Source organism: Oncorhynchus kisutch, linkage group LG2 (assembly GCF_002021735.2).
Source record: "Oncorhynchus kisutch isolate 150728-3 linkage group LG2, Okis_V2, whole genome shotgun sequence".
Classification (NCBI taxonomy): domain Eukaryota; kingdom Metazoa; phylum Chordata; class Actinopteri; order Salmoniformes; family Salmonidae; genus Oncorhynchus; species Oncorhynchus kisutch.
Window position 1 is genome coordinate 6,685,055 of NC_034175.2, and position 242,745 is coordinate 6,927,799.

The 242,745-nt window shown below is 45.6% G+C and overlaps 3 protein-coding genes across 13 annotated transcripts in view; all 3 read left to right on the forward strand.

The window, feature by feature from the left end:
- The window catches only part of LOC109883386 (POU domain, class 2, transcription factor 2), an 87,550-nt gene extending 11,395 nt beyond the window's left edge, over window positions 1–76,155 (forward strand). Inside the window, exons 1-16 of one of the 11 annotated variants that reach the window (XM_031786317.1) lie at window positions 38,684–38,826; window positions 58,898–58,963; window positions 59,083–59,117; window positions 60,722–60,778; window positions 61,099–61,218; window positions 61,712–62,047; window positions 62,579–62,678; window positions 62,954–63,042; window positions 63,229–63,372; window positions 63,452–63,593; window positions 65,795–65,943; window positions 66,577–66,777; window positions 67,072–67,313; window positions 67,507–67,575; window positions 68,059–68,141; window positions 68,613–76,155. In XM_031786317.1, the coding sequence (XP_031642177.1) occupies window positions 38,799–38,826; window positions 58,898–58,963; window positions 59,083–59,117; window positions 60,722–60,778; window positions 61,099–61,218; window positions 61,712–62,047; window positions 62,579–62,678; window positions 62,954–63,042; window positions 63,229–63,372; window positions 63,452–63,593; window positions 65,795–65,943; window positions 66,577–66,777; window positions 67,072–67,313; window positions 67,507–67,575; window positions 68,059–68,141; window positions 68,613–68,941 (2,190 nt within the window). In that variant the 5' untranslated portion in view covers window positions 38,684–38,798 and the 3' untranslated portion in view covers window positions 68,942–76,155. Of the gene's footprint in view, window positions 1–38,683; window positions 38,827–58,897; window positions 58,964–59,082; window positions 59,118–60,721; window positions 60,779–61,098; window positions 61,219–61,711; window positions 62,048–62,578; window positions 62,679–62,953; window positions 63,043–63,228; window positions 63,373–63,451; window positions 63,594–65,794; window positions 65,944–66,576; window positions 66,778–67,071; window positions 67,318–67,506; window positions 67,576–68,058; window positions 68,142–68,612 lie in introns of those variants that run through there. The other 10 variants (XM_031786312.1, XM_031786309.1, XM_031786304.1 and 7 more) reach the window with 10 other exon arrangements.
- An 11,130-nt stretch (window positions 76,156–87,285) lies between these two features.
- On the forward strand, window positions 87,286–169,984 carry LOC109877716 (ETS domain-containing transcription factor ERF). Its single transcript, XM_031786356.1, has 6 exons — window positions 87,286–87,894; window positions 132,869–133,103; window positions 163,000–163,115; window positions 163,277–163,486; window positions 163,655–164,586; window positions 164,699–169,984. Exons 1-6 carry the CDS (start codon window positions 87,873–87,875, stop codon window positions 165,305–165,307), a joined length of 2,124 nt encoding a protein of 707 aa, XP_031642216.1. The 5' UTR covers window positions 87,286–87,872; the 3' UTR covers window positions 165,308–169,984.
- A 7,770-nt stretch (window positions 169,985–177,754) lies between these two features.
- Window positions 177,755–241,275, forward strand: LOC109878889 (protein capicua homolog). Its single transcript, XM_031786358.1, is given in 22 exon segments — window positions 177,755–177,952; window positions 187,783–190,711; window positions 190,713–191,778; window positions 221,707–221,856; window positions 222,023–222,188; window positions 228,659–228,767; window positions 228,935–229,117; window positions 229,228–229,366; window positions 229,560–229,738; window positions 229,886–230,024; window positions 230,371–230,468; window positions 230,623–231,580; window positions 231,685–231,824; window positions 232,051–232,211; window positions 233,005–233,195; window positions 234,171–234,707; window positions 234,808–235,127; window positions 235,313–235,470; window positions 235,616–235,767; window positions 235,983–236,117; window positions 237,740–237,904; window positions 239,225–241,275. Coding segments are annotated over 21 exon segments (6,540 nt in total). The 5' UTR covers window positions 177,755–177,952; window positions 187,783–189,586; the 3' UTR covers window positions 239,494–241,275.
- The last annotated feature ends 1,470 nt before the right edge of the window (window positions 241,276–242,745 follow it).

Consider the following 242,745-nt stretch of genomic DNA (forward strand, 5'->3'; position numbering starts at 1 on the left):
CTTTATGCTTTCTGTATTGTACTCATGTTCCTCTCTATAGTCCTGTCTTTATGCTTTCTGTATTGTACTCATGTTCCTCTCTATAGTCCTGTCTTTATGCTTTTCTGTATTGTACTCATGTTCCTCTCTCTATAGTCCTGTCTTTATGCTTTCTGTATTGTACTCATGTTCCTCTCTCTATAGTCCTGTCTTTATGCTTTCTGTATTGTACTCATGTTCCTCTCTCTATAGTCCTGTCTTTATGCTTTCTGTATTGTACTCATGTTCCTCTCTCTATAGTCCTGTCTTTATGCCTTCTGTATTGTACTCATGTTCCTCTCTCTATAGTCCTGTCTTTATGCTTTCTGTATTGTACTCATGTTCCTCTCTCTATAGTCCTGTCTTTATGCTTTCTGTATTGTACTCATGTTCCTCTCTCTATAGTCCTGTATTTATGCTTTCTGTATTGTACTCATGTTCCTCTCTCTATAGTCCTGTCTTTATGCTTTCTGTATTGTACTCATGTTCCTCTCTATAGTCCTGTCTTTATGCTTTCTGTATTGTACTCATGTTCCTCTCTATAGTCCTGTCTTTATGCTTTCTGTATTGTACTCATGTTCCTCTCTCTATAGTCCTGTCTTTATGCTTTCTGTATTGTACTCATGTTCCTCTCTATAGTCCTGTCTTTATGCTTTCTGTATTGTACTCATGTTCCTCTCTCTATAGTCCTGTCTTTATGCTTTCTGTATTGTACTCATGTTCCTCTCTATAGTCCTGTCTTTATGCTTTCTGTATTGTACTCATGTTCCTCTCTCTATAGTCCTGTCCTTATGCTTTCTGTATTGTACTCATGTTCCTCTCTATAGTCCTGTCTTTATGCTTTCTGTATTGTACTCATGTTCCTCTCTCTATAGTCCTGTCTTTATGCTTTCTGTATTGTACTCATGTTCCTCTCTATAGTCCTGTCTTTATGCTTTCTGTATTGTACTCATGTTCCTCTCTCTATAGTCCTGTCTTTATGCTTTCTGTATTGTACTCATGTTCCTCTCTCTATAGTCCTGTATTTATGCTTTCTGTATTGTACTCATGTTCCTCTCTCTATAGTCCTGTATTTATGCTTTCTGTATTGTACTCATGTTCCTCTCTATAGTCCTGTCTTTATGCTTTCTGTATTGTACTCATGTTCCTCTCTATAGTCCTGTCTTTATGCTTTCTGTATTGTACTCATGTTCCTCTCTATAGTCCTGTTTATCTGTTTATCTCTCAGTTATGGGGAGAGTTGTGGTTATTTATCATATAGTAGATTCATACAGGTTTATGGACTGACCACACTTAAATTCACCAGTTGGTTGCCAAGATTAAGAAGGAGAAAATGTGTGAGACCCCTCCTTTTTCTGTACAAGGGGTGCACCCCTTGGTCCCTTTGTCTGTTTGTGAAGTGGATTGGGGAGGTGCAGGGGGGTAGAGGGGCGGGTGTGACAAAATGACCTCTCTCCCCTTCCTTTTGACTCTCCTGTATTCTGTCCATTTTGTCACACGACCCTCCTCTTTCATCCTCTTTCCTTCCTTTTCAGCCTGGCTGAGTCGCCGTGCATGGTACTGTCTGTCTGTCTGTCTGTCTGTCTGTCTGTCTGTCTGTCTGTCTGTCTGTCTGTCCGTCTCTCTCTTTCTTGCTGTCTCTCTCCCTCTCATCTCCCCTCCTCCTCTCTCCTCCGGAGTGTGGGGAGCGACAGCCTGGTTGCCAAAGTGACTGCAGGACACATCAAGGCCTATAAAAGCCCGGGCCGCGGTCACACTCTTAACCGCGAGTCAGAGATAGTGTATAAAAGTGTGTTTAAATGGGTCTGTGATTACACAGGGACAGCCAGAGAGAGGTAAGTAGCCGAGGGGGGAAAGAGAGAATGAGATATGGAAGAAATACATTCATAATAAAAGAAACAGAACAGATTTGAACACAAAAATGGACAAAACAAAAAAATCCTCTTCCACCACAACCACCGGCCCCTGTCTTTCACCCCTAGTTCCTAATTGGCCACATGCTGCCTTGAGTGACAGGTGTAATCATCAGTCAAATTATGATGGAGAGAGAGAGGGGTGGAGGCCGGGGGAGGAAGGAGGGAGAAGTGGAGGAAGGTTTGAATGGAAGGTTCTTTGATCAGACGAAAGGAGGAACGGAGGAACGGAGGAGAGGAGGAGAGGAAAAGAGGGGGACACCAGAGGAACAGATTGAGTTACATGGAGACCTGCTGCCTACACCTGTTACTCCCTTAGACTGCCACACTAGCACATACTACACAATAGTATTACACTTCATTGACCAGTGACTACCACTATGATTCAGTCGAGGCTACAGTCATTACACACGAACAGCAAATACAGAGTTCTACCACCACTACTCAGAAACGACACTGTACAGTGTCACCATAGAAATCCACAATAGTAACCTGTAGTATATATCAAGCTTGGGTGTGGCGGCACAGTATACCCAAACTCTTTGATTTTCATCAACCAAGATAATTAAAGCTGTCAGTGTATTTCAGTAGTCCTAGTGAGCCCCAGTCTGAGCTCGTCCTAACGAGGTTTACAGTAATTAGCAGTTGTAGTGATAGAGAGAGGACCTTGATTCCTGCTCTGTGCGGTGGCATTAGCGGTACTCATTAGCAGCTTATGAGCTAGCATGGCCATGCTCTCTCTCTCTCTCTCTCTCTGTCTCTCTCTCTCTGTCTCTCTCTCTCTCTCTGTCTCTCTCTCTGTCTGTCTGTCTCTCTCTCTCTCTCTCTCTCTCTCTGTCTCTGTCTCTGTCTCTCTCTCTCTGTCTCTCTCTCCCTTTCTCTCTCTCTAGTCAGATCCTATTAGGAAGGCTGAATGTGCATGCAGGGAGATTAGGAAACTACACACACATCATATTCTTTCTTCAGAGAAAATACTCCTTTAACTCTGACATTATCACTGTAAATACCCCTCTCTTTCTCTTTATTTCCTTCTCTTTACATAACACTTCCTCTTCCCCTCTCTTCCTCCATTTCTCCCTGTCTTCTCCTCCCTCTCTCCCACGATGGAGTGATTATTGAGGAGATGTTGCAGTGTTCAGCGCTCGTTGATGAAGTCTACCTTTGTCTGTACTGCCCTGTCGTAACCAGGACACCGCTTATAGCAAAATCAATACACAGAGTAGGAGAGAGAGAGAGAGAGAGAGAGAGAGAAACCTCTCATTATCCCACACATTGTTATTATCACCCGTCTACCATCAATGTTGATACAATTAGTATATCAAATCACAGTCCGTAGCACAGTCAGTATCACTGTTTATGGTCAATGTGATGTTAGCCTGTTGGGTCTAGATCAGTGTGTGTTACATATCTGTCCGGTGTGGCCTTGGTGTAGTGCTGGTGTGGATGCTATGGGGACAGGGCTATCTGCCATGTGTATATATGAGATCACCTCTCCCTCTCCATTCTCCCCATCCCACTCCCCAGTGGGACCAAGTGTGAGGGGAGGAGAAGGGGAGGAGGAGGCTGTTGTGTGAGAGAGGCACAGCTGGGAAATGAGAAATGCCCCCCCCCCACCACCACCTTAACTCACACATACAATACACACACACGCACACAAACATACACATTCCTGATCCCCCATCTCTTTATCCTCCCCTCAGGAAAGAAGAAGGGAGAAGGGGGATGAAGGCAACGGAGAAGGGGACAGATAGGGGCATTAAAATTCATGGATTTTTTTTTCCTGCTGAAAATCAATAGTGTTTACTATGAATGAGAGGAACAGTGGACAACAGCAGTGCCCGGGGTAGAGGGAGGAGGGGGAAGGGGGATAGAGGGAGAGGTAGGGAGGAGGAGGAAGGGGGGTAGAGGGAGAGGTAGGGAGGAGGAGGAAGGGGGGATAGAGGGAGAGGTAGGGAGGAGGAGGAAGGGGGGTAGAAGGAGAGGTAGGGAGGAGGAGGAAGGGGGGATAGAGGGAGAGGTAGGGAGGAGGAGGAAGGGGGGGTAGAAGGAGAGGGGTGACTTTATTACTATAGGCAGAGTCACCAAGGGTCAAGGTTAAAGACCGGTGTGGGGAGAGAGAGAGAGAGAGAGAGAGAGAGAGAGAGAGAGAGAGAGAGAGAGAGAGAGAGAGAGAGAGAGAGAAAGAGAAAGAGATAGAGAGAGGGCATTGCCTAGCAATATGGATACTGAGAAGAGACACTCTAATACATATTTACAGTGTTCCCTCACTATACATATTTGTGCTGGGTAGGTGCTCTGCACATGGATAGGATGTGTGTTGTGTTGTGCTGGGTAGGTGCTCTGCACAGGGATAGGGTGTGTGTGAGTGTGTGTATGATGAAATAATGTTGAGTGAGTTCATGCATTATGGAGGGAGCAGGCGGGAGACAGAGAGCGGCTGAATGGTAATGGCTGCCTGCCATGCACTAAGAGTTCAGGGCTAATCTCACTGTGCTGCTCTGACATTACCATAGATCTACATTACTACATATCTACATGACCACTTACCTACATTACCATTGTCAACATTACCATATATTTACATGACCACATATCTACATTACCATAGATCTACATTACCACATATATACATTACCATAGATCTACATTACCATAGATCTACATTACCGCATATATACATTACCATAGATCTATATTACCATAGATCTACATTACCACATATATACATTACCATAGATCTACATTACCATAGATCTACATTACCACATATATACATACAGTGCCTTGTGAAAGTATTCAGCCCCCTTGAACTTTGCGACCTTTTGCCACATTTCAGGCTTCAAACATAAAGATATAAAACAGTATTTTTTTGTGAAGAATCAACAACAAGTGGGACACAATCATGAAGTGGAACGACATTTATTGGATATTTCAAACTTTTTTAACAAATCAAAAACGGAAAAATTGGGCGTGCAAAATGATCCAGCCCCCTTAAGTTAATACTTTGTAGCGCCACCTTTTGCTGCGATTACAGCTGTAAGTCGCTTGGGGTATGTCTCTATCAGTTTTGCACATCGAGAGACTGAAATGTTTTCCCATTCCTCCTTGCAAAACAGCTCGAGCTCAGTGAGGTTGGATGGAGAGCATTTGTGAACAGCAGTTTTCAGTTCTTTCCACAGATTCTCGATTGGATTCAGGTCTGGACTTTGACTTGGCCATTCTAACACCTGGATATGTTTATTTTTGAACCATTCCATTGTGGATTTTGCTTTATGTTTTGAATCATTGTCTTGTTGGAAGACAAATCTCCATCCCAGTCTCAGGTCTTTTGCAGACTCCATCAGGTTTTCTTCCAGAATGGTCCTGTATTTGGCTCCATCCATCTTCCCAACAATTTTAACCATCTTCCCTGTCCCTGCTGAAGAAAAGCAGGCCCAAACCATGATGCTGCCACCACCATGTTTGACAGTGAGGATGGTGTGTTCAGGGTGATGAGCTGTGTTGCTTTTACGCCAAACATAACGTTTTGCATTGTTGCCAAAAAGTTCAATTTTGGTTTCATCTGACCAGAGCACCTTCTTCCACATGTTTGGTGTGTCTCCCAGGTGGCTTGTGGCACTTTTTATGGATATCTTTAAGAAATGGCTTTCTTCTTGCCACTCTTCCATAAAGGCCAGATTTGTGCAATATACGACTGATTGTTGTCATATGGACAGAGTCTCCCACCTCAGCTGTAGATCTCTGCAGTTCATCCAGAGTGATCATGGGCCTCTTGGCTGCATCTCTGATCAGTCTTCTCCTTGTATGACTGCCCATTTCAGTCTCTCGATGTGCAAAACTGATAGAGACATACCCCAAGCGACTTACAGCTGTAATCGCAGCAAAAGGTGGCGCTACAAAGTATTAACTTAAAGGGGCTGGATAATTTTGCACGCCCAATTTTTCAGTTTTTCATTTGTTAAAAAAGTTTGAAATATCCAATAAATGTCGTTCCACTTCATGATTGTGTCCCACTTGTTGTTGATTCTTCACAAAAAAATACTGTTTTATATCTTTATGTTTGAAGCCTGAAATGTGGCAAAAGGTCGCAAAGTTCAAAGGGGCCGAATACTTTCGCAAGGCACTGTATATACCAGTCTCACCCTAAAAGGCAATATACAGTGGGGCAAAAAAGTATTTAGTCAGCCACCAATTGTGCAAGTTCTCCCACTTAAAAAGATGAGAGAGGCCTGTAATTTTCATCATAGGTACACTTCAACTATGACAGACAAAATTAATTATCGATGGCGGTTATGATATCGTTTAGTACCTTGAGCGTGGCTGAGGTACACCCGTGACCGGCTCGGAAACCAGATTACACAGCGGAGAAAGTACGGTGGGATTCGAGATGGTCAGTGACCTGTTTGTTGACTTGGCTTTCGAAGACCTTAGATAGGCAGGGCAGGATGGATATAGGTATGTAACAGTTTGGGTCCAGGGTGTCTCCCCCTTTGAAGAGGGGGATGACTGCTTCAGCTTTCCAATCTTTGGGGATCTCAGACGATATGAAAGAGAGGTTGAACAAGCTGGTAATAGGGGTTGCGACAATGGCGGCGGATAGTTTCAGAAATAGAGGGTCCAGATTGTCAAGCCCAGCTGATTTGTACGGGTCCAGGTTTTGCAGCTCTTTCAGAACATCTGCTATCTGGATTTGGGTAAAGGAGAACCTGGAGAGGCCAGGGACTCAAATCCTGCAGTGCCAGACGTGTCCCCCTGCTTAAGCCAGTACATGTCCAGGCCTGTCTGAAGTTTGCTAGAGAGCATTTGGATGATCCAGAAGAAGATTGGGAAAATGTCATATGGTCAGATGAAACCAAAATAGAACTTTTTGGTAAAAACTCAACTCGTCATGTTTGGAGGACAAAGAATGCTGAGTTGCATCCAAAGAACACCATACCTACTGTGAAGCATGGGGGTGGAAACATCATACTTTGGGGCTGTTTTCCTGCAAAGGGACCAGGACAACTGATCTGTGTAAAGGAAAGAATGAATGGGGCCATGTATTGTGAGATTTTGAGTGAAAACCTCCTTCCATCAGCAAGGGCATTGAGGATGAAACGTGTCTGGGTCTTTCAGCATGACAATGATCCCAAACACACCGCCCGGGCAACGAAGGAGTGGCTTCGTAAGAAGCATTTCAAGGTCCTGGAGTGACCTAGCCAGTCTCCAGATCTCAACCCCATAGAAAATCTTTGGAGGGAGTTGAAAGGCCGTGTTTCCCAGCAACAGCCCCAAAACATCACTGCTCTAGAGGAGATCTGCATGGAGGAATGGGCCAAAATACCAGCAACAGTGTGTGAAAACCTTGTGAAGACTTACAGAAAACATTTGACCTCTGTCATTGCCAACAAAGGGTATATAACAAAGTATTGAGATAAACTTTTGTTATTGACCAAATACTTATTTTCCAACATAATTTGGAAATAAATTCATTAAAAATCCTACAATGTGATTTTCTGGAATTTGTTTTCTCATTTTGCCTGTCCTAGTTGTACCTATGATGAAAATTACAGGCCTCTGTCATCTTTTTAAGTGGGAGAACTTGCACAATTGGTGGCTGACTAAATACTTTTTTTGCCCCACTGTATGTGTTATTCAGATATTATATTATGCATACCAAATATATATTGCATACATATACAGTCGTCAGGCTATTTGATAGGTACAGTAGATGATGAAGTTTCGATAGAGTGTTGTTTGTTTTGAAGGTGGAGGGAGTTTGAGTTTTAGAGAGTTGGAGACTTGGGTACAGTGTGGGTACAGATGTGGGTGAAGAGACTTGTGTGTGTCTGTGTCTGAACTGGCAGGGTGAACTGAAGTTTACTCAGGTCAGGAAGGCACACGACTACTGGTCTGTGTGCATGACTGGATGTAACCAGCTCTGTGTGTGTGTGTGTGTGTGTGTGTGTGTGTGTGTGTGTGTGTGTTTGGCCTCGCTCCAGTGCATCAATAAACCAGAGCGTAGTTTGAGAGCCAGTGAGTGATGTTTATCTACCGTTCCTCAAGGAACCTCGCAGCACTTTCCGGCACCACAAGGGGGCCACAGGCCAGGGGATCTGGGGAGACAGTGACCAGTACAGGGGAGGGAGGGCCAGCACACAGGAGAGACCCGTATTTGGGTTCATAGAGGTTTTTTGTAGGTTCATGTATTTCACCCTGCCCTCTATTCATATGCCAACTTTCCTTTACCCTCTTTCTTTCACTCTTGAATGTTTCCCCTCCCCTATTTTATTTGCCTTCTCAACTTCTTACTAATTTATCCTACTCTCTGCAGGTCTCTCTCTCTCTCTTTCTCTCTGCAGGTCTCTCTCTCTCTCTCTCTCTTTCTCTCTGCAGGTCTCTCTCTCTCTCTCTCTCTCTCTTTCTCTCTGCAGGTCTCTCTCTCTCTCTCTTTCTCTCTGCAGGTCTCTCTCTCTCTCTCTCTCTCTCTCTGCAGGTCTCTCTCTCTCTTTCTCTCTGCAGGTCTCTCTCTCTCTCTCTTTCTCTCTGCAGGTCTCTCTCTCTCTCTCTGCAGGTCTCTCTCTCTCTCTCTCTCTCTGCAGGTCTCTCTCTCTCTCTCTCTCTTTCTCTCTGCAGGTCTCTCTCTCTCTCGCTCTCTCTCTCTCTTTCTATCTGCAGGTCTCTCTCTCTCTCTCTCTTTCTCTCTTTCTCTCTGCAGGTCTCTCTCTCTCTCTTTCTCTCTGCAGGTCTCTCTCTCTCTCTCTTTCTCTCTGCAGGTCTCTCTCTCTCTGTAACGGTTCTCTTGTGGTGAAGGAGAGTCGGACCAAAATGCGGCGTGTAGATTGCGATCCATGTTTAATAAACAAACGTAAAACACGAATCAATACAAACACTACAAAAACAAAGAACGTAATGAACGTAATGAAAACCGAAACAGCCCTATCTGGTGCAAACACAGAGACAGGAACAATCACCCACAAACACACTGTGAAACCCAGGCTACCTAAATATGGTTCCCAATCAGAGACAATGACTAACACCTGCCTCTGATTGAGAACCATATCAGGCCAGACATAGAAATAGACAAACTAGACATGAAACATAGAATGCCCACTCAGCGTGTGACAATATAGAATGCACACCTCAGGGTGTGACAGTACACACCCCCCCCAAGGTGCGGACTCCGGCCGCAAAACCTGAACCTATAGGGGAGGGTCTGGGTGGGCATCTGTCCGCGGTGGCGGCTCTGGTGCTGGACGTGGCCCCCACTTCACCGTAGTCTTCCCCCACCTTGTCCGCTTCCGTGACCTCCTAGCCACGGCAACCCTACTTAATAACACGGGACAGAGGGGCAGCTCGGGACAGAGGGGCAGCTTGGGACAGAGGGGCTCTTCAGACTCCGGCAGCACAGGAGAGGAGGAAGGCTCTGGCAGATCCTGGCTGACTGGCGGATCTGGAAGAGTCTGGCTGACTGGCGGATCTGGAAGAGTCTGGCAGACTGGCGGATCTGGAAGAGTCTGGCTGACTGGCGGATGTGGAAGAGTCTGGCTGACTGGCGGATCTGGAAGAGTCTGGCAGACTGGCAGATCTAGAAGAGTCTGGCTGACTGGCGGATCCTGGCTGACTGGCAGATCTGGAAGAGTCTGGCTGACTGGCGGATCTGGAAGAGTCTGGCTGACTGGCAGATCTGGAAGAGTCTGGCTGACTGGCAAGATCTGGAAGAGTCTGGCTGACTGGCTGACTGGCTGACTGGCGGATCTGGAAGAGTCTGGCTGACTGGCGGATCTGGAAGAGTCTGGCTGACTGGCGGATCTGGAAGAGTCTGGCTGACTGGCGGATCTGGAAGAGTCTGGCTGACTGGCGGATCTGGAAGAGTCTGGCTGACTGGCGGATCCTGGCAGACTGACGGCTCTGGCTGCTCCATGCTGACTGGCGGCTCTGGCTGCTTCATGCTGACTGGCGGCTCTGGCTGCTCCATGCAGACTGGCAGCTCTGGCGGCTTCTTGCAGACTGGCAGCTCTGGCTGCTCCATGCAGACTGGCAGCTCTGGCAGCTCCTTGCAGACTTGCAGATCCTTGCAGACTGGCAGCTCCTTGCAGACTGGCAGCTCCTTGCATACTGGCAGCTCCTTGCCGACTGGCAGCTCCTTGCAGACTGGCAGCTCCTTGCAGACTGGCAGCTCCGGCTGCTCCATGAAGACTGACAGCTCTGGCTGCTCCATGCAGACTGACTACTCTGGCTGCTCCATGCAGACTGACTGCTCTGGCTGCTCCATGCAGACTGACTACTCTGGCTGCTCCATGCAGACTGACTGCTCTGGCTGCTCCATGCAGACTGACAGCTCTGGCTGCTCCATGCAGGCTGGCAGCTCTGGCTGCGCTAAAGAGGCAGGAGACTCCGGCAACGCTGTAGAGGCGGAAGGCTCTGGCAGCGCTAAACAGGCGGGAGACTCCGACAGCGCAGGAGAGGAGGAAGGCTCTGGTAGCGCTGAACAAGCGGGAGACTCCGACAGCGCAGGAGAGGAGGAAGGCTCTGGCAGCGCTGGAGAGGCGAGGCGCACTGTAGGCCTGATGCGTGGTGCTGGCACTGGTGGTACTGGACCGAGAACACGCACAGGAAGCCTGGTGCGGGGAGCTGCTACCGGAGGGCTGGGGTGTGGAGGTGGTACTGGATAGACCGGACCGTGCAGGCGCACTGGAGCTCTTGAGCACCGAGCCTGCCCAACCTTACCTGGTTGAATACTCCCAGTCGCTCTGCCAGTGCGGCAAGGTGGAATAGCCCGCACTGGGCTATGCAGTCGAACTGGGGACACCGTGCGCAAGGCTGGTGCCATGTAAGCCGGCCCAAGGAGACGCACTGGGGACCAGATGCGTAGAGCCGGCTTCATGGCAATTGGCTCGACGCTCAATCTAGCCCGGCCGATACGCGGAGCTGGAATATACCGCACCGGGCTATGCACCTGCACTGGGGACACCGTGCGCACCACTGCATAACACGGTGCCTGCCCGGTCTCTCTAGCCCCCCGGTAAGCACAGGGAGTTGGCGCAGGTCTCCTACCTGGCATAGCCATACTCCCTGTGAGCCCCCCCCCCCCCCCCCAAGACATTTTTGGGGCTGACTCTCAGGCTTCCATCCGCGTCGCTGTGCTGCCTCCTCATACCAGCGCCTCTCAGCTTTTACCGCCTCCGGCGATATTCTCCAGGCTGAGCCCAGGGTCCTTCACCGTCCAGTTCGTCCTCCCATGTCCAGTCCTTCTCTCGCTGCACCTTGGGGCGGCTACACTCCCCTGGTTTAGCCCAGGGTCCTCTCCCGTCGAGGATTTCCTCCCAAGTCCAGAAATTCTTGTCGCGCTGCTCCTGCTGCTGCTGTTGCCTGTTACCACGCCACTTGGTCCTGTTGTGGCGGGTGATTCTGTAACGGTTCTCTTGTGGTGAAGGGAGAGTCGGGCGTGTAGATTGCGATCCATGTTTAATAAACAAACGTAAATCACGAATCAATACAAACACTACAAAACAAAGAACGTAATGAACGTAACGAAAACCGAAACAGCCCTATCTGGTGCAAACACAGAGACAGGAACAATCACCCACAAACACACTGTGAAACCCAGGCTACCTAAATATGGTTCCCAATCAGAGACAATGACTAACACCTGCCTCTGATTGAGAACCATATCAGGCCAGACATAGAAATAGACAAACTAGACATGAAACATAGAATGCCCACTCAGCTCACACCCTGACCAACCAAAACATAGAAATATACAAAGTCAACTATGGTCAGGGTGTGACACTCTCTCTCAGTAGTCTGTTCCCTTAGCGACCGTTTCCAAGGTGCCCATTCCCAAGGGCTGTGTGAGGGGTTCTGGGATGTCAGGCATGCATAACTATACACCTGTAATCCCTGCAGCTCTCTCTCCTCCTTCCTCTCTATTCTACCATTCTTCCTCTTTCTTTCTTTCTATAGTATTATTATTTGCCACTACTTCAACCTACCCTTTTTTAACTATCTTGACAGAATGGAATCAGTATCAGTAGTAAAATCCCTCCAATTTGTCTGAAAATACAAAATTGCTTTATTGCTACAACCAGACTTGTAATGTTTTTAATATGTCTTTTCAATAGGTGTTGGGTGGGAGGACAGGTGAAATGTCCTCTATTCACAATGTACAGAACCGATACATCTGCACCTTGTTTCAAAGGTTATTTGTCAAATCTGACATTTTGTGCCCTTACCTAAAGGTGGGCTCAATAACCCTCGCTTTCTGACCCATTGTTTTATCTAGTTGTGTTCTAGTATAAAGTTGGCTGATAACAACTTGTTTTCAATAATAAGTGATCTGCTCTTCTCCAACCTCAGTCAGTGTAACACTTAATGATGTTGAAGGACAGCTGCCTCATTTGAACCAAGCCCGTTGCACTTCAACTTGCATGTCTGTATGTGTTGGTGGGCATAGTTCTGACGACATGCCGAGGGTCTGGGTTGCTTGGTGATGGGGTCGATGTCTGTAGAAATGTGAGGGCAGGAAGTGTGTGTGTGGAGGGAGGAGGTTTTCACTCAGCGTTGGTTGTCGCCCCTCTGTTCTCCTTTTGTTCCTCTGACATTCCTCCATTTTGTTATTGTGTTGCGCAGGATTGGACCAAAAGAGGCCCCGCAGCAACACCCCGACTTCCACACCCCCTGACATGTTCAAATCTCTCTCTCTTTCTCTGCGCGCTTTCGCTCGCTCTCTTGCTCTCTTTCAGTCTCTCATTCTTTCTCTCAGGGACTTGCTCAATTAACTTAGAGGGACATTTTTGTTCCCTTGATTTTCTCAACCTACCCCCCCCACCCATTACTCTCTCTCTCTCTCTCTCTCTCTCTCTCTCTCTCTCTCTCTCTCTCTCTCTCTCTCTCTCTCTCTCTCTCTCTCTCTCTCTATTGATCTAGTCATAGGTTTCTCAGACTCTCAGTACTGGCCCCACTCTAATCAATACAGATAATTGTCTGCTCTCTCTCTCTTTCTCTCTCTCTCTCTCTCTCTCTCTCTCTCTCTCCATGCCAAACAGACCGCTCCCTCCTCCTCCTCTCTCTCTCTTTTTTTAATCAATGAACCCTGGTCTTCCCTCATTCCCACCCCCTCTACCCCTCGATCGGGGATTCCCTCCCCTAATGACAGTAGATAACCTGCTTTCTTAACCGATTTTCCCCTCCCTCCCACTCCCTCTTTCATCGATTACCGTGAGATTTTGCCCTGCCGGCACCTCCTGCCCTACAGATGTTAACTATATGGTGGTGTTGTGGTTTTACTCCGGTGGATCCATTTGGACCGTGTCTGTGTGGGTTGGGTTGCTCACCATGGTTCTCTGGCAGGTCTCAGTCAGACCAGTGACCCCACTGTAACAAGAACACAATCTGCCATGTTCTACTCAGGCCTATTGATGATGATCGTCACCTAGGAGAGATCTCAGTATCTTCATGCTCTCAGGCCATACCTTAGAGCATGATGTAGAACTCATTTTGCCCGGGGGCCGCATTCTTTCTTCAACGAGGTCTGGAGGGCCGCACTGAAAATGTGTTATTTCCTCGCTGTCAAAATGTGCAAAATGTTTTCCTGTATCCAGAGTTGTTGGAATGTTCAACGCTCCCTGACTGTCCAGCTTCCATTTGGGGGATTATTAGTGAGCTGGACAGTCAGGTATGAGTGTAGGTCCATGATCATTTCTACAGTTTGATTTGTTTTTAGTCATTTGATATTATATTATATCTTAGATGTTGTTTTACTCAAACCACCAGCGGGCCAGATTGGACCCCTCGCACCATGTGTTTGACACAACCCTGCCTCAGAGGTCCCGATGGCCAAAGATTGGTCCTATAATAATAACATTGTATTCAGGAATTTTACTTTCAGAATTTTGGCTTCCCAACTTGAACACATGTTGGGAAGTCACTACTAACTGATGAATCATTCACAAATACTTGTGAAAAAGAGTTATATGCATATATCCCCCCCCCACCCACCCATACACCCACACACACACACCGAATAAACTAGTGCATGTTGAATAACACCTCCATCCACTAGACAGACACCAGAGCAGGGCTGTATTAGGTCTAGACAGACACCAGAACAGGTCTAGACAGACACCAGAGCAGGGCTGTATTAGGTCTAGACAGACACCAGAGCAGGGCTGTATTAGGTCTAGACAGACACCAGAGCAGGGCTGTATTAGGTCTAGACAGACACCAGAACAGGGCTGTATTAGGTCTAGACAGACACCAGAGCAGGGCTGTATTAGGTCTAGACAGACACCAGAATAGGTCTAGACAGACCCCAGAGCAGGGCTGTATTAGGTCTCGACAGACACCAGAACTGTCACGGTCGTCATATGGAGGAGACCAAGGCGCAGTGTGGTAAGCGTACATATTATTTTTATTAAAGAAAGAACACTGAACAAAACTAACAAAACGAACCGTGAAGCAAATATGAGTAGTGCAGACAGGCAACTAAACATAGAATAAGAACCCACAAATACCCTAGACAAAATGGCTACCTGAATATGGTCCCCAATCAGAGACAACGATAAACAGCTGCCTCTGATTGAGAACCAATCTAGGCAACCATAGACATATAAACACCTGGACTACAAAAACCCCTAGACATACAAAAAAAACCTAGACAATAGAAAAACTAAACAAACCACCCTCGTCACACCCTGACCTAACCAAAATAATAAAGAAAACAAAGATAACTAAGGTCAGGGCGTGACAGTACCCACCCCCAAAGGTGCGGACTCCCGGCAGCAAACCCTAAACCTATATGGCAGGGTCTGGGTGGGCGTCTAACTTCGGTGGCGGCTCTGGTTTTGGACACCGTCCCCCTTCTTTACACTGATCCCTCCACCCTTGTAGCACAGACCCGTGGATCATCGCTGGAGGCTCTGGACTGCGGACCCTCGCCGTAGGCCCCGGGCTGGGGACCCTCGCAGCGTGGATCATCGCCGGAGGTTCTGGACTGGGGACCGTCGCTGCCGACCCCAGACTGGGGACTGTCGCTGGAGACCCCGGGCTGGGGACCGTCGCTGGATACCCCGGGCTGGGGATCGTCGCTGGATACCCCGGGCTGGGGATCGTCGCTGGATACCCCGGGCTGGGGACCGTCGCTAGATACCCCGGGCTGGGGACCGTCGCTAGATACCCCGGGCTGGGGACCGTCGCTGGAGACCCCGGGCTGGGGATCATCGCTGGAGACCCCGGGCTAGGGACCGTCGCTGGAGACCCCGGGCTGGGGATCGTCGCTGGAGGCTCCGGACTGGGGATCGTCGCTGGAGGCTCCGGACTGGGTACCATCGCCGGACACTCTGGACTGGGTACTATCGCCGGACGCTCTGGACTGGGTACTATCGCCGGACGCTCTGGACTGGGTACTATCGCCGGACGCTCTGGACTGCCAAGGCGCACTATAGGCCTAGTGCGTGGTGCCGGTACTGGTGGTACCGGGCTGGAGACCCGCACCTCAGGGCGAGTGCCAGGAGCAGGAACAGGACACACATGACTGGAAAAGTGCACTTGAGAGAGTGCGAGGAGTTGGCACAGGACACACTGGGTCTTGAAGGTACACTGGAGACCTGGTGTGTATAGCCGGCATCAATTGTTCCGGAACTTTAACACACGTTTCAGGACGAGTACGGAGAGCTGACTCAGGTGGCACCAAACTGACAACACATTATTTTATTCCAAATCCTTGTGTCCTCCACCAACTCAATAACTCCCCCATTTCTCTCTCCTCCGAATCCTCCGAATCCTCCTTCTCCCAGACTGGCTCTGGTTTACTCCTCGGCTCCGCCGACTGCTCCATGTGCCCCCCCAAACATTTTTCTTGGGGTTTCTGTGGTTGCCTTGATTCCTCGTATCGTCGCCTTTCCTACAGTGCTATCTCCACCTGCTTCCATGGCAGGGTCTTGTCCCCTGCCATTACCTCCTCCCAGGTCAAGGATGTCCTCCACTCATCTTTCTCCTGGGTCCAGGATGTCCGCTCCTCATTCACTCGCTGCTTGGTCCTTATTTGGTGGGTTCTTCTGTCATTGTCGTCATATGGAGGAGACCAAGGCGCAGTGTGGTAAGCGTACATACTTATTTTATTAAAGAAAGAACACTGAACAAAACTAACAAAACGAACCGTGAAGCAAATATGAGTAGTGCAGACAGGCAACTAAACATAGAATAAGAACCCACAAATATCCTAGACAAAATGGCTACCTAAATATGGTCCCCAATCAGAGACAGCGATAAACAGCTGCCTCTGATTGAGAACCAATCTAGGCAACCATAGACATATAAACACCTAGACTACAAAAACCCAGAGACAATAAAAAAACTAAACAGTGCAGGGCTGTATTAGGTCTAGACAGACACCAGTGCAGGGCTGTATTAGGTCTAGACAGACACCAGTGCAGGGCTGTATTAGGTCTAGACAGACACCAGTGCAGGGCTGTATTAGGTCTAGACAGACACCAGTGCAGGGCTGTATTAGGTCTAGACAGACACCAGAACAGGGCTGTATTAGTGTGTGTGTGTGTGTGTGGATACTCTTATCACTGAACCCAATCTAAAGGCATACATCCACCACACCACACGGCTAGGACTTAATATAAAATCTGGAGGAAATCTAGGCTTACTGTTCACTCAAATAGCATATATATCTTTTCAGATTTTCCACTCAGAGATTTCTCAGGTGATGGTGTGTATTGGTCATGACAACCAAGCAGCAGGTGTGATGATGAATTTGAACTGGATGAAAACAGACTCCTGCTGTAATACTAAAAAGACTTCTATTGTGAGAATAGTGAATAGAAAGTGTTAGCTAGCTAAGTTGATTGACAGTGATTATACTGTACCATTTGAAACAGGTCCATTAAGTCTGGAGGCTCAGGTCTACATATGTGTGTGTGATCAGTCAGTCTATGTAGGGCTTAGAGAGCCAGCAGGACAGGAGGGGTGAGTAGCATCGCTCTGGGGGGGAGACAGCAGGGGACTCTCCCCCCTGGGGAATAGTGGACCCTCCAGCCCTCTGGTCATGGACTTGAACCCGGTGGGCCTAAAGGCCAATCTGTTCCGTTCCTCAGTGACATGTGAAGCGTCACGCATGTCCTTAATGGATAAACAGACGGGAGCTGTTGCTCTGTTTCACTGCTTGGTTGGTTCATTCCTTACAGAGGAAAGGAAATAGGCATTTGGAATCTGTTGGTTTATAATCCTACTCTGGAGTTGAATTGCAGAAGGGCTACTGCATGAAAATGAATAAAGCATCTCTATGGGCTTTAGAGAAACATACTGTACCCAGGGTCATTGTGTGTGTGTGTGTGTGTGTGTGTGTGTGTGTGTGTGTGTGTGTGTGTGTGTGTGTGTGTGTGTGTGTGTGTGTGTGTGTGTGTGTGTGTGTGTGTGTGTGTGTGAATTATGTTAGGGCCTGCTCATTCTTCACTTGCGAAATAAATAATACTCACCTGGTCAGAGAAAAATACATGTATTGAAGGTGAATGGAAACATGGAGAGGAGGGGGCAAGGAGCATTATATAGAAACATGGAGAGGAGGAGGGGGCAAGGAGCATTATATAGAAACATGGAGAGGAGGAGGAGGCAAGGAGCATTATATAGAAACATGGAGAGGAGGAGGCAAGGAGCATTATATAGAACATGGAGAGGAGGAGGCAAGGAGCATTATATAGAAACATGGAGAGGAGGAGGGGGCAAGGAGCATTATGTAGAAACATGGAGAGGAGGAGACAAGGAGCATTATGTAGAAACATGGAGAGGAGGAGACAAGGAGCATTATGTAGAAACATGGAGAGGAGGAGGCAAGGAGCATTATATAGAAACATGGAGAGGAGGAGGAGGCAAGGAGCATTATGTAGAAACATGGAGAGGAGGAGGCAAGGAGCATTATGTAGAAACATGGAGTGGAGGAGACAAGGAGCATTATGTAGAAACATGGAGAGGAGGAGACAAGGAGCATTATGTAGAAACATGGAGAGGAGGAGGCAAGGAGCATTATGTAGAAACATGGAGAGGAGGAGGCAAGGAGCATTATGTAGAAACATGGAGAGGAGGAGGCAAGGAGCATTATGTAGAAACATGGAGAGGAGGAGACAAGGAGCATTATGTAGAAACATGGAGAGGAGGAGACAAGGAGCATTATATAGAAACATGGAGAGGAGGAGGCAAGGAGCATTATATAGAAACATGGAGAGGAGGAGGCAAGGAGCATTATGTAGAAACATGGAGAGGAGGAGACAAGGAGCATTATGTAGAAACATGGAGAGGAGGAGGCAAGGAGCATTATATAGAAACATGGAGAGGAGGAGGCAAGGAGCATTATGTAGAAACATGGAGAGGAGGAGGCAAGGAGCATTATATAGAAACATGGAGAGGAGGAGGCAAGGAGCATTATATAGAAACATGGAGAGGAGGAGGCAAGGAGCATTATGTAGAAACATGGAGAGGAGGGAGGCAAGGAGCATTATGTAGAAACATGGAGAGGAGGAGGCAAGGAGCATTATGTAGAAACATGGAGAGGAGGAGGAGACAAGGAGCATTATGTAGAAACATGGAGAGGAGGAGGAGACAAGGAGCATTATGTAGAAACATGGAGAGGAGGAGGAGGCAAGGAGCATTATGTAGAAACATGGAGAGGAGGAGACAAGGAGCATTATGTAGAAACATGGAGAGGAGGAGACAAGGAGCATTATGTAGAAAACATGGACAGGAGGAGACAAGGAGCATTATATAGAAACATGGAGAGGAGGAGGCAATGAGCATTATATAGAAACATGGAGAGGAGGAGGCAAGGAGCATTATATAGAAACATGGAGAGGAGGAGGCAAGGAGCATTATATAGAAACATGGAGAGGAGGAGGCAAGGAGCATTATGTAGAAACATGGAGAGGAGGAGGAGGCAAGGAGCATTATGTAGAAACATGGAGAGGAGGAGACAAGGAGCATTATGTAGAAACATGGAGAGGAGGAGGAGGCAAGGAGCATTATATAGAAACATGGAGGAGAGGAGGAGGCAAGGAGCATTATGTAGAAACATGGAGAGGAGGAGGCAAGGAGCATTATGTAGAAACATGGAGAGGAGGAGACAAGGAGCATTATGTAGAAACATGGAGAGGAGGAGGAGGCAAGGAGCATTATATAGAAACATGGAGGAGAGGAGGAGGCAAGGAGCATTATGTAGAAACATGGAGAGGAGGAGGCAAGGAGCATTATGTAGAAACATGGAGAGGAGGAGACAAGGAGCATTATGTAGAAACATGGAGAGGAGGAGGCAAGGAGCATTATGTAGAAACATGGAGAGGAAGAGGAGGCAAGGAGCATTATGTAGAAACATGGAGAGGAGGAGTCAAGGAGCATTATGTAGAAACATGGAGAGGAGGAGGCAAGGAGCATTATGTAGAAACATGGAGAGGAGGAGGCAAGGAGCATTATGTAGAACATGGAGAGGAGGAGACAAGGAGCATTATGTAGAAACATGGAGAGGAGGAGGATGCAAGGAGCATTATGTAGAAACATGGAGAGGAGGAGGCAAGGAGCATTATGTAGAAACATGGAGAGGAGGAGGAGGCAAGGAGCATTATGTAGAAACATGGAGAGGAGGAGGCAAGGAGCATTATGTAGAAACATGGAGAGGAGGAGGCAAGGAGCATTATGTAGAAACATGGAGAGGAGGGAGGAGGCAAGGAGCATTATGTAGAAACATGGAGAGGAGGAGGCAAGGAGCATTATGTAGAACATGGAGAGGAGGAGGAGGCAAGGAGCATTATGTAGAAACATGGAGAGGAGGAGACAAGGAGCATTATGTAGAAACATGGAGAGGAGGAGACAAGGAGCATTATGTAGAAACATGGAGAGGAGGAGGCAATGAGCATTATATAGAAACATGGAGAGGAGGAGGCAATGAGCATTATATAGAAACATGGAGAGGAGGAGGCAATGAGCATTATATAGAAACATGGAGAGGAGGAGGCAAGGAGCATTCTATAGAAACATGGAGAGGAGGAGGCAAGGAGCATTATGTAGAAACATGGAGAGGAGGAGGAGGCAAGGAGCATTATGTAGAAACATGGAGAGGAGGAGACAAGGAGCATTATGTAGAAACATGGAGAGGAGGAGGAGGCAAGGAGCATTATATAGAAACATGGAGGAGAGGAGGAGGCAAGGAGCATTATGTAGAAACATGGAGAGGAGGAGGCAAGGAGCATTATGTAGAAACATGGAGAGGAGGAGACAAGGAGCATTATATAGAAACATGGAGAGGAGGAGGAGGCAAGGAGCATTATATAGAAACATGGAGGAGAGGAGGAGGCAAGGAGCATTATGTAGAAACATGGAGAGGAGGAGGCAAGGAGCATTATGTAGAAACATGGAGAGGAGGAGACAAGGAGCATTATGTAGAAACATGGAGAGGAGGAGGCAAGGAGCATTATGTAGAAACATGGAGAGGAAGAGGAGGCAAGGAGCATTATGTAGAAACATGGAGAGGAGGAGGCAAGGAGCATTATATAGAAACATGGAGAGGAGGAGGCAAGGAGCATTATATAGAAACATGGAGAGGAGGAGGCAAGGAGCATTATGTAGAAACATGGAGAGGAGGAGGCAAGGAGCATTATGTAGAAACATGGAGAGGAGGAGGCAAGGAGCATTATGTAGAAACATGGAGAGGAGGAGGAGACAAGGAGCATTATGTAGAAACATGGAGAGGAGGAGACAAGGAGCATTATGTAGAAACATGGAGAGGAGGAGGAGGCAAGGAGCATTATGTAGAAACATGGAGAGGAGGAGACAAGGAGCATTATGTCGAAACATGGAGAGGAGGAGACAAGGAGCATTATGTAGAAACATGGAGAGGAGGAGGCAAGGAGCATTATGTAGAAACATGGAGAGGAGGAGGCAAGGAGCATTATATAGAAACATGGAGAGGAGGAGGCAAGGAGCATTATATAGAAACATGGAGAGGAGGAGACAAGGAGCATTATATAGAAACATGGAGAGGAGGAGGCAAGGAGCATTATATAGAAAACATGGAGAGGAGGAGGAGGCAAGGAGCATTATGTAGAAACATGGAGAGGAGGAGGCAAGGAGCATTATGTAGAAACATGGAGAGGAGGAGGCAAGGAGCATTATATAGAAACATGGAGAGGAGGAGGCAAGGAGCATTATGTAGAAACATGGAGAGGAGGAGGCAAGGAGCATTATGTAGAAACATGGAGAGGAGGAGGCAAGGAGCATTATATAGAAACATGGAGAGGAGGAGGCAAGGAGCATTATATAGAAACATGGAGTGGAGGAGGCAAGGAGCATTATATAGAAACATGGAGAGGAGAAGGCAAGGAGCATTATATAGAAACACGGAGAGGAGGAGACAAGGAGCATTATATAGAAACATGGAGAGGAGGAGACAAGGAGCATTATATAGAAACATGGAGAGGAGGAGGCAAGGAGCATTATATAGAAACATGGAGAGGAGGAGGAGGCAAGGAGCATTATGTAGAAACATGGAGAGGAGGAGGCAAGGAGCATTATGTAGAAACATGGAGAGGAGGAGGCAAGGAGCATTATATAGAAACATGGAGAGGAGGAGGCAAGGAGCATTATGTAGAAACATGGAGAGGAGGAGGCAAGGAGCATTATATAGAAACATGGAGAGGAGGAGGCATGGAGCATTATATAGAAACATGGAGATGAGGAGGCAAGGAGCATTATATAGAAACATGGAGAGGAGGAGGCAAGGAGCATTATGTAGAAACATGGAGAGGAGGAGACAAGGAGCATTATGTAGAAACATGGAGAGGAGGAGGCAAGGAGCATTATATAGAAACATGGAGAGGAGGAGGCAAGGAGCATTATGTAGAAACATGGAGAGGAGGAGGCAAGGAGCATTATATAGAAACATGGAGAGGAGGAGGCAAGGAGCATTATATAGAAACATGGAGAGGAGGAGGCAAGGAGCATTATGTAGAAACATGGAGAGGAGGAGGCAAGGAGCATTATGTAGAAACATGGAGAGGAGGAGGCAAGGAGCATTATGTAGAAACATGGAGAGGAGGAGGAGACAAGGAGCATTATGTAGAAACATGGAGAGGAGGAGACAAGGAGCATTATGTAGAAACATGGAGAGGAGGAGGAGGCAAGGAGCATTATGTAGAAACATGGAGAGGAGGAGACAAGGAGCATTATGTCGAAACATGGAGAGGAGGAGACAAGGAGCATTATGTAGAAACATGGACAGGAGGAGACAAGGAGCATTATATAGAAACATGGAGAGGAGGAGGCAATGAGCATTATATAGAAACATGGAGAGGAGGAGGCAAGGAGCATTATATAGAAACATGGAGAGGAGGAGGCAAGGAGCATTATATAGAAACATGGAGAGGAGGAGGCAAGGAGCATTATGTAGAAACATGGAGAGGGAGGAGGGAGGCAAGGAGCATTATGTAGAAACATGGAGAGGAGGAGACAAGGAGCATTATGTAGAAACATGGAGAGGAGGAGGAGGCAAGGAGCATTATATAGAAACATGGAGGAGAGGAGGAGGCAAGGAGCATTATGTAGAAACATGGAGAGGAGGAGGCAAGGAGCATTATGTAGAAACATGGAGAGGAGGAGACAAGGAGCATTATGTAGAAACATGGAGAGGAGGAGGCAAGGAGCATTATGTAGAAACATGGAGAGGAGGAGGAGGCAAGGAGCATTATGTAGAAACATGGAGAGGAGGAGTCAAGGAGCATTATGTAGAAACATGGAGAGGAGGAGGCAAGGAGCATTATGTAGAAACATGGAGAGGAGGAGGCAAGGAGCATTATGTAGAAACATGGAGAGGAGGAGACAAGGAGCATTATGTAGAAACATGGAGAGGAGGAGGAGGCAAGGAGCATTATGTAGAAACATGGAGAGGAGGAGGCAAGGAGCATTATGTAGAAACATGGAGAGGAGGAGGAGGCAAGGAGCATTATGTAGAAACATGGAGAGGAGGAGGCAAGGAGCATTATGTAGAAACATGGAGAGGAGGAGGCAAGGAGCATTATGTAGAAACATGGAGAGGAGGAGGAGGCCAAGGAGCATTATGTAGAAACATGGAGAGGAGGAGGCAAGGAGCATTATGTAGAAACATGGAGAGGAGGAGGCAAGGAGCATTATATAGAAACATGGAGAGGAGGAGGCAAGGAGCATTATATAGAAACATGGAGAGGAGGAGGCAAGGAGCATTATATAGAAACATGGAGAGGAGGAGACAAGGAGCATTATATAGAAACATGGAGAGGAGGAGACAAGGAGCATTATATAGAAACATGGAGAGGAGGAGGCAAGGAGCATATATAGAAACATGGAGAGAAGGAGGAGGCAAGGAGCATTATGTAGAAACATGGAGAGGAGGAGGCAAGGAGCATTATGTAGAAACATGGAGAGGAGGAGGCAAGGAGCATTATATAGAAACATGGAGAGGAGGAGGCAAGGAGCATTATATAGAAACATGGAGAGGAGGAGGCAAGGAGCATTATATAGAAACATGGAGAGGAGAAGGCAAGGAGCATTATATAGAAACATGGAGAGGAGGAGACAAGGAGCATTATATAGAAACATGGAGAGGAGGAGACAAGGAGCATTATATAGAAACATGGAGAGGAGGAGGCAAGGAGCATTATATAGAAACATGGAGAGGAGAAGGCAAGGAGCATTATATAGAAACATGGAGAGGAGGAGACAAGGAGCATTATATAGAAACATGGAGAGGAGGAGGCAAGGAGCATTATGTAGAAACATGGAGAGGAGGAGGAGACAAGGAGCATTATGTAGAAACATGGAGAGGAGGAGACAAGGAGCATTATGTAGAAACATGGAGAGGAGGAGGAGGCAAGGAACATTATGTAGAAACATGGAGAGGAGGAGACAAGGAGCATTATGTAGAAACATGGAGAGGAGGGAGACAAGGAGCATTATGTAGAAACATGGACAGGAGGAGACAAGGAGCATTATATAGAAACATGGAGAGGAGGAGGCAATGAGCATTATGTAGAAACATGGAGAGGAGGAGGCAAGGAGCATTATATAGAACATGGAGAGGAGGAGGCAAGGAGCATTATATAGAAACATGGAGAGGAGGAGGCAAGGAGTATTATGTAGAAACATGGAGAGGAGGAGGAGGCAAGGAGCATTATGTAGAAACATGGAGAGGAGGAGGAGGCAAGGAGCATTATATAGAAACATGGAGGAGAGGAGGAGGCAAGGAGCATTATATAGAAACATGGAGGAGAGGAGGAGGCAAGGAGCATTATGTAGAAACATGGAGAGGAGGAGGCAAGGAGCATTATGTAGAAACATGGAGAGGAGGAGACAAGGAGCATTATGTAGAAACATGGAGAGGAGGAGGAGGCAAGGAGCATTATATAGAAACATGGAGGAGAGGAGGAGGCAAGGAGCATTATGTAGAAACATGGAGAGGAGGAGGAGGCAAGGAGCATTGTATAGAAACATGGAGAGGAGGAGGCAAGGAGCATTATATAGAAACATGGAGAGGAGGAGGCAAGGAGCATTATATAGAAACATGGAGAGGAGGAGGCAAGGAGCATTATATAGAAACATGGAGAGGAGGAGGCAAGGAGCATTATATAGAAACATGGAGAGGAGGAGGCAAGGAGCATTATGTAGAAACATGGAGAGGAGGAGACAAGGAGCATTATGTAGAAACATGGAGAGGAGGAGGCAAGGAACATTATATAGAAACATGGAGAGGAGGAGGCAAGGAGCATTATGTAGAAACATGGAGAGGAGGAGGCAAGGAGCATTATATAGAAACATGGAGAGGAGGAGGCAAGGAGCATTATATAGAAACATGGAGAGGAGGAGGAGACAAGGAGCATTATGTAGAAACATGGAGAGGAGGAGACAAGGAGCATTATGTAGAAACATGGAGAGGAGGAGGAGGCAAGGAGCATTATGTAGAAACATGGAGAGGAGGAGACAAGGAGCATTATTTAGAAACATGGAGAGGAGGAGACAAGGAGCATTATGTAGAAACATGGACAGGAGGAGACAAGGAGCATTATATAGAAACATGGAGAGGAGGAGGCAAGGAGCATTATTTAGAAACATGGAGAGGAGGAGGAGGCAAGGAGCATTATGTAGAAACATGGAGAGGAGGAGACAAGGAGCATTATGTAGAAACATGGAGAGGAGGATGAGGCAAGTAGCATTATATAGAAACATGGAGGAGAGGAGGAGGCAAGGAGCATTATGTAGAAACATGGAGAGGAGGAGGCAAGGAGCATTATGTAGAAACATGGAGAGGAGGAGACAAGGAGCATTATGTAGAAACATGGAGAGGAGGAGGAGGCAAGGAGCATTATATAGAAACATGGAGGAGAGGAGGAGGCACGGAGCATTATGTAGAAACATGGAGAGGAGGAGGCAAGGAGCATTATGTAGAAACATGGAGAGGAGGAGGCAAGGAGCATTATATAGAAACATGGAGAGGAGGAGGAGGCAAGGAGCATTATATAGAAACATGGAGAGGAGGAGGCAAGGAGCATTATATAGAAACATGGAGAGGAGGAGGCAAGGAGCATTATATAGAAACATGGAGAGGAGGAGGCAAGGAGCATTATATAGAAACATGGAGAGGAGGAGGCAAGGAGCATTGTATAGAAACATGGAGAGGAGGAGGCAAGGAGCATTATATAGAAACATGGAGAGGAGGAGGCAAGGAGCATTATATAGAAACATGGAGAGAAGGAGGCAAGGAGCATTATATAGAAACATGGAGAGGAGGAGGCAAGGAGCATTATATAGAAACATGGAGAGGAGGAGGCAAGGAGCATTATGTAGAAACATGGAGAGGAGGAGGCAAGGAGCATTATATAGAAACATGGAGAGGAGGAGGCGAGGAGCATTATATAGAAACATGGAGAGGAGGAGGCAAGGAGCATTATGTAGAAACATGGAGAGGAGGAGGAGGCAAGGAGCATTATATAGAAACATGGAGGAGAGGAGGAGGCAAGGAGCATTATGTAGAAACATGGAGAGGAGAAGGCAAGGAGCATTATGTAGAAACATGGAGAGGAGGAGGCAAGGAGCATTATATAGAAACATGGAGAGGAGGAGGAGGCAAGGAGCATTATATAGAAACATGGAGAGGAGGAGGCAAGGAGCATTATATAGAAACATGGAGAGGAGGAGGCAAGGAGCATTATGTAGAAACATGGAGAGGAGGAGGCAAGGAGCATTATGTAGAAACATGGAGAGGAGGAGGCAAGGAGCATTATATAGAAACATGGAGAGGAGGAGGAGGCAAGGAGCATTATATAGAAACATGGAGAGGAGGAGGCAAGGAGCATTATATAGAAACATGGAGAGGAGGAGGCAAGGAGCATTATATAGAAACATGGAGAGGAGGAGGCAAGGAGCATTATATAGAAACATGGAGAGGAGGAGGCAAGGAGCATTATATAGAACCATGGAGAGGAGGAGGCAAGGAGCATTATATAGAAACATGGAGAGAAGGAGGCAAGGAGCATTATATAGAAACATGGAGAGGAGGAGGCAAGGAGCATTATATAGAAACATGGAGAGGAGGAGGCAAGGAGCATTATGTAGAAACATGGAGAGGAGGAGGCAAGGAGCATTATATAGAAACATGGAGAGGATGAGGCAAGGAGCATTATGTAGAAACATGGAGAGGAGGAGACAAGGAGCATTATATAGAAACATGGAGAGGAGGAGGCAAGGAGCATTATTTAGAAACATGGAGAGGAGGAGGAGGCAAGGAGCATTATGTAGAAACATGGAGAGGAGGAGACAAGGAGCATTATGTAGAAACATGGAGAGGAGGATGAGGCAAGTAGCATTATATAGAAACATGGAGGAGAGGAGGAGGCAAGGAGCATTATGTAGAAACATGGAGAGGAGGAGGCAAGGAGCATTATGTAGAAACATGGAGAGGAGGAGACAAGGAGCATTATGTAGAAACATGGAGAGGAGGAGGAGGCAAGGAGCATTATATAGAAACATGGAGGAGAGGAGGAGGCACGGAGCATTATGTAGAAACATGGAGAGGAGGAGGCAAGGAGCATTATGTAGAAACATGGAGAGGAGGAGGCAAGGAGCATTATATAGAAACATGGAGAGGAGGAGGAGGCAAGGAGCATTATATAGAAACATGGAGAGGAGGAGGCAAGGAGCATTATATAGAAACATGGAGAGGAGGAGGCAAGGAGCATTATATAGAAACATGGAGAGGAGGAGGCAAGGAGCATTATATAGAAACATGGAGAGGAGGAGGCAAGGAGCATTGTATAGAAACATGGAGAGGAGGAGGCAAGGAGCATATATAGAAACATGGAGAGGAGGAGGCAAGGAGCATTATATAGAAACATGGAGAGAAGGAGGCAAGGAGCATTATATAGAAACATGGAGAGGAGGAGGCAAGGAGCATTATATAGAAACATGGAGAGGAGGAGGCAAGGAGCATTATGTAGAAACATGGAGAGGAGGAGGCAAGGAGCATTATATAGAAACATGGAGAGGAGGAGGCAAGGAGCATTATATAGAAACATGGAGAGGAGGAGGCAAGGAGCATTATGTAGAAACATGGAGAGGAGGAGGAGGCAAGGAGCATTATATAGAAACATGGAGGACAGGAGGAGGCAAGGAGCATTATGTAGAAACATGGAGAGGAGAAGGCAAGGAGCATTATGTAGAAACATGGAGAGGAGGAGGCAAGGAGCATTATATAGAAACATGGAGAGGAGGAGGAGGCAAGGAGCATTATATAGAAACATGGAGAGGAGGAGGCAAGGAGCATTATATAGAAACATGGAGAGGAGGAGGCAAGGAGCATTATGTAGAAACATGGAGAGGAGGAGGCAAGGAGCATTATGTAGAAACATGGAGAGGAGGAGGCAAGGAGCATTATATAGAAACATGGAGAGGAGGAGGAGGCAAGGAGCATTATATAGAAACATGGAGAGGAGGAGGCAAGGAGCATTATATAGAAACATGGAGAGGAGGAGGCAAGGAGCATTATATAGAAACATGGAGAGGAGGAGGCAAGGAGCATTATATAGAAACATGGAGAGGAGGAGGCAAGGAGCATTATATAGAAACATGGAGATGAGGAGGCAAGGAGCATTATATAGAAACATGGAGAGAAGGAGGCAAGGAGCATTATATAGAAACATGGAGAGGAGGAGGCAAGGAGCATTATATAGAAACATGGAGAGGAGGAGGCAAGGAGCATTATGTAGAAACATGGAGAGGAGGAGGCAAGGAGCATTATATAGAAACATGGAGAGGATGAGGCAAGGAGCATTATGTAGAAACATGGAGAGGAGGAGGAGGCAAGGAGCATTATATAGAAACATGGAGGAGAGGAGGAGGCAAGGAGCATTATGTAGAAACATGGAGCGGAGAAGGCAAGGAGCATTATGTAGAAACATGGAGAGGAGGAGGCAAGGAGCATTATATAGAAACATGGAGAGGAGGAGGAGGCAAGGAGCATTATATAGAAACATGGAGAGGAGGAGGCAAGGAGCATTATATAGAAACATGGAGAGGAGGAGGCAAGGAGCATTATGTAGAAACATGGAGAGGAGGAGGCAAGGAGCATTATGTAGAAACATGGAGAGGAGGAGGAGGCAAGGAGCATTATATAGAAACATGGAGGAGAGGAGGAGGCAAGGAGCATTATGTAGAAACATGGAGAGGAGGAGGCAAGGAGCATTATGTAGAAACATGGAGAGGAGGAGGAGGCAAGGAGCATTATATAGAAACATGGAGGAGAGGAGGAGGCAAGGAGCATTGTGTAGAAACATGGAGAGGAGGAGACAAGGAGCATTATGTAGAAACATGGAGAGGAGGAGGCAAGGAGCATTATATAGAAACATGGAGAGGAGGAAGCAAGGAGCATTATATAGAAACATGGAGGAGAGAAGAAAGGGTTATGGGTGGGTCATATATTCTCCTGTCTTTTAAGAAATATGTATGCATCTTTCTTCTGGTTGTTTGTGTTTGTCGAAGATGACTTATCAGATTGAAGCTCCATTCAGGACTTCGGTCAGCCAGAGGAAGCAGGCAGACACCTTTCTCTCCTACCCTTTGGAGAATAGGAGCCTTGAATTTGATTTTCAGAGTCAGGGAGCGAGAGTGAGGGAGGAGTGGGTTGAGGTGGGATTTGAAGCAGGCGTCGTTGAGAAAAGGCCGGCAGTGTGCGTCCTTCCCCTTCCCCCCTACTAGGGGCCCCGATCGATACCAACTCCAAGCAATAAAGCTTTCCCCCTGTCATCTCAGCAGAATACAAAGCAGAATAGAGAGAAAGAGAGAGAGAGAGAGAGAGAGAGAGAGGTGAAAAGCTGTTCCGCTAGCCAGACCAATTTCCTACCCCCCTCAACTCACAACCACCACTCCCCTCCTCCCTCGTTCAATCGCTCTTTCTCTCCTCTCCCAATGCACACCATGTCCCTGTGCTCTGACTGTAGAAGGCTGATGTCTCTCCATTATAAATAGAACAGAATATATAAAGAATACAATGAGACACATTATTCCTCTGATTATCACAGGGAGAGAAGGAGGGATGGAGGGAGAAAGGGAAAAGAGAGGTAAAACATCCAGAGAATTGGATGGATGAATGGTGAGCAAAGAACATGCTAGTGGTAGGATAGGATAAAGGTAGTGAGGGAAGATGGGATGGAAGGTAAAGGAACAGGGGGAACAGGGGATGTACTGATAGAGGAAGAGGGGGAAGAGGAATATTGATGAGGAAAAGCAGAACAGAGAGAGGAAGACAGAAAAGGTGAGAGAAAGAGAGAGAGCACAAAGCAGAGTGTGCTAGGCAGAGGGAGAGAGGGAGAGCACAAACAGAGTGTGCTAGGCAGAGAGAGAGGGAGATCACAAAGCAGAGTGTGCTAGGCAGAGAGAGAGGGAGAGCACAAAGCAGAGTGTGCTAGGCAGAGAGAGAGAGAGTACAAACAGAGTGTGCTAGGCAGAGAGAGAGAGCACAAAGCAGAGTGTGCTAGGCAGAGAGAGAGAGAGAGGGAGAGCACAAAGCAGAGTGTGCTAGGCAGAGAGAGAGAGAGCACAAAGCAGAGTGTGCTAGGCAGAGAGAGAGAGGGAGAGCACAAACAGTGTGCTAGGCAGAGAGAGAGAGCACAAAGCAGAGTGTGCTAGGCAGAGAGAGAGGGAGAGCACAAACAGAGTGTGCTAGGCAAAGAGAGAGGGAGAGCACAAAGCAGAGTGTGCTAGGCAGAGAGAGAGGGAGAGCACAAAGCAGAGTGTGCTAGGCAGCGAGAGAGGGAGAGTACAAAACAGAGTGTGCTAGGCAGAGAGAGAGGGAGACTACAAAGCAGAGTGTGCTAGGCAGAGAGAGTAGGGAGAGTACAAAGCAGAGTGTGCTAGGCAGAGAGAGAGGGAGAGCACAAAGCAGAGTGTGCTAGGCAGAGAGAGAGGGAGACTACAAAGCAGAGTGTGCTAGGCAGAGAGAGAGGGAGAGTACAAAGCAGAGTGTGCTAGGCAGAGAGAGAGGGAGAGCACAAAGCAGAGTGTGCTAGGCAGATAGAGAGGGAGAGCACAAACCAGAGTGTGCTAGGCAGAGAGAGGGGGAGAGCACAAAGCAGAGTGTGCTAGGCAGAGAGAGAGGGAGAGTACAAAGCAGAGTGTGTTAGGCAGAGAGAGAGTGAGACTACAAAGCAGAGTGTGCTAGGCAGAGAGAGAGGGAGAGCACAAAGCAGAGTGTGCTAGGCAGAGAGAGAGGGAGAGTACAAAGCAGAGTGTGCTAGGCAGAGAAAGAGGGAGACTACAAAGCAGAGTGTGCTAGGCAGAGAGAGAGGGAGAGTACAAAGCAGAGTGTGCTACGCAGAGAGAGAGGGAGAGAGAGAGAGGGAGAGCACAAAGCAGAGTGTGCTAGGCAGAGAGAGAGGGAGAGTACAAAGCAGAGTGTGCTAGGCAGAGAAAGAGAGAGAGCACAAAGCAGAGTGTGCTAGGCAGAGAGAGGGAGAGCACAAAGCAGAGTGTGCTAGGCAGAGAGAGAGGGAGAGAGAGCACAAAGCAGAGTGTGCTAGGCAGAGAAAGAGAGAGAGAGTACAAAGCAGAGTGTGCTACGCAGAGAGAGAGGGAGAGAGAGAGAGGGAGAGCACAAAGCAGAGTGTGCTAGGCAGAGAGAGAGGGAGAGTACAAAGCAGAGTGTGCTAGGCAGAGAGAGAGGGAGAGCACAAAGCAGAGTGTGCTAGGCAGAGAGAGAGGGAGAGCACAAAGCAGAGTGTGCTAGGCAGAGAGAGAGGGAGAGTACAAAGCAGAGTGTGCTAGGCAGAGAGAGAGGGAGAGCACAAAGCAGAGTGTGCTAGGCAGAGAGAGAGGGAGAGTACAAAGCAGAGTGTGCTAGGCAGAGAGAGAGGGAGAGCACAAAGCAGAGTGTGCTAGGCAGAGAAAGAGAGAGAGCACAAAGCAGAGTGTGCTAGGCCGAGAGAGAGGGAGAGAGAGAGAGAGAGGGAGAGCACAAAGCAGAGTGTGCTAGGCAGAGAAAGAGGGAGAGCACAAAGCAGAGTGTGCTAGGCAGAGAAAGAGGGAGAGTACAAAGCAGAGTGTGCTAGGCAGACAGAGAGGGAGACTACAAAGCAGAGTGTGCTAGGCAGAGAGAGAGGGAGAGCACAAAGCAGAGTGTGTTAGGCAGAGAGAGAGTGAGACTACAAAGCAGAGTGTGCTAGGCAGAGAGAGAGGGAGAGTACAAAGCAGAGTGTGCTAGGCAGAGAGAGAGGGAGAGTACAAAGCAGAGTGTGCTAGGCAGAGAGAGAGGGAGACTACAAAGCAGAGTGTGCTAGGCAGAGAGAGAGGGAGAGTACAAAGCAGAGTGTGCTAGGCAGAGAGAGAGGGAGAGCACAAAGCAGAGTGTGCTAGGCAGATAGAGAGGGAGAGCACAAAGCAGAGTGTGCTAGGCAGAGAGAGGGGGAGAGCACAAAGCAGAGTGTGCTAGGCAGAGAGAGAGGGAGAGTACAAAGCAGAGTGTGTTAGGCAGAGAGAGAGTGAGACTACAAAGCAGAGTGTGCTAGGCAGAGAGAGAGGGAGAGTACAAAGCAGAGTGTGCTAGGCAGAGAGAGAGGGAGAGTACAAAGCAGAGTGTGCTAGGCAGAGAGAGAGGGAGAGCACAAAGCAGAGTGTGCTAGGCAGAGAGAGAGGGAGAGTACAAAGCAGAGTGTGCTAGGCAGAGAAAGAGGGAGACTACAAAGCAGAGTGTGCTAGGCAGAGAGAGAGGGAGAGTACAAAGCAGAGTGTGCTACGCAGAGAGAGAGGGAGAGAGAGAGAGGGAGAGCACAAAGCAGAGTGTGCTAGGCAGAGAGAGAGGGAGAGTACAAAGCAGAGTGTGCTAGGCAGAGAAAGAGAGAGAGCACAAAGCAGAGTGTGCTAGGCAGAGAGAGGGAGAGCACAAAGCAGAGTGTGCTAGGCAGAGAGAGAGGGAGAGAGAGCACAAAGCAGAGTGTGCTAGGCAGAGAAAGAGAGAGAGAGTACAAAGCAGAGTGTGCTACGCAGAGAGAGAGGGAGAGAGAGAGGGAGAGCACAAAGCAGAGTGTGCTAGGCAGAGAGAGAGGGAGAGTACAAAGCAGAGTGTGCTAGGCAGAGAGAGAGGGAGAGCACAAAGCAGAGTGTGCTAGGCAGAGAAAGAGAGAGAGCACAAAGCAGAGTGTGCTAGGCAGAGGGAGAGAGAGAGAGAGAGAGGGAGAGCACAAAGCAGAGTGTGCTAGGCAGAGAAAGAGGCAGAGCACAAAGCAGAGTGTGCTAGGCAGAGAGAGAGGGAGAGTACAAAGCAGAGTGTGCTAGGCAGAGAGAGAGAGGGAGAGTACAAAGAGAGTGTGCTAGGCAGAGAGAGAGGGAGAGAGAGAGAGAGGGAGAGCACAAAGCAGAGTGTGCTAGGCAGAGAGAGAGGGAGAGCACAAACAGAGTGTGCTAGTCAGAGAGAGAGGGAGAGAGAGAGAGGGGAGGTTAGAGGGTCAAACAGCAATCCATTGAATTGAGAGCCAATTGCAGTAATTGTAATCTAGATTCAAAGCAGACAGCTACAGTTGTGACACACACACACATACACACACACACACACACACACACACACACACACTACACACCATGTGTAGACAGAGAGGAGCACTTAGGCAGACAGACAAAAGACAGGGAGAATGCATTCTGGTTCTGTAACCTCCGTTGTGTGGATGCTTGTGTGTGAGAGAGGGTCGAGGTGTAAGTGTGTGTGTGTTTGTGTGTGTGTGTGTGTTTTCAGCAGTGCACATTCTCTCTCTGTTCTTCTCCATTGAATGGCAGCACAGGAGTCAGCCGCCAATCAGACATTGTGCTGCCGCCAATTTCATAACATTTCTCTATGCTGACCCCCACAACGCTACTGTGTATATGTGTGTGTGTGTTTCACCTCAATCCGGCACCCCACGCCCCTCTCTCTCCCCCTCTCTCACCCCCTCTCTCACCCCCTCTCTCGCCCCCTCTCTCACCCCCTCTCTCACCCTCTCTCTCTCCCCCTCTCTCACCCCCTCTCTCACCCCCTCTCTCGCCCCCTCTCTCACCCCCTCTCTCTCCCCCTCCACATTTCCCTCGTTATTTCCTCCTCTGTCTCATTCTCTTATTTATTGAAAGATTCTAGTGTAAATCCTTCATCTCTCGTTTATTTCTCTACCTTCATTGTCCCCTCTCTCCATCTCCTCCTCTCTGTCTCGCTGCACTCGTTCACCGGGATACCTGCTCTCTTCCCTTCTTTCTGTTCTCTTCTCTTTCAGCCCTATTTTCTCCTAGAACTCACCACTCAATCTATATGTTGTTACATCTCTCTACCATCCTCCTTCCTTCCTTCCTCCCACCACCTTCTAAAAACAATTTTAAAAAATTACAGGAAACATTACACTCACAAAAGTTCAGATAGAAAAAATACATTTCAAATGTAGTTAGAGTACAAAAGGGAAAATAAATAAACATAAATATGGGTTGTATTTACAATGGTGTTTGTTCTTCACTGGTTGCCCTTTTCTCTCTCTCTCTCTCTCTCTCTCTCTCTCTCTCTCTCACTCTCTCTCTCTCTCTCTCTCTCTCTCTCTCGCTCTCTCTCGCTCTCTCAATCCGGTCTCCCTCCTTCCTGCATTTGTCTTTCTCTTTCTTTCTCTCCCTCATCCCTCTCTCCCTCATCCCTCTCTCCCTCCTGCGTTCCCTGGGGAGGTCAGTAATAATGGTAGTGATGGAGTGAGAGAGGGAGGTGCGATTATTGTCTTGTCGGGAGTCAGACGAATCGATCGGCCCAGAAATATGAGGCGCGAGAAAGAGCCGCTGTGTCAGATACAATAACCACCAGCTCCCAGGGGCTTAGAACAACACACACACACACATACACACACACACACACACACACACACACACACACACACACACACACACACACACACACACACACACACACACGTACACTAACCAAACACACATTTCATACACTGATGCAAACACACACATTTACTTATACAGACAAAAACACAAGCATACATACAGTATATACACACACACAACGGCATCCTCTCTCTCTTTCATTAACACAAAGATGGATATATACTTGTCTCTCTGAGAGAACCGACAGGCAGACAGAATGAGCATATGACTTGATATCAGATTTACAGTTACATTTCTTTATTCATACATTTTCCTCCACATGTAGACAAGGACATGACCATAAAATCTCTCACACACCGCTCACACACCGCTCACACACCGCTCACACACGCATGTATAAACAGAAGTAAACACACGCGCACACACACACCGAGACCTTTTGCTGCTGTTGCCTGGCAACGTGTGTCCAATCAAGGTGCAGAGCAGTGTCCAGTGATGTCAGAGCTGCTGCTGACCAGCAGAGAGAGAGGGAGAGAGAGAGGTTGTTAATGTATGTTGTGTACATGTGGATGCATATGTGTTAAATAGAAAGTTTGAATTTAGAGAGTAAAGCTGGTCGGAAAAAAAGTGTTGTGATGAGGGGACAGAGAGGAGGCGAGAGATAGAGGAGGGCCTGGTGGTGAAAGAGGAGGAGAGAGATAGAGGAGGGCCTGGTGAAGGTGAAAGAGGAGGAGAGAGATAGAGGAGGGCCTGGTGAAGGTGAAAGAGGAGGCGAGAGATAGAGGAGGGCCTGGTGAAGGTGAAAGAGGAGGAGAGAGATAGAGGAGGGCCTGGTGAAGGTGAAAGAGGAGGAGAGAGTTGGAGGAGGGCCTGGTGAAGGTGAAAGAGGAGGCGAGAGATAGAGGAGGGCCTGGTGAAGGTGAAAGAGGAGGAGAGAGATAGAGGAGGGCCTGGTGAAGGTGAAAGAGGAGGAGAGAGATAGAGGAGGGCCTGGTGAAGGTGAAAGAGGAGGCGAGAGATAGAGGAGGGCCTGGTGAAGGTGAAAGAGGAGGAGAGAGATAGAGGAGGGCCTGGTGAAGGTGAAAGAGGAGGAGAGAGATAGAGGAGGGCCTGGTGAAGGTGAAAGAGGAGGAGAGAGATAGAGGAGGGCCTGGTGAAGGTGAAAGAGGAGGAGAGAGATAGAGGAGGGCCTGGTGAAGGTGAAAGAGGAGGAGAGAGATAGAGGTGGGTCTGGTGAAGGTGAACGAGGAGGAGAGAGATAGAGGTGGGTCTGGTGAAGGTGAACGAGGAGGAGGATGGAAAGGATGACACAGAGAAAGATACTGCACCATCATTTAAATTTGTAGGTGATAAACAATACAGATGATTTACTATCCAACTGACCATGATATCTCCTCATCCTGTAGCCAAGTAATGACAACACTTTCTCTCTCAGTCTGCCCTTACAGCTCTGACAGAGTTCTGTCTGTCTCAATTAGCTGGACTGTGTGTTATTACTGGTCACATGGTAGAGACAGGTGTTATCTAGTTCTCACCCCCTGCTCGTTTCCATACACCACCTAAACCTCCCACCCTCCTACCAGTACAGTTTATAATCCTGGAGCTCCACACACACACACACACACACACGCACACACACGTACGCGCACACGCACACGCACACACACACACACAGTGGTGAGACAAACACACCTTGTTGTTCCAACACCAGTGTAAAGATGAGGATGTGTGTATCTGCTCTGGGCTCCCCTGTGGTGGCTGTACAATAGATGGGAGCTCCAGAGAGATGTCGAATGGTCCCTGTACTGACCCATTCTAGACACCTCTCCTTCCCTCTCTCGATCTCTTTACCTCTCTCCCCCTCCTTCCCTCCTTCCCTCTCTCTCTATCTCTTTACCTCTCCCCCTCCTTCCCTCTCTCTCCATCTCTTTACCTCTCTCCCCCTCCTTCCCTCCTTCCCTCTCTCTCCATCTCTTTACCTCTCTCCCCCTCCTTCCCTCCTTCCCTCTCTCTCTATCTCTTTACCTCTCCTTCCCTCCTTCCCTCTCTCTCTATCTCTTTACCTCTCTCCCCCTCCCTCCCTCCTCCACCTCACCTCCCTCTCTCTCTCAGTGACAGCAGGGTGATTGATGTTACTCAGAAGGCCCCAGCCTCCCCATCCCCCTCCCTGGGGTCCCACTATCAGATTGTGTGTGTGTGTGTGTGTGTGTGTGTGTGTGTGTGTGTGTGTGTGTGTGTGTGTGTGTGTGTGTGTGTGTGTGTGTGTGTGTGTGTGTGTGTGTGTGTGTGATTTTTTTCCCTTTTTCTGTGTATGTGTTTTTATACCGTATTAATATATATATATATATAGTGAATAACTGAGTTATTATTAATCAAGTACAGCAGTGTGTTTCTTAAATTCCATGAAACAATTTCTTTATTTGATGTTGTATGTCATTGTATTGGTTCCTAATCATTATGTAATGTCTGTGATATTATGTTGCCCAAATAAGGGCATCTTACCCCAGCACCCTCAGATTACCCAGAATGGAGTGTCGCTGGGTCTGGTTGTCATGGTAACCAAGGCTTAGACCTCCTCAAAGGCAGGAAGGACCCCCTTGTCCCTGGACATGACACACACACACACACAAACGGGAGAGGGGGGATGGTGGTAGTAGGGCCACGGCCAAATCCAGGCTGCCCAGACGACCTCTGACCCATAGACACACCCCCTCCCCACACGCAGTCTGTCACTGTCTCTGGACAACCATGACTGCTGGGGTCACCATCTTCTAACACACACACACAAACTTTAGAGCTCTCCTTCGATAGTTTTTGAATTGAGAGAGAGAGAGAGAGAGAGAGAGAGAGAGAGAGAGAGAGAGAGAGAGAGAGAGAGAGAGAGAGAGAGACAGAGAGAGAGACAGAGAGAGAGACAGAGACAGACAGACAGACAGACAGACAGACAGACAGACAGACAGACAGACAGACAGACAGACAGACAGACAGACAGACAGACAGACAGACAGACAGACAGACAGACAGACAGAGAAATGGGGGGGGGGGCACAGTTCCCTCTCCTTGGCCTTGGATGGATGCTGTCTGCATCTGTAAGTGGAGTTGATTGCCAATACTGCCACCATGTGACTGACTTATGCTACTTCAGAGAAACCCATATTTCCACTGTGGTAGTGAAATCAAGCTGGTTGGTCAGCGATAGTGCTGCACTTACTAAATTTTCCTCCGTTGGAGGAGTGGGGGTGAGAGGGGTAGTGGTTTATGGGGATGTTGTGATGGCTCACATCTCCCGCCTCATGTGACAGTAAACACAGTCTGAGTAGGTAGTACCAACAAAAGTGCCAATATAATGAAAACTGTTGCGCATGTGGATTAAATGTTTGGTAACACTTGACTGAAAGTCGACAGCAGGTATAATGATATATCACTTGTTATAAGCATGTATGAGCCCTGTCTTATTGTATGGCATATGATGGATTAAGTCTCTACCTGGCCTGGTAGTTTGTTCTCCCGAGTGGCGCAGCGGTCTAAGGTTTGATTCCAGGCTGTATCACAACCGGCTGTCATTGGGAGTCCCATAGGGCGGTGCACAATTGGCATTGGCACAGCGTCGTCTGGGTTTGGCCGGAGCAGGCCGTCATTGTAAATAAGAACTTGTTCCTAACTGACTGGTTAAATAAAGGTTAATACAAGTAGTGTGCTGGAAAACATTTTCATCTCAGCTAGATATCTCATACAGTGTGTTGACTAGGGGTAAACAGGCAGATCATTTAGCTGATTTGAACCTAAAAAGGCTTGATACAAGTGGGGTAAGATACATCATCTTTTTTCAAGATATTTGATCTTAATAAGACATCTTACCAAGGTAAATGATCTTAGTGTGGCAGACCATTTCTCCTTCTTTAACCTACAAAAAGGCTTGAAACAAAAAAGACATTTCCTGGGTAAGCAAAATCAGCTTGAAACAAGTAAATGCATTTTCTGGGTGAGCGATATCAACTCAAAACATTTTCACTTAATTATCTCAATACAATGCTAAAGAATCTAGGTAGAATATCATTTATCTGCAGCGTGACTGCAGTAGTGTCAGCCAAAGGGTTGTTTTCTCTGAGCTGTGAGTGACAGTTTCCAGACACCCTGTCACTTTCCACTGATAGTCTTCCCCCTCTTCTTTCTCCTCCTCTATTTCTTAGATCTCACCCTCTCCCACTCTTTAACCTCGCGTGTCCCCCTTTCTCTTTCTGACCCCACTTCCTACTCTTCTTTTGTTTACTTCCTCTTCTCTTTCTCTTTCTCTCTCTCTCTCTCTGTAAGGATGTGGGGAGGGGTGGGGCATGTGTGGGGGCGTGGGCAACAAGAGGGAGAATGATTTTTATCACTCCTCCATTGGGTGAGAGAGAGAGAGAGACAGAGACAGAGAGAGAGAGACAGAGACAGTTAGAGAAAGAAGGGGACTCAGACACTCAGACAGATGTGACCAAGACAGCAGCTCTAGCAACCATGGACTTCTGCAATATGTGGGTAGAAGGTGAGTGTCTGTGCCTCTCCCTGCCTTCATTAGCACGGCCCAATTAAGCTTGCCGTGTGTGTGTTTGTGTGTGTGTGTGTGTGTGTGTGTATCTGGGCTGAACCAATTGATTAGCACCACTGCGAGCATGGCTAATTAGAGCACATCAAAGAGAGGGAGATGGATAGAGGGAGGAGAGGAGAGGAGAGGGGAGGAGAGGATGGAGGTGTGGATGTCTGTCGCAGGCAGAGAGAAAGGTCAGACGCGTCTCTCCAGGGTGGACAGGGATGCAGTGTGTGGGTGTGTGGGTGTGTGTGTGTGTTTTCTGTACAAGTATTTGCTATCTGTTTAAACAGAGAACCTAAAGATACACTTTATTTATGTGTCCTACATAACAGCATTAGAAGTGGTCTTTAGCCTACATATAGATTGTCACGTTTTAATGTCAAATTAAGAGATGATAGAGAAATTGTTTCTCAAAAATACATTCACAGGAAATGATTAATCAATAACAGAAAAACCTATCAACAAACGTCAATAGTATTACTGCATGTCATGAATAATCAGGTATAGATAACATCACAGAGAACCATTTACGGTATGTGCGTGCGTATCCATTTGATGGGAATGATTCATGCGATGAAGCACCTTGTCACTTCTCACATCGACGTGGACAGTGATGAATAGGGCTTTTTAAAATCAACCCCCCTGCACATTCCTGTGACTAGACCACGGTGACGGGATGACACATCATATTATGGTGTCCGTGTAGTACAGTATCACCGCTGGATAGAGAATGAGGTTACTCAGGTGAATAGTTGACTTGAGGGGTGAACTACAGTGTCTCATCTATGCCTTGAATTGCACACAGACAACACAGTTGATTGTCAATATTCATTGTGAATACACCAGTCATAATGTTAGGGTTTCAGTGTGCCGTTTGTTAACTGACAGGATTATCACACAGCACTACTGACCTGCCACAGATTTACAGACAGTTGTAGTCCAATGACTCTACAGTTTTTTTTTCATTGAATGATTTCATAGCAGTAGTAAAATATGAATGGACAGTGTAAAAGTTTCATCAGTAGACTTCATTTCCCAGACCCCTCCTTGGCACCACAGTGATCTCCTTCAGCAGGAAGTGAAGGTTCAGTTGAGGTCAGTTTCACCCAAAATACCCCTGGGAGAACACACCATAGAAACAGAATGCATAGAACATGTAATGGCAAGGCATATCATGCTGTGCACTATGCAACCGTATACAGCAGTATACAGTACAGTTTGTGAGACTGGGCGGCAGGTAGCCAAGTGGTTAGAGCATTGGGCCAGTAACCGAAAGGTAGCTAGATTGAATCCCTGAGCTGACAAGGTAAAAATATGTCGTTCTGAACAAGGCAGTTAACCCACTGTTCCCTGGTAAGCTGTCATTGTAAATAAGAATGTGTTTTTAACTGATTTGCCTAGTTAAATAAAGGTTAAATAGACATCCATTTCTATGGTACATACATACACCTATTCATTAGGTAGTGGTAAAGCTTCCGAGAATAGCTTGTCTTGTTCCCACGGCAGCGAGAGGAGAGACTAGAAAGGCTGACACGTATCAGTAGTTATGTGTCTTACAGTGGGGCAGTTAAAATGGCAGTTTGATGTAATCGCAGACATTTTTTGCCAGTGCTGCGATAGTACTATATTATGGGCCTACTGAGCCATTCCTTATGTATCAGAGTAAAGATGTATCTAAACCACCACCAGAACACTTCAGATACTGCAGTTTTGTCACTGTCACGTGATAGTATTATTATGTTAGTAGTATTACAGCACCTATAGATAGATTGACTGTGTGTGCGTGTGTGTGTGTGTGTGTGTGTGTGTGTGTGTGTGTGTGTGTGTGTGTGTGTGTGCGTGTGTGTGTGTGTGTGTGTGCGTGCGTGCGTGCATGAAAGTAGGGTGGCAGGTAGCCTAGCAGTTAAGTGCGTTGGGTCAGTAACCCAAAGGTCGCTGGTTCAAATCTGCAAGCACTTAACTCAAATTTCTGTTATAAGGTGCTCTGGATAAGAGGGTCTGCTAAATTACTAAAATGTCAGTCTGTGTTTTGTGTGACAGTGTAACATTGAGTGAGAAAGCATTAGAGTAATATTAATAGTCTCATTGACAGTAAGTGTTGGGTTTAGCACTCTGTGTTCAAGATGGTGTGAGCTAGGGGAAGTAGAGGGGGGAAGTGAGAGAGACATACAACACACCATGATACACTAGCATTACCCCAGCCTACTGTATATTAACTACTACCCTCACGACATACCACTAACACTGTATATACACTACTACCCTCACGACATACCACTAACACTGTATATACACTACTACCCTCACTTACATACCACTAACACTGTATATACACTACTACCCTGACGACATACCACTACCACTGTATATACACTACTACCCTCACGACATACCACTAACACTGTATATACACTATTACCCTCACTACATACCACTAACACTGTATATACACTACTACCCTCACGACATACCACTAACACTGTATATACACTACTACCCTCACTACATACCACTAACACTGTATATACACTACTACCTTCACTACATACCACTAACACTGTATATACACTACTACCCTCACGACATACCACTAACACTGTATATACACTACTACCCTCACTACATACCACTAACACTGTATATACACTACTACCCTCACTACATACCACTAACACTGTATATACACTACTACCCTCACTACATACCACTAACACTGTCTTCCCACACGTCATACCACTAACACTGTGTTCCCACACTACACTACATATCACTAACACTGTCTTCCCACACTACACTGCATATCACTAACACTGTCTTCCCACACTACACTACATATCACTAACACTGTCTTCCCACACTACATATCACTAACACTATCTTCCCACACTACACTTCATACCACTAACACTGTCTTCCCACACTACACTACATATCACTAACATTGTCTTCCCACACCACACTACATATCACTAACACTGTCTTCCCACACTACATATCACTAACACTGTCTTCCCACACTACACTGCATATCACTAACACTGTCTTCCCACACTACACTTCATATCACTAACACTGTCTTCCCACATCACACGACATATCACTAACACTATCTTCCCACAATACACTACATATCACTAACACTGTCTTCCCACACTACACTACATATCACTAACCCTGTCTTCCCACACTACATATCACTAACATTGTCTTCCCACACCACACTACATATCACTAACACTGTCTTCCCACACTACATATCACTAACATTGTCTTTCCACACCACACTACATATCACTAACACTATCTTCCCACACTACATATCACTAACACTGTCTTCCCACACTACACTGCATATCACTAACACTGTCTTCCCACACTACACTTCATATCACTAACACTGTCTTCCCACATCACACTACATAGCACTAACACTATCTTCCCACAATACACTACATATCACTAACACTGTCTTCTCACACTGCATATCACTAACACTGTCTTCTCACACTGCATATCACTAACACTATCTTCCCACACTACACTACATATCACTAACACTGTCTTCCCACATCACACTACATATAACTAACACTGTCTTCTCACACTGCATATCACTAACACTGTCTTCCCACACTACACTACATACCACTAACACTGTCTTCCCTCATCACACTACATATCCCTAACACTATCTTCCCACACTACACTACATATCACTAACACTGTCTTCCCACACTACACTACATATCACTAACCCTGTCTTCCTACACTACATATCACTAACACTGTCTTCCCACATCACACTACATACCACTAACACTGTCTTCCCTCATCACACTACATATCACTAACACTATCTTCCCACACTACACTACATATCACTAACACTGTCTTCCCACACTACACTACATATCACTAACCCTGTCTTCCTACACTACATATCACTAACACTGTCTTCCCACATCACACTACATACCACTAACACTGTCTTCCCACACAACACTACATATCACGAACACTATCTTCCCACATGACACTTCATATCACTAGCACTGTCTTCCCACATTACACTTCATACCACTAACAATGTCTTCCCACATTACACTACATATCACTAACACTGTCTTCCCACATTACACTACATATCCCTTACACTGTCTTCCCACATTACACTACATATCCCTTACACTGTCTTCCCACATTACACTACATATCACTAACACTGTCTTCCCACATTACACTACATTTCACTAACACTGTCTTCCCACACTACATACCACTAACACTATCTTCCCCACACTACACTACATATCACTAACACTGTCTTCCCACATCACACTACATACCACTAACACTGTCTTCCCACACAACACTACATATCACGAACACTATCTTCCCACATGACACTTCATATCACTAGCACTGTCTTCCCACATTACACTTCATACCACTAACAATGTCTTCCCACATTACACTACATATCACTAACACTGTCTTCCCACATTACACTACATATCCCTTACACTGTCTTCCCACATTACACTACATATCCCTTACACTGTCTTCCCACATTACACATATCATTAACACTGTCTTCCCACATTACACTACATTTCACTAACACTGTCTTCCCACACTACATACCACTAACACTATCTTCCCCACACTACACTACATATCCCTAACACTGTCTTCTCTCACTACACTACATATCACTAACACTGTCTTCCCACATTACACTACATTTCACTAACAATGTCTTCCCACACCACATACCACTAACACTATCTTCCCCACACTACACTACATATCCCTAACACTGTCTTCTCTCACTACACTACATATCACTAACACTGTCTTCCCACATTACACTACATTTCACTAACAATGTCTTCCCACACGACATACCACTAACACTATCTTCCCACAATACACTACATATCCCTAACACTGTCTTCTCACACTACACTACATATACCTAACACTGTCTTCCCACACTACATATCACTAACCCTGTCTTCCCACATTACATATCACTAACCCTGTCTTCCCACACCACATACCACTAACACTATCTTCTCACACAACACTACATATCCCTAACACTGTCTTCCCACATTACACGTCTTATCACTAACACTGTCTTCCCACACTACACTACATATCACTAACACTGTCTTCCCACATTACACTTCTTATCACTAACACTGTCTTCCCACACTACACTACATATCACTAACACTGTCTTCCCACACTACACTACATATCACTAACCCTGTCGTCCTACACTACATATCACTAACACTGTCTTCCCACATCACACTACATATAACTAACACTGTCTTCTCACACTGCATATCACTAACACTGACTTCCCACACTACACTACATACCACTAACACTGTCTTCCCTCATCACACTACATATCACTAACACTATCTTCCCACACTACACTACATATCACTAACACTGTCTTCCCACACTACACTACATATCACTAACCCTGTCTTCCTACACTACATATCACTAACACTGTCTTCCCACATCACACTACATACCACTAACACTGTCTTCCCACACAACACTACATATCACGAACACTATCTTCCCACATGACACTTCATATCACTAGCACTGTCTTCCCACATTACACTTCATACCACTAACAATGTCTTCCCACACTACATATCACTAAAACTATCTTCCCACACTACACTTCATACCACTAACACTGTCTTCCCACACTACACTACATATCACCAACACTGTCTTCCCACACTACACTTCATACCACTAACACTGTCTTCCCACACTACACTACATATCACTAACACTGTCTTCCCACACTACATACCACTAACACTGTATATACACTACTACCCTCACTACATACCACTAACACAGTATATAGACTACTACCCTCACGACATACCACTAACACTGTATATATACTACTACCCTCACTACATACCACTAACACAATATATACACTACTACCCTCACGACATACCACTAACACTGTATATACACTACTACCCTCACGACATACCACCAACACTGTTTATACACTACTACCCTCACGACATACCACCAACACTGTATATACACCACTACCCTCACTACATACCACTAACACTGTATATACACTATTACCCTCACTACATACCACTAACACTGTATATACACTACTACCCTCACGATATACCACTAACACTGTATATACACTACTACCCTCACTACATACCACTACCACTGTATATACACTACTACCCTCACGACATACCACTAACACTGTATATACACTACTGCCCTCACTTACATACCACTAACACTGTATATACACTACTACCCTCACTACATACCACTAACACAGTATATACACTGCTACCCTCACTACATACCAATAACACTGTATATACACTACTACCCTCACGACATACCACTAACACTGTATATACACTACTGCCCTCACTTACATACCACTAACACTGTATATACACTACTGCCCTCACTTACATACCACTAACACTGTAAATACACTACTACCCTCACTACATGCCACTAACACTGTATATACACTACTACCCTCACTACATACCACCAACACTGTATATACACTACTACCCTCACGACATACCACTAACACTGTACATACACTACTACCCTCACTACATACCACTAACACTGTATATACACTACTACCTTCACTACATACCACTAACACTGTATATACACTACTACCCTCACGACATACCACTAACACTGTATATACACTACTACCCTCACTACATACCACTAACACTGTATATACACTACTACCCTCACTACATACCACTAACACTGTATATACACTACTACCCTCACTACATACCACTAACACTGTATATACACTACTACCCTCACAACATACCAATAACACTGTACATACACTACTACCCTCACTACATACCACTAACACTGTATTTACACTACTACCCTCACTACATACCACTAACACTGTCTTCCCACACGTCATACCACTAACACTGTGTTCCCACACTACACTACATATCACTAACACTGTCTTCCCACACTACACCATATATCACTAACACTGTCTTCCCACACTACACTACATATCACTAACACTGTCTTCCCACACTACATATCACTAACACTATCTTCCCACACTACACTACATATCACTAACATTGTCTTCCCACACCACACTACATATCACTAACACTGTCTTCCCACACTACATATCACTAACACTTACTTCCCACACTACACTGCATATCACTAACACTGTCTTCCCACACTACACTTCATATCACTAACACTGTCTTCCCACATCACACTACATATCACTAACACTATCTTCCCACAATACACTACATATCACTAAGACTGTCTTCCCACACTACACTACATATCACTAACACTGTCTTCACACACTACACTACATATCACTAACCCTGTCTTCCCACACTACATATCACTAACATTGTCTTCCCACACCACACTACATATCACTAACACTGTCTTCCCACACTACATATCACTAACACTGTCTTCCCACGCTACACTGCATATCACTAACACTGTCTTCCCACACTACACTGCATAACACTAACACTGTCTTCCCACACTACACTGCATATCACTAACACTGTCTTCCCACACTACACTTCATATCACTAACACTGTCTTCCCACATCACACTACATATCACTAACACTATCTTCCCACAATACACTACATATCACTAAGACTCTTCCCACACTACACTACATATCACTAACACTGTCTTCCCACACTACATACCACTGACACTGTATATACACTACTACCCTCACTACATACCACTAACACAGTATATACACTCCTACCCTCACTACATACCACTAACACTGTATATACACTACTACCCTCACTACATACCACTAACACTGTATATACACTCCTACCCTCACTACATACCACTAACACAGTATATACACTCCTACCCTCACTACATACCACTAACACAGTATATACACTCCTACCCTCACTACATACCACTAACACAGTATATACACTCCTACCCTCACTACATACCACTAACACTGTATATACACTACTACCCTCACTACATACCACTAACACTGTATATACACTATTACCCTCACTACATACCACTAACACTGTCTTCCCACACTACATACCACTAACACTGTATATACACTACTACCCTCACTACATACAACTAACACAGTATATACACTTCTACCCTCACGACATACTACCAACACTGTATATACACCACTACCCTCACTACATACCACTAACACTGTATATACACTACTACCCTCACTACATACCACTAACACTGTATATACACTACTACATACCACTAACACTGTATATACACTACTACCCTCACTACATACCACTAACACTGTATATACACTATTACCCTCACTACATACCACTAACACTGTATATACACTACTACCCTCACGACATACCACTAACACTGTATATACACTACCACCCTCACTACATACCACTACCACTGTATATACACTACTACCCTCACTACATACCACTAACACTGTATATACACTACTACCCTCACTACATACCACTAACACTGTATATACACTACTACCCTCACGACATACCACTAACACTGTATATACACTACTACCCTCACTACATACCACTAACACAGTATATACACTACTACCTCACGACATACCACTAACACTGTATATTAACTACTACCCTCACTACATACCACCAACACTGTATATACACTACTACCCTCACGACATACCACTAACACTGTATATACACTACTACCCTCACTACATACCACTAACACTGTATATACACTACTACCCTCACTACATACCACTAACACTGTATATACACTACTACCCTCACTACATACCACTAACACTGTATATACACTACTACCCTCACGACATACCAATAACACTGTACATACACTACTACCCTCACTACATACCACTAACACTGTATTTACACTACTACCCTCACTACATACCACTAACACTGTCTTCCCACACTACATATCACTAACATTGTCTTCCCACACTACACTACATATCACTAACACTGTCTTCCCACACTACATATCACTAACACTGTCTTCCCACACTACACTTCATATCACTAACACTGTCTTCCCACATCACACTACATATCACTAACACTGTCTTCCCACAATACACTACATATCACTAAGACTGTCTTCCCACACTACACTTCATATCACTAACACTGTCTTCCCACATCACACTACATATCACTAACACTATCTTCCCACAATACACTACATATCACTAAGACTGTCTTCCCACACTACACTACATATCACTAACATTGTCTTCCCACACCACACTACATATCACTAACACTGTCTTCCCACACTACATATCACTAACATTGTCTTCCCACACCACACTACATATCACTAACACTGTCTTCCCACACTACACTGCATATCACTAACACTGTCTTCCCACACTACACTTCATATCACTAACACTGTCTTCCCACATCACACTACATATCACTAACACTATCTTCCCACAATACACTACATATCACTAAGACTGTCTTCCCACACTACACTACATATCACTAACACTGTCTTCCCACATCACACTACATATAACTAACACTGTCTTCTCACACTGCATATCACTAACACTGTCTTCCCACACTACACTACATACCACTAACACTGTCTTCCCTCATCACACTACATATCACTAACACTATCTTCCCACACTACACTACACATCACTAACACTGTCTTCCCACACTACACTACATATCACTAACCCTGTCTTCCTACACTACATATCACTAACACTGTCTTCCCACATCACACTACATACCACTAACACTGTCTTCCCACACAACACTACATATCACGAACACTATCTTCCCACATGACACTTCATATCACTAGCACTGTCTTCCCACATTACACTTCATACCACTAACAATGTCTTCCCACATTACACTACATATCACTAACACTGTCTTCCCACATTACACTACATATCCCTTACACTGTCTTCCCACATTACACTACATATCCCTTACACTGTCTTCCCACATTACACTACATATCACTAACACTGTCGTCCCACATTACACTACATTTCACTAACACTGTCTTCCCACACTACATACCCCTAACACTATCTTCCCCACACTACACTACATATCACTAACACTGTCTTCCCACATCACACTACATATCACTAACACTATCTTCCCACAATACACTACATATCACTAAGACTGTCTTCCCACACTACACTACATATCACTAACACTGTCTTCACACACTACACTACATATCACTAACCCTGTCTTCCCACACTACATATCACTAACATTGTCTTCCCACACCACACTACATATCACTAACACTGTCTTCCCACACTACATATCACTAACACTGTCTTTCCACGCTACACTGCATATCACTAACACTGTCTTCCCACACTACACTGCATAACACTAACACTGTCTTCCCACACTACACTGCATATCACTAACACTGTCTTCCCACACTACACTTCATATCACTAACACTGTCTTCCCACATCACACTACATATCACTAACACTATCTTCCCACAATACACTACATATCACTAAGACTCTTCCCACACTACACTACATATCACTAACACTGTCTTCCCACACTACATACCACTAACACTGTATATACACTACTACCCTCACTACATACCACTAACACAGTATATACACTCCTACCCTCACTACATACCACTAACACAGTATATACACTCCTACCCTCACTACATACCACTAACACTGTTTATACACTACTACCCTCACTACATACCACTAACACTGTATATACACTACTACATACCACTAACACTGTATATACACTACTACCCTCACTACATACCACTAACACTGTATATACACTATTACCCTCACTACATACCACTAACACTGTCTTCCCACACTACATACCACTAACACTGTATATACACTACTACCCTCACTACATACAACTAACACAGTATATACACTTCTACCCTCACGACATACTACCAACACTGTATATACACCACTACCCTCACTACATACCACTAACACTGTATATACACTACTACCCTCACTACATACCACTAACACTGTATATACACTACTACATACCACTAACACTGTATATACACTACTACCCTCACTACATACCACTAACACTGTATATACACTATTACCCTCACTACATACCACTAACACTGTATATACACTACTACCCTCACGACATACCACTAACACTGTATATACACTACCACCCTCACTACATACCACTACCACTGTATATACACTACTACCCTCACTACATACCACTAACACTGTATATACACTACTACCCTCACTACATACCACTAACACTGTATATACACTACTACCCTCACGACATACCACTAACACTGTATATACACTACTACCCTCACTACATACCACTAACACAGTATATACACTACTACCTCACGACATACCACTAACACTGTATATTAACTACTACCCTCACTACATACCACCAACACTGTATATACACTACTACCCTCACGACATACCACTAACACTGTATATACACTACTACCCTCACTACATACCACTAACACTGTATATACACTACTACCCTCACTACATACCACTAACACTGTATATACACTACTACCCTCACTACATACCACTAACACTGTATATACACTACTACCCTCACGACATACCAATAACACTGTACATACACTACTACCCTCACTACATACCACTAACACTGTATTTACACTACTACCCTCACTATATACCACTAACACTGTCTTCCCACACTACATATCACTAACATTGTCTTCCCACACTACACTACATATCACTAACACTGTCTTCCCACACTACATATCACTAACACTGTCTTCCCACACTACACTTCATATCACTAACACTGTCTTCCCACATCACACTACATATCACTAACACTATCTTCCCACAATACACTACATATCACTAAGACTGTCTTCCCACACTACACTTCATATCACTAACACTGTCTTCCCACATCACACTACATATCACTAACACTATCTTCCCACAATACACTACATATCACTAAGACTGTCTTCCCACACTACACTACATATCACTAACATTGTCTTCCCACACCACACTACATATCACTAACACTGTCTTCCCACACTAAATATCACTAACATTGTCTTCCCACACCACACTACATATCACTAACACTGTCTTCCCACACTACACTGCATATCACTAACACTGTCTTCCCACACTACACTTCATATCACTAACACTGTCTTCCCACATCACACTACATATCACTAACACTATCTTCCCACAATACACTACATATCACTAAGACTGTCTTCCCACACTACACTACATATCACTAACACTGTCTTTCCACATCACACTACATATAACTAACACTGTCTTCTCACACTGCATATCACTAACACTGTCTTCCCACACTACACTACATACCACTAACACTGTCTTCCCTCATCACACTACATATCACTAACACTATCTTCCCACACTACACTACACATCACTAACACTGTCTTCCCACACTACACTACATATCACTAACCCTGTCTTCCTACACTACATATCACTAACACTGTCTTCCCACATCACACTACATACCACTAACACTGTCTTCCCACACAACACTACATATCACGAACACTATCTTCCCACATGACACTTCATATCACTAGCACTGTCTTCCCACATTACACTTCATACCACTAACAATGTCTTCCCACATTACACTACATATCACTAACACTGTCTTCCCACATTACACTACATATCCCTTACACTGTCTTCCCACATTACACTACATATCCCTTACACTGTCTTCCCACATTACACTACATATCACTAACACTGTCGTCCCACATTACACTACATTTCACTAACACTGTCTTCCCACACTACATACCCCTAACACTATCTTCCCCACACTACACTACATATCCCTAACACTGTCTTCTCTCACTACACTACATATCACTAACACTGTCTTCCCACATTACACTACATATCCCTAACACTGTCTTCCCACACTACATATCACTAACCCTGTCTTCCCACACGACATATCACTAACCCTGTCTTCCCACACCACATACCACTAACACTATCTTCTCACACAACACTACATATCCCTAACACTGTCTTCCCACGCTACACTACATATCCCTAACACTGTCTTCCCACATTACACGTCTTATCACTAACACTGTCTTCCCACACTACACTACATATCACTAACACTGTCTTCCCACACTACACTACATATCACTAACCCTGTCGTCCTACACTACATATCACTAACACTGTCTTCCCACATCACACTACATATAACTAACACTGTCTTCTCACACTGCATATCACTAACACTGTCTTCCCACACTACACTACATACCACTAACACTGTCTTCCCTCATCACACTACATATCACTAACACTATCTTCCCACACTACACTACATATCACTAACACTGTCTTCCCACACTACACTACATATCACTAACCCTGTCTTCCTACACTACATATCACTAACACTGTCTTCCCACATCACACTACATACCACTAACACTGTCTTCCCACACAACACTACATATCACGAACACTATCTTCCCACATGACACTTCATATCACTAGCACTGTCTTCCCACATTACACTTCATACCACTAACAATGTCTTCCCACACTACATATCACTAAAACTATCTTCCCACACTACACTTCATACCACTAACACTGTCTTCCCACACTACACTACATATCACCAACACTGTCTTCCCACACTACACTTCATACCACTAACACTGTCTTCCCACACTACACTACATATCACTAACACTGTCTTCCCACACTACATATCACTAACACTGTATTCCCAAACTACACTACATATCACTAACACTGTCTTCCCACACTACACTACATATCACTAACACTGTCTTCCCACACTACACTACATATCACTAACACTGTCTTCCCACACTACATATCACTAACACTGTCTTCCAAAACTACACTACATATCACTAACACTGTCTTCCCACACTACACTACATATCACTAACACTGTCTTCCCACATTACACTACATATCACTAACATTGTCTTCCCACATTACACTCCATATCACTAACACTGTCTTCCCACATTACACTACATATCACTAACACTGTCTTCCCACATTACACTACATATCACTAACACTGTCTTCACACACTACACTACATTTCACTAACACTGTCTTCCCACATTACACTACATTTCACTCACACTTTCTTCCCACATTACACTTCATACCACTAACACTGTCTTCCCACATTACACTACATATCACTAACACTGTATTCCCACACTAGATATCACTAACACTGTCTTCACACACTACACTACATTTCACTAACACTGTCTTCCCACATTACACTTCATACCACTAACACTGTCTTCCCTCACTACACTACATATCACTAACACTGTATTCCCACACTAGATATCACTAACACTGTCTTCCCACACTACACTACATATCACTAACACTGTCTTCCCACACTACATATCACTAACCCTGTCCTCCCACACTACATATCACTAACACTGTCTTCCCACACTACACTACATATCACTAACACTGTCTTCCCCCACTACACTACATATCACTAACACTGTATTCCCACACTAGATATCACTAACACTGTCTTCCCACACTACACTACATATCACTAACACTGTCTTCCCACACTACATATCACTAACCCTGTCCTCCCACATTACATATCACTAACACTGTCTACCCACACTACACTACATATCACTAACACTGTCTTCCCACATTACACTACATATCACTAACACTATCTTCCCACATTACACTACATATCACTAACACTGTCTTCCCACATTACACTTCATATCACTAACACTGTCTTCCCACATTACACTTCATATCACTAACACTGTCTTCCCTCATCACACTACATATCACTAACACTGTCTTCCCACATTACACTACATATCACTAACACTGTCTTCCCACATTACACTTCATATCACTACCACCGTCTTCCCACATTACACTACATATCACTAACACTGTCTTCCCACATTACACTTCATATCACTAACACTGTCTTCCCACATTACACTACATATCACTAACACTGTCTTCCCACATTACACTTCATATCACTAACACTGTCTTCCCACATTACACTACATATCACTAACACTGTCTTCCCACACCACACTATATATACTGTTTCACTAATACTGTCTTCCCACATTACACTACATATCACTAACACTGTCTTCACACATTACACTATATATACTGTTTCACTAACACTGTCATCTCACAAACAGACCTGAAACTTTTTGAGGTGTGCCAATTTAGCTGTTGGTTTGCACTTTTGAGACTATTCCATTTGTTCTGTTGTAGATTCTTTGAATTGCTTCCTCATTGGTGAGGAACAGCCAATGGGCTTTTCTGTCTGACCGCTGCTTCCCCTAGCAGACCCTGTGTTTGTAGAAAAAAAAACTCCTGACTGTCACAAGTAATGTACTGCCCCTGCCTTCCTGTGTTCTGTGTTATCCAGCCTGGATATAGCTTGTTCAGACATCTGGGCCTCAATGGCCTCACCACTATTGGTTTTCATTGGTTTGGTTTAACTGATTCAGACCTGGGTCTCCAGGCAAGTGGACTCTCTGGCCAATCAACAACATGAATCAATCATTGAACTAGTGGGGAGAAAGGAAACCCAGCAGCTCTACAGATATTGAGGCCTGGTATTGAATAGCCCTGTTGCTATTCAATCCACTACATATCACGAATAGTACCCTAGACCGCTGCGCTCCTGAGTGGCGCAGTGGTCTTAAGGCACTGCATTTCAGTGCTAGAGGCGTCAAGACAGACCCTGGTTCGATTTCAGGCTGTATCACAACCGGCCGTGAATGGGAGTCCCATAGGGCGGTGCACAATTGGCCCAGCATTGTCCGGGTTTGGCAGGGGTAGGCCGTCATTGTAAATGAGAATTTGTTCTTAACTGACTTGCCTAGTTAAATAAAAAATAAAAAAATAATAACAACCTCATCCATCGTAATTGTTGGTAAATGTGTTCATTGTCTCACTACTACCCCCTATTGGTTGATAAGTGGTCCTGCTCAGAATACCAAACAAAATTATTTGAATGAAAAGTATTTTAATAAACATGAAAATGTGAATGTGAGAAGCGCTCATAGTTTTAAATAGGCTACATGTCATATTAAACAGCATATAAACACTCTAGATAGCCCAGGAACCAGACAGGGAGCCTAAGGAAATGAACAGAAATGAAGGCTATATTATTTAAATATTTCAAGGCTATAGCTACAAAGAAATACATTGTGAAGCATTTGAGAGCGCGACACACTAGGCTGGTAGGGAGTCAGTGACATTAAGCGCTCAACATTTAATTTTGTTGTATTAAATCATTATACTGTATAAATTGCACATATAGGCTGTGACTAACTTACGAATGAAACAAGAAATGCCTTATTAGGCTTTGAATTCATTGTCTTTGAATTCATTTTTAGAGTCACCAGTTTGACCAGAGTTAGTGGCTTCAGGCTCATGCGATGGTGCCTGGAGAGCAGGGCAGCAGCAGAGAACACCCTCTCCACACTTGCAGAGCCACTTGGGATGCTAAACACCCTTTTGGCCACCCTAGGCTGGGCAGGGCTGCAGAGTGTTTTTTATATAGGTAATCCTAAAGGTTTTCAGGCAAAATAACCCAATCAAAATGGAAAGCTCCTTAAAAGTTGGAATATGCCGGGCCTATTGGGCCAAAATCAATTATGTCCGATTTGTATAGATAGTAGAACAAAAATTAAGGAAAAGTTAAACAATTATTTTGCTACAATGGTACACTTAGTTATGTACCCACCTCGTTCCTTTGTTTTAGCATGCACATGTAATAAGTACACCATCATGCTTTCAGGATATGTGTCTTTTCAGATTCCACAATTATTCTTTAGTTGTGGACATAAGATCTCCACAGTCCCTCTCTTGCTATTGGTCCTCATCTTTGTCACCTTGATTTTGCACCTGTTTGTTTGATCAGTTTCTTTATGAAAAGATTTAGCAAACTCCATGACAGTAGCTAAAGCAAGGGACTATAGCAGCAGACAAATGCATGCTGGGCCGGGCAGGCCCTGAGCTCCTGAAGTGAGCGCTACTGGAGCACTGTTGAAGCTAAATTGGAGCGGGCTAAAAGGCCAACACTCCAGCCTTTGGGAATCTCGCTCCAGGCTCCAGTTAAATTGGGCACGCTCAGCTCCCCTCCACTCACATACTCTGGTCCTGCTCCATAGCCCAGAGGACAAACAAGGGAAATCTCTGTAGTGCTATGCCATTACTCATAAACAGTACCAGTCAGAAGTTTTAGACACCTACTCATTCAAGGATTTTTCTTTATTTGTACTATTTTCTACATTGTAGAATAACAGTGAAGACCTCAAAACTATGAAATAACACATATGGAATCATGTAGTAACCTAAAAAAGTGTTAAACAAATCGATATAACATATGTTATATTTGAGATTCTTCAAAGTAGCCACTCTTTGCCTTGATGACAGCTTTGCACACTCTTGCCATTCTCTCAACCAGCTTCAGGAGGAATGCTTTTCCAACAGTCTTGAAGGAGTTCCCACATATGCTGAGCACTTGTTGGCTGCTTTTCTTTCACTCTGCGGTCCAACTAATCCCAAGCCATCTCAACTGGGTTGAGGTTGGGGTGGCAGGTAGCCTAGAGGTTAGAGTGTTGGGCCAGTAACTGAAAGGTTGCTAGATCAAATCCCTGAGCTGATAAGGTTAAAATCTCTCGTTCTGCCCCTGAACAAGGCAGTTAACCCACTGTTCCTAGGCTGTCATTGTAAATGAGAATTTGTTCTTAACTGGCTTGCCAAGTGAAATAAAACATTAAAGGTTGGGTGATTGTGGAGGCCAGGTCATCTGATGCAGCACTCCATCAGTCTCCTTCCTGAGCAAATAGCCCTTACACAGCCTGGAGGTGTGTTGGGTCATTGTCCTGTTGAAAAACAAATGATAGTACCACTAAGCCCAAACTAGATGGGATGGCGTATCGCTGCAGAATGCTGTGGTAGCCATTCTGGTTGTGTGCCTTGAATTCTAAATACATATAGGGTCACCAGCAAAGCACATCCACACCATCACACCTCCTTCTCCATGCTTCAGGGTGGGAACCACACATCCGTGCACCTACTCTGCATCTCACAATGAAACAGCGGCTGGAACCAGAAATCTCAAATTTGGACTTATCAGACCAAAGAACAGATTTCCATCGGTATAATGTCCATTGCTTGTATTTCTTGGCCCAAGCAAGTCTCTTCTTCTTAGTGGTGTCCTTTACTATTGGTGTTTTTGTATATTTGTATGTGTGTTATTTCATAGTTTTGATGTCTTCACTATTATTCTACAATGTAGAAAATAGTACAAATGAAGAAAAACCCTTGAAGGAATAGGTGTTTCTAAACCCTTGACTGGTATTGTAGATAATAACCTGTTACGGACATAGTAGCTTACTTAGTCTGTTGGTTGTATTTGTTCATTTGTGTTGTCGTTTCACAGTTTAGTTTTGTTATGACTTCAAAAAGGTAAACTGGATTTTGTCATCTTTGAGAATAAAAAAATATGCATTTATGTTACTCTGAGCACTCATCCTTTATACTTGAACCGAGAGAGAGAAAGATAGTGGGGGAGAAGTGATAGAGAGAACTGGGAGGAAAGGAGAGAGAGAGAGAGAGAGAGAGGAATGTTTTTAATAATGCAGGTGGCAGATATAATTAGTTGTTCGTTGGGTGGATTTGCATGTTTTCATAAAAGGGAAGTTGGTGTGAGGGAGGGAGTGTGTCAGCAAAGACCAGTGTCTGTGTAGATATTGTGGCTTCTCACTAAATAAGCTGTAGTTAATACAGTAACTGCCAAATGAAACATCTGTTACAGTAACTTTCTTTCAAATAATTAACTTAACATAAGTTCCCTTCAATATCAGATTTTATTTACAGTGAATTGTGTACCCCTCACTCTCTCCCATTCCACCACCTGTTGCTCCTCTCTCTTTCCCTCCCTCTCACCCTCCCCCCACACCCCTCAACTCTCTGTCTATGGGGACAGTCCCAGCCCTGACTGGCTGTCTGTACAGTACAGAGGAGAGGAGAGGAAGGAGGAAGTGTTGTGGTGTAGTATAGCGGGGTGTGGTGTGGTGTAATGATGACACTACAGTGAGTAACATCAGTATAGAGGTGTCTAGTAGGGTTCTGTTCCCACTCAAACCTCTGTAGGGCCTATTGTTAGACCCAACAAACACCTACATATAGGAAAGAATGAATGGAGGCTGCACAGCAAAACATATCACCGTATATTCAAAAGCCAATACAGCAGTGTGACATCATATTTCAGCGCCTATTTCAGCACCGTAACATCAACCAAAAGCATTTGCACTTTCTCTTTTTTCTATTGCCATGTGATTATCTGTATAATGCTTCAACTGAACCTGAACATGCTGACTCACATGCCATTAGTCATTAAACCTAATCATCTGCTTTCTCCGTCTCTCTCCCCCCCTGGTCTCCCTCTCTCTCTCACTCTGTCTCTCCCTCTCTCTCTCTCTTTCGCTCTCTCTGTCTCTCTCTCTCACTCTGTCTCTCCCTCCCTCTCTCTTTCTCTCTCTCTGTCTCTCGCTCTCTCCGTCTCTCTCCCCCCTGGTCTCCCTCTCTCTCTCACTCTTTCTCTCCCTCCCTCTCTCTTTCGCTCTCTCTGTCTCTCGCTCTCTCTGTCTCTATCTATCTCTCTCTCTCTCTCTCTCTCTCTCTGTCTCTCTCTGTCTCTCTCTCTCTCTCTCTCTCTGTCTCTCTCGCTCTCATAGAAATCAGAATGTCAAAGCCAGTTGAGGTTGAGAACACAGTGGCTGACTCTCCAATGGAGAGCACAGGTATTTGTCTGTGTGTGTGTGTGTGTGTGTATACCTACATGTGTTCGTGTGTGTGCGTATGTGCATGCAAGTGCGTGTGTATGAGGAATTTCTAATTGTTTCCTATCCCCCCCACACAGATTCAGAGCGGAATGGTCCTGACTCAAATCATCAGGTTTGTGTCCGTTTGGTGCTTCACCTTCATTTCAGTACTGATATCACTGGTAAGATACTGTGCATTCAGACCCCTTGAATTTATCAAAATGTTTGTTACATTACAGCCTTATTCTAAAATTCAATAGTTTTTTTCCTCTCATCAATCTACACACAATACCCGATAATGACAAAGCAAAAACTGTTTTTTAGAAACGTTTGCAAATATCGGACCGTTCACTCAGTACTTTGTTACAGTACCTTTGGCAGCGATTACAGCCTTGAGTCTTCTTAAGTATTACGCTACAAGCTTGGCACAGCTGTATTATGGGGAGTTTCTCCCATTCTTCTCTGCAGATCCTCTCAAGCTCTGTCAGGTTGGATGGGAAGCGTTTCCGCACAGCTATTTTTAGGTCTCCAGAGATGTTCGATCGGGTTCAAGTCCGGACTCTTGCTGGGCCACTCAAGGACATTCAGAGACTGGTCACGAAGCCACTCCTGCGATGTCTCGGCTTTGTGCTTAGAGTTGTTGTCCTGTTGGAAGGTGAACCTTCGCTCCAGTCTGAGGTCCTGAGCGCTCTGGAGCAGGTTTTCATCAAGGCTCTCTCTGTACTTTACTCTGTTCATCTTACCCTCAATCCTGACTAGTCTCCCAGTCCCTGCTGCTGAAAATCATCCCCACAGCATGGTGTTGCCACCACCATGCTTCACTGTAGGGATGGTGCCAGGTTTCCTCTAGACGTGACCCTTGACATTCAGGCCAAAGAGTTCAATCTTGGTTTCATCAGACCAGAGAATCTTGTTTTTCATGGTCTGAGAGTCTTTAGATGCCTTTTGGCAAACTCCAAGCGGGCTGTCATGTGCCTTTTACTGAGGAGTGGCTTCCGTCTGGCCACTCTACCATAAAGGCCTGATTGGTGGAGTGCTGCAGAGATGGTTGTCCTTCTGGAAGGTTCTCCAATCTCCACAGAGGAACTCTGGAGCTCTGTCAGAGTAACCATTGGGCCCTTCTCTCCCGATTATTCAGTTTGGCTGAGTGGCCAGCTCTACGAGTCTTGGTGGTTCCAAACTTCTTCCATTTAAGAATGATGGAGGCCACTCTGTTCTTGGGGACCTTCAATGCTGCGTATTTTTTGGGGGAATGCTGCGTGTAGATTGATGAGGGAAAAAGTAAATTTTATCAATTTTAGAATAAGGCTGTAACGTAACAAAATGTGAAAAAGGTCAAGGGGTCTGAATACTTTGCGAATGCACTGTACCTCTAGGAAACATAATAATCAGTCATTTTCAATGGTGACAATCATGATCTGAATAACACACACATTAGGTCTGAAAAGTAAAGATGACTGACAACAAGTAGCCTAATACCAAGACACAAGCATCAATACAGCAGTGCAATGTGTTTCCCAAATCTGGTCCTGGAGACCCCAGGGGAGGCACATTTCTGTTTTTACCCAAAATACACCTGATTCCACTTATCTAAGGCTGGATGATGAGTTACTGAGTGGGATGTTGTGTGTCGGGGTCCCCAGGACAGGATTGGAAAACACTGCAGTCATATATTCTTTTTTTATGATCATTTATGTTTATGTTTCTCTGTACTGATGGTTTTTGTCCTTTTAACAGCTTCAGCAGATGAAAATCAGTCCCTTTCACCTTTCTCCAACCCTCAGCAGCAACAAGGTGTGTGTGTGTGTGTGTGTGTGTGTGTGTGTGTGTGTGTGTGTGTGTGTGTGTGTGTGTGTGTGTGTGTGTGTGTGTGTGTGTGTGTGTGTGTGTGTGTGTGTGTGTATTTTGCCACATTTGCATACAGATTGACAGGTATGCAAAACAGTCAGACTAGCCAGTTTGGACATGCCCATTCCAGGAAGAAGGGATGACTATCCTTCATTTCTAAAGAAAAGAAAGGCACCTTCCTGTTTGGCATGCAGGTTACCACAGTAGACAGAGCAGAACAGTCAGCTTTGTTTAACTGTATCCCTCGTTCTCTCTCCTCCTCTCAGAATAAGATGGAAGAGTGTGGTGAGATGTCCCCGGGCCCTCCTCCCCACCACAGCCACGCCCCCTCACAGACGCCCCTCCCACACACACAGCTCATGCTGACTGGCTCCCAACTGGCAGGGGTAAGACAAGGAGGAAGAGGCTTAACAAACACATATTGATGCACACTCACAAAAACACAGACTCATGCTTATGGTCTGGCTTGAGTTCACTGCTTTATTCCTTCTTTCTTTCCTCTGCTCTCCCTCCCTCCCTCCCTCCCTCCCTCCCTCCCTCCCTCCCTCCCTCCCTCCCTCCCTCCCTCCCTCCCTCCCTCCCTCCCTCCCTCCCTCCCTCCCCTCCCACTGTCTCTCTCTCTCTCTCTCTCTCTCTCTCTCTCTCTCTCTCTCTCTCTCTTCTCTCTCTCTCTCTCTCTCTCCCTCCCACTCTCTCTCTCTCTCTCTCTCTCTCTCTCTTCTCTCTCTCTCTCCCTCCCTCCCTCCCTCCCTCCCTCCCTCCCTCCCTCCCTCCCTCCCTCCCTCCCTCCCTCCCTCCCTCCCCTTCTTTCTCTCTCTGTCCCTCTCTCGCTCTCTTTCTCTGTGTGTCTCTCTCTCTCGCTCGGTGTCTCTTTCTCAGTTGACAGCTCTCTTGCCAGCTCAGCAGCAGTTGTTACTGCAGCAGGCTCAGGCTCAGCTTCTAGCTGCAGCTGTGCAGCAGTCTGTTCAGCAGTCCAACGCAGCTCACGCAGCTCACGCAGCTCATGCAGCCCACGCAGCCGCCCAAGCCAATCAGCAAGCTCAGGCAGCCGCAGCAGCCAATCAACATGCCCAGCAGCAGGCGGGACAGACAGGGCAGCAGGGCCAATCACAGCCCCAGGGACAGAGCACACAGGAACAGACAGGTCAACCTGTCCCTGTCCCGCCCACTCATCCTCAGCTCACCCTCTCTCAGCCAATTCAGCTCACCGCCCAGGTACTGACAACCAATCACAAGGCACATCCTGGCTGGGAAGAGGTGGGGAAGGGTCTTGATTCAGGAGACAGTCTGGGATCCTCTGTTTTTATCAATCTTTTTCTTTATTGCTTGTGTTGCTCTGCTGTTCTTTCAGTCTTTTTCTCTTGGCCTCTATATGAAGGGGTTGTTTTCATTTATTTTCTGTACATTTGTGTTCTCTCCGTCTCTCACCCCTCTATTCTCTCCATCTTTGATCCCTCTATTCTCTCAATCTTTGACCCCTCTGTTCTCTCCATCTCTGACCCCTCTGTTTTCTCCATCTCTGACCCCTCTGTTCTCTCCATCTCTGACCCCTCTGTTCTCTCCATTTCTGACCCCTCTGTTCTCTCCATCTCTGACCCCTCTGTTCTCTCCATCTCTGGACCCCTCTGTTCTCTCCATCTCTGACCCCTCTGTTCTCTCCATATCTGACCCCTCTGTTCTCTCCATCTCTGACCCCTTTGTTCTCTCCATCTCTGATCTCTGTTCTGTCCTCCTGTCTCCCTGCAGGACATCCAGCAGTTGTTGCAGCTGCAGCAGTTGGTTCTGGTGCCAGGACACCACCTGCAGTCTCCTCAGTTCCTCCTCCAACAGCACCAAGGGCAGCAAGGTGGGCTCCTCGCACTAGTCACTACCACCGGTTTCTGTTCTATTGGGACAGTGCCCTGAAGATGGGCTGTAGATGTTCCAACTATCAACAAACAGATTTCATTTATTTATAAGTGCCAACTGTTGACAACCATTAACAGGTTCTTCAAATGTCTAATACTAGAATGCCTATTGGATTCTCTGATCGACCATGGAGCTTTGTGGAACATTACGTGTGTTGTTTGTTCACATAATTGATCAAAGGCCTACTGATTCCCTCACTTCTTCACTCGTCAGGACTGCTATCAACACCAAATCTGATTCAGCTACCTCAGCAAAACCAAGGGAGCCTCCTGTCCGCTCCCAGGCTGGGGCTCCAAGCACAGGTAGGCCCACTGAGGAAACACCCAGGCTTTGAGAGGGGCTACAGGCCCGGCTCTTTCCAACAAACATCTCTTCTCATCATTCTGTCATATCCAGTAAACGCCTCTCTTCTGCTATATAATTCTCGCTCTCTCTTGCTCTTCCACTTTCTTTTTCCTCCTCCTCCTCCTCCCCCTCTACCCCTGTAGAGAGATAAGGCTATGGAGGGCAGTGGGGTCATGACCTCTGTGTCCTCTGTGACCTCTCACCCCGAGGAGCCCAGTGACCTTGAGGAACTGGAGGTGTTCGCCCGCACCTTCAAACAGAGACGCATCAAACTGGGCTTTACACAGGTACGCCTTTCTGTGTGTGTGTGTGTGTGTGTGTGTGTGTGTGCTAACTCTCTATTTTCCTCCTCCCTCGCTCTCTCAGGGTGACGTGGGAATGGCCATGGGGAAGCTATATGGTAATGATTTCAGCCAGACCACCATCTCTCGCTTCGAGGCCCTCAACCTGAGCTTTAAGAACATGTGCAAACTCAAACCACTACTGGAGAAGTGGCTCAATGATGCAGGTGAGAGGGGAGGGTGGGGGATGAGAGAGAGGACGGGAGAGTGGGAGTAGGGAGGGGCCGGGAGAGAGGAGAGCGAGGACAGGAGGGGAGGAGAGAGGAGGTGAGGGAATTGGTGAAGGAGAAAGGTGTATGACACTTTGAATTAATCAATAAATCAGTTGATTAATTAACCAATCCCCAAGTTGCATTCATCTTTAACTCTTTTTATTGGTATTTTCTTTCACAGTTACAGTAAACAATGGTTGAAATACAGTACATTGCACATATGGTTTTATACATTCGATATACCATGGAAACATGCTTTTTGTATGAGGAAGGAATGTATACGCCATACGAAAATATAAGACTTTAGTAATACATTCATAACAAAACATACATTAGAAACAACAAAGTGCACAAAAAAACAAACATGGTTCGTCTTCAAAACGAAAAGAACAATTATAATAATAAGACAGGCTAATATTAAACACAAAGGTAGATCCATTAAATACAACGCTTGGGTAGGCAGTTTACTGTAGAGTAGAGGGAAATTGCAGTGTCTCTTCATAGGTAAAGAAAGGTTGCCACATTCGGTAGAATTTAATCTTCTCCAATTTACTAACGTGTAAGACATCTTTAATCCACACAAAATGAGAGGGAGGAGAGGGCGAATTCCACAGAAGTAAAATCTACCTTCTTGCCAACAAAGGCTACAGAGTCAGATGTGTGTTTTGGTAGTGTTATAGTATCAGGTATTACCCCAAATAATGATGTCATGGCAGTAGGAGCAAAAGGTACCTGTAATACTTTAGATATGGTATCAAAGATTGCTGACCAATAGTTATGTAGGGAAGAGCAGGACCAAAACATACGTATTAATGAAGCAGGAGCTTGTCGACACCTGTCACAAACAGGGTGGACATCAGGTGTTAGAAAGCCTGAGTTTAGTCCAGTGAGTGTGGTGGAGGATTTTGCATTGGATCAAACCATGTTTGGCACAAATAGAAGAGGTGTAGACATGGTGCAGAATACCTTCCCATGTGTCATCAGTCAACTCATCACCTAGATCCTGTTCCCATGAAGTTTTAATAGCTGCGAATGAAGGATTGTGAAGAGAGGAAATTTCATCATAGCTATAAGAAATAATCCCTTTTACTGTTGGGGATGGTGGGATAAATGCATCAGTGGGAGGGTCACAGGAAGACTGGGGAATTGAGTGGTCATGTCACTATCAAAGCTACGCACTTGTAGATATCTAAAGAAATGACTATTCGGGAGGTGGAATTTAGCTGAGAGTTGTTGGAGAGATGCAAACGTGTCGTCAATATACAAATCATTGAATCATTGAAGGTTCCATCTACAGGGATGGATGAAAGCGTGATTTCTGAGGGGCCATTAATGAATAGGTTTGCAAACCAAACCAAAGTCTAAACTGGTTCCAGATGTGTGTTTTTTACTAAAATGTTTTTGGTATAACTTAGTAATAGAATGAATAGGGGAATGTGCCAAAGCAATCAGTGAAGATGGCATACATGAGGAAGATTCTATCTTCACCCATGCTGGAATGATATGTTGGGTATCTGTACGAATCCAGTACTGAATTACACAGAAGTTGGCAGCCCAATAATAGAACTGTAAGTTAGGTAGGGCCATGCCCCTCACACTTCCAGATGAAGTGGGAGATAATCCAATCTAGTTTGCGGAAGAAAGATTTGGGAATAAAAATAGGTATACATTGAAAGAGGTAGGATCATTTAGGAAGGGTATTCATTTGAACCAAATTCGTGACCATCGTTCAAAATCTTTCTCCACCAGAGTAAGGAGGAGTAAAATTAGCCTTAAAAAGGTTGTCAAATTTGTCCATGACATGACATGAGAACTACTCTCAAAGAAAATGTGTGTAATGGGTAGTAATGGGTAGTTACGAGCTGCTGCATTTAAATGGAAAAGCTTGCTCCTATTCAGATTGAACTTGTAACCAGAGACTGGGCCAACTGCATTAAGAACAGATAGCACTATGGGTAAGGATACATTGGGGTTTGAGATATAGAGAAGCAAGTCATCAGCATAAAGTGAAACCCTTCTTTGATGTTGCCTCATTACACTTTCGTGTTGGGTCTGAATGAATGTAACCTTGAGTTAATTAAGTTATATCTGTAGAATGAGGATTCCAGTTTGTGTGATTTTAAATCATCCCACTAATCAATCTCTCTGTTTGACAGAGACCATGTCCACAGACAGTACTATGCCCAGCCCCAGCTCTCTGTCCTCTTCCTCAATGGGCTTCGAGGGCCTGCCGGGCCGACGCAGGAAGAAAAGAACCAGCATCGAGACTAACGTCCGCGTGGCCCTGGAAAGAGCCTTCATCACGGTGAGAGACATGACAAATTGTCATGGAAATTCTACACAGGAAGTCAATCTTAAATTAATAATGGGTTATTATCAACGCGCTGAAGAGGTTCCAACCAACTCAATGCACTAAGTACGCATGTCAATCAGGAGCTCAACCCGGGGCAGTCCCGTTAGTTCTCTTAAATACAGACAGGTTATATTTGCCTATTTTAGCTTATTCATCATTCATAATTCATTCATTATTAACGTTTGCTGCCTTCTTGTGACCGACCAATACTGGGTCATGCATGTGACAGACCAATACCTCACAAGGCTTCTTCTCTCTAAGCTGAGACCTTGAAACTCAGATATCCCTTTCTCAAAACAAGGTTCTGGGCGTACTGCCAAATTGCAGCTACTGATAGTGAAGATTTGTTCAATCAGTCACTTGCATGAACACAGAAATTGCTTATTAGAAAAGCACAAACATAAAAATGTCCATCACAAGATCACTGACATAAGGCCTTCATAACACTGACATAACATCTACATGGCTTGTTGTGTAGTTTCTGCCCTCAGAAGAACACTATAACACCGTGATATCAGTGAGGTGATATAAGGCTAAGTGTCTATTAGTACTAATGTGTCCATCTCTGTCTTTCCCGTGTGTCAGCAGAACCAGAAGCCTACCTCAGAGGAGATCCTGTGTATCGCGGACCAGCTCAGCATGGAGAAGGAGGTGATCCGCGTGTGGTTCTGCAACCGCCGACAGAAAGAGAAGCGTATCAACCCCAACAGTGCCACCCCTCCCTTGCCCAGCCAGCCCCCCCAAGCCCCACCGACGCACAAACCCCCCTGCTACAGCCCACACATGGTATGGCCTGACCCGCATGATCCCCCCTCTCCCAACCTTAGCCATCACAATTCTCCCCCCCCCTCTTATGAATGGTGTGTCCCGCATGTCATAGTGTATGTTCTTCTGCACCCCCTGTTCCAGTGTGCAGATGGTACTACCCAACCTGCATTGCTTTAGTGCTTTGCTATTACACATTAATAATCCTATCCCATTTATCCATTTTTCTATTGGGTACAGCTAAGTATAGATACTCTTTTAAATAATAACTCTCCCTCTTTTTCTCTTTGTCTTTCTCACCCGTCTCTCTATCAGATGTCCAGTCAGCTGTCCAGTCAGCTGTCCAGTCAGCTGTCCAGTCAGATGTCCAGTCAGCTGTCCCAGGCAGTGACCAGCCTCAGCACCACATTGACCACAATGTCATCGTTCTCCCCTCTGATCCCCAGTGGTCCCACCCACTCATCTCTCAGCTCCGCCTCCTCTCCAGTGACTCCTCCTCCTCGCAGCACAGCCAGCCCAGCCACTCCCAGCCACAGCACACTGAGTCTCAACACAGGGTGAGTATGCATACAAAGTGTACACTTTGGCCACTGTGCTTCACCATTGGTTCAGTATTCGGTTCACCTGCAGTTTGCAGCAAATGTTTATCACACCCACACATGATTGACACACACTGATCCGTGACGCTGCTACTTCTCTGCAGCAGTACTTTCTAACCTGTGTGTGTGACTGTGTGTTTTGTGTCCACAGCTTATGGCGTTTGGGTAAAAAGAATGGTGACGTGTCTAACTACATCACCGATTTTGCTGCAAACTTGAGGTGAAGACAACAGAGACATACATACCTATACTGTACACCCACCCACACACACACACACACACACTCTCTCTCTCTTACAGGAATATGATCGTCCACACACAGACACAAGGTTCACAAGCAAGCATTTGGATTTGTAGCTCATAAAAACAAGATATGAATCAAGATGGTTGTGTGTGTGTGTATCTGACCTGTGGGTTTCTCCTGCAGTGTGTCTGTGTTCAGGTCCCTGAGTCTGTCCTCTGTCTGTTCTGCTGCTAAACCTGCTTCTCTCTCTGTTTCTCCTCTGTATGTAAATGGATTTCCTCCTGTGTGTGTGTGTATATGTGTGTGTGTGTGTCTGTGTGTGTGTGTGTGTGTGTGTGTGTGTGTGTGTGTGTGTGTGTGTGTGTGTGTGTGTGTGTGTGTGTGTGTGTGTGTGTGTTGTGTGTGTGTGTGTGTGTCTGTGTGTGTGTGTCTGTGTGTGTGTGTGTGTGTGTAACATAGGAACACTGTGATGGGAGTAAACACAGGGAACCAGGCTCTGAACCAAGCTCTCCTCAGCAACAACCAGTTGGCTACTATACAAGGTGTGTTAGAGGGAGAGAGAGGTGTAGGGAAGGAGGGAAAAGAGAGGAAGAGGGAAATAAAGGAGGAAGAAAGAGACAGGGGGAGAGAAAGTTGGGGGGGACAGTAATTTGAGGTACAAAGTGATAATAAAGGTACGTAATGTTAATGAATGCTAGACAGAAAGAATGACAGAGATGATGAGAGGGACAGTTAGAGCTGATGAGATGAATGATAGATCATCTGATGGAAGAAACTGGAGAACTGGTGAGCAGGGCTATGACAGGGATGTCCCATCACTCCAACATGTTCATCCCCATCTCTGTGTGTGTGTGTGTGTGTGTGTGTGTGTGTGTGTGTGTCTTTAGTCTGTCTTTCATTATTTTTCTCATTCATCCGCTTCTTCATTTCATCTCTATAGTAAAGTCTATAGTAAATGTAGTTATTTCACAGTAGGTATAATGACGTTAACTCTCATCTCCCTCCCTTCTCAGCCCTAGCAGCCAGTGGTGGCCAGCTGCCCCTTTCCAGTCTTGAGGGGGGCAGTAAGGTGTTGCTGGGTGGTGCAGGGGGGCAGGGAGGGGGTCTCCAGTCCTCCTTTTTCCTCAACCACCCCGCTTTCCTCCACATGGGCCAGAATCCTGGTGCTGGATTGGTCAGCGCTGCCGTAGCCAAAGCATCCCAGCCCTCCCCTTTCCCCTCCACCAGTAGCATAAGCCCCACCCCCTGCTCCCCCTCCCCTTGCTCCAGCCCCGCCTCTTCCTGCGACTTCGATGAATTGGCGCACAGCCCATCCTCATTGGGAGGGGCTAAGATTGAGTGACACAGCCAAGTGCCAATCAGAGAGGAGGAGGAGAAAGGAGGAAACGACAACCTCGCCTTTCAACCAAAGCTATCTCTTTTATCACTCTCGCCCTACACTCTCTCTCTCTCCCCCCCCAGTCTTTTGATGCCAAAAATACACAGAATGAAAGAGAGGAGAGGGGGGAGTCAGAAGTGAAAAGGGGGAGAAGGGGGGAAAGAGGAAGATTGAAACCAAAAATCTTTATCTATCCAAAGTGATGGAGGAGGCATCGTGGGACTGTTTAGTCAATACTGAGCGATATCGCACCTCCCCTTTCTGTCTCTCTTTCTTTCCCGGGAAAATAAACCAATGACAAATAACAGGAGTAGAGATGTGTGTCGAATCACGTGAACCAAAAATGACAAAAATAAACATTACTGTGTGTTTTGGGGGAATGGTGGCAAGGACAGAAAAAAGAAGTGGATGATTTTCTTTGAAAAGCTGCAGGTCTGAAAGAGGAGGAGATGGGAGGAGGATTTTAAACCAAAAATGTACCTGAGGAGGAGAAAAGGAACACACAATGACAAAAATCAACAACCATACCAAAATCCCAGAAACCAAAAATACGGAAGGAAAAGCTTTATCCAAACGACTTGTACATACGGATCCTATCCAGGACCAGGACTCTGCTACACACACACACACACACACACACACGATATCCACAGCTGATCACATTCATCTATCCATCCACCCTTCATGTCTGTCATAGTCTGTCACTTACTTTCACTGCAATTATATTGTTTCTGTGGGATATTTTAGATTGTTATAAATGGTTGATACTTAACGAGCCAAGCTTACAGGTGTATAGTTTGTGTTTTCCTACCACTGCTTCTTCAAGTATCGTGTCCTATCTCCCCCTTGCTTTCCAATAGTTGGAGTCTGTCATCGTCATCAATATCATCATCTTGTGCCATTTACTTCATGTTGTCAGAGATAATAAGAGACAAGAGGGAACAAGAGATCAGGCTGAGTGTAGCAGTTTACAGCCTTGATATAAACCTCTCTCTCTCCGTAATTACTCACAACAAAATGACTCACTTGATGAAATAATATTAGACTTAGACTCAATGTAGTCCTTGTGAATGGCCAATCCACCATGGTGACAGTATGACATTGAGCATGATTGGAGATTTAACCTAGTAACATTTTGAGGCAAGAAATAGGTAAATTGATAAAAATGTTAGTTTAGTCATGGACAGGTCTGTCTTACGTTGTCAATCAGCCATGTCTCGACGCGCAGTAGAAAAACAGAGATCAAAACCTGTTTAATGTTTAATATACGTTGTTTTTATTGTTCATCATCCCTCCAACCATCCCATTTTCACTGTCATTTTCCACCCAAATCTGCCATTATTACACGTTTAAACCAAAGCATTTGTTACTCTTCAGAGGAGTCAGCCATGACATTAACACTCACATACTGTAGGGGTTGGGGACACACCCTACCCCTCCCGCTGAACCCCCCTAGTTGACCCCTTCCATCTCCTTATGCCCGAGAGGGTCACTTCAAAAGGACAGAACCCTCACCCAACATAAAAGGGGTGCATACAGGGAGGGGATCGGATGGTGCGATGGGATCAAACATACAGAAAGAGGGGATGTTTTTGTAAGAGGATACCAAAAATACAAACCAAAAATGTCAGAAACAAACCAAAAAGAAACACAACCAAATATGGATGGGGGGGATGAGGGGAGGAGACAAATGTATGTTTTTACAGACTGGAACTGACACCTCTGTCTGTTATCCAACTAACTGGGCTTCAGTGGCCCTCTCTAAACTGTGTAGCACAGATGGACAGATGTATGGATAGATTGATGGATAGATAGGACAGATTTCCTCCCTCCCCCTGTCTTTCTTTCACTCCAAACTCAGCTCTTCTTCTCTGGTCCTGGATGGAGAAATCTCTAATGACCTCATTGAACTGAATATTCTAAGTCAGTTTTTTACATGTTTCTGTTTGTTGGTTTATTTTGTATTTGATTTGTTTGCTGTGTGATGCTGTTTATGTGCTGTTCTTTACTCATTTGGGATAATAACGTATTTGCTTACTACAACAGCTCCTTATGTTTTCCTAGTTGTTCTAGAGATTTTATCAGGTGGTTGGAAAAATACTGTGAAAATTTTGCTTCCAGATTTTTATTAGATAAAATAAAACTGACTGTCTTGGCAGAAAAAAAGACAGAAAAAGTCCAAAACAAGAGTTGAAAAGCAAAACGTGCAAACCAAATAGCAAACACCAAATAGCAAACACCAAATAGCATACACCAAATAGCAAATAGCAAACACCAAATACCAAACACCAAATACCAAACACCAAACACCAAATACCAAACCAAACACCAAATAGCAAACACCAAATAGCAAACACCAAATACCAAACACCAAATACCAAACACCAAATACCAAACACCAAACCAAACACCAAATACCAAACACCAAATACCAAACCAAATACCAAACCAAACACCAAACCAAATAACAAACACCAAATCAAACACCAAATACCAAACACCAAATACCAAACCAAACACCAAATACCAAATACCTAACCAAACACCAAATACCAAACCAAACACCAAATACCAAACACCAAACAAAATACCAAACACCAAATACCAAACCAAACACCAAATACCAAACACCAAATACCAAACCAAACCAAAAATGCAGGATAAAACGAGATGGTTCAACTGCCGTCCCTGCCGTTGCATTAGGGCTCACACTTATGATTGTGTCAATTTATCTGAAGTGTGTGCGTATGTGCGTTGTGTGAGGGTGTGATAGTGTGTGTGTGTGTGTGTACACGCGTTATAGAATGAATTCAGTGGAGTTTACAAAGATGTTCTCTCTTGTACGTTTACCCCCGTTATCACAAACACACTCGTACTTTACACACACACACATACACACTTTTACATACACACACACACACTTACTGTATACACACACACATACACACTTCAGCTAAAATGTACAGTAGAGTTTAAAATGCATCCAAAGAGTATTTGGTTTGACACAGAAATACAGCTGTGGAGGTTCTAACCACGAGGTGAAACCTTTCCTCAACATTAACTCTTAGACGGAATGTATCTGTTAGTGCTTCTATAGATTTTGTAGATAAAAAGATCTGTGTCCTAATGCTTACTTATTGCTAATGTATTGAAAAACATACAAAAAATATCTTAAAAAACATTGATGATAATGACTTGATTTTAGACCATAAATGTTACTCTCTCTTGATATATATTTGGTTTATTTTTCTTTGTCGAATCATTTAGGACTTTTGATTGATTGTACTATTTATTCATCTTAAATTTGATTGATTTAAGCTTATATTGTTACTATTTATTTGTTATTTATTTATTCTAGAGTCTTTTTACAGGGGATATATTTTGGGGTATATATTTATAATATATATTATGTGGCTGTGACCAAAAATCCTGCTGAAGTACCTTCTCACCTCTTCAAACCAGATACATGCAACCACAGGTCTCACGGGGCCTAGGAGAACATGGTCATGTTTGGCCACAGACTCACTGCGACTACGCTTAAGGGGTGGGGGTGAGCTCACCGAGACTCTTTTAAAATGGATGGGGTGAGCTTACAGGGGGCAGCACTGTGTCTACTTCAGTACGACCACCTAACAGCATTTTCTCAGGCATTACAGGTCAGGGAAAGGTCATGGGAATAGGAACGTCAGCTTCATATTGATGTAAATTTGAGCAATTCAATGTTTTCAGGTGTTAAATGCTGTCTTTCCTAAATATGGGGTTAATTGTCCGAATGATAATGATATTACTAGTGATGTCCTTATTGTATGACTGGTGAGTAATGACTGGTGAGATGAGAGGGACAGAGCATCTGAGTGTTTCTGGCTTTATGTGCGGTCTTGTGATGTTGTGTTTAGTTGAAGGGGGGATAGGGAGCCTCAGTAGGGTTCTCTACAGCCTTACTACAGTCCAGGATTGTTACTGGAGACCCACACCAGGTGGGATCAAACCAGTCATGAGTGAAACTTTTAAAACATTGTATTAATAAATCTCAAAGCTTTAGAACTGGAGTTTGTTCCCATTACGATGTATACCATATACTTTGGACGGATCAGGTTAGAGGGATTATATCCCGGATGTACATGTAGTCAGCGCTGCCTATAAGCTAGTATAATGTATGTTTGAATATAGCCCAACGGTTCTGGAAGAGAGCTCCGCTGACAGGGATGGTCAGGCAGGCAGATTGTTCTTAAAGATACAGTGCTGTTCCCTCACAACCTCTCCTCTCCTCATGATAAATACACTGAAAGCTTTAAACAGCTACCAAACCAAAAAACCAGTTAGAAGATGCATTGACTGGGGCAAAGGAACGTGACAGAGGGACTTGTTTTCTTTTCTTTCTGTTTGGACTTTTCTTAATGTTGGTAGGTTTTGTTTCCCACATCTACTGTAGGATGTTAAAGAGAGATATACCTCATATACCAAATAGATGAACGTTTTTTTTTTTTTAAGCGGGGTTCGTGTGGGGATCGGGGTGTGACTGTGTGTACGTGTGTGTGGGTGTGAGTGTGACCATGGATGGCCAGAGCGAGGTTTGGGTCCGGCAGAGTTCAAAGGTAAATAATGGGGTCAGAGGTCACATTTCCTGTGCCCCATCCTAATCAGGAGACATTTTGGGTAGCAAGCTGTATGCCAGCCCTCTCGCTGTGGTTCCCAGTCCACTCCCCCACACACCTCCCTCTCCGTCTGGTCTGAAGAACAACCCCCCGCTCTGTACAGCCCTCTCTCCATCCCCCTCTCCCCTACTGCTCCCTCCCTGCTGAAACAAAACACTCTCCAAGTATAAGTTTTCCATAGGCACAGATATAGGATCAGCTTACCTTCCTCCAAATCCTAATCTTAATTAACCATTGAGCGGTCCTGTGTCTATGGAGCAACTTTTTCCTACTCCTTAACACAAAGCTTGATTACAGGGGCTAGCCTCTGGGTACCCAGCATCTTTAGGTTATTGACTGGATGCTGTGTCCTTCAGAGATGTGTGTGGCAGCGAGCGCAGAGGGGTAGGTGACTGGGGAAGGGCTGAGACTGTGGTTGCTAGGTGACGCATGCATACACTCCCCCAAGGTGGAAGTCCCTATTTCTCCCTTGCTCTTTCCTTCTGTAATGAGGTGTAGATCAGTTTAGGTCCTCTTCATCCTGGTAGGATGCTTCTGTGGATCTCAGGGTCTTAGGGATCACATGTAAAGTGTAAGTCCTTCCAGTAGGGATACCCCCACAAGAGAATGATACCAAAGTTTATGCCCTACTGTTGGATACGGCACCATGCACTCACTCCCTAAAACCCTGCTGTTTACCAGTGTCTGCACTGTTGGAGCTAGGAACATAAGCATTTCGCTACACCCGCGATAACATCTGCAAAATATGTGTACGCGACCAATAAAATGTGATTTGTCCATTCAGCGACCACCTCTCCTATAGACTGAGTAGTCACCCGGCCATAAGCACAGATCTAGGATATGTTAACCTTTCCCTAATCATAGCTATTAGTGTAGGCAGAACACAAAACTGACCTTAGATCAGCACCTAGAGGCAACAAATCCTACTCCTTCTACTGTAGCCTGGGTCAACATTATCACAGCAGAGTTTAGTCTGGAAGAACATCCCCAGACTTTTTTGGCATTAACCATTTTGTACATTTTACAGTCTGAACATCACAACATTGATTCAGTTCATGGATTAATTCCTTGTAGTCTCAGCGAAGCACCTCAGCAACTGTGTCAAACGAGAAGTTAGTATGATATGTTACGTTTGGTATGAGACCAGGCTGGAATTGATTTCAATTGGAGCAGAACAAGCAATGATTGACAGTTTACTGATAGATGACAGAACATCGTGTAGATGTCAAGGCAGGAGAAAGCAAAGGGGGACAAAAAGCAAAGAAAACTAAAATAGCAAAGAAAACAAAAAAAGGGGATGACTGATATTCCTCGTACCTACTCACTTCCACACTCCCTCTCTTTCATCCTTTCTTCTGTCTTCATTCTTTCTCTTGTACAATACAGCTTCAGTCCAAAGTTCCTTAAGCAAGACAGCAAAGTCCGATCGTATAGAATAAAACCAAAGAGTTCGACATTCCTCCTCTCTTTCACAGACAGCCACTGCATCCCCCTTTCTTTCACTCCTTTCTGTCTATTCATCTCTTTTCTGCTCCAACCCCGTCACCTAGTAATCCAGTTTCTGACCTCAGCTATCCTAAGGGAAATATCAAAGATGATAATAATGATGATAAAAATGTATATTTTTAATTATTTGTCATTTGAAAATTACATGAAGCTTCTCGTAAATATGATGATGATGATGACGATGAAGACAATAATGACGTTTCTCTTGGTATCTCTGTAGTTGTTCTGGTCCTTTTTGAGTTTTGACCTTTTCGCTCGTGCTGCCAGAGTAATTCTGATGATCCCATGATCCTCTCTGAGTTTGTTGACCCTGTCCTTTTAGTTCTGTCTGTCTCTTACCACTGTCTGTCTATCTGTCTGTATTCCATGTTGCTCTCTGTGTTCGTTGGGCAGAGGGAAAGCTACATGTTACAACCGAAAATATGATGTGTATGTGGAGAATTCTGTACGAGGCGTTATGGAGAGTTTTTCCAGGGAATTACAGACTTCTTTGGAAGTGATGGTGGTTTGGGGGGAGGGGTTAATAAACGGAGGGAGGAGGGAAAACGGTCATAACTGCTATAACTGTTCTGTGGAAATAAGACCCCAAGAAGTGTGTGTGTGTGTGTGCTTGTGTGCACCTCAAACTGTATCTAATCTGTTAGATAAGCAACAGGTTTGTAAACATTGGCTTGATTGGGGATTTACTGTTAGTCAACATGTAGTTCATTTCCCTCTGTCCGACCTTCAACCTTTGTTGTCTGTTTCCCTATCTGTTCTAGTGTGTGTGTGTGTGTGTGTGTGCTCATCCTGCCTCCTGTGAGCAGTCCTCCTCTTTCCTCTCCCTTCTCTCTGTCTCTCCCTCTCTTCTTCCTTGTGGTAGCAACTTAGCCTTTTACTGTGTTTATCTTTAAAACAAAAACAAAAAACAAGAGAAATATCTCTGCTTGTTCATAGTACAGTGTTGTTCATTTAAAGTCATTTTTGTAACTGAAAGTGTTTCATTCATCCAAATAAAAACAGGAGACAAAAACTGTACAGATGATTGTGGCCTCTGGTGTGTTTAAAACAGTACATTACACTCGAATATCTCTAGATCACGTTCTCATCTCTATTATAGCTCTTGTTTTAGAATGTTTGTCTGGCATTGTTTTGTTCTAGCACTGTGACAACCCTGAAGGTCTTAACAGAAATTCAGCTCAACATGCTCTAGCAGTAGGCCACCACTAGGTGTCAGCTCAACATGCTCTAGCAGTAGGCCACCACTAGGTGTCAGCTCAATATGCTCTAGCAGTAGGCCACCACTAGGTGTCAGCTCAACATGCTCTAGCAGTAGGCCACCACTAGGTGTCAGCTCAATATGCTCTAGCAGTAGGCCACCACTGGGTGTCAGCTCAACATGCTCTAGCAGTAGGCCACCACTAGGTGTCAGCTCAACATGCTCTAGCAGTAGGCCACCACTAGGTGTCAGCTCAACATGCTCTAGCAGTAGGCCACCACTAGGTGTCAGCTCAACATGCTCTAGCAGTAGGCCACCACTAGGTGGAGGCCTGGACCTGATTATCAGTGAGACCAACAACTGATGATACCCAGCAGATGAGCAGTAGTCACGCAGCAGACCTGGACAGAGAGGAGAGGAGTCTGACTCTCTCTTTCTGTCCTTCTCGACTGAGTCATAGGACATCTGTTGATTGACAAACATCACTGACTGTGTTTGGCCCTTTCTCCGTCTGTCGCTCTCTGTACGTCTGTGCGTGCGCATGCTGAGTGTGTTTGCCAGTGTGTGTGTTGTGCGTGGCATATGCGTGCGTGCTGAATGTTTGTGTGCGTGATTCGTGTCTATGTGCAGCAGTAGGAGGTGGAGGACTCTGTGTGGTAACAGTGTGTGAGTGTGACAGCAGCTTTCTGACGCCCACCGCACAATGACTCACTGATCATGTTGTGTACATAGGATCATATTACTATGGTGACAATCTGGGCCCATATTGACCGATGGAGTCGACCAGTGTGTCAATCAGTGCATCCAATTTAAAGGTCTTCAGGTCCCTTACCGCCTCCGCGATGCCCTGTTTAGGATGGTAAGGATCCAAAGTGTAGCAAAGGTAACCCCAGTTTGAATATAATATCGTGACTTGCTCCCTCTTAGTCCTTGAAAGGATAGATTGGTTGTAGCAACTGTCAGTCATCTCTAAATACTCTCCTCCACTCACGCTGAGTCTCAGTCAGCTCCCTCCTGCTGCTCCCACCCCCTCACCGTACATACAGCAGTTCGCCCGCGACTAAGGTGGGCACAGAGAGGGCCTGGAAGCACGTTGCCACTCTCATCCACACAGTGGGCACAAGCTCTGTTGAAACCAAGGCTGTACCCCTCAACACGGATAGACATACCAACAGAACACACTTCAGGACTACAGAACAGTCAACCTGATATGGTTCAGAACAGCACTGCACCCACACTGGTGGGGGAGACCTACTGGTTCCAACAGTAGGGCATAAACTTAGTTTAGAATAAACACATTTAGCACAATTCTAAACACAGTATGCTATACAGTGTCAACTTAATATGTTAGTTTTGTTAGCATTTACTGGACACCATAACTCTCCACAATACAACATCTACAAAGGAAATAAATCCATTTGAACATAACATGTTACATCACCACCACAAATGAACCCATTGTACAGAACTTCAACTTTAAAAAAAAAGCACACACAACAAACTCACACACGAGAGGAATCCAAAACCCACCCCTGCAGCTATGACACATTACTACACCACCCACAGCCATGCCCGGGTGAGGGAGGGCAGCACACTCCAGACTCACCAGTGGAACACAGCAGTTCCATGTTCCAGTGAGAGCAGCCCGCCCCTAGACAGACACTGCTACTGGCCTGTCACAGTATGACACATAGCTGAACCACCCACAGACCTGCTGTCTACATGCCAATGATGCCACACAGCACAACCAGAGACCAAGGCCCATACCAAGCATCAGGGTCCCAACCACAGCCTCCTAGTCTTAGACCATTCTATCTGAACACACTCCGACTGGTTCTGAGAGCATGAGATGGACAGGGCATGAGTTTCATTTGGTAGTGGGGTGAAGGGGTGATGAAAGGGGTGTAATCTGGTAGGAGGGGGTGAGTGGCCCTGTGGCCCTGCTCTGATGATGCGATGGGGATGGGAGAGGGGGTGAGTGGCCCTGCTCTGATGATGCGATGGGGATGGGAGAGGGGGTGAGTGGCCCTGTGGCCCTGCTCTGATGATGCGATGGGGATGGGAGAGGGGGTGAGTGGCCCTTTGGCCCTGCTCTGATGATGTGATGGGGATGGGAGAGGGGGTGAGTGGCCCTGTGGCCCTGCTCTGATGATGTGATGGGGATGGGAGAGGGGGTGAGTGGCCCTGTGGCCCTGCTCTGATGATGTGATGGGGATGGGAGAGGGGGTGAGTGGCCCTGTGGCCCTGCTCTGATGATGTGATGGGGATGGGAGAGGGGGTGAGTGGCCCTGTGGCCCTGCTCTGATGATGTGATGGGGATGGGAGAGGGGGTGAGTGGCCCTGTGGCCCTGCTCTGATGATGTGATGGGGATGGGAGAGGGGGTGAGTGGCCCTGTGGCCCTGCTCTGATGATGTGATGGGGATGGGTGAGGGGGTGAGTGGCCCTGTGACCCTGCTCTGATGATGTGATGGGGATGGGAGAGGGGGTGAGTGGCCCTGTGGCCCTGCTCTGATGATGTGATGGGGATGGGTGAGGGGGTGAGTGGCCCTGTGACCCTGCTCTGATGATGTGATGGGGATGGGAGAGGGGGTGAGTGGCCCTGTGGCCCTGCTCTGATGATGTGATGGGGATGGGAGAGGGGGTGAGTGGCCCTGTGGCCCTGCTCTGATGATGTGATGGGGATGGGAGAGGGGGTGAGTGGCCCTGTGGCCCTGCTCTGATGATGTGATGGGGATGGGAGAGGGGGTGAGTGGCCCTGTGGCCCTGCTCTGATGATGTGATGGGGATGGGAGAAGGGGCGAGGAGCGAGCACTGATTGGATCTGACTCAGACCTCTCTCATACTCCCTAACTCACAAACACTCAGTCACTCTCTCACCTAGCCAGCTCATCTGAGAGGGTTACAGTTGCCTGGTCTAATTCTAGCTCTGCTATGACATGTGTAGAAGAGATAGGGGGAGGGGGAATACATGAAGAAAGGGGGGTAAGAGGGGGTAAAAAGGAGAGAGGTGAGCGAGGGGGAGGGAGGTAGAGGATGATACAATATTGGAGAGGGGAGAGGTGGTTTTGAGAGAGGAAGGGTGAGAACAATTTGGTCAGTGAAGGGTTAGAGGGGGGAGAGAAGGAATGAGAGGGTGAGTAAGAGGGTGAGAGAAGGGAAGCTCACAGCTGTGCCAATAGGAAGAGTTTGTTCCTCTGTGAGATACAGGAGACACTGTCAACACACACGCTGTGCTCAATATAGCAACTGTCACAGTGCCAGGCATACCTCCCTCTCTCTCCTTTTACACCCTCTCTGCCTTGCTCACATTCTCTCTCTCTCGGTCTCTGCCCACACCCAGCGCAACCTTAAAACCCCCCAAATGAACTTCCTACTTTCTATCTCTCCTTTTTTGCTACTCCTGTCAGTGTCATGTCTTGATTTTATTATTTATTATTTGTATTTATTTTATTTCACCTTTATTTCACCAGGTCGTCCAGTTGAGAACACCTTTATTTCACCAGGTCGTCCAGTTGAGAACAAGTTCTCATTTACAATAGCGACCTCGCCAAGATAAAGTAAAGCAGTGCGACAAAAACAACAACACAGAGTTACACATAAACAAACGTACAGTCAATGACACAATAGAAACATCTATGTACAGTGTGTGCAAATGTAGAAGAGTAGGGAGGTAAGGCAATAAATAGGCCATAGTGGCAAAATAATTACAATTTAGCATTAACACTGGAGTGATAGATGTGCAGATGATGATGTGCAAGTAGAGATACTGGGGTGCAAAAGAGCAAGAAGATAAATAACAGTATGGGGATGAGGTAGTTGGGTGTGCTATTTACAGATTGGCTGTGTACAGGTACAGTGATCGGTAAGCTGCTCTGACAGCTGATGCGTAAAGTTAACAGAGGGAGATATAAGTCTCCAGCTTCAGTGATTTTTGCAATTCGTTCCAGTCATTGGCAGCAGAAGACTGGAAGGAAAGGCGGCCATATATACCTACTGTGCGTACTACGGGTGGTTGTTGCTATGGTGACCAGTGGCTTTACCTAGCAAAGACTTATAGATGACCTGGAGCCAGTGGGTTAGGCGACGATGATTAAATGGCTAAATGAGCATGGTCTTTCTGCCATTAAAGGCCCAGTGCTGTCCAAAATGTGATTTTCCTGTGTTTTATGCTGTACATACTGTACTGTCACACTATGAGGTTGGAATAATACTGTGAAAATGATGATAATACCTTTTTATTGTAAGAACCGTTTGATAAGACTGCCTGAAATTTGAGCCTGTTTTGGCGGGATGAAGTTTTGGCCTGGTGGCATTAACAGCATAAATTGGTTAATAGACCAGTAAGAATGAGAGTTCCAAAACTCTCTGCCAATAACAGCTAGTTTTCAGTTTCCCCTCCCCACTCTGACCACTTCCAGACATTCCTAGCAAAATTATTGGTTGAGAAATTGCGCTTTACTAAAAAGATATGTAACTTTTTTTGTTTTGTTACCATTTTAATTGAAAACAATCACAGTACGGTACTTAATTGTTACCCAGAAATGATTTGCTATTGGGATAAAAAAAACTGCATTGGACCTATAATTATCTTACTCATTGTATTTCAGGCTTGACACACTGCCAGACATTGGTTTAATATAACACACATTCTCTGTGCCTCTCTCCAGCACTCACATTACCCTCTCTTTCCACCTCCCACCTCCCCATTTTATTACGGTCCACCCTGCACACTTTTTCCAGACTTTACAGACTGCAAAATGAGCTTTTTGTTCTTTACTAGCTCGGTCATTGCCATGGTAATCCTACATTAAATGTGTGGCTTTCTGTCTAGCTCTAGGGTGATGGAAATAGTGCCAGGGGCTGGTTTTAAGCTGGCATGCATTGGAATGCCAGTGCTACATAGAAGCTGTCTTCTAAAAGAGAGAGTCAGGTGTACTTCTGTGGGTATACTAGGACACGTATTGTGTGTGTGTGTGTGTGTGCTTGGATTCTCTGCATGTCACTGGCAAAACTCAATCTGTGACATTCCATTTACAATCATCAGAATATCCGGCATTGTCTACTTCCTCATTTATCAGTCTTTCTTCTCCCCACCTAAACCTCCCTACTGTTGCCCCTCTCTCTTCCTCCGTGTTACGCCTTCTCCACTGTGACTTCTCCCCCTTCTCTCTCCCTGCTCCAACATTCACTGTGGTAATCCCATTACTCATGTGCAAATACCAGCTGGTAGAGAGGGACGGGGAAAAGGGAGGCAGAAAGAGGGAGGGAGGGAGGGAGAAAGAGGGAGGGAGAGAGGGATGGGGAAAAGGGAGGCAGAAAGAGGGAGGGAGAGAGAGGGAGGGAGGGAGAGGGAGAGAGAGGGAGGGAGGGAGAAAGAGGGAGGGAGAGAGAGGGAGAAAGAGGGAGGGAGAGAGGGAGAGAGAGAGGGACGGGGAAAAGGGAGGCAGAAAGAGAGAGAGAGAGAGAGAGAGAGAGAGAGAGAGAGAGGGAGGGAGAGAAAGAGGGAGGGAGAGAGAGAGAGGGAGGGAGGGAGGAAATAGTGAAAATGGGACAGAAAGAAACCAGGGAAAGGGAGAGGATGCAGGGTGAACATGAAAGAGAATAAGAGAGAAAGTGAGAGAACAGTGAAAAGGGGGCCGTTATAGGCGGGAGAGAGAGAGATAATGGAGTAGAAGAATGGTGAGAGACTAAACATGCACAGAGGGAAGCTGTGTTGAGAGTGCATGCCAATGCCACAGGTAGGGAGACTACAGAGGAATTCTCCTGCTGGACAATGTTGACTGACACAAAGACATACGTACAGACAAACATCAAATTGGTTGAAGATGATAGAGACCTTAAAACTTGACCCCAGAAGAAGAGAGAAAGAATGACAGGGACAGACAGAGAGTGAGATGGTGTGATCCTGACGGTTGGAGTGGCAAGCTTGAAAATAAACAAGTTCTTTGATGACAAAGAGCCCATTGACTCTCTCTCTCCACTCCTCACTCTTATTCTCCCCATGTCTACTTGCTTTCATCACTTTTCCCCCTCTCCCTTCTTTCACAGAGGCATCAACCACCACCCTCCAACACCCGGCAGCTTGTTGTCCTTTCAACCACCACCCTCCAACACCCGGCAGCTTGTTGTCCTTTCAACCACCACCCTCCAACACCCGGCAGCTTGTTGTCCTTTCAACCACCACCCTCCAACACCCGGCAGCTTGTTGTCCTATCAACCACCACCCTCCAACACCCGGCAGCTTGTTGTCCTTTCAACCACCACCCTCCAACACCCGGCAGCTTGTTGTCCTTTCAACCACCACCCTCCAACACCCGGCAGCTTGTTGTCCTTTCAACCACCACCCTCCAACACCCGGGCAGCTTGTTGTCCTTTCAACCACCACCCTCCAACACCCGGCAGCTTGTTGTCCTTTCAACCACCACCCTCCAACACCCGGCAGCTTGTTGTCCTTTCAACCACCACCCTCCAACACCCGGCAGCTAGTTGTCCTTTCAACCACCACCCTCCAACACCCGGCAGCTTGTTGTCCTTTCAACCACCACCCTCCAACACCCGGCAGCTTGTTGTCCTTTCAACCACCACCCTCCAACACCCGGCAGCTAGTTGTCCTTTCAACCACCACCCTCCAACACCCGGCAGCTTGTTATCCTATCAACTGCCAACTCTTTCATTCTTTGGCCTCCTCTAATCCTTCTCATCTACTTGAACCCTCTTTCCCAGTCCCCTCAAAGTGTCTCTCTCTTTCCAAGCTGAGGTGTTAAGTAGACATTTTTATAATAATGACAATGATAATAATGATAATATTAATAATGATAATAATGATCAATTATAATCGTTCTGCCCCTGAACAGGCAGTTAACCCACCGTTCCTAGGCCATCATTGAAAATAAGAATTTGTTCTTAACTGACTTGCCTAGTTAAATAAAAGGTAAAATTTTAAATTAAAAAATAATAATAATCATAATGATAATAATAACAATGATAATAATGATACTAATAATAACAATGATAATAATAATGATAATAATAATAAAAATGATAATAATAATAATAACAATGATAATAACAATGATAATAATAACAATGATAATAATAATGATAATAAGGTAACACACTGATTGAGAAATCAAGGTCAAAAGGATCATAGGTTTTACCTTTTAGGGTTAATATCCCTTCAGTCCCTTCCACCTTTCTCCAACCCTCAGCAGCAACAAGGTGTGTGTGTGTGTGTGTGTGTGTTTGACGTCATCAGCCATATGAGTCATAGCATATTACACCATATAATGCCCTGTTCAGGTATTTGGCCTAATCCTGGTAGATTTCCAGGATGTGTGTGTGTGTGTGTGTGCGCGCCTGTGGTGCAATGCTGAGTGGGGTACCACACCCATTGTCCCTGGTAATTACAGAGTAATCTGTGTTGGAGCACCACAGACAGACCAGGGGAGGCATTAGGGCTCACTGTATATTCAGTCCTGGCTCTCGGAGACCCCCAGGGTGTGCAGGGTTTTGTTCTAGCCCAGCACACTAACACTGCCATACGGGCTACGAGACTGAGCTCTCTACGGGTCTGTAGGTTCTCTTAAATCAGGGTGGGCCAGCCCTCTACTGAATAAGGAGTGTTAGAGATGGGTTGGAAAAAAAGCCAACAGAACCTGTAGCAGAACCTGTAGCTCACTAGGAGTCTAGTTCTGGACACCCCTATTTAAAGGGAGAGGGATGTTTTGGTGTAAATCTATCAGGTTCATCCAGGGTTTGGGGGGGATATGGTCTGGTGATATTGAAGGGGGGCTGGAGGGTCTAGCTGGGGAAGGGGTTCAGCGGGTGATGTTAGTGGGGGTTGGGGGGGGGGGTGTCCCTGTTCTCTTTCTTTCACCATCTCTCTCTTTCTCTCCACAGCGTCTGTCTGTCATTCCCATTAGGAACGGAGAGACTCCAAGCACGGAGGGAAGAACAGGATAAAAGCAAGGAGCGAGAGAGGGAAAGAGAGAGAGGGAAAGAGGGAGAGGGAAAGAGAGAGAGGGAAAGAGAGAGAGGGAAAGAGAGAGAGGGAAGATTAGGCAAACGTGTGGGAAAGAATGGAGATGTTCTAAAATCAGGATCTGAGGAATGACTCTTTCAGATGAACACGTCCTTAGGAGTAACCGTGGCTGAGAACACTTTGTCATGGAATATCAACAGAGATACATCAGTACACAACCAAGAGCATCATCCAGGGAACCTTCAAGCAGGATTTCATCCAAGAGACTGGACCAATGTGTTTCCACTGCCCAAAGAGAGACGTGTTCTATCCAGCCAGTCAACACAACAAACCAGTGGTAGAATGTATGTTACTACACAATAACAAAGTTGTGAAAACAAATATTAGGTAACATAGGAAAAAGGATTAGCTTTGAATTGCTACTCATTGATTTCCCCCCACACATTATTCACCTGATAGAAACAGGACTCTCGTGATATTGGCATGAATGTCATTGGCAGTCCTTGTGCTTTTATATTGACAAGCTGTAATTAAAAAGATGACAAGTCCTGTTGATGTTGAATTCAACAGTTGTTATGAAACATGATCAGTGGGTTTTATGTAAAAACAGTCTGGAGAATGTGACTAATGCATTATGTAGTTCACACAAGTACATAACCTTGACAGCATTGTAAGACTTCAAACTTGACATGAGAGAAGGACTGATGGATGGAGAGAGAGAAAAGGCGAGGTAGGCAAGGGAGAGGCGGCGAGGAACAGAATGAGAGGAAGAATAAGAAAGAGGTGTAAGGGGGGTGATGGCACAGCAACAGGGGGTGGAGTGGGAGAGAAAAAGAACACAAACTCTTTTGCTTTGGCAATATTTACCTGTATTTCATGCCAATAAAGCACATTGAATTGAAAAGGGAGAGAGGGTCGGAGAGGGTCGGGGGAGGAGAAGAGGATGAAGATGGAGTGAGAGAAGTGGAGGGCATGGGAAAGAGTGAATAGAAAAGAGTGGGGAGAGAGAGAGAGGTGACAAACAGAAGGGGAGGAGGACAGGGGTAGGGAGGAGGACAGGGGTAGAGGGTGGGAGGGAGGAGGATGGGGTGGGAGAGAGGGGAGGGAGGGTGGAGGAGAACAGGGGTGGGAGAGGGGTGGAGGGTGAGAGGGAGGAGGACAGGGGTAGAGGGTGGGAGGGAGGAGGATGGGGTGGGAGAGAGGGGAGGGAGGGTGGAGGAGAACAGGGGTGGGAGAGAGGATGGGAGGGAGGAGGACAGGGGTGGAGGGTGAGAGGGAGGAGGACTGGGGTGGGGTGGGAGAGAGGGGTGAAGGGTGGGTGGGAGTCCTCCTCCCCCACCCTCTACCACTGTCCTCCTCCCCTCCCACCCCTCAACCCATCTCTCCAACCCAGGTCCTCCTCCCTCCCACCCCTGTCCTCCTCCCTCCCTCCCATCCTCTCTCCCACCTCTGTCGTCCTCCTCCCTCTCTTCTGTTTATCATTCATAAAGGGGAGGGTGGGAGGGAGGCACTGTGTGTTTATCAGTGTTCAGAATGTACTGTGCTGTAGATTTCTATGAAAATGTCATCTCCTCTACTTGGATTACCATAGAGCACCTTTTAAAAGGGGGTGGACACTCGTACACATGAATGCACACACACACGTGAGCAATTGATAGATGGACAGAAAGGCCATTTGTTCTCCACCGTTTTAATGGTTTAATTTCATGTCTCATCCCTGACTCACTCTTTTTCTTTATTCTTCATCTCTCGCTTCTCTCTCCAACCATACTTCCTCTGTGAAGAGCTTGGGGGATGCTGAAGTGCTCTTCAAATGAAAGAGCGATATGGAGATAGGAGGAGAGGTGGATGGACAAAGAGGACAACAGAATGAAACTGAAAGAGATAAGACTAGAGCGACAGAGGCAGAGAAAGTGAGTGAGGACAGAGAGGGAGCGAGAGAGAGACAGAAAGTGAAAGGGGGGGGGGGGGGGGGGGGTATCGAGAAAACAATGCAATGGCTAATGTTCCCCTAGATGTGGTTGACAGGGAGTCCGGGCGTGGGAAAACATTAGCCTGGCCCTTCTGCTCAGGAAGAGACAGGACGGGATGGTGCTCGCCGTTTCCTGGATTTGGAAATGCTGCATCCAGCACCCTGATGCTTATCTGGGAAAACAGAGTGAGTTTCCTGTCCTCCTGAAGAATAGCTAGTGGAGGACAGAGATATCCTGTTTGCAAATCACACCATGGGAAGAGGGGTTGTTAAATGTGTTTTACATTACAGTGTTATCCTGTTGATGTCCCTGCGCATTGGTTTGTGTCACACACACACACACACACACTAGATGACCCTTTACTGTACTGTTCTTATGAGCAGCTGGGGTTGTACATAGGGCTCATGAGACACACTTCACCTGCCATGTATGATGCCACCTCTCTCACATGCACTTGTTGACAATGTGACAGTTCTGCATCCATCAGTGCCACAGACTAGTGCCTGAGTGACAGGACACAATATTGTATATATGCAATACTTTATCCTGAGACCGCAGGTGGCCAGGGAATATCCCATCACTGCCACCAAATTCAGCAGGGAGGTGTAGTAGACCATGTGAAATAAAGGGGGAAGTGTGTATAAGTTTGGTTTCGTTCCTGTTGCAATATGCTCAGAGTCTAGTGTTATAATGCCTTGTGCATTTGTACAGCGGTTTAATAATCTGGCCACATCAATAGATATAATTACCATTAAATGAAAAGAGATAATTAGAAGAAAGTACCTGCTATTGACGTAAAAGGACGTGATGACGGTCTTCTCTCCTCTAGAATCGTAGGACACGGATATGATGTCACCACGGCAGTGTCGCTGTGGCGGTCTCTATGGCGACGCCGCGTGCTGCAGCAGTGACGCCACCCTGGCTCGTGGTGAGTGGGTGTGACCCGCCCCTTAGAGCCCCCCTGTCCGTGTGGGCGGCCCCGTGAGGAGAGAGCGAAACACGACACCCGAGAGAGGAACCAGGGGGAGGAGAAAGAGTAGCCACAGAGTACAGAATGTTAGTGAGTGGAAGAAGAAAGAAAGTCTAAAGAGAGGACGACTGCTATTCTACAGAACGGTTATTTTAGCGACAATATGTCAAACAACGGGGAAGATGCGATTGAGATGGAGTAAACAACTCGACAGTTCGTGAAAGTATATGCAAACAAGGAAAGATACGGGTTTTCGGTTCGTGTGCTTGTCAGGACGGTTGACCGTGTTCCGCTGCACCTCGAACAGGACAAGGCGAAGTTGCCGTGGGACAAACAGCAGTGAGCTACATCAACTGACTGCGATTCAGGGAAAGTAACGTTACCCCGATCGCTACAGTTGAGGAAGGGGGTATTGGGAAAGAAAGTGGAAGCAAAGGGGCCCGCGAGTGGAGCAACGGTGGAAAGTTTAACGTTAGCCTGTTCCCCCCTCGTTTTTCCATTCCGAACCAAAGGAAGGGCTCAGAGGGAGACGACTTTTCCTTCCACAAACGCTACTGACTTGAGATCCACCAAGCTCGCTAGCTAAAGTAAACTACCCTGCAACACTCAAAATGAAAACCCCCGGAGATTCGGGTAAGTTTGTGCAAAACACAAGTCGACCACTTTTGTCTGGATGAACTTGATCATGAACTTGCTGGTTGTCTTCGCCAGTTGTTCGGTCTGTTGTTGTCAATTATTAAGTGGTGAACAAAAGTCATACAGGTTGTTAAATACATTTAACTAGCTGGTTAGCTTGCTAACATTAGCCGTGCATTTGACAGTTAGCTGGCTGACTTGAGTTCATTGCATTGTAGCTATACAGTATTCAACACGTTCTCCGGTTATGTTTGATAAGTTGATACAACTGAAGTTGATGCAAAAGTGTTGTTTATACTTACTGTGTCTAGTTTGCTGGGAATATGTCAATGTGGATTGATTGTCGACCTGTTGATGTAGCTGAAGTTGAGTTGCTTTAGTGAGACATTCAAAATGGAAGCTTTTGCAAGCGGACATCCACTTTTAATACTCGAAAAGGAAATTAAACGATTGGTTGAGTTGTGGTGAATCATATGAACCAGACACTTTATGGAAGATTAGACCTGTCTGCCGGAGTTGTTTTAAGAGTTTCGTTTAATTTGGTCATTTAGAAGGTGTTGCTTGTTTGTCATCCTATGCATCCCGTCAAGTTTGTATTTCTCCGCTGTTTGGTCGACATAGCTTTTAAATATGTGGCCACCTTTAGGGTCTATTTTCTCAGAAACGTCCAATGCTGCTGTTTTATGTATGAACCTGTCATAATCGAAATCTGATTAATTCGTGCTTTGTTTGTATTGTGCTTCAATAAGTTCTGCAAAGTAACTGTGCACGGACCCAGCCGTGGAATGTTGCGGAATCCATGTTGGGATTTTCCCCTCACCCGTTCGTAGAAAGTATATGGACAAGTTTTCGAAGCATCTTAAATCGACCAAATTCACTCTTAATTCACCGTTCAGATTAAGTTGTCATTCGCACAACACATAGATTTAGTTAGATCCGTGAAAATGCAAGTGAATAATTTGTTTTGTTTACTTTGCGAGGACGCCATGCTTGGTTAGTTATGAAGGCCGCGGAGCTAGAGAGACGGGTGAACGTTTCAATGGATTGTCATTTTCGAAGGTGGAGGCTTTGTCGAATCCCAAAACGTTAGAATAAATCCTGGCGTTTCTGATGTTTGCAGTTTACAATAACGTTTTAGGCATATTTCAAGCAATAATTAAACGTTAATCTCGCTTTCACTTTCGTAATGATCAGTGATGAAGGCAGATGTCTGGGGATGAGTAAAAGTGACTGGGCCGCTGACAAAACAGACCAACTATCTGAGTCCGACCGTAAACAAACAATGAAATACACCGCATCATAGGTGGCGCTGGAGTTTCATCTTTGGGGAAGCAGCTCATCCCTAGCTGATAAACACATTTCATGCAATTCTACAACACTTTACATGTCTGGAGACATCAGAATCTTTTAATAGCCTACTACACAAATTGCAGGTTAGGCCTATGCTACTCTGCTGACACTGACAAACTGAAATCAATAAAAACAACCTTGTCGTCAATGTAACCATCTAATCTAGGCCTACGAAAAGGGGAGACAAATTGTACAATATCACTTCCATCTACAATTGAAGAGGAAATTATTGTTATCAACTTTCCAGTGGCAGTGACTCGCCCAATGATAAAGACCGTGAATATGCGCACTCACCAGACATATGGTCGACGCTCTCCACTAGTGCCAAGATATTAGTCCTGGTGTATCCTACGAATGGGAATAAACTACACTTCACACTTAAATCATTTGGACTATATGTGACTTTTGTGTTTATTAATTTAATTTAGAAATATTGCGATTGGCCTAGGGCTATAGATGTGTCTCACTGACAGCCGCAACTCCACATCAGCTATTTCATATTTGCCAAATTGCGGACTTCTCAACTGTAGGCTATGTGCTTGTTATTTACCATGTAATGGTGATATAACCAATTAGGTTCGATAACAGGAAACAATACAACCAACTAATCAAGTAAATGTATTTCATTAAAACATCTATATTGTGAGCCAGTATTAAATCTGGCAGGGGAGTCAACTGGTTATGCCAGATCACTGGCTGGGAAACTGTTTTATGGAAATCATCAAAGGTGCAGCAACCATTGCATTGTTACATTTGTTTCTCTTTAAAAACACATGCCGGCACTACAATGTATGAACTTGTTTCCAGACCTATATACAGTTGAAGTCGGGAAGTTTACATACACCTTAGCCAAACACATTTAAACTCAGTTTTTCATAATTCCTGACATTTAATCCAAGTAAAAATTCCCTGTCTTAGGTCAGTTAGGATCAGCACTTTATTTTAAGAATGTGAAATGTAAGAATAATAGTAGAGAGAATTATTTAATCATTTATTTCTTTCATCACATTCCCAGTAGGTCAGAAGTTTACATACACTCAATTAGTATTTGGTAGCATTGGCTTTAAATTGTTTAACTTGGGTCAAAGGTTTCAGGTAGCCTTCCACAAGCTTCCCACAATAAATTGGATGAATTTTGGCACATTCCTCCTGACAGAGCTGGTATAACTGAGTCAGGTTTGTAGGCCTCCTTGCTCGCACATGCTTTTTCAGTTCTTCCCACACATTTTCTATAGGATTGAGGTCAGGGCTTTGTGATGGCCACTCCAATACCTTGACTTTGTTGTCATTAAGCCATTTTGCCACAACTTTGGAAGTATGCTTGGGGTCATTGTCCATTTGGAAGACCCATTTGCGACCAAGCTTTAACTTCCTGACTGATGTCTTGAGATGTTGCTTCAATATATCCACATAATTGCCCATCCTCATGATGCTATCTATTTTGTGAAGTGCACCAGTCTCTCCTGCAGCAAAGAACCCCCACAACATGATGCTGCCATCCCTGTGCTTCACGGTTCGGATGGTATTCTTCGGCTTGCAAGCGTCCCCCTTTTTCCTCCAAATATAACGATGGTCGTTAAGGCCAAACAGTTCTATTTTTGTTTCATCAGACCAGAGGACATTTCTCCAAAAAGCACAATCTTTGTCCCCATGTGCAGTTGCAAACCGTAGTCTGGCTTTTTTTATGGCGGTTTTGGAGCAGTGGCTTCTTCCTTGCTGAGCAGCCTTTGGTGTTATGTCGATCTTCACAAGGTCCTTTGCTGTTGTTCTGGGGTTGATTTGCACTTTTCTCACCAAAGTTCATTCACCTCTAGGAGACAACATGTCTCCTTCCTGAGCGGTATGATGGCTGCGTGGTCCCATGGTGTTTATACTTGCGTACTATTGTTTGTACAGATGAACGTGGTACCTTCAGGCATTTGTCAGATTTTTTTTTTCTGAGGTCTTTATTTTCCCATGATGTCAAGCAAAGAGGCACTAAGTTTGAAGGTAGGCCTTGAAATACATCCACAGCTACACCTCCAATTGACTCAAATTATGTCAATTAGATTATCAGAAGCTTCGAAAGCCATGACATCATTTTCTGGAATTTTCCAAGCTGTCTAAAGGCACAGTCTACATAGTTTATGCAAATTTCTGACCCACTGGAATTGTGATACAGTGAAATAATCTGTCTGTAAACAATTGTTGGAAAGATTACCTGTGTCATGCACAAAGTAGATATCCTAACCGACTTGCCAAAACTATAGTTTGTTCACAATAAATTTGTGGAGTGGTTGAAAAACAAGTTTTAATGACTTCAACCTAAGTGTATGTAAACTTCCGACTTCCACTGTACATCTGCCACACCGCCATTCTATCTACACTATCCATCATGGCTCGGCTTCTTTAACAGGTCAGGATGACCGCACCCTTCACTTCATTCACACCCACCGATCCACGTAATTCCCATGTTAATGCATCTGTCCACTCCGCACTGACTCAATCATTGTACAAACACTACCACTCAAACTGAAACGAATGAACGAGAATTGTCCATGACTGTTTTTACTGTTTTTACTCAAGAGCGTGAAGTGAACCTGCGGCTTTCACACAGTGCGATGCCTGACTTCATGGTGTCTGTGTGAATGGCCCATGTTGATATCTGGTGCAGGTTGGTTTGTACTGTACGGCATCGGAAGAGGAAGTGGTCAGAGTTTGTACATCTCTGCTGTGTGTTAGATTAGTATCATTTCACTATCAGCGGCATGCTTTCATATTCAAGGTGACTGATAATCATGTCATCCCTGACTGGTTTATCTTAGATGTTGTGTAGGTCTATAGTCAAGTAGTATGAGCAAAATCTCCTGTCTAATTAGTGAAGAAGTTTAGCATGTTTCGTTTTTGCACTTGTTCCAAAGATGTTGTTTTGAGATGTAACGTGATATTGGCCTAATGTGACAAAAGATCATAGATAGCTTTTGGTGATCTCCCCTTCAATAGTATGATCAACTCAAGCTAATCGTAAATATGCTCTTTGTATCAAGTATGCAACACATGTGGCTGCAGTCAATGTGTCAGCTGGTTTGTAGTCAGAGGCCTATCAAAGGTGAACAACCGTGAACGATGACACTGTAAAAAGAGGCCATGATTATATGGGGATTCCAAATAGGTCAAACAGGGACCATCAAGCTCGCTAGTTAGGTCGGCTCATTCCTGAAATTCTGGCATAAGTTTGTTCCTGCTCTCTCTTGCATGTTGTGAAGCACATAACTAACCACCTTCCCCCATACATACAACATCAGGAAGCTCAGTCACATTTAATGCCAACTCTGCATATTTTTTTTATTTCACACCAACAAAGGCTATGCCTGACATCACAGTGACTTGAGATGAAGCAGGCCTCTGATATCTTATGGGGGTGTTCTCTCCCAAGAATAATTTTGTTTTGTGTACAACACAACGGTGATGCCTGTTCTGTAGTGGCTCTGTGGCTTATATAGAGCCATGCCTGTTCTGTAGTGCGTGATGGACGGACTGTGTGAGCCCCATGGCCTCTGCTCTCCTCCCTAACCTCTCTAACCTCCACCCCCTTCCCTTTCTGCCACATTCCAGTACACCCCTACCCCAGAGAAACAGCCCTGAGGAGGGAGCTGATGACATCACCCCACCACAAGTGGCCCTTCTACTAGAGTGTGTTTGGTTCTATGTTGGGAAGTGTGTGTGTGTACCCAAGACTGGTGTGTATGTTTTGGATGTGTGTATACCAGAGCGAGTGTGTTTGAGCGGTGTCATGTACACGTGTATAAAGTGCTGTTGTTGGGTTTGTGTTTGCGTTCACTTGAAAGTGTGTCGACCGTGTGTGTGTGTGTGTGTTGTGTGTCCGTGCTTGTGCAAGTCCCACTCCTTCGCTCTCTTATTAACCGTGTTGACAAACACAGTTGACCTTTAACCGAGGCATTATCTATCCACAAATCTGCCCAACTAATAGAGACTTCAAATAGTCCCATTATTATGAGGCTTTAATCCCAGCAGGCCTTTCTCTCATTCACTCTCCAGTTTCCTGTTGCTGTGCTCTGTAGGCCTGGTTAGGAGTTTTAACCCTTAACAAACGCCTCTTCACTCATTACAATCTATGTTCATTGCCAGAATGAGAATGTTCTAAATAGGATATAGCAATCTAATAGTTTGTAGATAGAGATGATCTGTTCTCTAAGCTTCTTTATCTACAAATACCTAGGTGTCTGGTTAGACTGTAAACTCTCCTTTCAGACTCACATTAAACAACTCCAATCCAAAATTAAATCTAGAATCGGCATCCTATTTCGCAACAAAGCCTCCTTCACTCATGCCGCCAAACATACTCTCATAAAACTGACTCTCCTACCAATCTTTGACTTCAGCGATGTCATTTACAAAATAGCCTCCAACATTCTGGTCACCATAGCAACACCCACCCGTAGCACACGCTCCAGCAGGTTTCAATGGTCATCCCCAAAGCCAACACTTCCTTTGGCCGCCTTTCCTTACAGTTCTCTGCTGCCAATGACTGGAACGAATTGCAAAAATCACTGAAGCTGGAGACTTATATCTCCCTCTGTAACTTTACGCATCAGCTGTCAGAGCACCTTACCGATCACTGTACCTGTACACAGCCAATCTGTAAATAGAACAACCTACTACCCCATCCCCATATTATTTATCCTCTTGCTCTTTTGCACCCAGTATCTCTACTTGCACTTCATCATCTGCACATCTATCTCTCCAGTGTTAATGCTAAATTGTAATTATTTCCCCTCTATGGCCTATTTATTGCCTTACCTCCCTACTTTTCTACACACACTGTACATAATTAGAAAAATCATTATTTTCTATTGTGTTATTGACTATTTGTTTGTAACTCTGTTGTTTTTGTCACACTGCTTTACTTTATCTTGGCCAGGTCACAGTTGTAAATGAGAACTTGTTCTCAACTGGCCTACCTGGTTAAATAAAGGTGAAATATATATATATTTTTTATCTGTCTCTCTGTTCTATCAGACAGGATACTCTGCCTGCTCGCTATGTGTCTAATGTTACCAGACACTAATCTGTTGATGCTGTGATTTTTCCATCCTGAGTAATAAGGAATTACTATTTTATTCAGGCCTGAAAATCAGGAACTCTATCAAGAATATAGCATAAGTGTTGTATATTTATAATGCAAATGGACAAATAGTCTATTTCCTGATTTTCAATAAGTGCCAATCAATTGATGGTAGTGTTTGGTAAATTGATTTAGCACAAATTATATTATCTGAGAGGTTACATTAGGTCAACTGATCTGAAATCAGGCTTTGTCTGTGGTTAGCTATTACTACTAGTTAGAATAGAACCAACATGACACAGGAAGACCAGTCCTGGACCTGTTGATAAGGCACCGTATCACCAGCCTGGGGTTGGGAATGAGATCAAGGGTGGTGATGATGATTAGGTACCAGTAATATGACTACTACTGACCCAGGGATGCAAGATAAATAGTCCTATAATAACTACAACCTAAAATTCTTACCTGGGAATATTGAAGACTCATGTTAAAAGGAACCACCAGCTTTCATATGTTCTTATGTTCTGAGCAAGGAACTTAAACATTAGCTTTCTTATGTGGCACATATTGCACTTTTACTTTCTTCTCCAACACTTTGTTTTTGCATTAGTTAAACCAAATTGAACATGTTTCATTATTTATTTGAGGCTAAATGAATTTTTATTGATGTATTATATTAAGTTAAAATAAGTGTTCATTCAGTATTGTTGTAATTGTCATTATTACACATTTAAATTTTTTTTAAAAATTGTCAGATTCATCGGTATCGGCGATGAAAAATCATAATCGGTCGACCTCTATATACCTTTGACTATTGGAGGTTCTTATAGGCACTTTAGTGTTGCCAGCCTAATCTCGGGAGTTGATAGGCTTGAAGTCATTAAAAGCGCTATGCTTCAAGCATTGCGAAGAGCTGCTGGCAAACGCAGGAAAGTGCTGTTTGAATTAATGCTTACGAGCCTGCTGCTGCCTACCACCGCTCAGTCAGACAGCTCTATCAAACATCATAATCAGACTTCGGTATAATATAATAAACACACAGAAATTCGAGCCTTTGGTCATTAACCTCTCCAGGGTATGTGGGACTAGCGTCCCACCTGGCCAACGTCCAGTGAGATTGCAGAGCACAAAATTCAAATACAGACATACTCATTATAATTATTCAGAAAAGATACAACTATTTTACATAGGTTTAACGATGAACTTCTTGTGAATCCAACCACGGTGTCAGATTTAAAAAAGGCTTTACTGCGAAAGCATACCTTAAGATTATTTGAGAACATAGCCCAGCAGACAAATCATTACAAACAGTAACCAGCCAAGTAGAAGAGTTACACAAGTCAGAAATAGAGATAAAATGAATCACTTACCTTTGATGATCTTCATATGGTTGCACTCAGAAGACATTCATTTTTTCAATAAATGTTCCCTTTGTTCGATGAAGTCTCTTTATATCCAAAAACCTCCATTTTGTTGGCATTTTCTTCAGTAATCCACAGGCTCAAATGCAGTCACAACAGGCAGACAAAAAAATCCAAATAGTATCTGTAAAGTTCGTAGAAACATGTCAAATGATGTTCATAGTCAACCCTCAGGTTGTTTTTAGCCTAAATAATTGATCATATTTCACCCAGACAATAACGTTGTCAATATAAAGGATAAACAAGAAAGGCACTCTCTCGGTCGTGTGCATGAAAAAGCTCTGTGACATGGCAGGGTCCACTCATTCAGACTGCTCTTACTCCCTAATTTTTCCGAATACAAGCTTGAAACAATTTCTAAAGACTGTTGACATCTAGTGGAAGGCATAGTAACTGCAATTTGAGTCCTAAGTCAATGGCTACTGTAATGGCATTGAATAGGAAAAAAATAGAGAACAAATCCTACTTCCTGAATGGATTTTTCTCAGGTTTTCGCCTTCCAAATCAGTTATGTTATACGCACAGACACTATTTTAACAGTTTTGGAAACTTTAGAGTGTTTTCTATCCAAATCTACCAATTATATGCATATCCTATCTGCTGGGCCGGAGTAGAAGGCAGTTTAATTTGGGCACACTTTTCATCCAAAATTCCAAATGCTGCCCCCTAGAGAAGTTAATATGGTCAAATCCAGAAACTATAATTTCGAAAACAAAACGTTTTTTCTTTTAGTGAAATACAGAACCGTTCTGTATTTTATTGAACGGGTGTCATCCATAAGTCTAAATATTGCTGTTACATTGCACAACCTTCAATGTAATGTCATAATTATGTAAAATTCTGGCAAATTAATTATGGTCTTTGTTAGGAAGAAATGGTTTTCACACCGTTTGCATCGAGCCAGGCGGCCCAAACTGCTGCACACTGAATGCAGGAGAAGCAACACAATTTCCCAAATTAATATTACCTGCTAACATGAATTTCTTTTAACTAAATATGGAGGCTGAAAAAATTATATACTTGTGTATTTATTTTAAGAAAGGCATTGATGTTTATGGTTGGGTACATTAGTGCAACGATTGTGCTTTTTTTCACGAATGCGCTTTTGTTAAATCATCACCCGTTTGGCGAAGTAGGCTGTGATTCGATGATAAATGAACAAGCACCGCACTGAGTATATGCAATACAGGACAAGCTAGTTAACTACACATAGTTGATGATATTACTAGGTTAACTAGCGATTATGTTAAGATTGATTGTTTTTTAAAAGATAAGTTTAATGCTAGCTAGCAATTTACCTTGGCTCCTTGCTGCAGGTGGTCAGCCTGCTACACAGTCTCCTCGTGGATTGCAATGTAATTGGCCATAGTCGGCATCCAAAAATGCGGATTACCGATTGTTATGAAAACTTGAAATCGGCCCTAATTAATCGGTCGACCTCTAGTGGGGCTAGTGGGACCTCTCATTGTACTCATAATGAAGCAGAGCAGCTCAGGGTTTGGAGGCTGCTTTGACAAGAGGAGAGACTGCCCCTCGCTCTGGGCCATGTCCGAATACCTGTACTTGCGTTCTAAATAATAGATATTTTGGGCATGCGAAAATCATTATGACAATATCGCAATATTATTTTTGCGCCGGTTGGCAGTACCTGCACCAAAACTCCAGTGTCATTCTTCATAGCTTGTTCTCAGATTTGTTTTTAGATGGAGCCAATTTATTTTCAGCACTTTTATTTCCATGATTGATCAAACCTTGTTTTCTCAAGGCTCTCTCTGTGCGTCTGGAGCAGACATATGGTGAGCAGTATGTTTGGAACATTGAATCGCAATAAAATCATAGTATCGAATTGCGATACATATAGAATCGTGAAAATCACAACACATATCGTACCGGCATCTAAACATTGTGATATCGTATTGTGAGGCCCCTAGCCCTCAGCCCTACTCTGCCCTTGACTGGCCCTCAAAGCTTTACGCTTGACCACTTGATGGTATGTGGTCGACTCTCACGGTCCATTTCCCCTACATGAGACCTAGTCTACAGAGCGTTATAGGTGGTTCTAACAGCTGTGTGTGGTCAGAGCCTGAGAGAAACAGGAGGGATTTGCTCCATTTAAACTGCACTGTAATTGTCTGTTATCAGCCTAACCGTGCCTTCGTGATCCACACACAATGACTGTTATAAGTTGGGCCAAGTGGTCCAATAGGCCATATCCCCATACTGACCGTTTGGCGCCATGGTCCCAGTATTGGCTACTAGGATGGAGAAGGTCATGGATTAGAAATCATCTACTAAGGGTTGATATCGGTGGAGGATGCAGTGACACGTGTTCTGCACCATAATCCCCCCCACCCCTACCCCACAGACACACAGCTTTTTATGGGAAGTCCTGGACCTCCCACATTCCTGCTTTAGAAAGTTAATAGTTGCCGTCTGTGCTGCATTTCACACTGGAGGAAAACAACCCTCTCTCACATAGATACACTCTGTCTGTCTGTCTCTCTATCTCTCACACACAGAGAGAGAGAGAGGCCATCATCTCCGGTGATGATCCTGTCTGGCTCAGTGGAACTAAGCAGGGTGTGGCAAGCTGCCTGGCCCGACCTGCACTGTTACTCAGCTGTGTGTGGGTGTGTAATATAAGATCGCTATTTTACAGAGCCAACATGTTACAAAGGTGTGGTGACTATGTATTATATATGAGACACAAAAAGTGTGTGAGAGAGTGTTTATTCATTTGACAGAGAAGGCATGTGTGTTATTTGTTAGTGTGTATGTCTAGTGTATCGCTGCGCCTTTCTCCTCACAGCACTGGCTGTGCCACTGAAACTGATCTGAGCTTGACGCCAGACACACACACACACAGACACAGACAGAGAGAGAGAGAGAGAGAGAGAGAGAGAGAGAGATCAGGTAACCGTGATCCCCGGCTCACATCAGACGAAACAGACAGATTAGCTCCTCTAAATAACTCTGCTGCTCCATCCAGCTTCACATTACACCAGCCACGACCCTGCACAGACCTGGGTTGACCCTGACCCAGCCTCACATCACACATTACACCAGCCACGACCCTGCACAGACCTGGGTTGACCCTGACCCAGCCGATACCACCTCACACACACACTCTCCTAATCCTAACCTTTGGTGTTAGGACGGTGTTTGTTTCCATTTATAGCACGGTGTAACTCACACTGCTAATCTATCATATTAACCTTGTGGTTCTGGTCATGTCGTGTGGATCACACTGTAAAACCCATCTGGACTGATCCTTACTGTAAAATCCCATCTGGACTGATCCTTACTGTAAAATCCAATTTGGACGGATCCTTAATGTAAAATCCCATCTGGACTGATCCTTACTGTAAAATCCAATTTGGACTGATCCTTAATGTAAAATCCCATCTGGACTGATCCTTACTGTAAAATCCCATCTGGACTGATCCTTACTGTAAAACCCCATCTGGACTGATTCTTACTGTAAAATCCCATTTGGACTGATCCTTAATTTAAAATCCCATTTGGACTGATCCTTACTGTGAGAACCCATTCGGACTGATCCTTACTGTGAGAACCCATTCTGACTGATCCTTACTGTGAGAACCCATTCTGACTGATCCTTACTGTGAGAACCCATTCTGACTGATCCTTACTGTGAGAACCCATTCTGACTGATCCTTACTGTGAGAACCCATTCTGACTGATCCTTACTGTGAGAACCCATTCTGACTGAACCTTACTGTGAGAACCCCTTTGGACCGAACCTTACTGTGAGAACCCCTTTGGACCGAACCTTACTGTGAGAACCCCTTTGGACCGATCCTTACTGTGAGAACCCCTTTGGACTGATCCTTACTGTGAGAACCCATTCTGACTGAACCTTACTGTGAGAACCCATTCTGACTGAACCTTACTGTGAGAACCCCTTTGGACCGAACCTTACTGTGAGAACCCCTTTGGACCGATCCTTACTGTGAGAACCCCTTTGGACCAATCCTTACTGTGAGAACCCATTCTAACTGATCCTTACTGTAAGAACCCATTCTGACTGAACCTTACTGTGAGAACCCATTCTGACTGAACCTTACTGTGAGAACCCCTTTGGACCGAACCTTACTGTGAGAACCCCTTTGGACCGATCCTTACTGTGAGAACCCATTCTAACTGATCCTTACTGTAAGAACCCATTCTGACTGAACCTTACTGTGAGAACCCATTCTGACTGAACCTTACTGTGAGAACCCCTTTGGACCGAACCTTACTGTGAGAACCCCTTTGGACCGAACCTTACTGTGAGAACCCCTTTGGACCGATCCTTACTGTGAGAACCCCTTTGGACTGATCCTTACTGTGAGAACCCCTTTGGACTGATCCTTACTGTGAGAACCCCGTTGGACTGATCCTTACTGTGAGAACACATTCTGACCGATCCTTACTGTGAGAACACATTTGGACTGATCCTTAATCTAATAACCCATTTGGACTGATCCTTATCGTAAGATCCCATCTAGCTGTTGTGCAGACATCATGACCTAGCCTGATTTTGGTGTACAGGAGTGAACTGTGGAAAGTGAGGTGTCCCCCTCCTCACCAGGTTTACACTGGGCTGCTAACCCCTAATATGACACTCACCCTCTATCTCAAAGCCTGGCTGCAGAGTGGGAGGAGGACTGGAATACTTCAGGCTATTTTTATCTGGGAATCTGTCTCTGCTTGGGAGAGGACAGATATCTAATTCTAGAGGATGGGAAGTCACAAAAAGACTACTGTGCCAATTGCACCTCGCTGATACTTAGTGTGTGTGTGTGTGTGTGTGTGTGTGTGTGTGTGTGTGTGTGTGTGTGGTCGGCTGTTGAGTATTCAAATGCCGCCTGGTGCCACCTAAAACGTTCTCTCTCTCCCACTTTCCACCGCCTGTTACCCCCTCTCTCCTCCACCCCTCCCTCTTCTCTCTCTCTCTCCTCCACCCTCCCTATTGTCTCTCTCTCTCTCCTCCACCCCTCCCCTTCTTCTCTCTCTCCCTCTCTCTCTCTCTCTCCTCCACCCCTCGCTCTTTCTCTCTCTCCTCCACCCCTCCTCTTCTCTCTCTCTCCTCCACCCCTCCATCTTCTCTCTCTCTTCCTCCACCCCTCCATCTCTCTCTCTCCTCCACCCCCTCCCCTCTTTTCTCTCTCTCCCTCCTCCCCCCTCCTCCTCTTCTCTCTCTCTCCTCCACCCCTCCCTCTTTTCTCTCTCTCTCCCTCCACCCCCTCCCTCTTTTCTCTCTCTCTCTCCACCCCTCCCTCTTTTCTCTCTCTTCTCCTCCACCCCCCTCCCCTCTTTTCTCTCTCTCTCCTCCACCCCCTCCCCTCTTTTCTCTCTCTCTCTCCCTCCACCCCTCCCTCTTTTCTCTCTCTCTCTCTCCCCCCCTCTCCCTCTTTTCTCTCTCTCTCTCTCCTCCACCCCTCTCCTCTTCTCTCTCTCTCTCTCCTTCACCCCTCCCTCTCCTCCCTCTCTCTCTTCTCTCCTCCCTTCCCTCTTCTCTCTCTCTCTCCTCCACCCTTCTCTCTTTTTTTCTCTCTCTCTCCTCCACCCTTCCCTCTTTTCTCTCTCTCTCTCCTCCACCCCTCCCTCTTTTCTCTCTCTCTCTCCTCCACCCTCCCTCTTTTCTCTCTCTCTCTCTCCTCCACCACCCCCTCTCTTTCTCTCTCTCTCTCTCCTCCACCCCTCTCCTCTCTTCTCTCTCTCTCCTCCACCCCTCCCTCTTTTCTCTCTCTCTCCTCCACCACCCCTCCCTCTTTTCTCTCTCTCTCTCCTCCCCCCCCCCTCCCTCTTTTCTCTCTCTCTCTCCTCCCCCCTCCCTCTTTTCTCTCTCTCTCTCCTCCACCCCTCCCTCTTTTCTCTCTCTCTCTCCTCCACCCCTCCCTCTTTTCTCTCTCTCTCTCCTCCACCCCTCCCTCTTTTCTCTCTCTCTCTCCTCCACCACCTCCCTCTTTCTCCCCTCTCCCTCCACCCCTCCCTCCCTCTTTTCTCTCTCTCTCTCCTCCACCCCTCCCTCCCTCCCTCTTCTCTCTCTCTCTCTCTCTCCTCCTCCACCCTCCCTCCCTCTTCTCTCTCTCTCTCTCCTCCACCCCTCCCTCCTCCCTCTTCTCTCTCTCTCTCTCTCCTCCACCCCTCCCTCTTCCTCTCCTCTTCTCTCTTCTCTCCTCCACCCCTCCCTCTTCTCTCTCTCTCTCTCTCTCTCTCCTCCACCCCCTCCCTCTTTTCTCTCTCTCTCATCCACCCCTCCCTCTTCTCTCTCTCTCTCATCCACCCCTCCCTCTTCTCTCTCTCTCTCTCTCTCTCTCTCTCTCATTCACCCCCTCCCTCTTCTCTCTCTCTCTCTCTCCTCCACCCCTCCCTCTTCTCTCTCTCTCTCTCTCTCTCTCTCTCTCCTCCACCCCTCCTATTTTCTCTCTCTCTCTCCTCCACCCCTCCCTATTTTCTCTCTCTCTCCTCCCACCCCTCCCTATTTTCTCTCTCCTCCACCCCTCCCTATTTCTCTCTCCTCCACCCCTCCCTATTTTCTCTCTCCTCCACCCCTCCCTATTTTCTCTCTCCTCCACCCCTCCCTCTTTTCTCTCTCCTCCACCCCTCCCTCTTTTCTCTCTCCTCCACCCCTCCCTCTTTTCTCTCTCTCTCTCCTCCACCCCTCCCTCTTTTCTCTCTCCTCCACCCCTCCCTCTTTTCTCTCTCCTCCACCCCTCCCTCTTTTCTCTCTCCTCCATCCCTCCCTCTTTTCTCTCCTCCACCCCTCCCTCTTTTCTCTCTCTCTCTCTCTCTTTCCTCCACCCCAAGTCAGGAATGTAAGATCACAGTTTCTTTCCAACCTCTCTATTTCCCCGCTGTCGGTCTTGTGTTTTCTCCTCCCTCTCTCCTTTTTTAGACCTGTCCTGTCCTCTATGTACCTGTCCCGTCCTCTATGTACCTGTCCTATATGTACCTGTCCTATATGTACCTGTCCTTTCCTCTATGTACCTGCCCTGTCCTCTATGTACCTGTCCTCTATGTACCTGTCCTCTATGTACCTGCCCTGTCCTCTATGTACCTGCCCTGTCCTCTATGTACCTGCCCTGTCCTCTATGTACCTGCCCTGTCCTCTATGTACCTGCCCTGTCCTCTATGTACCTGTCCTCTATGTACCTGTCCTCTATGTACCTGTCATCTATGTACCTGTCATCTATGTACCTGTCATCTATGTACCTGTCCTCTATGTACCTGCCCTGTCCTCTATGTACCTGCCCTGTCCTCTATGTACCTGCCCTGTCCTCTATGTACCCGCCCTGTCCTCTATGTACCCGCCCTGTCCTCTATGTACCTGCCCTGTCCTCTATGTACCTGCCCTGTCCTCTATGTACCTGCCCTGTCCTCTATGTACCTGTCCTATATGTACCTGCCCTGTCCTCTATGTACCTGTCCTCTATGTACCTGCCCTGTCCTCTATGTACCTGTCCTCTATGTACCTGCCCTGTCCTCTATGTACCTGCCCTGTCCTCTATGTACCTGTCCTCTATGTACCTGTCCTCTATGTACCTGTCCTCTATGTACATGCATCACTGTTCATTTAGAACTTTGAGCCAATTTATCTCAAGTAAGCATGTGGTTTCCCTCAACTGTGTGTGCGTGCACCTGGATGTGTGTGTGTTGCTTAGGGGAACCTGTGTGTGAGTCACTAATACTGGCCAAGCAGTGCATTTATGATATTTTTGTGTATTACTAGGTAGGGGCCTTTAGTATGTAAGCCCTGTGAAAATTATGTGTGTGTGAGAGCACGTTTCGCACACAATATGTCCCAGAGGAGGGGTGTGTGTTTCTTGACGGAGCTGTGTTGTCCCAAAGGAAAGTTCAGCTCAGAGTGTGCTCTCACAAAACAACCCATTTATGAAGGGATCAAACAAGCCACATGTAGAGAATGATAATCTACTGTAGTCAGCATTAAACCAGCTTCCATTCTTTCAGTCTTAATGTGTGTGAAGGTGAACACCTGTTTGTCTGTTTCAATATCACCATGCTATTAGTAGTCGTGTGTGTGTGTGTGGAAAGTGGACATCCTCTGTCTTTTATCAGCTGTGACTGGTTGATCTCATTTGCTCCTTGCGGCTGGCCTGTACATAAGCACTGTACTTTGTACAACAGAATCACACACATCCCTTTCCCTGATTCCCTGGTTTTTGTCTGAAATCATAGCTACTTAGCTAGCATGTTATTTTGGATGAAAACATCACCATGGCTGCTCTCGCCTTGGGTCTGTTCTATTGATTAAAGTAATGGATAGAATCGTGTGTGTGTCAGTGAGAGTGCATGGGGTCGTTGGTGTAGGAGAGTGTTGGTGTGTGTGAAGGTCTCTGAGGAGTGAAACCTTTTAAAACATAGATTAACTGGCCCCTCCATCCTCTCCTCTCCTCCCCCTCTCTGTCACCCATCCCATGGTAGAATACCCCAGTGGCAGATCCTCTTCCATTAACTCCCTCCCCCTCCCCTCGATCTGCCCCTCTTTTTTTCACTGCAACTCTCCCGGTCCCCTTCTCCTTTCTCCCCTTCCACTTTTCTGGATTTTTTTCTCCTCTCCTCCTCTTTCTCTCTCTCACTCCCCCATTCCTCTTTCTCTCTCTCACTCCCCCATTCCTCTTTCTCTCTCTCACTCCCCCATTCCTCTTTCTCTCTCTCTCACTCCCCCATTCCTCTTTCTCTCTCTCTCACTCCCCCATTCCTCTTTCTCTCTCTCTCACTCCCCCATTCCTCTTTCTCTCTCTCTCACTCCCCCATTCCTCTTTCTCTCTCTCTCACTCCCCCATTCCTCTTTCTCTCTCTCTCACTCCCCCATTCCTCTTTCTCTCTCTCTCACTCCCCCATTCCTCTTTCTCTCTCTCTCACTCCCCCATTCCTCTTTCTCTCTCTCTCACTCCCCCATTCCTCTTTCTCTCTCTCTCTCACTCCCCCATTCTCTTTCTCTCTCTCTCTCACTCCCCCATTCCTCTTTCTCTCTCTCTCTCACTCCCCCATTCCTCTTTCTCTCTCTCTCTCACTCCCCCATTCCTCTTTCTCTCTCTCTCTCACTCCCCCATTCCTCTTTCTCTCTCTCTCACTCCCCCATTCCTCTTTCTCTCTCTCTCACTCCCCCATTCCTCTTTCTCTCTCTCTCACTCCCCCATTCCTCTTTCTCTCTCTCTCACTCCCCCATTCCTCTTTCTCTCTCTCTCACTCCCCCATGCATCTTTCTCTCTCTCTCACTCCCCCATGCCTCTTTCTCTCTCTCTCACTCCCCCATGCCTCTTTCTCTCTCTCTCACTCCCCCATGCCTCTTTCTCTCTCTCTCACTCCCCCATGCCTCTTTCTCTCTCTCTCACTCCCCCATGCCTCTTTCTCTCTCTCTCACTCCCCCATTCCCTTCAACTGAGGGAGCAGTGCAGACCCATTGTTGGGCTTGTTGCTGTAAGGACACAGGTGCTGAATTACCGCGTGGTTAGCATTATCAACTCAGCTTTAGGGGTGCCACACCATGCAGGACACACACACACACGCTCATCCTGGACAGCTAGTCTCGTACAGGTCATTTTCCTGAAATGTTTATATGCAGTCATTTCTCTGAACTCTGTTTACGTCTCCTCCCAGGTGTGTGTGATGTGTGTTGGCCTGAGAGGGATTGAATAATGCATAGATCATTGGAAAGGTATTTATAGGAAAGCAGAGTGATTAAAGTTTAATGGCAGGCCTTACGTCAGTGCTGTACAGCATCATACACACTCTCTCTCTCTCGCCCACTCTCTCGCGCTCGCTCTCTCTTTCTTGCGCTCGCTCTCTCTCTCTTTCTTGCGCTCTCTCTCTTTCTTGCGCTCGCTCTCTCTTTCTTGCGCTCGCTCGTTCTCTCGCTCGTTCTCTCTCTCGCTCCCTCGTTCTCGCTCCCTCCCTCGCTCTCTCAATTGTTTGTCGCTCTCTTTTCCTGTCTTCAGTATACTGGCTAGCCTGTATCCTCCACTTCTCACATCTCTCCATCCCTCTCTTTACTTCTCTCCCTCTTATCCCTGTCCGGAAGCTGTCATATAGTGTTTTTTCTCTCTGTCAGATGAACAGCCTCTAGCGCTGTTAGCCATGTAAAGCCATTGATATTTGATAGTTGTGATGTGCTGATCTCAACCATTTACTGGGCCGCTGAGGTCTGATCAGTGGAAGGTAGACTGGAACTAGAATGCTGAAAGAAGGTTCAGGACGACGCAATGCCCAATACAGCCCAATACAGCTTCATACAGCTTCACACAGCTTTACACAGCTTCATACAGCTTTACACTGCTTCACACAGCTTTACACTGCTTCACACAGCTTTACACAGCTTCATACAGATTCATACAGCTTCACACTGCTTCACACTGCTTCACACTGCTTCACACTGCTTCACACTGCTTCACACTGCTTCACACAGCTTCATACAGATTCATACAGCTTTACACAGCTTCATACAGATTCACACTGCTTCACACTGCTTCACACTGCTTCATACTGCTTCATGCAGCTTCACACTGCTTCACATCGCTTCATACCGCTTCACACTGCTTCATACTGCTTCATACTGCTTTACACAGCTTCACACTGCTTCACACCGCTTCATACAGATTCATACTGCCAAATGCTCAAAGCTGATTTGAAATATATTGTGATTCACCCAATAAACCAGACCAGTGTGTTTGGGTTTAATCTTGTGTTTAGGTGTGTCCCAAAAGGAATAGCAGTGACCCAATAGGTCCTGACCTATTGTTGGGAAACACTCATCTGTTTCTCCATTCCTTTCTCCACGTTTCTTCTCTGACAGTGTTCACTCCATACGCCTCTTCTTTTTCTCAATACCTACCTTTCCCCTCTCTCCATCTCTCCCTCATGTTTACATTGCCCCAATACCTACCTTTCCCCTCTCTCCATCTCTCCCTCATGTTTACATTGCCCCAATACCTACCTTTCCCCTCTCTCCATCTCTCCCTCATGTTTACATTGCCCCAATACCTACCTTTCCCCTCTCTCCATCATACTTACATTGTTCCAGTACCTTCCATTTCCCCTTAATTTCCCCTCTTGCTCTCTTTCCTCCCTCCCTCAAAATGTCCATCTCCCTCCACTTTCCCTCTTCCTCACTCTCTCCTATGTTTACATCCTTCCCTCCTCTCTGACTGGTGTCATAGGGTGACATCAGTGGTAAGCTCCTTGCCGAAATGGCCACTGACAGACAAACACAGTGCCCTGCTCTGGGTCACAATACTTTTTATCCAGGGCCATTTTTAGCATCAGTCTGCTCTATGCGATTATGCAACAACACACGGGTGGGCCGACACGCACAGACCCCAGCCACAGTTTAACACACACACACACACAGACAGACTCTAGGGATTTGCATTTTTCTCTTTCAAGATGATTAATTCCGTATCTAGATGCATGCACTCCAATACGATACAGTAACGATAAGTTTTAGGTTGAATCGATTCGGTTTGATTAATGAACGATGCAATACAATTCTTTGCACTAACATTTTGTTGTATAAACACATTAATTAAAATCTGCTGAAGATGGAAATCATGAGCTGGGCCTCTCTGAGCTGGGCCTCTGAGCGTGTGTGTGTGGTGTATACTATGTAGTCAACTGATCTGAGCCATAAGGGACTAGGCATCTACTACCACTTTTGGTAGCTGATGAATATATATATATATATATATATACACACACACACACACACACACAGTTGAAGTCGGAAGTTTATATACACTTAGGTTGGAGTCATTAAAATTAGTTGTTCAACCACTCCACAAATTTCTTGTTAACAAACTATAGTTGTTGCAAGTAGGTTAAGACATCTACATCTAAATGTTTAGACAGATTATTTCACTTCTAATTCACTGTATCACAATTCCACAATTTCACCTTTGTTTATTATCTACTTCACTTGCTTTGGCAATGTTAACATGTTTCCCATGTCAATAAAGCAGAGGGGAGGGAGGGATGGGGTGGAGAGAGGAAGGGAGGGAAGAGGGATGGGGGAAAGAGAGAGGAAGGGAGGGATGGGGGGGAGAGAGAGGAAGGGAGGGATGGGGGGGGAGAGAGAGGAAGGGAGGGATGGGGGGGAGAGAGAGGAAGGGAGGGATGGGGTGGAGAGAGGGATGGGGGAGAGAGAGGAAGGGAGGGATGGGGTGGAGAGAGAGGGATGGGGGAGAGAGAGGGATGGGGGAGAGAGAGGGATGGGGGAGAGAGAGAGGGATGGGGGAGAGAGAGAGTGATGGGGGGAGAGAGAGGAAGGGAGGGATGGGGTGGAGAGAGAGGGATGGGGGGAGAGAGGAAGGGAGGGATGGGGTGGAGAGCGAGGGATGAGGGGAGAGAGAGAGGAAGGGAGGGATGGGGTGGAGAGGGATGGAGGGATGGGGGGGGGAGAGGGATGGGGGGGAGAGAGGGATGGAGGGATGGGGGGGAGAGAGGGATGGAGGGATGGGGTGGAGAGAGAGGGATGGGGGGATGGGGGAGAAAGGGATGGAGAGGGATATATATATATATATATATATATATATGAGAGTGCTAGCAGTAGCAGCTCTGGAAGCAGTGCAGTCAGGACAGTAACCCCTCCCCCCTGCACCTGCCTGTCCACACACTGGGGCCATTGTGCTCCTGTCCCTGACACACACACACTCTCGCTCCACATACTTTCTCCCGCCCATTCTCGCTGGCGTTAGTCAGGTCGCCTGACTTAGCCTAGGTGTTTAGGTGGTGTGTGTGAGCAGCCCCGGGCTCACTTAACCTGGCCTTGGTATAGTTGATGTAAGGTGTGTGTGTCTTTGTGTCTGGGCTCTGGCTGGGAGAGAGGTGGAGAAAGAGGGGAGGTGGTGTGTGTGTAGGCTTTGTGTTGCTGGCAACAACAGTGCACTGTGGCAAGCCATTGAGTCACATCATTGGTTGCGTGGATTTCTGTCTTCCAGTGCAGGTGTGTGTGGGTGTGTGTGGGTGGGCTCCCTGTGCGTGGTGTTGTGTCTGTGTTCTGTCTGCTTGTGTCGTGTGTGTACCAGTTGTGTCCCTGGTATGTGGGTGTATGTCTTCATGTGTGTCAGTCTCTCTGCTCTGTGTGTGGCTGCAGGCATGGATGGGAGAGAAGTGTGTGTGACTGTGTGTTGGTTCAGAATTGTGTGTTTGTGGGTAAAGGGTAACTTCCAGATTTGCTGGTATCAATTGGTGTATGTTCTGTCACACACACACAGACAGACAGATGTTTGCTGTGAGTGTAGAGCTAGATGCTGCAGTCTGTACTGTGTTGTGGTGTGGTGACCTTACAGAGGGTTAGATGCTGCAGTCTGTACTAGAGGTCGACTGATTATGATTTTTCAACGCCGATACCGATTATTGGAGGACCATAACAGCCGATACCGATTAATCGGCCGATTTAAAATAAAAACGTTTTTTTCTTTCTTTTTTTTTACAATTTATTTGTAATAATGACAATTACAACAATACTGAATTAACACTTATTTTAACTTAATATAATACATCAATACAATCAATTTAGCCTCAAATAAATAATGAAACATGTTCAATTTGTTTTAAATAATGCAAAAACATGTAAGAAAGCTAACGTTTCAGTTCCTTGCTCAGAACATGAGAACATTTGAAAGCTGGTGGTTCCTTTTAACATGAGTCTTCAATATTCCCAGGTAAGTTATTATAGGAATTATAGGACTATTTCCCTCTATACCATTTGTATTTCATTAACCTTTGACTATTGGATGTTCTTATAGGCACTTTAGTATTGCCAGTGTAACAGTATAGCTTCCGTCCCTCTCCTCGCTCCTCCCTGGGCTCGAACCAGGAACACATCGACAACAGCCACCCTCGAAGCAGCGTTACCCATGCAGAGCAAGGGGAATAACCACTCCAAGGCTCAGAGCGAGTGATGTTTGAAACGCTATTAGCGCGCGCTAACTAGCTCATCTCGGGAGTTGATAGGCTTGAAGTCATAAACAGCACAATGCTTGACGCACAACGAAAACCTGCTGGCAAAACGCAAAGAAAGTGCTGTTTGAATAAATGTTTATGCGCCTGCTTCTGCCTACCACCGTCAGATACTTAGATACTTGTATGCTCAGTCAGATTATATGCAACACAGGACACGCTAGATAATATCTAGTAATATCATCAACCACGTGTAGTTAACTAGTGATTATGATTGATTGTTTTATATAAGATATGTTTAATGCTAGCTAGCAACTTACCTTGGCTTACTGCATTCGCGTAACAGGCAGTCTCCTTGTGGAGTGCAATGAGAGAGAGGCAGGTCGTTATAGCGTTGGACTAGTTAACTGTAAGGTTGCAAGATTAGATTCCCCGAAGGTGAAAGTCTGTCGTTCTGCCCCTGAATGAGGCAGTTAACCCACCGTTCCTAGGCCGTCATTGAAAATAAGAACGTGTTCTTAACTGACTTGCCTAGTTAAATTAACATTAAATAAACGTGTAAAAGGTGCCATAAAATACAGATTTCCGATTGTTATGAAAACTTGAAATCGGCCCCAATTAATCTGTCGACCTCTAGACTGTAGTGTTCTTGTTCTAAGATTGTAGAGTGGTGTGATGGATGGATAGGTGGTGGGAGTACATTAGGAGAAGGATTCCACACGTTGTTGTGGTAGATAAGATGTATCAGTCACTGTCTGACAGTGGACAGGCTTTTTGCTATAGTGTTGTTAGTGTAGGTTAGGACTAGTAACAGGGATGTTGTAGTGTTGGTGGAGGTTAGGACTAGTAATAGGGATATTGTAGTGTTGGTAACAGGGATGTTGTGGTGTTGGTGGAGGTTAGGACTAGTAACAGGGATGTTGTAGTGGTGGTGTAGGTTGGGACTAGTAGCAGGGATGTTGGTGGAGGTTAGGACTAGTAACATGGATGTTGTAGTGTTGGTGGAGGTTAGGACTAGTAACAGGGATGTTGTAGTGTTGGTAGAGATTATGACTAGTAACAGGGATGTTGTAGTGTTGGTGGAGGTTAGGACTAGTAACAGGGATGTTGTAGTGGAGGTTAGGATAAGTAACAGATGTTGTAGTGTTGTTGGAGGTCATGAGTAGTAACAGGGATGTTGTAGTGTTGGTGGAGGTCAGGACTAGTAACAGGGATGTTGTAGTGTTGGTGGAGGTTAGGACTAGTAACAGGGATGTTGTGGTGTTGGTGGAGGTTAGGACTAGTAACAGGGATGTTGTAGTGGTGGTGTAGGTTGGGAATAGTAACAGGGATGTTGTAGTGTTGGTGGAGGTTAGGACTAGTAACAGGGATGTTGTAGTGTTGTTGGAGGTCAGGAGTAGTAACAGGGATGTTGTAGTGTTGGTGGAGGTCAGGACTAGTAACAGGGATGTTGTAATGTTTGTAGGTTAGGACTAGTAACAGGGATGTTGTGGTGTTGGTGAAAGTTAGGACTAGTAACAGGGATGTGTTAGTGGAGGTTAGGACTAGTAACAGGGATGTTGTAGTGTTTGTGTAGGTTAGGACTAGTAACAGGGATGTTGTGGTGTTGGTGAAGGTTAGGACTAGTAACAGGGATGTTGTGGTGTTGGTGAAGGTTAGGACTAGTAACAGGGATGTTGTAGTGTTAGTGGAGGTTAGGACTAGTAACAGGGATGTGTCGACCTCTAGACTGTAGTGTTCTTGTTCTAAGATTGTAGAGTGGTGTGATGGATGGATAGGTGGTGGGAGTACATTAGGAGAAGGATTCCACACGTTGTTGTGGTAGATAAGATGTATCAGTCACTGTCTGACAGTGGACAGGCTTTTTGCTATAGTGTTGTTAGTGTAGGTTAGGACTAGTAACAGGGATGTTGTAGTGTTGGTGGAGGTTAGGACTAGTAATAGGGATATTGTAGTGTTGGTAACAGGGATGTTGTGGTGTTGGTGGAGGTTAGGACTAGTAACAGGGATGTTGTAGTGGTGGTGTAGGTTGGGACTAGTAGCAGGGATGTTGGTGGAGGTTAGGACTAGTAACATGGATGTTGTAGTGTTGGTGGAGGTTAGGACTAGTAACAGGGATGTTGTAGTGTTGGTAGAGATTATGACTAGTAACAGGGATGTTGTAGTGTTGGTGGAGGTTAGGACTAGTAACAGGGATGTTGTAGTGGAGGTTAGGATAAGTAACAGATGTTGTAGTGTTGTTGGAGGTCATGAGTAGTAACAGGGATGTTGTAGTGTTGGTGGAGGTCAGGACTAGTAACAGGGATGTTGTAGTGTTGGTGGAGGTTAGGACTAGTAACAGGGATGTTGTAGTGGTGGTGTAGGTTGGGAATAGTAACAGGGATGTTGTAGTGTTGGTGGAGGTTAGGACTAGTAACAGGGATGTTGTAGTGTTGTTGGAGGTCAGGAGTAGTAACAGGGATGTTGTAGTGTTGGTGGAGGTCAGGACTAGTAACAGGGATGTTGTAATGTTTGTAGGTTAGGACTAGTAACAGGGATGTTGTGGTGTTGGTGAAAGTTAGGACTAGTAACAGGGATGTGTTAGTGGAGGTTAGGACTAGTAACAGGGATGTTGTAGTGTTTGTGTAGGTTAGGACTAGTAACAGGGATGTTGTGGTGTTGGTGAAGGTTAGGACTAGTAACAGGGATGTTGTGGTGTTGGTGAAGGTTAGGACTAGTAACAGGGATGTTGTAGTGTTAGTGGAGGTTAGGACTAGTAACAGGGATGTTGGTGGAGGTTAGGACTAGTAACATGGATGTTGTAGTGTTGGTGGAGGTTAGGACTAGTAACAGGGATGTTGTAGTGTTGGTGGAGGTCAGGACTAGTAACAGAGATGTTGTAGTGTTGGTGGAGGTTAGGAGTAGTAACAGGGATGTTGTAGTGTTGGTGGAGGTCAGGAGTAGTAACAGGGTTTCTGAGCCATGGTGGTGTTGATGTTGTCTCTATGGAAGTGCTGCCCTGGAAGTGAAGTGCAAGGTAGTCATCCAGTGTTGTAGACCCAGACGTGCATTTCTCTTTCTGTTTGTCTCTCTCTCTCTCTCTCGTTTCTTTGTTGCTCTGTCTCTCGCTCAATCTCTACCCCTCCTCTCTCTCTCCCTCCATCTCGCTCTCTTCATCAGTCTCTCGGTCTTTCCCTCCATCTCTCTCTCTCTGTGTGTTGGTGATTACATCACTTGCCCTCTCTCTCTCTCTCTCTCTCTCTCTCTCTCTCGCTCTCTCTCTCTCTCTCTCTCTCTCTGCCTCTTGTGCAACCGCCAGATTTATTTGCTCCAGCTGAGGACTAATCTCTCCCGTGAGACAGACAGAAGGAACAAGGGAGAGGAGGAGAGCAGGACAAGCCAACCTTTCTAACCTGACTGGACGCTCTGCCTCGTTAATTCAATCAGTCCACCAATTAATGGGCTTTAGAGCAGAGCCCTGTTTACAACCACCGGGACCTGTATGTTTAGGTAGCAGTGTTTTTAATCTTCAAAACCCCACAATCTTCTCCAACTGTAGCTGAGTTGACGCGTAGTTTCCCCTTGTGTGTGTGTGTGTGTGTGTGTGTGTGTGTGTGGGGAGAGCAGGCGCATGGTACTCCCCATGGTAGCCCAGTCATACTGAAGGATAAACAGTGATTATCTGGGCTGCCTGGAGAGAGAGACATGCTTATGTACCACTCTCAGACAGACCACACATACATGTGAAGGACACGAGCCAAGACAACGTTCTAGCTACAGTCAGAGGAGAATAACACATAAACAAAGACACACACACAGAATCACGTTCAGTCAAATGTGAATTGTCCTGCCTTTCAAACACATGTCCACACAGATACAAACACACACAATGCCGGCGGCGGCGTCTGTGAGTGTGAGGCGAATGTTACGTAAGAAAGATCAAAGCTACATAATCAGCTTTGAGAGAGATGGGCGAGGAATGGACAGAGGAGGGACAGCGGGAAAAGAAAGAATGGGGAGATGGAGGGAGAGAGGGATCGCAGAGAACAGAGGGTAGAGAAAGAATGGGGAGATGGAGGGAGAGAGGGATCGCAGAGAACAGAGGGTAGAGAAAGTGGTGACAGGCGGTGACACTGCGCGCGTCCTCGTTCCCTGTTTACGATGGGATAATCACACACACACCCACACGCTGTGCTCTGCCCTCCGTGTCCCCCTCACAGCCCACTGTGACATGCTGCTGCCAATGCCATGATAGTGTGTGTAGTGTCTTTTATTTTCCTATATACCTATTCCATATCTTTCTCCCCCCCCTCTCTTTGTAAACCCTTTCTTTGCTTACCCTTTACCTCCTCCCTCTTTTCCCTCTCCTCCCTCTCTTCCCTCTCCTCCCTCTCTTCCCTCTCTTCCCTCTCTTCCCTCTCTCGCCCACTACGTCTCTCTTACAAGAATTGGTAGCAGATGTGGACAGAGCTTTTTCCTTCATCTAAAATTATCCCCAATAAAAGAATGTCAGGAAAAGAGGGAGGGAAAGAAGGCTTGATGGAGAAGCAGAAAGGAATGGGGAAGGAATATGTTGATGGTCTCGGTGAAGTAAGGGTGTATTTTTGGGACCTCGCACACCGTGCTGACGTAGTCAAGCCGTCGGGGGCACAAACAAAGTTGGTATAGAGGAACAGCGTCTGAGTAGCATGTGATGCTAACCTGTCCTGCTGTTGTTGAAAAGGCCTGGATTAAGATTAGGACTAGTTGTAAGTGAATAATGATGAGAAGGAGTAGTCTGACAGCAGGAGGCAGTAGTCTGACAGCAGGAGGCAGTAGTCTGACAGCAGGAGGCAGTAGTCTGACAGCAGGAGGCAGTAGTCTGACAGCAGGAGGCAGTAGTCTGACAGCAGGCGGCAGTAGTCTGACAGCAGGCGGCAGTAGTCTGACAGCAGGCGGCAGTAGTCTGACAGCAGGCGGCAGTAGTCTGACAGCAGGCGGCAGTAGTCTGACAGCAGGCGGCAGTAGTCTGACAGCAGGCGGCAGTAGTCTGACAGCAGGCGGCAGTAGTCTGACAGCAGGCGGCAGTAGTCTGACAGCAGGCGGCAGTAGTCTGACAGCAGGCGGCAGTAGTCTGACAGCAGGCGGCAGTAGTCTGACAGCAGGCGGCAGTAGTCTGACAGCAGGCGGCAGTAGTCTGACAGCAGGCGGCAGTAGTCTGACAGCAGGCGGCAGTAGTCTGACAGCAGTAGTCTGACAGCAGGCAGCAGTAGTCTGACAGCAGGCAGCAGTAGTCTGACAGCAGGCAGCAGTAGTCTGACAGCAGGCAGCAGTAGTCTGACAGCAGGCAGCAGTAGTCTGACAGCAGGCAGCAGTAGTCTGGCAGCAGTAGTCTGACAGCAGTAGTCTGGCAGCAGGCAGCAGTAGTCTGACAGCAGTAGTCTGACAGCAGTAGTCTGGCAGCAGTAGTCTGGCAGCAGGCAGCAGTAGTCTGGCAGCAGTAGTCTGACAGCAGTAGTCTGACAGCAGTAGTCTGACAGCAGTAGTCTGGCAGCAGGCAGCAGTAGTCTGACAGCAGTAGTCTGACAGCAGTAGTCTGGCAGCAGGCAGCAGTAGTCTGACAGCAGTAGTCTGACAGCAGTAGTCTGACAGCAGTAGTCTGGCAGCAGGCAGCAGTAGTCTGACAGCAGTAGTCTGACAGCAGTAGTCTGGCAGCAGGCAGCAGTAGTCTGACAGCAGTAGTCTGACAGCAGTAGTCTGACAGCAGTAGTCTGGCAGCAGGCAGCAGTAGTCTGGCAGCAGTAGTCTGACAGCAGTAGTCTGACAGCAGGCAGCAGTAGTCTGACAGCAGGCAGCAGTAGTCTGGCAGCAGTAGTCTGACAGCAGTAGTCTGGCAGCAGGCAGCAGTAGTAGGGGAGAGGGACTATGGAAAGGTCTTCATCCACCTCAGCAATGACATAATTAGGACTCTATAAAATCAGTTATACTTTTGGCTTGAACTGTTTAGTTTTTCCCCAAATCACGTTTTCTCAGTTGAGTTGTTCCATGTTTCTGTTTTCCCCAACTTTTTTCACGTTTTCACTCTCTGAAGTCAACAACAATACTTAAACCACATCAGGAGACCACTTTTGAGGGATGTGGATTTTGTTGTTGTTGAAATGTAGATTTCTGGTTGTAGTTACCTTTTAATTCCATTGTGCAGTTAGCAAGAGGCTGTTGTTGGTAGAGTTTCCGTGATGGTAGTGTTTACAAAACAAATACCCACTGGATTGACACAAATCATCCTGATATCATTCTGCCAGGGAAGCACAGGCTACTTTGTAGTTAACATTTCATTGAGAAGGTTTTTTGGAAAGCCTTTCTATCTACCAGAAGACTTTTCATTAGCATCATCGCTAACAGCTACACAGTGGTAGACGTACCGCACATACAGACAGGGGGAATTATTGTTGCCTCTTCAGAACGTTGCAGGACAATACGAATCACTGAGGCATTCTGTATGCTAGTCAATACAGTTCAATCAATACATTTTTGAATATCGTTCAATTCTGTTTTAATGTCTGGATTCCGTCCACGTTCTCCGCATCTCTGATGTTATAGGGCCCGACATAATACACTCAGCCTCTTGTTGGCACCAGGGATGTTTTGTGTGTCTGTCTCTGTGAGCACCTGTGTGTAATGAGAACAGAGAAGTCCTGTCCTGTATAGTGTAAACAGATGCGTGAGAGGCGCATGCAGTGGATTCCCCAGTATAGGACAGACCAGACAGACGGGTAGCACCACTCAACACACTGGCTGCATAACCTACATGGTGAGACACATTGATCAAACACCATACTGAGGCTGTTAATGACAGAGTATCACATCACCTTAAACAATCAACTGAAGAGTTGCATCATTTTATTACTTTGTAATTGGGTAATTTAGTGGGGAGGTCAGTGGAGCGGTTGTGGCGGGAGGACAGTGGAGCGGTTGTGGCGGGGAGGACAGTGGAGCGGTTGTGGCGGGGAGGACAGTGGAGCGGTTGTGGCGGGGAGGACAGTGGAGCGTTGTGGCGGGGAGGACAGTGTAGCGGTTGTGGCGGGGAGGACAGTGGAGCGGTTGTGGCGGGGAGGACAGTGGAGCGGTTGTGGCGGGGAGGACAGTGGAGCGGTTGTGGCGGGGAGGACAGTGGAGCGGTTGTGGCGGGGAGGACAGTGGAGCGGTTGTGGCGGGGAGGACAGTGGAGCGGTTGTGGCGGGGAGGACAGTGGAGCGGTTGTGGCGGGGAGGACAGTGGAGCGGTTGTGGCGGGGAGGACAGTGGAGCGTTGTGGCGGGGAGGACAGTGGAGCGTTGTGGCGGGGAGGACAGTGGAGCGGTCGTGGCGGGGAGGATAGTGGAGCGGTCGTGGCGGGGAGGACAGTGGAGCGTTGTGGCGGGGAGGACAGTGGAGCGTTGTGGCGGGGAGGATGGATAGGCCACTGGATAGGAGGAGTGAGTGGGAACGTGCCGGCCACTGGATAGGAGGAGTGAGTGGGAACGTGCCGGCCACTGGATAGGAGGTGTGATGGGAGTCATTGAGTTCTTCTGAGAGGAGAGCTGGTACAGCCTTTGTGGAACCGTGTATTGTTGTTCACTGTGTCTCAGTGCAGCTTGGCCTGCATGGCCTGTTTGTCTTCACCACCCCTAGTTACTGCCTTGTGTTGGACTATGGAAAGGTTCTGTTCTTCCACTGCCAGGTAGAGTGGGCTTCTCTCTCACACACACACACACACACACACACACACACACACACACACACACACACACACACACACACACAGCGAGGCAGAGTGTGGGTCTTGGAAGTGAGAGGAGCGAGATTCTTCTGTCATTCAGTAAAGAACTCTGTCGCCTCACGACTACCTGTTGCTGGCTCCCTCTCCCTCCTTTCTCTTACCTGTTCTATTTGAGTCTTTGCTGCTCTGTGTTTGAAAGGATTAATTGTCATGTATGTTTTATTTTTTCGTTCTGTTTGTTTCTGGGGGATATTTTTAGGCCTGAAGTGTCTGGTTGCTAGGAGACAGTGTCCAGGAGAGAGAGAGAGGGAGGGAGAGAAGGAGAGAAAAGGAAGGGATTGGAGAGAGAGAGAGAGAAGTGTTTGAGTTGGGAAGGCTGAATTACACACACTGAGTCAGCGATGACGCATATACATACATACATACACACACATCCTGCCCAGTAACTGTTATTGTGAACTTGTTTTTCCAGTTTTGTGTAACTTCTTGTCATTAGGTCTGTTCTCTGTGTGTCACTGTCATGCTTGTTTGACTTTCCTGACTGTACCTCTCTACCTGCCGTGTCTGTCTACCTGCCGTGTCTGTCTACCTGCCGTGTCGGTCTACCTGCCTGCTGGTCGTCAGAGCAGCACACTTGTTGAGCTCTGCTCTGCCATTTCTCCAGCGTCCTTGTCATTTCCCTGCAGTGGCATTGCATCAGCTTCTCTCTGTCATACAGGACCATCTCCTTGGTCTCAACACATCTTCCTGGTCTACGTCCTATAGGCTTTCAGACATGACATGTTGACCATCCCAGTTCTACAGGCCTGGTGGATTTGACCTGGTGGCCAACTTCACAAAGTGTTCTCTTTTCACTGGATGTCTATTTGAGGGAGCATTCATGCATTCTCACTCACTCACTCACTCACTCACTCACTCACTCACTCACTCACTCACTCACTCACTCACTCACTCACTCACTCACTCACTCACCCACACACACACACACACACGGAGGAAACAGATCTGTTGTTGTGGTTTAGAACAGTTGCTCTCTTCCTGTCCCTTGCTGGTGACACATTCCAGGAAGCCTCCTCACACACATCCTTAACCCACTTGCCACCAGTCAGTATACATGCACACTCCTGATGGACAGATAGTTCTAGCATCACCTTGGCAACAGCATGGTTAGTACAGACACCAATGTCTCGCTGACCACACACACAACACAAACCAGGTTTCCATCCAACCATTTTATGCGGATAAATTACCTGATGCATGAATGAGTCACATCTGGGCTGATGGAAACAGGAAATGCCAGTACAATTTTATAAATGCGACAGACAATTGTTTGGTTGGACATGGTGGGATCTTCTTGTGTCAGTGAAATGATGTGGAAACACCTTTATGAGCAAATATTGATATAATAACCATCATATAGAAGTCAACTTGATATGTTGTGTGGTCCTCCCACCACAACTTGGGAAGCAGGCAGGTTATTCATCTACAGATGAAATAAGTTCTGCTGAACTTCACAGGGTGGTGAAAGTGCACGGTGATGAGCTTGATGCTTATTCTGGTGAATGATGATCGATGCTTGGCTGCCATTTTACAAATTAAACTAATATCACTATTATCCATAATAATGTCATAATGTAGGTAGCCCACCCTCACTGTGTCTGCTAGCTGTTGGCTAGAGTACGTGCCAAGACCAGAGTGGACACATTTGCTCTATAACACAGTTGACAAAACCATCACTCGAGTTGAAAATGCGATGGAAACCCATTTAACTTGTATTATTCATTTGGTTAAATGGGAATTTAACCACAATAGTTATTTTATATGCAGTACATCATCACACAGCCTTTTATCCTCAATATGTCTGTTTGATGGAAATACATCTATGGTGGGAAAATTAGCAGATTGTTTTATGCAGATTTTAGAATAGTCACATGATATATTTTGCAAATTGGATGGAAACCTAGCTACTGACACACATATTCCACACATCCTCAATCCACACGAGCCCCGCACCCCCACTTTTTATTTTTTTATTTAACTAGGCAAGTCAGTTACGAACCAATTATTATTTACAACGACAGCCTACCCCGAACAAACCCTAATCTGGACGACGCTGGGCCAATTGTGCACCGCCCTATGGGACTCCCAAACATAGCTGGTTGTGAAACAGCCTGGAATCAAACCAGGGTCTGTAGTGCTGAGATACAGTGCCTTAGACCGCTTCGCCACTCGGGAGCCCAATGGGGTCACACAGTCACTAACACAGTATCTTGCACTTACGTAGTTACACACACATATATATATATATATATATACTGCTCAAAAAAATTAAGGGAACACTAAAATAACACATCCTAGATCTGAATGAATGAAATATTCTTATTAAATACTTTTTTCTTTACATAGTTGAATGTGCTGACAACAAAATCACACAAAAATGATCAATGGAAATCAAATGTATCAACCCATGGAGGTCTGGATCTGGAGTCACACTCAAAATTAAAGTGGAAAACCACACTACAGGCTGATCCAACTTTGATGTAATGTCTTTAAAAGAAGGCAAAATGAGGCTCAGTAGTGTGTGTGTGGCCTCCGCGTGCCTGTATGACCTCCCTACAACGCCTGGGCATGCTCCTGATGAGGTGGCGGATGGTCTCCTGAGGGATCTCCTCCCAGACCTGGACTAAAGCATCCGCCAACTCCTGGACAGTCTGGTGCAACGTGGCATTGGTGGATGATGTCCCAGATGTGCTCAATTGGATTCAGGTCTGGGGAACGGGCTGGCCAGTCCATAGCATCAATGCCTTCCTCTTGCAGGAACTGCTGACACACTCCAGCCACATGAGGTCTAGCATTGTCTTGCATTAGGAGGAACCCAGGGCCAACCGCACCAGCATATGGTCTCACAGGGGGTCTGAGGATCTCATCTCGGTACCTAATGGCAGTCAGGCTACCTCTGGCGAGCACATTGAGGGCTGTGCGGCTCCCCAAAGAAATGCCACCCCACACATGACTGACCCACCGCCAAACCGGTCATGCTGGAGGATGTTGCAGGCAGCAGAACGTCCTCCACGCCGTCTCCAGACTGTCATGTCTGTCACGTGCTCAGTGTGAACCTGCTTTCATCTGTGAAGAGCACATGGCACCAGTGGCGAATTTGCCATTCTTGGTGTTCTCTGGCAAATGCCAAACGTCCTGCACGGTGTTGGGCTGTAAGCCAACCCCCACCTGTGGACGTCGGGCCCTCATACCACCCTCATGGAGTCGAACGGTCTCTGACAGCAGACACATGCACATTTGCACATTTGTGGCCTGCTGAAGGTCATTTTGCAGGGCTCTGGCAGTGCCCCTCCTGCTCCTCCTTGCACAAAGGCGGAGGTAGCGGTCCTGCTGCTGGGTTGTTGCCCTCCTACGGCCTCCTCCACATTTCCTGATGTACTGGCCTGTCTCCTGGTAGCGCCTCCATGCTCTGGACACTTCGCTGACAGACACAGCAAACCTTCTTGCCACAGCTCGCATTGATGTGCCATCCTGGATGAGCTGCACTACCTGAGCCACTTGTGTGGGTTGTAGACTCCGTCTCATGCTACCACTAGAGTGAAAGCACCGTCAGCATTCAAAAGTGACCAAAACATCAGCCAGGAAGCATAGGAACTGAGAAGTGGTCTGTGGTTATCACCTGCAGAACCACTCCTTTATTGGGGGTGTCTTGCTAATTGCCTATAATTTCCAACTGTTGCACAACAGCATGTGAAATTTATTGTCAATCAGTGTTGCTTCCTAAGTGGACAGTTTGATTTCACAGAAGTGTGATTGACTTGGAGTTACATTGTGTTGTTTAAGTGTTCCCTTTATTTTTTTGAGCAGTGTATATATACACACACACACACACCCCAGTACAACATGTTGGGAAGAGAGGAGGAGAGCGGTGAAAAGTCAACTGACAGGTTCATATCTGCCCAGAGCTGGCTACAGGAGTACATTAACACCAATATGTGAAATGGCGGGGGGGGGGGAGAAAGAGAGAGGTGCTTGCGGTCTGTCCCTAAGGAGGCTGGTGTGTGTGTGTGGTGTGAGGGGAATGTCTTGGGAGCGCAGTGTTACTCTGGTGAAGGTAATAAATATACCCGGCAGCACCTCAGAGATCCAGCTTTACTGACACAATATTATTCTGCTGCCCCAAACCCCACTGGGACAATGGGGTGGTGTGTGTATGTGTTGAGAGAGTAACTCTAGTTAAAGATTCTGCCCATATGATTGGGTGCCACTGGGGTCGTCAGAGTCCGTTCCCCCAGCCTGGTCTCCAAGAAACCATCACATCAACTGATGCCGCAATTCTCTCATGATCATTTAGTACCTTATGTAGGCAAGTTGACATTAAACATGATCCTGACCTGAGCAGGAAGAAGTCCAGGCTCTAGTAACATGTTCCAACTCCGGGCTCTAGTAACAGGTTTCAACTCCGGGCTCTAGTAACAGGTTCCAACTCTGGGCTCTAGTAACGGGGTCCAACTCCGGGCTCTAGTAACGGGGTCCAACTCCGGGCTCTAGTAACGGGGTCAGACATTGAGGCATTCCGTTAGAATGGGCAAAACCAGTGACCTAAGCAACTGAGTGTGGTATGATTGTCGTTGCCAGGCGCTCCGGTTCCAGTATCTCAGAATTGGCGGGCCTCCTGGGCTTTTCACCCACAACAGTGTCTAGGGTTTACCCAGAATGGTGCTACAAACAAAAAACATCCAGTCAGTGGCAGTTCTGTGGGTGAAAACAGCTTGTTGATGAGACATCAAAGGAGAAGGGCAAGAATCATACAAGCTAACAGGCGGGTCACAAACAGGCAAATAACAGAGCAGTACAACAGTGGTGTGCAGAACGGCATCTCAGAACGCACATCCCATTGATCCTTGTCACAGACGGGCTTTTACAGCAGACGACCACACTGGGATCCACTCCTATCAGCTAAAAACAAGACGCTGCTGTTCCAGTGGACATGTGATCAACAACACTGGACAATTGAGGAGCAGAAAAACATTGCCTGGTCCGAGTCCGATGAATCCTGGTTCCTGTTGCGTCATGTTGATGGCAGAGTTAGGATTTGGGGTAAGCAGCATGAGTCCAAGGCCCCATCCTGCCTGGTGTCAACTGTACAGGCCGCTGCTGGTTTAATGGTGTCGGGACAGTTTTCCTGACACGTGTTAGATCCCTTCATGCCAATGCATCAATGTTTGAACGCCACAGTGTATCTGAACATTGTTGCTGACCAGGTGCCTCCTTTCATGGCTACAGTGGGGTCCGGCCCAGTACTAGATGGGTGTACCTAATAAACTGTCCACTGAGCGTATGGTTGTGTTACTGGATGTATAATGTTGCTAGTACAGGACACCAGACTCCTGTAGGATTTGTCTCCTGTTTCTCGCTCCTCCTCCCCCCCCCCCGCAGCACTTCTCGACTTCTCTCTCTATCTATCTCCTTCCCCCCTCATGCTCTCTCGTTCTCTCTCTGTGGAACAATAACCCCAGTGTATGTATGGGTCTATTTTTGTCCCTCCAAGGCCACCAGTGCTCCCCCACCTCCACGTCTCTCTCTCTCGCTCTGTCTCTCTCTCTCGCTCTGTCTCTCTCACTGTACTGAATGTCCCAGTAGTTGAACAATGACAGCTACACGACCCTAACTGGGTATAGGCTCCTGCCTCGACTCAGCTCCGTCTCCTCTCACTTTGTCCCAGGGACACAGCTTTATTCACATTTCTTATTCACTACTTTCACCTATCTATATATTTCTGAATAGTTACATTCCCTCCGTAGTTTGTCAGGTAGACTTGGTTCTCTCGCTCTCGCTTTCAATTCAGAGGGCTTTATTGGCATGGGAAACATATGTTAACATTGCCAAAGCAAGTGAAATAGATAATAAACAAATGTGAAGTAAACAATAAAAAGTTAACAGTAAACATTACACTCACAAAGTTCCAAATTAAGAGACATTTCAAATGTCATATGTCTATATACAGTGTTGTAACGATGTGCAAATAGTTAAAGTAAAAAGGCAAAATAAATACATATGGGTTGTAATTCCAATGGTATTTGTTCTTCACTGGTTGCCCTTGTGGCAACAAGTCACACATCTTGCCTCTCAATTTAATGGACTTTATTGGCATGGGAAACATATGTTTACATTGCCAAAGCAAGTGAAATGGATAATAAACACTTGAAATATGAACAGTAAACCTCTCTCTTCCCTAACTCATCCCCCACCCTTTCCCTCTCCACCCTCCTTTAACCCCCCTGTTTCTAGCTAGAGGCCGTGTGTCAGTCAGTCACTGTGCCAATGGTGCCCAGGTACCACTGCTCACAAAGGGGGGGGGGGTTATTGATTGATCAAACCTTTATTTAACTAGGCAAGAACAAATTCTTATTTACAATGACGGCCTACTCCGGCCAAACCCTCCCCTAACCTGGACCACGCCGGGCCAATTCCACGCTGCCCTATGGGACTCCCGATCACGGCCGGTTGTGATAGAGCCCGGGATCGAACCAGGATCTGTAGTGATGCCTCTCGCACTGAGATGCAGTGCCTTAGACCACTGTGCCACTCAGGAGGAGGGTAGGAGATGATACTGTGTACATGTGTGTCAGCGATTGGAGTTCAGAATCAGATTCAAGGCCTCATATGCTTCTAGTGTCTCACACACACACACACAATGTGTTCACTCTGTCCTTCACAGAAAACCAGCTGTAGATATGGCCACGTTACTCTCCTTCTCGCTATCAATCGCTTTTTCCTCTCCCTTTCTCCCCCAGTCTCTGTCTCTCTGTGCTGTTTGGGTGTCATTGTAGTTGGTCCCTCTACATAGTTGAAATAGCTCCAGCGTTAGTCTAGAAAAGGCCTGCCAAAGAGATCACACAGAGGAAGACGGGCATCCGCAGAGATAGAGAGGGAGAACAAGGGAGGGGGGTAAGCAATGTGACCTGGATGACAACAGACTACCAGACGAGCTATGATCTCATCCCTCTCTTTATACCCCCTCTTTCCCCAACCCCCTCTTCAACCATTGTCTCTCCCTCCTCCCCCTTTCTCTCTCCTTGTCCTAGGACTCACCCTGTCTCCTCTTCCCTCCTTCTCTTTCAGCCCCCGCTGGGACTCCCTCCATCCCCCAACCAAAAGTTGTAGCTACTTACCACCCCCCCCCCCCCCCCCCCTATATTCTCACTTACTCACACCCCGAGCTCTAGTGTCCCAGGGCAGAGATTAGCCCCCCCCTCCACACACAGCCTAGCTGCTGCATTATTGATGGTGTGTGTGTGTGTGGCTCCTCTCCTCTCTGTGCTGTAATGGCTATCTGGTGTCTCCCCCAGGAGGGAAAGAGAGCACCCGAGATGGATAGAGGAGAGCAAGAGGAGTAGAGGTCAATGAGGTTAAGTTTGGGGGGTGAGGTCCCATACTGCTTTTCTCCTGCATGGCATTGATGCATTCTGACACAGAGACACACACACACACGTGTCTTTCTCACACAAAGCCCACTGTAGGGTCGCTTAAAACCCCATCAAACAGACCTGTGGACATGTCATGGCTTCAGTGTTAGTGGCTCTGTGTGTGTGTTTGTCGTGGTCTCTGTTTCTTGTGTTAGTATGAGCAGCCTCTTGTGATAACTGATCCACGGTGACTCAGGACAGGTTTGGCCTCTGGGTGTAACATATAGGACACAGCCTTGGTGTGTGATGAAAAGACACCTGTTGTGGCTCTATTTTCCCCAGAATCCCTGTAGAGAAGACATGTCTGTCCCGTATCACAACACACTACTGGGATCTGGTTGCTGAGACATTGTTTCCTACCAAGATCACACTCATTAGTACACAGTATTACTACTCACACTGATGCTTTCATCCCCTGTTTAGCTGGCTGTTTGGGGGGGGGGGGGGGTATTTACCCTGTTATTTACACACACGGTATGCTGTCTCCATATCTGTACGTGTGATGATGACGATGGTTGGTTTTGTAGTCATGTTCAGAGGTTGGTAGGCAGAGTTTGTCTCTCTACTTATCAGGGATCCATTTCACCCGTTGACCTGACATGCGATGTGTGTGTTGCCTTTGTCAATGTCATCTTATCAAAGCTGTGTTTCAGCAACAAATATATATAAAAAAGAAATGTCAATAATTGAGAACTCTGAAAGAATAAATGTTTTGTTTTCGAAATGATGGTTTGTGGATTTGACCATATTAATGACCAAAGGCTTGTATTTCTGTGTTTATTATATTAGAATTAAGTCTATGATTTGATGCAGCAGCAGGCTCGTAAGCATTCATTCAAACTTTACTGCGTTTGCCAGCAGCTCTTAGCAATGATTGAATCACAGCTCTGTTTATGACTTCAAGCCTTTCAACTCATGAGATTAGGCTGGCAATACTCAAGTGCCTATTAGAACATCCAATAGTCAAAGGTACTGTTGAAGTCAGACGTTTACATACACTTAGGTTGGAGTCATTACAACTTGTTTTTCAACCACTCCACAAATGACTTGTTAACAAACTATAGTTTTGGCAAGTCGGTTAGGACATCTACTTTGTGCATGACACAAGTAATCTTTCCAACAATTGTTTACAGACAGATTATTTCACTGTATCACAATTCCAGTGGGTCAGAAGTTTACATACACTATGTTGACTGTGCCTTTAAACAGCTTGGGAAATTCCTGAAAAGAATGTCGTGGCTTTAGAGGCTGCTGATAGGCTAATTGACATCATTTGAGTCAATTGGAGGTGTACCTGTGGATTTTTTTTGTAGACTTCCACAAGTCTGTTTCATCCGTGGGAGCAATTTCCAAACGCCTGAAGGTACCACGTTCATCTGTACAAACGATCGTATGCAAGTATAAATACCATAGGACCACACAGCTGTCATACTGCTCAGGAAGGAGACACGTTCTGTCTCCTAGAGATGAATGAACTTTGGTGCGAAAAGTGCAAATCAATCCCAGAACAACAGCAAATGACCTTGTGAAAATGCTGGAGGAAACGGGTACAAAAGTATCTACAGTGCCTTGCGAAAGTATTCGGCCCCCTTGAACTTTGCGACCTTTTGCCACATTTCAGGCTTCAAACATAAAGATCTAAAACTGTATTTTTTTTTGTGAAGAATCAACAACAAGTGGGACACAATCATGAAGTAGAACGACATTTATTGGATATTTCAAACTTTTTTAACAAATCAAAAACTGAAAAATTGGGCGTGCAAAATTTATTCAGCCCCTTTACTTTCGGTGCAGCAAACTCTCTCCAGAAGTTCAGTGAGGATCTCTGAATGATCCAATGTTGACCTAAATGACTAATGATGATAAATACAATCCACCTGTGTGTAATCAAGTCTCCGTATAAATGCACCTGCACTGTGATAGTCTCAGAGGTCCGTTAAAAGCTCAGAGAGCATCATGAAGAACAAGGAACACACCAGGCAGGTCCGAGATACTGTTGTGAAGAAGTTTAAAGCCGGATTTGGATACAAAAATATTTCCCAAGCTTTAAACATCCCAAGGAGCACTGTGCAAGCGATAATATTGAAATGGAAGGAGTATCAGACCACTGCAAATCTACCAAGACCTGGCCGTCCCTCTAAACTTTCAGCTCATACAAGGAGAAGACTGATCAGAGATGCAGCCAAGAGGCCCATGATCACTCTGGATGAACTGCAGAGATCTACAGCTGAGGTGGGAGACTCTGTCCATAGGACAACAATCAGTCGTATATTGCACAAATCTGGCCTTTATGGAAGAGTGGCAAGAAGAAAGCCATTTCTTAAAGATATCCATAAAAAGTGTCGTTTAAAGTTTGCCACAAGCCACCTGGGAGACACACCAAACATGTGGAAGAAGGTGCTCTGGTCAGATGAAACCAAAATGGAACTTTATGGCAACAATGCAAAACGTTATGTTTGGCGTAAAAGCAACACGGCTCATCACCCTGAACACACACCATCCCCACGGTCAAACATGGTGGTGGCAGCATCATGGTTTGGGCCTGCTTTTCTTCAGCAGGGACAGGGAAGATGGTTAAAATTGATGGGAAGATGGATGGAGCCAAATACAGGACCATTCTGGAAGAAAACCTGATGGAGTCTGCAAAAGACCTGAGACTGGGACGGAGATTTGTCTTCCAACAAGACAATGATCCAAAACATAAAGCAAAATCTACAATGGAATGGTTCAAAAATAAACATATCCAGGTGTTTAGAATGGCCAAGTCAAAGTCCAGACCTGAATCCAATCGAGAATCTGTGGAAAGAACTGAAAACTGCTGTTCACAAATGCTCTCCATCCAACCTCACTGAGCTCGAGCTGTTTTGCAAGGAGGAATGGGAAAAGATTTCAGTCTCTCGATGTGCAAAACTGATAGAGACATACCCCAAGCGACTTACAGCTGTAATCGCAGCAAAAGGTGGCACTACAAAGTATTAATTTAAGGGGGCTGAATAATTTTGCACGCCCAATTTTTTTTAGTTTTTGATTTGTTAAAAAAGTTTGAAATATCCAATAAATGTCGTTCCACTTCATGATTGTGTCCCACTTGTTGTTGATTCTTCACAAAAAAATAGTTTTATATCTTTGTTTGAAGCCTGAAATGTTCAAGGGGGCCGAATACTTTCGCAAGGCACTGTATATCCACAGTAAAGGAGGCCTTCAAACCTGACTCGGTTACACCAGCTTTGTCAGGAGGAATGTGCCAAAATTCACCCAACTTATTGTGGGAAGCTTGTGGAAGGCTACCCAAAACGTTTGACCCAAGTTAAACTATTTAAAGGCAATGCTACCAAATACTAATTGAGTATATGGAAACTTCTGACCCACTAGGAATGTGATGAAAGAAATAAAAGCTAAAATAGATCATTCTCTCTACTATTATTCTGACATTTCACATTCTTAGGATCACCACTTTATTTTAACTGACCTAAGACGGGGCATTTTTACTAGGATTAAATGTCAGGAATTGTGGAACAACTGGGTTTAAATGCATTTGGCTAAGGTGTATGTAAATTTCCGACTTCAACTGTATATGAAATACAAATGGTATAGAGAGAAATAGTCGACGCGTCATATAATAACTACAACCTAAAACTTCTTAACTGGGAATATTGAAGATCTGGGAATCTTGAACCACCATCTTTTTCATATGTTCTGAGCAAGGAACTTAAACTTGATATTTTTATATGGCAATTTTACTTTTTTCTCTAACACTGTGTTTTTGCAATATTTAAACCAAATTGAGGATGTTTTATAATTTACTTGAGGCTAAATAGATTTTATTTATGTATTATCTTAGTTTAAAATGTGTTCATTGTTCATTCAGTATTGTTTTAATTGTCATTATTACAAATATATATGTATCAAAAAATTGGCCTATTTTTAATCGGTATCGGCTTTTTTGGTCCTCCGATATCCGGTATCGGTAACGGCGTTGAAAAATCATAATCGGTTGACCACACTGTTTCCCATGTTTGTTTAATGAACCATAAACAATTAATAAACATGCTCCTGTGGGACGGTCGTTAAGACACAGCTTACAGACGGTAGGCAATTAAGGTCACAGTTATGAAAACTTAGGACACTAAAGAGGCCTTTCTACGGACTGAAAAACAGCTAAAGAAAGTTGCCCAGGGTCCCTGCTCATCTGCGTGGACGTGCCTTAGGCATGCTACAAGGAGACATGAGGACTGCAGATGTGCCCAGGGCAATAAATTGCAATGTCCGTACTGTGAGACGCCTAAGACAGCGCTACAGGGAGACAGAACGGACAGCTGATCATCCTCGCAGTGGCAGACCACGTGTAACAACACCTGCACAGGATCGGTACATCCGGACATCACCTGCGGGACAGGTACAGGATGGAAACAACAACTGCCCGAGTTACACCAGGAACGCACAATCCCTCCATCAGTGCTCAGACTGTCCGTAATAGGTTGAGAGAGGCTGGACTGAGGGCTTGTAGGCCTGTTGTAAGGCAGGTCCTCACCAGACATCACCGGCAACAATGTCACCTATGGGCAGAAACCCACCATCGCTGGATCAGAGTCACGTTTTTTTCTCACCAGGGGTGATGGTCGGATTCGCGTTTATCGTCGAAGGAATGAGCCTTACACCGAGCTCTGTATTCTGGAGCGGGATCGATTTGGAGGTGGAGGGTCCATCATGGTCTGGGGCGGTGTGTCACAGCATCATCGGACTGAGCTCGTTGTCATTGCAGGCAATCTCCATGCTGTGCATTACAGGGAAGACATCCTCCTCCCTCATGTGGTACCCTTCCTGCAGGCTCATCCTGACATGACCCTCCAGCATGACAATGGCACAAGCCATACTGCTCGTTCTGTGCGTGATTTCCTGCAAGACAGCAATGTCAGTGTTCTGCCGTGGCCAGTGAAGAGCCTGGATCTCAATCCCATTGAGCACGTCTGGGACCTTGTTACGAATCCCTTTTGGCCCGACAGTCTAGGGGGGATGGTAATGAGACCCGTAACATAACTCATGCAAATTATAATTGTGACAAAGTAAAAGTGTGAACGAAATAACCACGACAACAGAAATCTACCGTCAAACTCCAGGTTTATTTATAAACACACGGTAATGGGGGGAGCAGGAAAAGGGGCTGAGCTGGACCCAAGGAAAGAAACAATAAATATACAAAAACACCCCTAAGCTAGACTAGCCTACTTTAACAACAGCTAACTAACTAACCAAAAATACAGTGGGTGGTCCGCCCAGTTCTAACTAGTGTTTTTAACAAAGTTCATCTACGGGTAGTGTATGCCCATGGGCGACTTGTCTTGGTTTCCCCCTTTTCCCACCAGCAACAAACAAACACCATAACCAAAAACAATACTCACAGGTGATGACAAAGTGCTATGGAGGTGCTCAAACAAAAGAGAGGTTAAGACACAAAGCGACAGTGAAACACAGAGACCTACAGAGAGATTGAGCTCTAGAGCAAACAAATGATGGGGTTTTTAAACCATGGGGAAAGAACTGTGATAGGGTAGGAAATAGGAGGAGGTGTGTCTTCTGATTGATGATTTATTGTTGACCGATTGGGGAGTAATGATTTTCACCTGTGAGGGGAGAAGGAGAGAAAAGAACACAGGATACACACACACAGGATACCTGTATCCGTAACAGACCTACAGGATCAAATGGTGATGGCTAGGGGCCATTCCTCACAGAAATGTCTGGGAACTTGCAGGTGCCTTGGTGGAAGAGTGGAGTAACACCTCACACCAAGAACTGGCAAATCTGGTGCAGTCTATGAGGAGGAGATGCACTGCAGTACTTAATGCAGCTGGTGGCCACACCAGATACTGACTTTTACTTTAGATTTTTATCCCCCCTTTGTTCATGGACACGTGATTCCATTTCTGTTAGTCACGTCTGTGGAACGTGTTCAGTTTGTCTGTTGTTGAATCTTATGTTCATACAAATATTTACAGGGCTTTTCAGGGCTCATCTGTACTAGTAGTGGCTTTTCTGCTGTTGTGATGTCATACACACCCATGATGTCGGGATAGGGATAGTTCACCCTGAAATGTTCAGTTGTCCGATGTTTTCATATTTCAAATGTGGTCAATATATGTTTAGATCCTGCCATGTGAGTCAGGAGAAAGTTGTAGGCCTCAAACCCTGATGAATGGGATTGGTCGGCATTGACTAGGCCTGATTTTTATCACGGAACTATGGACTCCTGTTCTTCTCTGGCAGAGTAATGGTTATGTAGAGAGGATGTTCGTCATACTGAACAGTAGGTGATCAGCGTTTCCCTCTAATTTAAACTATGTACATCCATTGAGTGGCTGCTGCTAACATTCTGACTCAACTCCAGCCACGTTAATAATGGAAATTGATGTAAAAAATGTATCACTAGCCACTTTAAACAATGCCACTTAATATAATGTTTACATACCCTACATTACTCATCTCATATGTATATACTGTACTCTATATCATCTACTGCATCTTGCCATCTTTATGTAATACATGTATCACTAGCCACTTTAAACTATGCCACTTTTATGTTTACATACCCTACATTACTCATCTCATATGTATATACTGTACTTTATACTCTACTGCATCTTGCCTATGCTGTTTCTGTACCATCACTCATTCATATATCTTTATTTACATTTTCTTTATCCCTTTACACTTGTGTGTATAAGGTAGTAGTTGTGGAATTGATAGGTTAGAATACTCGTTGGTTATTACTGCATTGTCAGAACTAGAAGCACAAGCATTTCACGACACTCTCATTAACATCTGCTAACCATGTGTATGTGACAAATAAAATGTGATTTGATTTGAAACACTGATGCTAACACCCAGTCTGGCTCAGATTTGTCACATCTTCATGACCACATGGGAGGAAATAGCCTCTCAAGTGCATTCAACTCGTCATTCAAGCCTCATGTATATACACTCATTCACTCACATACTGGCTTATTCTCAATCTTGAATACACATTTACATCAAGGTCAGTCGAGCAGGCAGACAAACAAACAAACACTCATGAACATGTGCCCACACCCACAGTCTGTTTCCGCCTTTCACACTTTGAGTTTCCGTTGTACATTTGGGGGAGGGAGGACGAGGTTGTGTTGTTTCCTCTGCCAGTAGGAAAGAGTGACAGAATCAGGGAAAAGAGATGGACAGGTTTTCATTATGAATAGTATTCCACAGACATTGAAAGAGCACCAGTGTTGTGTGTGTGCTCACTATTAGAGTAGTATCACGGCAGGGAGATCAGTGAGTGTTTCCGGCGCAGGACTGTTGTGGTTGGGTGGACGCCCTAGCAGTGACTGTGACAGGACTGTTGTGGTTGGGTGGACGCCCTAGCAGTGACGGTGACAGGACTGTTGTGGTTTCTACACCCGGTCTACCATGAGTCAGATACAACACAAAGTAGAGTGGAGGAGAGGAAAGAAGAGGAGGGCAGAGAAGAGGCCAGGTCAGGCAGGTGTGAGTGACAAGCAGCCACACTCGATGATGTGCAGCACTGTGTACGCCTTAATAACAGTAGAAACAGAACCAGACTGGTGTACAGATGGATCCCAAATACATCCCTAAGCTACAGACCGAGAACTAAAAGACCGAACACAAGTAGGCCTCACTAATCCTCTTTCCTCTTCTACAACACGCCTTCTAGAACACTCTTCACCTGAGAACGCCTGACAGGGCTAGAGGCGGCAACTCTCTCCTCGTTGGAATCAATATTCATGTCTTGCCCTGCAACTAAACAGCATTCCTGTGACTTAGCTATTGGCCCAAATGTTGGGTTTTTATGTGCTGCCTACTGTGTGCTGCCTAAACTCACAGAAATAAGTGAACATTTAGACTGAGAGCATAGCCTTTCTGAACGTGCTGTCCTCTATGAAGGCTAATCGTCTCAGTCCATCAGTATGGCTGTGCTCCACGGACCTCCAGGCTAACTCCCTTCTCCCTGGTCTCCCCCCTCTCCTCCCCAGGGTTTGCCTTTCCAGACTGGGCCTACAAACCCGAGTCGAGCCCCGGCTCGCGACAGATCCAGCTGTGGCACTTCATCCTGGAGCTGCTGAGGAAGGAGGAGTACCATGATGTCATCGCCTGGCAGGGGGACTATGGAGAGTTTGTCATCAAGGACCCTGACGAAGTGGCCCGGTTATGGGGGGCCCGCAAGTGCAAACCCCAGATGAACTACGACAAGCTGAGCAGGGCACTCCGGTAAGGAAACTCAATGATACCAAGCGTGTCCTGCTCCATGTGCTGTTTACACACTGATCCTAATGCACATGGCTGTCTTATGGCAGTGATCCAGGCCCCAATTCCTCTCCAAGCTCGGGTCCCAGCCCCAGATATAGGTTTATTGTTACGTTGTGCACGTCTGCTTGACATAAGCTGGCTGTTTATGACTATGACACCAGCTCTAGCCCCTAAAGCACTGTATACTGTAGGCCTATCGTATTGGCACTGACCCTATCTCCCAATACACTGTATACTGTAGGCCTATTGTATTGGCACTGACCCTATCTCCCAATACACTGTATACTGTAGGCCTATCGTATTGGCACTGACCCTATCTCCCAATACACTGTATACTGTAGGCCTATCGTATTGGCACTGACCCCATCTCCCAATACATTGTATACTGTAGGCCTATCGTATTGGCACTGACCCTATCCCCCAATACACTGTTTTGGCAGTGACCAGAAAGCACATGGACTCTATTGACACCAACTCAAACCCCATATTCCTGCCATGGCGGTGATAATATTGCCCATGTAATGGCAGTGACTAAACAAAAAAGACTGTTCACTCAAACACCCCAAACACAAGCCCCTTATACTGTTATGGCATTGACCTCCATGACCCCGTATGGCTTCCCCATGCAGTGTATAACCGCTACTCTGACCACATATAGCCTATCACATGTCAATCACCCATACACTGTATAAAAGGGATGAGCATGACAATTTACCAAAGCCTGTGGGCTCTCCTTCTCCGTGGTCAACGTGAGTAAAATATTTAAACGTGTTAACCCTCGCAGGGTTAAACGTGTTAACGTGTTAACCCTCGTGTTAAACGTGTTAACCCTCGTTATCCCTAGCCGCGTCCTCAGAGCATGCGCCGACCAGCTGTCTGGAGTGTTTACGAACATATTCAATCAATCCCTATCCCAGTCTGTTGTCCCCACATGCTTCAAGATGGCCACCATTGTTCCTGTTCCCAAGAAAGCTAAGGTAACTGAACTACAGTGCCTTGCGAAAGTATTCGGCCCCCTTGAACTTTGCGACCTTTTGCCACATTTCAGGCTTCAAACATAAAGATATAAAACTGTATTTTTTTGTGAAGGATCAACAACTAATGGGACACAATCATGATGTGGAACGACATTTATTGGATATTTCAAACTTTTTTAACAAATCAAAAACTGAAAAATTGGGCGTGCAAAATTATTCAGCCCCCTTAAGTTAATACTTTGTAGCGCCACCTTTTGCTGCGATTACAGCTGTAAGTCGCTTGGGGTATGTCTCTATCAGTTTTGCACATCGAGAGACTGACATTTTTCCCATTCCTCCTTGCAAAACAGCTCGAGCTCAGTGAGGTTGGATGGAGAGCATTTGTGAACAGCAGTTTTCAGTTCTTTCCACAGATTCTCGATTGGATTCAGGTCTGGACTTTGACTTGGCCATTCTAACACCTGGATATGTTTATTTTTGAACCATTCCATTGTAGATTTTGCTTTATGTTTTGGATCATTGTCTTGTTGGAAGACAAATCTCCGTCCCACTCTCAGGTCTTTTGCAGACTCCATCAGGTTTTCTTCCAGAATGGTCCTGTATTTGGCTCCATCCATCTTCCCATCAATTTTAACCATCTTCCCTGTCCCTGCTGAAGAAAAGCAGGCCCAAACCATGATGCTGCCACCACCATGTTTGACAGTGGGGATGGTGTGTTCAGGGTGATGAGCTGTGTTGCTTTTACGCCAAACATAATGTTTTGCATTGTTGCCAAAAAGTTCCATTTTTGTTTCATCTGACCAGAGCACCTTCTTCCACATGTTTGGTGTGTCTCCCAGGTGGCTTGTGGCAAACTTTAAACAACACTTTTTATGGAGATCTTTAAGAAATGGCTTTCTTCTTGCCACTCTTCCATAAAGGCCAGATTTGTGCAATATACGACTGATTGTTGTCCTATGGACAGAGTCTCCCACCTCAGCTGTAGATCTCTGCAGTTCATCCAGAGTGATCATGGGCCTCTTGGCTGCATCTCTGATCAGTCTTCTCCTTGTATGAGCTGAAAGTTTAGAGGGACGGCCAGGTCTTGGTAGATTTGCAGTGGTCTGATACTCCTTCCATTTCAATATTATCGCTTGCACAGTGCTCCTTGGGATGTTTAAAGCTTGGGAAATCTTTTTGTATCCAAATCCGGCTTTAAACTTCTTCACAACAGTATCTCGGACCTGCCTGGTGTGTTCCTTGTTCTTCATGATGCTCTCTGCGCTTTTAACTGACCTCTGAGACTATCACAGTGCAGGTGCATTTATACGGAGACTTGATTACACAGAGGTGGATTGTATTTATCATCATTAGTCATTTAGGTCAACATTGGATCATTCAGAGATCCTCACTGAACTTCTGGAGAGAGTTTGCTGCACTGAAAGTAAAGGGGCTGAATAATTTTACATGCCCAATTTTTAAGTTTTTGATTTGTAAAAAAAAAATGAAATATACAATAAATGTCGTTCCACTTCATGATTGTGTCCCACTTGTTGTTGATTCTTCACAAAAAAATACAGTTTTATATCTTTATGTTTGAAGCCTGAAATGTGGCAAAAGGTCGCAAAGTTCAAGGGGGCCGAATACTTTCACAAGGCACTGTAAATGACTATCGTCCCGTAGCACTCACCTCCGTCATCATGAAGCGCTTTGAGAGACTAGTCAAGGATTATATCACCTCCACCCTACCTGACACCCTAGACCCACTCCAATTTGCTTACCACCCCAATAGGTCCACTGACGATGCAATCGCCATCACACTGCCCTAACCCATCTGGACAAGAGGAATACCTATGTAAGAGTGCTGTTCATTGACTACAGCTCAGCATTTAATACCCTCCAACTGGGTCCTGGACTTTCTGATGGGCTTCCTCCAGGTGATGAATGTAGGAAACAACATCTTCACCCCGCTGATCCTCAACACTGGGGCCCCACAAGGGTGCGTTCTCAGCCCTCTCCGTACTCCTGTTCACCCATGACTTCGTGGCTATGCACTCTTCCAACTCAATCATCAAGTTTGCAGATGACACAACGGTAGTGGGCTTGATTAACAACAATGACGAGACCAATTACAGGGAGGAGGTGAGGCCTCTGGGAGTGTAGTTTCAGGAAAATAACCTCTCACCCAATTTCAACAAAAACAAAGGAGATGATGATTGTGGACTTCAGGAAACAGCAAAGGGAGCACCGTTCCCATCCACATCGACGGGACAGTAGTTGAGAAGGTGGAAAGTTTTAAGTTCCTCGGCGTACACATCACGGACAAACTGAAATGGTCCACCCGCACAGACAGCTTGGTGAAGAAGGCGCAACGGCGCCTCTTCAACCTCAGGAGGCTGAAGAAATTTGGCTTGTCAACTAAAACACTCACAAACTTTTATAGATGCACAATCGAGAGCATCCTGTCAGGCTTGTATCACCGCCTGGTATGTCAACTGCACCACCCTCAACTGCAAGGCTCTCCAGAGGGTAGTGCGGTCTGCACAACGCATCACCGCTGTCACAAATCAAAACAAATGTATTCATATAGCCCTTCGTACATCAGCTGATATCTCAAAGTGATGTACAGAAACCCAGCCTAAAACCCCAGCAAGCAATGCAGGTGTAGAAGCACAGTGGCTAGGAATAACTCCCTAGAAAGGCCAAAACCTAGGAAGAAACCTAGAGAGGAACCAGGCTATGAGGGGTGGCCAGTCCTCTTCTGGCTGTGCCGGGTGGAGATTATAACAGAACATGGCCAAGATGTTCAAACATTCATAAATGACCAGCATGGTCAAATAATAATAATCACAGTAGTTGTTAAGGGTGCAACAGGTCAGCACCTCAGGAGTTAATGTCAGTTGGCTTTTCATAGCAGATCATTGAGAGTATCTCTACCGCTCCTGAGTAGAGTAGAGGTCTCTAGAGTAGAGGTCGACCGATTAATTGGAATGGCCGATTAATTAGGGCCGATTTTCAAGTTTTCGTAACAATCGGAAATCGGTATTTTTGGGCGCCAAATTTTTATTTTATTTTATTATTTTCAATGACTGCCTATGAACAGTGGGTTAACTGCCTCGTTCAGGGAGACTGCCTGTTACGCGAATGCAGGAAGCCAAGGTAAGTTGCTAGCTAGCAGTAAACTTATCTAATAAACATTCATTCAAACAGCACTTTCGTGCGTTTTGCCAGCAGCTCTTCGTTGTGCGTCAAGCATTGCGCTGTTTATGACTTCAAGCCTATCAACTCCCGAGATGAGGCTAGTGTAACCGAAGTGAAATGGCTAGCTAGTTAGCGCTTGCTAATAGCGTTTCAAACGTCACTCGCTCTGAGTCTTGGAGTGGTTGTTCCCCTTGCTCTGCATGGGTAACGCTGCTTCGAGGGTGGCTGTTGTCGTTGTGTTGCTGGTTCGAGCCCAGGGAGGAGTGAGGAGAGGGACGGAAGCTATACTGTTACACTGGCAATACTAAAGTGTCTATCAGAACATCCAATAGTAAAAGGTTAATGAAAAGTCCTATAATAACTACAACCTAAAACTTCTTACCTGGGAATATTGAAGACTCATGTTAAAAGGAACCACCAGCTTTCATATGTTGCGGCAAGGAGTCATCATGCCAGGTAGTCCAGCAAGTAGTCCAGGTAGGAGAGAGAGGGAGAGACCCCTAGCCCCCCCCCCCCCCCCCCCCCCCCCCCGGACACATGGAAGAGCACCAATAAGCCAGTGACTCAGCCCATGTAATAGGGTTAGAGGCAGAGAATCCCAGTGGAGAGAGGTGAACCGGCCAGGGCGGTTCGTTGCTCCAGAGCCTTTCCGTTCATCTTCACACTCCTGGGCCAGTCTACACTCAATCATAGGACCCACTGAGTCTTCAATAAAGACTTAAAGGTCGAGACCGAGTCTGCGTCTCTCACATGGGTAGGCAGAGCATTCCATAAAAATGGAGCTCTATAGGACAAAGCCCTGCCTCCAGCTGTTTGCTTAGAAATTCTAGGGACAACGTATGTGTAGGTATGTACGGCAGGACCAAATCGGAAAGATAGGTAGGAGCAAGCCTATGTAATGCTTTGTAGGTTAGCAGTAAAACCTTGAAATCAGCTAATGCCTTAACAGGAAGCCAGTGTAGGGAGTAATTTGATCCAATTTTTGGGTTCTAGTCAGGATTCTAGCAGTCGTATTTCAAATCAAATTTATTTGTCACATACACATGGTTAGCAGATGTCAATGCGAGTGTAGCGAAATGCCTGTGCTTCCAGTTCCTACAATGCAGCAATAACCAACAAGTAATCTAACTAACAATTCAAAAACTACTGGCTTATACACACAAGTGTAAGGGGATAAAGAATATGTACATAAAGATATATGAATGAGTGATGGTACAGAGCGGCATAGGCATGATACAGTAGATGGTATCGAGTACAGTATATACATATGAGATGAGTATGTAAACAAAGTGGCATAGTTTAAAGTGGCTAGTGATACATGTATTACATAAAGATGCAGTAGATGATATAGAGTACAGTATATACATATACATATGAGATGAATAATGTAGGGTATGTAAACATTATATTAGGTAGCATTGTTTAAAGTGGCTAGTGATATATTTTACATTTCCCATCAATTCCCATTATTAAAGTGGCTGGAGTTGAGTCAGTGTGTTGGCAGCAGCCACTCAATGTTAGTGATGGCTGTTTAACAGTCTGATAGCCTTGAGATAGAAGCTGTTTTTCAGTCTCTCGGTCCCAGCTTTGATGCACCTGTACTGACCTCGCCTTCTGGATGATAGCGGGGTGAACAGGCAGTGGCTCGGGTGTTTGGTGTCCTTGATGATCTTTATGGCCTTCCTGTAACATCGGGTGGTGTAGGTGTCCTGGAGGGCAGGTAGTTTGCCCCCGGTGATGTGTTGTGCAGACCTCACTACCCTCTGGAGAGCCTTACGGTTGTGGGCGGAGCAGTTGCTGCACCAGGCAGTGATACAGCCTGCCAGGATGCTCTCGATTGTGCATCTGTAGAAGTTTGTGAGTGCTTTATTTAGTGCTTTATCCGAGTAGCTGGAAAGTAGAGCATTGCAGTAGTCTAACTTAGAAGTGACAGAAGCATGGATGAATTTTTCTGCAAAAACTTTTGGACATTTTTGGACATCAAGGAATCTTTGGGTTGTCTGAGAATTTATAGCATGACTTTTGATGATCCTTGGTTGTGGTCTGAGCAGATTATTTGCGATTGCAAACGTAATAAAATGGTGGTCCGATCATCCAGGAAGGCCATAAAGATTATCAAGGACAACAACCACCGAGCCACTGCCTGTTCACCCTGCTATCATCCAGAAGGCGAGGTCAATACAGGTGCATCAAAGCAGGGACCGAGAGACTGGAAAAACAGCTTCTATCTCAAGGCCATCAGACTGTTAAACAGCCACCACTAACATAGAGAGGCTGCTGCCAACATACAGACTCAAATCTCTGGCCACTTTAAGAAATTAACTTTATAAAGGTATCAATTGTCACCTTAAATAACACCACTTTAATAATGTTTACATATCCTACATTACTCATCTCATATGTATATACTGCTCTATACCATCTACTGCATCTTGTCTATGCCTATCGTTAGTCGCTTTAAATAAGGCCATTTTAATAATGTTTACATATCCTATACCACTCATCTCATCTTGCCTATGCCGCACGGCCATCGTTCATCCATATATGTACATATTCTTATTCATCCCTTACATTTGTGTGTGAGGTTGTTGTTGTGAATTTATTAGATTACTTGTTAGATATCACTGCATTTCGCTACACTCGCAATAACAACTGTGTATGTGACCAATAAAATTTGATTTGATTTGAAGTTGAGTACTCAAACTGACGCCAACCCAATCTTTACCAGAGATTCTATTTTTTTCCCAATACTGTAAATCTATTTGGTCAAAATGTTCTCTTGAAGACAACGTTAATTTGCTTTGACTAGTGTTCTATTTGTACATGTGCATTTGCGGGACCAAGCCAAACATCACACAATGCTGCTCCCTAAATTCCCTTTCTCAGAAATAATGTTCCAACAATGAGCTTCAGTTTGGGAATAAATTAGTCATTTTCCGCTTAGGGTCATTTGCGGTTGTCACTGGTTACCACCGCCACAAAGTCAAAAGTGTCTATATCGTAAAAATGAATGTTAACAACCATTTTAATCAAGTCTAGGCCTCCTGGACATAACTCATCCCCATGCAGTGTTCAATGTAGTATTGTTAATCAATTTAGAAAATTCCAAGGGACAGGCATAATACACTTATCCAACGTCTGTATATCAAAAAGAAGATTTTGGTTTGTAACCCTGAAAAATGTAGACCAGTTTCAAATGATCACTCTGAGAATAACTGTTCCAGATGGGAGATGCCAATCACTTGGCACTATTCTGTTATTTTATTGTGTTATAATACAAGAGGGTTTTAAAACTTTAAAATAGATGTCTTGACTGTGATAAGGGCTTGGAAATAAGAGCGTCTTATCTGCTAAATGAACAAATCAACGCTGTGCCATTGCACAGCCATAGGGTTCTACAGGCAAACGACACATTGCTGACGTTACTACCTTTTTGCAGATTGTGTTCCACGATATAATATAACCTGACAATATTATAGTTTCAATAAATTCATCTTAAATGGCACTTGTTTTTTTATTGAATGAAATATATATATATATATATGAGGCAATTTAGCAATTAGGATTCGTTATCCGTAACGGTTATGATAAATTAGGTATTGTTGCTCACTGTTGGCATAAACAGAAGATAAATGTGCACATATTTGTTTCCTTGTTCTAAAAATAGTACACGAACGAGATAAATATTATGCGAGAACTGGAACAGTCAAAAAGGTCAATTGCACATCCCGACTGTATAACTAGTCTGACCACATGCAGCCTATCACATGTGACTCTGAAGCCCATCATTTATGGACACCAACTCCGGTCCCATATAGCCTTCTGTTATGGCACTGACCCTAACGCCCATTAGGGCCTCACCGTTACGGCAATGACCCCCATACACTGGAACACCAATTCAAGCTATTTTCGTAATGACCCTAGGCTTACTGTTAGGTCTGTGACCCTGTAGTGTAACGAGCCAGTAATCCATCCATCCAGGCCTCAGGCTGTACAGTATCATCCCCCAGGCGGCTCACTGCTTAGCCTGGATTCGTCACACACTCTGTCCTGATCTCCCTCACAACCACACATACTCACCGTAACACACAATTTACTCACTGATAACAACACAACAGACTTTGACATACACTTTGGACGAATCTGCACAGTCTAGAATAATACACAGGTGACACATTACAATGCACTTGCTTCAATCAGGACAGAATAGGAGCCATAACCTGAGAGAACTACACTGTTCAACAGCCAAGTCTCTAACCTAACCAGTCACCCCTGACTGTTAGAATGGGCTGGCTTGTAGTCTCTTGTATTTCTGACTTCACAAAACAGAGATTAGACTAAGCACTGATAAACCACACATAATCTGGAAGCAGTGAGAGCAGAAGAGTGATGGGGTCGCCCTGTTTAGGGTGGGGGCTTACGTAAGGTCTCTACTGTGGTGTGATTAACATGGTGACTGTTGCAGATGGGGTCTGATGAGGACAGGCTTGTATAACACACTAATTGCAAATCGCAGTTTGGAGGGAGGGGGGTGTTTTCCTTTTGTATTAATTCCTCATTGAATAAGTCCCTTTGGGTCTTAATACATCTTAACGATGTGAGGTCCACCTCCTTCCTTCTCATTGCCTCTGCCCTCCTCTTCTTCCTTATTCTCTCCTCACACTACCGCACTCATCTCTTCCTCTCATCCTCTCCTCACCCCTTCTCCACATTTCCTCTGGTTTCATCCTCCTTGTAGTCTATGGATAGTGTCCAGGCCTGTAGAGTCACAGTATTGGAACAGATATGAAGCTTAGCTCACCAGTAAGTCCTTATTTATTTATATATACTCACACTACTGTTCGAAGTTTGGGGTCACTTAGAAATGTCTCCGCAGTACCCGCAAAACACCAGTCTCAACGTCGACAGTGAAGAGGCCACTCCAGGATGCTGGCCTTCTAGGCAGCTTTGCAAAGAAAAAGCCATATCGCAGACTGGCCAATAAAAAGAAAAGATTACGATGGGCAAAAGAACACAGACACTGGACAGAGGAACTCTGCCTAGAAGGCCAGCATCCCGGAGTCGCCTCTTCACTTTTGACGTTGAGACTGGTGTTTTGCGGGTACTGTTTAACCTGTTATGGCTGCATCCCTTTGTTCTCAATTTCCGCCTGAAGACATACCCAAATCTAACTGCCTGTAGCTCAGCCCCAGAGGCAAGGATATGCATATTCTTGGTATCATTTGAATGGAAACATTCTGAAGTGTGTGGAAATGTTTTTTTTTTTAAGTTTAAAAACAGTACACCCCTTGGAAGTCCTCGTCATAATATTTTGCTGCCTGTGCCATGTCCCATAGCAGTCTCTTTCTGATGTAAAGCAGAGGCAAACTGAACAAGTGGTGCAGGTGATATGGGACTTCATGCGACACAGAACACAACGACGCCTCCATGCTGTGCCCTTTTGGCCCTGAGGCACAGTCATGCCTGCAGTAATGAACTGTGGCATATGAACACCACTGGGGGCACAGGTAGAGCGGGCAGCTTGGCACCGGGGGCTCCCAGTCGGAGTCGCTCGCTATCATTGTGAAAGAAAACATTAAAAAAATATTTGTATTGTATGAGCCTTTTATCATCACATAAAATAAACATATGTATTGTATAGAGCAGAGGGAACAGTCACTAAGGTTTTCCATTCAACTCCGGCCATTGTTGTGTATATATATATATATATACACACACACACACCCAAACAAACCAACACACACACAACTTATTATATATAAAAAATATAGATATATATTTAAAAAATTGCAATGAAATGTGAATATATATATTTTATATTTCATAAAACGGCATTAGCACTTACCCGTCCAGAAGTACGTCCTGTCCTTGCAGAAACAGCTCCTCAGTTCGTTTGAATCATAACACTCCAAGATTCCTCAAACAAAAAATCTGTCTCACTTTCACTTTTTCACTTTCACTTTAGAGTTTGACTTCGCTTTACATGATTTATTCGCCATGACATCTTCAATTAAATCGTTGAAACTACAACTTTACGAAATACAGCTGCGCGTAAAAAGCCTTACAGTTCCCTGCGCGTGCGATTACAAACAAGGAGTTGTGGTCCAACCCCAAACCATTACATACTGGCGTTTACCTCAGCTCATTGGCTATCTACCCAGCTAGATTTCAAGAAGATCAGTGGTCATTGGGCAGAAATATAGTCAATCAATGAAGCTTCGCTAAAATTATTGGTGCGTAAGGTAGTCATTTATCGCTGTCTTCAAATCAGCTCACTTCGGTCAATTCTCCCCACAAAAAAAAACAATGACGTTTGGCTGTGTTGCAAACATCCAGAGGAATGAACTGAAACCCAGTTTAATGAAGCTGCCAGTTGAGGACTTGTGAGGCATCTGTTTCTCAAGCTAGACACTAATGTACTTGTCCTCTTGCTCAGTTGTGTACCGGGGCCTCCCACTCCACTTTCTATTCTGGTTAGGGACAGTTTGCGCTGTTCTGTGAAGGGAGTAGTACACAGCGTTGTCCCAGATCTTCAGTTTCTTGGCAATTTCTCACATGGAATCACCTTCATTAATCAGAACAAGAATAGACTGACAGGCTTCAGAAGAAAGTTATTTGTTTCTGGCCATTTTGAGCCTTTAATCGAACCCACAATGCTGATGCTCCAGATACTCAACTGGTCTAAAGAAGGCCAGTTTTATTGCTTCTTTAATCAGTACAACAGTTTTCAGCTGTACTAACATAATTGCAAAATGGTTTTCTAATGATCAATTAGACGTTTAAATTGATAAACTTCGATTAGCTAACACAACGTGCCAGGAGTGATGGTTACTGATAATGGGCCTCTGTATGCCTATGTAGATATTCCATACAAAATCAGCCGTTTCCAGCTACCCTAGTCATTTACAACTTTAACAATGTCTACACTGTATTTCTGATCATTTTGATGTTATTTTAATGCACAAAACATTTGTTTTTCTTTCAAAAACAAGACATTTCTAAGTGACCCCAAACTTTTGTGTGTAAAAGATATATAGATATATTTAGATATATATAGGTAGTCTAGTGGTTAGAGCGTTGGACTGGTAACCGAAAGGTTGCAAGATCGAATCCCTGAGCTGACAAGGTAAAAATCTGTCATCTGCCCCTGAACAAGGCAGTTAACCCACTGTTCCTAGGACGTCATTGAAAATAAGAATTTGTTCTTAACTGACTTGCCTAGTTTAATAAAGGTAAAACAAAATATTGTGTTATATATATATATACATATGGCTACGTTATATGTAACCTTACAACTTCAACTGTGTTTGTGTGTGTATATATATATATATATATATGCACACATACATTTAAACTCAGTTTTCACAATTTCTGACATTTAATCCTCGTAAACATTCCCTGTCTTATGTCAGTTAGGATCACCACTTTATTTTAAGAATGTGAAATGTCAGAATAATAGTAGAGAGAATTTTTTATTTCAGCTTTTATTTCTTCCATCACATTCCCAGTGGGTCAGAAGTTACCATATACTCAATTAGTATTTGGTAGCATTGCCTTTAAATTGTTTAACTTAGGTCAAACGTTTTGGGTAGCCTTGCACAAGCTTCCCACAATAAGTTGGGTGAATTTTGCCACATTCCTCCTGACAAAGCTGGTGTAACTGAGTCAGTTTTGTATTGTAGGCCTCCTTGCTCGCACACACTTGTTCAGTTCTGCCCACAAATCTTTTATAGGATTGAGGTCAGGGCTTTGCGATGGCCACTCCAATACCTTGACTTTGTTGTCCTTAAGCCATTTTGCTACAACTTTGGAAGTATGCTTGGGGTCATTGTCCATTTGGAAGACCCATTTGCGACCAAGCTTTAACTTCCTGACTGATGTCTTGAGATGTTGCTTCAATGTATCCACATAATTTTCCATCCTCACGATGCCATCTATTTTGTGGAGTGCACCACAGTCTGTCCTGCAACAAAGCACCCTCACAACATGATGCTGCCACCCCATTCTTCACGGTTCTGATGGTGTTCTTCGGCTTGCAAGCCTCCCCCTTTATCCTCCAACCATAACAATGGTCATTAAGGCCAAACAGTTCTATTTTTGTTTCTTCATACCAGAGGACATTTCTCCAAAAAGTACGATCTTTGTCGCCATGTGCAGTTGCAAACCATAGTCTGGCTGTTTTATGGCAGTTTTGGAGCAGTGGCTTCTTCCTTTCTGAGTGGACTTTCAGGTTATGTCAATATAGGACTTGTTTTACTGTGGATATATAGTTTTCTACCTGTTTCCTCCAGCTTCTTCACACGGTCCTTTGCTGTTGTTCTGGGATTGATTTGCACTTTTCGCACCAAAGTGCGTTCATCTCTAGGAGACAGAATGCGTCTCCTACCTGAGCGGTATATTACCTGCGTGGTCCCATGGTGTTTATACTTGTGTACTATTTTTTGTACAGATGAACGTGGTACCTTCAGGCGTTTGGAAATTTCTCCCAAGGATGAACCAGATTTGTGGAGGTCTACAATTTCTTTTGTGAGGTCTTGGCTGATTTCTTTTGATTTCCCCATGATGTCAAGCAAAGAGGCACTGAGTTTGAAGGTAGGCCTTGAAATACATCCACAGGTACACCTCCAATTGACTCAAATGATGTCAATTAGCCTATCAGAAGCTTCTAAAGCCGTGACATCATTTTCTGGAATTTTCCACGCTGTACAGGTACAGTCAACTTAGTGTATGTAAACTTCTGACCCACTGGAATTGTGATATAGTGAATTATAAGTGAAATAATCTGTCTGTAAACAAAAATGACTTGTCATGCACAAAGTAGATGTCTTAACCGACTTGCCAAAACTATAGTTTGTTAACTTCTTGACGCTACCTATCCCGTTGGCGGAATAATTGTCATCAACAACCGCTGAATTGCATAGCGCCACATTCAAATAATATTACTAAAAATATTTATATTTATGAAATCACAAGTGCAATATAGCGAAACACAGCTTAGCATTTTGTTAATCCACCTGTCGTGTCAGATTTAGAAAATATTCTTCACAGCGAAAGCAATCCAAGCGTTTAAGTTTATCAATTACTAGACAAAACATTATGAACACCTAGCATCTAGCTTGGTCACGAAAATCAGAAAAGCAATCAAATTAATCGCTTACCTTTGATGATCTTCGGATGTTTTCAATCACGAGACTCCCAGTTACACAATAAATGTTCCTTTTGTTCCATAAAGATTATTTTTATATCCAAAATACCTGCGTTTGTTTGGCGTGTTATGTTCAGAAACCCACAAGCTCGAGTGGTCACGACAACACAGACACAAATTCCAAATAGTATCCGTAATGTCCACAGAAACATGTCAAACGTTTTTTATAATCAATCCTCAGGTTGTTTTTAAATATACAATCGATAATATATCAACCGGCACTGTCTCTTTTTCAGTAGGAGAGGGAGAGACAATGGCTGCCCCACTGTGTTGCGCAAGCAGAACTCATGCGAACACCTGACGCGATATCTTTCTCGCTAATTTTTCAAAATAAAAGCCTGAAACTATGTCTAAAGACTGTTGACACCTTGAGGAAGTGATAGGAAAAGGAATCTGGTTGATATCCCTTTAAATGGAGCGAAGGCAGGCTATGGAACATGGAGCTTTCAAAATAGATTTGTTAATTTAGCAGATAAGACGCTCTTATTTCCAAGCCCTTGGTTTGATTTTCCTCATGTTTCATGTTTCCTCACTTTAGTGTTTTCTATCCTAATCTGTCAATTATATGCATATTCTGAGAAAAAGGCCATTTACTTTGGGAACTTTATTTTTCCAAACATAAAAATAGTGCCCCCTAGCTGAAAGAGGTTAACAAGCAATTTTTGGAGTGGTTGAAAAATTAGTTATAATGACCCCAACTTAAGTGTATGTAATCTTCCGACTTCAACTGTATGTATGTAGGTAGGTAGGTAGGTAGATAGATTTTGGACACACCTATTCCTGGTGTTTTCTATATTTTTTACAAATTATTTTCTACATTCATCGCAGCCTTCCTCCTCTTTCACTCTTTTCCCCTTTGTATCTTTCTCTCTCACCGTCTTTCCCCCTGTAGCGTGTCTCTCTCCCTCATATCTGACCTTATCTCACACACTTGTTTTTCTATCCTTGTGGGGACCTAAAATTGACCTATTTTCTCTAACCCTACCACCTAACCCTACTGACCTAAACCTAATCCTAATTGTAACCCTAAACCTAAAACCCCTAAGCTTAAAATAGCCTTTGTCCCTCTGGATAGAAGAACAAGACTGCTCACGCACCACACACACACCACACACACACACACACACACACACACACACACACACACACACTAATCCTCACTGTGGGAGTGTGAATTTCACAGTGGCTGTGGGAGCAGGAGACAGGAATGACGCAGGGAGTCACGTGTCCTCTTGGAGAGTCAACTCACAGGCACACTGGATTACAATATTATTCCTGATAAGGGGAAATCACCATGTGCACACTATACAGGAAACTGTAAGATCATGGGCCTGGGTGATTGAAGTGCAGGGGCTTGAAAACATGCGTTTGAACTGCGAGAGAGTGTGTTTAAGTTAACTCCAGCTGAAGTCCTGGGTACCACACTGACTTTGGTCTCCAGATTTCTCCCATATGTGTGGAGCAAGGTGGCCCTCTCTGTCATGTGTTCCATATGGGGATGGTTGCTACAATGTGTGTTTTATTGGTCTTTAGTGCCATCAATCCTCTTACCACATTACTATTGATGTGAATCTCGAGAGGGTTTGTTGTGGTGACAGACGCATGGTGACAGACCCATGGCCTCACATACCGCTCGTGTGTGTGTGTGTTGGAATGGGACAAAGTGTCAAATGGAGATGTATTTATTGTGTGAGTGAAATGTATGAACAGTACTTTATTGGAGATATTAATTACAGTGATAGAGCGACTGGTTCACAGCACTTGGAGGTAAACCCATCCCATAGACATGATTGTGCTCTGTAGCCCCAGTCCCAGTGTGGATCCCCTCTCAACCCAGTGCTCAGAGAGAGAGAGGGGTGGAGAGGGAGAGTGGACAATGGCATCAGTGTACTGGTTGGAGGGCTACCAAGATGGCAGTCGCACAGTAAAGCCCTGGGTCTCTCTCTCTCTGGTCCCAGGACCATGTTGTGGTCTGGGCCTCTGATGGGGTCATCATGTTGACTGTTAGCAGCTCATACAGGTCAGAGGTTAGAGGTTGCATTCACCACAGCTGGCAAAGATTACCATCAGGTGCCGTAGGATACCCCTCCCCCATCTCTCACACACACCAACCGTGTTCACTCCGTGTGTTTGATTGAGCAGGACTGCTGTGACACCACTGTGACTAGGTCAGGAGTTCCGGCCTTACAACAGAGCCTATTGTATAGAGAGAACTAGGGAGAGGAGGGCGGGTGACTGTATGAGTTTGTGTTAAGTGTGTTGTACATTTATTGTCCTGTGTGTGTGTACACATCTCATTGTCCAGGATAGAATGATTCTTTTATTTGCTGTGCGGGCAGAACACACATGAGCCGCACACACCCAGAGTAGACTTGACCACACGCTTGCGCCCACAGAGCATGTGACCGACCTAATCAGACTCCAGCTAGATCCTCATCTCCACACACACACACACACACACACACACACACACACACACACACACACACTCCGAGCATGTGACCAGCCTAAACAGACCCCCAGCCAGACCCTCATCATTACTTACACTACAGTTCAGTCATCCACTGGTCACACAAACCAAGTTTTCCAGTAATGTTCAGTCTCACGTGCATAAAGCCACACACCTGAGTGTGAGCAGCTGGTGTGACGAGAGGCAGAAAATGGAGGGCGTTGTAATCCTGACTTCCTGTTAGTCAGTGCCTAGTTACTGCACTACAATGTGTGTGTCTGTGCCTGTCTGTGTGGAGAGAGAGGGAGCCAGAGAGCAGTTATATGACAATAGATGGTGTGTGTATATGGAGAGCAGCTGTATGACAATAGATGGTGTGTGTAGAGAGAGCGGCTATATGACAATAGATGGTGTGTGTAGAGAGATCGACTATATGACAATAGATGGTGTGTGTAGAGAGAGCGGCTATATGACAATAGATGGTGTGTGTTTGGAGAGAGGAGCTGTATGACAATAGATGGTGTGTGTAGAGAGAGCGGCTATATGACAATAGATGGTGTGTGTATATGGAGAGCAGATGTATGACAATAGATGGTGTGTATATGGAGAGAGCAGCTGTATGACAATAGATGGTGTGTGTAGAGAGAACAGCTGTATGACAATAGATGGTGTGTATATGGAGAGCAGATATATGACAATAGATGGTGTGTGTATATGGAGAGCAGCTGTTTGACAATAGATGGTGTGTATATAGAGAGCAGATATATGACAATAGATGGTGTGTGTGTATATGGAGAGCAGATATATGACAATAGATTGTGTGTATATGGAGAGCAGAAATATGACAATAGATGGTGTGTGAATGGAGAGCAGCTGTATGACAATAGATGGTGTGTGTAGAGAGAGAGCATTAAACTTATCTTGTAAAAAAAACAATCAATCATAATCACTAGTTAACTACACATGGTTGATGATATTACTAGATATTATCTAGCGTGTCCTGCGTTGCATATAATCTGACTGAGCATACAAGTATCTAAGTATCTGACGGTGGTAGGCAGAAGCAGGCGCATAAACATTCATTCAAACAGCACTTTCGTGCGTTTTGCCAGCAGCTCTTTGTTGTGCGTCAAGCATTGCGCTGTTTATGACTTCAAGCCTATCAACTCCCGAGATGAGGCTGGTGTAACCGATGTGAAATGGCTAGCTAGTTAGCGCACGCTAATAGCGTTTCAAACGTCACTCGCTCTGAGCATGTGGTTGTTTCCCTTGCTCTGCATGGGTAACGCTGCTTTGAGTGTGGCTGTTGTCGATGTGTTCCTGGTTCGAGCCCAGGGAGGAGCGAGGAGAGGGACGGAAGCTATACTGTTACACTGGCAATACTAAAGTGCCTATAAGAACATCCAATAGTCAAAGGTTAATGAAATACAAATGGTATAGAGGGAAATAGTCCTATAATTCCTATAATAACTACAACCTAAAACGTCTTACCTGTGAATATTGAAGACTCATGTTAAAAGGAACCACCAGCTTTCATATGTTCTCATGTTCTGAGCAAGGAACTGAAACGTTAGCTTTCTTACATGGCACATATTGCACTTTTACTTTCTTCTCCAACACTTTGTTTTTGCATTATTTAAACCAAATTGAACATGTTTCATTATTTATTTGAGGCTAAATAGATTTTATTGATGTATTATATTAAGTTAAAATAAGTGTTCATTCAGTATTGTTGTAATTGTCATTATTACACCCCCAAAAAACGGCCACTTTATCGGCTTTTTTGGTCCTCCAATAATCGGCGTTGAAAAATCATAATCGGTCGACCTTTAGTGTGTGTATGTAGAGAGCAGCTATATGATAATATATGGTGTCTGTAGAGAGAGCAGCTATATGACAATAGATGGTGTGTGTATATAGAGACCAGTTGTATGAGAATATATTGTGTGTGTGTGTGCGTGTGCGTAGAGACCAGTTATATGACAATAGATGGTATGTGTGTGTGTAGAGAGAGCTGCTGTGGTACTCTGGTGAACAGATGACTCTGTATCCAGCAGCCATATTGCTTTGATTTTGACAGTATGAAGAGACTAGCTGTGTTCCAATAGACAGGGCAGCTATATGGCTAGAAAGATGGTTAGACCAGGGTTACTGTTAAGAGGATTCAAATATCCCCTACTTTCTCTCCCTCTCCTCTCATCTCTGATCCCTCTGTCCTCTCTCCTCTCTCCATCAACTCTGGGAATTCCACAGCACTGTCTTGATTACATTTTCCAGGAAATTACCCATCCCTCTGTTCTATCGCTCACTCTTTGGTGTGTGCCTACTTCTCTGTTTTGTCTGATCAGCCAGTTTAGTTGTTAGTAATCGTGGGTGTAATCCCTGTCCTGCAATCTCACACACACATTGTATACACACAATCTCACACACACATTGTATACACACAATCTCACACACACATTGTATACACACAATCTCACACACATATTGTATACACACAATCTCACACACATATTGTATACACACAATCTCACCCACATATTGTATATACATAATCTCACACACATACAACAAATAGCACACCCATAAACCCATTGCATATTTTCCTGGAAGTCTCTCACTAAGTCTAAATCCACATGGTTATTGTTGCATCTGATTATGAGCAGATAAAGGTTTTTAGTTGTGTGTGTTCACCCTTGTGTGTGTGGAGTGTGTCAGGGTTGGGGGGGCAGCTAAACACAGACCCTCAAAGAATCTTTCTTCTCTTTTGAAGTGAGTTCAAATGCTCTTCAAAGTGCTCCCTTACTCTGACTGAGAGAGGGAGGAATGAGAGGGGGAGGAAGAGAGGGAGGGGAGGAGATAGAGAAGGTAGAGTTGTGTAGGACCATGTGCCTCTTGTCTGTCAGAGATGGAGAGACATACTGCTGGGAGGCTGCCTGACCTAAACAATGTTTTCAACAGAGCAGGCTTGTCCTGTCTCCCGCTCTGTCTCCATCGCCCCCAGGGAATGAGGGAGGGAAGAGGGATAAAGCGGTAGATGATGGTGAAAGGGGAAGGATGGAAGAAGGGAATGCGATACAAAGGGAGGGGGAGAGAGAATCAGATCCAGTGTGATGGAGGGAGGGGGAGAGAATCAGATCCATTGTGATGGAGGGAGAGAGAGAATCAGATCCAGTGTGGTGGAGGGAGGGAGAGAGATTCAGATCCAGTGTGATGGAGGGAGAGGGTGAGAGAGAATCAGATCCAGTGTTATGGAGGGAGGGAGAGAGAGAATCAGATCCAGTGTGATGGAGGGAGGGAGAGAGAATCAGATCCAGTGTGATGGAGGGAGGGAGAGAGAGAATCAGATCCAGTGTGATGGAGGGAGGGGGAGAGAGAGAATCAGATCCAGTGTGATGGAGGGAGGGAGGGAGAGAGAGAGAATCAGATCCAGTGTGATGGAGGGAGGGAGAGAGAGAATCAGATCCAGTGTGATGGAGGGAGGGAGAGAGAGAATCAGATCCAGTGTGATGGAGGGAGGGGGAGAGAGAATCAGATCCATTGTGATGGAGGGAGAGAGAGAATCAGATCCAGTGTGGTGGAGGGAGGGAGAGAGATTCAGATCCAGTGTGATGGAGGGAGGGGGAGAGAGAATCAGATCCAGTGTTATGGAGGGAGGGAGAGAGAGAATCAGATCCGGTGTGATGGAGGGAGGGAGAGAGAATCAGATCCAGTGTGATGGAGGGAGGGAGAGAGAGAATCAGATCCAGTGTGATGGAGGGAGGGGGAGAGAGAGAATCAGATCCAGTGTGATGGAGGGAGGGGGAGAGAGAGCATCAGATCCAGTGTGATGGGAGGGAGGGGGAGAGAGAGAATCAGATCCAGTGTAATGGAGGGAGAGAGAGAATCAGATCCATTGTGATGGAGGGAGGGGGTGAGAGAGAATCAGATCCATTGTGATGGAGGGAGGGGGTGAGAGAGAATCAGATCCATTGTGATGGAGGGAGGGGGGGAGAGAGAATCAGATCCAGTGTGATGGGAGGGAGGGGGAGAGAGAGAATCAGATCCAGTGTGATGGAGGGAGAGAGAGAATCAGATCCATTGTGATGGAGGGAGGGGGAGAGAGAATCAGATCCAGTGTGATGGAGGGAGAGAGAGAATCAGATCCAGTGTGATGGAGGGAGAGGGAGAGAGACAGAAAAGAGCTACAGTCTGCCTCCATACACAGACACCACAAGTCTTAGCATAACAAGAGTGGGAGGCTCCAGGTAAAATAACAGCCGTAGTAGATAATAACAGCTACTCTGGCTGACTGACTGGCGGACTGTCCCAGACCAATGCAGTCAGTCACCAGTAGTGGAACACCACTAATCGTACTGTAATGCCAGCAGTCCTAACCTCTTATCTCTCTCTCCTCTCCTCTTAACATGCCAGCTACAGACAGTACAGCTAGCTGGCAGTCCACTACACATCTCCTCTATATGCTGACCTAAGCAGCTAGAAAACCATCCTTTCGCACCCTTTAGTGGACTGACTGGAAGGGGATCCAGAGAGCAAGGGCACACACTGACACACACACACACACACTGACACACACACACACACACACACACTCACACACACACACACACACACACACACACACACACACACACACACACACACACACACACACACACACTGACACACACGCACACACTGACACACACACACACACACACTGACACACACACACGCACACACTGACACACACACACGCACACACTGACACACACACACACGCACACACACACACACACTGACACACACACACACACACTGACACACACACTGACACACACACACACACACACACTGACACACACACTGACACACTGACACACACACACACTGACACACACACACACTGACACACACACACACTGACACACACACACACTGACACACACACACACACACACTGACACACACACACACACTGACACACACACACACACTGACACACACTGACACACACACACACACACACACACACACACACACACACACACACTGACACACACACACACACACACTGACACACACACTGACACACACACACACTGACACACACACACACTGACACACACACACACACACTGACACACACACACACACACACTGACACACACACACACACACACACTGACACACACACACACACACACACACTGACACACACACACACACACTGACACACACACACACACACACACACTGACACACACACACTGACACACACACACACACACACACACACACACACACACACACACACACTGACACACACACACACACACACACACACACACACACTGACACACACACACTGACACACACTGACACACACACACACACACTGACACACACTGACACACCCTGACACACACACACTGACACACACTGTCAGAGCGGTGTTAGGTTGGTGAGGGGGCTGTGGGGTTAGTCAGAGCGGTGTTAGGTTGGTGAGGGGGATGTGGGGTTAGTCAGAGCGGTGTTAGGTTGGTGAGGGGGATGTGGGGTTAGTCAGAGCGGTGTTAGGTTGGTGAGGGGGATGTGGGTTAGTCAGAGCGGTGTTAGGTTGGTGAGGGGGCTGTGGGGTTAGTCAGAGCGGTGTTAGGTTGGTGAGGGGGATGTGGGGTTAGTCAGAGCGGTGTTAGGTTGGTGAGGGGGATGTGGGTTAGTCAGAGCGGTGTTAGGTTGGTGAGGGGGATGTGGGGTTAGTCAGAGCGGTGTTAGGTTGGTGAGGGGGCTGTGGGGTTATATAAAGGGATGTGAGATGGAAGAAGAAAAAGGAAAGATGTTGTATAACAGGACAAAGGTTAATATAGATGGAGACTTACAGGCACCTGGCAGCCCGCCATGGGAGAGCGAGGGAGAATGGCCATTACATAAACAGATCAAGCATGGGTGTATTATTGGTGGGTTTAGATTAATGGTACATAGAGAGATGGACTAGGGCTAACAGAGGGACAGGGGAGTTTGATTATTGGTGGGTTTAGATTAATGGTACATAGAGAGATGGACTAGGGCTAACAGAGGGACAGGGGAGTGTGATTATTGGTGGGTTTAGATGAATGGTACATAGAGAGATGGACTAGGGCTAACAGAGGGACAGGGGAGTGTGATTATTGGTGGGTTTAGATGAATGGTACATAGAGAGATGGACTAGGGCTAACAGAGGGACAGGGGAGTGTGCTTATTGGTGGGTTTAGATGAATGGTACATAGAGAGATGGACTAGGGCTAACAGAGGGACAGGATAGTGTGATTATTGGTGGGTTTAGATGAATGGTACATAGAGAGATGGACTAGGGCTAACAGAGGGACAGTGGAGTGTGATTATTGGTGGGTTTAGATGAATGGTACATAGAGAGATGGACTAGGGCTAACAGAGGGACAGGGGAGTGTGATTATTGGTGGGTTTAGATGAATGGTACATAGAGAGATGGACTAGGGCTAACAGAGGGACAGGGGAGTGTGATTATTGGTGGGTTTAGATGAATGGTACATAGAGAGATGGACTAGGGCTAACAGAGGGACAGGGGAGTGATTATTGGTGGGTTTAGATGAATGGTACATAGAGAGATGGACTAGGTAGGGCTAACAGAGGGACAGGGGAGTGTGATTATTGGTGGGTTTAGATGAATGGTACATAGAGAGATGGACTAGGGCTAACAGAGGGACAGGGGAGTGTGATTATTGGTGGGTTTAGATGAATGGTACATAGAGAGATGGACTAGGGCTAACAGAGGGACAGGGGAGTGTGATTATTGGTGGGTTTAGATGAATGGTACATAGAGAGATGGACTAGGGCTAACAGAGGGACAGGGGAGTGTGCTTATTGGTGGGTTTAGATGAATGGTACATAGAGAGATGGACTAGGGCTAACAGAGGGACAGGATAGTGTGATTATTGGTGGGTTTAGATGAATGGTACATAGAGAGATGGACTAGGGCTAACAGAGGGACAGGGGAGTGTGATTATTGGTGGGTTTAGATGAATGGTACATAGAGAGATGGACTAGGGCTAACAGAGGGACAGGGGAGTGTGATTATTGGTGGGTTTAGATGAATGGTACATAGAGAGATGGACTAGGGCTAACAGAGGGACAGGGGAGTGTGATTATTGGTGGGTTTAGATGAATGGTACATAGAGAGATGGACTAGGGCTAACAGAGGGACAGGGGAGTGATTATTGGTGGGTTTAGATGAATGGTACATAGAGAGATGGACTAGGTAGGGCTAACAGAGGGACAGGGGAGTGTGATTATTGGTGGGTTTAGATGAATGGTACATAGAGAGATGGACTAGGGCTAACAGAGGGACAGGGGAGTGTGATTATTGGTGGGTTTAGATGAATGGTACATAGAGAGATGGACTAGGGCTAACAGAGGGACAGGGGAGTGTGATTATTGGTGGGTTTAGATGAATGGTACATCGAGAGATGGACTAGGTAGGGCTAACAGAGGGACGGGAGTGTGATTATTGGTGGGTTTAGATGAATGGTACATAGAGAGATGGACTAGGTAGGGCTAACAGAGGGACAGGGGAGTGTGATTATTGGTGGGTTTAGATTAATGGTACATAGAGAGATGGACTAGGTAGGGCTAACAGAGGGACGGGAGTGTGATTATTGGTGGGTTTAGATGAATGGTACATAGAGAGATGGACTAGGTAGGGCTAACAGAGGGACAGGGGGGTGTGATTATTGGTGGGTTTAGATGAATGGTACATAGAGAGATGGACTAGGTAGGGCTAACAGAGGGACAGGGGAGTGTGATTATTGGTGGGTTTAGATGAATGGTACATAGAGAGATGGACTAGGGCTAACAGAGGGACAGGGGAGTGTGATTATTGGTGGGTTTAGATGAATGGTACATAGAGAGATGGACTAGGGCTAACAGAGGGACAGGGGAGTGATTATTGGTGGGTTTAGATGAATGGTACATAGAGAGATGGACTAGGTAGGGCTAACAGAGGGACAGGGGAGTGTGATTATTGGTGGGTTTAGATGAATGGTACATAGAGAGATGGACTAGGGCTAACAGAGGGACAGGGGAGTGTGATTATTGGTGGGTTTAGATGAATGGTACATAGAGAGATGGACTAGGGCTAACAGAGGGACAGGGGAGTGTGATTATTGGTGGGTTTAGATGAATGGTACATAGAGAGATGGACTAGGGCTAACAGAGGGACAGGGGAGTGTGATTATTGGTGGGTTTAGATGAATGGTACATAGAGAGATGGACTAGGGCTAACAGAGGGACAAGGGAGTGATTATTGGTGGGTTTAGATGAATGGTACATAGAGAGATGGACTAGGTAGGGCTAACAGAGGGACAGGGGAGTGTGATTATTGGTGGGTTTAGATGAATGGTACATAGAGAGATGGACTAGGGCTAACAGAGGGACAGGGGAGTGTGATTATTGGTGGGTTTAGATGAATGGTACATAGAGAGATGGACTAGGGCTAACAGAGGGACAGGGGAGTGTGATTATTGGTGGGTTTAGATGAATGGTACATCGAGAGATGGACTAGGTAGGGCTAACAGAGGGACGGGAGTGTGATTATTGGTGGGTTTAGATGAATGGTACATAGAGAGATGGACTAGGTAGGGCTAACAGAGGGACAGGGGAGTGTGATTATTGGTGGGTTTAGATTAATGGTACATAGAGAGATGGACTAGGTAGGGCTAACAGAGGGACGGGAGTGTGATTATTGGTGGGTTTAGATGAATGGTACATAGAGAGATGGACTAGGTAGGGCTAACAGAGGGACAGGGGAGTGTGATTATTGGTGGGTTTAGATGAATGGTACATAGAGAGATGGACTAGGGCTAACAGAGGGACAGGGGAGTGTGATTATTGGTGGGTTTAGATGAATGGTACATAGAGAGATGGACTAGGGCTAACAGAGGGACAGGAGAGTGTGATTATTGGTGGGTTTAGATGAATGGTACATAGAGAGATGGACTAGGGCTAACAGAGGGACAGGAGAGTGTGATTATTGGTGGGTTTAGATGAATGGTACATAGAGAGATGGACTAGGGCTAACAGAGGGACAGGGGAGTGTGATTATTGGTGGGTTTAGATGAATGGTACATAGAGAGATGGACTAGGGCTAACAGAGGGACAGGGGAGTGTGATTATTGGTGGGTTTAGATGAATGGTACATAGAGAGATGGACTAGGGCTAACAGAGGGACAGGGGAGTGTGATTATTGGTGGGTTTAGATGAATGGTACATAGAGAGATGGACTAGGGCTAACAGAGGGACAGGGGAGTGTGATTATTGGTGGGTTTAGATGAATGGTACATAGAGAGATGGACTAGGGCTAACAGAGGGACAGGAGAGTGTGATTATTGGTGGGTTTAGATGAATGGTACATCGAGAGATGGACTAGGTAGGGCTAACAGAGGGACAGGGGAGTGTGATTATTGGTGGGTTTAGATGAATGGTACATAGAGAGATGGACTAGGTAGGGCTAACAGAGGGACAGGGGAGTGTGATTATTGGTGGGTTTAGATGAATGGTACATAGAGAGATGGACTAGGTAGGGCTAACAGAGGGACAGGGGAGTGTGATTATTGGTGGGTTTAGATGAATGGTACATAGAGAGATGGACTAGGTAGGGCTAACAGAGGGACAGGGGAGTGTGATTATTGGTGGGTTTAGATGAATGGTACATAGAGAGATGGACTAGGGCTAACAGAGGGACAGGGGAGTGTGATTATTGGTGGGTTTAGATGAATGGTACATAGAGAGATGGACTAGGTAGGGCTAACAGAGGGACAGGGGAGTGTGATTATTGGTGGGTTTAGATGAATGGTACATAGAGAGATGGACTAGGGCTAACAGAGGGACAGGGGAGTGTGATTATTGGTGGGTTTAGATGAATGGTACATAGAGAGATGGACTAGGTAGGGCTAACAGAGGGACAGGGGAGTGTGATTATTGGTGGGTTTAGATGAATGGTACATAGAGATGGACTAGGGCTAACAGAGGGACAGGGGAGTGTGATTATTGGTGGGTTTAGATGAATGGTACATAGAGAGATGGACTAGGGCTAACAGAGGGACAGGGGAGTGTGATTATTGGTGGGTTTAGATGAATGGTACATAGAGAGATGGACTAGGGATAACAAAGGGACAGGAGAGTGTGATTATTGGTGGGTTTAGATGAATGGTACATAGAGATGGACTAGGGCTAACAGAGGGACAGGGGAGTGTGATTATTGGTGGGTTTAGATGAATGGTACATAGAGAGATGGACTAGGGATAACAAAGGGACAGGAGAGTGTGATTATTGGTGGGTTTAGATGAATGGTACATAGAGATGGACTAGGGCTAACAGAGGGACAGGGGAGTGTGATTATCGGTGGGTTTAGATGAATGGTACATAGAGAGATGGACTAGGGCTAACAGAGGGACAGGGGAGTGTGATTATTGGTGGGTTTAGATGAATGGTACATAGAGAGATGGACTAGGGCTAACAGAGGGACAGGGGAGTGTGATTATTGGTGGGTTTAGATGAATGGTACATAGAGAGATGGACTAGGTAGGGCTAACAGAGGGACAGGGGAGTGTGATTATTGGTGGGTTTAGATGAATGGTACATAGAGAGATGGACTAGGTAGGGCTAACAGAGGGACAGGGGAGTGTGATTATTGGTGGGTTTAGATGAATGGTCAATAGAGAGATGGACTAGGGCTAACAGAGGGACAGAAGAGTGATTATTGGTGGGTTTAGATGAATGGTACATAGATATGGACTAGGGCTAACAGAGGGACAGGGGAGTGTGATTATTGGTGGGTTTAGATGAATGGTACATAGAGAGATGGACTAGGGCTAACAGAGGGACAGGGAGTGTGATTATTGGTGGGTTTAGATGAATGGTACATAGAGAGATGGACTAGGGCTAACAGAGGGACAGGAGAGTGTGATTATTGGTGGGTTTAGATGAATGGTACATAGAGAGATGGACTAGGGCTAACAGAGGGACAGGGGAGTGATTATTGGTGGGTTTAGATGAATGGTACATAGAGAGATGGACTAGGTAGGGCTAACAGAGGGACAGGGGAGTGTGATTATTGGTGGGTTTAGATGAATGGTACATAGAGAGATGGACTAGGGCTAACAGAGGGACAGGGGAGTGTGATTATTGGTGGGTTTAGATGAATGGTACATAGAGAGATGGACTAGGGCTAACAGAGGGACAGGGGAGTGTGATTATTGGTGGGTTTAGATGAATGGTACATCGAGAGATGGACTAGGTAGGGCTAACAGAGGGACGGGAGTGTGATTATTGGTGGGTTTAGATGAATGGTACATAGAGAGATGGACTAGGTAGGGCTAACAGAGGGACAGGGGAGTGTGATTATTGGTGGTTTTAGATTAATGGTACATAGAGAGATGGACTAGGGCTAACAGAGGGACAGGATAGTGTGATTATTGGTGGGTTTAGATGAATGGTACATAGAGAGATGGACTAGGGCTAACAGAGGGACAGGGGAGTGTGATTATTGGTGGGTTTAGATGAATGGTACATAGAGAGATGGACTAGGGCTAACAGAGGGACAGGGGAGTGTGATTATTGGTGGGTTTAGATGAATGGTACATAGAGAGATGGACTAGGTAGGGCTAACAGAGGGACAGGGGAGTGTGATTATTGGTGGGTTTAGATGAATGGTACATAGAGAGATGGACTAGGGCTAACAGAGGGACAGGAGAGTGTGATTATTGGTGGGTTTAGATGAATGGTACATCGAGAGATGGACTAGGTAGGGCTAACAGAGGGACAGGGGAGTGTGATTATTGGTGGGTTTAGATGAATGGTACATAGAGAGATGGACTAGGTAGGGCTAACAGAGGGACAGGGGAGTGTGATTATTGGTGGGTTTAGATGAATGGTACATAGAGAGATGGACTAGGTAGGGCTAACAGAGGGACAGGGGAGTGTGATTATTGGTGGGTTTAGATGAATGGTACATAGAGAGATGGACTAGGGCTAACAGAGGGACAGGGGAGTGTGATTATTGGTGGGTTTAGATGAATGGTACATAGAGAGATGGACTAGGTAGGGCTAACAGAGGGACAGGGGAGTGTGATTATTGGTGGGTTTAGATGAATGGTACATAGAGAGATGGACTAGGGCTAACAGAGGGACAGGGGAGTGTGATTATTGGTGGGTTTAGATGAATGGTACATAGAGAGATGGACTAGGTAGGGCTAACAGAGGGACAGGGGAGTGTGATTATTGGTGGGTTTAGATGAATGGTACATAGAGATGGACTAGGGCTAACAGAGGGACAGGGGAGTGTGATTATTGGTGGGTTTAGATGAATGGTACATAGAGAGATGGACTAGGGCTAACAGAGGGACAGGGGAGTGTGATTATTGGTGGGTTTAGATTAATGGTACATAGAGAGATGGACTAGGTAGGGCTAACAGAGGGACAGGGGAGTGTGATTATTGGTGGGTTTAGATGAATGGTACATAGAGAGATGGACTAGGTAGGGCTAACAGAGGGACAGGGGAGTGTGATTATTGGTGGGTTTAGATGAATGGTCAATAGAGAGATGGACTAGGGCTAACAGAGGGACAGAAGAGTGATTATTGGTGGGTTTAGATGAATGGTACATAGATATGGACTAGGGCTAACAGAGGGACAGGGGAGTGTGATTATTGGTGGGTTTAGATGAATGGTACATAGAGAGATGGACTAGGGCTAACAGAGGGACAGGGGAGTGTGATTATTGGTGGGTTTAGATGAATGGTACATAGAGAGATGGACTAGGGCTAACAGAGGGACAGGAGAGTGTGATTATTGGTGGGTTTAGATGAATGGTACATAGAGATGGACTAGGGCTAACAGAGGGACATGGGAGTGTGATTATTGGTGGGTTTAGATTAATGGTACATAGAGAGATGGACTAGGGCTAACAGAGGGACAGGGGAGTATGATTATTGGTGGGTTTAGATGAATGGTACATAGAGAGATGGACTAGGTAGGGCTAACAGAGGGACAGGGGAGTGTGATTATTGGTGGGTTTAGATGAATTGTCAATAGAGAGATGGACTAGGGCTAACAGAGGGACAGAAGAGTGATTATTGGTGGGTTTAGATGAATGGTACATAGATATGGACTAGGGCTAACAGAGGGACAGGGGAGTGTGATTATTGGTGGGTTTAGATGAATGGTACATAGAGAGATGGACTAGGGCTAACAGAGGGACAGGAGAGTGTGATTATTGGTGGGTTTAGATGAATGGTACATAGAGATGGACTAGGGCTAACAGAGGGACATGGGAGTGTGATTATTGGTGGGTTTAGATGAATGGTACATAGAGAGATGGACTAGGGCTAACAGAGGGACAGGGGAGTATGATTATTGGTGGGTTTAGATGAATGGTACATAGAGAGATGGACTAGGGCTAACAGAGGGACAGGGGAGTATGATTATTGGTGGGTTTAGATGAATGGTACATAGAGAGATGGACTAGGGCTAACAGAGGGACACACACACACACACACACACACACACCATCTCTCCTGGCTGCTTTGAGTGGACATCACACAATACTAGTTAATAAGACCATTCACTAGCTGTGTGTGGAGGGACATGACAGACCTGGGTTTATTGAAAATAAATCATTTCCCCATGTATGGTACCATTTGAAGAGTTCCTGTGTGACTGTGTATGGTACCATTCGAAGAGTTCCTGTATGACTGTGTGTGGTACCATTTGAAGAGTTCCTGTATGACTGTGTGTGGTACCATTTGAAGAGTTCCTGTGTGACTGTGTGTGGTACCATTTGAAGAGTTCCTGTGTGACTGTGTGTGGTACCATTTGAAGAGTTCCTGTGTGACTGTGTGTGGTACCATTTGAAGAGTTCCTGTGTGGCTGTGTGTGGTACCATTTGAAGAGTTCCTGTGTGACTGTGTGTGTTGACATTGAGAAGCATGCTACAGGTAGTAATGAGACCTAAAGGTCTGTGTCTGACCCCATATTGGTCTGTTTCCCCACCAGGTATTACTACAACAAGAGAATCCTCCACAAGACCAAAGGGAAGAGGTTCACCTACAAGTTCAACTTCAACAAACTGGTCCTGGTCAACTACCCTTTCATAGACATGGGCTCCACAGGTATCGCTCACTGTGTGTGTGTGTGTCACAGACATCACTAAATTCTTAATTAAACACTGACTGTGCTAGTCCATATCATTACAGAGTGTATAGTACTCCCCTCATCATTGCATCTCTCCATTCTCCTCCTCCTCTTCCCTCTCTCTCCTGTTCTCTAACAGGTAGTGGTGTTCCTCAGAGTGCTCCACCATTACCTTCCGCAGCCGGAACTCATTTCCGCTTCCCACCGTCCACGCCATCTGACATGCTTTCACCCAATGAGGACCTGCGTAGCCCCGGGGGCGTGTTCAGCGCCGTGGCTCGACGCATGGCTCGCGGCTCGGTCAGCGACTGCAGCGATGGGACCTCCGTCAACTCTGAGATCGAGGACGGCAACGGGGGAGGAGGGGAGGACAGGGGGGGGGAGAGAGGGCTGAGTGGGGGAGGGGTAGGAGGTCCAGGGGGAGGAGGAGGAGGTCCAGGGGGAGGAGGAGGAGGAGGTCCAGGGGGGGGAGTAGGAGGTCCAGGGGGAGGAGGAGTAGGAGGTCCAGGGGGAGGAGGAGTAGGAGGTCCAGGGGGAGGAGGAGTAGGAGGTCCAGGGGGAGGAGGGTACAGGAGTATGATCCACCCCCGTATGTCCCATGAGTCTCTGTTTAGGATGTATGGTGGAGCAGGGAACCCCAACGCCCACCCAGGCTCCCGCGGCCCCCTGGGACACAGGGTCCACCCCGACAACCTGTCCCCCTTCCCCGTGTCCCCCCTGCCTGGCCCTGGGGGTGCAGGGCTCTTAGCCCCACCTTTGTCCCCAGCCCTGTCCTTGACCCCCTCCTCCCACCTGCCCTACACCCCGTCCCCCTCCCTCTCCCCCATGCTGGGCTCCCACTTCTCCTTCAATCCTGAGGAAATGAAGCGCTACCTGCAGGCCCACCACCAGAGTGTCTACAACTACCACCTCAGCCCCAGAGCCTTCCTCCACTACCCCAACGTCATCATTCCCCAGCCACACCGCCTCGCCCAAGACAAGAGAGAACTGGGTGAGAGGGGAGGAGCAGAGAGAGGAGGAGAACGCTCAGGTCTGAATAGTCATCGACACCCATCACCCCTGTCCCAATCCCACTCTCCTCACCCTCACTCAGCCCACCCTCACCCGCACTCAGCCCTACCCCTACCCCACCCGCACTCAGCCCACCCTCACTCGGCTCATTCCCACCCCCACCACCACCCACTGCACCTGGGTGAGGAGCCGCCTCACCTCTCGCCCTTCAAGTTCAAGCTGCAGCCTCCTCCATTGGGCCGGAAGCAGAGGGACGGTAGCCAGGACCACCACCCCAGGCAGAGCTCACTGTCCTCGGGCTCAGGGTCCCTGTCGTCCTCCGGTCTGGGGTCCTCCCTGTCCTTCGGCAGTGACCTGAGCTCAGCCGGCGGGTCAGGACTCATCTCCAACTCCTCCTCCACCGGCTCCCTCAACAGCACCGGGCTGCCCAAGATCAAGGTGAGACCCACAAGGGGACATAGTCACTTTGAACTGTTTGACTGTATGTGTTGAGGATCCTGATGGCTAAACGTTTGTGACTGTGATATCGACACTCTCTGTCTTTCTGTAGGTGGAGCCCATCTCAGATATTGAGTCAGAAGAAGAGGTGGAGGTGACTGACATCAGCGACGAAGACCCCGACGACCGGGGCGACGAGTACGACCTCTTCTCCCCCCGACACCCCCGGCCTCACCCCCACCACCCCAACGGGACCTCCTCCCACCCACACCCCCACGACGAGGACCTGGATGAGGATGTCTTCAAGGCCCCCGCACCCCCTCCTCCAGGCCTGCTGCCCTTCTTCACCTCCCACCCCCACCGCGGACCTCCCACCCTGAAGAGTGAGCCGGCCGAGCCAGGCGACACCCCCCCTCCCCCGTCCCCCGCCCAGGGGCAGACCAAGTGCATTCCACTCAAGCTGCGCTTCAAACGGCGCTGGAGTGAAGACCAACGAATGGAGGCCATGGAAGAGCAGGACGACAAGAAAGTACGAGGGGAGAAGGAGAGGGAAAGAGAGACGGAGAAGAATGGAGGGATGCAGGAGAACGGGGCTGGCAGCGCCCCCAGTCCCCCAGACCTGGGGGGGTATGAGTGTTCCCTCCCGTCGGCTCAGAGGGGGGTGAACCAGGACCTGCACCAGGCCACCGCCCAACTGTCACTGGAGAACAAGGACTGCTGATGCTGATCCACACACACATAGAGATACATAGAAACACTAATGCTAGCAGACAGTGGTGGTTTAGGACAGTGTAAATGACTCCTGAGGTCCCCCTGCCACTCTGACAGGCAGACAGTTCTCTCTTAACTCAAACTAAACCTGGGCCTAATCAAACTCCAAACCCTGATGCAGTCCTCACCCTCCTCCCAAAGCCCTTACCTTCTACTGTAACGAGACCCCTCCCTCAGAGACTGTTGAAGAAGAGAGGGGACTTTTGGTCCAAGCAAGCCCAGACTCAGTGACTTAAACCAGGGGCAGAACCAGAGGGGACGCTACTCTCTGCTTGTGTCTGGATGGAACCCCCAAGCCAGTTTCCTGTCCAGCCCACCGTCAGCCTCATATCCAGCCTCCAGCCCAGCACTGCCCCACATCTCCTGACCCAGCTCTTTTGCCTCACCTTTCCTGCCTTCTGGCCCCCCCTCTAGGGTTAGAGTCTGTCTTTCTCCTCAGGGGACCCCAACTCAGACAGCCCAGCCCCCTGGCTTTCCAGCCCTGCAGACATGGAGGATGAGATTTCTCCCATTTTATTTTTGTATAGAGATGAAGGCGGGGCTTCTACAAGTGCCTGTACCTGTATCAGACACACAGAGAGAGAGAGAGAGAGAGAGAAGACTGAGAGGAGGAAAGCATCGGTGTAAAAGTATGATCCTGAAGAAGGCACAGTGATGCCGAAACGTTGGTGATTTACCCAATAAATGACCGGGAGTTTATACATAGTGTGCGACTCTCGCTATTATTTATGTAATAGTATCCCCCCTGTTCTTACCCATAACAGACACACTGGAAAGTTGGGCTGTCGATTGGGGGCTGTGGGACCTAGTCGTGGTGAACTGGCAAAGACTCCTCCTCGCAACACTGGCCACTCCACTCAGGGATGCCACAGACACACACACACACCAGCTGCTGGGGAAACAGACAGTGGCAGGCTTTGCTCTTGGACTGCTACTGAAGGGTACTGCTATTCAACACACTTTATTTCTCTCTAACACTCCTCTGTCATCACTTTTGTACTTTCCTCTCTTTCTGTAATCTTTTCTCTCTCTCCTACTTCCTTCCCTTTCTTTTGTGGACCATGCCTGAAAGATCCTGATCTAAATGAGAAGGGAGAGGGTGGAGGATAAACCGAGGGGGGAGGGAGCAGTGGCTCGGTTGTTAGATGACAGAGAGGGACCATTGGGGGGGGGGGAGAGCTCTCCTATGGAAAAGGAGAGTGAGGGGTCCATTATATTTTAACTGTTAGCTTAGCCTAGCCTATCCCATGGCAGGGCAGAAGCAAGGGCCACCTGCACAGAATCCTAGTTCACCAGCTCCACCCAAATCCCTTACTCCTGTTCTATCAACCATAGTCTCATAGTGTTAACTAAACCAGCAGAATACGCACACAACACCGCATATGCAAGCACACCTGTAGACACACACACACACATATATATATTCACACACACACACACACTGCCTCTCTATGCCTTGTTTTATAGTGTGTTTTAAACTCTTTACAAGAGTCTTAGTAAAAAAATATATATAAAACGAGAAAGTCCTACTGAGATATGCACACTCATATAAACTATATATTTATACACTGAACAAAAACATAAATGCAACATGTAAAGTGTTGGTCCCATGTTTCATGAGCTGAAGTAAAAGATCCCAGACATTTTCCATACACACAAAAAGCTTGTTCCTCTCAAATGTTGTGCACACATTTGTTTATATCCCTGTTAGTGAGCATTTCTCCTTTGCCAAGATAATCCATCCAGCTGACAGGTGTGGCATATCAAGAAGCTGATTAAACGGCATGATCATTACACAGGTGCACCTTGTGCATGGGGTCAATAAAAAAGGCCACTCTAAAATGTGCAGTTTTGTCACACAACACAATGCCACAGATGTCTCAAGTTTTGAGGGAGCATGAAATTGGCATGCTGACTGCAGGAATGTCCACCAGAGGTGTTACCAGAGAATTGCCATAAGCCGCTCCAACGTCATTTTAGAGGATTTGGCAGTATGTCCAACCGGCCTCACAACCGCAGACCACGTGTATGGCGTCGTGTGGACGAGCGGTTCGCTGATGTCAATGTTGTGAACAGAGGTGCCCCATGGTGGCGGTGGGGTTATGGTATGGGCAGGCATAAACTACGGACAATGAACATAATAAAATTTTATTGATGGCAATTTGAATGCATAGAGACACCGATTGCCCATTGTCGTGCCATTCATCCACTGCCATCCCCTCATGTTTCAGCATAATGCACTGCTCCATGTCGCAAGGATCTGTATACGGTTCCTGGAAGCTGAAAATGTCCCAGTTCTTCCATGGCCTGCATACTCACCAGATGTCACGCGTTGAGCATGTTTGGTATGCTCTGGATCAACGTCTTCGACAGCGTGTTCCAGTTCCCGCCAAGATCCAGCAACTTTGCACGGCCATTGAAGAGGAGTGGGACAACATTCAACAGGCCACAATCAACAGCCTGATCAACTCTATGCTACTTTTTTTTTTAAGGTATCTTTGACAAATCGATGAGTATCTCTATTCCCAGTCATGTGAAGTCCATAGATTAGGACCAAATTTCTTTCAATTGACTGATTTCCTTCCATGAACTGTAACCCAGTAAAATCTTTGAAATCGTTGCATGTTACGTTTATATTTTTGCTCAGTATATATTTTATATGAAATTCCAAACTGATATAAAAAACTAAAACAACATGCCATTTAATGAAATGACAGATTCAGGATGTTTTTGTAAGTGATTCGTTCTGGTAGGCGAGGGGAGAGAATCTCCTGTTTCTCAGCGGGTAAACTTCGTTAGGGGAGGGAGACAACGGGATGGGTAGGAGTCCAAATGTTTTGTTATGACCAAGGGACAACAAATGACACAGGATAGACAGACAAAATGATGAAAATAATGAGAATCATGAAAGAACTGCATTGTAGTACACTGAATATATACAGCAGTTGTCATTTGAACATGACTATTCTGTCTGCTATCACGGTCCGCTACTCCCTCTCAGCTTCTAGAAGACCTGACCACCGTCACCTGTCCCCAGTCTCCCTCTGGGCTGGTCTCACCTTGATGGTGCACCTCTATGGGGACCTCACCTTACTAATGGACCTCACAACTCGCCTCCGGCCCCAGTGGGAGTGAATGAGCTCAGGGTTAGCCAGGCCTGGGGATTTTAGTCGATGAGAAATCCTGTCATTTCTCAGCTCTACCCAGTTAAGCCGGTTATCTAAAGCGGACAGTTTACTAATCGTGACTGCATTAGCTATATTCCCAGCAGGTTGGTGGGGGTGGAGGCTGAGGTTAATGATTGCTGTACAGATAACAGTGGAGGCTGGAAAGATGACGTTAGACTTCACCTGGAATACCCTGCCCACTATCTCAAACACACACACAGACTCACATTTCCAAACCCCTCCCACACACTCTGTCCTCACTGTTTTGCTGCTTTGATGTTTTGACATCCTGGAGCATTAGGTCTGGAGACTGAGCCAAACGGCCCTCTGATTGGCTCAGGGCAATCAAAGACTTGACCAACCAGTAAGAACTCTAACAAGGGCCTCTGGGGTGGCAGGCCTCCAGACTGCAGGTGTGTGGCTGAGCAAGTCACAATCATCGGACTACTGTTATTGTCCATCCTGGTGGTGTTGTTTATGTGACCACACACACACTCTCTGTCCCCTTCCCTCACCTCCACCACACCCTGTGTCTATTGAAACTGACAGCTGCCTTTATAAACTACTCATCATATCTAAGCAACAGACTGGGCATTATTCTGCTTGTTCTCTTTTTCATCTGCTTCACTCTTCATCCCTCTTTCTCTCTATTGCCAGCATTGTCTGTCTACCTGACTGTTAACTGCAGCGTGATCTTTTATCAGGATGGTGTGGGATGGTCTCATGTCTGAGTTTGGCAGTCAGGAGAAGCTAGAGAAAGTGTAGAAGGATAACATTTCTTTAGCAAAGATTAGAAATACCCTCAATGTTCTTTTCCTTTCTGATGTCAATATTGCTGTTTATTATTGTTATTGTTATTGTTATGGTTGGATTACTTACCTCCCCATCCTTCTCATTATTAGTCCATGGTTGAGTTACTACTGCTTTAGGGTTGTTGTGAACTGTACATCACACTGTCATCGTGACGTAGACCTCTCCTCCATGCTTCTGTTATGACCCCCTACCAGCTCCTGCCCCCTCCTCAGTCTTTCATGTGGTTTTAACATTTGTAATATAAACTAAAGTGTAATATTCATTCTGAGAGGGGTTGTTATGGCGACAGAGAAGAGGTTGGCAGGGGGAGGATTTTTTGGGGGAGGGAGGGTGGAGGGGGATACGTATGATTTGATCTTGTCATGTATTGTCATTTCTATTTTACAATGTTACTTTCTCTCTTGGTCTTGTATATTTTTTTTCATTTTGGGGATTGTTTCATTTAAAAGAAAAACAGATTTGTATTGTTTTACTATGTAAAGATCCCCCCCCCCCCCCCCCCCCCAATGCGGTTATATAACACTCAAACAGAGAGATGAGATTTAATACCATGATGTAACATTGAATTTCTCTTTAATTCTTTTGTTTGTTTTTCAAACTTGTCATTAAGCTGTAATCAGGGTTCATTAAAACTGGTTATAAACCAATACCCTCGTCTGTTGTTTGTTTACGTCTGCTGGATGTTTATAAACAAATGCATGAATGTAGTAGCGTTGTGGTGCCTGGTGGGAAATTTCCAGTCCATGGATGTTTATCAACAACATATTAACCTCTGGTCCTCTAGTCTTCTCAGTCAGTCAGTACTAATCAATATTCTGTCTGACATCCCCAGCTCTCATCTCTAATTACATGACTGACAGGACAGGAATTCACATCACCAAGACATTCCCATTATGAGACATTAATTGAAAATCTTCAAGGATCAATGGGTATAAATCCTTGTTAGTAATTACCAGTGAACAGCAGTATATCTTCCAGATTGTGCCTATAAACGTGTAGATGTACCAAGTAGTGTCTAATTGATACTCCCCTGTGCTGGTGATCAATTCAGAATGTATATACTGTACAGTGTGTCAGTCCCTCCTTCCCTCCCCAGGACTGGAGACAGAACAGAGGGGACAGGCCAGTCTGGGCTTCAGCTCCAATGAAGGAGAAATGCAGAGTTCTCGCTATCTCTCAGCTTTATTTGCTCAGAGATGGTGATGAGGAAAAGCACTTTGTCCGTGGCGTTGCTGCCCACTCGTCCGCCTAATGCTCCCATACTGTATGTGGCTGTGGCGCACATATGCCTTTTAGCGTGACGTCGGTCGCTCATCTAAAGAGAAGACGCAAAGGGCGGAGATGGAGAAGGATGGACGGAGTAATGGAAAGGAGAGATGGAGCCAATGGTAACATGTCACAAGTCTTCTGTCATTAAAGTAACTGTCCAGTGAAAATCCCACTTAAATATGCTGTTAACTCCCAACCAAATAATGTTGACTCATTCTATACTTGTAATTGTGGCCAAAGCATAAACACTTCAAAAACCCCAACTCAAACTTATCTCAAACAGACCGTTTGCTATTTCCTCATAGAACATGTTATGTTGGTTCATTATGCTAAACAGTGGTCTACTTGTGTTTTATATTTTAAATGACTTTTTAACATACTTCATTACCGATTTTTGGAAGGAAAAGTGTTTCCCTCATATTGTAATTAATTATTGTTCCTATTTCATGGAAATCTGGAAATTCTGAACAGTTACTGCATAAGGCTGCCATAACAATAATGTAATACAGTCATCAGATGGTCAAGTAGTATACTCTATTCTGTGTTGTCAGATGGTCAGGTAGTGTAGTCTATTCTGTGTTGTCAGATGGTCAGGTAGTGTACTCTATTCTGTGTTGTCAGATGGTCAAGTAGTGTAGTCTATTCTGTGTTGTCAGATGGTCAGGTAGTGTACTCTATTCTGTGTTGTCAGATGGTCAAGTAGTGTAGTCTATTCTGTGTTGTCAGATGGTCAAGTAGTGTAGTCTATTCTTTGTTGTCAGATGGTCAAGTAGTGTAGTCTATTCTGTGTTGTCAGATGGTCAAGTAGTGTAGTCTATTCTTTGTTGTCAGATGGTCAAGTAGTGTAGTCTATTCTGTGTTGTCAGATGGTCAAGTAGTGTAGTCTATTCTGTGTTGTCAGGTAGTGTAGTCTATTCTGTGTTGTCAGATGGTCAAGTAGTTTAGTCTATTCTGTGTTGTCAGGTAGTGTAGTCTATTCTGTGTTGTCAGGTAGTGTAGTCTATTCTGTGTTGTCAGGTAGTGTAGTCTATTCTGTGTTGTCAGATGGTCAGGTAGTGTAGTCTATTCTGTGTTGTCAGGAGGTGTAGTCTTTCAGTCACCCAGATGGGGAACCCAGGTGACAGGTGCTTAACACACACACAGATGTTCACTTCAGGTGGAGGGGGAGATGGAAGAGGAGAAAAGAGGAGAGACCACAGGAACCACGTCGCTCTCGCACCTGCACCACTTTGCCCGCTTGCTCATATCCAGCGCATGCTTTCGCGGAAACCTGCATGCCCCTACACACACTCCAACACACACACTCAGGCACTCACATACTATGCATGCATTCATACAACCACACACATACCATATGCACTATGCATATACACACATTCCCAATCCTGTATGTTTACACACATACTCACACACACATACAATGTGCAGACATACAATACACTGCCTGCACACACTCCGACATAGTGAGCAGCACAGTGCGCCTGGCTCCACCCCAGCCACATCCTCTCCTGTACAGAGAAGAGCTGCTCCACTGAACCACAACACAGGCAGTCACAACTGAGAAAGTGACAGTTTCTCACACTTCCTCTGCTGATAGGTAGGTTCATCTACATTCACTTCAAGGTTCAGTTCCAGATCATCTGGCTGTTTCAGTTCCAAATCAGTTGATGAACTTGAACCCAACTTGTTCATGTTTTATTTTATTGCATTAGTTCATTTATGTGAATGCGTTAGTTATACTGTACAACATCTAAAGCTGATGGAAGACATGAGAACTTGTACACTGTTAGAACAGGTACATCTCTGTTTTTGATGTAAACAGTGTCATTATCAGAAGCATATCCCCCTCTGCTGTATGAAATTAGTACTCCAGGCAAACACAAACTGTCAAACTGCACTAAAATGTCTTGACTAAAACAATTTTGGATTCAAACTGTACTGGAGTGTTTTGGCCTACTGTACTTTGATAACAGGTTATGGTTACAGACATACAGTACCAAGGCCCTGCCACTACTTCAATTAACCCCTTCAGTAGTAATAAGACTATGTCATCAAATAGCAGATCAACAGATTCATTCAAAGCAGTAACCTCAGTCATTCACACGTCTTCACCCATATACCTAGCCTGGGTACCAGTCTTTTTAGCTACCATTCCACTCCTTGCCACTCCAGTCAAAGAAAGGTATTTGGCAAATGAAAGGAGTGGCAAGGAGTGGAATGTAATAGCTGAACAGCGATCCAGGCTACCATAGGCCTACTGGTTACCTCAAATTGTCCCTCACTCATAAAGGGTGGAATGTGTCGACAAGGGGCTCTTACATAGGAACAGAGTCTCAGTGTTGACTCGTATATGACATGTATCCCTGCAACAGCTGAACGGTGTCCTGTTACTGTGTCAGTAATGCAGCTGACACACAGGGTCTACTGTACTGTATGTTATGGATCGGATAGCAGTTGGCCAACTTTGACCACCTCTGTTAGCGTTTAACGATGCTATTATGTTCTGCTCGCAGTGTGCTGTCGTTTTTGTAGCCTTTCATCAATGTCATGTAGTGGTAGCAAATCACTGACAAACACTCTCCAGTCCACCTTATAGGTTTAGTTTAGAAGGGGATAAAACGTGTTTCTTTTTTGACTATTTGGGGATTTCTATTCGCTGAGTGAAGAGAAAATGTTGTTTTTTGAAATGCTGCTGTTGTTCATGAAATGGCTTCTGTCACGGATCTCTCACCAATTAGTCGCAGCGTTCTGTCACACACACACTCTCTCTCTCTCTCTCTCTCTCTCTCTCTCTCTCTCTCTCTCTCTCTCTCTCTCTCTCTCTCTCTCTCTCTCTAGACCATTGGATTCATATCTTTATCCATACATACTGTAGCCTTTCCTCATACCAACTGTAACTACAGTATCAGATTAGACAGTACAGACCAACCAACCAGGAGTGTGTTCCCTGTCTTTCTCAAACCCTTTACAGTTTAACAGGGTTTTTACAGGGTTATTGATCAGACTAATGAGCCCTAATGGCCCTGGCTGTGTGGGGAGTGTTGTGTTTGGCTTGAGTGGAGAGAAGCTGTGGAGTTTGCTGTGTCCAGGAATAGGCTCAGTCTCTACTGACATGCAATATACACTATGAGCCTGATAGGAATGCTGTCCCTCTGTCGAAAGCTGAAGGTGCACAGTGTAGAAATAGAGCATATAGATCCAAAAGAGCACACATCCATGATGTGGGCTTTTTAAGGTTGCTGTGTGATGTTGGCTCTATGTGTTGCATTGCTGTGGTAACTGGAGCCTCCTTGGCCCCGAGGGTCGTCTTGCTCTTGTGCAGACAAGCAGCATAGAAATTGGGTTTATAGAACGGATAAGTGAAGTGTGATTGCATTGCATAAGCAGTTTGGCAGGAACACAATGTTCTGTTTCTAAGGTAACCAAGGACCTGTAGCCCCAGGTATCCTTTCACATCAGGGGAGTTGGTTACCCAGGTGTAATAGGAGGCAGGAAATAGGTCACAGGAAACAGGTAACAGCTTCAAGCCTTCCTTCAGTCCACCCTATAGAGAATGATAGAGGCCTCTAGTGGCCAAAATGATGTATTAGCATGGCCAGCTACATTGAGCGCTTCCAACATTTGAATGTCGTCAACTGGGTGGGACTTCCAACCTCATTGGCTGGTCCCTCCTGATGACCCGGTTGGAATCATGTCAGGTCATTAGGAGGGATAAGCCAATCGTGAAGAATAAAATTGACCACTTTAGCCTCTATGGCGTTGCCCATGCTGTCACAGACACTGTAATGGCACAGATACAAAGATGAGTCCACCCACACCTCAATTCCTGTGGCTCAAAAGATGTTTCCTTTCTTGGGAAATGTACCGCTAATCCTCTTCCTTGTATCTCTCCCTAAGCCTGGAAACAAGGAAACCTTGTTAATGGCTGTGATGGCATAGGGTCCTAAGTCATTGGTGTTGGGTCAGGGGCCAGGAATTAGAGGTTAGAGGTTAGGGGTTATGCTACTGTGAGTGTCTGCGGTATTACAAGAGCCAGAGCTGTCAGACATTCCATCGGTCTGCCTGTGCAGTGTGGGTTACTGCTAGGGGTGAGGAGGTGGGGTGTTGGTTGGGGGTAACCTTAGCATTTAAGAGTATTACTGTATTATGTTCTAATGTTATATAAACTCTGTAGGAGCATACAAACAGTGAAATACACTAATTACATACAGAGAGATTAATTTACCAATACCGTTACGCTTCACTATATAGTTATAGTGCATTTTCAGATACTACATACTTGGTTCTTGAACTCTCCATCGGTAAGAACATTGATGATGTGTTCTGTCTGAATCCAATGGAACATCTCATGGTAAATACCAGTGACAGTGAGAGCTGGAGATGGTTTAAAAGGGCATAGCTGTTGGATGGCTTGTCATAACTATGAGGTTACAAGGTTAGGCTCTTGACATTTACTGGTCAAAGGTTGTTTGTTTAGGCCTCCTGGTTAAGAGGCAGGCCGGGTATACTGAGACGAAAGAAACAAACTAAAACCAAGAAAGAAAAACTGAAAGGAGTACAGCTAGTGTGATTCATTCAGGCCAGCCTTAATCCACAATAAAAAGTCCTCTTCTATCCTACCGTATATGGGCCTGCATATTATTCCAAATGGTAGTCCTCTAGTGTAGTGAATATATGTAGCCACCTCCACATTAATTTCATTTTAAACTGAATGGCTGAATAGGGATTTGTCCTCCTCTCTCTATTTGCTTCATACCACAGTATTATTATTATCTCTCTCACCACCCCCCCACCCCCCAGGACCCAAAACTCAGCAGGGGGGTTGAGCCTTTGACTTCTGATTGACAGGTCAGTGATGAGGGTATAGAGAGGAGTCGTTGCTGGGGTGAGGGGTCAAGGTCAAAGGTCAGAATCCTGCTGAGAGAGGGAGAGACTTGCTAACGAGGGAAACATTGCACAGCCATGTCGTCATCCACACAGCTCAGGTTTCGCTCTCTATTTCAGTCAACGAACTGTTGACACGTGGCAAGGGAAGAGCAAATTTATGTTTGATTACTAAAAGAGTGAATTAATCTATTGATTGGAATTAATTTGAAAACGGTCGATGAACCATGCTAATTACCATGTAAATATACAGTGGGACCACATTTATATTACACTTTCTTTCTGAAACAGTTTGGGTCCTCAATGGTTTAAATACATTACAAACTGAAACAGATCTGAAACAGTCTCAATTGCTTTCTGTAATAATATAACTCCATTCAAACTATACATTACTGCATATTTTCATATTATCTACCTGTTATTTCCAGAAACGAATAAGAAATCTAGAGAATGCTATGTCTGCGGTGGAGTTCGTATAGCCAAATACTGCTCCTCTGACAGCAGCACTAGAAGTTAACTCATTCTCCAGAGATGGAAAGTAACTAATCAGCAACAGACAGAGACACAAACAGACAGACGTAAACGTTTTTAGAGATTACTGCATTATATCACATTGCAGTGTTGTCTGTTTACCGCTAGGTGTCTCCCTTCCTGCTCCTTTCTACCTCCTCTCACACGCGATAACACAATCTGCCTCTTTTTACCTGCTGGTGTGTGTTCCAGATTTTTGTGTTGTTTTTTAATCAACATGTGTTATTTTGTATAAACAGAGATTCTACTATTTTCATCATTTAATCGTTTACATATGGCATGTGAGGGACACTAACAGGGGACACCGACAGGGGACACCGACAGCGAGGACTCGCTGTGAGAGGCTTCTACGCAAGCTGTCTGTCTCTGCGTGAGTCTGTTTGTCTGTCTACTACAAGAGAAATAAGGATTATGCAATGTTTACTATGTAACTGTCTTTGTTGGCTTGCACAGCCTGGAAAAAAAGAGAAGACTACTCCTCTATATTTCTGTCACTAAATCAGAATCAATGGTAAAGACCTCAAACCAAATTATTCTTTCAAAGGTATTGCAGAAAAATCTCCAGAACAGTAGGCTACAAAAATGTTATTCATATAGTTTTTCAGAAAATCTGCCAGTGTGCTGTAGGCAAGAAGTCCGTTGTAGTCGTTGTCCTACTGTCTGTCTGTGACTGCTATAGTACTACAGAGGTTCGGCACGCCACTCTTCCATGCAGCCTGACTCTCTCGTACTACCGTACTTGCAGTAAACACTGGTGAGCCGAGTTTACGACAGACCACGCCCCCTTCGTCCAGCTGGTGGCAACATGCGTGATGACATCACCACTGCGTTCGGCCATTGGCTGGGAGAATTCTCCGTCCTGGCCAATCACGCGTTGGCAATTTGACGTCAGCTAAGATCCCCTGTTCATTTTCTTTGGGAGAGGCGGGGCTGAGAATGATCGTCGACGTCAGACAGAGCTGAATTCAGCGCCGTGATTGGCTGTTCGGTGCGAGGTGAGGGTCTGTTGCTGAGAGAAAATAAAGAAGGAGTGTATAAATCAGTGAAAGGAGAGATACAAAGTAGTGAAAGCGGTGTAATGGCACAACATTTTACACAATAACAATTATCAAGAAAACGAATATCTCAACCATTGAACAAGGAAATGGGCTCGAGAGCAGTAAAACTTTTTAGGACCCCCTCAGCCCCCCCTTCTTTCTGAATCACTCCATCCCACTTTCCCCAATTCTTCAGGTCTGCAAAGCGAGTTGACATTACTTGCAGAAATCACAGATGAGCTTGTAGTTCTGTAAGTGCTCACACTATCAACGATCTATCTTTTCCTTGGTGTTTTCGTGATAAGAAACGTCCCAGAGTAGACTGTCTAGCCAGGGATGGCCCTTGCGCTGTCAGTTGTGGTAAACGTGCCCCATTATTTTGGAGGGGGGAGGACACCAATGCTATTCTATTGGCTAAACTCTGATTCGGTCCTTCCCTTGGGCCCACCCACACACTGTTCCTATGGTTCCCAATGCCCTTATTGGATACTGTATAGTTTGGGACTAGGCACCGGCTCGGTCTAATATCCCATAGCCATTCGCCAGATACACGTGTCAATCATGTAGACTTTGACAGCGGTCCACACCCTTTTACCGTACCGTTAACGCTGGTAGGCTACTGTACCTGTCAGAGATCTGTGATTGGTCAGAGAGGCCAGCTGTTAGTGGTTCATTCACCATTTTGAGACTGTAGTGGAAAAGGGACCCAGATCTTAATTATTATTTTTTTTAATCCCTGGTTGAGTTGCTCTGGGAAAAATACATGTTTTACGGAGGGAAATTAAAGTGCGAGCCCGGACCAGCCGAGGGATGTTACCCGCGAGCGAGCAAGCTTCCACATCTGCAAAATAGGATCGTACATGTTTCTATTGCCAACTGAATGTTTCTGTTTGGGTGAGTTTACAACAAACCGACTTGTATGTTCTTCTCCAACAAGCTAACAACAGTTACTATCAACGGCTAACGGTCGGTCTGCTTGCCCTGTTTTTCGTACTGATCGCGTGTAAAGAAGAGTGACACAGCTTTCTCGCTAAGTATCAAGGAAGGGACGAGAGAAAAGAGGAGAGGGGGTGAGGGTGCACAGTCACTAAACTTTGTCAACGGATTAACTGCATAACCTGCAAGCAAGCTACAAGTAACTTTGCACGACTATTCTCCACCTCAACGTTGCGGTAAACTTGACTTTGTGCATAGCAGTAAATAGGTAATCGACCCATCTTGCACACCCCAGTGCAGCAAATACATGACACCCCAGCATCAGCCCCAGGATTTACTATTGCTGTCCTGACTGTTTGTAAATAGTAAACGAATGGAACACTATGTCCTATTTAGCCTAAAACAGTCGCGAGCAGTTGTAATGACGTTGTTGTTACTACTACTACTACTACTGAGCAGTAGTAGCCAGATTAGCTAGCGATTTGTGTGACCCGCTAAAATGAATGCTGTTTAGCTCGCTGAATTTAACTTTTGCGCCATGAACCGTCCCTGAAGTAACTGCACAATTGGCAATATATTTTAGTGTTAGAGAAAGCTGTGCAAAGCTGCGTTGTGTAGAAAATGTCGTTAGGCTAAGCATTCGACACGGGCTGTTGTGTTTGTTTGCTTCTGGTAAGACAGCCTTAACTCCTTTGACATTGTGCAGTATGGAGTGCAGCGGCTCTAGTACTAGCTAGGCTACTCTTGCTCGGATCAGCGCAGAACCTAGGCCGGGGAGAAACAGCTCGTTTACTGTCTGGCACTATGTAACGGTTCCTCTAAGGCCGTGCTCCCACTTTTCTGCCCAGCTAAACTACTATCACAGCACTCCAGAGGCATCATGACTGCATTGAGCTGCAGTTTCCTTATAGACTTTTCTGCATTTGACATGTAGAGTATTTACAGAGTTAAACAACATTTGCAATTGGGGTGTACAGACATGTACCTTGGTGCTGTCAGAACTGACAGCATTTGCAATGTATTGCAGATTATGCATATAGAAAACGTTTGATTTTGTATCATCATCATTGCTTTCATCACTTAATTTCTGCATAAATATGAAAATCTCTCCTAGATTGAAATGTATGCTGTAGTTTAGCAGAGCAGTTTTCCATTGATTTGGCATTGGCAGTCCTGCCATTGGGTCCCAGTCAACACTGAACACCTCTGGTCCATGCTAAAGCTGTAGATCAATAACTGACTGGAGTCCTTAATGTTTGTTTCAACCTTCAATATTTCTGTTTCATCAATAATATGGACACTGACAGTCATAATTATGCCAGCAAGAAACTGACCGTATTTTAACTACGTCACAACTAAACTGATGTTCTCCACCGTAGCACCCTCACACACTCACTCACTCACACTCTCACTCACACACTCACTCACACACTCGTTCATAGTTCTCCCTCTCACTACACCAAAAATACCCTATCAAAATGAGTTCCTTTATGTCGCATTGTGCGATCACTCCACCCCCTCGTCGTATAGTGAGTACGTACACAAGAGCTACTCAAGTGTGTGTGTGTGTGATGTGTGTTATTTCATTTTTTGCTGTTTCATGTGTCTTGGTTCCCTGGTGACCCAGTTTAAGGGTAGGATGGCCCTGTCACCACAGTAAACCACGGGGGAGAATACAGTACACTACCCTGGTGCTACACCTTTTAATCCTTAGTGGTTTAGTGTGTCTTAGTGCTCCCCTCTCCATCCCGTTCCCTCCACTGCAGCCCTGCGCCCTCTCAGACGCCCATAAAATACATTTCAGAGAGGGATGAACTGCAGTGTGCCATACACACAGTGTGAAGAGGTGCAGCACCAAACAAGGTAGAGACAATGTGAAGTCCCACACTCAACATATGCTGTTTTGTACACACACTCTTGTGCGGCACATCTCCTGCACACGGGCAGTCGGGCACACACACACCCTCTGCCACAGTGTGCCGGGGCACTGCACTATATTCCTCACGATTGGTTCACAAAAATGACCATTGTGGCAGTAGTTTATAACCGTGGGCTAGTACAGTAATAAAGTGTAGTGGGACTAGGAACATGCTTTTATTCTACATGTGTGCCCATGCCTTTACACTCTCTGTTGAGATTAGATGTCTGTATTAATTACTCATCACTGTGTGTGTGTGTTGTGTGTTGTGTTGTGTGTGTGTGTGTGTGTTGTGTGTGTGTGGTCTTAGGCCAATGGAGAATTGAACAGTGTGTCTGTTCTGTAAATTCCTGGTTGAGTGTTAGTGTGTGGGACTGCTCGCTGTGTGTGTGTGTGTGTGTGTGTGTGTGTGTGTGTGTGTGTGTGTGTGTGTGTGTGTGTGTGTGTAGTCAATGCTGCTCGTATTCCAGGGTGATCGTGTTTAGGCTGATTTCTGAGTACTAGGCCTTCACTGTCTGTGCGGCTAAATGTTTATCAATCAACCCCTTTAAGGCCAGTTCTGCCAGAGGCTCTCACAATACAGAATGGAATAATTTATACATTTAGATGGATCTAGTTATTGGCCTAGTATTTTAGTTGGTACAGTGTAGGCTACATTGGATGGTACTTGAATCACATGATAAAATGTACATTGTACAACATTTGTATTGTACTGTAATTAACAGGCTAATCTCCTGTTATTGCCTTTTTTGTGATTGAGCCAGAATCAACAGATCTTTATCAAGGCCAGTAAATGATCATTGTCTTTTCCCAGAAGAAGATGCAGCATATGCTTAAAATTTCTCAGTCATTTTTTTGGAATCCAAAACATGGTATAAAGAAACAGATGTTGGGCACATACAGACAGCTACTTTTACTTTGTTACTCTTATTTTTTCAGGGACAATGCACATTAATGGGTGGCAGGTAGCCTAGCAGTTAAGAGCATTGGGCAAGTAACTGAAAGGCTTTGAATCCCAGAGCTGGCAAGGTGGAAAAATCTGCTGTTCTGCCCTTTATCAAGGCAGTTAACCCCAAACGACAACTGCATCTTGGGCGCCGATAACGTCGGTTGAATGCATTCAGTTGTGCATTTGACTAGGTATCCCCTTTCCCTAATCTACAGTCTCGGTTTTAGCCAGCCGACTAATTTTCTGCCGTCATCCCAGAGCAGTTATTAAAAACACTTAAAATGACAAGACTGACAATAAGCACATACGGAGCAGCATATGAGAAGTAACACTTAGCACGCAGACATACGGCACAATAACACAAAAAACAACCCGTTCTTTGGAATTGTGGTCTTAAATGAAAATCAACATTTAGGTTTGATGAAAAAAATACTAATTTTAGCCTTGGATGGTTGCTGATCTCTCTGGGCTGTATTCAACTAAGACCATGCCCATGATCAACACACTGACCTTGACCTGATATTTCACACTAAATCTTGTACCACACACTACTTCCAGGCAGGGTTTCACCTATATTCATTTAGCAGTGGCAAGCCGCCGCTGCTAAATTATAGCCCCCACTCCAAGAAATAGGATGTAATACATATATATATATATACAGTACCAGTCAGAAGTTTGGACACACCTACTCATTCCAGCGTTTTTCTTTATTTTTTACTATTTTCTACATTGTAGAATAATAATGAAGACATCAACACTATGAAATAACACATATGGAATCATGTACTAACCAAAAAAGTGGTTATGGTTGAAAAAATGCCAAGAGTATACAAAGCTGTCATCAAGACAAAGGGTGGCTACTTTGAAGAATCTAAAATCTAAAATATTTTGGGGGATTTTTATAAAAAGATCTGGATGGTAAAACATCAGTGTAAACTTAAATGACAAACAAACAGATATAAAGTATGTAGATAAAGGAGTTATGTCTTATAAATAAGATCATCTTTGAGAAATAACAATCACCAAGGCATGGGGCTACCATTGATTTTGTTATAATGTTTGAGTCACTCAGATAGAATTAGAACATGGCATAAGCTATGGCAAAATCACATTTATTGCAGGAAATGAGCTTTAAAACAGTCTGTAAATGTTCTCTCAGCCCCATGGCAAAATACGTAGAATTGCAGGAAATTAGCTTTAGAAAACCAACATTTTGTCTTTGTGGCCAATAGAATGGCCTTTCAAATCTTTGGTCGAAGATGTGCAATTAGCCACGCCTACTACCAAGCCCCCCCTATGCTATGTTTGCCACCGCTGCTGGAAATAAAATCCTAGGGGAAACACTGCTTCCAGGAATAGATGAATGGTCACTAACCTTGAATTCCTAGTGTGTGGAGTAATAAAACGTAATAAAATACAAATGAAATGTAGCCTACAGTAAGGCACAGTACACACACGCTAAGGGCTTTACAGTACGGCACAGTACACACACGCGAAGGGCTTTACAGTACGGCATAGTACACACACGCTAAGGGCTTTACAGTACGGCACAGTACACACACGCTAAGGGCTTTACAGTACGGCACAGTACACACACGCTAAGGGCTTTACAGTACGGCACAGTACACACACACATGCTAAGGGCTTTACAGTACGGCACAGTACACACACGCTAAGGGCTTTACAGTACGGCACAGTACACACACGCTAAGGGCTTTACAGTACGGCACAGTACACACACGCTAAGGGCTTTACAGTACGGCACAGTACACACACGCTAAGGGCTTTACAGTACGGCATAGTACACACACGCTAAGGGCTTTACAGTACGGCACAGTACACACACGCTAAGGGCTTTACAGTACGGCACAGTACACACACGCTAAGGGCTTTACAGTACGGCACAGTACACACACGCTAATGGCTTTACAGTACGGCACAGTACACACACGCTAAGGGCTTTACAGTACGGCACAGTACACACACACACGCTAAGGGCTTTACAGTACGGCACAGTACACACACGCTAAGGGCTTTACAGTACGGCACAGTACACACACGCTAAGGGCTTTACAGTACGGCACAGTACACACACACATGCTAAGGGCTTTACAGTACGGCACAGTACACACACGCTAAGGGCTTTACAGTACGGCACAGTACACACACGCTAAGGGCTTTACAGTACGGCACAGTACACACACGCTAAGGGCTTTACAGTACGGCACAGTACACACACGCTAAGGGCTTTACAGTACGGCACAGTACACACACGCTAAGGGCTTTACAGTACGGCACAGTACACACACACATGCTAAGGGCTTTATAGTATGGCACAATACACACACGCTAAGGGCTTTACAGTACGGCACAGTACACACACGCTAAGGGCTTTACAGTACGGCACAGTACACACACGCTAAGGGCTTTACAGTACGGCACAGTACACACACACGCTAAGGGCTTTACAGTACGGCACAGTACACATATGCTAAGGGCTTTACAGTACAGCACAGTACACACACGCTAAGGACTTTACAGTACAGCACAGTACACACACGCTAAGGGCTTTACAGTACGGCACAGTACACACACGCTAAGGGCTTTACAGTACAGCACAGTACACACACGCTAAGGGCTTTACAGTACGGCACAGTACACACACTCTAAGGGCTTTACAGTACAACCATTTTACTCGCAAATGCGCCTAAATATTTTGCTGAAAATTAAAATTTAGGACCACCAGTGTGCCTAGAAAAGAAATCACCCAGATGATGATTGTTGCAAAGATAATTTCACTGTACAGCAGCCCCTGAGTGGAGAATACACTGAGCACAGATTCATGACCATCATACTTGCACCATTACTACAAAGAAAACGTCTTGTTACGTCAAATATTTTTTCTACATTCCTTTGTGCGCTCCAACATTTTTCAACTTAAGCGCACAGGTGCTCCTTGTAAAAAAAGGTCTGTTTAGAGTCCTGCCGCTTTCTTATCAGCCGAAGCCAAGAGCATTTTTAAAGACCATGACCATAACCAAACACATTTTTGAGGCTTGAGATCAGATCCCTTACTAGCTCCCTCCTGACTCCTCCAACACGTATCTCACCAGCTCCCTACACTCACCACGTCCCTACACTCACCACATCCCTACACTCACCACGTCCCTACACTCACCACGTCCCTACACTCACCACCTCCCTACACTCACCACGTCCCTACACTCACCACGTCCCTACACTCACCACCTCCCTACACTCACCACGTCCCTACACTCACCACGTCCCTACACTCACCACGTCCCTACACTCACCACGTCCCTACACTCACCACGTCCCTACACTCACCACCTCCCTACACTCACCACCTCCCTACACTCACCACCTCCCTACACTCACCACCTCCCTACACTCACCACAACTAGGGACAGGAGGTTTTCCTCACAACGTCCCTACACTCACCACAACTAGGGACAGGAGGTTTTCCTCACAATGTCCCTACACTCCCCACAACTAGGAACAGGAGGTTTTCCTCACCACGTCCCTACACTCACCACAACTAGGGACAGGAGGTTTTCCTCACAACGTCCCTACACTCACCACAACTAGGGACAGGAGGTTTTCCTCACAACGTCCCTACACTCACCACAACTAGGGACAGGAGGTTTTCCTCACAACGTCCCTACACTCACCACAATTAGGGACAGGAGGTTTTGTGTACGTGGGTTGTTTACGTGGGTTGTGTACGTGGGTTGTGTGCGTGGGTTGTGTACGTGGGTTGTGTACGTGGGTTGTGTTTGTGGGTTGTGTACGTGGGTTGTGTTTGTGGGTTGTGTACGTGGGTTGTGTTTGTGGGTTGTGTACGTGGGTTGTGTTTGTGGGTGTGTACGTGGGTTGTGTATGTGTGTGATTCGTTTTTAGCAACAAACAGTTAAAACACGGTGTGTCTTAAAATGACTGTTGAAGAATTCTCCCATTAGCCTTTCCCTACACTCACCACCTCCCTACACTCACCACGTCCCTACACTCACCACCTCCCTACACTCACCACGTCCCTACACTCACCACCTCCCTACACTCACCACGTCCCTACACTCACCACCTCCCTACACTCACCACGTCCCTACACTCACCACCTCCCTACACTCACCACGTCCCTACACTCACCACGTCCCTACACTCACCACGTCCCTACACTCACCACCTCCCTACACTCACCACCTCCCTACACTCACCACCTCCCTACACTCACCACGTCCCTACACTCACCACAACTAGGGACAGGAGGTTTTCCTCACAACGTCCCTACACTCACCACAACTAGGGACAGGAGGTTTTCCTCACAATGTCCCTACACTCACCACAACTAGGAACAGGAGGTTTTCCTCACCACGTCCCTACACTCACCACAACTAGGGACAGGAGGTTTTCCTCACAACGTCCCTACACTCACCACAATTAGGGACAGGAGGTTTTCCTCACAACGTCCCTACACTCACCACAACTAGGGACAGGAGGTTTTCCTCACAACGTCCCTACACTCACCACAATTAGGGACAGGAGGTTTTGTGTACGTGGGTTGTTTACGTGGGTTGTGTACGTGGGTTGTGTACGTGGGTTGTGTACGTGGGTTGTGTACGTGGGTTGTGTTTGTGGGTTGTGTACGTGGGTTGTGTTTGTGGGTTGTGTACGTGGGTTGTGTTTGTGGGTTGTGTACGTGGGTTGTGTTTGTGGGTGTGTACGTGGGTTGTGTATGTGTGTGATTCGTTTTTAGCAACAAACAGTTAAAACACGGTGTGTCTTAAAATGACTGTTGAAGAATTCTCCCATTAGCCTTTCCCTACACTCACCACCTCCCTACACTCACCACGTCCCTACACTCACCACCTCCCTACACTCACCACGTCCCTACACTCACCACCTCCCTACACTCACCACGTCCCTACACTCACCACCTCCCTACACTCACCACGTCCCTACACTCACCACCTCCCTACACTCACCACGTCCCTACACTCACCACGTCCCTACACTCACCACGTCCCTACACTCACCACCTCCCTACACTCACCACCTCCCTACACTCACCACCTCCCTACACTCACCACGTCCCTACACTCACCACAACTAGGGACAGGAGGTTTTCCTCACAACGTCCCTACACTCACCACAACTAGGGACAGGAGGTTTTCCTCACAATGTCCCTACACTCACCACAACTAGGAACAGGAGGTTTTCCTCACCACGTCCCTACACTCACCACAACTAGGGACAGGAGGTTTTCCTCACAACGTCCCTACACTCACCACAATTAGGGACAGGAGGTTTTCTTCACAACGTCCCTACACTCACCACAACTAGGGACAGGAGGTTTTCCTCACAACGTCCCTACACTCACCACAATTAGGGACAGGAGGTTTTGTGTACGTGGGTTGTTTACGTGGGTTGTGTACGTGGGTTGTGTACGTGGGTTGTGTACGTGGGTTGTGTACGTGGGTTGTGTTTGTGGGTGTGTACGTGGGTTGTGTATGTGTGTGATTCGTTTTTAGCAACAAACAGTTAAAACACGGTGTGTCTTAAAATGACTGTTGAAGAATTCTCCCATTAGCCTTACCCTCACTTCATCTCCGAGAAATGTGTGCGTGTTTACATCCGTGTGTGTGTTTGCCTCTGTGTGTGTGTTTGCCTCTGTGTGTGTGTGTGTGTGTGTGACTGTTTTTGTCTATTTTGTTTTGCGCATCACTGAATAGTGTGCCTGACCGTGTGCCAGGGTTAAATTTTTCCCAATATGAGCACATTAAACCATGCCAGATTATTCCAAATGTGTGTCTGTGTTTGCCAGTACGAAAAAGAGACAAGGAGACACAAAAGAGAGAAAGAGTTGAAGAAAAAGGGAAAGAGAGAGTAGGGCCGGGTGTGCTAGAACGAGTGTGGAAGATCCCTATGACTCTATATGGGAAAGGCAGACCTATTGTACAGCCGGCTTACTCTTTTCTCTCTCTCTCTCTCTCTCTCTCTCTCTCTTTCTCTCGCTCTCTCGCTCTCTCGCTCTCTCTCGCTCTCTCTCGCTCTCTGTTCCATCTCTCCCTCTGTTCTCTCTCTCTCTCGCTCTCTGCCGTGTGTAGCCGTCTCTGTGTGTATTCAGCCCTCGGCCCCTGTGTGTGAGTGATCTCACCCTGCCCACCATATACCACCACTGTCTGATGGGAGTTTTAAAAAATGCCTGTTTATGCCCCATGTATTGGTGTGTGTGTTTTTACCTGATGTGTAAATGTGAGCCCAGGCACACACATGCACATACATGTCGCATTGAACTGCACAACCTGGATTTGTGTGTGTGTGTGTGTGCGTGTGCGTGTGCGTGTGCGTGAGTGTGAGTGTGCGTGTGAGTGTGTTAGTTTGTAATACAAGAGAAGTGCTCAGATGTAAAACCATATGTATTGAGTCATAGTGACCAAGCTAATGTATTAAATAATACGTGTTCAGTTTCTAGTTTAACCTCAATGATGTTACATCTGTAAAAGCTCTGTTTAGCTGGTGGAGGCTCATCCACAAATGTTAGGAACTGTGGCCTTTGAAACATCGTCATTAGCTGAAGTGGGAATCATCAACACTCTTTACTTTCTCAAATTCAGTCAACATTAATGTATATCCAGGACACACATGCACATACACACACTTTAGTGGATTACATGGAGGTGAATGGTGGTGTTATGAGCCGGTCGGTGGGAAGTCATTCAGTGCAGTACGCTTCCAGGTATGACATCATTTTGTAATCTCAGCCATTTTTGATGATGACGATAATAAATGACCACCTGCCTTTCTCTCTCTCTCTCCCTCTCATTCTCTCTCCCTCTCTCTCTCTCTCTCTCTCATTCTCTCTCTCGTCTCTCATTCTCTCTCTCGTCTCTCTGTTTTTAGTCTGATTTTCAGAAGAACAAGGAAGGAAAAAGGGCAGTGAAAAAGAGAGCAGAAGACCAGGGGGCGACCGGAAAAGAAAGAAGAAGAAGAAACAGGGTAAAAATAAGACGAGCCAAAGAAAGGAGAGCAACCGTCAGCACTCACCCCACAGAGTATAAAGGCAGAAAGGAAAAGACGAGGTGAAGAGATGAAGCCACTAAAGAGACAGAGGGGATGCTCTCCCCCCTCCACGCGGGCCAAAGGGGGGAAGAAGAGAGGGGCGACAGAGACCCCCCCAGAGAGGGACAACAGGAACAAACTCAGGAAGGAGAACCAAGGCAGACAGCCTCAAACCACGCCCCCCGCCCACTTGCCATGGAAACAATCAACAACCTCCTCTGAAAGCTCTCAGCAGGAGCCAATCAGAGGCAGTGAAACCCCAAAGAAGGAGGGACCTAGAGAGCAGGTGCCGCTAAGGCAACCTGAAGTTAAAGAGAAGACCGAGGACAGCAGAGGGGGGGTTGGGGGGAAACCAGGGGGGCCTAACAGTATCCCCACCTCCTCCCATAACAATACATCCTCACCATCCCCACCCCCACTACCAGTCCCAGCCCTACCTCCATGTCCAGTAGGAAAACAGCCACCTTCAAGGCCAGAGTCCCCAAGAAGAAGTACATTGCTGAACACTATGCTGGTAGCAATGCGCCCAGCCTCACCTTCACCCCTGCCCCCATGCACAACAGCCACAGTAACTACAGTAGTACTAGCAGTAGTATTAACATCATCAACAGCAGTAGTACTAACAGTAATAACAGTAGTAATACCATTAGTAACAGTAGTAGGACCAACACTACTATTAATGGTATTAACACTGGTACTAACAGCATTAGTAACAGCATTAGTAACAGCACAGCCATAGTAGCAGCTCAGTCAGCCACTCGTTAGCCCCCAGTGTGTCCAATGAGGAGAGGAGGGTAGCCGCTAGCAGCCACAGCCATGGCCCGGGGGAACAGGGAATGACAGGGGCCTCCATAGGGCCCAACAATGGTACTGTGGCCCCCCAGGACAGAGAAAGAGACCCCCAGGGTGGGGAGACAGAGGCAGAGGGGGCCCCTAACTCAGTACGCTCCGTATCCACGGATACAGCCAGTGAGCACGATCTGGAGGTGAACTCCCAGCCCAGTACCAGCCCTGCTAGAGCCCCCTACCATGGCAGCCTGCCCCCTTACTCTGCTACTACCTCCCAGCCCGGCACTGGCCCCAACCAGAGCCACAGAAAGGGCAGTCTGTCCGGGGCGGATGCTCTGGCCAAAGGCCTGAAGAACCAGAGAGTTCTAGCCCGCTGTCGATGGAGAGACAGACGTAACGGAGAGCAAGGTGGGAGGGAGAGAGAGAGGGATGGACCCCTGTCTCCTATGTTCAGGGCTGGGGTGGTGCGGCGGGTGAGTGGGGGCAGTGCTGATATCCAGCTGCAGGGGGAGGAGGGGATACTCTGTTACCCCTTTCAGGGGGGGACCGCACACCCGGAGGGGGAGGAGACGGGCGTGGAGTTCATCCTGGACGCCCCTCCACCCGGCACGGCGTCCGTGGCCATCGGGACACGCGTATGTGTACCTTTCGGAGGGGGAGGGGGGCGAGATGGGGGTGAACAGGGGACACCTCAGCTATACAGAGAAGGGGTGCTGTCCCAGGTAGACCCCCACCCTGCCGTGTCGTTCCCCTACAGGGTGCTACTGTGTGAGGATCTAGAGGCGCTGGAGAATGGAGGGAGGGAGGAGGAGGGAGGGATGGAGGAGAAGAGGAGGAGGGCGCAGGCCCAGGCTGTATGGGTGTCCAGACAGAGCCTGAGGCTGCTGACTCCCCCCTGGGAACTGCCTCACCCAGGGGGGGCGAGAAGGAGAGAGAGAGGGAGGAGAGGGAGAGGAGGGAGGAGATGGAGGTGGAGAGGGAGGTGTGCCAGCTGAGTATTGGGATGGCGCTGGGTGGGCCGATGGGAGGGGGGGTGAGGTTGGTGCATAGCTTCTCTCCAGATGGGGTGGTGGGGGGGCATCACTATGGAAACGTCCCGCCCCATCCCTCCTCGTTGGTAACGACCAGTGTTGTCACCATCACTGGAGAGGGTTACCCTGACAGAGAGATAGAACAAGAGAGGGAACAAGAGAGACAGAAACAGCCCCAAACACCAGAGGATGACATGGAGATGTCTAGGTTCAGTATGGGCACCCAGCATCGCCTCATCCTCTCCAAGCCCCTCCTCGGGGGGCACAGCTACCCCTCCTCCCAACACCTGGTCCAGGGCCTGGGCACGCCACTGGGCTCTCACCTGTCCTCCCTCACCTTGCCTGGCCCCGAGGCCCTGGGCATGACCCCCCCACCACACCTACCCCCTTCCAAGAGCGCCCTGGTCCCCCTGGACAAGACCCCCTCCCAGATCCCAACCCCTACCCCTGGAGGGGGGTCTACCTCCTCCTCAGCCTCCTCCTCACGCTCCCGCACCCCCCTGTCGGCCGCCCTGCAGAAGTACAAGAAGGGGGACGTGGTGTGCACCCCTAACGGTATCCGCAAGAAGTTCAACGGCAAGCAGTGGAGACGCCTCTGTTCCAGAGAGGGCTGTATGAAGGAGTCCCAGAGACGAGGCTACTGCTCACGCCACCTCTCCATGAGAACTAAAGAGATGGAGGGAGCGGGAGGAGGGGGAGAGAGGGACAGGGGCAGAGGAGGAGGGGGGAGCAGTTCAGGGACGGTCACCCCCTCAGACCTGCGTGGGTTTGACTGGGATGAGACGTCCAGAGACAGCAGCGAGGCCAGCAGTAGAGGAGACTCCCGCCCTCGGCTGGTGCTGCCCTCCCTCCTACCCCATGACTTCTCCAGGTTTGACTTTGACGAGTGTGAGGCAGCAACCATGCTGGTATCTCTGGGCAGCTCTCACTCTGGGACCCCCTCCTTCTCCCCCAATCTCCAACCAGTCCCCTTTCTCCCCTGCCCCTTCTCCCTCACCCTCCCCCCTCTTCGGATTCCGTCCCGCCAACTTCTCCCCCATCACCGCCTCCTCCGTCCTCCCCCCTCCTCGCAGACACAGACACCCCAGTGCCACAGGGGGAAAGCTGGGCACCCCTGGGGGGGCAGAGAGGGAGAGGCATACCTCAGGGGTCCAGCCGTCCTTCCACACTAACATGACCTTCACTGTCCCCATGAGCCCTAGCAAACGCAAAACAGACGTTCCCCCTCCTCCCTCATCCCACCCCCACCACGACTACCCCCCCAAACCTGAGCTGGAGCAGGGGGACCTGAACCCTGCCTCGTTCCCCGTCCTTTCCCCCCAGACCCCAGCACACACCCACGCTTATACACCCACCTTCTCCTGTCCCCGAGGGGTGAGCACACCAACCAGCCGGCCCCCCTCCTCCTCCGCCACTTCCCCTCCTCCCCTCCTGGTGTCCCCAACTCCCCCCTCCCCTCCAGACTCAGGCTCCTGCCGTTTCCACCCCACATCCCAGCAGGCCTTGCGGGACTCTCCAGTGATCGTGCGGAACCCGGAGGTTCCTCTGGCCAAGTTCACAGAGCGTCCGTTAGGCCGTGGGGGGGGGGGAGTAGGTGATCCTAAGAGTCTTAACAGCGTTACTCCCCAGCCTGTCTCCACTCTCCAAGTCCCTGTACCCATCAACGCTGCTGCTGCCACGGCAACCAACGACACCGTCCTCCTCCAGAGCCCCACCCCCACCCTAGTGCTGGTGTCATCCGCCCCGCCCTCCCTGACCTCCATCACCCCCGGTTACCCCACTTTGGCTTGCATCTCCATCTCCACCACGCCCCCCTCTTCGGGACCCCCCCTCACCAACCCAGCCAGCCCAGGGGAAGGGCGGGGTAGGACGGAGAGGACAGGCTCGTTTGGGGGGGAGGTTCAGCAGCCAGTGGCCTGTCACCCCTCTCCTACAGCCCTGCTGCCCCTCATACTGCCTGCAGAGAACCTGCACCCCACACCATGCAAAGATATCATCATGGGACGCCCCGGGACAGGTGAGACACACTGGGAGACAGCCTGGACATGAAGGGATGAGATGGGGTAGAGGAACAGGGGGAGGGATGAGATGGGGTAGAGGAACGGGAGGGATAAGATGGGGTAGAGGAACAGGGGAGGGATGAGATGGGGTAGAGGAACAGGGGAGGGATGAGATGGGGTAGAGGAACAGGGGAGGGATGAGATGGGGTAGAGGAACAGGGGAGGGATGAGATGGGGTAGAGGCACGGGGAGCGATGAGATTTGAGTAGAGTCACGGGGAGCGATGAGATTTGAGTAGAGGAACAGGGGAGGGATGAAATGGGGTAGAGGAACTAAGAGGGATGAGTTTTGGGCAGAGAAACAGGGAGAGGGATGCAGGGGGGTGAGAGATGCTATGATTATAATGTTCTGATTATTTAATGTGACTACTAGGCTTTGATTATTGTGTTGAACTCCATGCGAGGACCTAGGTTGGCATCATGAAATGGAAGAGCTTTTGAAACGTGAATGCACTGTTTGTTGTAGCAGCAGCATGAAAATGGTTACCTAGTTTCATTTTCCACCAAATTCACATTTATGGAACAGGGATTGACTTCTGGGCAGGTCGTTTCACTCGTCAAACAGAATGAGTTAAGTGACATTTAGTGAAGGGAGGGTACTGGGATGTCTGGTCTGTTCAGCAGGGCTTACAGTCCGTGCTTTCCTTGCTCCTTGGGACCTCCCTACCCCATTGAAGTTGGCATTTTAAAATACTTTAGGTTAGGGTAACAGGAGGGGTTAGGGTTTAGGGTAACAGTAGGGGTTAGGGTTTAGGGTAACAGAAGGGGTTAGGGTTTAGGGTAACAGTAGGGGTTAGGGTTTAGGGTAACAGTAGGGGTTAGGGTTTAGGGTAACAGTAGGGGTTAGGGATTAGGGTAACTGTAGGGATTAAGGTTAGTGTTTAGGGTAACAGTAGGGATTAAGGTTAGGTTAGGGACATCCCAAGGATCCCGGATAGCACTAACCCAGTTCTTACAGTAACAAGGAAGGGCTGGTCGGTGACTGTTGGGTCAGAGTAGGGAAATCAGTTCAGTTTAAATGGGTATAAAATACAGGATATACTGTATGTAATGTAGGCCACATACGGACCGTTTCCCCCATCTCTCGCTGGGTGTGTGTCATCATTGTTTGGAGGGGTTAGGGTTTAGGGTAACAGTAGGGGTTAGGGTTTAGGGTAACAGTAGGGGTTAGGGTTTACGGTAACAGTAGGGGTTATGGTTTAGGGCAACAGTAGGGGTTAGGGTTTAGGGTAACAGTAGGGGTTAGGGTTTAGGGTAACAGGAGGGGTTAGGGTTTAGGGTAACAGTAGGGATTAAGGTTAGGGTTAGGGGTAACAGTAGGGGTTAGGGTTTAGGGTAACAGTAGGGGTTAGGATTTAGGGTAACAGTAGGGATTAGGGTTTAGGGTAACAGTAGGGGTTAGGGTTTAGGGCAACAGTAGGGTTTAGGGTAACAGTAGGGGTTAGGGTTTAGGGTAACAGTAGGGGTTAGGGTTTAGGGTAACAGTAGGGGTTAGGGTTTAGGGTAACAGTAGGGATTAGGGTAACTGTAGGGATTAAGGTTAGTGTTTAGGGTGACAGTAGGGATTAAGGTTAGGTTAGGGACATCCCAAGGATCCCGGATAGCACTAACCCAGTTCTTACAGTAACAAGGAAGGGCTGGTCGGTGACTGTTGGGTCAGAGTAGGGAAATCAGTTCAGTTTAAATGGGTATAAAATACAGGATATACTGTATGTAATGTAGGCCACATACGGACCGTTTCCCCCATCTCTCGCTGGGTGTGTGTCATCATTGTTTGGAGGGGTTAGGGTTTAGGGTAACAGTAGGGGTTAGGGTTTAGGGTAACAGTAGGGGTTAGGGTTTACGGTAACAGTAGGGGTTAGGGTTTAGGGCAACAGTAGGGGTTAGGGTTTAGGGTAACAGTAGGGGTTAGGGTTTAGGGTAACAGGAGGGGTTAGGGTTTAGGGTAACACTAGGGATTAAGGTTAGGGTTAGGGGTAACAGTAGGGGTTAGGGTTTAGGGTAACAGTAGGGGTTAGGATTTAGGGTAACAGTAGGGATTAGGGTTTAGGGTAACAGTAGGGGTTAGGGTTTAGGGCAACAGTAGGGGTTAGGGTTTAGGGTAACAGTAGGGGTTAGGGTTTAGGGTAACAGTAGGGGTTAGGGTTTACGGTAACAGTAGGGATTAAGGTTAGGGTTTAGGGTAACAGTAGGGTTTAGGGTAACAGTAGGGATTAAGGTTAGGGTTTAGGGTAACAGGAGGGGTTAGGGTTTAGGGTAACAGTACGGGTTAGGGTTTAGGGTAACAGAAGGGGTTAGGGTTTAGGGTAACAGTAGGGGTTAGGGTTTAGGGTAACAGTAGGGGTTAGGGTTGAGGGTAACAGTAGGGGTTAGGGTTTAGGGTAACTGTAGGGATTAAGGTTAGTGTTTAGGGTAACAGTAGGGATTAAGGTTAGGTTAGGGACATCCCAAGGATCCCGGATAGCACTAACCCAGTTCTTACAGTAACAAGGAAGGGCTGGTCGGTGACTGTTGGTTCAGAGTAGGGAAATCAGTTCAGTTTAAATGGTTATAAAATACAGGATATACTGTATGTAATGTAGGCCACATACGGACCGTTTCCCCCATCTCTCGCTGGGTGTGTGTCATCATTGTTTGGAGGGGTTAGGGTTTAGGGTAACAGTAGGGGTTAGGGTTTAGGGTAACAGTAGGGGTTAGGGTAACAATAGGGATTAAGGTTAGGGTTTAGGGTAACAGGAGGGGTTAGGGTTTAGGGTAACAGTAGGGGTTAGGGTTTAGGGTAACAGAAGGGGTTAGGGTTTAGGGTAACAGTAGGGGTTAGGGTTTAGGGTAACAGTAGGGGTTAGGGTTTAGGGTAACAGTAGGGGTTAGGGTTTAGGGTAACAGTAGGGGTTAGGGTTTAGGGTAACTGTAGGGATTAAGGTTAGGGTTAGGGGTAACAGTAGGGGTTAGGGTTTAGGGTAACAGTAGGGGTTAGGATTTAGGGTAACAGTAGGGATTAGGGTTTAGGGTAACAGTAGGGGTTAGGGTTTAGGGCAACAGTAGGGTTTAGGGTAACAGTAGGGGTTAGGGTTTAGGGTAACAGTAGGGGTTAGGGTTTAGGGTAACAGTAGGGGTTAGGGTTTAGGGTAACAGTAGGGATTAGGGTAACTGTAGGGATTAAGGTTAGTGTTTAGGGTGACAGTAGGGATTAAGGTTAGGTTAGGGACATCCCAAGGATCCCGGATAGCACTAACCCAGTTCTTACAGTAACAAGGAAGGGCTGGTCGGTGACTGTTGGGTCAGAGTAGGGAAATCAGTTCAGTTTAAATGGGTATAAAATACAGGATATACTGTATGTAATGTAGGCCACATACGGACCGTTTCCCCCATCTCTCGCTGGGTGTGTGTCATCATTGTTTGGAGGGGTTAGGGTTTAGGGTAACAGTAGGGGTTAGGGTTTAGGGTAACAGTAGGGGTTAGGGTTTACGGTAACAGTAGGGGTTAGGGTTTAGGGCAACAGTAGGGGTTAGGGTTTAGGGTAACAGTAGGGGTTAGGGTTTAGGGTAACAGGAGGGGTTAGGGTTTAGGGTAACAGTAGGGATTAAGGTTAGGGTTAGGGGTAACAGTAGGGGTTAGGGTTTAGGGTAACAGTAGGGGTTAGGATTTAGGGTAACAGTAGGGATTAGGGTTTAGGGTAACAGTAGGGGTTAGGGTTTAGGGCAACAGTAGGGTTTAGGGTAACAGTAGGGGTTAGGGTTTAGGGTAACAGTAGGGGTTAGGGTTTAGGGTAACAGTAGGGGTTAGGGTTTAGGGTAACAGTAGGGATTAGGGTAACTGTAGGGATTAAGGTTAGTGTTTAGGGTGACAGTAGGGATTAAGGTTAGGTTAGGGACATCCCAAGGATCCCGGATAGCACTAACCCAGTTCTTACAGTAACAAGGAAGGGCTGGTCGGTGACTGTTGGGTCAGAGTAGGGAAATCAGTTCAGTTTAAATGGGTATAAAATACAGGATATACTGTATGTAATGTAGGCCACATACGGACCGTTTCCCCCATCTCTCGCTGGGTGTGTGTCATCATTGTTTGGAGGGGTTAGGGTTTAGGGTAACAGTAGGGGTTAGGGTTTAGGGTAACAGTAGGGGTTAGGGTTTACGGTAACAGTAGGGGTTAGGGTTTAGGGCAACAGTAGGGGTTAGGGTTTAGGGTAACAGTAGGGGTTAGGGTTTAGGGTAACAGGAGGGGTTAGGGTTTAGGGTAACACTAGGGATTAAGGTTAGGGTTAGGGGTAACAGTAGGGGTTAGGGTTTAGGGTAACAGTAGGGGTTAGGATTTAGGGTAACAGTAGGGATTAGGGTTTAGGGTAACAGTAGGGGTTAGGGTTTAGGGCAACAGTAGGGGTTAGGGTTTAGGGTAACAGTAGGGGTTAGGGTTTAGGGTAACAGTAGGGGTTAGGGTTTACGGTAACAGTAGGGATTAAGGTTAGGGTTTAGGGTAACAGTAGGGTTTAGGGTAACAGTAGGGATTAAGGTTAGGGTTTAGGGTAACAGGAGGGGTTAGGGTTTAGGGTAACAGTACGGGTTAGGGTTTAGGGTAACAGAAGGGGTTAGGGTTTAGGGTAACAGTAGGGGTTAGGGTTTAGGGTAACAGTAGGGGTTAGGGTTGAGGGTAACAGTAGGGGTTAGGGTTTAGGGTAACTGTAGGGATTAAGGTTAGTGTTTAGGGTAACAGTAGGGATTAAGGTTAGGTTAGGGACATCCCAAGGATCCCGGATAGCACTAACCCAGTTCTTACAGTAACAAGGAAGGGCTGGTCGGTGACTGTTGGTTCAGAGTAGGGAAATCAGTTCAGTTTAAATGGTTATAAAATACAGGATATACTGTATGTAATGTAGGCCACATACGGACCGTTTCCCCCATCTCTCGCTGGGTGTGTGTCATCATTGTTTGGAGGGGTTAGGGTTTAGGGTAACAGTAGGGGTTAGGGTTTAGGGTAACAGTAGGGGTTAGGGTAACAATAGGGATTAAGGTTAGGGTTTAGGGTAACAGGAGGGGTTAGGGTTTAGGGTAACAGTAGGGGTTAGGGTTTAGGGTAACAGAAGGGGTTAGGGTTTAGGGTAACAGTAGGGGTTAGGGTTTAGGGTAACAGTAGGGGTTAGGGTTTAGGGTAACAGTAGGGGTTAGGGTTTAGGGTAACTGTAGGGATTAAGGTTAGTGTTTAGGGTAACAGTACGGATTAAGGTTAGGTTAGGGACATCCCAAGGATCCCGGATAGCACTAACCCAGTTCTTACAGTAACAAGGAAGGGCTGGTCGGTGACTGTTGGGTCAGAGTAGGGAAATCAGTTCAGTTTAAATGGGTATAAAATACAGGATATACTGTATGTAATGTAGGCCACATACGGACCGTTTCCCCCATCTCTCGCTGGGTGTGTGTCATCATTGTTTGAGACTGGGTTTAGATAGAGAGTGGGGAAGCCTCTGAAAGAGAGGATGGGAGGATGAATGACATTTGGGGTTTTGTCTTTGAGAGAATGCAACTGACATGAATCCTCTCAGGCCCATCTCTGCAGTGCCGTCTGACTGTAAGAAGGGGTATAGTCCCAGTTAGGATACGGTATGTAGGCTACCACTGCACCAGTACAGTCAGTTCTACCATTCTGGTGTGTGTGTGTGTGTTCTGGTGTGTGTGTCAGTTTATCTAATAAACAATAGGACAGTATTGACAGGAGGTAATCCCACAGGAGAACCAGAGGTGTGTGTGTGTGTGTGTGTGTGTGTGTGTGTGTGTGTGTGTGTGTGTGTGTGTGTGTGTGTGTGTGTGTGTGTGTGTGTGTGTGTGTGTGTGTGTGTGTGTGTGTGTGTGTGTGTGTGTGTGTGTGTGTGTGCGTGTGTGTGCGTGCGTGCGTGCGCGTGTGTGTGTGTGAGTGTGTGTCTCTAAAGAGACGGAGGGATGGTTTGGTTAGCTGCCTTTCACCAAATGCTATTATCTACTTATGACAATTATCAATGACGCATTGTGTGTGTGTTTGAGCGTGTGTGTGTGTCTCTGTGTCATGTTGTATAGTATGAAGGGGTAAAATAAGGTCTGGGAGTTATTTTTGAGTGAGTTGCATTGGGCTCGTCCATTTTAGAGTTGTGTTTTGCACGTGCACGTTACAGTGCCAGAGTGCATGTGGGTGTGTAAAGAATCCTCTGTGCTTCAAGCTCCTGTGTGGGCTCTCTTTCTCTCTGTGTGTCTCTGTGTGTGTTGTCTTTCTCTGTGTATCTGTGTGTGTGTGTGTTCTCTTTCTCTCTGTGTGTCTCTGTATGTGATCAATAAACAATGAATCAACATTTCTCCATCTGCGCTGGAGCAGTGGTATGACATTTAGATGGCCTGTTGTTGTATTCAGTGTGTGTGTGATTGTATGTGTTGTAGGTCTAGCTATTTGTCTGTCTTTGCGAGACAAGTGTATGTGGGTGTTTTCTCTCTCTTGAGAGAAAGAGGGTGTGAGTTCTTGTTTGTGCATGTGGTTGTCAGAGAGAAACTAGGGAGAAGTGTGTGTGCTTACTGCGTAGTTAAGATGAGCTTTGAGTGTAAAACTGCAACACACACACAACAAATAGCCTAAGATATTGCAGATAAAAGTGACATTATACACTTGAAGTCGGAAGTTTACATACACCTTAGCCAAATACATTTAAACTCAGTTTTTCACAATTCCTGACATTTAATCCTAGTAAAAATGCCCTATTTTAGGTCAGTTAGGATCACCACTTTATTTTAAGAATGTGAAATGTCAGAATAATAGTAGAGAGAATTATTTATTTCAGCTTTTATTTCTTTCATCCAGTAGGTGGGGGGCGGGGCATCAGGGTAGCCTAGTGGTTAGAGTGTTGGACTAGTAACCGAAAGGTTGCAAGTTCAAACCCCCAAGCTGACAAGGTACAAATCTGTCGTTCTGCCCCTGAACAGGCAGTTAACCCACTGTTCCTAGGCCGTCATTGAAAATAAGAATTTGTTCTTAACTGACTTGCCTAGTTAAATAAAGGTAAAATAAATAAAAGGTCAGAAGTTTACATACACTCAATTAGTATTTGGTAGCATTGCCTTTAAATTGTTTAACTTGGGTCAAATGTTTCAGGTAGCCTTCCACAAGCTTCCCACAATAAGTTGTGCGAAGTCCCACATTCCTCCTGACAGAGCTGGTGTAACTGAGTCAGGTTTTGTAGGCCTCCTTGCTCGCTCATGCTTTTTCAGTTCTGCCCACAAGGATTAGGATTGAGGTCAGGGCTTTGTGATGGCCACCTTGACTTTGTTGTCCTTAAAACTTGTTGGGGATAGGGGGCAGTATTTACACTTTGGACGAATTGTGTGCCCATAGTGAACTGCATCCTACTCTGTCCTAGATTGCTAATATATGCATATTATTATTACTATTGGATAGAAAACACTCTGAAGTTTCTAAAACTGTTTGAATTATGTCTGTGAGTATAACAGAACTCATAGGGCAGGAAATCTTCCAAACGGGAAGTGAAATTCTGAATGCGGGTCTAATTTTAAGTCATCGCCTCTTCACTTCCAAATAAGATCTGGATCTGTTAGCACTTCCTACGCCTTCCACTAGATGTCCTCATTCAGTAGAATGTGGAATGAAGCCTCTGGTGTGAACTTTGACTGAATGGGAGGGGAATGAGTCACTGTCCTGGCAGAATGCAATTTCCCTGTTGCGCGTTCGTCTGTTGATATCACCATCGTTCCATTTGGCTGCAGATGAAAACGTATGTTCCGGTTGGAACGTTATTGGATATATATGAAAATAACATCCTGAAGATTGATTCTCTACTTAGTTTGACCAGTTTATTCGACCTGGAATATATATTTTTTATGTTTTCGTCCGAGTTCTCCTGGACCAGCGTCAGCTTTTGGGCACGTGAGCTGAAAGTGCTAGCAAATGCAGCTAATTGGACACTAGTATTGTACATTATGGAACAAAACAACAATTTATTGTGGAACTAGGACTCCTTGCACTGCATTCTGATGAAAGATCATCAAAGGTAAGAGAATATTTATGATGTAATTTCTGTTGACTCCAACATGGCGGAAAAATATATTTACGTATGAGCGCCGTCTCAGATTATTGCATGGTAGGCTTTTTTCGTAACGTTTAAAAAAAATCTGACACAGCGGTTGCATTAAGAACCAGTGTATCTTTAATTATATGTAGAACATGTATCTTTCGTCAAAGTTTATGATGAGTATTTCTGTTGTCTGGCGTAGCTCTCTGTAATTACTCCGGATATTTTGGAGGCATTTCTGAACATGGCGTCAATGTAAACCGAGATTTGTGGATATAAATATGTATATTATCGAATAAAACATAAATGTATTGTTAACATGTCATATGAGTGTCATCTGATGAAGATTATCAAAGGTTAGTGATTCATTTTATCTCTAATTCTGCTTTTATGACTCCTATCTTTGGCTGGGAAAAATGGCTGTTTTTTTGTTGATTTGGTGGTGGTCTAACATAAATATATGTTGTGTTTTCGCTGTAAAACATTTCAAAAATCGGACATGATGGGTAGATGAACAAGATGTTTATCTTTTATTTGTTGTATTGAACTTGTTAATGTGTGAAAGTTAAATATTTCTAAAGAATTTTTTTAATTCCCCGCACCACCTTTTCAGCTGAATGGGGGGTTTTATAACAGGTTTTAAGCCATTTTGCCACAACTTTGGAAGTATGCTTGGGGTCATTGTCCATTTGGAAGATCCATTTGTGACCAAGCATTAACTTCCTGACTGATGTTTTGAGATGTTGCTTCAATATATCCACATAATTTCCCTGACTCATGATGCCATCTATTTTGTGAAGTGCACCAGTCCCTCCTGCAGCAAAGCACCCCACAACATGATGCTGCCACCCCCGTGCTTCACCGTTGGGATGGTGTTCTTCGGCTTGCAAGCCTCCCCTTTTTACTCCAAACATAACGATGGTCATTATAGCCAAACAGTTCTATTTTTGTTTCATCAGACCAGAGGACATTTCTCCAAAAAGTATGGTATTTGTCCCCATGTGCAATTGCAAACCGTTGTCTGGCTTTTTTACGGCGGTTTTGGAGCAGTGGCTTCTTCCTTGCTGAGCGGCCTTTCAGGTTATGTCGATATAAGACTAATTTTACTGTGGATATAAATACCTTTTTTAACCTGTTTCCTCCAGCATCTTCACAAGGTCCTTTGCTGATGTTCTTGGATTGATTTGCACTTTTCACACCAAAGTACGTTAATCTCTAGGAGACCAAACGCATCTCCTTCCTGTGCGGTATGACGGCTGAGTGGTCCCATGGTGTTTATACTTGCGTACTATTGTTTGAAAAGATGAACATGGCGTTTGGAAATTGCTCCCAAGGATGAACCAGACTTGTGGAGGTCTACAATTCTTTTTCTGAGGTTTTGGCAGATTTCTTTTGATTTTCCCATGATGTCAAGCTAAGAGGCACTGAGTTTGAAGGTAGGCCTTGACATACATCCACAGGTACACCTCCAATTGACTCAAATGATGTCAATTAGCCTATCAGAAGCTTCTAAAGTCATGACATCATTTTCTGGAATTTTCCAAGCTGCTTAAAGGCACAGTCAACTTAGTGTATGTCAACTTCTAACCCACTGGAATTGTGATACAGTGAATTATAAGTTAAATAATCTGTCTGTAAACAATTGTTGGAAAAATGACTTATGTCGTGCACAAAGTAGATGTCTTAACAGACTTGCCACAACTATAGTTTTTTAACAAGAAATTTGTGGAGTGGTTGAAAAACAAGTTTTAATGACCTAAGTGTATGTAAACTTCCGACTTCAACTGTATACACTGAAAATAAATATAAACGCAACATGGAACTATTTCAACGACTTTACTGAGTTACAGTTCATATAAGGAAATCAGTCAGTTGAAATAAATAAATTAGGCCCTAATCTGGGAACCAGGCCCAGCCAATTAGAATTTGCTTTTCCCACAAAAGAGCTTTATTGCAGACAGAAATACTCCTCAGTTTCATCAGCTGTCCGGGTGGCTGGCCTCAGACGGTCCCGCAGGTAAAGAGGCTGGATGTGGAGTTCCTGGGCTGGCATGGTTACACGTGGTCTGCGGTTGTGAGGCCAGTTGGACGTACTGCCAAATTATCGAAAACAAGGCGGCTTATGGTAGAGAAATTGACATTAAATTCTCTGACAACAGCTCTGGTGGCCATTCCTGCAGTCAGTATGCCAATTGACAAAACTGCACATTTTAGAAGTGGCCTTTTATTGTCCCCAGGTCAAGGTGCAACTATGTAATGATCATGCTGTTTAATCAGCTTCTTGATTTGGATTATCTTGGCAAAGCAGAAATGCTCACTGACAGGGATGTAAATACATTTGGACACCAAATTTGAGAGAAATCATATTTTTGCGCGTATGGTACATTTTAGGGATCTTTTATTTCAGCTCATGAAACATTGGACTAACACTGCATGTTGCGTTTATATATGTGTTTTATAACATCATGTACTTTCACACTGGGAGGGTCACTTATAAGATGATTCCAGCCCCCCCTTCCCTCCATTCTCTACTGAATGGCTGTACAATTGAGTTAGTTGGTAGACCTCCAGCTTTGGCTAGAGGTGATATGTGAGAGAGAAGGGAGGAGGAGGAGTGAGTCAGGTAAATTAGATTGAACTCTGATGAAGAAGTGAGACAGAAGGATGAGTTTTCTGCAGCTTCCTTTCCCTGTTTCCAGTCCTCCTTCCACCCATCCAATACAATGTTCCATTTATTCATGTTTATTATCGTCACACACACTTCAAAGTCACAGCCTGGGATTTGTGTTTCAGCCTAACAGTAGCCCTGCCACTCGGTTTGGTGAGCTGAGGGATGGAGCTGGGAAATGTAACCACACTCAAACTCAGACAGAACTCTGGATTCAGGGACTGCGTGTGTTTTTGTAACTCAAAGTTCTTTTTATAAAGGGAGTAAGAGGGTCAATGTCAGAGCAGAGGATAGTACTGTAAAATTGATAGAACCATTGAGAGACTATGTGAGAAAAGGATGAGATGGAGGGAGAGAGAGAGGATGAAAGGGAAAAGTATATCATATGTGCATGATGCATTGTAAGTAGTGTGTGTGTGTGCGCGCAACCACGCATCAATCATCGAACACCGGAAATTATGTGTACGTGCCAAAACGTCTGTTGCTATGGCAACAAAGCAAACACTCCCATACACCGATGTAAACGCACACAACATGCAGTACAAATAGAAGCTGGCGCTACGCAGTTCCCCTTCCCTTCGCAGTCAGTGGAAGTGGAAAGACATAGTCCTGCCTCTTTCGGTTCATCTCTGACATTTCAGTTAACATTTGAACATGAACACAAGACTAATTCTGATGTAGCTCTCTAAATTGATTTGTAGTTGACTTTGAAGTGCTCGGGGTCAAATCTTTATTTGCATGTTTGTACTGTTAATGTTACCACAGAACCTAGCCAGAAATACACATCACACAAAGTCATGGCAACTGTTTTTCTCAGGCTCTTTTACCTGCTGTACATCATATGGAACATCATGGACGAATAAATAGTACTCTGATAAACAACTTAGGCCTCTACATTACATTTTGACACGCCTACTCTAACATTTTGATTTCAGAATCTGACTGTTCTCTAAATAATTCAAATCAACGGTTTCACTTCTTATTCTAGTTAGGCTATGTGCTCCACCTTTAAAGTGACCACCTACATTAGTAGCCTAGTTATGGCCAGGCCCGGTCAAACAAGGTTATGCTGTTACTTTCTGGAATACAAATCTACTGTATGTAGCATGAATGAACCTTTTGTAGTGAGGTTGGGACTGTGCGTGTGGTTGGTTCGTGCTTCATACAGAGTCTATTAGAACTAACTTCTCAGCCCTGTGTTAGTTAGTAGACCCTGTTAGTTTCTCAGAGCCAAATGGAAACTCCAGCTTTCTCTGTCATTATGAGGTGAAATCTGGATAGTCGGTGCTTCACAGCCAGCCTGACTGGGCTTAGCACCTTCACACACATCTACCCAACAGCAGGCGGGCACACACACACCCACCACTGGGGCCAGCCAGGCACAAACACACACACAGATGCAGCACGGGGCACGCCACGCACACCCAACACAGGGCACTCACTTATACACACACCCAACACAGGGCACTCACTTATACACACACACACCCAACACAGGGTACTCACTTATACACACACACCATACACAGGGCACTCACTTATACACACACACACAACACAGTGCACTCACTTATACACACACACCATACACAGGGCACTCACTTATACACACACACACTCAGGAAAAGCAACTGGAGACCCGTCTCTTCCCCTCTCCTTTCTCTGTCTCGCTCTGCCTTTCCCAAACCACAAAAAGTGCCCATTCTCCATGTTAACCCTTCGCTCCATCACACTGCAGTCTCCTCCTCTCCCTCTCACCATCCTTGTCTACCCGGATACAGATACCCGGGAATAACAACCCCCCCCCCCCCCCCCCCCCCCCCCCCCCCTTACGTAACACTTAAAGCCCCGCACTGGATCCCAGACCATGGCAACAGACTACCACACATCTGGATAGACTAACACTCATTCATATCGTGATAGTTATATTACCGTGTATATATAGTCAAATACACAAGGGCAGGCTTATGCGTCACTATTGTACTTCATAAAACATATATTTTTGGGGGGGTCTAAAAAGTACATTTTTAATGTTCCTCTGAAGTACAGGTGCTCTCCGACCTGAGTTAGACTTAGCTTTACTTTAGGAGAGCAGTTTTTATTTTAGGGAGGTCGAACATCTCTCTTCCCGCTCTCTTCTTCTCTCTCCTGCTAGAGTGTTTTCCCAGGTTGTCTGGCATGGCTCTGTCCGTCTGCTGGTGCTTTATCTGCTGGCTCATACTGCCTCCAGGTGGACAAACACACACATTACATCTCAGCCACAGAACAGGGACGGGGAGGACGGCGTACCTAGACGCTGATCTGGAGTCAGTTTGGTGTGTTCCCCCCTATAATAGTTAAGGTTAGGATTTGGCAATGTTGAGTTGATCCTAGATCAGTGGCTAGGGAGTGGGAACAGGAGAAGTACTGTGCTCTTGAACAGGGTAATGCTCAATGTTAGTGCGCATGTGTCCTGTGTCTGAAAATAACAGACGACAAAGAGCTCGACTGTAGATGGTGGATATGTGTGTACCGAAGAACATTGAGCATCTCTTGTACCTATGTCCATGATTTCTCTGGGCAGGCTGGATCACACACTGAAACACACACAGCTTATGGTCTCAGGAAAGCTTCAGGATGACATGACGCACACTAGTTCTAGTTTTGTACAGAAGCCGAATTCCATGATTTGATTACTCACGAATAGATGACATCATAACGCTCTGTCTCTAGGGAAGACACAGAGGCCAGGTGGAGAGTGGTGTGTGTTGTGGTTGTGGGTTGGTCTCCACAAGTGACATGTGGACTTGTGCCCAACATGACTTTTACCGTGGTAACTGTGAAGGGTGGAGAATCGAGTTATAATTGGATAGAGCAAATGATTGGTAGGTGGAAGGAGAGAGAGGGGAGAGATGGATTTGGGGAGTGGGAGAAAGAGACGCGAGAGAGGGAGAGACTGTGGTGTGCCCCTATATGTGATGCCAGGTGAGAGTGGGAGTCAAGGTGGGTGTTGGAGGGAGAAAGAGGTGAGAGAGAGAGAGACTGTGGCGTGCCCCTATATGTGATGCCAGGTGAGAGTGGGAGTCAGGGTGGGTGTTGGAGTGAGCAAGAGGCGAGAGAGAGAGACTGTGGCGTGCCCCTATATGTGATGCCAGGTGAGAGTGGGAGTCAGGATGGGTGTTGGAGGGAGAAAGAGGCGAGAGACTGTGGCGTACCCCTATATGTGATGCCAGGTGGGAGTCAGGGTGGGTGTTGGAGGGAGAAAGAGGTGAGAGAGAGACTGTGGCATGCCCCTATATGTGATGCCAGGTGAGAGTGGGAGTCAGGATGGGTGTTGGAGGGAGAAAGAAGTGAGCGAGAGACTGTGGCGTGCCCCTATATGTGATGCCAGGTGAGAGTGGGAGTCAAGGTGGGTGTTGGAGGGAGAAAGAGGCGAGAGAGAGACTGTGGTGTGCCCCTATATGTGATGCCAGGTGAGAGTGGGAGTCAGGGTCGGTGTTGGAGGGGGTGGAAAGTCAGGGACTTCACGTAGAGCCTCATGTCAGAGTACCGGAAACACCTTCAGAGAAACTGGACATAAACGCACAGACACACACACACACACCCGCAGCACAGATCAACACCTCATACAGTGTGAAGATATTCCTGTACACGCAGAGTATTATGCAGTCCCTCAATATGTTGCTTTTGGTTCGATGAGAACAAACTCCTACACAGATACAGTGCAGAGCTCCACCAATCAGAGACAGGAGAGGGAGATCGTTAAGCTTAGCGGAGGGGGCCTCTCTCCTTCAAGATTTTCTCCCTTTAATTTCAACACTCTCCTCTCCATGTCCTTTCATTTTGTCCGGAGGACTAGTGGTTTGTCACTATTCAGTCAAGTCTGCATGGTGATCTATTAGGTCTCTCAGAGGTAGGGGAGTATTCAGCCCAAGTGATCTCATAATTCTACGTTTAGTCTATCCTCAATTTAATGGCTTGAATGTCTATTGATAATCTCTTGTATTTCCTGCCAGTTGTTCTGTGATCTGTCTTCAACCGCGTGCTGTTTCATTTGTTGCTACCCAACATTCTTTCCTACCAAACATAATCACACAGCCTACCAAACGAAATGACTCTTGTATAACTTGCATATGTTAAAGCCCCCATGTAGTCTTTTTCTTTTTATATCATCACTGTGGGCCCAATTCAGACATAGGAAATGAATACCTTTCCTACACACTCTCAGTAGTTGGTATTCACACTTACCTTATGCCAGGTACAAAGCAGGCTTTTCCGGCGTGGTTCCCTTGTGCGCTCTGAATACATTTTATTCAACCGCTGAAAACCCACCCACTTGCCGCTCAATAGATTTTCTCATTGAGTTTTGATTCAATGTATCTAAAGCCATCCCTTTAAATGTGGCACCTTTAATTAGAATTGTCTCGACAGACTATATGGAGGGAACAGTTCAGATATTAGGGATCAATGAAAGAAAGACATGGAAATACATGTATATTCATCTCTGTTTCATCATCTTGTAGATGATTTAGGGTTTGGAAAGCATTTATAAACTCGTTAAAAAAACAGGCTTGTAGAGGCTTTATGCACAAAATATACGGAACAAAAATATAAAACGCAATAATTTCAAAGATTTGACTGAGTTACAGTTCATAGAAGAAAAGCTGTTCATTTAATACATTCATTTGGTCCTAATCTATGGATTTCACATGACTGGGAATACAGATATGCATCTGTTGGTCACAGATACCTTTAATAAAAAAAGGTAGGGGTGTGGATCAGAAAACCAGTCAGTAGATGTTGACCACCATTTGCCTCATGCAGCGTGACACATCTCCTTCGCATAGAGTTGATCAGGCTGTTGATTGTGGCGTTGATATTTTAGTCCAGTGTAGTTTAATAACAGTGTACCCTCAGCGACAGGGCTGTAACCTCCCCTCTCTCCCTCTGTAGTGGTTTATATGTATTGACATGGTCAGAGCTCAGGGCCGTTTCAAAGCTGCAGTCTCTCATTTTCTTCATCGAGGTCGGGTCTAATGCCCATTAGTTTATCCGTTCGCTTAACGCCACAGGCTTGGGCATTCCCATGACAGAAGTGACTCCCTCAGAGACTGGGGAGAAAATCCCAGCTGAATGGACAACACAATGAATGACAGATTAGAACACTTCAAAGAATAAGTCTGTTTCGACTGCCATTTAAATGTTGATAAAGTGAATCTTTCAACAACACAAAATCCTGAATTTTTCATTTACAGTTTTTTTTATTTTTTACAATCCCTTTGGCACTAATTTCAGAACCTTGTGGTCATTTTTCAAAACTCTAGACACAAAACTCAAAACGGTCATCACTTGTAACACAGGCTGTTCAATGTTCCAAACATTGCATTGTGCATTCATATCTTTAAAGAAACCTTGCACTTGCAGAATCATTGATTCAAATATCTCATTTATCATGAAATACCAAAGGAACATTCATTTAGATCACCCAAACACAAGATACCGATAGTTTCACTGTGTAGTTGTTCGTTCAATCATTAAATATTGTAGTACAAAATATGTGATACATGTTTCATTATGGTACTACACGTAAATACATCACTGTAAAAGGACTAGTAAAGAGAATACTACAGACACAGTGGAATCAGTGAACAAAATATGACATTTATTGATGAAATACAATAAAATCACTCATAGGTTTCTTTGAATCAAAGCAAAAATAATTAGCTACAAAAAAAGAAAAAACTACAGTAAAACATCACTGCAGTGTTGCTCACCTGGCTTACTGTAAAACATCACTGCAGTGTTCCTCACCAGGCTTACTGTAAAACATCACTGCAGTGTTCCTCACCAGGCTTACTGTAAAACATCACTGCTGTGTTCCTCACCAGGCTTACTGTAAAACATCACTGCAGTGTTGCTCACCTGGCTTACTGTAAAAAGCAAAACAAAGGATTGATTACTGTACTTCTATATTTCCCCTGTCTTGTGGATTTGGCCAAAGGTTCTCATCCACATCACAAAGGATGTTTTCATTAGCCAAACATCTTGGAAAGAATCTTCGGGCATGGCGAATCCAGGCCTGACACTGGTCTGCCGTGATGTCATTGCATGCGTCATCCATGGCCTGGAGAAGGGTGGCTTGTTTGTGAGGGCGCCTATCATATACCTTCCACCTCCATGTGGAGAAAGATTCCTCAATGGGGTTTTAGGAAAGGAGAGTACAGGGTGGTAAATTGTGGATGGGCCTGAAACCATGCTTGCACCATTTGAGCATGGTGGAACCTGACATTATCCCACACAATGACATAGGTCATGCCATCAGCTCTACAGACCTTATTTAGCCCATCAAAGAAGGTTACATTAGAACAGCGAATCATGTGGCTGCCTGCAACTCAATATATAGAGTGTATAGAGTAGAGAGCTTTAGTTGTTGTTCTACCAAACATTAGAACGGGCAAGATACATAATCAAAGATACTATGACTGTGGTATGATTGTTGATGCCACACATGGTGATTCCAGCATCTCAGAAACAGCTGCCTTCCTGGAATTTTTACGCACTACAGTCTCTAGGGTTTACAGAGAACAGTGCGATAAACAAAACACATTCAGTGAGCGGCAGTTCTGTAGGAAAAACACCTTGTTAATGAGAGAGGTCAGAGGAGACTGTCCAGACTCATTCAAGCTAACGGAAAGGCCACACATGCTCAAATAACAGCTGTTTTAAACAGTGGTGTGTAGAAGGGTATCTCTTAACGTACAACACTGTGAATAATTCAGGCTGTTGTGGAGGCAAAAGGGGGTCCTACCCCGTACTAGATGTGTGTACCTAATAAAGCGGCCGGTGAATGTACAGTAATGTCAAATCTGAAAACATGGTCTGGAAAAGTGGTACATGGGACCATAGAAACAGTGTCTGATAAAGAATGATGATGAAATATTACAGCCATAGATAATGTAGTCCAATCGGTTGGTTCCACGGTAATTGATATCAATGGATCTCATTATCCTGAAACTTTCATGATCTAAACATGGAATATTGTTTGGCAGTTTCCATAAAACTATGCATTAAGAGTAATGCAACAGTTACTTATAATTTTGAGCAGTTGTATCAATTGATAGTTCGATCATTGTAATGAAATGAATAGACAGTCATCTCAGATGTAATGTGTGAATTGCATTTTGAAATGGTAATACTTTGATGTTAAGTTGTATCATTTTGAACAGGTGATTTTAGTTCAATGAACAAATGATCTTAGTTTTATGTGTATTTTATCCAAGCATTTGGAAAAAGTGCTAGAGTTTTGAAAAATGTGCATTTTGATCATTGGTTTTGTGTCTAGAGTTTTGAAAAATGACATCAAGGTTCCGAAATTAGTGCCAACGTGATTGTAAAAAACTGTAAGCAAAAAGGTAGGATGCTGTTGACAGTAGCTGCGAGCAGATATTGTATGTCTGTCTTTCAGTAGTGGTTCTGGAACAGTTAATATAAGTTGTTTACTATGACAACAACATCTGCCTCATCTGAGCTAGTAGCGCTTGCTGTGACCTTATTGGTTGGCTCCTAAAGCTCCCTGTGAGATGACTGGCTAGAAGAGGGAGATTAGACCCTCCCTCTATTGTATTTGTGTCTGATTGAACAGAATAGTTCAAATAAAATGTACACTGTGCTGGAGGGTATTAGACACACTATTTGTCATAGTTTAGACTGTGTGTTGTGAAGTACACTATTTGCAGCTTTTAGTGAGAATTGTGTGTGGATGTACTGTGCCAAAACACTCAATTTGTCATAATGTGTGTATGTTGCACGTGTTATGAGTTTTCTATTAGCAGCAGTTTTTAGTGTTATATTATATGTAGACATCCATAGGCAACCTTTTAACCAGTAATATGAGTCGCAGTCAGTGCCCTTAGTAGTTGGTGTGTGTGTGTGTGTGTGTGTGTGTGTGTGTGTGTGTGTGTGTGTGTGTGTGTGTGTGTGTGTGTGTGTGTGTGTGTGTGCGAGCGAGCGAGTGAGAGATCCATCTCCCCCATCTCTGGCCTCTCCACCCTTCCTCCCTTAAGAGAAGTTCTGTTTTCCCTCCATCTCTCCTCCCCTCTACACAGAATGACTGTTAGTTTATTTTTACACTGATACTCTCTCCTCTCACTCTTTTATTCCCACCCATTTTTCCCTGTTTCTAAACCCTCCACCACTCATTTTCTGTCTCAGTCCTGGTTTGTGTGTAAGTGCGACTGCGTATGTGTGTACAGGTGTGCATGTGTGTACACACGTGTGTGCTTGTATCTCTCAGAAAGCGTGTGTGCTTGTTGTGTGTGTGCATGATGTGTGTGCTCAACATATACACACACACACATTTAAAAATCAGTCTGGGGGATGTTAAGCTGCACTATGGAAACATTTAGAAAATACATTTTCTGGGATTGAATGGGCTTTTTATGGTGGAAAATGACATCATTGCTCGCCTCCCCTCTCCGTCTCTGACTAATGACACGGAAACTGAGAGAAACGCTCCACAAACAACTCAATCATTTACCACTCAGTTTACATGCCAGTGTGTGTGCCAACCACGCATAGCAGTGTGTGTGTGTGTGTGTGTGTGTGTGTGTGTGTGTGTGTGTGTGTGTGTGTGTGTGTGTGTGTGTGTGTGTGTCGCATACACGTGGTTAAATAACATGTTGTAATAGAGTGAATAATTGTCCAACCATCTGATTTTATGGTGGTGAAAATGTATTTCATCGTTCCACAACCATTAGGCTACTTCTAATACTTCTAATGATCATGACTACCATTATGTGGAACTGCTGCTGCTGTCTGTACTGACACTATTTAAAACACAATGGTAGTGGAGCAAATAGTTGAAGAAGTAGTAGAATAGTAGTCTAGTTGGAAAAGACACTAGCGTTGGTTCCTCTAAGCTTCTCTAATGCTGCTAATTACTCATTACCAATACTCTGTCTCTTTTTAGCATTCCTGTAATTCAGTCACATGGTGTGTGTGTATGCACTGCTGAGTCATAAAACACATGGCTGAGCACTGAGCAGCAGTTATAACATCAGAGAGTATTCTACATTAGATGATGCTAGATGACTGGTTACACTGTAATAACCCTACAGGCTCAGAGGATAAATGACATGATTCCTGGAATGTGGAAGGGAATTGTCTGGAAATATTATTAATGCATTTAATAACAAAAAGCCCAAAGATACAGATAGTGTGGTCTCACAGGCATCCCCGGGTTGTCACTAGTTACCACAGCCACAAAGTCAGAATCCCTGCCTATTTCTACAATTGATCTTCTTAAAATTGTGATTTTAAACCTAACTCTAACCTTAGTGGAAGCGACAGCATTTTAGCAATATGACTCTTTTTTTTTTTTTTTACTGTTCATATACACCTCCAAGAAGAATATTACACTTTTAATTTTTTTTAATTCTAAGCAAACATTTAAATATGGTAATTTTCATGTAAGGCATTTGTGAAAATTCTATAGCAATATAGAGTGGGAAAGCGGCCATGCGTTTGGACAATTAAAAGATACAGCAGTAAATAAAACCTAATAACAACATACAGTACCAGTCAAAAGTTTGGATACACCTACTCATTCCAAAATATTTGTACTATTTTCTACATTGTAGAATAATAGGGAAGACATCAAAACTATGAAATAACACATATGGAATCATGTTGTAACCAAAAACGTGTTATACAAATTTGAGATTCTTTAAAGTAGCCACCCTTTGCCTTGATGACAGCTTTGCACACTCTTGGCATTCTCTCAACCAGCTTCTTGAGGAATGCTTTTCCAACAGTCTTGAAGGAGTTCCCACATATGTTGAGCACTTGTTGACTGCTTTTCCTTCACTCTGTAGTCCCCACCCATGCTAACTGGCTAGCTTGCCACTTCCAGACACAAATGGACGAATACCTCACTCTGCCTATTTTAATCACCCTAGCAGAGTTGGTTAGCCTGTTTACAAGTTGTCTAGAGCGTTCTTGACTAACTATTACATTTCCCCCCCTACGTTTACTGACACCGGTCATATTCAGCAGATGTTGTGCGTTCGTAAATTCATCAGTTATTCTGCGCTCTGGCACATTCAGACAAGAGTACTCAGAAATTAGAGTAAAGGGGGATACCTAGTCAATGCATTCAACTGAAATGTGTCTTCCGCATTTAACCCAACCCCTCTGAATCAGAGAGGTGCGGGAGGATTGCCATAATCGACATCCACGTCTTCAGTGCCCGGGGGACAGTGGGTTAACTGCCTTGTTCAGGGGCAGAAAGACAGATTTTTACCTTGTCAGCTCAGGGATTCGATCCAGCAACCTTTCAGTTATTGGCCCAACACTAACCACTAGGCTAGCTAGATAGCCAGAGTGAATTTGCGAACGCAAGATATATGCTAGATAACTGGATGACAGTCATTCAAGTTCTTGCTCGCTAACCAAATGACACCTGCGTCTCTAGCTGTGAAAAGCCACCGAAAAACGATGAGGACATAAAGTCAGTCTCCGACGTCCTCCAAGCAGCTAGCTAACGTTAGGCTCCGTGTTTTTAGATTGCTACATAAATAAATACAGTAGCCTATTAGCCACAGTTTGACTGACTTGTGATCATTACCCTTGCTAGTTTGATTGTATTGACATACCAGCCTTAGTTACATTTGTCAGTTTTTGTCCAAAATATTGAGTCATTGAAACTAAACTTGGAATTGTATATTTTTAACTGATACGATTGTCTGTTTGTGTCATATCTACAAAGTAGTTAAAACACTTGTAATTTGCACTTTAACCACACTGCTAACCTTGCTTAACCGTAAATTAACACCAAAAATACTATTTTTTGTTTTCAAACATTTTTACCATAGTGCCAATTTCGACTTTGTGGCTGTGCTATCTAGTGGAACCTGCTTCACAGCTACACTTCAATGAGTTTGATTTCTAGAGTGCCCCCTATACAGATGGACGAAGTCGGTACTGCATGTCGTTTTTACTATTTTTGGTGAAGGACCTTATATAAACTTCTGTCAAGCGATTTGTTGTCCTCCATCTGAGTGTCTCTGTTCACTTGCTCGGCAATCAATCTAGCATACTACCTAAAATAGACCAATGGGGATGGGACATGGGTGGGATTATGAATAGTAATTATTGCGTTATGAGTCAGGTTGGGCAATTTGGGATTTGTAGCCAGTAAATGAACGTCAGAAACGTCACGGTGGAATTGAATAACAGCCAATAGGAAGTCATGTCCCAATTTTATATGTTATTTTTTAGGAGCTCTATTTCATTGCAGCTATCAGTGACTGACTGATCGAGTGAGATTTGCATATGACTGACATTCCAGTGCATATTTCAACCAATCAGCGGTCACGGCGGCGGGATGACAGGTGGCTGCCTTGACCAATGGTGGAGCTTAGATTAAGAGAAAGGGGCGGGGCACGGTTGGGCGTGGTTGACACACTGAAAGAGTGAGAGGGGGCAGCCTAGTTTACAACAAGGAACAGGGAGGGGAAAAATAAAGAAAGGGCCAGACGAAGCAAGAGAGGACAAATCGTGGGGAAGAGAGTTGAGCTAAAGTGAGGAGATGTTATGATACGATAACTTTTCTACTACAAATACCTGCCGAGCTGACGGACAGGAGTGGGCGCGCGCGAAGTGACCTGCTGCAGGCGGAGATCGCACCAGACATCGAGCGGCTATTTCTATAAAGCCCCCGATTCCACGGATCTGTGTCGGAGCATCTCCGGCTGGCCTCTCGCTTCGGTTTCCTGCCTTTGAGCTCAATCCGGTCGTTTTCTGTGGACCAAGGGGGGCAGCAACCAACACAGAACAGTGCTGTGATCTCGCCCCACTTTCTGTCATTGGGGTCCGAGTTATCATCATCGCCGCTGCTCATGACAGCGTTGGAGTGAAATACTTCTGGCAACTACATTTTCAGTCGATTACCTTTTTGAGACGTTGATAGATACGAGGCAGGGGTGTGTGCGGGAGCCTACTGAGGCCACGGTGGTGTTTTAAAAAATATTAACGTTAGTGGGGGTAGTGCATTGGTGGCTAGCCTTCAAGAAAACCCCAAAATTGGTATTTTTAATTTAATCAACAACTGGAGAGCCAGTGGGATATGGGAGATGGATGACCAGTTTTACGCACACCTGCATATGATCCGCCCTGTGTAGTAGAAAGTTAATTGATGGTGAATACGATTTCACGTTACTTTACATTTTTTATATGAGTTGGTGCCAAAGCAATAGAATATCAATGTTGGATGCTGACAGTAACCATACGGCTAAACAGGCAGGTGGCTAACGGTTTTGGGGGTAAAAAATGCAGGTGTATTCAGACAGGTTTTTCTCAATTTAGCTACCATCTTATAGATCTAGCACGCAGCAGTCATTGTTCCTCAAATAATTTAAGTGGTTTCATGGTGTGAAGAAAAACAATAGTAACAGACCTTTGTTGTTGTGTAAAGGAAGGGTAGTGACATGAGGACAACAATTGCGTTTCTTTGACTGCTTTCTGTTTCTGTTCTGCGGGTGCAGGGCCAGGGGCGTTACGGAGGGTACGGTGTTATTTGGACCGGTGCACTTGAGGCTCGGGTTGCTTTCTCGTGTTGAACCTGTCGGCTGTATTTTGAAGTAGCAAAGGTTATTTTGACTGACAATTGCAGTGCTACTTGCCTCAATGTAGACGGCAATAAACCCCGTATGTGGTGGCCAGCTAACGTAAGATAAACAATTGGGGTTGCCACTTGTCCTCCAAACTTCAGCAAGAACATCCAAAGTAAAAGCATGATGTTGCTGAGCATATAGCCTGCACTGGAGTTTATGGATGGCAAATAGCTGCTGCTAGTCTGTGTTAATTCAGCTAACTAGAAGTTGTGTATAACTTTACACACGGTCCGATGCATTTGATTGATATTCAGACAGATACAAATCCCTTCAATAAACAAATCTATCAGGATTCTGAATTTGATAGCTTTGTCATTTTGAGCATTTGCATAACAACTAGCTAGCCAGATAGCTAATGCACGTAGTTAGCTAGCCAGCTTGCTATCCACTGCTAGCAATTAATGTTAGTGTCGTCCAAGCTAGCTGTCAGACATTATTGGTCAACTAGATGCAATACATCGAATACTCCGTTTCTGCCCTAAACATTTTTTTTTGTTGCCTTTCGCACCATTTGTACACTGCTAGACTGAAGCGAGTACGTGTAGAGACAAGTTGAACATGGCCGCGAGGATTGCGTATGTCTCGGACTGATGTGCCAATTTACTCCGTGGCTGAGGGTGAGGCCTAGTTAACCTATTCATGACCGCAGCACTCCAGTAATGTAAACAAACAGGCGAGGGTGCATCAGGGGTTATTAGACCAAGAGGAACACAGACTTCTCCGACTATATTTAACGTGTTGTCGTATCTTCTGTATCCTGTTGCAACTTGTGACTACTGACTAGTTGGCAATCCATTTTACATTGTGTTATTCCCCGTATTTCATGTTCTGCACTGGGGAAATGTAATTGTTATCGTCAATGCGCGTGAACAAATAGGCTGCTCGCAGAGAATGCGGCATTCTGAAAAGATGAAAGCGTGAGCTGGTCTCATGTTGTTGACCGATACGCATGGGACTTCATTTTAATCAGAAATCAACATTTACAGATATATCAGTACGCCACCGGATAAATCATAATAGCAGTGCGACTATTGCAGTGAAAGTTGTGCGTGATGACAGCAATCTGAAGATAAGCGTCAGATGCAGGCACTATCGAGCACTGTTGCCATCCACTATACGATCTTGGATCACTGATTAATTTTTCAACACGTTGTAAAGGGAGGCTTTCAAGGACCCTTTTAAATTGAGACTCGTTTTTGGAAAAACACCATAAAGGACTCTTCAACCATGTATTCATCAGAGACCCCTCAATACCTCCGTCAAGGACTGAGCATGTTTGGTCAGTCATGGTCATTTACTACTTCTGTGTGTTTTTCATATTTGTCTCCAGCACCATTTTGAATATTGTAGCAGTATGAGTTTGCAGTGAGATATACAGGTCTTTCTCATGGCTGATTGATACTCGCATGGATCAGCTACCCGCTGGTGAGTTTCCAGAGGTGTCCCATATTTTTTTTATTTTTTATTTTACCTTTATTTAACCAGGTAGGCAAGTTGAGAACAAGTTCTCATTTACAATTGCGACCTGGCCAAGATAAAGCAAAGCAGTTCGACAGATAAAACGACACAGAGTTACACATGGAGTAAAAACAAACATACAGTCAATAATGCAGTATAAACAAGTCTATATACAATGTGAGCAAATGAGGTGAGAAGGGAGGTAAAGGCAAAAAAAGGCCATGATGGCAAAGTAAATACAATATAGCAAGTAAAATACTGGAATGGTAGTTTTGCAATGGAAGAATGTGCAAAGTAGAAATAAAAAAATAATGGGGTGCAAAGGAGCAAAATAAATAAATAAATAAAAATTAAATACAGTTGGGAAAGAGGTAGTTGTTTGGGCTAAATTTTAGGTGGGCTATGTACAGGTGCAGTAATCTGTGAGCTGCTCTGACAGTTGGTGCTTAAAGCTAGTGAGGGAGATAAGTGTTTCCAGTTTCAGAGATTTTTGTAGTTCGTTCCAGTCATTGGCAGCAGAGAACTGGAAGGAGAGGCGGCCAAAGAAAGAATTGGTCTTGGGGGTGACTAGAGAGATATACCTGCTGGAGCGTGTGCTACAGGTGGGAGATGCTATGGTGACCAGCGAGCTGAGATAAGGGGGGACTTTACCTAGCAGGGTCTTGTAGATGACATGGAGCCAGTGGGTTTGGCGACGAGTATGAAGCGAGGGCCAGCCAACGAGAGCGTACAGGTCGCAATGGTGGGTAGTATATGGGGCTTTGGTGATAAAACGGATTGCACTGTGATAGACTGCATCCAATTTGTTGAGTAGGGTATTGGAGGCTATTTTGTAAATGACATCGCCAAAGTCGAGGATTGGTAGGATGGTCAGTTTTACAAGGGTATGTTTGGCAGCATGAGTGAAGGATGCTTTGTTGCGAAATAGGAAGCCAATTCTAGATTTAACTTTGGATTGGAGATGTTTGATATGGGTCTGGAAGGAGAGTTTACAGTCTAACCAGACACCTAAGTATTTGTAGTTGTCCACGTATTCTAAGTCAGAGCCGTCCAGAGTAGTGATGTTGGACAGGCGGGTAGGTGCAGGTAGCGATCGGTTGAAGAGCATGCATTTAGTTTTACTTGTATTTAAGAGCAATTGGAGGCCACGGAAGGAGAGTTGTATGGCATTGAAGCTTGCCTGGAGGGTTGTTAACACAGTGTCCAAAGAAGGGCCGGAAGTATACAGAATGGTGTCGTCTGCGTAGAGGTGGATCAGGGACTCACCAGCAGCAAGAGCGACCTCATTGATGTATACAGAGAAGAGAGTCGGTCCAAGAATTGAACCCTGTGGCACCCCCATAGAGACTGCCAGAGGTCCGGACAGCAGACCCTCCGACTTGACACACTGAACTCTATCAGAGAAGTAGTTGGTGAACCAGGCGAGGCAATCATTTGAGAAACCAAGGCTGTCGAGTCTGCCGATGAGGATATGGTGATTGACAGAGTCGAAAGCCTTGGCCAGATCAATGAATACGGCTGCACAGTAATGTTTCTTATCGATGGCGGTTAAGATATCGTTTAGGACCTTGAGCGTGGCTGAGGTGCACCCATGACCAGCTCTGAAACCAGATTGCATAGCAGAGAAGGTATGGTGAGATTCGAAATGGTCGGTAATCTGTTTGTTGACTTGGCTTTCGAAGACCTTAGAAAGGCACGGTAGGATAGATATAGGTCTGTAGCAGTTTGGGTCAAGAGTGTCCCCCCCTTTGAAGAGGGGGATGACCGCAGCTGCTTTCCAATCTTTGGGAATCTCAGACGACACGAAAGAGAGGTTGAACAGGCTAGTAATAGGGGTGGCAACAATTTCAGCAGATAATTTTAGAAAGAAAGGGTCCAGATTGTCTAGCCCGGGTGATTTGTAGGGGTCCAGATTTTGCAGCTCTTTCAGAACATCAGCTGAATGGATTTGGGAGAAGGAGAAATGGGGAAGGCTTGGGCGAGTTGCTGTTGGGGGTGCAGTGCTGTTGTCCGGGGTAGGAGTAGCCAGGTGGAAAGCATGGCCAGCCGTAGAAAAATGCTTATTGAAATTCTCAATTATGGTGGATTTATCAGTGGTGACAGTGTTTCCTATCTTCAGTGCAGTGGGCAGCTGGGAGGAGGTGTTCTTATTCTCCATGGACTTTACAGTGTCCCAGAACTTTTTTGAGTTAGTGTTGCAGGAAGCAAATTTCTGCTTGAAAAAGCTAGCCTTGGCTTTTCTAACTGCCTGTGTATAATGATTTCTAGCTTCCCTGAACAGCTGCATATCACGGGGGCTGTTCGATGCTAATGCAGAACGCCATAGGATGTTTTTGTGTTGGTTAAGGGCAGTCAGGTCTGGGGAGAACCAAGGGCTATATCTGTTCCTGGTTCTAAATTTCTTGAATGGGGCATGTTTATTTAAGATGGTTAGGAAGGCATTTTTAAAAAATATCCAGGCATCCTCTACTGACGGGATGAGATCAATATCCTTCCAGGATACCCCGGCCAGGTCGATTAGAAAGGCCTGCTCGCAGAAGTGTTTCAGGGAGCGTTTTACAGTGATGAGTGGAGGTCGTTTGACCGCTGACCCATTACGGATGCAGGCAATGAGGCAGTGATCGCTGAGATCTTGGTTGAAGACAGCAGAGGTGTATTTAGAGGGGAAGTTGGTTAGGATGATATCTATGAGGGTGCCCGTGTTTAAGGTTTTGGGGAGGTACCTGGTAGGTTCATTGATTATTTGTGTGAGATTGAGGGCATCAAGTTTAGATTGTAGGATGGCTGGGGTGTTAAGCATGTTCCAGTTTAGGTCGCCTAGCAGCACGAACTCTGAAGATAGATGGGGGGCAATCAGTTCACATATGGTGTCCAGAGCACAGCTGGGGGCAGAGGGTGGTCTATAGCAGGCGGCAACGGTGAGAGACTTGTTTTTAGAGAGGTGGATTTTTAAAAGTAGAAGTTCAAATTGTTTGGGTACAGACCTGGATAGTAGGACAGAACTCTGCAGGCTATCTTTGCAGTAGATTGCAACACCGCCCCCTTTGGCAGTTCTATCTTGTCTGAAAATGTTGTAGTTTGGAATTAAAACTTCAGAATTTTTGGTGGTCTTCCTAAGCCAGGATTCAGACACAGCTAGAACATCCGGGTTGGCAGAGTGTGCTAAAGCAGTGAATAGAACAAACTTAGGGAGGAGGCTTCTAATGTTAACATGCATGAAACCAAGGCTATTACGGTTACAGAAGTCGTCAAAAGAGAGCGCCTGGGGAATAGGAGTGGAGCTAGGCACTGCAGGGCCTGGATTCACCTCTACATCGCCAGAGGAACATAGGAGGAGTAGAATAAGGGTACGGCTAAAAGCTATGAGAATTGGTCGTCTAGAACGTCTGGAACATAGAGTAAAAGGAGGTTTCTGGGGGCGATAAAATAGCATCAAGGTATAATGTACAGACAAATGTATGGCAGGATGTGAATACAGTGGAGGTAAACCTAGGTATTGAGTGATGAAGAGAGAGATATTGTCTCTAGAAACATCGTTGAAACCAGGAGATGTCATTGCATGTGTGGGTGGTGGAACTAATAGGTTGGATAAGGTATAGTGAGCAGGACTAGAGGCTCTACAGTGAAATAAGCCAATAAACACTAACCAGAACAGAAATGGACAAGACATATTGACATTAAGGATAGGCATGCTTAGTCGAGTGATCAAAAGGGTCCGGTGAGTGGAGAGGTTGGTTGGTGATTTAGACAGCTAGCCAGGGCATCGGTAGCAAGCTAGCATAGGATGGAGGTCTGTTAGCCACCCCTTACGTTCCGTCAGTAGATTAGTGGGGTTCCGTGTGGTAGAGGGGATTAATCCAAATCACACAACAACAACAAAAATAAAACAATAGATATAGTTATAGAGGCCCAAGAAGAAAATATAATAATAATAATTTAAAAAATAATTTAAAAAAAATAATAATAAAAAAATTGTCCGATTGTCTATTCAGATAGCAGCCGGTAAGACAGCTAACGGTTAGCAGGCCGCAGATGGGCGTTCAGGTAACGTCGCGACGGAGGAGCCGGCCGAATAACTCCTTCGGGTAGATAACGTCGGCAGTCCAGTTGTGAAGGCCCGGTGGGGCTCCGCGAAGGCAGTAAAACGGGTCCGGATAGGTGACTGCAGCCCAGGTGTGATTGATGGAACTCAGGAGTGATTGACGGAGCTTGCTAGCTCCGATGGTCACACGGATAGCAGCTAGCTAGCTGTGAGATCCGGGTATGAATGTCCAGGGACATGGAGAGAAAAATTGGTCCGGTATGTTCCGTTCCGAGCCGCGCTGCGCCGTACAGAACTGGCGATAGATTTTCGAGCTAAAGGATAGCTGATGACCACAAACCGTGGTTAGCTGAATATTAACGATTTGCCAGTAAAGGAGCTAACTAGCTTCTGAACTAGCTTCTGGATTAGCTTCTGGCTAGTTTCTGGCTAGCTTCTTGGAGTTTCTGGCTAGCTTCTTGGAGGATTACAGATCTGAGGTAAATAATACTTTTTTATAAATATACATTGGTGAGGCGGGTTGCAGGAGAGTGTTTTGAAGATGAGTTGATGGAAAATAAAAATAAAATGTATGTGAAAAAGTTGTAAATATATATATATACAGGACACGACAAGACGAGGACAAAAGACGTCTGAACTGCTATGCCACCTTGGAGACATATGGGGAGCAGCAACAGCCTTGAGTATATACCTGAGGCTAATTGGTTAAGCCAGTGGGCCACTGGTTCTGGGAAGATGGCCCTTTGATAGTCACTTCTTGGCCATACTAGAAAAGTGTTCATATTATCACAAATAAACTATTAGCATGTGTACAGGCTAACAACAATATGTTCCCAAAATCTGGAAATAGAATCTTGTTTTACATGAAAGTTGAGATTTTAGAAAAATATGTTTGAGCTAGCTTACTATGAGGAGTGCATTGTCTGGACATATTGTGAGTCCATAAACTGTTGCTCAAAAATAATATTCACTGACTGGATTACACTGAATAAAAGGAGTAGGCCTAACCATTTCTTTGTATTTTTTGCAGTCTGGACCAACGTGGAACCCCGGTCAGTTCCTGTGTTTCCCTGGCATTCATTGGTCCCTTTCCTGGCACCAACCCAATCAGATGCCTCTACTCAGTCTGGTGAGGGCCAACAACCAATCAATCACCCCCAAGCTGCCAGTCTGAAAACAGGTAGGTTGTGGATGAAATTCGACCCAAATCCCAGCAAGATTACAATTTCTACCATGATTTTAAACACTTGAAACATAATGAATTACGTAACAAACATTGGTATTACCAGATAACTATCAGAGATTTGAATCGTTGCGAAAATACCCCCTTTTCCTGTCTTTCTCAGAGTCTCAGGGGGGTGCAGTGCTGCTACAGGAGGCCAACGAGGGCCCCCCCTCCCTAGAGAGAGGACCCACAACACGGCTGACTCCCTCCACGGACGACCTGGCCCCGGAGAGGGAGGCCGAAAGAGAGAGGCCAGACAGTGAGACTGAGAGTGATGTGGATGACCCGTAAGTGTGTGCGTGCGTGACTGCATACGCGTGTGTGTGTAGACACTAGGGCTGACCCCAAATAGTCGATTGTTTGGTCACTAGGCTGTTGGTCAACCAATATTTTTGTTGTTGTTGAGCAGTAGAAAATATATACAGTACCAGTCAAAAGTTTGGACACTTACTCATTTCAGGGTTTTTCTTTATTTTTAATATTTTCTACATTGTAAGACAAGAGTGTGCAAAGCTGTCAAGGCAAAGGGTGGCTACTTTGAAGAATTTCAAATATAAAATATATTTTGATTTGTTTAACACTTTTTTTTGGTTACAACATGATTCCACATGTGTCATTTCATAGTTGTGATGTCTTCATTATTATTCTACAATGTAGAAAATAGTAAAATAAAGAAAAACCCTTGAATGAGTAGGTGTCAACTTTTGACTGGTACTGTATATATTTATTTCTGAAACACGAGATACTTGTCTGATTTGCACCCATCTCAGTGAACTAATCCATTGTGGAGGATGGCACAGTCCAAGAGGAAGAGGAGTGTGTTAGGATGCATAATGCACGTCTCTCTCCTGCAATGTGTTTCATTGTTTCATAACTTCATTGTGAGAATTGTTTGTGTGTGATTGTTAGTGTCTATCAATTACCCATTACATATATCACCAGTAGTAAATTTACCATTAATTCCTATAATATCTAATCCATAATGTTTTTTGGTTCCGGTAATTTTTGTTATTGCATTTAATATATTGTTAATCCAGTCTTTTACCGTTCTCATTGTCAGAGTGGACACATTGTTCGCCTACACTACCTATACTAAACTTGTGCAAAACAAATTTTGGTTTATTTCATTCCATTTACGAGTTTTGTCAATTATAGACCATATGTTTGCGCAGTGGCAAACCTATAGGCCTTCAGTGTGTGACATGTTAGTACAGTGGTGAACCTATAGGCCTTCAGTGTGTGACATGTTAGTACAGTGGTGAACCTATAGGTCTTCAGTGTGTGTGTGACAGGTTAGTACAGTGGCAAACCTATAGGCCTCCAGTGTGTAACAGGTTAGTACAGTGGCGAACCTATAGGTCTTCAGTGTGTGACAGGTTAGTACAGTGGCGAACCTATAGGTCTTCAGTGTGTGACAGGTTAGTACAGTGGTGAACCTATAGGTCTTCAGTGTGTGTGTGACAGGTTAGTACAGTGGTGAACCTATAGGTCTTCAGTGTGTGTGTGTGACAGGTGAGTACAGTGGCGAACCTATAGGTCTTCAGTGTGTGTGTGACAGGTTAGTACAGTGGTGAACCTATAGGTCTTCAGTCTGTGACAGGTTAGTACAGTGGCGAACCTATAGGTCTTCAGTGTGTGACAGGTTAGTACAGTGGTGAACCTATAGGTCTTCAGTGTGTGACAGGTTAGTACAGTGGTGAACCTATAGGGCTTCAGTGTGTGTGTGTGACAGGTTAGTACAGTGGTGAACCTATAGGCCTTCAGTGTGTGACAGGCTAGTACAGTGGTGAACCTATAGGTCTTCAGTGTGTGACAGGCTAGTACAGTGGTGAACCTATAGGTCTTCAGTGTGTGACAGGTTAGTACAGTGGTGAACCTATAGGTCTTCAGTGTGTGTGTGACAGGTTAGTACAGTGGTGAACCTATAGGTCTTCAGTGTGTGACAGGTTAGTACAGTGGTGAACCTATAGGTCTTCAGTGTGTGTGTTACAGGTTAGTACAGTGGTGAACCTATAGGTCTTCAGTGTGTGTGTTACAGGTGAGTACAGTGGTGAACCTATAGGCCTTCAGTGTGTGACAGGTTAGAAAGGGCAAGTGGTGTAGCGTAGGGTATATGCAGGTACAGTTTAAGATGTATACTCACTTTTTTCCCAGTTTGATGCGTATCAAAGTAGTGTAGTGAAGGTGTATGACTTATCAATTATGAAGTGCAATAGAGACATCATTCACAAAGTAGCCTACAAAATTGCAAAGCAAGTGAAATATATTCCCATGCACACAGCCTAGTTTCAATGGAATATCATCTGCAGACAGTAAGAGTGTGTAGCTTTCAAATGGTTTTGTCATGGAACAGCTCAGAGAAGAATGACATGCTGGTAGGGTAGGAAAGACGTTTCAACGTACGATATCTTCCAGTAAATGTTAACCAAGGCACCAAAGATATGCAAACCAGGTATTTAAAAAGTTTAGTCAGAAGAGTTGGTTAGGAAGCTATTTGTACTGCGCGATTGTCATCATGCACTGTTTGCGTCAGGGGCGCAGACATGGATGTGCCTGGGTGGACAGAGGCCCACCCACTGGGGAGCCAGGCCCTGACAGGCCCACCCAATCAGATTGATGTGGTTTAAGCGTTGTTGTGGACTTACATGCTGACCAGACCGGGCGCGTGCATCCGCGTGTGCCATCGCAACCATGTCGATTTTGTCCATCCACACCAGACGTGATCAGGACACACAGGTTGAATTATCAAAACAAACCCTGAACCAACTATATTAATTTGGTGACAGGTCGAAAAGCATTCAACTTTCATGGAAATTTAGCTCGCTAGTTTGTTGCTAGCTAATTTGTCCTGAGATATAAACATTCGCTTGTTATTTTACCTGAAATGCACAAGGTCCTCCACTCTTACAATTATTCCACAGATAAAAGGGTAAACAGAGTTAGTTTCTAGTAATCTCTCCTCCTTCAGGCTTCTTCTTTGGAGTTTATATGGCGGTTGGCAACCAACTTTAAGGTGCATTACTGCTACTAACTGGACAGGAGTGTGGACCTCAGTTTGTCTTTCAATCACCCACGTGGATATAGGCTCATAAAAAAAAATATCAGGAGACAGGAGAGGCGGGACTTGCAGCTCATCACGCGTCACAAATATAACCAAGTTCTATTTTAGCGCCTGACTACGCAGACTCTCGTGAGTAGTTTAGATGCAATGATTGAATAACATGTATGTGCAAGTTTATTTTTGGTGAGCGGTATGGTCAGTTAGACCATTTTTTTTGTATTTTTTTTTCTATATTTAAAAAAATGTGTGATTTTTGAGAGTGAAAATCAGAAAAATTCTATAGGAAAAATCCAATTGTTTTTTTTTGCGTTTTCACACAGGTGCCTTTCCTTCTCTGGGCGGCCTGTTTGGGAACTTTTTGGCAAAATTAGAATTGACCAACTTCACCAGGACAACTACATAGGGCAGGTGGAAAGACAGCAGTCACACACAGCATGATGTTAAAGGATAAGCTGTCCATAAACTCTGACATAATAAGCCAGTAGGTCCCAATCATAAGAATACACAAAACAACCATTAAGCATTTCCTAATCGAAATGTACAACTATTACCTCCCATTGAAAAAAGCATTTCACGTTTAGCACACAAAGTAATTGGTGACCTGAAGTTTAAAGTGGAACTGACAACATTTGAACTACTTTGCTGATATGAAACAAACACACAATCATTATATCAGTCAAAAATATCAAATTCCCAGTTTATGCTACAAAACCAACTTTACAAGATTTAAAAATAATAATAATTTTTAAAAGTTTTATTTGACTCAACGTTCCATGACATACACTAAGGCATTGTTGGCAGAATAGGTGGATGCAGTTCATTGCATGATTAATATAATTCAGCAATACAAAGTTTGCTGCCTCCATTCGGGAACCACTGTTTCAGTTTCAATGACTCAATATTCTGGACAAAAACTGACAAATGTAACTAAGGCTGGTATGTCAATACAATCAAACTAGCAAGGGTAATGATCACAAGTCAGTCATACTGTGGCTAATAGGCTACTGTATCTATTTATGTAGCAATCTAAAAACACGGAGCCTAACGTTAGCTAGCTGCTTGGAGGACGTCATGCCATTAGAGGAGTGGGTGACTGACTTTTTCTCCTCATCGTTTTTCGGTGGCTTTTCACAGCTAGAGACGCAGGTATCTTGAACGACTGTTTGCATATCTCTTGCGTTTGCAAATTCACTCTGGCTATCTACTCTGATTTCAGAGTACTCTTGTCTGAGTGTGCCAGAGCGCAGAACAACTGATGAACTTACGAATGAGTAACACCCGCTGAATATGTTAGTAAACATAGGGGGGAAAAAGGTAATAGTTAGTCACGAACGTAAACAACCTAATCAGTTCTGCTAGGGCGAGTAAAATAGTCAGTGAGGTGTTCCCTCATTTGTTGTCTGAAAGTAGTTAACCAGCAAGCTAGCCAACTTTAGCCAGTTAGCTTGGGTGCTTGGTTGGGACAAGCATGCATTGGTAGGCAAGCTGCAGAAGGTCGAGGAGGCTACAATTACGCATAGTTTAAAGTGCAGTTTTAACAGCAAGCTACCTGAAATGTTCCTTTGTTAGATTTTAGCTCATCTTGCTATGGCTAGCATTAGTTGATGATATTGTTGTTGTTATGTGTATAACTGAGAGAGAGCCTACCTTTTCATGGTTGTTTGATCAATAGGACTGTAAAGTTCCCAAATGTAAGAGGACTCCTGTGGTGTTTATATATTTGCAGAAATCCATTCCAGGGGTATTTTGTGGTTTTTGGTGAATGTGTTCTAATGATTTAAAGTTGCGGTGTTGCATCTGCCTGTAAACACACAGTAAGTGAATGATGGCAGGCCCGCGAATGATGGCAGGCCCGCGAATGATGGCAGGCCCGCGAATGATGGCAGGCCCGCGAATGATGGCAGGCCCGCGAATGATGGCAGGCCCGCGAATGATGGCAGGCCCGCGAATGATGGCAGGCCCGCGAATGATGGCAGGCCCGTGTGGTAAATGGGATGTTTGGCAGGAGCTGGAGGAGCATGGTCGGGTCAGGTTAATTTATTTATTCTTCTGGTTATCTTGATCTGTCATATTTATTCAAACATTGTGCATAAAGGCAAAGGGGGATACCAAGTCAGTTGTACAATTGAATGCATTCAACTTAAATGTGTCTTCCACATTTAACCCAACCCCTCTGAATCAACAGCCACGTCAAGCATCAGACAAGCTCAATGCATATAGTTGATTTTATATACACGTTTAAAAATTGAGACCAATTGATTGGTCGAAAGAACAGACTACTTTCGGTCTGCCAAGATTATGTTTGTGCAGGGACAGGCCTAGTAGAGTGAGTGGCTCCACGCGTCCACTTAAGTTTTCTACATGTAGAGCAGCATGTTATTTGAACAACGAGGTGAGGAACAAAAGCATCCATCTCTGTGCTTTATTACTAGCCATATGAATGGCTATATGAATATAAGCTAAATGACTATACAGGGTGGCAGGTAGCCTAGTGGTTAGAGCGTTGGGCCAGTAACCAAAAGTTTGCTGGTTTGAATACCCGAGCCGACAAGGTGAAAGATTTGTCGATGTGCCCTTGAGCAAGGCACTAAACCCTTATTAGCTCCAGGGGCGCCGTACTACTATGGCTCACCCTGTAAAACAAAACATTTCACTGGACCTATCCGGTGTTTGACAAAAAAGCATAAAAAAATAACTGAAAAGAATGGCAGGGCCAGGCTGCTGCTGTCCATTGACTGTTATGAGCTGTCTGCTGAATCCACTGAACTCTCTGGGGAGATGAGCCACTTTTCCTGCTCTGTGTGTGTGTGTGTGTGTGTGTGTGTGTGTGTGTGTGTGTGTGAGAAAGAGTGACAGTTTTATGCAAATCTCTCTCCTTAGAGTTGTTTTTGTCACTTTTTTTTATGTTCCATGTTTGCTACAGAGGTATGATGGTGGGTGAGATATATTTATCTCTCACCCACCATCGTGTGTGTGTGTGTACGTACAGTTGAAGTCGGAAGTTTACATACACCTTAGCCAAATGCATTTAAACTCAGTTTTTCACAATTCCTGACATTTAATCCTAGTAACAATTCCCTGTCTTAGGTCAGTTAGGATCATCACTTTATTTTAAGAATGTGAAATGTCAGAATAATAGTTGTGATTTATTTCAGCTTTTATTTCTTTCATCACATTCCCAGTAGGTCAGAAGTTTACATACACTCAATTAGTATTTGGTAGCATTGCCTTTTAAATTGTTTAACTTCAAATGTCAAATGTGTCGGGTAGCCTTCCACAAGCTTCCCACAATAAGTTGAGTGAATTTTGGCCCATTCCTCCTGACAGAGCTGGTGTAACTGAGTCAGGTTTTTCAGTTCTGCACACAAGGATTTTCCAAGCTGTTTAAAAGGCACAGTCAACTTAGTGTATGTAAACTTCTGACCCACTGGCATTGTGATACAGTGGATTACAAGTTAAAGAATCTGTCTGTAAACAATTGTTGGGAAAATTACTTTTTTCATACACAAGGTAGATGTCCTAACCGACTTGCCACAACTATAGTTTGTTCACAAGAAATTTGTGGATTGGTTGAAAAACGAGTTTTAATGACTCCAACCTAAGTGTATGTAAACTTCCGACTTCAACTGTGTGCATGTATGTGTGTATATATGTATATGTGTATATATATCTATATATATTATGTCTGTCTCTTAGGTTCTTCCCCAGTGTTCTTCCTGAGCCCTTGTCTGTGACTCCTGTGAAGAGACGCACTCAGTCCCTCAGCGCCCTGCCTAAAGATGGGGACAAGAGCAGCCCTGGCAAGGTAACCTCTCACCTGTCTCTCGCTCACTTATTTTGTCAATTCATCTCTTACCTTCCGTTCCTCATTCAATCACATTGTTAAAAGAGGAGCATCCCTGGCAAGGCGCTCTGGCTTTCTCTCACCCTCTCTCTCACCCTCTCATCTAATCATTCTTTCCTCCCTCTCAGAGGGAGAAGGACCACATCAGGCGGCCGATGAACGCGTTCATGATCTTCAGTAAACGTCATCGAGCGCTGGTGCACCAGAGGCACCCCAACCAGGACAACCGCACGGTTAGCAAGATCCTGGGCGAGTGGTGGTATGCCCTGGGGCCCAAAGAGAAGCAGAAGTATCACGACCTCGCCTTCCAGGTGTTACACACACACCAATTTAGTGCAATGGTTTAGTCTGACCTGACTAAGCAGCCAAAACATGAATGTATTTTGTTTGCTCATTCTCTCTCTCTCTCCCTCTTTATCAGGTGAAGGAGGCCCACTTTAAGGCCCACCCAGACTGGAAGTGGTGCAACAAAGACAGGAAGAAGTCTAGTTCTGATGGCCGAGGGCTCCCAGGGCCGGGGGGCAAAGACATTAGAGAAAGGAGCATGTCTGAGACCACCGGTGAGTCACACACTGCTGCTCAAAACACCCAAATAAGAGATAACAGAAAGGAAGCGGGATGTTTATTTGATTGCGAAGGTTTCTTCTGAGCTCTGTCATCACTAAAACATTATCATTGAATATCTATCTAGCTCTTTCTTTCCTCTTGCTATGCACCACTGTCTCACTTTCCCACTTACTTTCTCTCTCTCAGAGCCCCATGGTGTGGAGCTGAAAGGGGTGGGGCCTGGCCTGCTGGGTGTGTCTGAGCGGAATCCAGGGGAGGCCCATGTAGGTCAGCTACCCCGCCCCCGAGCCTTCTCCCAGAGTGCCGTGCACAGCCTGGAGAGGTGTGAGAGGGGCAACACACAGGCCCTGGCCGAACTGTCACAGGTAAGGCCATGCTACATAATGTTGTTTCCACTACATCCACTTTACTCAAATGATAAACAGGTTTCTTACTTTGGTGTGTCAATTTTGACTCGTCCCTCTCATCCATCACTTTGTTGTTGGCTTCCTGGCTTCCTCTTCCTCTCTCAGATGTGTGGGGATGGTGGTGGCCAGTTTTCGGGGCGCGCCCAGACCCTGTCCCGGTCTCAGAGGGGGGTCAGTGAGGACATGACCAGTGACGAGGAACGCATGGTCATCTGTGAAGAGGAGGGAGACGACGATGTCATCGGTGAGAAACTGAACTGCTGTGACATCATCAACAGTTATAAGCTTATTTTGGAGTAAGCCCCTGTAAACATGTAAAATTCAGGTTATTACACTGCTGGGAAACACAGTACTATTGGGAGCTCTTTTCCCATAATGATATCATCTTAATTGGACAGTTTGAGAAATAACTCAGAAATTCAATTCAATTGCCCTTCGGGGACAATAAAGGTCTATCTGGTCGCAGGAAATTACACAAAAACAATTCCCAGACAAGCATATTACGTGTACAATATACTGGCAGAGGAAGTAAGAAATAGGTGTTTATGCACATAAACCATGAGTACCCTCACTCCCCTTTCCCCCTACAGAGGACCCGTACCCTGCCAGCTCCATAGACCTGAAGTGTAAGGAGAGAGTGACGGACAGCGACAGTGACAACGCCTCTGGGAACGAGAGCGATCGCAAGGTAAGTCTCTTCCTTTATCAAGGCTAGATTGAGTTAGTTGTCTGACTGATCATGTTGTTGATATAGTACCATTATTTAGAGAAGTGGAAAATGTTTTAGTCCTTCTGCTTTTCACCTGCTACAGACATTTAGTTGTTTCTCTTTCTGTCTGCAGCGTGTCTTTGCTCCAGTGATCTGCTCTTCCTCCTCCCAGCCCACCCCCCACGGACGCTCCGTCTCTCTCTCCTCCTACCCTTCCAAACGCTACGACGAGGAGAGAGGAGGGGGGCTCTCAGACCGCAGGAGGAAGAGAGGAATAGAGGGAGGAGGTGGTGATGGAGGTGGAGTGGCATCCCTCTCTCTTTCCCTGTCCTCCTCAGGCCACTCTGTCATCTCCAGCCCCGGAGGCCCAGTTCCTTCTGCCCTTGCCCCCCTTGGCCTGTCTCCTCTCCTCGGGTTGGGGCCTGTCAGAGTGGCCTCTACAGTGGTGACCAACGTGGTTCGTCCGGTCGTGAGCACGCCAGTCCCCATCGCTAGTAAACCCCGAGACGGAGCAGCTTCATCCATTCCTCACCCACCAGACAGGAGGTCCCTCCCATCGCAGCAAGCGCAGCTTTTGATTGGATCCGGAGTAGGAAGCGGAGGGCCTGGGTACTACTCCTCATCCTCACCCAATCCCATAGGTGCAGGGGCGGGTCCAGGGGGGCTGGTGACCAGCTTGGTGTTCCCGGGGCACAGCCAGTCCACCGTCCAGCTCATCAGTCCCTCCCCCCATCCGTCCTCCCACCACCAGCTGCCCCCCACCGCCCCAGTCTCTGCCCCCACACACAACCAAACCAACGGCCCCCTGCCCCTCTCCCTGCTCCAGCCCCAGTTCCTCTCCTCGTCATCTCTGGCATCCCCCGGGGGCAAAGCCATCACACAGGTCCAATACATCCTGCCCACCCTATCAGCCAGCTCCAATCCCAAGAGCCCCTCCCCTCAACTGCACAACCTGCCAAACAGTATCTTCAACCTGCCCACAGCTCCGCCCACCCACATGTCCATAGCCAATGGGAAGCAGGTGGGGCCTGGCTCGCTGATGGGATACGCCTCCAGCCCAGCCGTGGGTGTGGTCAGCCCGGGAGCCAGAGGTGAGGGGAGGGGGGGTGAGAGAATCGTACACCAAAACGTTAATAAATTGAGTTTTTTCAAAAAAGGCTTAACCTTATCCATATTTATCTCTTTCACCCTTTAGTGCAATCCCAGTCCCCAGTCCTACAGGGCAAGATGCTGCTTCCCATGGCAACAGTGAGGACGGCACCCGCCCCTGCTCAGCAGTACCCCCTCGTGGCTCCACCTCTTCCTGTCCAGAATGGAGCTCAAGCAGGAAGCAAGGTAAGCAGTGTTACCATGGTGATGACAGCCAAACCAAGACATTAAGATTTCAGCAGGTTTATTCTGTATCCCAGGGCTGTCAGAGCTCCAACATGACCATTCTTACTTAGATTATTCTATGATTACAAAGACTAAGTAATTACACTTGTAGTTACCCCAGGTGAATGACTAAATACACAGATATCCATCTTCTCACTCTTTCTCCATCTCTTTTTCTCTCTGATAGATCTTCCAGATCGCTCCCATGCCTGTTGTCCAATCCCAGCTCCAGCAAGGCGGGGCAGGGCATCCTGGGAGCCCTTTTCCCGTTACCTTGGGAACGGCCACAGTGTTGCACCAAGGTTCTGCCCCATCTCAGACTGTGCTGCTGCCGCCCCCACCAACCAGGTAGGAGGACACAGACCAACTCAATCTAACAGTGCACTATTAGCGCTGCTGCCCTACCATAATACATAACACAATGGTTTTGGAAGAAGTGCAGCTCTTGTGTTGTGTGTTAGTCATTCTGCTCTGTTGCTGCTGCTGGCCCAGGCTGCCTCTTCCTCTGCAGTGCCTGCCGCCCCCTCACTGCCTCTCAGCTCCACCACACAGAAACACTCATCTACTGTTTCCTCTACTGTTCAGTCACCCACTGACACCCACTGCACCATTTCTCTCCTCTCTCCTCCTTTCATTATTGTTCATGTTCTATTTTCCTATTTTTTTTTTCTTTCCGCCTTCACTGCCCTTTTCATCTTCTCTCCCACTCATACACACTTTCGCGCTTTCCCTGTTCACCTTAACTCTCCTCTCTTTGCTCTCTTTCCTCTCTTTCCTCTCCTCCCTCTTTCCTCTCTCCTCTCTTTTTCCTCTCTACTCTCTTTTTCCTCTCTACTCTTTCCTCTCTACTCTCTCTTTCCTCTCTACTCTTTCCTCTCTACTCTCTCTTTCCTCTCTCCTCCCTCTTCCCTCTCTCTTCCCTTTCTCTTTCCTCTTCTCTCTCCTCTCTTTCCTTTCTCCTCCCTCTCGCTCTTTCCTTTCCTCTCTTTCCTTTCCTCTCTTTCTCCTTTCCTCTCCTCTCTTTCCCTTCCTCTCCTCCCTTTCCCCCCCCCTCTCTCTCTCTTTCCTTTCCCTCTCTTCTCTCTTTTCTCTCCTTCCTTTTTCTCCTCTCTCTCCTCCTCTCTTTTTCTCTCTCTCACAGGATCACCTATGTCCAGTCCACGCCAGGAGTCCCCTCTCCTCTGCCTCTGGTCTCCACAACAACCGGCTCCTCCTCCCCCCAGCAGGCCCAGCCCACCCCTGGATCTGCATATGTTCCGTCGCCCCTAGCAACGCTGGGCTTTACAGCCATAGCTCCCCCTGGACAGAACCTAGTCCAACCCCTCATCACAGGTCAGTAGAGCTCTGCTACCTGAGCCCGATGGGCCCCCGACATTATACATCAGGTTAGGGCCGGGTAGGGCCCTCATCAATAACTAGGGTACGGGCAGGGCTCCTGTGTAACTAAATTGATCACTAACATTTTGAAGCTGAGCCATTTGCTCGTGCTCTGCTGCGAAGTACAGTCATGTCTGACTAAGATCATAACATGGTGTCAGAAATGCTTCAACCTCGTCCAATATAAAGTAGGAGAGATTATTTAACAGAAAATAAGAATGTCCCTTGAGTTTCGTGGTAGTATAGAGTCTCTCATGTCTCGTCATTGAGCAGAGCAGCCCAAGCAAAGCCGTTACTATGGATACTCACAGACCCAGAGGCTCCATGAGCAGAGTGCATGCAGAGTGACCAGCGCTTACGGAGCGAGTGACAGACTGAGAGGAGCAGCTAATGGATTTATTAATGAAGGAAGTTATTTCAGGTTTCGGGCCGGGCTTTAAATTTGCCAGAAGCAATCAGGCCTGGGTAGGGTAGGGTTTGGGTTTGGCTCAGGCATAAAAGGGCTTTACAGGTCAGTGCATCCACTTGAAGGACATCTAGAATAAGATGGATACTGGATGGCTGCCGTTTTGTAAGCTCCAACCTCATTTTGTTTGCTTACTTTAGCATATTCTTCTTATTTCTCTATGTGGTGTGTTTCAGTTCTACCTTGTTATTTTTAGTGTTACATTGTTATTGATTACTGCAGTGTTGGGGTTAGAGCTGGTTAGAAACTCATTTGACTGTACATGTGCATGTGACATTCAAACTTAACTATATTGTACTTTTAAAGGTCACTGTGAACTGCATCAGTAGCAACAAGAAAACTCCCCTCAGTTTTGAGGAGCAAAACCTTTAGGATAGAGGAAACAGGTTATCACACTCTGGCTGTACACTCTGGCTGTACACTCTGGCCATTGAAGGGTGTTAACTGTTTCTCTCTCTCTCCAGGTCAGCCTCCCCTTCAGGCCCCAGTCCAGTCCCCTACCTGCCCCTCCCTCCCCTCTGGCCCAGCCTCTGCTTCAGTGGGACAGATAATCACCGCCATCTACCCTCCTACCTGCATCACCATGGCAACCGGGGTGGTCTCCATGTCAGCCGTGCCGCCCAACATGGTGTACACAGTCTCCAGCTCCTCCAGTCTGTCCACTCACATCCTGCCCAAACACACATTCGCCCCTGCCACCCCCACCACACACACTCACATGCAGCTCCAGTCGGACAGACAAACAGACAGGCAAGCAGGGGAGAGACCCACGGACAGAATGTCTCACTCTCAGTCAGAGAAAGCGGCAGACAGACCAGCGGAGACGCAGCCTGAGCTACAGGCGTACGGACAGACGGACAGGCCAACCCTCACACAGGCGGACAGACAGACGGCGAGGCAAGCCCAGACCTTCAATAAGTGCAGCAGCTTAGTGGCGCCCCCAAGTGGCTCCTCATTGTTACTGCGGCCCTGCAGCCCCCCTCTGCCCTCTCACACTTCCAGTAAGTCTAAGGCGCCCGCCTTGTTTTTCGAACAAAGATCTAATGCTTAACAAATGCAAGTATATGAGGTAACATAAAAAATATATATATATTATTTCAGCAGGCAGCGCACCAGGCACCCCCAAACTCACCCAGCTCCCGGTGAGAACCCCTCAGAAAATCAAAGCCACTGTTGCCAACATCCCGGTGGGCAACTACGAGGGAGGAGGTCGGGGAAAGGAGAGGGAGAAGAACCGAGAGAGGGAAAGAGAGAGCACTGGAGCAAACAGTCGTTTTTCCTTTGAGCTGGAGCATCCTGGGAAGTCGGCGTCCCCCTCCCAACACACACACGCTGCTGAGGAGCCCCCCTCTGACAGACCCCCTGAGGGACACGGCCCTGGGGACAACACTGACACACGCAGCACAGAGGCCAGCAACGAGGTGAGGGAGAGATGGAGAGATTGACCTGATGGATTGTTTTGGTTTTTCTTCTCAATCAGAGAATGCAAATGAGATCACATTCATAGAAAATTTGATACATTTCTGATTTTACACCCTGTGTCCCAAAACTAAACCCTCCCAGCATACTGTATTATTAAACTTGTTCTCCTCTCTTCCCCATACAGTCAGGGTGGAAGGACTCCGTCCCCTCCTCACCCCTGCCCCCTCCCTTGGGTACAGACCCTGCCCTGCCACCTCCCCAGAGCGACAAAGACGCCCCTCCTCCCAAGAAGGTGAAGGCCCGCCCCCCGCCACTCAAAAGGACCTTTGACTCTGTGGACAAGTGAGTTACCCTGAGTATAGACACGCCATCTATCAATTTATAAAATATGTTTGTTAGTGAGTATCCCCGAGTCATCCTGACACTTCAAAGGTTTCAGGTACCTTACTCATGTGTTTCTCTCCCTTCATCCCCCTCTTTCTCCCAGGGTGTTGTCGGAGGTGTATTTTGAGGAGCGTTTTGCTCAGCTACCCGAGTTCAGGCCAGAGGAGGTGCTGCCCTCCCCCACCCTGCAGAGCCTGGCCACCTCCCCCCGCGCCATTCTGGGCAGCTACCGCCGCAAGAGGAAGAACTCCACAGGTAGGAGAGAGAGAGAGGAGGTAGAGAGGACTGAAGGAAAGAGGGAGACAGACAACTGAGATCGACATTTTCTGTTGCAAAACATTTCGCTACGGTGTGCCCCACTGAAGTAGAGGCATCTGCTAATCGTGTGTGTGGTATATGTATGTATGTATGTATGTATGTATGTATGTATGTATGTATGTATATGTCTCTCAATCCCCTCTTCTGTCCAGACCTGGACTCGTCAACAGAGGACCCCGTGTCTCCTAAGAGGAAGAGTAGACGGCGCTCCAGCTGCAGCTCGGAGCCCAGCACACCCAAGAGCGCCGCCAAGTGTGAGGGAGACGTCTTCACCTTCGACCGACCAGGTAGAAACGCACAGACACGCTCACACCCTCATTGTAAGGTTTATTCATGTACAGTGCCTTCGGAAATTATTCAGACCCCTTGACCTTTTCCACATTTTGTTACGTTAAATTTTAGAATAAAGCTGTATGAAATGTATACTTTTTTTCAGCAATCTATACACAATACCTCAATGACAGAAAACAGGTTTTCAGATTAGTATTTACATACGTTTTCAGACCCTTTGCTTTGAGGTGCATCCTGTTTCCATTGATCATCCTTGAGATGTTTCTACAACTACATTGGAGTCCACCTGTGGTAAATTTAAATTGATTGGACATGATCTGGAAAGGCACACACCTGTCTATATAAGGTCCCACAGTTGACAGTGCATGTCAGGACAAAAACCAAGCCATGAGGTCGAAGGAATTGTCCTTAGAGATCAGAGACAGGATTGTGTCTAGGCACAGATCTGGGGAAGGGTGCCAAAAAATGTCTGCAGCATTGAAGGTCCCCAAGAACAGTGGCCTCCATCATTCTTACATGGAAGAAGTTTGGAACCACCAAGACTCCTCCTAGAGCTGGCCGCCCGGCCAAACTGAGCAATCAGGGAAGAAGGGTCTTGGTCAGGGAGGTGACCAAGAACATGATGGTCTCTCTGACAGAGCTCCAGAATTCCTCTATGGAGATGGGAGAACCTTCCAGAAGGACAACTATCTCTGCAGCACTCCACCAATCAGACCTTTATGGTAGAGTGGCCAGACGGAAGCCACTCCTCAGTAAAAGGCACATGACCGCCCACTTGGAGTTTGCCAAAAAAACACCTAAAGACTCTCAGACCAGATAGGGAATGCCAAGCGTCACGTCTGGAGGAAACCTGGCACCATCCCTACCATCCCTGGTGGTGGCAACATCATGCTGTGGGGATGTTTTAAGCGGCAGGGACTGGGAGACTCTTCAGAATCGAGGCAAAGAACAGAGAGATCCTTGATGAAAACCTACTCCAGAGCACTCAGGACCTCAGACTTGGGTGACGGTTCACCTTCCAACAGGACAACAGCACTAAGCATACAGCCAAGACAACGCAGGAGTGGCTTCGGGGCAAGTCTCTGAATGTCCTTGAGTGGCCCAGTCAGAGCCTGGACTTGAACTCAATCAGACATCTCTGGAGAGACTTGAAAATAGCTGTGCAGCAATGCTCCCCATCCAACCTGACAGCTTGAGAGGAATAGGAAAAACTCCCCAAATACAGGTGTGCCAAGCTTGTAGCATCATACCCAAGAAGACTCGAGGCTGTAATCGCTGCCAAAGGGGTTTCAACAAAGTGCTGAGTAAAGGGTCTGAATACTTATGTATATGTGATATTTAAATTTGCAAACATTTCTAAAAAACAGTTTTTGCTTTGTCATTATGGAGTATTGTGTGTAGATTGATGAGGGATAAAAACAATGTAATCAATTTTAGAATAAGACTAATGTAACAACTGGAAAAAGTCTAGAAGTCTGAATACTTTCCAATTGCACTGTATATTTAACTGCTAAAACTGCTCTCCCAAATCCTAAACTACATTTTCCATGTTTACACAAATGTTTTATATAAAATACTAACCTGTGTGTGTGTGTGTGTGTGTGTGTGTGTGTGTCAGCCCCCCCGTCTGTGTGTCCCCCTCCAGGGACAGGAGCTGAAGGAGAGGACATCCTGGGGGAGCTGGAGTTTGACAAGGTGCCCTACTCCTCTCTGAGACGCACCCTGGACCAGAGACGAGCCCTCGTCATGCAGCTCTTCCAGGAGCATGGCTTCTTCCCCTCAGGTCAGTACAGACACACACTTGCATATAGATTTTTATATACAGTACCAGTCAAAGGTTTGGACACACCTACTCATTCAAGGGTTTTTCTTTATTTTTACTATTTTATACATTGTAGAATAATAGTGAAGACATCAAAACTATGAAAGAACACATATGGAATCAAATAGTAACCAAAAAACTGTTAAACAAATCTAAATAGATTCTTCAAATAGAAACCCTTTACCTTGATGACAGCTTTGCACACTCTTGACATTCTCTCAACCAGCTTCACCTGGAATGCTTTTCCAACAGTCTTGAAGGAGCTCCCACAAATGCTGAGCACTTGTTGGCTGCTTTTCCTTCACTCTGTGGTCCAACTCATCCCAAACCGTCTTAATTGGTTTGAAGTCAGGTGATTGTGGAGGCCAGGTCATCTGATGCAGCACTCCATCACTCTCCTTCTTGGTCAAATATCCCTTACACAGCCTGGAGGTGTGTTGGGTCATTGTCCTGTTGAAAAACAAATGATAGTCCCACTAATCGCTAACCAGATTTGATGGCGTATCACTGCAGAATGTTGTGGTAGCCATGCTGGTTAAGTGTGCCTGCCTTGCATTCTAAATAAATCACTGCCAGTGTCACCAGCAATGCACCATCAAACCTCCATGTTTCACGGTGGGAACCACACATGCTGAGATTATCCGTTCACCTACTCTGCGTCTCACAAAGACACAGCGGTTGGAACCAAAAATCTTAAGTTTCCTCCGGTCTAATGTCCATTGCTCGTGTTTCTTGGCCCAAGCAAGTCTCTTCTTATTGCTATTGGTTTCTTTGCAGCAATTTGACCATGAAGGCCTGATTCACACAGTCTCCTCTGAACAGTTGATGTTGAGATGTGTCTGTTACTTGAACTCTGAAGCATTTATTTGGACTGCAATTTGTGAGGCTGGTAATTTGTGAAGTTCTCCTCTGCAGCAGAGGTAACTCTGGGTCTTCCATTCCTGTGGCGGTCCTCATGAGAGCCAGTTTCATCATAAAGCTTGATGGTTTTTACGACTGCATGACTGTTCTTGAAATTTTCCAGATTGACTGACCTTCATGTCTTAAAGTAATGATGGATGTTTCTCTTTGCTTATTTGAGTTGTTCTTGCCATTATATGGACTTTTTACCAAAACTTTTGACTGGTACTGTCCATAGGCCCGACTCTCATTTACAGAGTGTATACATGTGCACACACAAAGTCCCCCCCCCAGCAAAATGTGTTTTTTCTACATTCCTAGTCAAACAACAATAATCAACACTTCCTCTCTGTCTTCCTCCTTCTCCTGTCCGCTCTCCAGCCCAGGCCACGGCAGCCTTCCAGGCACGCTACTCAGACATCTTCCCCACCAAGGTGTGTCTGCAGCTGAAAATCAGGGAGGTCCGACAGAAGATCATGCAGACTGCCGTCCCCTCTGAGACCAACGAGGCTTCCTCGCTCCCCGGACCGTCTTGCGCCCAATCAGGGGAAGGGACAGGAGGAGGGGCGGAGCCATTGGGAGAGGAGGTGGATCGAGAGAGGGAGGGTAGTCCAGAGGAGCTGAGGGATTCGCAGGAGTCTTCTAGATGAAGGATGCTGACAGGCTGGATTGACCAATCAGCGATGGACCAGTTCCCCAAATCCCGCCTCTTCTTAATTTTGTTGAAGCTACACCCCTCTGTCTGTGTGCGTATCTGGACCTGTCTCTCTCTCTTTCTCCAGAGAGCCAGGTCAGAAAGAGCAAGTGGAAGAGACAAAGAAAGAAGATGTGTGTGTTTGCAAAATGTGTCAGAGGTGGAATTGTTTAAAACTTAAAAGGGGATTTTTTAAAAAGTGTAATTCCCCCCCTCCAAAAAAAATGTACATTTAAAATGCCACACACACAGGCAGACAGACAACAGCTGATGAAGCCAAACTCCAACACTTGAATTAGCACTTTGTTCATAATATGAATATTATCCCTGTAAGCTTCCATTGATGCCAGTGGACTATAGACTATACAATAACTATCCAGCTGTTTCACTTTGCCTTGGAGCAGGGCCCATCTTTCAGACTGAATAACATATCACGTAGTGGGACAGTTTGAAGGTCATTTATCTCACTCTAACCGGACTCACTTTGTTGTTTTTGAAAATGGAGGGCTTGGGAAGCAAGATCAGTTAATTGGCTGGTGAAGAGGGTCTGGCTCTTAATTCTCCCATTGACTCATTTGTTTCTGCTGGACATTAGGGGGCTGGGTCCCCACTGGCTTGAGATGATGGTGAGGGATCAGAAGGATCGTTGTTTTATTGTTAGATTTTTCTCTACTTTGAATCATAAAAGCATACCTTCAGGACAGGTCTGTGAGGGGGACTGGAGAGAGTTTAGGACCTCGCCCTCACTTCCCATGATTGGCTACAGAAGATGCCAGTAAAGATGCACCAAGCGTTCCTGCTAGTCTGATTCGCTCGCCATGAGGGAAGAAGGCGGGGAGAATGAGTCGATGGGCACATCATGGCTCTACATTTCTCACTCGGTCACTGCAACCATGTTTTATCTATTTGTAGACTTTAGTTGAGAACCCAGAGGACGTCAGGCTGACAGGCCTTTTACTTCTAATGCAGAGCAGTTTTATTATCTAACTTTTTATTTTAAAGACAACAAACGTGTTTTTTTTAATCAAACACAGGTAACGTTGCAGTTCATTATGTTATTATTGCATTACTGTCACTAATATTACTCCTCTCATTGTTATAGTGGACCTGTTCCTTGCTACAGGCTGGTATCAATGTCATTAGATTCTCTCTCAACCTGTTTTCTTATTTGAGGGGAAATGGGATGGTCCTCACCTGTGAGAGAGATGGTCCTCACCTGTGCCTCTTTCCCTCTCTTTGTCTTCCCTTTCAACACCCTCACTTCACTCCAGCAAGGACCTGGGGTGACAAATATTTTTATTCATTTCAATAAGGGATAACAAAGAGAAGAGGGTTGACATTTGTATTCATTTAAGTGTAATAAGTATGTTTTTGGACAACCATGTATACCGCTCTCTCTCACTCCCCTGCTAGTAAGTTTGATTCTATAGCCTCCTCCTTCCTCCCTCTTTTCCTTCCTTTCTTCCTCCCTTACTGTTCTCTCTAGGCCTTTTTTGGGGTGGGAGGAGATAAGCCTGGAGGGGGCAGGGCAGTATAAAGAGTGGTAGGGTATAATATTGGTTGTCTTTGTGCAAGACTTGGTTGTGTTGTACATATTATTTACTGTAGAGTCAGAAGACTCGCTATAATATTGATAAGGAACAATGTGTAACCGACTTGTATTGACTTTTAAAAGACGCCATTACACAAGGTCAAACTCCAAAAATGTACAAATGAATAATAAATATGAATATTAACATTTGTTTACTCCTTGTTTTACTGAGATACAGTATGCAATATATACATTTATTAATAATATAAGTTTATCTATCTTTCAGTATAGATAGATGTTCAAGTGAACTTTTTTCACTAGTTTTTATTGTACCACACAGCTGAACCATCTGTTATTGATTAGTTATTATTGTCCAACTATACAGAACAAAAATATAAATGCAACATGTAAAGTGTTGGTTACATGAGCTGAAATAAAATATCCCCGAAATGTTCCATATGCAAAAAAAAGCTTAGATTTCTCTCATTTTGTGTACATATTTGTTGACATTTCTCCTCTGCCAAGATCATCCATCCACCTGACAGATGTGGCATATCAAAAAGCTGATTAAACAGCATGATCATTACACAGGTGCAGCTTGAGCTGGGGACAATAAAAGTCCACTCTAAAATGTGCAGTTGTGTCACACAACACAATACCACAGATGTCTCAAGTTGAGGGAGAGCGCAATCGGCATGCTGACTGTACAAATGTCCACCACCAGCTGTTGCCTGAGAATTGAATGTTCATTTCTCTACTATAAGCCACCTCCAACTTTGTTTTAGAGAATTTGGCAGTATGACTAACCGGCCTCACAACCACAGACCACGTGTAACCATGCCATCCCAGGACCTCCACATCTGGCTTCTTCACCTGGGGGATCGTCTGAGACCAGCCACCCGGATAGCTGATGAAACAAAAGTATCTCTGTCTGTAATAAAGCCCTTTTGTGTGGAAAAATGCATTCTGATTGGCTGGGGATGGCTCCCCAGTTGGTGGGCCTATCTCCTACCAGGCCCACCCATGTGAAATCCATATATTAGGACCTAATAGATTTCTTTATATGAACTGCAACTCAGTAAAATTGTTGCATGTTGCAATTATATTTTTGTTCAGTATATAACCACTACCATTCAAAAGTTATCAGTAAGTAAGAAATGTTTTTGAATGAAAAGCACATTTTTTTGTACATTAAAATAAAAAATTGATCAGAAATATAGTGTAGACATTGTTAATGTTGTAAATGACTATCGTAGCTGGAAATTGATTTTTTGAGATCTTCAATTTCTTAGCAATTTCTCACATGGAATCATCTTCATTAATCAGAACAAGAATAGACTGACAGGTTTCAGATGAAAGTTCTCTGTTTTTGGCCATTTTGAGCCTGTAATCAAACCCCCAAATGCTGATGCTCCAGATACTCAACTTGTCTAAAGGCCAGTTTTATTGCTTCTTTAATCAGAACTGTTTTCAGCTGTACTAACAATTGCAAAATGGTTTTCTAATGATCAATTAGCCTTTTAAAATGATACATTTGGATTAGCTAGCACAACGTGCCATTGGAACACGAGTGATGGTTGCTGATAATGGGCCTTTGTACGCCTATGTAGATATTCCATAATTTTTTTTAATCTGCCATTTCCAGCTACAATAGTCATTAACAATGTCTACACTGTA

Bases quoted from the DNA above. Each gene is read 5' to 3' on its own strand.
- LOC109877716 (XM_031786356.1), top strand. From the start codon at position 87,873: ATGAAAACCCCCGGAGATTCGG. The intron at 133,104-162,999 runs GTAAGGAAACTC...TTTCCCCACCAG, and splicing joins AAGCTGAGCAGGGCACTCCG to GTATTACTACAACAAGAGAA. The intron at 164,587-164,698 runs GTGAGACCCACA...GTCTTTCTGTAG, and splicing joins CCGGGCTGCCCAAGATCAAG to GTGGAGCCCATCTCAGATAT.